At 39.1% G+C, this 288,358-nt stretch overlaps 4 protein-coding genes and 5 long non-coding RNA genes across 20 annotated transcripts; 4 read left to right on the top strand and 5 right to left on the bottom strand.

Moving 5' to 3' along the window:
- Nucleotides 1–9,600: 9,600 nt before the first annotated feature.
- On the bottom strand, nt 9,601–21,512 carry LOC309497012 (uncharacterized protein). 2 transcript variants are annotated; one of them, XM_082167257.1, is made up of 3 exons: nt 21,083–21,512; nt 13,318–13,430; nt 9,601–11,825 (listed from the first exon to the last, which is right to left on the bottom strand). In XM_082167257.1, exons 2-3 carry the CDS (start codon nt 13,366–13,368, stop codon nt 10,665–10,667), a joined length of 1,212 nt encoding a protein of 403 aa, XP_082023383.1. In that variant the 5' UTR covers nt 13,369–13,430; nt 21,083–21,512; the 3' UTR covers nt 9,601–10,664. The 2 variants fall into 2 exon arrangements, with proteins under 2 accessions (XP_082023383.1, XP_082023382.1); XM_082167256.1 differs by lacking the exon at nt 21,083–21,512 and adding an exon at nt 13,588–13,711.
- Nucleotides 21,513–28,449: 6,937 nt separating this feature from the next.
- On the top strand, nt 28,450–41,894 carry LOC309497022 (uncharacterized protein). 2 transcript variants are annotated; one of them, XM_082167276.1, is made up of 4 exons: nt 28,450–29,982; nt 31,952–32,004; nt 35,961–36,073; nt 40,196–41,894. In XM_082167276.1, the coding sequence occupies exons 3-4, from the start codon at nt 36,023–36,025 to the stop codon at nt 41,354–41,356; spliced, it is 1,212 nt and encodes a 403-aa protein (XP_082023402.1). In that variant the 5' UTR covers nt 28,450–29,982; nt 31,952–32,004; nt 35,961–36,022; the 3' UTR covers nt 41,357–41,894. The 2 variants fall into 2 exon arrangements, with proteins under 2 accessions (XP_082023402.1, XP_082023401.1); XM_082167275.1 differs by lacking the exon at nt 31,952–32,004.
- Nucleotides 41,895–52,354: 10,460 nt separating this feature from the next.
- LOC309497061 lies at nt 52,355–54,616 on the bottom strand. Its single transcript, XR_014205338.1, has 3 exons — nt 53,710–54,616; nt 52,687–52,752; nt 52,355–52,475 (listed from the first exon to the last, which is right to left on the bottom strand). It is a non-coding gene; the product is annotated as an uncharacterized lncRNA (long non-coding RNA).
- A 13,681-nt stretch (nt 54,617–68,297) lies between these two features.
- Nucleotides 68,298–118,524, top strand: LOC309496980 (NLR family CARD domain-containing protein 3-like). 3 transcript variants are annotated; one of them, XM_082167187.1, is made up of 9 exons: nt 68,298–68,428; nt 95,461–95,544; nt 95,619–95,744; nt 96,041–96,085; nt 96,179–97,988; nt 98,251–98,424; nt 112,484–112,657; nt 114,281–114,327; nt 114,897–118,524. In XM_082167187.1, exons 2-9 carry the CDS (start codon nt 95,481–95,483, stop codon nt 115,421–115,423), a joined length of 2,967 nt encoding a protein of 988 aa, XP_082023313.1. In that variant the 5' UTR covers nt 68,298–68,428; nt 95,461–95,480; the 3' UTR covers nt 115,424–118,524. The 3 variants fall into 3 exon arrangements, with proteins under 3 accessions (XP_082023313.1, XP_082023315.1, XP_082023314.1); XM_082167189.1 differs by having other exon boundaries at nt 68,299–68,428; nt 95,624–95,744; XM_082167188.1 differs by lacking the exon at nt 68,298–68,428 and adding an exon at nt 81,413–81,431.
- LOC309497090 lies at nt 75,273–132,977 on the bottom strand. Its single transcript, XR_014205372.1, has 2 exons — nt 129,732–132,977; nt 75,273–83,590 (listed from the first exon to the last, which is right to left on the bottom strand). It is a non-coding gene; the product is annotated as an uncharacterized lncRNA (long non-coding RNA).
- On the top strand, nt 127,511–257,935 carry LOC309497009 (E3 SUMO-protein ligase ZBED1-like). Of its 6 annotated transcripts, none has more exons than XM_082167247.1 (10): nt 127,511–127,978; nt 135,121–135,168; nt 243,843–243,887; nt 244,234–244,272; nt 244,483–244,535; nt 245,200–245,875; nt 253,982–254,118; nt 254,546–255,509; nt 255,606–255,794; nt 255,907–256,318. In XM_082167247.1, the coding sequence occupies exons 8-10, from the start codon at nt 254,663–254,665 to the stop codon at nt 256,308–256,310; spliced, it is 1,440 nt and encodes a 479-aa protein (XP_082023373.1). In that variant the 5' UTR covers nt 127,511–127,978; nt 135,121–135,168; nt 243,843–243,887; nt 244,234–244,272; nt 244,483–244,535; nt 245,200–245,875; nt 253,982–254,118; nt 254,546–254,662; the 3' UTR covers nt 256,311–256,318. The 6 variants fall into 6 exon arrangements, 4 of the variants coding, with proteins under 4 accessions (XP_082023373.1, XP_082023374.1, XP_082023376.1 ...); XM_082167249.1 differs by lacking the exon at nt 127,511–127,978 and adding an exon at nt 133,031–134,630; XR_014205311.1 differs by lacking the exons at nt 253,982–254,118; nt 254,546–255,509; nt 255,606–255,794; nt 255,907–256,318 and adding exons at nt 247,327–247,521; nt 247,603–247,682; nt 247,934–249,194.
- On the bottom strand, nt 187,042–240,131 carry LOC309497083. Of its 2 annotated transcripts, none has more exons than XR_014205364.1 (3): nt 238,497–240,131; nt 225,586–225,705; nt 187,042–187,409 (listed from the first exon to the last, which is right to left on the bottom strand). It is a non-coding gene; the product is annotated as an uncharacterized lncRNA (long non-coding RNA). The 2 variants fall into 2 exon arrangements; XR_014205365.1 differs by lacking the exon at nt 238,497–240,131 and adding an exon at nt 229,641–230,679 and having other exon boundaries at nt 225,586–225,643.
- On the bottom strand, nt 187,430–207,750 carry LOC309497101. Its single transcript, XR_014205383.1, has 3 exons — nt 207,519–207,750; nt 207,274–207,335; nt 187,430–187,524 (listed from the first exon to the last, which is right to left on the bottom strand). It is a non-coding gene; the product is annotated as an uncharacterized lncRNA (long non-coding RNA).
- Nucleotides 257,936–264,877: 6,942 nt separating the features above from the next.
- On the top strand, nt 264,878–266,644 carry LOC309496495. 2 transcript variants are annotated; one of them, XR_014205132.1, is made up of 5 exons: nt 264,878–264,908; nt 265,521–265,592; nt 265,818–265,886; nt 266,166–266,234; nt 266,452–266,644. It is a non-coding gene; the product is annotated as an uncharacterized lncRNA (long non-coding RNA). The 2 variants fall into 2 exon arrangements; XR_014205133.1 differs by lacking the exon at nt 264,878–264,908 and having other exon boundaries at nt 264,948–265,592.
- The last annotated feature ends 21,714 nt before the right edge of the window (nt 266,645–288,358 follow it).

Below are 288,358 nucleotides of genomic sequence, written 5' to 3'. Positions count from 1 at the left end.
ACTATTTTTGTCAAAAATAAAGTCATCAACTAAGATGTTAGCTGTTCCAATGTTGGTTATATTCAAACTAATGAATACATAGATTAAATGTAGGGCCTATAATCTTTTTTTTTTACAAAGAAAGAGTACACTTGAAATTGTAATTATTGTTGTAATTGTAACCGTTTGAATAAAATAGCAAAACATATTTACAAGATAGATGTAAGCAAAATCTTAAATGGTCAATATAAGTCTTCTTCTAAATATATTTTTTGTCCTTGCATTGTGGCTCAGTCAGTGTCACACCTGAGTGAATGGCTAATTATGCAGAGTGGGTGTATTCTAAGGTGTAAACCACTCCTCGTTCACGCCCCCTCGCATATTGGCTTTCCAAGCAAAACCTGTTTTACATCAATTTAAATCAATGTATGGTTTTATGTGAACGATAAAGCAAGACTATTTTCACATAATTTTGAAGAAAAAACTATAGGCGACGACATCCATAAGTCAAAAGTCTTATTGCCACATATTTAGTATGTGTTTTGTGGCCTTATTTCAAACATTTTAATTTTTAGTTTTTTCGATAACCACGCATAAACATTATTCTCTCAAAAATGAAAACATGTACATACATGTGGCTCACATATTATTGTAGTCCTGTTTGTGCTATATAGAGTGAATTTACACCTTTGCCATTAATATGTTTATAAGCAACTGAAAAAAGCACAAATGTCAGAGCATGTCAGAACACCCCCAGGGCCCAAAAAAACGCTCAGACTCCAGAGGGTTAAACCTGTAGTATATATGTATTCTATTAACATTCTGTATCCTACTCTATCTCTATTAAAATCATAACCTAACAAATATGCCAAATCCTTATTAACCTTCCCTCTTTCGTTTAAATATGATATCAACTCCTTCCTTTCCTCATCAAACCTTTTACAATCGTATATCACATGCTCTACTGTTTCTTTCTCCCCACAATTCTCACATAAACCAGTCTCATGAACTCCAATTATAAAGAGCGATGCATTCAGTCTTGAGTGTCCAAGTCTCATCCTAGTCATTATAACCTCTTCTTTCCTATTTCTACCATTTATACATTTCTTACCTACAATTTTTTTAATATTATATAAATGCCGCCCCTTATTATCTGTATTCCAGTTTTCCTGCCACTCTTTAATAATATTTTCCTTAATAATAGATTTGATTTCGCCTTTACTTAATGGAACATTAAAATCTATTTCTTCCCTTTTTAAAGCATTTTTTGCTAATTCATCAGCAGATTCATTCCCAGCTATTCCTGCATGCGCTGGCACCCAGCAGAATGCAACTTCTATTCCTATCCTTTGTATTCTCCATAATAAAGAAAATATTTCACACATCAAATCTTCTCTAGCAGTATAATAAGTAAACAGTGATGTTAAAACAGAAGCAGAGTCAGAGCATATGACTACTCTGTCCGGTTTTACCTCCTCTACCCATGTTAATCCTATTATAATCGCGACCATTTCAACAGTATAAATTGACAATTTAGATGTTAATCGTTTAATTTGATATTTTAAACTCTGGAATATACACTCCTATTCCTGTAATCCCTGATCTTGGTTCTTTAGATCCATCAGTATAGATGTGCATACTTGCATAGAATCTTTCCTGTATGTATTTATTAACTTGGTACTTAATCATACCCATTTCCTCCCATTCCCGTTTTTTATCTAATATTCCTAAATCAATTTTAACCTCAGAAATAATCCATTTTGGAACCTCTCCCCATGCAGGTGACACACTACATTCCATATTAGCAATCTGATATTTCTCTGCTAACTGATTTATCTTCCATCCATATCCTCTCTCGTTACTTAAATATTCCCAACAATTATTTAAAACATCTTTAGCTATACTTTCTCCAGTGTAACTCTTTAAGGATCAGCACAAGACTACAAACACAAGGAGGCTAAATAGGGGAACAAACAATGGAGGGAAACGAGACAGACAGGTGGGACAAATTAACCAATAATCAGATAACAAGATGGGGGGGGCTAGACAATAGACACGAGCACATGGCCCAAAATAACAAAACACCCATGTGCAGCACAAGACAGGACAGGCATGTGACAGACAGTGCAACAACCTGTAATTCCATTTTACCCAGAAGACTCTGACAGTGCACACGCACCTGCCTGATAAATAGCCTATATTAACAACAACAAAAAAAAAGTTTTTCATTGCCAAGACATTTACATTTATCTACTGGAATAAATACTGCATAAGGCCATCCTCAACCTTACAGTCGGCTACTTGTATGACACTGACACGATTTCTGTTTAGCAATCAACAATTGTTGTTATGCCCCTGCTAACATTAAGAAATACAGTTACAATTTCAAACATTTTCAAGCATTTCATCCAAAATGTAAGCACTTTTCAAACTTTGAAAACACAACATAAAAATTCAAGCATTTTCAAGGATTTCAAGCACCCGTACGAACCCTGAATCCTGGATTCAGATGCACTGGGCGTTTGCCAGTATCAATATTTCACTACAACAATCATGAAATATTGTTAGGGAAAAATCACTATGAGACTTGTTTAAAAGGTTTAACGAATCACCACTACAACATGGTTTCGTTTTACTCAAAAAAGTTCTGAATAATACAAAGACAAAAATACAACAAAAAAAAAATAACATAAATGCCCATAAGTCTTCGCCCGAATTGGAAAGCTTTTTCACACAAAGCTTTTTATACTCTTCTCGTCATTATAATGCAGCCCTTCCCTTATAAGGTAAACAATTGGACTCATATTGGTCCAGAGTTAACATACGCCTGCAATAGCACATATTCAACTATCTATTTTTCTTTTTCACACTTATCTTATGCCGCACATACATAAAGCCAGTTTGGTAAGTCTTTTCATAATGGTTGTTGAGACCCCTCCCAGCACCCCTCACATTTCCTCTGTCAGAAGCAAAAATTGTTAACCGTTTCTTTCAAAAATGCATAGAGCCTCAACAGCCGAAACCCTGTGAAACCACACACACACACACACACACACACACACACACACACACACACACACACACACACACACACACACACACACACACACACACACACACACACACACACACACACACACACACACACACACACACACACACAATTATTGTAACAATGACCCTTAAGTTTGCAGGTCAAGCTTGTTCTGCAAATTAAACACTTCACCATCTAGGCAGTCTATTTCATATTCAGCCATAAAAGTTTTTACAATGTTCATTCATTTTCTAGTTAATCTTTCAAGTTGTCTGATCACTTTTATTAACTGTTGGCCCCGACAGATCAGTTTATTCTTGGAAAGCTGAGCTTTAGCGGGAAATCTTCACAAGCGTCTTCTCCTCTTCCTCCTCAACTTTGTGTATGTCACATGTAAAGCATGCAAATGATTTTCAACATATCTAATTTCAGGGGATTTTTCAGAAGATTTCACCATCACTTGTCCCATATTTCCAATATTTACAACAAGGGAGTAAATTATAACAAATTTTCTTTTTCTTTTAATCAAATTTTCATTTTCGGTGAGAGACAGAGAGGTTTGAATATGACATAATTAATTTTGATTTGAATTGGTTCATTTGAATTTCAAGCTTTCTATAGATTTAATTCTTACCGTGACCAAGGCACGTTTCTGGACATTTTTGTGATGCGCTCCAGCAAGGAGACAGAGATGCCAATAAAGTGCATTCTTTTTATATAAAGTTTGTTTCTTTATCTTTTATTAAAAAATTCGGACTTTTTTCTCTTCCAATTCTGACTTTTTTTCTCTCACAATTTTGAAATGTTTTCTCAATATTCAGACTTTTTTTCCTCACAATTATGACTCCCCCCCCCAAATCTGACTTTTTTCTCTCACAATTATGCCTTTTTTCCTCTCACAATTTTGACTTTTTTCTTGGAATTCTTACTTTTTTACTGTTTATTTCTTTTTCCAAATCGTGCCTGAAAAACATGAGATAGGATTAGGTCCTTTCATTTGAAACAATAATAATAAAAAATAAAAAAACACTGGAGTTTTCAGACAATTTTTTCTTCTCGGTTTTATAGTTCATTTGAGGCCGTTTCTATGATGTTATTTTAAAGGAACCGTATGTAAGATTGTGGCCAAAACTGGTACTGTAATCACTTTTCAAAATTACTGAGACCGTGCAGCCTCTCTGCTCAACCCATGCGGCGGGCCGCAGCAGCCTCTTATTTCAATAGAAACACAGACTAATAATCAGAAAGGACTAATGAAGTGCAGGTTCAACCATGTCTAGGATTTTCAAAAATATAGGGGGATCAGTGAGCGGCCCCTCCCCAAATGGCATAGCCTGTCGGCCTATGACGTAAAGCAGGGATCTCCAACACATCCCTTGCGAGCTACAAGTAGCTCGTGGCCTGATTGGAGGTAGCTCGCCAAGGGGCCGTTCACATATCGCGTCTTTTGCACGCTCGAGTTCGTTCAAATGTAGGCGTCGACTCATGATAGAAGTGACACACTAATTTTTTCAAGGTGAAGCGAAATGAAAAAATCTGAAGCCCCCCTAAAAAGGGCCTAGTGACGCCTATGGGGTGCACCCAAACACTATGGGTGTTTTTCTCTTCTCCGTAAATAAATCTTGTAGCAGAGCTACAGCAAGTGTTTTTCGGTGGTGGAAATCCCGAAGCTACTTAAACTTATTTGTCATTGTGGAGAGCGCAGTGCAATTTTACTATTAATAAAAAAAGCTAAGATAATGTGCATTGTAAATGTCAGTACTTTTTATAAAAAAATTATTTAAAGGCTGAAATATGTGAGGTTTATCTTTTTATAAAACATTTTTTGTCAAAACTTTATTTGAACTTGTACAAGTTAGTAGATGACGTTGCAAGACACTCTTTTAAAATCTGGCCATCATTTTTAATGCTATTATTTTAATGTTTATGTAAACAAAAAGTGAATACTGAAGCTAATTTTATTTGTTATTTGCTGGTTTTCGACATAAAATTTGGTGAATTGATTTCATTGTGTAGTATTAGTACTTTCTGAACAGGATTCTGTGATAACCGTGATCATTTTTGTCACTATTATCATGAAATGAAATGTTCATGCCATTTTATCTCTAGTTATAATCAACTATACCTTTTCTCTGACATTTAAGGGTGACATATAGGCCTACAAAAACTCTTTTAGGTCTATAAAAGTTTAGATAGGTGTTAATATGAGAGTTATGAGACATTATTTAAGAGATTTAAGTATTGTATTACATGAGTAGCTCTCGGCCACTTTCATTTTTAAAAACTATCTCTCAAATGAAAAAAGGTTGGAGACCCCAGACGTAAAGCCATCGAACACCTCTTTTTTTCCTCGTCACGTTTTGTAAGTCTAACATTAACAGACAGTGTGTGAGTGAGTGTAAATGATGGAAAGGCAAAAAGGAAAAGGTGGCGCTGAGAAGGTCAGACTCAAAAGGAAAAAAATTATGTAGTAGGAGGCAGCGAAATTAATCTCTACTTGCTCTTTCTCTAGAATTCTCTTCTCTCCTGGATTAAATGTTGCCAGAAGCTTTCAACCACCAGACTTTCAGGATTGACTGATAAATAACACAGTTTACCTTTACATTGTAAATAAATTAAGAATTTACCTTTGTTTCATGAGATAGCATTTTGAAGGTGATTTTAGTCAGGCAGTTCTCTAGTTATTCTACTATACAGCTGCAGCCATTGCTTCTCTGGGACCAACAGATCCTGACTCCCTCAGATATGTCACTTTTTCTGACCTCATCATGCACAATTGTCCTTCTTTTTTTTGTGGTTTGGCATTATTTATAAGACAAGCACTTTCAGCTAAACAAGCGGTCAGTCTGTGGAAACGCAAGTGGTTTTTCTTAATATCCAGTTCTCCTGTTGTTTCAGTTTACTCTTTGAGTCAAGTTTACTATTTGAGTCAAGGTAAGGCTATTTTCGATTCTCTACTTATTTAAAATTTTTACCTTCACATAAATCTGCATTTTATTTGTACACGTTCCTATTTTAAATAACAGCTGCGTCTGAAAAGAATTGCAGTTTGAATTTTATTACACTTAAGTCCAATTCCTCCCATTTTCTGATTATTTGCTCTGCTCTGCTAATTGCTGGGCCGAGACAGCTGTCCTCACTCAGCGGAGAAAGTATTATATCTATGTAGTTTGCGTGCTGGAAGCGTTCAGCTCGTGTACAGCCTCCTCGTGTGAAGACCAACTCGGGTAAAGACCATCGACTCCACCTGTGCGACTCCACCGAGCAAGGTACTTAAGTATCTTCTTCTCCCTTTCCTTTCCCACTTTTATCTTATTTCCCCTTACTCAACATGTGCTTTCAATACATTCCTGCTGTCTCTCGACAACGCTCTTTCATCACGCGCAGAAGGCAGCGCAATACTGCTAATCTGCGTCCCATTCTCTCATCCTCACACACACCTCTCTCTCTTTCCGTGGGTCTATGGAGTTGTCAGTCAGCAGTCAATAAAGCTGACTTTATTCCAGCCTTTGCATCTCATTCTTCTCTTAGTATCTTGGGCTTGACTGAGACCTGGATTCGTCCAGAAGACTCAGCAACCCCCGCTGCTCTCTCTAGCAATTTCTCTTTCTCTCACTCCCCTCGCCAGTCTGGGAGGGGTGGGGGTACAGAGCTTCTCATTTCTAACAATTGGAAATACTCAGCGCTCTCTTCTCTATGCAATAACAACTCATTTGAATATCATGCTATTACACTTACAACTCCCAGTATGATCCATATTGTAATCATATATCTCCCCCCAGGTCAGCTGGGAAGGTTTGTAGAGGAGCTGGATGTGCTGCTGTCCTCTTTCCCTGAGGATGGCACCCCACTTGTAGTCTTTGGTGACTTCAACATTCATCTAGAGAAGCCGTATGCAACAGACTTCATCTCTCTTCTAGCCTCTTTCGATCCCAAACGGCTCATCACCACAGGTACTCACAAATCAGGCAACCAACTGGACCTGGTTTACACACGCAACTGCATCACAGACAACATTTTGATGAGACCTCTCCATGTTTCAGATCATTTCCTCATTACTTTCAGTCTACAACTCTCTACCCATGCACCACCAACCCCCCCACCAGTCACTTTCAGACGAAACCTGCGCTCACTTTCTCCCTCCCATCTTTCCTCTGCTGTGTCATCTTCTCTTCCCTCACCCTCACAATTCTCATCTCTGGATGTGAATACCGCAACGGATACCTTATGCTCCACTCTAAATTCCTCTCTAGACAATATCTGCCCTCTCTCCTCCAGGCCTGCACGCGCTACTCCCTCTAACCCCTGGTTATCCGAGGTTCTTCGTGAACACCGGACCGAACTCAGGGCAGCGGAGAGGAAATGGCGCAAATCAAAAGACACATCTGACCTGAGCATGTATAAATCTCTGGTTATTCCTTTTCTGTGGATGTTCATGCTGCAAAATCTCCACAACAAGATCAACAGCTCCTCCAACACACGATCACTCTTCCAGACATTCAACTCTCTCCTCTGTCCACCTCCACAACCACCCAACTCCTCTTTAACTGCTGACAATTTTGCTAACTTCTTCACCAACAAAACAACAACTATCAGCAGTCAGTTCTCAGCTCCACACACACAGAAACCCAGACCAACCTCTCCCACAGCCAATAACCCTCTCTCCTCCTTCTGTCCGCTAACCGAGGAAGAAGTATCTACACTTCTCCTCTCCAGTCATCCTACCACCTGCCCTCTAGACCCCATCCCATCACACCTTCTACAAGCCATCTTTCCCACACTTCTACCAGCACTCACACACATCATCAACTCATCCCTCCATACTGGCATTTTCCCTACTGCATTCAAGCAGGCTCGGGTAACTCCACTGCTTAGAAAACAACATTAAACACATCACTTGTACAGAGTTACAGACCTATCTCTCTCCTACCATTCATTGTGAAAACACTTAAACAAGCTGCTTTCAAACAAGTAACATCCTTCTTGTGTCTGAACAACCAGCTGGATGTCAACCAATCCGGCTTCAAGAAAGGTAATTCAACCGAGACTGCATTGCTGTCGGTCACAGAAGCCCTACGGATCGCAAAAGCTGCTTCCAAATCTTCAGTTTTCATTCTCCTGGATCTGTCTGCTGCCTAAGACACTGTGAATCATCAGATCCTTATGTCCACCCTCTCATCACTGGGCATCACAGGAACTTCCCTCCACTGGTTTGAGTCCTATCTCACAGGTAGGTCCTTCAGGGTCGCATGGAGAGGCGAGGTATCCAAAGCACATCATCTGACCACAGGGGTTCCTAAGGGTTCAGTTCTTGGACCCCTCCTCTTCTCCATCTACACCACATCACTGGGACACATCATACAGGCCCATGATTTCTCCTACCATTGCTATGCTGATGACACACAGCTCTTCCTCTCATTACAACCAGATGATCCCACAGTAGCTCCACGGATCTCAAGCTGTCTGGCAGACATCTCGGCATGGATGAAGGAACATCACCTGCAGCTCAACCTGGCAAAGACTGAGCTTCTCGTCCTCCCTGCCAATCTGTCTCTACAGCACGACTTCACTATTCAGCTAGATTCATCATCAATCACCCCATCAAGGTCGGTCAGAAATCTTGGAGTAATATTTGATGGCCAGCTGACCTTCACAGATCACATTTCAAAGACAGCTCAATCATGCAGGTTTGCACTGCGCAACATCAGGAAGAATAGGCCTTTCCTAACTGAGCATGCAACACAACTTCTCGTCCAGGCCCTGGTCATCTCTAGGCTTGACTACTGCAATGCTCTTCTGGCTGGACTTCCATCATGTGCATCTAAACCTCTACAAATGATTCAAAACGCTGCAGCTCGTCTTGTCTTCAACGAGCCCAAAAGGGCCCAAGTCACTCCTCTGTTCATCACCTTGCACTGGCTACCACTCCCTGCTCGCATCAAGTTAAAGGCATTGACGCTTGCTTACAGATCTATCACAGGCTTAGCTCCCTCCTACTTTCACTCACTCCTACGAGTCTACATCCCTACCAGAAGTCTACGATCAGTTAACGAGCGACTTCTCGTGGTTCCATCACAGAGAGCCACAAAATCACTTTCCAGAACATTCTCATTCACAGTTCCATGCTGGTGAAATGCTCTCCCCACCCTCGTCCGGAATGCAGAATCCCTGACAACATTCAAAAGACAGCTGAAAACTAATCTCTTCCGTGATCACTTAACCTCATAATAAAAATAAAAATAAATTATATATATATATATATATATATATATATATATATATATATTTCTTTTCTTTTCCTTTAATCCTCCCTTATCGGGCTTATGCTACTCTGAACAATGCCTGAACTTAGTATTTTGAGCACTTCTTGCGTTGTTTTTGCCTCTTCACAATGACTCGCTTAACTTAGTCCTAATTCCTAAGTCGCTTTGGACAAAAGCGTCAGCTAAATAACTAAATGTAAATGTAAAACCCCTCAGATCCTCTCCCACAGTTGAATAAGTGTCCATGCTGTCAAAGTCTAATTCTGCTGTCAACAACAAACAACTGAAATCACTTAGGAAATAAATGTAAAAGAGTAAATATAGTTCAGAATGTATTTATATTTTAATTATTCAGCATATCAAAAACAAACATCATTAGATACAACTTTAATAAGTACACATTTGATTAAGTGTCATTTATTTGTTATTTATGATTCATGCATCAGGCACAACATAGGCTACACACTATTCATAAAAATGTCATACAGCATCAAACTCCAGCTTCATTAGCAGATTATGCACAAATCATTTACATAAAAACAGGCCCTAATTATTGTGGGCGTTCCTGATTCAGATCTTAAATACGGAGTAAAATAAGTAAATTGTATCATGTTAGCATGTACACTCGTAATTATTAAATATGAAATTAGTAAAGGCAAAATCTACCTAAAAATAGCTACTGTGCAATTCAAGAATCAAGAATTTTCAGGTGAAAGTTTAAAATTATTATTTCTGTTTATTTTCATTACTTATATCACTATACTACTACACTATATAATACTAGAATTCTGTCACACCACTGTATGGACGAGGACACAGAGATAATGGTAACAAAGGTTTATTTAGACACTGTATGCAGCTCCGGATAGCAAGGAAGCACAAAAGGTCAAACTCAGGGAATATAACGTTGAACTTAGAGTCTTTAGCATGCATGAAACAGATATAGTCACTCAGGGCAATGAGCTGGGATTCAGGAAGCTTCGCTGGTGGAGACAAACGGAACGGGTCTTGATCTTGAGGATATCCAGGTAATCGCTGATCACTGATACAGACAGAGAACACACAGAGAGAGTTGTGGAAAGTCTGAACTTGAGAATACTTGCGGGATCGCAGAGACACTTGGGAATAACGCTGGGGAGTCACAGACGTCTGAAGACGAGACCGGACAGTGAACTGTGGTGTGACTGGGGTTTATATCCAGAGTGAGCGTGGCATGTGAAGTGATGAGTTGCAGGTGCAGTTAATCAGAATTCGGGTGAGTGTGATCGAGACCAGGTGTGTTGAGTTGACGCTGGCTGAGGTGTGCTGAGTGGATCCGTGACAAATTTAGCTACAAATTACAGCCAGATGTCTCCAAGCCAAAATGTTAATGTCTTTACTCTTTTCAATTACTGACATTTTAGCTTTTCATCAAATTCTTCAACAAACATACGGAATTCTCTTGCTTCTCTAACAGCATCAACTATTACTGTGGCAGCTTTGCCATCTGCTAGGGTGTACGGATTTCTCTTACTCAGCTCATTGAATTCCTGTTCACTTTCAGCATAATATAAGTTCATGATGAACCCTCTGTTACGTCCGGCAATTCCTTTCTGCTTTTTTCTTTCATTTGTGAGTGCCTCTTTAATAAATGTTTGATCATTTATGAGCAACCCACAACAGTTTGCACCCTTTGCCAAATTCATCCCGTACAGAGCAGACTGTCCCGTCTTCAGGCCATCGGGACTTAGCTCAAATCTGTCCGGAATATCGATGATGATAGGTTTTCTGTCGGGAAACACAGCTTTAAAATTGGCACGTGTCTTGACCTGGGTGATCAGAACAGCAGACTCCATTTTCTTTCTTTTTTCGTCGATGAAACTCTCCTTAATGGTGTTGAGTCTGTCAGGCACCAGAACGCAGAAGTTGGGCTCTGGGTAATAGACAAGGAGAGGATGTTCCTTTGCCACGGCTACGCGAATCCAGCGGTCCAGCCAACTCGCAATGTGAAACTCGCTACCGCTGTGGAACTCATGACCAGTCGACATCACGGTGGGTGGGATGGAGTCTTTTCTCAGCTCCTCTCTCACAATTTGTAAGTATTCACTGTAGATGGAGTTGAAACTGATAGTATCGCTATCAACGAAACTGAAGTAAACCAGGCAACTTCGATCTTTCCCCCTCAATTCCTCCACAAGTTTTGTAGTAGCTGCGTCATCTTTCAGACGCTCTCTAATACTCTGGTACGGTGGCTCAGTCTCATCTTTTGCTATTGTTCCACCGCTTCCCCAGGTGTACGTGATTATTGAATACTTGATTTTACAGTTGTGCCTGAAGGTCTCGAGCTTCTTCAGGACCTGAACTAGTTCTGGGCTGTGTTTTCCATTCATGCCAAAAATCACGGCTACGTCTTCCAGCACGTCTTTGCCATTCTTGTCCTTCATAAATTTCTTATCCTCTTCCTCAAAGCCGTCATTAAGAGCATCGAGTAGATAACGACATCTTCTCTGTGCCTCTTCCACTGAATCCACCTTCAAGGGTATATTGATCAAAAACTTGACCTTTAACTCCTGATGAAGAGACAGAACACACTTATTAAGTAATTTTGGTCAGTGAAAGAACCAATACGTTCTCCCTCCCAACTCAACACATTAACGTTTGGTCAGGAGAGTAGCCATTGACTTCCATAGTATTTTTCTCACTATGGCTGTTTGATTACCAACATTATTTAAAATATCTTCTCTTGTGTTTAACAGAAGAAAGAAACTCATACAGGTTTAGAACAACTTGAGGGTGAGTAAATGATGACATAATTTTTATTTTTGGGTCAACTAAGCCTTTAATCTCACCGGAAACTTGTCGATTTTTACATAATGGAACACATTTTATTTTCTAAGTATTGCAATAAAAATGTTCAAAGCGAATATTTTTTTCTAATCAAATGTCTTGTAACCACTTTATGATATATTATGGATGTTTAAAAGTAACTTTTGTTACTTAAAGCAGACAAAGACCACTTATAAATATTATGACCACATTATAAAGCGCTTTAAAAGAAGACTTTGTTTTGTCGCTTTACGCTTTAAGCAAAGTATAAGATGTAGTATGATACTGTGCAGATCTTAAGTAAACAATGTCAAGATATAAAAACTGTGGGATAAATTATATAATCTATTATAACTTAAGTGGATAAAATTATGTACATTGTGTGTTTTAAAACATCATATTATTAATAGTTATACCCACAAATAGGTAAGTATTATTTCAACTGTTACGATTATTCGTGAGATGATACAACACATTATTAGGTTGTTTATAGGGCATTATGCGTGTATTATAATGCATTAAGAATACCCTTATAATGCATTATAAATGCAGGATTCATCTGGTGTTATAATACATTGTACTCTTAAAAGTTATAACCCCAATTAGGTAAGCATTATAATGTATTGTAACTGGTGTTATGATTATTCATAAGATGACACAACATTTAATAATAAGGTTGTTTATAAGGCATTATTTATATATTATAAAGCATTAGGAATACCCTTATAATGCATTATAAATACAGACTTCATAGAAAGTGTTACCACATTTAGCATTCCACATACTTCATACAACAAATGGAACAAATACGCTTTTAATCATTGTATCATTTATTTTAAAATCATTTGTAGGTTTTTATAAGTGGTTGATCATATGAATTGAAAGTTGAATGACATTTGTAAGCATTTCAATTTCCATTAAAAACAGTGATCTGTTAATCATTATGTAATGTTTAATAAGTTCATTAGTAAACATTAACAAGCACATTATCTTATATTTCTAGCTATGTGAATATACTGTATATTAACTAATAATCTGTTAAGCATTGTATAATGTTTCGGATGAAAAGTATGATGCGTCAAAAAAAAAACAATTTAATTGTAGCACATAAACAGTGTGCTTGCATGGTACTGTTAAAAATAAACTGGATAGTGGAGTAGTCAATATTTCATAATTCAGTGTTTGTAAAGCTAAGTAACTACTGTATCATAAATAATGTTAAATATAATGTCTGACCTGAACAGAGGGGTCTCTGGGCCTTTTGCTGCCTGGGATTGTACTTGCCATCTCGCTCTTCGTTGCTCCAAACCAAGTGAAGTCCAGCTGCTGATCCGAGATATATAAAGGATCTGAGGGTGGTTATAATATTACAGTATGAGAAGAGATGGGATTGGTTTCTGATAAAACTGCTGTGCTGTTCAAGCGCAAGTTTCCTTGTGACAGTGAGGTAAATTAACCCCTTACCAGACACCCCCCATTTTGGCAAGTGGGGCATAAATGACATACCCAGAATCAAAAGGTTGCTGATCATAAGTCATTCTGCGGTGTGTTTCCGGTACAATGACGTAACTCGCTGCTTAACTATCACAGTGCGATGCATCGTTGAAGAAATCAACTAGCTAGTCACGACGGTTTCCCAAAACCGTATTGTCACAAATTGGTTGTTCAACCACGTTGGTTGATGATGTCACCATAGACTGTAAAAAAATATGGACGTAGTGTCCGTGACGTCACCCGTAGTGTTTCAGAAGAAAATTTTTTAACCCCAAAGTGACATCAGCGGCAATCCACCTGTCACTCAAGTGACCACGCCTTTAATTATGCCGAAATTTACGGCTTAATAAAATGTAAACGAATGAGTTATAAAAAATTCACCTTCCTCACAGTTGTCATGAAGGGTAAAATTAGCTTTACAGACCAAAACCAATTGTTGCACCAGCAGCCGGTCGGTGAACTGAAGTCACTTCCGTGTGGCTTCAAGAGAGAGACTGAAAGGTTGCCGCTCAGATGTCACGCAGGTATTGGAGTAATAACGACTTTTAATGAATCTGTTCAAGATGGAATTAATGCTAGATGTTTTGCTATAAATTACAGACATGGCATCTGAGCACTAATTCTCTTTTTTCTCAGTTATCTTGCTTTATTTCCAGATTCAATCAAAGGCTTGCTCTTGTATACTAGAGCATATTCACACATGCGCACTCTTCAAAAACTATGCTTTCAATCTCTTGACAAACTAAAAGACGTAAATGACATTTGTATGTATTCTAAATAAAAGATACAGGTTGTACTGAATGTCAGCTTGCTTATTTGGATCAAGATAAGGATTTATTGAGTCCACATGTCATGCAAACAAGAAAATCGAGCGTGGCGTTAGTTCAGACAGGCCATGTAGGCATAGTTGGTATCACAAGTTTGATCAGCTGTCAAACAGCTCCACCCACTACCATTCTATATCAGACCGGGATATACGCGGCACCACTGCTCACAACCCTCCCTCCCTCACCACTATAAGTATCAAGCATATTTCTGTGCACCTTCTGGCTATCGTCTTCTTTGTTTCAGATTACCAAGGCTTCCAAGTCCTAGCTGTCATGAACATCATCGCCAGGACTAGTGGTTGGCAGATATATCGCCATGGCCAATCAATTTTTCTGATTGGCTTATGTGTTGGAAGCAGGACTTTTATTTTTACAGCGCTCTGGACTTTTATTTTGATGGGCAGCGCTGTTACACCCACTTCAAGTTATGCCCCTTCAAGTTACGCACCACTTCAAGTTACGCCCCACATCAAGTTACACCCCACTTCAAGTTACACCCCACTTCAAGTTGCACCCCACTTACACCACTTCAGGTTACACCCCACTTCAAGTTACGCCACTTCAAGTTACGCCCCACTTCAAGTTACGCCCCACTTCAGGTTACACCCCACTTCAAGTTACACCCCACTTCAAGTTACGCCACTTCAAGTTACGCCCCACTTCAAGTTAAGCCCCACTTCAGGTTACACCCCACTTCAAGTTACGCCCCACTTCAGGTTACACCCCACTTCAAGTTACGCCCCACTTCAAGTTACGCCACTTCAAGTTACGCCCAACTTCAAGTTACACCCCACTTCAAGTTACGCCCCACTTCAAGTTACGCCCACTTCAAGTTACACCCCACTTCAAGTTACGCCACTTCAAGTTATGCCCCACTTCAAGTTACACCCCACTTCAAGTTACGCCCACTTCAAGTTACACCCCACTTCAAGTTACGCCCCACTTCAAGTTACGCCCCACTTCAAGTTACGCCACTTCAAGTTATGCCACACTTCAAGTTACGCCCACTTCAAGTTACACCCCACTTCAAGTTACGCCCCTTCAAGTTATGCCCCACTTCAAGTTATGCCACTTCAAGTTATGCCCCACTTCAAGTTACACCCCACTTCAAGTTACGCCCACTTCAAGTTACACCCCACTTCAAGTTACACCGCACTTCAAGTTACGCCCCTTCAAGTTATGCCCCACTTCAAGTTACGCCCCACTTCAAGTTATGCCACTTCAAGTTATGCCCCACTTCAAGTTACACCCCACTTCAAGTTACACCCCACTTCAAGTTACGCCACACTTCAAGTTACACCCCACTTCAAGTTACACCGCACTTCAAGTTACGCCCCTTCAAGTTATGCCCCACTTCAAGTTACGCCCCACTTCAAGTTATGCCACTTCAAGTTATGCCCCACTTCAAGTTACACCCCACTTCAAGTTACACCCCACTTCAAGTTACGCCCACTTCAAGTTACACCCCTTCAAGTTATGCCCCACTTCAAGTTATGCCCCACTTCAAGTTACGCCCCACTTCAAGTTATGCCCAAGCGGGAAGGAAGTCGACCGGAAGTTGAAGCCGGCCGCGTGCCACCATCTTGTAGCAGAACTTCACCTGCTGTTAGCATCCCATTGACTCCCATTCATTTTGGCGTCACTTTGACAGCGAATAACTTTACATCTGAGGCGTTTGAAGACTCCATTTGTCCATTATTTATTTCTAAAGAAACACGACAATGTATAAAATGCTCCATTACCTTGTAGCTTACGTTATGGCCCCGTAAAAACAGTTTTAGTAAAAGTAGGCTAACGATTGCGTCATAACCACACAACTCTCTGTCGCACAGTAGAGAGATTACCGTATTGACGGGAGGAGAAGCTCGCGGGCAATCGGGGGGACGTGGAGGCAAAATGACAAAATAATTAATCAGAATACCTAGCAAAAGTTTCTCCTGCTCCTAGCTCGTGGACACCTCCTACTCACGATCTCCGTCTCTGCAAGATTCGGAAGGGAATGATTCAGATTTCTCATGCCACAGCCACTAGAAGACAGACGGGTTGCTCACGTCACATTTACGTCGTCAAGCTCGGTTTGAGTCTGCGCGTCAGGAACGGAAGTCCTAAAAAATCGCTGAAAATGGGCTTCACTTGCCTCAATTGAGTTCCAATGAGATGACTCTGTCCATTTCTTATACTGTCTATGGTTATGCCACACTTCAAGTTACACCCCACTTCAAGTTACACCGCACTTACATTTACATTTTACATTTACATTTATTCATTTAGCTGACGCTTTTATCCAAAGCGACTTACAATTGCTATATATGTCAGAGGTCGCACGCCTCTGGAGCAACTAGGGGTTAAGTGTCTTGCTCAGGGACACATTGGTGTCTCACAGTGGATTTGAACCCGGGTCTCTCACACCAAAGGCATATGTCTTATCCATTGCGTTTTGAACGTAGAAGTGTGATAAAGGCGTGATAGGCTATAAATTTTATGTGGATAAAGGCATACATTTGTACATGACTACACATGTCCTTATAAGGCCAAGAAAATAAGTTTTAATCTCGTTATTACGACATAATTGAGTGGAAAAAAGAATATGTATGTGGCAGCAATGCGTCACCATACAAAAGCACCACAGCTTTTAAAAAAATAAAGAGGACACAGTCGTAAACTGGTATAGAAAACAATAAATTAGGCAACCTCTATAAATTTACATCTATTATGTGACATCTTATCTTACTGATGACATCACTTGATTTCCTTCTTCCAGTTTCCTGAATATCTAAGAAGAGAAGCCCATGGTAAGTCCACTGTCTCTTTTCAGTTATCAGAAATCTTCTCATTTATCTCATGAGTTCATATGAAGCTTTAGTTGAACTCACTGGTATGACCCACTTTACTGTTAGGGAATTGTAAAAAACTAGAATACAAATGGATTAAACTACTTAATTTAGTGAGTATAACATGATTGACAACACTGGGTTTGATACCTTGCAGCAGCCATTTCGTAAAATACATTTTTTTTCATTAAAATTGTCAGTGGTGTTATTTCTTATGGGTAACACCAGTAACACCAGTGACTCCCATTTATAGATAAAGTTTATGCAAAGCTATTCATTTAGATTGTATGCCAAATGGAGCAATTTAGTCTCATCTACTTAATTATAGTTGAAGAATAATGATCTTTGGTCTTATGTGTGTCACTGGAGATTAATTGTGTGCATCATTACTTGATTTTAACTGGTTTTCAAATATGTTCATCGTTATAGCAAATACATGGTAGCACAAACATTTTAAGATTTTAAGACATCTTGCCACACCAAAAGTGACCCGGTGTTGCGGATCAACTGGGGATCATGTGACCTGGGGACGTGTGTGTGCACGCAGATAGTTTTACCTGGATTTCCAGCAGATGTTAAACGGTGACAGATTCATCACAGCGAATTTTTCACTGAGCAGATTTAAAAGCTTTCCACGTTATTGTTAAATGTTTATATCATATTAGGGCTCTGTTGTTTACTCTGTCGCTGCTCCGCTGTATGTTTCAGACGCCTTTAAAGGGATAGTTCACCCAAAAATGAAAATGTTGTCATCATTTACTCACCCTCAAGTTGTTTCAAACCTGTATGAATTTCTTTTTTTTTGCTGAACACAAAAGAAGATATTTTGAAAAATGTCGGTAACCAAACAGTTGATGGACCCCATTGACTTCCATAGTAGTTTTTTTTCCTACTATGGAAGTCATTGGGGTCCATCAACTGTTTGGTTACCGACATTTTTCAAAATATCTTCTTTTGTGTTCAGCAGAAAAAAAGAAATTCATACAGGTTTGAAACAACTTGAGGGTGAGTAAATGATGACAGAATTTACATTTTTGGGTGAACTATCCCTTTAAGTAGGGTTGGGTACCAAAACGCGGTTGGGTTCCGACGTAAACGGTAGTAACAAGACCGAATAAGAACGACATTTTTTTTACCGCCCACTATAAAACATCTTGTGGCACGAATGTTCCAATAATAAAACATCTCCAGTTAACCATCAGAGCATTAATTTCGTTCATTTGTTAAATAAGAGACGATCTAGCGCTGAAATGTGTTTTTTAAATCAAGTGATCAAAGTGCTCGTGAAAAATAAATAAAAAATAAATAAAATAAAATGTACGAATGCAGATTAGAACCCAAAACCTCTGACACGCTTGACGAAAGTTCAAGTTCAGCAGGCTGCCAGTGTGGTGGTGGACATCACAGATGATGATAACAGCAGCCGTTCCTCTTCGGGTAAGTCTAGTATTTTAATGCCAACTGCAAATCTTGCATATCAAGTAGGCTAGCAAACACCGTTGCCATTCAACAGCGAGTGTGACAACGTGTGCAAAATGTTTTAACAAAGTTCCAACACTTAAACGAGGCTACACTGTCTGTGTTAAATATTTCTGCTCAGTGTCAGATATTTCTCTGCTTTAAAGTAAAAGTCATAATATGTTAAGACAAAATGTTGATCTTAACTAAAGTGTTTTACATCAGTATTATTTTTTTGACAAAGTGTGTGCGGTTTCGTTTGTGTACCGGTTCAAGAACCATTTAAGCACCGGAACCGTTTAAAAAATACAGAGTAGATACTGTTATCGGATAAAACCCAACCAATACCCAACCCTACCTTTAAGGGAAGTTTTAATGTGTTTTAATTTAGCGACACACAGACCACGCCCACATTATTTTGTTACATTCGTTTCAATGAAATTCGTATCTATTATTATCTATTATAGTATCTATTTGTATTTGCAGAGTATTATTATGATACCAATTTGTGGCTTAATTTAAATTGAGCAGCAATACTGCTGTGGCTAAAGGCACATGTCAAGCATTTATTTTTATTTTATTTTATTTTATTTTAATGTTGCTGAGGAATGAGTTAAAGAATAAAGCATACAGTACACTCCATAAATGTTCATCAAAGAGTGGTGAAAATTGATAAGCCATAGCTTATGGATCCACTGAATTACCCACACAATTTATTCAGGGGAATGTTCAACAAACATATTCATTAGCTAACAGTTATGAAAGCAACAATAACAAAAGAAAGAAAAAAAAAGGCAAATGTGCATGCATGCAGGACAGCTGTATTTGCCAACGGTGCAATGTCTGACCACACAGTCCCACCTTCCACATTCTGAACATTCAATCTACGGAAGAACAAACTATAGAATAAGTTATATGTTCATGAAGAACTTGTCACTTGTTTTGCAATGTATATATAAAAAAATGTCTCGCCCATTGGCCAGTTCATACCTATGCTGCTCTCCATCTAATGTAATCATGTTATATTAGTAAATAAATGTCACAGTTGAATAACCTTTTTATAGTAAGACCAATTTAACACACCATTAACATTCATTGTGAAATGTTCACATCTCCTCTTTATATAATCGCACTCCTTTCTTGAGCAGCGATCGGGATATTGGTTATCCTGCAAAGTTTTTGATTTGATTTAATTATTATATTTGTAATAATTCATCATCACTATATCATATGTTCTGCTTATTTCAGTAATACAATTTGTGGTTGCCACTCAATGTTTTTCAAAGGACTTTAATCACTAAAGACAAAGTGTTCTCTACATGTCCAATACAAGACATTAGTCATTCAAGTTCATGCTCCTACTGAGAATAATGTATAGACACTTTTATCCAAAGAGACTTGCATTGTATTTCAAGGTACACATTTTAAATTCAGTTTTTGCTTTCCCTGGGAATTTATATACAATATGTATAAAATTCACTGAATTTAAATGATTATATGATTCTAAGAAGATGCAGAATAACATACAGAATTGTTCTGAAAGAAGAAGAGTCAAAATGAGTTTTTATTTTTTATTTTATAAATCTGTTGAAAATGTTACAAGTTCATAAGATAATTAACTTCATGACCCTATAAGCATTATGTCCAGGGGAAAGGATACGGAGGCGTCAGAGCTGGTTGTACAGAAAAGAGATCTTAATATAATCAGCAGAGTAAAATATGATGATAAGTGTTTTTATGTAAAAATAATAGGTCCATTATAAAGTTATAGGCTATATACGCAGATCAATAAATGCAACTTGTTGAAAACATTTCAATGACTTTGCGATTTATGTTTCTTTTAGGCAGCCTAGCTACTTTAATTTAATCTACATCTGTTGTTATTTGTGATTAGAACTCATGACAACACACTACAGAAAATATGATACACTAATGTTGAGAAGAAGATTCTTACACGTCTTCTGAAGTGCGCGGACAAGTCTGTTCATCCAGTGAAACCGAATGCCCCATGTTAACGTGGTTTCTGAGCTTGACACTAAAGTATGTTAAACTTCTTTGAAATTGCGTGCATCAAATACGTAGGAATATACACTGCAAAAACAAAGCGCTTTAAACGCATGCAGTGTAAACAACTGGTGAAATATTCGTTTTTAATCTGTGATCCGTGAAATAGGGCACGAATCTGTCGCCGTTTAACATCTGATGGAAATCCAGGCAAAACTATCTGTGTGCACGCGCGCGTCCCCAGTGGATCCGCAACACCGGCATCTGTGTGACACTCAGAGAGACAGACTGACAAGCTCGAAGTTCCCAAACGCTTTGCTCTGCCCTTGCTGCAATGTAAAAAGCGGCAATATGACTTATACAATTCGATTTGCAAAATATTCTTACCGTTGTCTCTATACGAGCTGATATCTTGCCGACAGCATCTCGTTTTGAGTTCGACATATCGTATGGTTTTGTGTGATTTTTAACAACTTGAAGTTACGCCCACCTCTTTCAGTCCGCGGACAGACACATCTCCATTCTCCAATAGCTGGCTAACGATGTTTTCGGGAAACACAGACTCGTTGAACTGCTGACAACGCCTGAACTTGTGTCCATAGTAGACGATGTTTTCGGGAAGCGCAGCCCTGAATAGACACATATCCAACATGATGTGGCGCTGACACTGTTTATTCTTTGTTATAAATATGCTTACTTGATTCTCCTGCTGTTGGGGGGAGGTGAGGGGGACTGAGAGCGGTGCGGAGTAAAGTTAGTCTAACGTGACATCTCTTTTTGGGGCGTTCTAGTTGTTTTTGAGGACAGTTTGATACCCGTGTTTAGGTTGTACACGTTCAGGAAATAAACCTCAGCCGTTTGGTGCTTGTAAACCGGATCCTCGATCGTCTCCTGTCTGTTTCTCTGGGAAAGTGCACGACGTCACATTATATTTAGAAAGCCAACACTTGAGAGTTTACAGTTCAAGACTCGGAATTACTGAGACTGCTATTAATATGGCGATATACAAGCTCAAACATAAAAACGGTCTCCTCTTATAACTATTAAGGAGTTAATATTAGATTGTTTAACTTGTTAACACTCACCCCTAGTCAAAAAATCCTAAAGGATTCCAATAAGAATTTTTTTACAGGATTCTAATTAGTATTTCTGTCATATTTTGGAACCATTCCTTTAGGATTTCCAATAGGAATTGTCTTATAGGACTATACATAAATATCCTAGAGATTTCAATAGAAATTGTCTTACAGGACAATGCATAAATATCCTTTTGGATTTTCTACAGGATTTTAATAGGATCCAATTAGGTCACTACTTGGGTTTATATGGGATTTCCTTTTCTTTCTTTTTTTTGGTTGAATTTTTTAAGGATCCTAAAGGTGCACTTTTCCAATGTTTTTCTTTTACTAATAGTAGTTTTTTGATTGTGTCTTGCAGTTTGCTTAAACTCACCTCAATGTAGATATTGTTCACTGTTTAATGTAAGTTGTGCAACCTGCAGTCACATTATAAACAGCATGGCAGGTGATTTGGGCACACAGTATTAGTGCACACATCTCTAAGGCACTGATAATGGATTGATGAAATACAAAAAACAAATCAACAAATGCATTTTCTGTTCTTTTAATTTCAGTAGTAATTTTATTTATTTATTTCTACTTTCATAACTATTGAATTTATTACTTTTTTTTACAGATTATATTTATTACAGACTTACACACACATACACTCAAACACACTCACAGACACACACACAACGATAACTGAAATACAACATTAAACATATCCTGAACAAATCAGTCTGATTCACACAAACTCACACACACACACACACACACACACACACACACACACACACACACACACACACACACACACACACACACACACACACACACACACACACACACACACACACACACACACACACACCAAGTGTGAAATACAATATTAAAAATCCTGAACAAATCAGTCTGATTCACACAAACTCACACACAATCATTGTGGCGCCTTTTTTGGCATCTTGCATTCATCTGCACATTTCTGGGAGATGGCCTTCTTAATTATACTTGCTTCAATATTGAATTTATTTTTGATGTAGCCTGTAAGGAAATAAATAAACAGAACATACGTTTACAAACCATAATGATTATTGTGGAATGGTACTGGGCATCTATGTTCACAACAGAACTCCTCAAGGGAAGCCTGTGCCTATATTCTTGTTCACCATTACATACTAGGGATTAGGGCTGAGAGAAAAAAATCGATTCACCTAGCTATCACAATTATTTTTATTTTTTACGATTCTAAAATAGATTTTTTTAATCTAGAATCAATATTAATTCAAATTCAATTGCTTTATTTTTGTCCTCGCTTGTAGAAGAGGCTGACAGAAGTTAGCCACTTTAGTTCCAACAGAGGATGAAATGTGTCTTTATCTATGAGTGTTGAGTGACGTAACATCACAAGTGTTCGCGTGAAGAGACGTGAGACTGAATGCACTGAAAGCCCTCGCGCTGCTCATATGCAGAGAGAGAGATAAGACAGTAGAGCTGCACCCTTCATCTTTAAAAGACTGATCTCCATTCAAACACACTCGCAATCTTTCAGTCCGTCTGTCTATTAAACTTTGACAAAATCATATCACAACATTCAGATCTGTGTTGGCACTGCCGCTGAGAGAGTCGTCATGAAACAGCTTCACAAAAGGTCTTTTAAACCTCATAATAGTATCATTATTTCTGTGATGCAATAGATAAAATGATCATAGAAGTACTTGGATAAAAGTTTAAAGTTCAAATATGAACACTGATGTCTTCGATAGCGATCAAAATCAGCTTTTGATAGAAACTTGGTGCTTAAAATAACGCATTTGTCGATTACATTGTTTCGCCACTAGGTGGCGACAAGTGAATGTTAAAAAATGTATTTGTTATTGAATAATTTATTCAAGAGAATGTAGTACTGTATGATGCTTCTGAAATAAAAGTCAGAAATTATTTGTTTTAGTAAATATGACTCATCTTATACATCATGTACGGTCTGTATAAGCGTATGATTAAATTTTTTCCGATGGTCTAGTGTAGGGATGGGACGATTACCGGTTTCACTATAAACCACGATAAAATGTACTGACGGTTAGTATTATCGTTCAAAATTTAATTATCATTAAAACCGTGTTTGATTATCGCGATTTTAATAACTCACTGTAAATCCTGTCCAGCCAGCAACAGTCTGACGCAGGCGCAGCGCGCAATGTTGTTGTTTTTTTATTCGAGAAGGAATGGCGAAAGGCAGTGGCCGTGCTCGGGAGATTTTTCAGCCTTTAAAGAGGACCAAATCTGAGGTGTGGTCATATTTTGGCTTTTACAAAAGTCCTGAGTGAAACTTAATCGAGGATGGTCACTACAATATGGGGGAAACACTTCAAATCTGCCGAGTCCTCTTGTGTGACCATCACCCACTGTTTATAGCGAACGCAAGGCAAGTTAACTTACCAAAAACTACGTCTGAGAAATATTTGGGCACAAAATGTTGTTTTGAGTTGAAATACTTTATCTCACTTCCGCGAATAAAAGTTCGCAGCAAGTGGCTTTGAGCCAAAGACGAGTGAACAAGTTCAAACAAGACTATCATTGTACACTTATTACACCAATTTTTTTTTACCACACAATTACGGGGACATATTGAATTGAGATTAATGTTTTAAATCTTACCTGTTTGTAAATCCATTTTGTACAGCGTACAAAACAATCGCCCAAGTATTTGAATGAAACGAGAGAGCGCGTGCGCGTCCTTTGCGATACATGGATGTGCGCTGTGTTATGATGCGTTGCTATTGACGACGGTCATTATAAGGAAGGAAATGCCACAGAATATAATCTTGCTTAAAAAAGTGCATAGAGCTGCTTGTTTTATTTGTTGTTTGTTGATTTTCAAATATTAAACTGTTTTTAGTGTGAGCATCAGTTCTTTTTGTACACTTTCATCTCGTTTTAACAAAACCGTGATAATATTGATAAAAAAAAGTCCAGTATTTCTCGCGCTCGTCATCAGCTGTCAGTCACAGTTGCCAGGCGACAAGAACAATCCTCTGTAGGCTAGACCGGTCCGAGCGCTTCAGATGCGCCCTTTGATATGGGACGCAGCTGTAGTTAGCAACAATTTGTTAATATTGTGAGAATAGACCTACATTTTGTTTCTTTAATTTTTGGAACTGCATATTTCATTAAGTATTCACGTGCAAATGTGAAGTAACCTACTGAAGTACCTTTTTTCCCTCACATATGATTTTACATTAAACTACACAAAAGTATATAATGTAACAACCTTGAAAATATTCAGAAGTAAAATGCAGTAGTAGCATAATATAAATACAAAACTATAATAAAAACCCTGACAAGGAGTTTTTTCCCCTGCAGAATACATACCTCTAGTTTTACTCTTGATACTTTAAATACATTGGAGGATGCAAGATAATTTTGCTTAACTAAGGTTTTAGTAGTTTTTCCCCAATGCAGTATTAGTAGTTATTAAAAGTACTTTTTTCAAAAATATACTCTTTTTGAAAAAAAGAAAAGATAAAAAACCTCAGTGACATGGGAGCCGTCGATTGAATCAGCCCTGCAAAGAGAGGAAGGGGCAGTAGAGAGGAAGAGGCAGTAGAGGAAGAGACTGTAGAGGAAGAGGCAGTAGAGAGGAAGAGACTGTAGAGGAAGAGACTGTAGAGGAAGAGGCAGTAGAGGAAGAGACTGTAGAGGAAGAGGCAGTAGAGAGGAAGAGGCAGTAGAGGAAGAGACTGTAGAGGAAGAGGCAGTAGAGGAAGAGACTGTAGAGGAAGAGGCAGTAGAGAGGAAGGGGCAGTAGAGAGGAAGAGGCAGTAGAGGAAGAGACTGTAGAGGAAGAGGCAGTAGAGAGGAAGGGGCAGTAGAGAGGAAGAGGCAGTAGAGGAAGAGACTGTAGAGGAAGAGGCAGTAGAGAGGAAGAGGCAGTAGAGAGGAAGAGGCAGTAGAGGAAGAGACTGTAGAGGAAGAGGCAGTAGAGGAAGAGACTGTAGAGGAAGAGGCAGTAGAGAGGAAGGGGCAGTAGAGAGGAAGAGGCAGTAGAGGAAGAGACTGTAGAGGAAGAGGCAGTAGAGGAAGAGACTGTAGAGGAAGAGGCAGTAGAGGAAGAGACTGTAGAGGAAGAGGCAGTAGAGAGGAAGGGGCAGTAGAGAGGAAGGGGCAGTAGAGAGGAAGAGGCAGTAGAGGAAGAGACTGTAGAGGAAGAGGCAGTAGAGAGGAAGAGGCAGTAGAGAGGAAGAGGCAGTAGAGGAAGAGACTGTAGAGGAAGAGGCAGTAGAGGAAGAGACTGTAGAGGAAGAGGCAGTAGAGAGGAAGGGGCAGTAGAGGAAGAGGCAGTAGAGAGGAAGAGGCAGTAGAGAGGAAGAGGCAGTAGAGGAAGAGGCAGTAGAGAGGAAGGGGCAGTAGAGGAAGAGGCAGTAGAGAGGAAGAGGCAGTAGAGAGGAAGGGGCAGTAGAGAGGAAGAGGCAGTAGAGAGGAAGAGGCAGTAGAGAGGAAGGGGCAGTAGAGGAAGAGGCAGTAGAGAGGAAGGGGCAGTAGAGGAAGAGGCAGTAGAGGAAGAGGCAGTAGAAAGGAAGAGGCAGTAGAGGAAGAGGCAGTAGAAAGGAAGGGGCAGTAGAGGAAGAGGCAGTAGAGGAAGAGGCAGTAGAAAGGAAGGGGAAGTAGAGGAAGAGGCAGTAGAGGAAGAGGCAGTAGAAAGGAAGGGGCAGTAGAGGAAGAGGCAGTAGAAAGGAAGGGGAAGTAGAGGAAGAGGCAGTAGAAAGGAAGGGGCAGTAGAGGAAGAGGCAGTAGAAAGGAAGGGGCAGTAGAGGAAGAGGCAGTAGAAAGGAAGGGGAAGTAGAGGAAGAGGCAGTAGAGGAAGAGGCAGTAGAAAGGAAGGGGCAGTAGAGGAAGAGGCAGTAGAGAGGAAGGGGCAGTAGGGGAAGAGGCAGTAGAGAGGAAGAGGCAGTAGAGAGGAAGGGGCAGTAGAGGAAGGGGCAGTAAAGAGGAAGGGGCAGGAACCACAGGTGAAGACTCTGGGCTGGCAAATCCGAAGTGGGTCCAGGGAGAGTTTGGACTGGTGCAGTCATTAATGGAGTGCATCCTAGAACAAAATACTAGGTTTTTATATCTTTTGACGCAATCACTTCGAAAAATGTAAAACTTTTCATTGGGTTACCATTTTATTAAAGTGTTAGAGTTTCCACAAGAACTCTTAATCTCTTTTAATTCGGCCAATATTTGTTGATTGACTCCACTGTCATTGCTTGTCCTTGTTGATGTTGTTGCCTCCCTGCTTGATTCCTAGAATTGTAAAACATTTGTTAATACAGTTTGTATGTAGTTATTAAAGGGGTAGTTCAGTCAAAAATTAAAACTTGCTGAAAATGTACTCAACACCAGACCATCCAAGATGTAGATGAGTTTGTTTCATCATTTAAAGAAATGTAGCATTACATCATTGACTCACCAGTGGATCCTCTGCAGTGAATGGGTGCTGAGAAAATAAGAGTCTTGTGAGAACTTTAATAAGAATCAATGTATACTTTGTACAGTAAAGTCTATGTAGTGTTTTATTTTTTATATTTGTTCATTTAATTTATTTCTTGTATGCTACAGTTAAATACATCTAGAATGAGTCTAGAGCCCATATGTAACTTTGTTGAAATAATCTTACCTCTTGGTTTTGTCCTGAGATTTCGGAGTTTTGGAAGAATATTTTTCTGTGGTACTCAAACGTCATTGGAGAAGATATCAGTCCAGATTTGGGGTTAGCTTTGTTTGGATGTTCTGACTCTATATTAGCATTGACACATTCTCAGCAACTGTCTCTTATGTTTGGTATGGTGGTGGCTAAAAGGGTGATCTTGATGGACTGGAAGTCCACTGTACCACCCAGCTTTCATAAATGGCTGGCTGAAATGGTTGCTGCCCTCAAGCTCGAAAGGATTCGTTTTTCTAGAGTGGATGCTTCTAAAAAATTTGATAAAGTCTGGGGCCCCTTCATTAGGCATCTTTCTAAGGCAAGGCAAGGCAAGTTTATTTATATAGCACATTTCATACACAATGGCAATTCAAAGTGCTTTACATAGAAGAAATAAAAATAATAAAAATAAATAAGAATAATTAAAACAGTTTAGAAAAATAAAATAAAATACAGTTCTTATAAATTTTTTTTAAAAAGAATATTATTATAGATCTTTCCTTCAAAAGGATTCCCTTAAGACTTAAATCTTTCAACCTTCTTTTAACCTTCAATCTTCTTACAACTTCCATCTATCAACTTTCCTTTAATTTTCTTTTCTCCCTCATTTACTCGCACGTTCTTTTCACTTTCTTTAGCACTGCGTTCACATTCTTTCTCAGAATACTGTTCTACTTTCAAACCCATATTCTAAGAGTTTAATTCTTTTTGAGCCTATATGTAATATGGATAACTTCTCTCTTTTATCTCTTCACTCCATTGTTAATGCTTTGTTTAAGTTTATGTATGGCCTTAAGGTGTAATTACTCTTTCTATCTGGTGCGGGTTGGGTGGGGAGGTGTTCTTTCTTTTCTTTTTTTTCTTATTTTCTTCTTTTTTTCTCTCCTTTGTTTATTTTATGTATAACATACTTTTTGTATACATTTTGTGCAACTTTGTTTGTGTGTTTGTATAAATAAATAAAAATAAAATTATTTAATAAAAGAAAAAAAAAGAAATAATCTTACTTTTTCTAGATTATACTGCTGCAGAAAGGATCCGGCTCTTTTCAGAAACTTGTTTACTGACCGACTGTAAATAAAAGAGAATTATATATTTCTGATTCAGAAAGTATGCTGCTATATTTCTGCCGCTGCCCTCTCCCTAATTCTTCATTCCCTTCAGGTCTGCATCATCAAAAGCGGTTGTTAAGAAAAGTGCTGAGCTGAATTTTTGTACCAGTTGTGCACAACAGTGTTTTAAATTAGAATAAAGTCAAATGCGCCTTTAGCCCCATTGTATTCTGCAGCCTATGCTAGGCTTAAGAATAGGCCTATGGGTCGCGTCAAAAAAGAAAAAAGAAAAAAGGTTGCTCTTGAAAAAGTTTGAAAACCACTGTGCAGCTAGACCCTCCCTAGCGTCGCCCATGGCCCTAATAAACAAGGAGTTACCGAGGGAGAGACAGACAGGTGGAGCAACTGAACCAATAATCACCAAACACCAGACGTCATTTGGACGTTGTTTTGTAGGGCTAAATCAAGTGGCCGACTTGATGTAGCCCAAAAAACAACGTCCAAATGACGTCTGGTGTTTGGTAAGATGGGCACAAGGAAACACACATGACAAGCCATGTGCTCACAACAAACATGACTAAAACAAGCACATGGCTTGTGATTGTTCTTACACAAAACGAGACATGAACACAACTATGAGAAAACTCATATGCCGCCTGTTCACAAAAAACACGAATGCATGCAGCCAGTGAAAAAAATCCAGCTGCATGCTATACTGCACAAGACAAAAACGAACAAAAAAAAAACGTGTGCTACACAAAACAACAACATTTTGGCCTCTTGGCCTGGCCGATGAAAACAAACCTAAGCGCTCACAAAACACAAGAAAAAATTTGGGTAAAATATGGACCAACCCCAAACGTTGGTTTAACCCACTCTGAGTTCAAAACTTTTGAAAAATGAAACATTAGTATAAAGAGTAAATGAAAGAATAATAATACAGTACAGAAGAGGAAAAACAAAAAAACAAGTCAAAACAAATCAATGAATAATTCACTCCAGTTACACAAGCATAAGCTGCGGAAAATAAGATGTATGTGTGCTTCTTGCAAACTTGCCTTAACCTGTCCTTGGATAATTCCAAGGCCAGTTATTTACCTTGTAAGGAGTTGCTGCAATGTAATGACAGCCCCAAACTCTTACGACAGCCCAATGACAGGGAGCGTATAAAAGGCTTTATTTGCTGTCTCTTGGGGCCGCAATTCAGGTGAAGACCTACAGGCATTTCTGTTATTTTTTCCTTTATGAATTTATTGTCTTTGTATTATTTAGATTTTTTCTTAAGTAAAGCGAAACCATTCTGCGGTGATTCGAAAAAGTTCAAAACAAGACTCTTGTCTTTTTTCCCAGATTTTCCCTAGAAATGTTTTATTTTGCTGTAGTTTAGATATTGATACTAGCAAACGCCCAGTGCAACCGAATCCAGGACTGAGTTGGTTTAAGGACACCGCCGAGTAGCCTGAAACAACATCTAGCATCTTTAACCTGCAGGTGAGAACAATGTATGATTGTAACAGGATTATTCTAAATTCTAGTATTATTAGTATTACATAACCCCTATGCAAAATCCCACAGTGTGTTAGCAAATGGAAAATTACTATTGGTGGAAAAATAGGAAGCCCCGCCCCTTTGTGGGTTGCTCAGAAAGAAAATATTAGCAGAGTGATGAGATGTGTTGCAGTGCAGATGCAGAGAAGAGAAGTTTGATCTGATTTTAGAGAGGTAGTGAATTGAACTCTAAAAGATAATGAGGATTGTCATGAACACTGGAACAATTATATTTGAAGCTGTATTTCATCAGGTGTGAACTTGTATCTCGTGAGTGTCTATTCAGGGCTGCGTTTCCCAAAAGCATCGTTAAACAACTATGGTCACAACAAGTACCATCTTTATCAGCAGTTCAACGAGTATCGATGTTTCCCAAAAACAACTAGTGACAAGTAGTCCAGTCATTTTATGAAAAAAGGTTGAACGAATGGCAACAGAAGCAAACTCAACTGATTTTGTATCCTCAATATGTCCTGAGTAAGGAAAAAAAAAGTCCCGAAGAATCCCATTGGGGAAAGTTTCGAAAAAGACCCAAATATAGCCTATTCATACGCATATTCATTCTTTTTCTCACGTGAATAGGGTAAATATTTTAACCTTCAGATATCACCATGAAAATGACTGAGTTGATTAATTACATCAAGACAAAGAAAAAATGTATTACAAGTTTTTTTGAAATTGTTTGTTAACATGGACAAACGGTGCATAATCTAATTACGTATGTGCTAATTTGCATAAATACCAGAACAGATCTAAACATTGGGTATAGCCAGGGGAAAATGTCTTGTTGAATCTTGTTGACACATAACAGTAAAATACTTAATGTTAAAGTCTGAATGGAACCCATTTAGGCTACCCATGAGCATTAATACATAGAGGCAGGAATGAGGACTTTAAACCAGCCTTTATTAATTATTATTGCAGAGATGGGGTTTAGGGCTGGGTCCGTGGGACTGTTTCTGGGGATTCACTTTTTATTTTACCTACCTTTTGTCTTCTGCATTCTCCTTACCATCGTCTCCTGTTCTTCCCTCAGACTCGTCCCCAGAAACAGTCCCACGGACCCAGCCCCAAACCCAATCTCTTAATAATTAATAAAGGCTGGTTTCTAAAGTACTTCTTCCTGCCTCTATGTAGTAATGCTCATGGGTAGCCTAAATGGGTTCCATTCAGACCTTAACATTAAGTATTTTACTGTTATGTGTCAACAAGATTCAACAAGACATTTTCCCCTGGCTATACCCAATGTTTAGATCTGTTGTGGTATTTATGCAAATTAGCACATACGTAATTAGATTATGCACCGTTTGTCCATGTTAACAAACAATTTCAAAAAACTTGTAATACATATTTTGTTTGTCTTGATGTAAGTAATCAACTCAGTATTTTTCATGGTGATATCTAAAGGTTAAAAATTTTACCCTATTCACGTGAACCCTATATCTGGTGTAGTGCTAACTACACATTAATTGCACAGATTTTAACATAAATAAATACATAATATTCAATTAAAATAAACATGATTAAGACTTATTCATGATTCTTTATTTATACATGGCATACATTTTAGGTTGTATATAGATTAATCCTTATTAAAGTTAAAAAAAGCTCTTTAGTTAAGAGAAGTAAGTGTTTTTCTCTATTACCTCTGTTCTTTTATTAACTTTACTGAAAGAAAGCATTATTGGCTGCTGTCTCTTTAAAACCAGCCGCTGACAGAGCCTCATTCTCTCACAACTCTTTGCCTTCATTTATGACTTTATTTAACTAATTTAAGACTGCTCAGACTGCTCTTATGAGGATACTCGACAAAACTGACATTTTGGCATAATTGCGTGTGTTAATGCCATCTCTCTCATGTTCGTCCATCCTCGGGATGCTGCTGTTCTCTCGGCGATGATGTCCATGACAGCTAGGACTTGGAAGCCTTGGTAATCTGAAACACAAGAAGACGACAGCCAGAAGGTGCACAGTAATATGCTTGATACTTATAGTGGTGAGGGCGGGACTCGGGAGGGTTGCGAGCAGTTTGAGCATGCTTACCGAGCAGTGGTGCCTCACGGGCGAAATTTCCTATGTTCGTGTCCTGTTCAATTTCTGTATATTTCATACCTGTTAGACAGGAAGGGCACAGGTAAATATTACATTTATTTTGGGGTTTTTTACGTGAGGATTGTTTTAAGTTCACTTACATTATAAAAGTTGTTATAATTTTCAAAAGAAAAAAATTATTTTCATAGAGACATCAGTAGCTAATTAATATCAGTGATACTGGCCTTCATTCATAAAAAGATGCCATTAAACAATTATTTAAAATATACTGTATTTATGTTGTTTCTACATTAAAGTGGAAATTGAGTCTCACATTATTTACATTTTATTTACACACAAAACTTTGGTGTACATTTTTGACTTTATAAAATGATTTTCTCAAGTCTTGGCAATCAGCGCCTAAACAATAAAGAAAGTATGACATATTTCTCTTATACATAGTTTAGTAGCCTACTATATTATTTTTGGCAGAATTTTTCATTATAATCAACTTAATTATTTCCTGGATTTGGATCACCATAGTCCATAGGTATGTAAATAAAGGAAATGGGTGCGAAAACATTTCCCCCCATTTTGTGTCCACCACACTTCTCAAACCAAAGTTACACCCTTGTATATCCTCCCAGAGTCCCCGTCTGATATAGAATGGTAGTGGGTGGAGCGGTTTGACAGCTGATCGCAGCCTATGCCTACATGGCCTGTCTGAACTAACGCTGCGCTCAATTTTTTTGTTTGCATGACATGTGGACTCAATAAATCCTTATCTTGATCCAAATAAGCAAGCTGACATTCAGTACAACCTGTGTCTTTTATTTAGAATACATACAAGTGTCATTTACGTCTTTTAGTTTGTCAAGAGATTGAAAGCACCGTTTTTGAAGAGTGCGCATGTGTGAACATGCTCTAGTATACAAGAACAAGCCAATGATTGAATCTGGAAATAAAGCAAGATAACTGAGAAAAAAGAGAATTAGTGCTCAGATGCCATGTCTGTAATTTATAGCAAAACATCTAGCATTAATTCCATCTTGAACAGATTCATTAAAAGTCGTTATTACTCCAATACCTGCGTGACATCTGAGCGGCAACCTTTCAGTCTCTCTCTTGAAGCCACACGGAAGTGACTTCAGTTCACCGACCGGCTGCAGAAGAGAGTCAATCCCATAGACCCACATGTTAACCCTCTGAGGTCTGAGGGGTTTTTGGGGTCCTTGAGATGTTCTGACATGCCCTGACATTTGTGCTTTTTTCAGTTGCTTATAAACATATTAATGGCAAAGGTATAATTACACTCTATTTAGCACAAACAGGGCTACCATAATATGTGAGCAACATGCATGTACATGTTTGTATTTTTGAGAGAATAATGTTTATGCATGGTTATTGAAAAAACTAAAAACTAAAGTTTCTGAAATAAGGCCACAAAACACATACTAAATACGTGTCAATAAGACTTTTGACTAATTGATGTCTTTGCCTAGAGTTTTTTCTTCAAAATGATGTGAAAATCATCCTGCCCTTATCATTCACATAACACAATACATTGATTTAAATCTTGTAAAACACTTTTTGTTTGTAAAGGCAATATGCGCAAGGGGCGTCAACCATTCAACAGCATCATGCATATGTAGTGGTTCACACCTGAGGAGACAATGGGGCCCGCATACTTAATGAGCCATTCATTCAGGTGTGTCACCTATAGCCACAAGAAAGAATGCAAGAGCAATATATATACAGTATATATATATATATATATATATATATATATATATATATATATATATATATATATATATTCTACCAAATTGGTTCACAGTTGGAAGCATGTCAATTTTTTTTTTTTTTTTTACAAATTTTGCTTGCAAATTGTATAATATCCAAGGAAAACATGTCTATTAATTGTGCAGTTAATTCTCATACTGTATTTTCAGTTTTGGAATATGTATCCTCTCCCCAAATTTGTCAATAATAAAACACAATAAAAATTATTTAAAGAAAATGCTTATATTTACCTTTTAAAATTTGTTTACATCTACCTTGTAAATATATATTTTTTTATTAAAAAGGTTACAATTACAACAACAATTGAAGTGTAATCTTTCTTTGTAAAAACTAAAGTATACATTTTATCATACATATTTCAAACTTCGAATATAGCCTACATTGACAAAACATACTATATTTAACATATTAGCAAAAATTGGCAAACAAAAGCTTATTTGAGGTGGCAGATATTTTACAGTAAAAATGTGTAATCTATCCAAAACTAATCAACGAAATGTTGTCTTTCATATGTCTGTAACATAGGTCTTTCGTTTTTATTATAAGGAATATAAATGTTAATTTGCAGTTTAATACGTTGCTTATACAAATACATTTTATTTCAACATATTTCAATCGATTTTACTCAGTATAGCAAAATAGTTTGCTAAAAGCAGATCATTTATTCACACACAGAAACGCAATTCAAATTTAAACCGTCTTTTTGCGAGTTGTGGTAAACAGCGCATCTCTGCGTTCATTCATTCACACAGAAACGCGATTTACTTGAGAATGAAAAAAAAAACTTACTACATTATTCCATCCGTTGCTCCTCGAAATACCAGCACTTCTGAGGTAAGTTTTCCATTATTATTATTCCTCACAGCGCTGCGAGACAGTGTAGACGACTACACTTATCTGAATAAACTTGATGTGTTTTCTCGAGCTGATATGTGGGCGTTCACAGTTTGTATGGGATCGTCTCAGTCATTTGCGTTTGAATAGCGCGCGCTCTCCGTGGGCGTGGCCGATTATAACGTAATGAGATGAGATGAGCTCGACTGGAATCGCTCTCTTTTAATACAGATTTCACAAGATGAAGATATTTGTTTTTTATATAAATTACTTCATTTAAAAGACGAGAATTCAAGCTTCATGCCTGTGTCTTTGTATGCCTGTTTGACTGAGTATTCGCTCAGTTATTGTTCATTTTCGGACGCGTTTCAGAATGGACTTCACTGGCAGAGAGAAGGCAGAACTCGCTTCGTGTTTATTTTTCTTTATTTGGCAAAAAGCACAACACTTTGTTTTTATTGTGAGTATACACAAAAATAATACACATTTAACAGAATCGATTGATGTATGAAACTCCTATGGAAAATCAAAGTCAACAGAGTATTTATGAGTTTCTTTTACATTGATAAAAAAAAAGCGAGCTGGTATCGCCGGCGATACCGTAGACCTCAGGGGGTTAAAATGCCCAAATTTACAGCAGAAAAAATTTGTTTTCAGCCTGGTGCAACAATTGGTTTTGGTCTATAAAGGTAATTTTACCCTTCATGACAACTGTGAGGAAGGTGAATTTTTTATAACTCATTCGTTTACATTTTATTAAGCCGTAAAGTTCTGCATAATTAAAGGCGTGGTCACTTGAGTGACAGGTGGATTGCCGCTGATGTCACTTTGGGGTTAAAAAATGCTCTTCTGAAACACTACGGGTGACGTCACGGACACTACGTTCACATTTTTTTACAGTCTATGCCATGGTGACATCATCAACCAACGTGGTTGAACGACCAATTTGTGACAATACGGTTTTGGGAAACCGTCGTGACTAGCTAGTTGATTTCTTCAACGATGCATCGCACTGTGATAGTTAAGCAGCGAGTTACGTCGTTGTACCGGAAACACACCCCAGAATGACTTATGATCAGCAACCTTTTTATTTTGGGTATGTCATTTATGCCCCACTTGCCAAAATGGGGGGTGTCTGGTAAGGGGTTAATTTACCTCACTGTCACAAGGAAACTTGAGCTTGAACAGCACAGCAGTTTTATCAGAAACCAATCCCATCTCTTCTCATACTGTAATATTATAACCACCCTCAGATCCTTTATATATCTCGGATCAGCAGCTGGACTTCACTTGGTTTGGAGCAACGAAGAGCGAGATGGCAAGTGCAGTCCCAGGCAGCAAAAGGCCCAGAGACCCCTCTGTTCAGGTCAGACATTATATTTAACATTATTTATGATACAGTAGATACTGAATTATGAAATATTGACTACTCCACTATCCAGTTTATATTTAAAGGGCACCAATTATGCCCCTTTTTACAAGATGTAATATTGGTCTTGGGTGTTCCCAGAATGCATTTGTGAAGTTTCAGCACAAAATACCCCACAGTTAATTTATTATAACCATTTGAAAATGTCATTTTTGGGGCCTGTTTTAAAAAGAGCTGTTTTGGAGTGTACCACCTTAAATGTTAATGAGCTGCATTTCCCCGCCCTGCTGGACCCAGATGATGAAGAGACACGAATGAGAACGGACTAAACGTCTCGGAATGGTTATTTGATACATTTATGTACTTACAAAGTTTTAATCGCGTCTATGGAGCGAATTATGTGCCATAATTTAACAAACAAATCCAGCATTTTGCAAACAAACTCAATCTACTTCGCAAAGGAAAACTCGACTCGCAAACAAACTCAATCTACTTCGCAAAGGAAAACTCGACTCGCAAACAAACTCGATCCGCTTTGCAAAGGAAATCTCGACTCGCAAACAAAAAGAAACCAATGTGCAAGCACAAAGGTCACAAATGCGTCCAGGCAGATTTTCTCACAAATGCGTGCAGGCAGATTTTCTCACAAATGTGTCCTGGCAGATTTTCTCACGAATGCGTCCAGGCAGATTTTCTCACAAATGCAGTTGAGCAACTTCCTCTTCTAAAACAGTAGATGGCGCTAAACTATAGGCTAATTTAGTGCTAGTCTCCCAGGAGAAGCACTGATTTGAAACTTGCCTTTGCCTACAGCTGAGGAAAATGACCGGTGAACGGGTGTGTTTCTGTCTTATTTGATCTATAATTAACCTTTTTGAGGTTTTCTCTTGCCAAACGTTTATTGCATATCTAGACAGAAATCCACATTAGCACTTAGTAGCACTTCACTCTAGGATCGGGGAATCTATAAGCTGAAAGCTCTGCCATCTTGTTGCTTTTTGTCATTTTTTTCTGCATCGGACTCATGCGAAATTACTAAATTAGTGATTATGTCTACACTTGAATGAATCTATTTCTTTCGTTCTCCATAAATTAATGAGAACATTTCATTTAATTGAAAGGAGGCTCCCACTTATTTATTTATTTAGCCTAGTTGGAATTCAGTCAGCTTAACAATTAATGTAATAAAATAATTAATGCAAAAAAAAACTAAAAACAAACAAAAAAAAACAATATACAATTGTTTCTTATCTTGCCTGTGACGTAGCCTATGCAGTGCCCAAATTATTATTTTGGACACACAAATGAAACCCGCCGCTCAATTAAATGAAATGTTCTCATTCATTTATGGAGAACGAAAGAAATAGATTCGTTCAAGTGTAGACATAATCACTAATTTATGGTGCTAATGTGGATTTCTGTCTAGATATGCAATAAACGTTTGGCAAGAGAAAACCTCAAAAAGGTTAATTATAGATCAAATAAGACAGAAACACACCCGTTCACCGGTCATTTTCCTCAGCTGTAGGCAAAGGCAAGTTTCAAATCAGTGCTTCTCCTGGGAGACTAGCGCTAAATTAGCCTATAGTTTAGCGCCATCTACTGTTTTAGAAGAGGAAGTTGCTCAACTGCATTTGTGAGAAAATCTGCCTGGATGCATTTGTGAGAAAATCTGCCTGGACGCATTTGTGAGAAAATCTGCCTGGACGCATTTGTGAGAAAATCTGCCTGGACGCATTTGTGAGAAAATCTGCCTGCACGCATTTGTGACCTTTGTGCTTGCACATTGCTTTCTGTTTGTTTGCGATGATTTCCTTTGCGAAGTAGATTGAGTTTGTTTGCAAAATGCTGGATTTGTTTGTTAAATTATGGCACATATTTCGCTCCATACGCGTCCCCTTTGCAATTATGGATGTGCAACACACACACACGAACTGTGATAACGTTCGCGCAATTTTTTTAAACTACACACACACACACACACACACACACATATACTGTGATAACGTTTGCTAAGTACAAACGATTTATTTATTTTTTTCTTAAGGGGAGGGAGATAGACGTTTATATACTGTCTATGGAGATAGAGCAGACCTTAATTTATTTACATTTGTAATTGCTGCAAAAACGATAGCCTACGTGACATAAAACTGTCTGACGTTGTTTGTTGAGACATCTATGACGACGACAATAAATAGCTTTAGACGCATTTGTTGTTGAACTGGCTGACATCGATTGAAATGACTATTTGCTCAAAAATCATAAAATACACTTACTTCTGGAGGTGACGTTGAATCGCGAACTGTAGGCAATGATCCACACTTGATTAACTTTGACCCTCGTTCACTAAACAGTCAGTCAGAAAATGAAGGAAGTTTAAGTGGCGCCGTTTCTTCATAAATAAAATCCATCCGCTGCGTTTTCAGTGGCTCTGATGTCAGTGAAGACTACTATGTCCATTCTTAAATTCCACAACAGAACACCTAAGTTACACTTCTTATGAGACATTACACACCGGCTGTCGTTGAAACAATGGAGGATGCAGATCACCGAGGGCGGGGTCTATGCCAAAACCAGACTGTCAATCAAACCGCGTCGGTGGGGCTTAGCGCATTTCTACGTCACAGTGCGGGAAATCTAGAACAGGGCGTTCTGAGACAGTGCTTGTGATTTATTGAGATAGTAAAAAAAACTACTGGGTGGATTTTTATCATTCTAGGGTGGTTTTGCTCACACACTGCCAACACACATTTATGTTCAAACACCATGTAAAAGTGAATTTTGCATAATAGGTGCCCTTTAATGGTACCATGCAAGCACACCGTTTATTTGCTACGCATTATACTTTTCATCTTTGTAATACTTTAAAATAACTAACAAACATTTATATAATGCTTAACAGATTATTAGTATACAGTATATTCACATAGCTAGATTAATATACAGTATATTCACATAGCTAAAAGTATAAGATTAAGTGCTAGTTAATTTTTACAAATGAACTTATTAAACATTACATAATGATTAACAGATCACTGTTTTTAATGGAAATTGAAATGCTTACAAATCTCATTAAACTTTCAATTCATATGATCAACCACTTATAAAAATCTACAAATGATTTTAAAATAAATTATACAATGATTAAAAGCGTATTTGTTCCATTTGTTGTACATCTGAATGCTAAATGTGGTAACACTTTCTATGAAGTCTGTATTTATAATGCATTATAAGGGTATTCTTAATGCTTTATAATATATAAATAATGCCTTATAAACAACCTTATTATTAAATGTTGTGTCATCTTATGAATAATCATAACACCAGTTACAATACATTATAATGCTTACCTAATTGGGGTTATAACTTTTAAGAGTACAATGTATTATAACACCAGATGAATCCTGCATTTATAATGCATTATAAGGGTATTCTTGATGCATTATAATACACGCATAATGCCCTATAAACAACCTAATAATGTGTTGTATCATCTCACGAATAATCATAACAGTTGTAATAATACTTACCTATTTGTGGGTATAACTATTAATAATATGATGTTTTAAAACACACAATGTACATAATTTTATCCACTTAAGTTATAATAGATTATATTATATATCCCACAGTTTCATATCTTGACATTGTTTACTTAAGATCTGCACAGTATCATACTACATCTTATACTTTGCTTAAAGCGTAAAGCGACAAAACAAAGTATTCTTCTAAAGCGCTTTATAATGTGGTCATAATATTTATAAGTGGTCTTTGTCTGCTTTAAGTAAAGTAACAAGTCTTCTTTTAAAAATCCATTATATATCATAAAGTGGTTACAAGACATTTGATTAGAAATTTTTGTATTTGCTTTGAACATTTTTATTGCAATACTTAGAAAATAAAATGTGTTCCATATGTAAAAATCAACAAAACAATATTGTATTGTTTTAAACGTACAAGTTTCCGGTGAGATTAAAGGGTTAGTTGACCCAAAAATAAAAATTCTGTCATATTTTACTCTCCTGACCAAGCGTTAATATGTGTTGAGTTGGGAGGGAGAACGTATTGGTTCTTTCACTGACCAAATTGCTTAATAAGTGTGTTCTGTCTCTTCATCAGGAGTTAAAGGTCAGGTTTTTGATCAATATACCCTTGAAGGTGGATTCAGTGGATGAGGCACAGAGAAGATGTCGTTATCTACTCGATGCTCTTAATAACGGCTTTGAGGAACAGGATAAGAAATTTATGAAGGACAAGAATGGTAAAGACGTGCTGGAAGACGTAGCCGTGATTTTTGGCATGAATGGAAAACACAGCCCAGAACTAGTTCAGGTCCTGAAGAAGCTCGAGACCTTCAGGCACGACTGTAAAATCAAGTATTCAATAATCACGTACACCTGGGGAAGTGGAGGAACAATAGCAAAAGATGAGACTGAGCCACCGTACCAGAGTATTAGAGAGCGTCTGAAAGATGACGCAGCTACTGCAAAACTTGTGGAGGAGTTGAGGGGGAAAGATCGAAGTTGCCTGGTTTACTTCAGTTTCGTTGATAGCGATACTATCAGTTTCAACTCCATCTACAGTGAATACTTACAAATTGTGAGAGAGGAGCTGAGAAAAGACTCCATCCCACCCACCGTGATGTCGACTGGTTATGAGTTCCACAGCGGTAGCGAGTTTCACATTGCGAGTTGGCTGGACCGCTGGATTCGCGTAGCCGTGGCAAAGGAACATCCTCTCCTTGTCTATTACCCAGAGCCCAACTTCTGCGTTCTGGTGCCTGACAGACTCAACACCATTACAGAGAGTTTCATCGACAAAAAAAGAAAGAAAATGGAGTCTCCTGTTCTGATCACCCAGGTCAAGACACGTGCCAATTTTAAAGCTGTGTTTCCCGACAGAAAACCTATCATCATCGATATTCCGGACAGATTTGAGCTAAGTCCCGGTGGCCTGAAGACGGGACAGTCCGCTCTGGGTGGGATGAATTTGGCAAAGGGTGCAAACTGTTGTGGGTTGCTCATAAATGATCAAACATTTATTAAAGAGGCACTCACAAATGAAAGCAAAAAGCAGAAAGGAATTGCCGGACGTAACAGAGGGTTCATCATGAACTTATATTATGCTGAAAGTGAACAGGAATTCAATGAGCTGAGTAAGAGAAATCCGTACATCCTTGCAGATGGCAAAGCTGCCACAGTAATAGTCGATGCTGTTAGAGAAGCAAGAGAATTCCGTATGTTTGTTGAAGAATTTGATGAAAAGCTAAAATGTCAGTAATTGAAAAGAGTAAAGACATTAACATGTTGGCTTGGAGACATCTGGCTGTAATTTGTAGCTAAATTCTAGTATTATATAGTGTAGTAGTATAGTGATATAAGTAATGAAAATACATAGGGATAATAATTTTAAACACTCACCTGAAATTTTTTTATTCCTGAATCAAAAATTCCTGAATCAAAATAGCTATTTTTAGGTAGTTTTTGCCTTTACTAATTTCATATTTAATAATTACGAGTGTACATGCTAACATGATACAATTTGCTTATTTTACTCCGTGTTTAAGATCTGAATCAGGAACGCCCACAATAATTAGGGCCTGTTTTTATGTAAATGATTTGCGCATAATCTGCTAATGAAGCTGGAGTTTGATGCTGTATGACATTTTTATGAATAGTGTGTAGCCTATGTTGTGCCTGATGTATGGATCATAAATAACAAATAAATGACGCTTAATCAAATGTGTACTTATTAAAGTGGCATCAAATGATGTTTGGTTTTGGTCCGTTGAATAATTAAAATATAAATACATTCTGAAGTATATTTACTCTTTTACATTTATTTCCCAAGTGATTTCAGTTGTTTGTTGTTGACAGCAGAATTAGACACTTGTTCATGGACACTTACTCAACTGTGGGAGAGGATCTGAGGGGTTTTGCTGAAAGTGCTTGTCTTATAAATAATGCCAAACTACAAGAAAGGAAAATTGTGCATGATGGGGTCAGAAAAAGGGATGTAAGAACTGATTTTCCTGCTAAGACAAAAAAGCAATAAAGCAATAAAACGCACCCTGGACAGAAGATCGAGAGCACAGGACATTCTCTTGTCCAAACTTATCTCCTTGTATATATATATGCTCTCCTTCCTCAAGTCACTGTAATTTTTGTCACATTTTGCAAAAGCTCATTTTCTTTTTTTGATCAGTCAGTTTCTGTCTTTGTCCCTTCTCATTTATGAATTCCTTTTCCAACCAAAAATTATTTCTTATGCCTTTTGTTAGTTCTAGTGCCTGCCTTAATTTTTCCTCTTCTCTTTGCCTTCTACTCCACCTCCTATATTTATCTTTTTCATAATCGGTAAGTCCGTCCCACATTTATTCTCTCTTCGTTTTTAAACTTCTTGAAGAGAAAGAAAAACTTTATCAGTTGTCAATATTTCCTTATTCCCCTCTACCTTCTGTGGTTCTTCACTTCACATACAATTGTGCTTATTTTAATTCACTCTTCATTCATACACCCGGGATTTCAATCACACACTTTCATTCATTCATTGGATATCTTTTTGTTATAAATGCAAAAGCAATATTTGCTTGCTCAGTTCTTACTTAGCAAAGGCTGTGTTTCCTTGTCTGGATCGCACCACCTACAGTCTGGCAAATGACCAAACAATCGACAAGGCCAGCTTCTTGGAATATTTTTTGTTCTTTGATACTTATATCTTTGTGTTCTTTTTTCACTCATTTGTTTGTCACCATCCATCCAATTTGAATAACTTTTGTCCTTATATTGGTTTCTTAATCAAATCTTCTGCTTAGTCTCTGCTAAATTTGATTTTCACTTGCAGCTTAGCAAACTATAAATCTTATTGACTTGTTAGGTACCTTTTTGACAACAAGCCCAAAATAATCTGGTCACACGCCCAGACCTGGCAGTATGCCTGGACCGGACAGCTGGTACCCCCTCCTCTCTGCTCCTTCAGATTCTCTTGTAGTACAATAATGATAATTTTATATCTTCCATTCAGTTTTGGTTCAGATCACTTATTTCAGCTTATTCTTTTTCTTCAATAAAAACTTGTTAGCAACTTTTTTAGACAATTCTCTTTTTGCCTATATATATATATTAAATTTTCATACAGTTTTAGTTCAAATCACTTATTTCTTGAAACAACGCTCTTTTCTTTTTTTTCTTTTTTTTTTCTTTTATAAAAAAGAACTTATTAGCAATTCTTTCTTCAAACAATGCTTTCTTCACATATATATTTTTAATACTCTCTTTGTTCTCTCTCTGCACTTCTCTCTGTACTACTGATAGCGCACTAAGAATAAACTAGCAATACGCCCGGACCGGACAGCTTGGCAGCACGCCCGGACCGGCCAGACGACACCCTCCTTCTCTGCTCTTCTCCTAAAGATGTTCCTGCAGTACAATCTAGTAATGATCTTATATCTCCTGATCACTTTTAGTTTAAATCACTGGTTTTAGCTTGTTCTCTTTTCTACAATAAAAACTCATTGGTAACTATTATTTGAAGCACTACACTCTTCACAATTATATATATATTTAATACTCTCTCTCTACTCTCTCTGCACTCCTGTAGATCTCTCCTCCTAGAGACAAACAAACAGTGTGCACCTTTTAACGCACTCACTTCACACTTTTTGCGTTTAAGACAAACAAACAGACATGTGACGCAATCTCCACGTCACTGTAGCGTACTTCATACGCTACACGCACTTCTGCGTTTTAAGACAAACAAACATATATGTGACGCAATCTCCACGTCACTGTGACACAATCTCCATGTCACTATAGCGCACTTCTTACGCTTTTAGACAAACAAACATATATGTGACGCAATCTCCACGTCACTGTGACACAATCTCCATGTCACTATAGCGCACTTCTTACGCTTTTAGACAAACAAACATATATGTGACGCAATCTCCACATCACTGTGACACAATCTCCATGTCACTATAGCGCACTTCTTACGCTTTTAGACAAACAAACATATATGTGACGCAATCTCCACGTCACTGTGACACAATCTCCATGTCACTATAGCGCACTTCTTACGCTTTTAGACAAACAAACATATATGTGACGCAATCTCCACGTCACTGTGACACAATCTCCATGTCACTATAGCGCACTTCTTACGCTTTTAGACAAACAAACATATATGTGACGCAATCTCCACGTCACTGTGACACAATCTCCATGTCACTATAGCGCACTTCTTACGCTTTTAGACAAACAAACATATATGTGACGCAATCTCCACGTCACTGTGACACAATCTCCATGTCACTATAGCGCACTTCTTACGCTTTTAGACAAACAAACATATATGTGACGCAATCTCCACGTCACTGTGACACAATCTCCATGTCACTATAGCGCACTTCTTACGCTTTTAGACAAACAAACATATATGTGACGCAATCTCCACGTCACTGTGACACAATCTCCATGTCACTATAGCGCACTTCTTACGCTTTTAGACAAACAAACATATATGTGACGCAATCTCCACGTCACTGTGACACAATCTCCATGTCACTATAGCGCACTTCTTACGCTTTTAGACAAACAAACATATATGTGACGCAATCTCCACGTCACTGTGACACAATCTCCATGTCACTATAGCGCACTTCTTACGCTTTTAGACAAACAAACATATATGTGACGCAATCTCCACGTCACTGTGACACAATCTCCATGTCACTATAGCGCACTTCTTACGCTTTTAGACAAACAAACATATATGTGACGCAATCTCCACGTCACTGTGACACAATCTCCATGTCACTATAGCGCACTTCTTACGCTTTTAGACAAACAAACATATATGTGACGCAATCTCCACGTCACTGTGACACAATCTCCATGTCACTATAGCGCACTTCTTACGCTTTTAGACAAACAAACATATATGTGACGCAATCTCCACGTCACTGTGACACAATCTCCATGTCACTATAGCGCACTTCTTACGCTTTTAGACAAACAAACATATATGTGACGCAATCTCCACGTCACTGTGACACAATCTCCATGTCACTATAGCGCACTTCTTACGCTTTTAGACAAACAAACATATATGTGACGCAATCTCCACATCACTGTGACACAATCTCCATGTCACTATAGCGCACTTCTTACGCTTTTAGACAAACAAACATATATGTGACGCAATCTCCACGTCACTGTGACACAATCTCCATGTCACTATAGCGCACTTCTTACGCTTTTAGACAAACAAACATATATGTGACGCAATCTCCACGTCACTGTGACACAATCTCCATGTCACTATAGCGCACTTCTTACGCTTTTAGACAAACAAACATATATGTGACGCAATCTCCACGTCACTGTGACACAATCTCCATGTCACTATAGCGCACTTCTTACGCTTTTAGACAAACAAACATATATGTGACGCAATCTCCACGTCACTGTGACACAATCTCCATGTCACTATAGCGCACTTCTTACGCTTTTAGACAAACAAACATATATGTGACGCAATCTCCACGTCACTGTGACACAATCTCCATGTCACTATAGCGCACTTCTTACGCTTTTAGACAAACAAACATATATGTGACGCAATCTCCACGTCACTGTGACACAATCTCCATGTCACTATAGCGTACCTCTTACGCTTACACGCGCTTCTCGCGTTTTAAGACAAACAAACACACAGTGCACTTCTCTCGTCTCGTTATTCAAACACTCACAAACTCATACACTCACACACACACACTCATATCATGCATGCGTTTTCTCCCTATGACCCAAAACTCAGACTCTTCCTCTTCCTCTTTTCTAATTTATTTTATCCTTTTTAGGTTCTTTTGATGGAGGAGTATTAAAAATAATTAACAACCATGATGATAGCTTACCAGCAGTGACCACACAAAACAAAATATAAGCAGAAAGTGCTTACCTTTTTATTTTGGCCGGCCTTTGTTTTGTGTGCTCTCCGCCAGGAGCCCCCACCACGGCTGCTCGGCCTCCTTTTTTCCTCCTGGCTGGCGTTCGCCAATTATGTTGTGGCCAATTCGCTGTCTCTGGTTCAGGTCTTCAATATCAGGTTCAGGTCTCAGAAGAAATCTTTCAGAGTCGAAGTTTCAGGTCTCAGAAGAAATAACTTTATTGAACAATTCAACAAAGTGAGATGGTAGCTAAGCATCTAATTTTACAATGGTTTTCTCTCAGATCTTATACCTTTTCTCTCATCCCTTGGTGTCCAATTTCCTCGCTTGGTGACCAATTAGCGTTATCATAGTTATCTTTTTCTCTTTGCTCCTCCTTGTCACGTCGCCACGATTAAAGACACCTGCATTAATGTCCAATTTCTATTGGTGGCCATACTGGCGCATGCGCTTTATTAAATATGATTTCATATATGGTTTTTCGGGTACTTTTCCACTCTTGTCCTTAGACTACCTTTCACCCAGTTTTTGTCCTGTCCTCACACAACCTCTTCCTCGTAAACACTTTTGACAGGTTCAGTGTTTCCCATCATTTTGTCCCCTTTGACCTGTGTTGTCTGCTTCCCATGATTTTAGGCCTTGTTTCCCATGTTTTTGGGCCTCCCATATTCTAGGCCTAGTTTCCCTAATATTCATATCATGCATTTGAATAGGATTCATGTGTGACACAGATGAGACAAAGAAAATTCTCCAACAAACTTAAACTGTACTCACCCTTTTTCTTGTCTGGCAAGGGCTCATCCTCCTCAGGAGACAAATCTGACCCTGCCAATATTATATTTGTCATTTATGATATGTGATTGTTTACATTATACGCTCATTGTTTAATGCATGTCCTTAAATAGGACCAAATAAATTACCTTGAACATAATCTTCAAATTTCCTTCTTTTCTTCATTCTCTTTTGACAGACTGTGTCCTCCTCTTCGGTTTGAGCTGAGGTGTAACTATATTTTTCACACTCCTGTCGGCTTACTAAAAATCAGGAATGAAAACAAACACTACTAACGATAGTAATACGTATTCAAGTATTATAGTATTTTAACTAAAAAAATAAATAAATAAATAAAAAAGCCAGAAATAACATTCAAAATATATATTTGAAACATATGTTTCACCTGATGTCACTTTGACTTTAACAAATTCAAAGCTTAACCAGTCCTCTTGTGGTTGTAAAAGGCGCTTATGTGCCACAGACACGTTTTTTAGAGGCCATCGCACCACTTTGGTCTCTGTGTCAATCCAGTTCAATGGCAAAACTCCTTCCATCTGCTTCCCATTCTCCACCCAAACAGCCCGTGCGTATACCATTGCCTGAAACACAATTAGATTATTTAATTTAGAACTACACATTTCCTTTTCTACATGATGCTAACAGTGCACTACTATTTTGAATAATAGTAAATATTACATACGTTATTTGTGTTCATTTCCTGTGCTCCATTCCATGGAGGAGAGGAAAAAGGACATGCCCTTGTTCACAAGGGAGGCAAGCAACCTTCCGGTAAAGGTCTTCGGTTTGCAATAACTTTGTCTTTGTCCGTTTTCTTTGAACATAGACTATATTGAATAGCCTTGACTCACATGGCTTCTTAAAAAAGTCTTTTGTGTCCTTTTGGCTCAGCACATCACATACCAAAGTTCCATCCTGCCTTTTTTCCTTCACAAATGCAAAATTTTCATTGTGAAGCATAAAGCAGTAGTCTTTATCTTTAGTTGATATATAAAAACACGACCTTGTCTCTTGAGGCTTGTTGATGCCTTTCTTAACATTTTCGATCTCAGTCATCCGCTTTGTTACTTGAGCGATTGGATTGTGGCTATTTTTGACCAATCTTTTAATTACTTGCAGATGATTTTCGAATGGGAAACATGAGATGTCATTTAGTGAACAGTTGAAGTGAGAAGCATCTTCATGCAGATGCAACAGGCAGTGCACATTGTAGACTGCAAATGTTTTTCCATAAAGGTCATCACACCCTTTAACAAAGTATTTTAGAAGCTCCTCGGCATATGCAATATATGAACGTCGTGTGTTCTCATCAGAGCTCAGCAGGATTGACAGAGCCACTGTCAATGTCAAAAAGTGTGTATACACTTCACGTGAAACTACATTTCGAAGAACAATTGGTCCAGTATATAAAACAAACTGTCGAAATTCAGTGGCTTTCCATCTATCTAGTTCCCTCAAACCCCTGGGCTGCCTTGCAAACTCACTTGGCATGGATCCATTCAGCTTGTTTAGTTTTTCTGAGATCTCATCTTTTTGTCTTGCAGATAGCCGGCACAATTTTGGACCCCGAGACAAAAAGACTAGAACACGTTTTACTACTCCTAAACAAATCAAATGCATATAGTCTAACACAAAAGAGCTCACGCAAGGTATGCCTGCATCAATAAGTGGGCTTTTTATAGTCTGGTGATCTTCATACAGTACTTGACTGAACTCCTCGTCTGTTCTTGCTCTAAAGGTCTCAGGACTGTTAAAAACCACTCTAGCTTCCCACGATCCTTTGGCCAAACACCTTTCACAGCTGGAGTACCCATTGTGGTTTTTTATGCACTTTAAAAATGATCTTGCTGGTGCATCACATATAAAGGCCTTAAGGCTGATAGCATAAAGTTGACCTTCATACTCCATCCCAACAGCTTTGAGATGCTGAAACTCTTCCAAAAGGTCTTTGACAAAATCATCCAAAGGACTTGGCTTTGCTGTTCCACAGAAAAGTGCAACAATGAAAGGATCAAAATTGTGAAACTGTGCCAATATGGGCCAAAATTGAACACTGTTTGATTTAAAAAGTGGTACGCCATCAATGTTTACACACAACTCAATGTTTTGTGAAAAGGATTGGCACTGTGCAATCTTTAGTTTAATGCCTTGTTCTAATCCATAATATATGTACTGCCCATTACATCTAGAAAGACATTCAACGGTTTTGGGGGTTGAAAGGAGGGTGCGTGCATCCTTTGGCAGCTGGTGCCCATGTTTACGAAGGATGCCTAGTAGCTCATTCAATGACGTTTGAGTGATTGAATTACTTGTTGACCAAGTCCTTAAATCACAGGCAATATCTGGTGTATCACTGTCAGGGTGTAAACTCAGGATTTCAGGCTCAGAGTCCGAGGATTCTACATGCTCTGTGTATCCATAATCAGATTCGTTATCTTCTACAACTTCTTGAAGTCCATCACCATCACTTCTGTCACTTGGTAGCGAATGAATATCAAGGCTGTCATCACTATCCAACTGAGCAATGGCATTTACTTCTGCTTTTCTTTTTCTCCAACTTCTTAAGTATGTCATATCTGCAACAGTAATATATGTTGACATTGTAAATTTTTTAAATTGATTTGATTTTTAAACATTATAAACAAAGTTTTATAGTGTTTGCTAATTATAGGAGGTACATTTATGTGCAGACATCATGATGCTTGCTTCAATTTAAATAGTGTAATCCTGGATTCTCTCAAGGACTGCCAACGTTTTGTAAGGATATCTTTCTTGTAATAATATTAAGTAATATTTGTAGCCTAGTTCTTGAGATAAGTTTAATTCTCCATTCTCAAATATTTTGATAGAAATTTCACAAATATATCAATTGTATAAATAATTGGTTAGTCAAATACACAAAATTTCTTTGTGATTTTTTGATATAACTACATTTTAGATAAATGTATATGTTCAACTCAAACAAATGATATTCAGAGATTTTCTTAATTTCATAAAGTTAATTATTACTGAGATATTTTCTAAGCCACTGAATATTTTTTAGAGTGTGTACTGTAGAGAAAATGCAAACACATATCAAGCTGCTCTGTCACACAACCATGGCGACCAGAGTCCTGCACAGGTCCATTTTTGGAGACCCGCCCCCGCAAAGTTCAGCACCAGATCCAACCCGTCACCTGTGATATTTAAATCCGCACCCACCCGTTACCTGACCCATACAAAATCCAATAAAAGTGCTATTTTTATTTATTTATCCAGTTAAAATGTTGTTGTTGTTTGTTGACTCAGTCTGAACATGTTGAACAATGATTATTAAATCAAACAATATCGTTTATGATCAAAGTAGCCTATTTTTTTTTCAAAACGCTATAAATCCATACTTAAAAAACCCCCGCTATAAATCCTTTTGTTTTTACAAAAAATGTAGGCCTATATGTTTGTCTTTTAAAAAATGTCTTTGTCTTTTCCTCAATGCGAAAATAATGTGACCATTCTCTATTACAGATGATGAATTTCTCATTGCAATATTTTATTCATATCCATTACTTTTGAATGCGTCACTACATCAGCACTGAAAACAAGAAAAAGAGACAAGATTTGTTTGAATCATTTTGAGGAATTAAAGTTATATGAACAAACATAACAGTTCACCGAATTCTGATTAGTTGAGAGGATTTATCCATGTAGGCTTAAAAAGAAATCTTGCAGTAGCCTACATTTTAAACAAAGATTTGGAATGAAACGTTGGAGCAAAAATTATATTAAATTACAATGTTTTTTTATGGCGTTTTAGAAAAGAGCTCTTCAAGCACATATTTTTCATCTACTACCCGCCTGCAAGGAGTTCATTATCTGCCCGCAACTTCGCCCGTGAATTTTAGGAATGTCACCACCGATTTATTCACTTTTATAAGGGTAACGTTAACGTAACGTTACCCGACCCGTTGCAGGACTCTGATGGCGACGGATAGCCACCTAAAATGGCGGCACCTTCGCGGAGTGAAACGCGTGACGTCCCATTCTCAATCTTGAACTTCACCATCTAGCTAACAATGGGGTTTTGTGCTTGCTAGTTTGAAGAAAAAAACACAAAACTAAACACTTAGCCGTACAGCTAAATTCTATCAGTTAAGTTAGGCAACCTAGCTGAGGTAAACGTTGTAAGGAAGTTTATAAATAGCCTAAACAAAGCTAAAATCAATGAATCTGGATATCTACCTCGATAACATAACTAAGTTACAAATTAATCACAAACAGTTAAACCTCATGGCTTATTAATATCCGCATTTGGGTCATTTATTAGCAACTGTCCATCGGTGTGGTGGCTGTGGACACTCGTTAAGTTACGTTTACAATAAAAAAGTCAAGTTTGGTTGAAATTATAAACGCTTATAACACTTAGGTAAACATTTATAACACTTATTTTGCTATCATAGCTTTGTCATAGCTACTTACTTTACACGGCTTCTTTCTGAGTCGTGAAGAGCTTCTGTATTCTGACGGTTGGCTGGGAAAAACAGTTTCGCGCGCGAGCCTCTCCGCTTCTTCTTCATTCGGTTTTGTGGCGGTTGGCAACTATCTCTAATTGTGCATTACCGCCACCTGGTGGGGTGGGGTAATTATAGCAATGTATGAATCCTCATTGTACCTCAATCGCATGTATTTTTTTTATAACTTTGACGGAATATGTAAAACTCTTTACATTTATTTAAGATAATATGAATGGTTTGGTAATTTGTTTTCTCCGTTGTTTTAGCATAACAGCTGTTTAGATTATGAGTTGAAAACATGGTCAGTTGAAAACACGTAGTCAAACAGTCCAGCCTAAACTAGCAGTTGAAATCACGTCGTAAACCAGTCCAAGGCGGACCGACTTATTTTCAACCATATTTCAACGTTGAAAGACGGTAATTGTTTACTGGGAAGCCTCTTGACTAATGTATGTTTTCGTTTCTAGTTCTGGCTTCAAAATGATGTGAAATTCATCCTGCCTGATCGTTCTCTTAAAACAATACATTGATTTAAACATTGTAAAACAGTTTTTTTTGTCAGAAGAGGTTTATGCGTGGGAGGGGTAATCGCCCATCAATATTAATGAGATTCAGACCAGGGGTGTGACAGACACTCCCCCAATGACTAATGGGCCATCAAGAGAGGCAGCCTGAACAAAGTAGAGGAGATTCAAAGGTTTTGTTTTTCACTGTTTTATTGTAATTCCTCTATGAGGAGGAACTAAATGTTTTAAATTTGCAGGTATCTCACAGTAAATGCTTATGCCCCGTTGATGCGGGCTCTAAGCAAAATAAAGCAAAATAATGCAAAATGAGCAAAATAAACTAAAATAAAGGCAGATAGAATATAGTTACATGTCTTGGTGCCATTCTTGAAAACAGTTCCTGTTTAACTGAAGACACAAGTGAACATTACATGCCTGGCATTTCCAAGGTGTGTCCTGCCTTTTACCAAGCTGTCCTTTGCAAAGCACACAGATCTTGCGACCAACTGTGCAAATGTTCTTTGCATCTGAGCAAATTGGTCTAACATCTGTAAAATAGTGGGTAAATATGTACTTACTCCTTCTGATTTCTGTCTGTGTTGCTGCGTGCCCTCTTAGTGCGAGTTGCAGTGAGAGGTGAGAGTGAGCAACCTACATCATTCCTTTAAAAAAAAGTTAAAAACTATTATTATCATATATTTTAGAGTACTATTCCAGCACATGCACAACTGATGGGCATTAGCATGCTGATAAGATAACACAAAGAAAAAAATGTAACATTATCAACCAACCTCTAAAAATAAATTCATACAGGCTCATATTGTAATAAGTATATAAACAAAATTGCACAAACATTGGTAAATATGTACTTACTCTTTCTGACGTTCAACTGTGTTGCTGCGCGCCCTCCGAGTTGCAGATGAAGGAGATGCAGCATTCCTGTTTTAAAAAAAGTTGAAAACTATTATAACATAAATATTTCAAAGTATATTACCATTAGTCTATATGAATAACTGATGCAAATAATTGTAGACACGTGCTGTAGGCATATATTGTGTGTCAATGGGCCATTACGGAGATAGCACAACACAAACATTAACACATTTGCAATTCATCAGCTGGGCATATTTACACATTTCAGCACATACACACATTTGCAATAGATATTTGCAAGCACTCTTCATTTAAATATAAATTACTCTGAATGGATAGTATGGAAATGGTCCAACCAGTACAATCTGTAGCCTACGTTTATTTAAAATAGCTTGTCAACTAATTTCTCTGTACTGTAGGCTAATTGGCCTACGTGTTGTAGCCTAGTCATTAAAATTAAATAAAACAATTTAGTTCATATTTAGGTTTAAATAAAATCATTATTTTTTTTATTTCATTTATGTTGATTATATGAAAAGTGAAAAGCATGAGTAAGATCATGCGCAATCGCGAGACAAATGGAGTGGGCAGAGAAGATTTTGACCATTTCATTAAGTTTATTTTTTGTATAAAGCCTTTCTTTAAAGTGAATTTCGTTTTGTATTAATTGTATCTTAATTTTAATAGTTGTTTCATCAACCAAATGCCTGTATTTAAAACATAAGAATTAAAAATAGCAGGAACTGGAGGCCTCATAAATGAACCCAAACTCATAAGCTTTGCCTAAAATACCAGAGAAATATATAGAAAGCTCGAAATGTGTTATTTTAAACAAAACTATTAAAAACGAAAGAAAACAGACTGCATGAAGCCTCTCTCCTACTTTATAAAGCATAGCCTAGACAATTTAAATATAATTACTCTGAATGACAAGTATGGAAATGGTCCAACCAGTAAAATATGTAGCCTACTTTTATACAAAATAGCTTGTCAACTAATGCAAGTAAATTTAAAAAGACTTACTCATCCGAAATATCCACGCCTGGATCAAGTCGCTCTTCAAAATACAAACGTTCATTGTCAGAGTCCTCTTCTTCTTCTGAGGAAAAAGTGAACTCTTCATCACTATCCAGGACGAGCTGAAGGGCTTCCTCACTGGTGTATCGCGTCATCTTCCAACGGCGCAGGAAAGTGAGTGAATGAAACTTGCTGGTTTTAAAGCATTTCAGGGGGCTTTTTACCTTATTTTGCATAGATCACCTCAGCACATTATCTTATGAATAGCGCGCTCAGCGAGTGGGTGTGAACTCATTTCAGGGGGCGTTTACCTTATTTTGCATAGATCACCTCAGCACATTATCTTATGAATAGCGCGCTCAGCGAGTGGGTGTGAACTCATTTCAGGGGGCGTTTACCTTATTTTGCATATCACCTCAGCACATTATCTTATGAATAGCGCGCTCTGCGAGAGGGCGTGAACTAATTACAGATAATTAGATGAGACGGGAGAAACTGTACTTCACTTTAGTTTCATACAGATTACATTGCAGGAGAATATTTGTTTTGAATGTGAACTGTTTTATTTAAAAGTAGAAATTTAAAGCTTTCTTTAGACGCATGTTTCATGGTTGTGTGATAAGTATTCGCTGAGTTGCAGTTAATTTCCCAGACTTGTTCCAGAAAGATTTTTGCGGAGACAGAGTGAGCTGAAAGCGCACCCTGTTTATTTTATTTATTTAAAAATAAAAACAAGGTTTTGATGTTAATGTGAGTGTACACACAAAAAAGAAGACCCTCTATAGTTTATAATCATGTATTTATTTTATTTATATGACCATAAATGACGGATTTTTTTAAGTTTATGTTGCTGCTATGTGAAAAAAATCCAGCAAAACGCGTGGGCGCGTTTCTCGACCTCAGAGGGTTAAAGAGGGATAGACATCCTCCTGTATGTAATATTAATTAGTTGCTTGTTTCTAATTAATGCTCTTTTATCAATTTCAGTTTCTGTTACACCTACATCTGGGGACATTCCGCAGCATGTCCCCTGCAAAACTAGAGTGGACAGTTCATGCATGCCTCCTGCAAAACTTGAGTGGACCATTTTGAATAGCTGTCTAGATCTTAGTGATGACCTCTTATATGAAGCAGATGACATTTTCCTGACCAGTACACCAGATGCCACACCAGTTTTTGAAGACTCCATATTCCACTCTCACTGATGGCACCAGGGCCTTCCCTCGATGCACTGTCTGCCCTCATTTCTGTGACTGCTGAGCCCTCCATGTCACTCCCTGAGCTTATCCACGTCTATGTACCAGACCCACAACTTACACCCGCTGTACCAGCCTCAGCCCCAGAGATGGCAACCTCTCAACCTTTGTCTGTCCAGGAACTTGTACCAAGCTTTGAGGCCACAGAAACATCAACTCCTGCTCCTCTTCCAGAGCCCATCAGTAGAACACCATTAAGGGCCCCATGTGGAATCAAGTGTCGGCGGCAATGCTCTGCCAAATTTTCAGAGGACCACCGAAGGAAGATATGGTGGGATTTCTGGGAGCTTACTTACCAAGAAAAGAGAGCATATGTATTTCATTGTGTCAGCCAGGTCACAAGGGCAAAGGTCTGTGTAAATCCAAGTAGGCGAAGCAGGTCTTTCATCTATAGGCTGAAAGATGCAGGCGGAAACCCACAGCAGGTATGCAAACTCTTCTTCCTTTCTACACTAGGCTATCATCCAACTAATGATAGCATAGTCCTGTCAGTGATGGGCAAAGAACTAACATCAGCCCTAGCCCCACCTGCTGACCAGAGAGGGAGACATGAGCCTGCAAACAAGCTCGACCTGGAACCCTTATATGCTCATATTGAGTCTTTTAATCCAACTGTCAGCCACTACAGGAGGGAGCATGCACCCTGCCGCCGGTATCTCCCCAGTGACATCAGCATCAAGCTGATGTTTGCTGACTACTTGGAGAGAGGCCACCAGTGCGGCTATGACACATATCGAAAAGCTGTAAGCTCTAAGAACATCAGTTTTGCCAAACTCGGAGAGGAAGAGTGTGAAATCTGTTTGCTGCAAGACCAGCACACAAAGGAAAAGCACCAGAAGGAGGCCCCAGAAAACTGTCCGCAGTGTGACAAGTGGAAAAAGCCAAAAGCTGTTGAAACCAGGCTACACTACCGTGCCGATGCAGATCGAGACTGGCCCGAGAGTACGTCAGTCAGAAGTGTAGACCTGCAGAAAGTGATAATCCTTCTTAGAATGCCTGGTGTGAAATCTGCACTCTTCACCAGGCGCATCTGTGTTTACCACGAGACATTTGCATCTGTGGGAGGGAAGACCAGCAAAAAGAAAAACATCTCTGTTGTCTGGCACGAAGGAATCGCAGGGCGGAGTGCAAAGGAAATCACATCTGCATATGTGGTGGCACTAGAAAAAGAGAGGGACTGCAAACACATAATCTACTGGGTTGACAACTGCAGTGCCCAAAACAAGAACTGGTGCCTTCTTTCATCTCTTGTGTCCTTGGTCAACTCCAATCTTGTAGCAACTGAAGATGTCACCCTAAAATTCTTTGAGCCTGGTCACACTTTCATGAGTGCTGACAGTGTGCATCATGGCGTGGAACAAGAGATGAGACGCAGACCAGGAGGAGTGGTGTATGATTTTGAGGATTTTGTGTCAATTGTCAAAAACTCAAATTCTAAGAAGATGGAGGTCATGGAACTCAAAAACGAGGCCATCAGGGACTGGGTGAATGGCCATTCCATGGCAAAGCTGAAGAAAATGCCCAGACTGGTGGACCTGAAAGTGATCCAACTGCGACGTGGGTCAAGGTCTATGTGGGTCAAGACATCACATACGGCAGAAGAGTTCATGGAGGTGGACTTCCTACAAAAGAAGTTCAGCACCTGCATACCCTTTACCTTGAGATCTCAGGACCTGGGTGTTGAGGAGATTAAGAAGAAGAAGGGGATTTTGCAGAATCTTGTTCCCCTGATGCCAGCTACCAGGAGTTTTTTCTGGAGGTCACTACCTGTGCGAAATGACTGTGGGGATGAAGAATAGGGAGGGGAACAATCAGGCCTCATGCCCTTCTGCAGACTCACACAGCTCTGATCTTTAAACACACACACACACACACACACACACACACACACACACACACACACACACACACACACACACACACACACACACACACACTTCAGTTTTAGAATCAGTTTTTCAAAAAACCTTTAAATGTTCCACATGTTTTATACTTTAGTGATGTTAATCAACTTTGTTTTATGAAATTCATGTTAATTAAAACCATTCATACTTTTCCAACTATTCTCACTACTTTAACTTCTTGTTGATACATGTGAAGCCATTTTTATCATAGTGAGTCCAAAAGGTTTAATATTGCTTACATTTTAAGTGTTATCATAACATTGTGCTATAAAATATAACTCAATTGTCAGGACATTAAGATAACTTTAAAGTCATTTTTCTCAGTTTCACACTCTAGTGAGTTAAGGTCTTTTGCCTTAGTAGGGCAGAATAGAGGTCCTAAGTCTGTTCTTCACAAGCTTCAGTGTGGAGAAGTTTCTTCCACAGGCTACTTGAGTCACAGACAATGTCAACAAAAATTTGTAGCCCAGTCCAATGACATGATAGGCATCAGTGAGAAGGCTGTATTTAGACAGCAGGATATGGCAACATATTGCACAGTTTTTGCAAGTTGAACAAACTGTGCTCACCAACTCCAAGCCCTCATCAGCACCTGGAAGGTTGGCATCTTCTCCTGAGATTTCCTTCACTGTCTTTACACTATAGCTATCCAAAGTAGACATCTTCAGCCTTTTCCAATGTGTTGCCAAATTTGTCAGCTCTGCCTGCAATGTCTCCACTGTGGCACGATCATCAAAGTTGATCAAAAATTTGCTAAGTTCCACTAGAGCGGATTTTGAGAGCCCATTTTTTTGTATTTCAGCAAAAATTTTAGGATCCATGCAAGCAAAATCTGAACACAGACCTGCACTTGCTGTGTATCGGTGGTAGATGCTATCTTGGACAGTGTCCATGATGACGTTGTGGACTTTGACTCTGTATTCTTTCAAAGAATCTGAAAGTGGCTCATCCTCTGCCATTTCACCTGGCATGGCTTTCTTTTTTCTTTGCCTTTTTTCTGGGAGGGCAGTTTGAACTTCAAAGTCAAAATCATCCTGCTCCTGTAGATTGCTGTTTGCCCACTGTACAAATGTATCTGCTGCATTTTTAACACCTTCAAAATCCCGGCCGAACCTTTTCAAGTTGTCTTCAGTTCCCATTACCATGTCCATGCCACTTGTCTGAAGGTACTTTGACAGTGGTTCATATCTGAGTAATGCCTCCATGTAACCTCTGGCTTTCACTCTCACAGTCGGCTGCATTGTATTGTCTGTCTCCATCTTCGCCATGGTGGTAACAAGGTCAATGAAAAGTGCCCCCTCAGGATTTCCAAAATGTACAAAAACTTTGCGTAGTGCTTGGTCTTTGGACCACCACCATGTTTCTCCTATTTGAGCTATACGTCTGTGTCTCCTGTCCTCACTGACCTCCTCCCACACTTTCATGCGTTTGTAGGACTCACGTATGAATGTGGCAATGTCATTTAGCAGGGAGAAAAGTGATGCACTTGACACTACAATTCCAGTTGTTTCTGCCAACAAAAGGTTAAGAATATGTGCATAACACCAAACATGGACTTGTGCTGGTGCCTCTTGTTTGAGAAGTGCAGAAAATCCCTTGTACTGCCCTTGCATGTTTGCAGCCCCATCTGTTGAGTTGCCAGTGCATTTCTTGATGTTAATGCCAATTTTTTCCAAAACTTTTTTCAGCAAAACAACAAGATTTTCTCCAGTAGAGGACTGACAGTCGATTACTGCAATTTGTTTCTCATTGGTGACATTGGTCAAATATCTGAGTACAATGGCACATTGATTCTTCGATGTCAAATCTTGTGTTGTGTCCAATTGTACTGAATACATTCCAGCTTCCTTAACTTCTTCAGCAATGCTTTGTTGGATTAAGAGACTGATAACACTAATGACTTTGTTTACTGTTGTCTTTGACAGCAAAGTCACAAGGGATCCTCTTCCTTTATGTCCACCTTCATGCAGCTTTTTACTCTTTTCAATGCATTCACTGACATGTCCTTGCAGACAGGCATCATATTTGCTCAGCAGCAGTATTAATTCTAAAAAAAATCCATGATCTAAAGTCAAGTCTTCTAAGGAATAAGCACTCTCATGTTCATCACCATGATAACTAAGGCCACGCTTACCAATGACCTTGATGACATTAATCACACGTTCCATGACCTGTCGCTTCTTCCTTACTTGATCTCGATGTGCTGATATCTGTTTTTCTGTCAGTAGACTATCTATATCTCCCTTGTTTGCCCTGAGAAAATAGGCCTCTGCACTCTCTCTGTGGATTTTGCTCCCTTCATGCTCAGCAATCCATGCTTCCATGCACTCATTCCACCTTTGATAAATTAACTATCACTAGCTGAGGGTTTGGCAAATGCCAGACAAATGGAACAGTATAAAGAGTGTGACTCTTCACAGTATGTCAACCACTTCCTGTTTATTTTGTCTTTGCTGTAGAAGATGTTAGGAATGGCCTGTTTTGGGCTTTGCTGTGGATGGTAGCGGAAAAAATGGTCTAAATCCTTAGGCTGGGGCTGTGCAAAATAATTAAAGGCTTTCTCTTGAACGGTACCCTCACTTTCCTTTTCCTTCTCTTCATTTTCCCTAAGATCTCTCTGTCTTTCCCTTCCACCAGGATCATCAGCCTCACACACTAAGTAAAGAGGAGAACACCTGTTCTAAAACTTTAATATAAATATATATATATGTAAGTATGTATGTACGTACGTATGTATGTATGTATGTATGTATGTATGTATGTATGTATGTATGTATGTATGTATGTATGTATAAAGTGTGTGTATTTTTCTTGTACCTGTCTCTTCTTCACCTGTCACTTCTTCTTCTGGCCTCATATAAACAGAACTGTCTCCACCTTGGTGCAAAACAACCAACTTATTGTAAATTGTTTGCCCAGAATCTACATCTATTTTAGTAAAAATCAAAGTATTATATTTATGATTTTTTTTTTTATCTTAAAATTACTTAAATATCCAACATTTAGCACTATATTTCATACAATATGTTAAAAAATATTTTTTTTCTTATTTTGCTTCTACCTGTCATCTCACTCCCTGGCTGAATCTGATGTGTGATCATTGCACCACAGCTAGTGCTAGGTTGACTGTCTCCACCTTCATTTGATAAAAAAAAAGAAGAAAAAAAAGTTTTAAACCTCACAAAAGGGCAGACATAATTTTCTAAATTGTCTAATAAAATGTTATTGCATTATTTTTTGTTGATGTCTGCATTATCACTCCTGTCTCCCTGCTCCCAGTAGGCTACCACATAAATGTTAATATTTGTCTGCTAAATTACTAATGTAACTTTACACTAAATAATATAAATCTCCTTTAGCATACAGTATTTTGAGTGACGATATAGTAATAGGGGCTTACTACCGCTTTCATTTGCTAGCAGTTCAATACTAAGTTAACGAAGAAAAAAGTACAGTATTTACAGATGAAACTGACCTGCACTTGAAGCCCTGAACAGGTCGGTAATTTTGCAACATTTTGATGCTTGTTCTCTGAGTGCTTTTTTTCGTTGTTCTTTCCCTCTCTGCTCCACCTGGCCGCTTTCTCTCCATCATGGGGTGATGCTCGCATTTTCTGTTTAACCCTTTGGCTGAGGCATAAATTCGAATCGTAGCCTTGCCAGTCAAGACTAACAGATTCATGATTTTATTTATTATTATTAATATTATTATTATTATTAATTATTGTATTGAATGACGAATTCAAAAATTATCTCTGGTAAAAGTAGTAATATATCTATATAAAAAAAAAACGCTGGCTGGCAGCAGGCCAAATTAGTCGCCAGGCCACCGGGAATTCTCCTGGTGCTCCCGATGGCCAGTCCGGGCCTGCGGACATGTTAGGACGGTACTGCGGGGCTAAATGCTGCAAAACTGTCAATGGATTGAGGTGAGACTGCAGAATGTATACCTCTTACCATTGATTGCTGAGTGCTCTCCACTTGTGTTAATTATCTGAACGTGCTCCTCCCGAACTTTGTTAATAAAACATAATTTAAAGGGCACCTATTATGACTCTTTTCACAAGATGTAAAATAAGTCTCTGATGTCCCCAGAGTGTGTATGTGAAGTTTTAGCTCAAAATACCCAACAGATAATTTTTTACAGCATGTTTAAATTGTCATTTTTTGGGGCTCAGAAAAACGCGCTGTTTTAGTGTGTATCCCTTTAAATGCAAATGAACTGCTGTTGCCGGTGTTACAATATATTCGGTTCCTGAAATATTTGGTTCCAATTGGTGGAGCTACCATGAATATTCACGAGACCATATCGTGGGCGGGGGCGACCAACAGGCGAGTGGAACAGAAATTATTAGCGTGAGCGCCTCAGATCGCGTTTTGTCCTAAACTACTCCTAACTGTTCGTTTCTCATGATGAATGACTGAGATTAAGCTTTTTAAATGTGTATTATTGCATGTTTAAAGCCACACCGTGGACTTTGTGACCTAAAGAGTTGACGCATACAAGTTATTTCAAATGATTCCTCAGGCCAATATACAGCGTTTGACACTATTAATGCTCCGAGCGGGGCTGCCCTCTTGAAATACCGCCTATGTAAGTTTGGAGAAGACGGACCGTCGTTGGCCAGGTCATGTGACCTGGAGAACGTATCGCTTTACGGCCATCACGTGACCATAGGCTCTGATATACTCATGGAGCAGACTTTTGCGACAGTGCTGCGGCGCTTGTGGCCTCTAGGGGCGCTAGACGTGAAAGTTACAGGTCTAGCGCCCCTAGCGCCCGCAAAAGTTCCGCGGTGTGGCTTTAAATAAATATTTACAAATATATTCTTGTGTATTTATTCTGTCTCCCAAAGTTGTCTGTATAGTATTAAAATAGCTTTTAAATTATAGCTCAAGACACAACATAAGAACTTGGAGTTACATGCTGCATGCTTTGAATGTTGCTTTACACTCAACTGAAAATAATTTTGATTCACAACTGTCATACTTTATCATAAATGTTAAGCTTCAGTTGCTTTAACAGTTGTTTTCTCTAGCAATGCTTTAAAACGTTGGTCAAATTAAGTGATAATTATTTCAATTGTATTGATGTATACAAGCAAGGTCCAACTAAAGTAATGTTGTAGCTACTTAGTTTGTGCAGTTTGTAGTCTTGATAGAAGTTTATTGTTTGCCTTTCCTGCTGTAGTAATATTTCCCTTTTCAGACCTCAGTAGTCACAGCCAAGGTTGGAGACAAAATGGTTACTATATTACATAATGGGTTAGGATTTGCTCCATGAATGTAGCTCTAAATTCAAACTGAGCTGTACGTATTTTCCCATAGGCTATATAGGACGTTGTGGTTGAAAATGAAAATTAGAGATGTTCCTTGAAGGCATGCTCTGTGCACTGAACAGCAGTCGAAACAAGGAAGAGCCCACTTTTATGTTTTAGGCCATAAGGCACCCAGTGCAAATAAAAACCTCACTGTATAATATAGTATAAGACCTCATCTAAAAGTTGTATGTTTTGAAGATACTATCAGAGAAATCACTTAGTGTTACTTAACTCACCTTTGATTGTGAAGTTCTGTGCCCTTCTAAGAAGGACATTTTTAAAAATATTTACTATATAGGCCTATCTATATTCACAGGCAAAATGACAAATTCAACAAGTATGGGTATAGTTTTGTTTTTTTTTTGCGCAATTTTCCACCGGACAAATTGCGATTGTTAACTCATGATTTCTGTTCTGTGTGTCTGTGCGCACCAATCTTGCACTTCTATCTACTCCTCAACCAGACCACCTAGAGACTTCGGGTTTTTGGCATTATGTTAAGGAAGGTCTAATCTCGGGAACGCACAAAAAAAATCCAGGAAAAGATTTACTATCTCTTAGTGTTGTGATCCCATGAGGTGAGAAAATTGCGCTAAAACACTCACTGAGTTTTTATTACTTGTTTTTTAATGAATTGTGGTTGAGACTCATTATTCTTTTAAAACATCACCATAGCCAATTGAATGTTGAATGTTCCACAAACTGTAATGAACCAATTATTTATTGGCTAGAGCTGTGTACAATAGTTAATTGCAGGTCAGAAAAGAAGTTTCTCGGGTGTGGTGGGTCATGGACATATAATTGAAAAGTATTATAATTTAAAGAAGAGCATAGAAACCATGTTTATAATATAATATACATAAAATTATCTACCTATCCTAAATACTATCAATACTGTTTAAATTTGAAAAACAAAAATATCTGCCTCAACATATTTCTGTGTAAAATCTATTGAGTATTGAAGCATTCATTCATTAACTCGAAATTACTTTTATAATAAGATAAAGTGTCTTAAAATTAAATATTTTATGCATATTCATCTGTAAAAAATGAGAATGTTAGACAATAGAAAAACCATGGGATCAAGGCAGGGCCAGATTAACACTTTGTTGTACCCTGGGCAACAATATTCAAGGGCCCCATCATCACGACCCCAGGATCACCATAATATGGTCATATACAGAATATATTACTGTAATATACAGTAAATATACTCAATACTTCAAATTCTAACTGTCATCAGATTTACAAATATTTAAATGCTCATAGAACTACAAATGCACTACTATGTCCCCTATCAAAGACATTCACTCACATATGATGCTATGAAAACAAAACACATCAGCATCTGTATAATCTGGTCAAATTGACCCACTACATTGAGACGGAGGGAAATATCCTCCATTTTCACAAAAATGAATAAATAAGCAACCACTTTCAAACCATCGTTTATTTAACAACATTTATTCCCAATAGAAATGTATTGAATTGATAGAGCTATAACAGAAGACCGCAGACAACACATCAAGAAACATTTTGGTCCTCAGCTCATTTTAAGCAGAAATCACCCTGACAGGGTGACCCTGTCTCCTCAGAATTCAACAAGGCAATCAAGTTATTAGTCCAACACAAACAATTTGAAATCTGCCAGTTATCCCTCCACAACAATTTACAGCATTTTAATAAAGCTGGCACCTCAAGAAAAAAAATAAAAATAAAATGCAGTATCACTATTATCTGCTCATAAACATTTTTATCCTAAGCTCATTTTAACTTGTTTTAAAATAGAACAACAACATATCACAGCACAATTAACCAGTTAAACATTTTAGTGCTACATAAACATTTAGAAATCTGTCAATTTCTCTGAAGAAGACAAGACAGAAATAAATGCTACATAATCTGGCAAAACAATTTTAGTCCTAAATAATGAGGAAGTGCATGTTTGAATTTGAAATGCCTTCATTTGGCAAACACATCTTACAATGGCTTTTTTCTGGACTTTGACTGTGCAAACTGGTGTATAACATCTTCAAAATCAAGGCCACTAACAAGTTCATGTCCAATAGCTAAAATAGGAAGTCCAGAGCCGTGTCTGTGACACAATTTCTCTCTAGAAGACAAGATAAAAATAAATACTACAAAACCTGGCAAAACACACAATTTTAATCCTAAATAATGAGGAAGTGCATGTTTGCTTTCATTTGGCATCTTATACTGGCTTTTTTCTGGACTTTGACTGTGCAAACTGATGTATTATATCTTCAAAATCAAGGCCACTTACAAGTTCATGTTCAATGGCTAAGAGAGAAAGTGCAGAGAGCCGTGTCTGCGACATTGTGGTCCTCAGCTCATTTTTAACCCGTTTCAAAACAGAAAATGACCTCTCGCCCTCACAGTTAGACACAGGTAAGGTTAAAAACAGTCTTAGTGCAACATAAACATTTGGAAATGTTGTCTTAAGTCCATGTCTGTCAAGAGCTTGCAGCAGCTGTACAGGTGAAGTCTCATGCTGCACAAAGTGCTTGAACTGAATAAGTTCATCTGACAAGGAACTATCCAGATCTGTTGGATAAGTGGAGCTCAGCTTAGCAGCTCTTACACGCACATCACAATCATCAGTCCCTCTCAAATAAAACCCCAAAGAGGTCACACACGTGTGTAGGCTTCTATGCGCTTGGATAGGCATGAACAAAGTCTGTCAATGATGACGTAATATGTTTCAACTTTAAATTTCTGACTGCTGTCATTAAAATCTACTTTGCTGTCATCAGCAGACTCATCTGCAAATCTCTTTCTCTTTCTCACACGTTTAGTGTCAAACTGGTAGTTTTGTGTTACACTGACCGCGCGTGCTGATTCTTCGAGCTCTGAAAACTGTTCTCGTAGAGTGCCAACATATGAAAGCAGTGAGCGCAAAAGGCCAAGAGCAGTAGCTAAATCCATATCACTTTTTTGGAGTTGGTCACTTGTTGCCTTAAATCTATGCAGTACCCGGTCCCACAGCATAGTCATTATTACCGTCTCCAGTTTATCAAGTTTTGCGACCAATGCAGCAGCTTCGAGTTTAGTTTGTGTTTTCTCATCACAGTCTAAAGCTATTTTGGCTAATATATCTCTAATTGCCCCGTAATTTTCTTTGAGAGCTTTTGTGGAGTCTGCTCTGCAATTCCATCGGGTGGTGCTGAGGGATTTAAAAGTGTATTTAATGTTATGTTCGCTGTTATTGAAAACTGTATTCCAGCGATGTGTTGATGCACTACAAAATCTATACATAGACTGCAGCAGTTCAAAAAAAGAGTTAACCTCCCCACAGCAATTATCAACGCAGTTAACACCTACGAGGTTCAGAGAATGGGCAGCACACGGTGTATAATGAATTAGCGGGTTTTGTTTTTTCAAGTGCGCCTGGAGCCCGCTGTATTTGCCAGCCATGTTGCTAGCATTATCGTAACTTTGGCCACGACAGTTTGACAAGTCTAACCCCAAGCGACGCACCATTTCAATCACAGATTCAGCTAGGCTGACACCTGTGTGGCTGTGGATGGGCTCAAACCCGAGGAATCTTTCCACTACTCTGCCATCTGCACTGACAAAACGAAAAACAAATGTCAGCTGATCTACATGTGCTAAATCTGGTGTTGAATCAACGATTACAGAGAAATATTTTGCATGTTTGATTTCCTCTGCAATCACTTGCTTAGTTTTTTCACCCATTAAAGAAATAAATTCTTCGCACACAGTTGATGACATGTAAGATGGCTTACCTCTACCCTTATTGCCATGTTTCTCAAGATGCTCCTTTAAAAAGGGGTCAAACTCCGCTATCAACTCAAGCAGTCCCAAATAGTTCCCATTGTGCGCAGAGCCCAGCAGTTCGTTGTCACCTCGAAATGGCAGTCCTCTCGCTCCCAAAAATTTAACAACAGCCACCACACGTCTGAGGACTTCTTTCCAGTACTGCTGTTCTGACTCACACTGTCGGTCAAGAGAAGCGTCCACTCTGCATGCATATTTAGATCTGTGCAATAAAGACAGCATGTTTTGTCTATGTTCTGCACTCTTTTCGTGATCACTAACCCTCTCTGGATGTTTCCAATCACAGAATCCGATGCTAAATGCATGCTTTTGGGATGACAGAAGTTTGCAGGCATAACAATAAACTGATCCAGTTGATGGTGAGTAAAGAAGCCATTCCCTTGGCACAATTTGATTGTTTGGGAGCCGGCAGTGAAGCAAATCGTTGGTGAGGGAGCGTGTCCTACTTCCAAGTCTGGACTCCCTTACCGATGCAGGATACTTGGCGGCCCGGTTCTGGAAAGCTGCAGGCCCTCGGTAAATTGCTTTTTCCCGGAGTCGCTCCGTAACGGCCCCCCACAGAGCAGGATCCCCAGGGAGTAGAGGCGTTGAGATGCAGGGGCTGCTCCCAGACTCGACAAGCGGCTCAGGTGGCGCCGGCGGTGACACTGGAGACCCGCCATCACCGCTTCCCTCTACGATCAGACTCGCCGCCTCTGGGTTGTTGCTTGAAGTTGCTGCTGGCTCTTCGCTCTCCGGGCTGTAAACGTAAGCTGGCGGTGTAGAAAAGTCCTGGCTAGCTGAGTTGTCCTCGTCGTTGACGGAAGCTGACTTAACAGAACTGTCGACAACATTAACAGGAGTGAAGAAATTACCTATTTTAGGTATATACTTTAAATTTTCTGCGTTTCTGATGTCCTTTTCCTTTTTTAATTTCCGCTTCGCGCTCCCACTTAGCTTCTCCATGTCTGATTTTTTTCTGTTGTAGCAACGCCTGACGTCACGTAACCCGCTCGGCGTAACATTTGACCCACCTCATGCGGACTGACCAATGAGGAGAGGGTCTTAACTTGAGGCCCTCTCTTCATTGGTCAGTCCGCATGAGACTCTCAACCGCTCTCATCTCACGTTCAAAGTCATAGGCAGCTGAGCGCAGCGTCTCTCTGTGCAGCGAAAAAACCCGTGTTGACAGTTTGTTTAATAAAGCGGGAGATTACCAGATACAGATTATTTTGCTCGTGTCCTTGCTGCCTTGGGCCCTTTAGAGGTCTTGGGCCCCTGGGCAATTGCCCAGTTGCTCGTATGGTTAATCCGGCCCTGGATCAAGGACAAAATTACTACAGCAAGACTAATAAAATATTTACTATAGTATTATTTTTCAAATATAAATTTATAACTATACATTTCCTTCATTTTTAGTACTACACCAGTGTGTTTTTGTGTTTACTTGTTTACAAAAAAATTACATAAGAATGATAACATTAATAAACTGATAAGATGTAGGCCTAATTTTTATGATTAATGGTCATTTTCACTTAATTTGACCAACGTTGTAAAGCATTGCTAGAAAAAAAAAAAACTGTTAATGCATCTGAAGCTTAACATTTATGATAACGTTTGATAACGTATGACGGTTGTGATATAAAAAAAAAAATGATAAAGTATGATGGAATCAAAAAGATTTCCAGTTGAGTGTAAAGCAACATTCAAAGCATGCAACATGCAACTCCATGTTCGTATGTTGTCTTGAGCTATCAGCCTATAATTTAAATTCTATTTTAAAAATATGCAGACAACTTTGGGAGACAGAATAAAAACACAATAATATAATTGTAAATATTTATTTAAACATGCAAAATTAAAAAGCTTAATATCAGTCATTCATGAGAAACGAACAGTTCTATAGCATAGCATGTCAACAACAACTAATCTGGGAGAAATTTGGAGAAATATGCCTTTATTGTAGGTCTTCCAACGCTTCCTACAGGATCAGGTCTGTACTAGTTCAGCTAAACACAGTACTGAGAAACACATGCTACATAAATGATGAATTACTTATAAAATATATAGTTTACGCTTAACTTCGTTCAACTTTATTACCTGTTTGAAATAAATAATCCATAAAACAAAACGCGATCTGAGGCGCTCACGCTAATAATTTCTGTTCCACTCGCCTGTAGTATTGGTCGCCCCGCCCACGATATGGTCTCGTGAATATTCATGGTAGCTCCACCCATTGGAACCAAATATTTCAGGAACCGAATATATTGTAACACCGGCCCACTGTAATGGACACGCACCGTAGCCTGTTTTCTGCTTGCGTCAAAGTTGCAGGCAGGAAAACCATAGAGAGGAAGAGAAAGCGTAGACAGCGCACAGAATGCAAACTCAAACAGGGTGACGGAGAGCCAACACATATTTTACACTGGCACAAATATCACATCACGGTAAGTCTTCAGGAATTAATCTTCTTCTTATAATAATATCGAGCTCTAGGGATTCTGCTTTTAGTTTAGATTCATTTACAGACTCTTTACAATCTGAAATATACAGAGGTGGAAAGTAAACATGTAAATGTTCAACACTTCCGCTCTTCTGTCGGCCAGGCGTTGATTCACAGACGATCAGCTTTAGTGAGAAGATCGATTATGACAAACAGATGTATTTTTGATGGCTACAGAAAATCTATTCTCTCCAATTAAAGTGTCTGGATTGTGATATTTAAAGGAAGAAGGCTGAGTAAATAAAATGATAAATTATTTACTGTTTTTATTTCACCTATGTGAAAATGCTCAATAACAATAATAATAATAATAATAACCTAGATAAAAAAGTTTGTCGAGACAAACTTTAAGTTGGCTTGAGAAAGTTTGGACCAGAAAGTTTGAAGAAGTTTAAAGTAGTTTACAGTTTAAATTAGTTTGAAGTTTAAAAGTAGTTTTAAGTAGTTTTAAGTTTATAGATAGATAGATAGATAGATAGATAGATAGAGCAACATCGGTTGCTAGGGTGTTTCTAGTGGATTGCTAAGGGGCTTATGATAATTTATGATAAAAGTTAAATAGCTAATGATGGTTAAGTGTCTTTTGTTTTTGTTTTTCTTTGTTTGTTATCCTCTCTGTTTTGGTAAAATGCAAATTATCTTTTGCTATGTGTGATATAAAGCTGGGTTCTTTATACATCAATGGTGCCAGAGAGGATGCAAAGAGAGTTTCCCTCATCAGTTTGTTTAAAGTTAAGAAATTAAATGTCTTTTTTTTTTCACAAGAAGCGCATAGCACCGTTGAAAATGAAACTGCATGGAAGAAAGTTTGGGATGGGGAAGTTGTTCTCAGTCATAAGAGTAACAGTGGTGGAGTTGGTATCCTGTTTTCTAGAGATTTTTTACCCATTTCTTGTGTTACTTGTTGTATGTCCCAGGAATCACTCGGCGACAGCCACATATGAACGCAATGATTTTTATTAACAGAGCTCTAGTTGCCAACACTACATATCCAGTATAACAACTCACGTGTATATTCTTAGTGCATGCGCACTGAGTGGGGAGGACATTCTTAAAGAGCCCAACACTTTTAAAGTAACATGTTAGAATATACAAATTATATTTCTGTACAGATCATTTATCACAATGATCTACATCCCCTTCCTTTAGATAAAACTATCAATCACAGAAAGAGAGTAAACATACTTAACAACGATCAATACTGGGGTATGACATTAACTTGATCAACAACCAAGAACATGAATGACTTTCATTATAACAATGTGTCCATTGCAGTGAACAACTGAACAATAACAGATGCAATTCACAAGATGATCTCTATATGCATGAAGAAAACACATCATAAAGAATGATGCTGACAATATGGAAATTACCATAATCAATGCATTTATCCGGTATTCAGAATAAGAACCAGAGTGTCACTGAATCTCCCATTGCTGGAACTCATTGTTGGTACCTTGGATTCGGCTTGCAAATACGACCTGAACGTGTTTTGTAAGGTACATTACTGATAGTGGGAGACTGTACTGTGTGCTTTGTCAAGTCAGTAGGTGTGGATTCTGGTTGTGGAAGGTGTATTTGTGGTGAGTGTGGTGTATGGGGAGCAAAGTCCTCTGTATGTGTAGTGGTGCTTTGAGAGTCAATGTTCTCTGGGGTGAGCTGTGATGGAGGGGGCTCTGCAACAGGAAGGATGTGGCGTCGGTTCCTCCTGTATGTTCTCCCATTGCATTGAATGGTGTATGAGCGAGGCTCCTTATTCACCTCTTTTACCATGCCAAGGCGCTCATATCCTTTCGGCGTTTGCATTCTGACAACTTGTCCCTCTACCAATGGCTGCAGTGGATGACTTGATGTATCGAAGTATCGCTTTTGGGTCATCCTCTTAGTAAGAAGCCGTGCAGTGACTTGCTGGGTATGTTTTGGGGCTGGTTCCAACAGTCTAGAATTAACAGGAATGGCTGACCGTGTCTGTCGTGACAACAGGCGTTGTGCAGGGGAACCCAACGTCGAGTCACGGGGAATGTTTCTCAGATTCAGGAGGTTAAGGAACACATCCGTGCCATCTCTGTGAGATTTCTCCATCAGCTGTTTTGCGCTGCGAACCGCTCTTTCTGCCAGGCCATTCGACTGTGGGAACTCTGGACTACTGGTGACATGAATGAAGTCCCACTGTTTGGCGAAGTCTCTGAATTGCTGACACGTGTACTGTCTAGCATTATCAGAAATGAGTGTATGAGGTGTGCCGTGCACTGAGAAATGCCTCTTTAGTTTCATGATTACAGCTGACGACGTTATGTTACGAAGAAGGTCAATCTCATACCAACCCGAATATGAGTCCACAAGCACCAGATAATTTTGTCCATGCCACTCGAACATATCTGTTGCCACAGTAGACCAAGGCAGGTCTGGAACTGGGTATGGTCTTAGTGGTTCTTTTTGTTGGTGTGGCTTTGTGCTGTTGCAGACTGAGCATGAGAGGAGTTCCGCTGTGATGTCAGCCGTCATCGTTGGCCAGAAAATGATACCTCTTGCTCTGTGCTTGGTAGCGTCTAGCCCAGGGTGGCCTCTGTGGACTATGCCGATATATTCTCTTTGCAATGAGCGAGGAATGACTGTTTTGTGGCCTTTCATCACTATTCCATTTTCCACAGCCAGCTCATCTCGGTAGGGAAAGTATGGACGCACAGTGGGCCACACGCTATGTTCTTTAATTGGCCAACCTCGTTGAATCACAGTACTGAGATCCTGTAACACCTCATCCTCCGCCGTATGCTTTCTAAGTTCCTCCAGTCTAGCAGTGGAAATGTAATTGATAGACATGACCTCAAATGTGTCGTTTTCAGTGTCTGGAAGGACTTCTGTGTTTGGAGCTCGAGATAGGGTGTCTGCAAGGTACATAAGCTTACCCTTCTTGTACACCAGAGTGATGTCATAGCACTGTAACCTGAGCATCATCCTCTGTAGTCGTGCAGGAGCTGTGTGGATTGGTTTCTTCAGAATAGTTACCAGGGGCTGGTGGTCCGTCTCAACGAGTGTAGGTTTCCCATACACATAGTCCCTGAACTTAGTGCAGGCAAATACAACGGCTAGCAGCTCCTTTTCGATCTGCGCATACCGTGTCTCTGTGTCTGTGAGTGTGCGAGACGCATACGCAACTGGTTTGCCCTCCTGCATGCATGCAGCACCTAGCCCGAAGCATGAGGCATCGCAGGTTAACGTAACTGGCTTCTTTACGTCATAGTATGATAAGACAGGTGGAGTGGACAAACACGACTTGAGGGTGTCAAATGCTTGTTGGTGTTGCTGGTACCAGCACCATGCTGTCTCTTTGTGTGTCAGCTTTCTGAGTGGCGCAGCAATGTCGCTGAAGTTTGGGATAAATTTCCCTAGATAATTTGCCATTCCGAGGAAACGCTGTAATGCAGGGACATCCTTCGGGGATGACATCTCAGAGATTGCTTTTGTTTTGGAAGGATCTGCTTTTAGGCCTTCACTTGTAAAGATATGGCCCACATAGCTGACCTGGTCCAGTCGAAATTTGCATTTGACAGGGTTTAGCTTGAGCTTGATCTCACGTGCTCTGTTCAACACCCTTTTCAGATTGATGTCGTGTTCAGCAGGGTTGCGGCCTCCGATGATGATGTCGTCAACAATAATTGCACAGGGGTACCCTGAAAACAACTGCTCCATTGAGCGCTGGAACACCTCGCTTGCGGAGTTTATGCCGAAGGGCATACGAAGAAATCTATAGCGCCCAAATGGAGTGCTGAATGTGGTCATCATGGAGGACTTGTGGTCGAGGCGAACCTGCCAGAAAGAGTTCTTTGCGTCTAGCACCGAAAATACGGTTGCTCCAGACATCTGGGACGCTACTTCCTCTACGCTGCGCATAGGGTGATGGGGTCTTTTTAAAGCCATGTTAAGATCTTTTGGGTTTATACACAGCCTGATTTCTTGCCTGTCCTTTTTGTGTGTAACCACCATGGAGGAAACCCAATCTGTCGGCTCTGAGACTGCCGTTATGACGCCAAGGCTCTGCATGCGGTCCAGCTCCGCTTTGACACGGCTTTGCATTGCCAGAGGAATGCGATGAGCGGGGCGAACTACTGGCTGCACGCTGGGGTCCACTGTCATAGAATAAGTAATTGGAAGTTCTCCAAGCTTGTCAGTAAATAAGTCTTTGTACTCTGTTAGAATGTCTCCGGTGCTGCCCTCCATACTAACATGATGCACATCCGGGCTGATTGTAACGATCGCCATGTCGAGACATGCACGAAATCCTAATAGCGGTTGGACATCTTGATCCACCAAGAAGAATGAAAGTGAGTGATTTTGCCCATTTAGGCCACACTGCAATGAAACCAAGCCTTTCGTTTCAATTTTACCTCCACCATAAGCTACAAGGTTAGGTGTCTTTGATTGCTTCACTGGCCGTTCGTTGTTGGCAATTTGTTCGAAAGTCTTTTGTGACATTACGTTACATTTTGCCCCAGTGTCAACTTTCATCTCGATTGGAGTTTTGTTTATGTGTACAGTGACAAATCCCTCCTCCAACACTGGCATGTAAGGGTTAACAACGTTAACACACTTGTCAAATTCAATGCCATCAACATAAAAAGTGTCATTATGGTCAGGGGGATTGTCTACTTCGAGTTCATGTACCGCTTTCCTGTGGTTAAATTTCTTCTGACCGAACTGACTGCGTGCTTTGCAACATTTCTTGTAATGATTCATTTTCTTGCAGTTATGACATTGTTGTCCGAAAGCTGGGCATTTCTCTTTCTTGGCTGCATGATTATTTCCACAATTTTTGCAATTGGTTATGGTTGGTGAATCATGTTGTTCTGTTCTTTGTTTATGTTTTGTGTGTTGGCGCCACCTGCTGGAAAATGGCTGTATTGCATCCACCTTAGTTGCAGTCTGAGGTGTAGCCAACGTTTTGTTATTCTCCTCTGTCATTTCATGTATACGACAAATTGAGATTGCTTTGATCAGAGTTAAATCGCTGTCTCTTAACAGTACTTTCCTTAAGCTTTCATTGTTGATTCCACATACTATCCGATCACAGATCAGCTCGTCTGTCAGTTCTCCAAAATGACAACTTTTAGCTCTAATTCTGAGATCACTGATGAAAGCCTCAATAGTCTCACCTTGTTTCTGATTTCTAGAGTGAAACTTGTGCCTCTCCATTGTTTTATTTTGTTGTGGGTTGCATATTTCACGAAATTTCCTCTTCAGGCACTCCGGATCTTCTCTGGATTCCGCGGGAGTCAAGATCGCGCCGTCCTCGCCTGGTGCACGCACCTCCGCTGCATAGACAAATGAACGCTCCCGTTCAATGGCTTCCGGCCCTGCGAGATTGAGGAGGATGTACGCCCTTGTCTTGGCAGGCTTATCATAGTGCGCTGCGGCGATGAAAATGTCATACTCTTGCTCGAAGATTCGCCAATTGTCGGCGATATTTACATCAAAAGTGAGCGGGTCTGGTCTTCTAAAACAGTCCGCCATTGTCACTCACTGCGCGGTCTTGAGAAAACTGTACGAGTTCAGCCTCTGTTTTCTACACAATTGGTTCACTCACAGGCGAAAAGTCCGTGCCGTCTTCTGACACCATGTTGTATGTCCCAGGAATCACTCGGCGACAGCCACATATGAACGCAATGATTTTTATTAACAGAGCTCTAGTTGCCAACACTACATATCCAGTATAACAACTCACGTGTATATTCTTAGTGCATGCGCACTGAGTGGGGAGGACATTCTTAAAGAGCCCAACACTTTTAAAGTAACATGTTAGAATATACAAATTATATTTCTGTACAGATCATTTATCACAATGATCTACATTACTGAAGAAATCATTGAAGGTCGTAGGGATGGGACGATTACCGGTTTCACTATAAACCACGATAAAATTTACTGACGGTTAGTAATATCGTTTAAGATTTGTTGCTTGTTCTCAGGGACAGTTTAAGTAAAGGACATTTACCATTGAGCTGCAGGAGAGCAATCCTCACTCTTCTTCCCAGAAAAGGGGATTTACAAGAGATCAAGAACTGGTGGCCGGTTGCTCTGCTCTGCACTGACTACAAACTTTTGTCAAAGGTGTTGGCAGTGAGACTGAAAAAAGTTATGGAGCATATTATTCATGTTGACCAGACTTACTGTTTACCCAATAGGTTGATATCTGACAATATCATTTTAATTTGTGGTGTTTTGGACCTCTCCAATTCATTGGGTTTTGAAATTTGCCTGATTTCAATTGATCAAGAAAAGGCCTTTGACAGAGTCGAACACCAGTATTTGTGGCAAACGTTAGATGCGTTTGGGTTCAGCTCTGGCCTTATAAACATGATTCGAGTCTTGTATATTGACATTGAGAGTATTTTAAAGATCAACGGTGGTTTAAGTGCTCCTCTTATGCCTGGTTCAGATTACAAGATTTTTGTGTCTGTTACGATAGTCACGGTGTCAGATTACATGATTTTGACTCCTAAAATATTGTTGTGTCGTGGACAAGAAACATGTCAGACTACACAGCAAAAACTCCTGGGAGTTTATATGAGTTCATACTCAAGAGTGTAAAGTGTTAAAATATTAAATTAGCCTAACACTCAAGAGTGTTAAAGTTAATGAGATAATTAAGTGATTAATTGAGTGATGATTGAGCATTATTGAAGACACCTAATATTAACAAGCTGAATCACTGAAGGAGAAAATCACAAATTGTAAGTCACCATTATGTTGATCGGTGTTTGCTTTAGTTGGGCTCTTGACCCTTTACTTTAGATTTATAACAGTCAGATGAACAAAGAAAAAATGTGATCTGATGGTGTTGGTTATGTTTTGACATAATCATGTTATGATCTGAAAAACGAAACTTATTGATATAGTTTGGTTTAATTTGTTAATTACAGCAGCTCTGTGATTCTACAGCATGTGATTTTCAGTATTTTTCATATAATCCAAAATATTTAATAAACATTGTTCTGATCAAAAGACTTTTAAATACATTTATTTAGAAACACAGACATCAATAATCAGCCTGTGAATCTCAACAATGGTGACAATAATAAAGCATGTTGCAGTGGCTACCACCAATCACAACTCATTACTGGCTCCCATCATGCATTGCGGTATGAATAAATTATGATCTGATTTGTCTAAGTAATTTCCTTTTCCTAATTGAATATTCTGCTCGTCACCATTGTTGAGATGCATAGACTGAATCTTGACGTCTGTGTGTGCCTAAACAATAGATTTTTTTTTTTTTTTTAACAACTTTTAAGAAATCCTTTGTATTATATCTAAAATTCTGGATATTTATGTAGAATCACAGTTACGCTGTAATCAACAACATAAATCTACATCAGAAATAAGGGTCTTAATGAGTTCAGTGATCAAGTTCAAATTATGATTGTCATAACATAACCAACACCATCAGAACACTTTTTTTCTTTGTTCATCTGTCAGTTATAACTCACTAACAACAGTCAAACAAAATCTAAAGTTTATAATATAAGGGTCAAGAGCCCAACTAAAGCAAACACCCATCACCATAATGGTAACTTACAATTTGTGATTTTCTCCTTCAGTGATTCTGCTTGTTAACATCAGGTGTCTTCAATAATGATCAATCATCACTCAATTAATCACTTAATTATCTCATTAACTTTAACACTCTTGAGTGATAATTTAACACTCATATTTTAACACTTTACACTCTTGAGTGTGGACTCATATAAACTCCCAGGAGTGTTAATTTAACACTGGAGTGTTTGCTGTGTACACGTTGCTTTCCGACCAGTTATCGCGTTCCGTCACACGCACACATTCACTCGCACACATACACACCTAGATATTTAAGTTCTTAATTTTTTTCTATTGTTGTTCCATCAAGAAGGCTAATAGACCAGTTACTTAATAGCGAAGGATCAGGTCGATTGCAAAACAACATGTTATTCAAAAGAAGCTTGTATGAAGAAAGCCATCCTTGAACCCAATTGAAATCAGATTGTAAATAGTATTTAATTTGTGAAATATCAGAGCTGGAAGAGTATAATACAGTGTCTTCTGCATATAAATGAATTTGACAGTCAGAACAGATTTGAGAAAGATCATTAATAAAGATTGAGAACAAGAGAGGACCTAAGGATGAGCCCTGTGGAACACCTCTATCAATGATCTTGAAATCTGATTAACTTCCCAGAAAAGAGACACACTGACTTCTATTATGAAGAAATGAATAAAAAAATAATAAAGAGTTCGAAGAAAGACCAATAGCATACAACTTATCTAAAAGAAGATAATGATCAACCATATCAAATGCTTTTGAAAGATCAATAAATATAGCACCCGTAAGCATATTATTGTCAGCTGCTGACAGTATATCATTTGTAAATTTTAAAAGAGCAGTGGTGGTTGAATGGCTAGGTCGAAAACCTGATTGGTGTGGAGATAATATATTATGGTCTGTAAGATATGCAGATAATTGATTTAAATATTAGTTTTTAAAATATTTTTGCTATACTATTGATAATAGAGATTGGTCTATAATTATTGGTGTCTGATGTGTCACCTCCTTTATGAAGAGGGATTAGTCTAGCACTTTTCCATGATGTGGGTGTTTCACAAGTTGCGAAAGATAAATGAAATAAGTCAGCCAGTGGAAATGATAAAACATGCGAGGCAAGTTTAAAGAACTTAAATTCCAGACCATCTGGACCAGCATTGCATCCAGAGCTTAGACTATCAATAACCCGCTGAACATCAGTTGGACAGATCGTTTTAAAACAAAAGGAGCTGCCACACCTATTCTGAGTCGATGTAAGCCCAGCGTAAGTGTAACCAGACAGAGAGCTGCCAATTGTAGAAAAGTGCTGGCTGAATGCCTCTGCAATTAATAAAGGTCCACTCACAGTTTGATTATTTAGTCTAATATGCGTAGTAGAGCTTTTTGTGGATTTATTAGTTATACCATTAATTCTCTTCCAAAATTTCTTCGGGTTCTTAAAGGAGAACTCCGGTCAATTTTAACATTGAGCTCATTTTTTTGTCAATTTGGAGTGCTGTCAATACAGAGAACAACGACAAAAATTGGTGTTGCCTACACCGTGTTATCCTCTTTTTAAAATTTGCACCCTGTTGACTTCAATGGGGCAATATTTAAACCTGCTTTTAGCCTCTTAACATCCTTGATGTGTCATTACAAGTGCACAGCCAATGTGAGTGATTCCTTCAGAGTGAACACGAGTGAATCTGACTGCAGTAGATGTGAAAGAAATGGATAAAAATGATGTTATTTAAGCCAGCGCAAATACCTGTGTTTACATCCTGTTTTCGGTTGAAGTCCAAAGTAGTCGATTGTTGAGAAAAACTCGGAAATCGACTACTTTGGACTTCAACCGAAAACAGGATGTAAATACAGGTATTTGCGCTGGCTTAAATAATATAATTTTTTTTAAAGTTCTCCTTTAAAATCAGTTGATAGGCAGTCCTTATAGTAATTTGCTTTAGCATTTCTTATTTTGGTTTTACATTTATTCCTTAACTCCTTATATGCATTCCAGTCAGTAGAGTCCTTTGTGTTACGGTATTTTTTCCAGGCCTTGTCTCTTTGTTTGAATAAGTATATAAGATCTCCTTTAATCCAAGGTAGATGTGGACCCTTGACCTTAATTGATATCCAAGGAGCATGCTTGTTAATAATCTCAAAAAACTCGGTATAAAAAAAACCTTCCACAGATGGAATTAATTGAAATCTCTCCCAGTTTATATTTAATATATCCTGTATGAAGAGTTCAGGGCTAATTTTATCAAATTGTCTTACTTTAATCAATTTAGGAGGAAGACGAGGCACTTTGATATTCCAAATACAAAAAATCATAGAATGGTCACTAAAAGAATCAGGTAGAACCCCAGATTGTAAAATTCGGCCAGGATGGGAGACTAAAATCCAGTCAAGCAAAGATTAGGAACTGGGACCGACTCTAGTAGGTTCAGTTATGAGTTGAGTTAGATTTATACTGTTAAAGAGATTGCGATCTTTTTGAGAGGAGCGATCAAGCCAATTAGAATTGAAGTCACCTAATATAATCATTTCACAGTTGACATCTAAAGAATTAATGGTAGACAAAATACAATCAGTAGTTTCTGCTGGCGCAGATGGAGGTTTATAAATATTACCAATGATTAATCGTTTATTTTCATGAAAAATGATTTTAACAAAAAGGCCTTCAAAATGCCGGGGATTTTCATTTGGAAGAACACGTTCTGCAGTCAGATTTGAGGATACATATATTAAGAGGCCCCCACCTCTTGAACCTCTATCGTTCCTAAATACTACATAATTGTCAAGTTTGACTTCATCATCAGGAATATTGTTGTTTAGCCAAGTTTCAGACAAGGTGATTACATGGGGTTTATTATAGGTAAGCCAGGCTCTCAATAAATCCATTTTCGGTGGCAAACTCCTAATGTTCAAAAGAATAACATGCAGCCCTTAAGCACAATTCATTATTCCAAATATGTGTATAATCTGGCAGTAAGAGTGCACACATAGCATCCTCGCAGATTGTGGTATATAGCAGGCGGAATAGCTGGAGAGAGAGGCAGAAGGAGAGCAACAAACACAAGCACACACGCACTCACACATAGACTGGACAGGAAAGCGCATATGGCCTTGGAGCGAGCACATACTGCTCTTTCCAAATAATTAATAATAGAAAAAAACAACAAAAAAAACACGATACGCAGCTCAGTCTGCATGGCTCAGCATAATGCGAGCATATCAAAATGAAAGAACCAAATCTACTAACAGTAAGATAAAGGGCCTTTATGAAGTCACCAGAAGACAAGCAAGCAAAAATAAGATAATAATAATAATAATATGCCTCGACAGCTTCATAATTTATTAGCTTCAAAAACCCAAAAGTAGGCAATTCCGTAATTATTCTAAACAAATTATTTATAGGCACCTATCATACCTAGTTTACATAATTTAGATTAACCCATCTTTTAGTGTTATGCCATTTTGCGACACTTGTGTTATGCTATACGGCAAACAATAGTAAAGCAGCTGCCACTAGCATCACACATAAACAATTTTGCCAGAAAGAAAACAAAAGTAAAACAGCAGTCGCCAACACAGTAAATTCTATCAGTGACAAGATTGAGCATATGAATCATAAACTCCATGCCAGTCCGATGATGAAATATGTCGCCAACTATGACACACTATACGAGATGAAACGATCGAATCTTGCGTCCCGGGCATTAAAGTTCATGGGGGGTCAGACAAGGATGTTCATTATCTGGTATGCTTAGCCTGTACTCCTTGGCCATAGAGCCTCTTCTGCGCAAATTAAGACAATCTCTTTTCGTGTGTAAATCTTCCTGGATGTGAAACAGTTTTTAAATGATCTGCTTATGATGATGTTGTTGTCATTGTCAAAAAACAAGAAGATATTGACACCCTTGTAGAAAATATTAATGTTTTTGGTGTATTGTCCGCTGCTAAAATTAACTGGGGGAAAAGTGAAGCTGTAACAATCAGTGATGAGTTAAGTAGGAAACTTGTTTTCCCTGCCGGGTTAATTTGGAACAAGGGTGGGTTTAAATATCTCGGTGTTTATCTTGGAGATGATACTTTTGTGTGTAAAAATTGGGAAAATGTTTTAGAAAAAGTTGAAGGACGTCTCAAAAAATGGAAATGGATCTTGCCACAAACCATTGATGTGTAAACTGAATTTGGTGACACTACAGTGTGTAACATTGAAGTTAATGACTATTATTTGTAGTAGCGTTTTTTGGGTTTTGCACTTTGCAGACGGTCTCACGGAGATCGTTTTATATTATAAGGCTCGTTTTGAGGAAAATGAGGTTGTAGCTCGTCATCTATGGATTGGAAATAGGTGTCATTTGAGTTTTAACAACGTTTAGCTCATGATTTATTGATCTGGGAAGTTCGGATCTGTGAATAACTTTACTGAACTCCTTGAACTAAGCACTGTCCGTATTTCTTTATACTTAAGTCCAAGTTCAAAATAAAACTCTATGAACTGCTCCATTGTTAACGTACGGAGCTCTGAAACACTGATTAAACAGGAAGTGTTTGTCCGAACCCGCAAAAGTTTTGAAAAATAAGGTGAGACTCAAGATTTTTAGAAGTAATAATACAGAGTTGAATGGCTCCTCACTTTTGTTGTGCAAAGGCATGGCGGTTGGTTTATATCATTCATAGTGACAAGCAGCCTTTGGAGTTTCATCATTGGCAGCTCCCAAGCAACTACATAGTAACCAAACAGAGTACCCTAGCAACCGTTTAGCAAGACCTATATCTCTGCAAAATGAAATCATGGTAAACTATGATAATCATGTTAGCATCGTGCTACCATAATGTTAGTAACATGCTAATCACAATAGCATAATGCTAGCAACATGCTAATCATGCTAGTAACATGCTAATTATGCTAGCATCTTGTTAAAACATGTTACCATCATGCTAGCAACATGTTAATAATGCTAACATGATGCTAGCAACATATTAATCATGTTAACAACATGCTAATCATGTTAGCAAGATACTAATTTTGTTAGCATCTTGCTAAAAAAATTAGCTAACTGCACCCTAGCCACCGAGTGGCGAGTTTTGCCACTGCAAGCACCACTCATATTTTCTTCAGGAAATGCACATTCTAGTTTATTATTATTATTCATTCCCAATCCCAACCTTCTGAGTCAGTACACAAAAGCTAGGCATTTATATGCTGACCAAAGGAACTTGCATTATCCTTACAAGGTAGAGATACATGTGTTCATGTTTAAAATTGAATGTATATCTCATGATACACAATCCTCATTCCTTAAAGAGAATACTTCAGTCAACATATACATCAGTGGAAACCAAGCGGCAACCTCCCTGTCTCTCTCCTGAAACCAACACGGAAGTGAGTTAAACTGCAATTCGTTGACTGGCCGCTTGAGGCTGGCTGCACAAGTGAGTCAAATCTGTATCTCCCCCATGTTAAAATTACCAACTTTACAGCAGAAAAAAACATGTTTACAGCCTGGTGTCTGTATGTGGCTTTGGTCTATACAGCTAATTTTGCCCTTCATAACAACTGTGAGGGGGGTGAATTTTTTTATAACTCATCCGTTTAGTTGTTTAATATTTAAAGTTCTGCATAATTAAGGGTGTGGCCACTTGAGTGACAGGTGGATTGCCGCTGATGTCAATGCTAGCCATTTGTCTGCTGTTACTAGCCGTCACTTCACCTCAGCAAATGTTAGCTGCTGAACTTGCCATCTCTGCCGTGTTTTGTGTTTTTTCCCAAGATTATTTCATACAATTTAATACACCCATTAAAGGGGTCATATAATGTCATTTTTGTACAAACTAATATGATTCTTTAGGGTCTAAATTAAAAGTTTGTAATATACTTTAATTAAAAATTCTCATTAGTATTGTAAGAAAACACTAATTTTACCTGGTCAAAAACAGCTCTGTTTTCAGCACGCCGTTTCAGTGCATGTGTCTTTAAATGATAATGAGCTTTGCTCACCCCGCCCCTCTGTTCTGTGCGTACACCGTTTGAAATAATAACACAATAACCATAACGCGTCGTTCATTATAAACATGGGATTATGAATTATATTGAGAACGTCATACATAGAAAACATGCCGTAATGTACCTGAGTGTAAACCTTAGCCGCATTCATCGTGAAGCGTGCAGCAAGCAATTTGCAAAGATTAATATAAAGATTAATATAAAGGTCAATAAAACGTTACACTCACTTCAGTTCTTCTGGAGGTGCAGCAGGAACACGAATAGTTGGTACCGATCCTTTTTTCAGGAGAAGCTTCTTAGCAAAACCAGCTTTATACTGACCCTCGTTTGTAATGCAGTCTGGTGAAATGATTCGTGCAAACATGAAAGCATTGACGTTGATCGTGGGGAATATTCCCTTCGAAAACAAACTCAGCCACTGCGTCTTCAGCGGTTCGGATTTAGGAACATCAAAATGACTGCTGTGTTTCTTATTACACCCAAGAACACCACAATTGCTTAGACGCCATTCTACTCAGTGCTCCAGCTATCAGCAATGAACGCGCCGGTTGGCGCCATAGACTGTAAAAAATAGGTTGGTGCGGGCTATGATTGACAGCTCGCTCACGAGGGCGGGAGGGCGGGTCTGTGTTGAAACGCTGCTGTCAATCAACCATCGTGGGAGGGCCGTCGATATTGTGACGTCACAATATCGAACAGCTTGATTTGAGACAGGAGGAAACATATAAGAAAAAACACTGGATGGATTTTTATCATTTTATGATGGTTGTGTACAGGCACTGCCAACACACATTTCAGTACAATCAACTTGTAAAAGTGCATGTACCATTATATGACCCCTTTAAGTTACTTCGCCCACGGCTTAGGATTCCGTCGTTGTCGTCGAGTATCGTTCGAGAGAACAACCAGCGCTGTATTTCAGTTGTTTTACTCTGTGAACATGCACTAATGGATGTCTGACAATTTCGTTGCTTTTTGGAGTTTTCAGATTTAAAAACGTCAATAAAGGCTCGTTCGTTTTGCTCTCACGGAATAGATATAGATTATAATATGCTTATGTACCGTCAGGTGAAATCCTGCATGTGTCGGCGCTTTCTCCGTCCATGCAATAAATGCACATCCTTGAATGAGCGCGGATTTTCTAGCGCATTTACTTGAACTTCATAGGCAATAACGTTATATCTATGGTTTAACCCATTTGAGAGGCGGCCAAAATCAGAATTTAAAATGGACTGAATAAGCTCTCTACGAACTTGACGAGCGATGCCGCGCTGACGGACCATAGACTATAAAAAAGAGTGACTGACATGTATGCACATAAATCACTGTCACACACACACACTCAGAGTAATATTAAGTTACTGAATAATAAATTTTCAACTAGCAGAATAGTACAGAATCACGATACACAGTCTCACTTGTAGCCATGTCTTTTAACTATTATAATATTTCGAAGGGCAAAAATAGGAACTTTTAATTGGCTTTACATCATCAACTGTCACTTTAGCGCGAGGCCCTGTGCAGTCGCAGACTTGGTACTGTCAGTAGCATAATGTTATAGCATTACCTCCCCAGCCTGAGCTAACTCGATCACGTCGAGCTAGGTGGGCGTGATTTCAGATTCAGGCTACTCAGCTCCACTCACGCAAGGCCGGCTCCGCCCACTTTAGGCTTCAAAAATGCTCTTCAGAAACCTACGGGTGACGTCACGGACACTATGTCCATTTTTTTTACAGTCTATGGTGGAAACTATGCTAGATTGCAATCACATTCCTCTGTGGTTAAAATTAACTCCTCTCACTCCTCTCCATGGCCTTGGCATGTGATCCTCACACAAAGAGCACAGAGATACTGACTTTATACTCCAGTAGCTCTCTTTGCATCTTGTGTTCAATAAAAATGATGTCTTCACTAGTGATGGGCGGTTTCGAAGCACTGCTTTGAGAAGCTTTGAAACTTATTTTGAATAATTTGTTTCGAACCAGGGGTCAGGAGCATGCATCAAACTGCCAAAATCACGTGATTTCGGTAAACAAGACTTTGTTATGTCCCAAATGTTTCGAAATTTCAATGGTTCGCTGATGGTGGACGATCTCAGTGAACCAGTGTTTATGGTTTTTACCTGATCTCGGATCAGTTTTATAGTTTTGTAGACATTTTAATGAGATGTTTGTGTAATTTGGTGAAGGACAGCCCTGCCATTCAACAATCTAAACTATGTTTCCTGTACAACAACATTACTCACTGCTTAACTACTGTAGTATGATGCATCATCGAAGAAATCAACTAATTCTAGTATCAAAATGATAAACCTGTCAGATAACTCGTTTAGAGTAATATTACTAGAGCATAGACTGCCTTAATGTTGAGACAACAAATGGCAAAAGTGTAAAAGGGAAAAATTTAAAACAGAGAATATGAGGTGGTAAAGAAATAGATTTTCACAATGACTTTTGGAAATTACAGGGTGAAACTTGTGCTAAATGCTGAATTTTGAACCATTGACAAAATCAAATGCTTACAGATGTGTCTATAATGAGGCTGATTATTCCTGGCACAACAAACTGCTGTTCACGAGAAGTGTGTGTCACTACTGAAATTATTCTCATTAACATTATAGTTCAGGGCTCTCAAGTTTTGAAGACAGACAAGAGTGACACCCGTCAGGGGGTCAAGTTGTACAGGTCGCGAGTGTTTTTGTTGTTGTTATTAATAATTGCTCATATACCAAATCCAAAGTATTTGTTCAATTTCCGTGTGTGTGTGTGAGAGAGAGAGAGAGAGAGAGAGAGAGAGAGAGAGAGAGAGATTATGACTGGTGTTGTTTATTGTAAGTGTTTGTTGCCTTTTTGGACTTGTTGCCTTCCACCTGCACTCTTCCTCTGTCTCCTCCTCTAATGGGTCTAGCCTTTTCGCCACCTTCTCTGGGCCAGCATGATGGCATCCTCTAACCTGGCCTTTTTAGGACACTCTCCTCTAAGGGCGAATGAGAGGACGCTTAATTGTTTTTAACCGGACATCTTTGAAAGAGAAAGACAGATGCAATGATTAATGCATCCATGGCCAGGATATAATTATAAAAGACATGATTTTAAAAGTGACCTATAATATCCACTATGCAATACACTTTCATTTATTTAGAGCTAATAAAATTATTAAGCCTATTTGGAGAGAGAGATCTTTATAATGTGACAATATGTCAGTCATTGTGTGATAACGAAAATATGTCTAGAGCCGCGTTTCCACCGCAGGAACTTTCCCCAGGAACTAGGAACTTTGGGCTGGTACTCGATGTGTTTACACCGCAGGAACCAGGGTCTAAATGAAGTTCCGGGTAAATATTTCCCCCTCCGATAGTCCCTGCTCATGAGGTAGTACTTTTTCAAAGTTCAGGAACTTTAAGGGGTGGGACTTGTGCGCTGCACAAGCTGATTGGTTGTGTTCACGCCGTATTTTGGTTGGATGACTCCACGCAGCATTTATTTATTTTTAACCTCCCTTTTTAAAAAATCTACTGCGGTTCGTGTCGTGGCTTCATGAAGTAAGAGTTGTCTGTCTGCAAATATGGAATTTAATAAAAAAAAAACTGGTGGACTGGCGACGAGTTTCAGGCTTTATTAAGGGTATTTGTGAAAGAGGAAACTTTCTGCGCGTTCGTCCCAGCCATTTCACGGTCAATGTCCGCAATAGCTGATAACATACAAATTTTATATCTAACGTTAGCATTACGAGCTACTGAACACGCTTTATCAGTGCTCGTCTCTTTTCTGCCACAGCTTTTATTACTAAGTCATTATGTTTACACATTGTCATCTATTGCAAGGCACTCCAAACCATGTTACAAATATACTATAACAGGATTGAAATAGCGCTTTGAGGTTAGCAACAAACAACTATTTACAAGACTATTCACTATTTATGATTGATAGACGGGGTTTGGGTAAGCGTATTTGCGAAAGAGGAAATTTTTGCGCGTTCGTCCCAGGCATCTCACAATAACTGATAACATACGTTGTCTAATTTTATACGCATACGAGCTTTCTGAACACGCTTTAGTATCAGTGCTCGTCTATTTTGTTTTGTTAATTACCTCGTTAGTAAACCAATACATAACTGCAGCACAGTTTGAATCTCCTCCATACTTATTATAAATGTGGCGCTCAAAACTGATTACTGTCCGTCGCAGACTGGGAGGAGCAGTTGCGCGCAGTTTACCTTCCCGGTACTTCAGACCGCGGTGTAAACGCAGAAAGCAACCGGTCTGGGGCAAAAAAAGTTCCTGGGAAAAAAGTTCCTGGGACAAATTGTTCCGGGTAATTTCGGTGGAAACGCGGCTTAGGCCTAGACTACTTGTTCTGAGCAGGTGTTGTCAGTGAACAAACAGGCTGTAAAACTGTTGGCTAAGTTACAGACACTCATGAAAAACTGATGCTAATTATCTGGGAAACATTATCTAACAGCAGTCAAGTTGTCACTATGTGTATCAAACAAGTTGTGAATTTGTTGTAATATTAAAACAGGAGATCATGACTTACTCTGTGCTCAAAGTGATGCTCGGAGCTTGGAGTGATTTCCTCTATGGGTGAACAAATATTTCTGGCAGAATCTCCAAACAGGATATGCTTTTTTTTTCATTTGTTGTTGCATTAAATTTTACCCAGATACAATAGTGCTATTTTCTGATTGGCTATTGTGTAGCCCTTTTCTTTTTTTTTGATTGGCTGATACGTAGTGGCAGGCACGACGCGCTTGATACTTGCCGAACCGTGAGAGCGGCACGGCCAGAGAAATGTTGGGCGCTGCGGCATATTAAATATATTATACATAGTTTTTCCGCGTGAGAAATACAATGTGTGGCGGGAGTGCGTGACAAAAGAAATGAGTGACTGTCACGCTCAATGCGTGACACTTGAGAGCCCTGTAGTTCATGGCATTTGACTGCATACAACAGTACTGATTATAGATATCAGTTTGTCTTAATGTGAAATCTGGAGGGAATAAGTGAATTCTTCCTGGTGCCGTGAAGGGAAGAATGTAGTGAGTCTAAGCCAGATGAATTTTCCAGATGTGACAAAACTCTTCTAACAATGAGAAATCAAAACACTCGTTGTTCTAATGACACACACTTTGTTTGTGGTAACAAAGCTTATCTATTCCTTTGTAAGGGATTTTAAGGATGTTATTTGGCTTCTATTACTGGCAATGTGAGTAATGTCAGAGGAGAGGATTATGTCAAACATCTTTTAATCATGACACAGATCGAGAATTGAATCTCTGAAACTGAAAATATGATCAATGTACAGAATGAAGTACAGGCACTACACGAGGCCAGCTTTGGTGTTTGAGGACACAGCAAAACTCACTTAGTTCTGTTGCTGACATTGCAGAAGAAGTGCATGTAATGAGGAAGCTTGTTTTACTAAATCGAATGGCTCTTGATATTCTGTTAGCCTCCCAGGGAGGAACATGCAACTGTTAATGTTCATATATCCCAGACAACACTGGAAGAGCAGTGCACGATTTAGCTAAACTCAATACGGATCATGTCTTTTCTCCTCTGAGTGGGACGCATGGTTCGGATCAATATTGGGGCCACTGTGGAATCATTTGAAAAGCATCTTTGTTAGTTACAGTTTCAGGAGTGTTTCTCGCTGGGTCACTATTGGACAGAACATGCGCTGGGTTTTACCATTTAACCCATATTTCTGGGTCATTCATTTGACCCAACCAGTGGGTGAAATTAACCCTCTTGCTGGGTTAAGACTTACTCATGTGATGGGTTATTTCCTGTCTCATTGCCATATTAAAATTAGTAACAAATATTCGTTATATTACGAATGTAAAATAATTATTGTCTCTGGATAATAAACGATATTCGCTTAAATACTGATTCAGGCAAATTATCAGTGCTGGTACTACTCGACCTCAGTGCTGCATTTGACACTGTCGATCATAACATACTTCTTGACAGGCTGGAAAACTGGGTGGGGCTTTCTGGGATAGTCCTAAAATGGTTCAGGTCATACTTAGATGAGAGAGGTTATTATGTGAGTATAGGAGACCATAAGTCTGAGTGGACATCCATGACATGCGGAGTCCCTCAAGGCTCAATCCTTGCGCCACTCCTGTTCAACCTGTATATGCTCCCAATGAGCCAAATAATGAGAAAGAACCAAATCTCTTACCACAGCTATGCAGACGACACACAGCTGTACTTAGCCCTATCGCCTAACGATTACAGCCCCATTGACTCCTTGTGCCAATGCATCGATGAAGTCAACAGTTGGATGTGTCAAAACTTTCTTCAGTTAAACAAAGATAAAACTGAAGTCATTGTGTTTGGAAACAAAGATGAAGTTCTCAAGGTGAACGCATACCTTCACTCTAGGGGTCAAACAACAAAAAATCAAGTCAGGAATCTTGGTGTGACACTAGAGTCAGACCTTAGTTTCAGTAGTCATGTCAAAGCAATAACTAAATCAGCATACTATCATCTCAAAAATATTGCAAGAATTAGATGCTTTGTTTCCAGACAAGACTTAGAGAAACTTGTGCATGCTTTCATCACCAGCAGGGTGGATTATTGTAATGGACTCCTCACTGGCCTTCCCAAAAAGACCATAAGACAGTTGCAGCTCATACAGAACGCTGCCGCTAGGATTCTGAGCAGAACCAGGAAATATGAACATATCACACCAGTCCTCAGGTCTTTACACTGGCTCCCAGTTAAACTTAGGATTGATTTTAAAGTATTATTACTGGTATATAAATCATTCAATGGCCTAGGACCTCAATACATTGCAGATATGCTGACTGAATATAAGCCCAACAGATCACTCAGATCATTAGGATCATATCAGCTAGAAATACCAAGGGTTCACTCTAAACATGGTGAGTCTGCTTTTAGCTATTATGCCAGCCACAGCTGGAACCAGCTTCCAGAGGAGATCAGATGTGCTCCTACAGTGGTCACATTCAAATCCAGACTCAAAACACTTCTGTTTAGCTGTGCATTTACTGAATGAGCACTGTGCCCGCTGTTCGTCCGACTGTTTGTACTGTACTGTGCTTTAATTATTCTTATTTCTTTTTATTATTTTAATTTCTTCTATGTAAAGCACTTTGAATTGCCATTGTGTATGAAATGTGCTATATAAATAAACTTGCCTTGCATTGCCTTCTGTAATACAATAAACCAGAGAGGCCACTGTATATGTGATTTCAATCTCATTTAATTGTTTTTTTTTTAAATACAGTTTTAATACATTTCTTTAATACTTCTTTTTTGTACACTTATTAGAATTATACAATGTATACTCATTCTAAGATAATAAAAACATAAAGGTTCATTAAGTAAGGTCTTTATATACCACTGAAAACATAGTTATGTATATGATATTGCATTTCTGTCAACAACAGATCCTCCTAAATATTACACAATGCATTTTTAAAAGTCATTAAGCAGCTCATTTGAACTCTTATACAATTATGATTTCATTTATTAAAATGTGATGATTTATTAAGAACAGCAACAAACATTTACGGCAGGATAAACTGATTATTCATCCCCGGTCCAGTACACCAAAACAACCAAGACCAGCTAATATCAACACATAAACAGGTAGGCCTATATGTTGAAATTTTAAAGCCCACTATGTCACAAAATAAAATTCACACACATAACGGAGATAGTCACTTAATGCAAAGATTGGTTGAATATGAGCACCTGGAACTGAACACCTTAGAGTACACGGAACACCATGAACAGGACATGGAAAATGACATTGATCCGGTGAACAATTTTTTTGCTAGCATCAACAATAACTGTCACTATTACACTGATGAACAATTTAATAGTTCAATCAAGACCGAGCAGCAGTTATCTATTATCCACTTTAATAGTAGAAGTTTGTATGCCAACTTTCACAGTATCAAATACTATCTAAAACAATTGAAACAGCACTTTAACATAATTGCAATAACTGAAACGTGGATAAACAGTGAAAAAGGATCAGATTTTGAAATTGAAGGATATGAAATGTCTTCTATTAACAGAGTAAATAAGAGTGGGGGTGGTGTGATACTGTATGTGGACAAGGATTTAAATTATAAGGTGGTGGAAAAAATGTCAATGGTGGTGGATAATTTGCTGGAATGTGTCACGATAGAAATATGTATGGAAAAAAAGAAAAATATTAGTGTAAGTTGTATATATAGGTCACCAGGTTCGAATATTGACACATTTAAGGACTGGATGGAGGAAACATTTATAAAAATTAGGCAAAAAGTTATGTTCATCTGTGGGGACTTCAATATTGATTTGTTAAACCCAAATAATCATAAAATGACAGAAGATTTTATTAACACCGTGTTTAGTTTAGGCCTATATCCCCAAATTACCAGACCCAGCCGAATTACTTCTCATTCCGCAACACTAATAGACAATATATTTACAAATATCATACAAAATAATACAGTGAGTGGATTACTGATTAATGATATCAGTGACCACTTACCAATTTTTACAGTGTATGACAATAATTACAGTTTAAATAGACAGGATAAAAAAATATTTTCCAAAAGGGTCAGAACAGAAGAAACAATGGAGGCATTAAAAGTTGATCTGCTAGCACAAGATTGGGAGTTTATGGATAATGAAAAAGATGTAGATAATGCATATGAAGAATTTCTAAGAATATTTAAATTATTATATGATAAAAATTGCCCAATTAAAATATTTAGTAAGAAACAAAAACATAATGATAAACCATGGATTTCCAAGGGATTACAAAATGCCTGTAAAAAGAAAAATACACTTTATAGAGAATTTATAAAACATAGAACTATAGAGACTGAACATAGATATAAGAAATATAAGAATAAGTTAACCAGTATTATGAGAACTTGTAAGAAAGAATACTACGCAAAACTATTAGATAATAATAAAAATAATATTAAGGGTATGTGGAACATTTTAAATAATATTATTAAAAATAATACTAGACAGGCTACTTATCCACATTATTTTATTGATAATGATAAAAATATCAATAATATGGAAGAAGTGGTGAATGAGTTCAATACATTTTTTGTAAATGTGGGACCTAATTTAGCAGAGCAAATTCCAATTCCACAAATATTAGAAAGGAATTATAATAATTTAGTAGAAAGAAATCCCAGTTCAATATTTTTGACAGCAGTTGATGAAAAAGAAATAAAAGATATTGTTAAAGGATGCAAAAACAAACCATCCACTGATCATGATGGAATAGACATAAAAATTATACAAAAAGTAATAGAGGGGATTGCCAAACCATTAAAGAACATCTGTAATTTATCATTTTTAACCGGCAAATTTCCAACAAAAATGAAAATAGCAAAAGTCACCCCTCTATACAAAACTGGAAATATACACCATTTCACAAATTACAGGCCTGTCTCTCTATTATCACAATTTTCAAAAATTTTAGGAAAATTATTTAACAACAGATTAGAAAAATTCATAGATAAAAATAACCTACTCTCTGACAGTCAATATGGATTTAGAAAAAAAAACTCAACATCATTAGCACTAACAGAACTCACTGAAGAAATCACAAATGCCACAGACAAAAATAACTATGCAGTTGGAGTATTCATTGATCTAAAAAAAGCATTTGATACAATAAATCATGAAATATTAATCAGTAAATTGGAACGAATTGGGATTAGGGGGGTAGTTTTAAACTGGGTAAGTAGTTATCTGAGAGACAGACAACAATTTGTGAAGATAGGAGAGTATTCATCTGAATGTTTGAGCATGGTTTGTGGTGTTCCACAGGGGTCAGTGTTGGGACCAAAGTTATTTTTATTATACATTAATGATATTTGTAAAGTATCTGAAGTATTGAACTTTGTATTATTTGCAGATGATACAAACATATTTGGTTCAGGGGACAGCTTACAGCAACTCTTGGAACTAATCACTTCAGAATTTAAGAAAATAAAACAATGGTTGGACATTAATAGGTTATCACTAAATTTGAGTAAAACTACATTTATGGTATTTGGAAATTGTAAGTCAATTCATCAAGCACAGATACAGATAGAGGGTGTTAACTTAGAAAGAGTACATGAAAATATAAGTGTTATTTTTTTCTCTTTTTTTTTTTCTTTTATTAAAAAAAAAAAAAAAATGCTTTAAACATCTTGTATTTTATTTTACATATTCTTCTCTCATGTTCGAAATAAAGACTTCAATCAATCAATCAATCAATCAATCAAAATGCGACTAAATATCACGTGGGCCTGAAACAACTGTTGTCCTCAAATTTTACAGAGGACTCTTTTCCATTAATGTGATAGACGGCATGCTGGAGAAACTCCCAGGCGGAGAAACACTGCTTTGTGTATTTAACATGAAAAACAAAATAAAGCTTTGAAACAAAGATCAACAGCCTCCAGCAAAGACTCGGTCTCAATGGCGTGGCCTGGAACAATGGCAAAGGTCTGACATGTCCCCCTCGTCTCATCCCTGATGCTCCAGTCATCTCTTTTTTTAAATATTCAACCATGTTTTAGCTAAAATAATGTTTTAATAAATAAATGAATTCATTTTTGTTCAATATATTCATTAAAACTTTCATTTAAAAAAACTAAACTAAATTTAAAAAAGTAAATATTCTGAAAGCATTGAATGAGATCCCACGTTAATTTAAAATAGCTTTACAGTAGTAACAATAAATATGATATTTTAATTATATGATATGATTAATATAATATTTTTAATATTGCTTTTAACGGATTAAAAAAATAACGAATTAATCACGTTTAAAAACTTTGGAGTTTTTAATATTTTTATAGTGCAATAATTTCACAGTTACTCTCCAAATTAATGTAGAAACAACTTTAAGACATTTTAAATATTTGTTTAATGGCATCTTTTTATAAATCAAGGCCAGTATCACTGATAATAATCCAGCTACTGATGTCTCTATGATAAATGATTTTTTAACATTAATTATAGACATTCATCTCTAAAAGCTATCGATTTCAACATTTGTTAGGCTTTAAATAAAATATCAACTTTTAATGTAAGTGAACTTAAAACAATCTTCACATAAACCCATTATAATAAATGTCACATTTACCTGTGGCCTTCCTAGCTGTCTAACAGGAAATATACAGAAATTGAATAAAGTTATCAAACACTTTATAGTCTTCACTGCATAAATCATAAATGAAATATAAATTAATCCTTATTAAAGCTATTATTTTCTCTGCTACAACAATCTCCGTTACCTTTGTTCTTTGATTAACATCAATGACATCGCATCAACGGGTTTATTAGGCTGCTGTCACTTTAAGAGCTGCTGCCACATATGACACGGATCTGACGCGCATCATATTTTCTCATAACTCTTTAAGTTCATTTGAGACGTTATTTAACGCATTTAAGACTGCTCTTATGAAAATACTTGACAAAACGGGCATTTTGGCATAATTCTGTGTGTTATTGTTTGTTCAAGCATGAAACAGAAGTTATGGCAAGCCTAAGTATTCATATACACCTGGTCGGGTGTACACTGAAGATTGACTGAAGATTGCACACTGACCCATCAAAAGCGTGCGATTTGACAGCAAAATGCTCGACGTGATTTGCTACAAAAAATGCACGTTCTGGACGTGTATTTATCTTAAGAAAAAACGGTGTCGAATGAACACAATGAACGTGTAAACAGGTAAACCAAACATGCAGTGCAAACGTGTGTTTAAAGTGTGCAAACAGGCGAAAAGAATGTGATCTTTCCTTAGTGTTCTCAAAATTGCTTATCAAAAGTGTATGCTCACTTTTTTAGGGCTCGAGTCTGTCATGTTTTTGTCCTCTATCTGGGGTTTAGGACTCTTGTATTATCATTAAACCCAACCAAAACAACATGGAAATATCGAGGACAGATTTAACAGAGGATTATAATTGCTGAGTTATTATAATCCAGTCAAATTTGTTCACAGATGATGTAGCAAGAGATGTGTAAAATCAGGGCTCAGCGCTAAGGATTTTTCTACTGGCCCATCGGGCCAGGGGTTTAAATTTGTACTTGCCCTGCCAAAATGTACACTGGCCCCACCAAGTAATAAATATAAAAATAAAATAGGTCTAGTTATTGTTTAAGTTGTTTTTGATCCATGTAACCTTAATAGATAAGGTTATGACGCCAAAAATTACTAGCCTACTAAATCGTATAAATTCTAAATATTGTTAAAGACAGTAATAAATTAATAACAAATAATACAATTACGAGCAATAGCACAAATAAATACAACAGAGCAAACATATACAAATGAAATAAACAGTTCTTTTCAGGTTTTTCAAGTAGGTCTAAATTAGATTTTCAAGCACAGACAGTAATCAAATAAAAATATCACTGCATAGTGTTCTCGGTGTAAATATAGATTAACCCTATGAAAAACCTGTTTGACTGCAACTCATACTGTGTGTGAAGAGAATTGTAATTTAGTGCAAGTGAATGCAACAATAACGCATTAACAGTTTAACAGATTAACGGGCTCGTCTTGGTTGTCTACTGAGTCTCATTTTAAAAATTCACTTTCCACTTCCTCGTCTAGTTTTACTACTGTCAGCATAGATAATACTTTGAAATGAATCATGTCTATGAGCTCTTTCACATGCTCTTTGACCCTTTGCCTAATGAGGTTCTAAACATGTACTTCACATGCTTATGTCCTGCTATTACTGTAATTATTAACAATACCTTAGCTACTGGGCATGTCCCTTTGGCCCTTAAGACAGCCGCTATTACACCAGTTCTTAAAAAGCCTGGCTCTGATCCTGAAGATTTATCTACATATAGGCCTATTGCCAATCTACGTTTTCTGGCTAAGGTCCTCGAATGGGTTGTTGTTGGCCAGCTACAGCAATATGGTAAATGGACTGCATTTATATAGCGCTTTCACAGACCTATGGCCACCAAAGCGCTTTACATAGCCTCACATTCACCCATTCACTCACTCATTCATACACTGACGGCGGTGTCAGCCATGCAAGGCGCCATCCAGCTCGATCCTGAAGATTTATCAACCTATAGGCCTATTGCCAATCTACCTGTTCTGGCTTAGGTCCTCGAACGGGTCGTTGTTGGCCAGCTACAGCAATATCTGTACAAATATTTATGTCTTTGTTGTTTCTACATTATTTTTGAGATTTAATTTGAAAGTATTACAATATAAAAATATATTAAAAACTTTACTGTTTATCGCAAATACCAAAAAATGACAAAGAAATGTTTTAAACAAATTAGTTTATTTTTAAATCGATTGACAGCACTTATACTCTGCTCTTTTTTTGTATTTTTGGAAAGTGTCTGATAACATATGATTCATTATAGACATTTGTGTTCTTGTCCAACAGCTGTAAGTCAGTAAAGGACAATGGCTTTTGTTGAACAGCATGATGACACAGTAGATGAGCCTGAAAACAAAAAACTGAAAGAAGGTAATAGTGATAAAAGAAAAATAATATCAGAAATGTTAAAGTTGTGATTTAAGCGATGTAATTAATCTCTCTAGGGCAGATGAGCAGCAGTGTTGATGTGAAAGCTGAAACAGGAGCAACTGTAAATGCTCCTGTACTCACTGGAAACACCATCACAGGCCCAGTGACCATCAACTACAGCTTAAACACTGCAGGAAATGGTAATATAGTTTATATATAATAATGACTATAATATAATTCATATAATAAAAATATAATATAATAAACTGTAATGTTTAAAAAGACACAATTAACTGTGCTTTCTGAGACAGACTGCTTATGAACAATCATATATGAAATAATGCTCAGTAGTTGTGAATCCTATTCTTAAGGAAGTTTAGTGTGTAGCCATATTGTTCAGAAATGCTTTAGGTACTTGTCACTTTATTTTTCTGTGTAATTGTGTCTATAGTCTCTTTCCTTTGTATAAATGTACTCATTTTCTCTTTCCTCACAGAGCCACAAAAAACCTCAGTGACGGAGACACTAGAGAAACAACAAGGTGCAACCATCATTTCTTCATTATAGAGGTCTTCAGACTTTATGAAAAAATTGATAATTTAGTCTTTGCTGTCTTTTTCCCTATTTCTTAAAGGCTCAACTGCAGACGATAGAGAAGCTACTCTTCAAGATTACACAGAGATCAGCCGCAGACTGAAGAACAAATTAAAACAGGACTACGAGAAGATATTGGTTGGTAATTCAGAGACGGGTCATAAGAAATACCTGAGCGATGTCTACACTGATTTATATGTGGTGGAGAATGAGACTGGAGGAAGAGTGAACGACCATGAAGTGATACAGATCGAATCAAATCACAACCGACTGACTGCCAAGGAGAAGCCAATCGTGTGTAATGACATGTTTAAAATCCAGTGTGACACAGATCGACGAAACAGAAAAGTGCTGACAATGGGGATCGCAGGAGTGGGAAAAACTGTCTCTGTCAATAAATTCATCTTTGACTGGGCTGTAGGAACAGAAAATCAGGATATAGTCTTCATATTTCCACTTCCATTCCGTAGACTGAATTTGATTAAAGGAGAGTGCAGTCTCATGGGACTGCTCAACAAATACTTCTTTAGTAGTCCTGAAGAATTGCCCTCTCTTCCTGAAGGTGATGGTAAAGTTATGTTCATCTTTGATGGGCTGGATGAATGTCGCTTTACTTTGAACTTTAAAGAAGATGATACATTTACAAATGTAAATGAAAAAACAACAGTGAGTAAGATAATAATAAACCTTATCAAGACACATCTGGTTTCCTCTGCGCTCATCTGGATCACATCCAGACCAGCAGCAGCCAGTCTGATACCCCGTGACTACATTGATCAAGTGACAGAGGTGCGAGGATTTAACGATGAGCAGAAAGAGCAATACTTCAAAAATAACAGCAGTCCTGAGGTTGCTGGAAACCTCATCAGTCACATCAAGAAATCCAGGAGTCTGTACATCATGTGCCACATCCCCGTCTTCTGCTGGATCTCTCTCATTGTTCTTCAGCCTCTACTGGCTCGAGAGAGCAATGCCAAAACTCCCACAACTCTCACAGGGATGTACACAAGCTTCTTAATTTCTCAGAAGAAACAGATGGAAGAAAAATACTGTGATGACTCTGAACCTAAAGCCAACCCAGTGTCTTTTGATCAGATTATTCTGAAGCTTGGGAAACTAGCCTTTCAACAGCTGGAGAAAGGAAACCTGATTTTCTACAAAGAAGATCTTGAGAAATGTGGACTAGATGTCAGAAAAGGGTCGTTGTACTCTGGGTTATGCACTCGAATGTTTCAGGAGGAAAAGGTAGCAGCAAGAAACGTTTACAGCTTCGTACATCTCAGCGTACAGGAATTCCTTGCTGCTATTTATGTGTTTATAATGGGCAAAGACAAGAAAACAAACTCATTTCTTCAATCCTGGAGAGAAAAACTGGCATGGAAACTGTCCAAAAAGCCACTGTTTCAGCTTCATAAGGCTGCAGTCAACAAGGCTTTACAGAGTGAGAACGGACACCTGGACCTTTTCCTTCGGTTCCTCCTGGGTCTGGAGTCCGATCAGAGTGACCTGAAGGGACTACTGCCAAAACTGAAACTGAAAACACAGAATGTTAAAGACATTGTTGACTATATCAAACAGACAATAGAGACAGAGAAATCAGTGGAAAGAACCATCAATCTCTTCCACTGTCTGAGTGAACTGAAAGATGACTTTGTTGAGGAAATCCAGAAGAATCTGAGCTCAGGAAAACTTTCAGCACAGAATCTCTCCTCTGCTCAATGGTCTGGTCTGGTGTTTGTGCTCCTGATGTCAGAAGAGACTCAAGAGAAGTTTGAACTGCAGAAATACAGAAGATCTGATCAAGCACTGATGAGATTTCTGCCGGTGATCAGAAACACCAGAAGAGCACTGTAAGAGTCTCCTTTACATTCATTTATAAACACTATTAGTCTTTTGTAATTGCCTTCATTTTAAATGGGTGACTTGATGGCCTAGAATGTTCAGAAAAATGAATAAAAGTAATGTGTGTGAAAATAAATGCTGGTTTGATGTTTTATGAAGAGATAATCGTTTTAGCTGTGCTTAATTCACTACAGTTAAAGGTTTTTTCAAGCTCCAGATTATAAACACTAATAAGCATTATTACTGTTCTTTGTTTTGTTCTCTACACAGGCTACACAGATGTAATCTCACAGCTCAGTCCTGTGAGAGTTTATCATCAGCTCTACAATCCTCAAACTCCTTTCTGAGAGAGCTGGACCTGAGTAACAATGACCTGCAGGATTCTGGAGTGAAGCTTCTTTCTGATGGACTGAAGAGTCCAAACTGTCAGCTGGAGATACTGAGGTGAATGATTTTAAAATAATTAACTATGCTATAATCAAAGGCTGACTTAACCAGTAAGCAAGGCAAGCGGTCGCTTGGCACACGCAAGAGACAAAAAATTTGCAGGAAAGTGATATTTTTCCATATTTATACAGACGTATGACCCACATGGACTGCATAAGTTTAATAACAATATTGTTTGGGGTGAGGGGAAGGGAATGGACTGTATGAAGATTGAATTTGCAACAGTTACTAAAAGTGTAAAATGCTTCTGTTTCATGCATGATTTGCTTCCGACAGCACTGAACAAGCTAGCAGCGCCATCTAGTGGCTGTGCACAGGACACAGTTAGCATCTCATGCTGGGTACACACCAAGATATATTTTACAACTTATAAGATTTTCAAAATGTGATAGACCACAAACATGAGGACAAAAAATCCTAGATTTAACCATTTTGCTCCTACACTGTAAACCCTAACAAGTTGACACTACTCAAATGATTTGAGGAAAGTGGTTGCGTAAGTTTTTTTGAGTAATGGAAAAATTCAAACTTAATTAATTGAGTTGACCTAATGTGGTCTTCTCATTGAATTAACTTAAATGTTTAAGTAAAGATAACTTAAAAGGCAAATGGACTAAACTCAAACTTGCCAGTTTATATTTTGTTTACTTATTAGTAAATAAATACATTTTAAATAAATTATAAATCATTAAACCAAGTTTTTCACATTAACAGCTTTATTAGGATTACATTACAACTTCTATAATGCATACTGACTGAACATCGTATATTAAAGGGTCATGAAACCCCCCTCTTTCAGCTCAAGTCTAGCTCACAATCTTTTTGAAAAATGCAACTTAATTGGGCGTGGTGGCTGTGAGAAGAAGGGAGGGGAGTGGGTGTGGTATGGCACGGCAGGGGAGAGGGGAGGGGGGGAAACTGTCATCGCCAGTGGCCCATGCATGCATATCGACTGTCACTAAAAATCAGTGGTAAAACGTGAGGAAATGCTAGATTTTTTTAATAGCTGGCAAAGTTACAATCTAATGAAATACACGGACACCTTATTTTTGTCCTTTTCAAAAGTAACTGAATGCCCTGCTACATATTAGCCTACTACAGTAATCATAATTGTATTTAAAACATTTAAATGTACATGTATAATTATGTCATTATAAAATAAATATTTTTTTTATATACACACTAACTATAAATGCATTTGAAAGTAATAAATTTTCCGCTTAAAAAAAAAAAAAAAAAAAAAAACGCTAAACCCACATAATAAAGATGGACAGTGACATAGAAATTTGCACAAACTAAGCATACGTTCCATACAATTGAGGTATTATCGAAATATCTACATTTTAATAACGAGTGATTATTTAACAAAAGGCATAACGGTCAGGGTTACGTTTTAGACACACACACACACACACACACACACACACACACACACACACACACACACACCTCTGAAGCGATAGAAAAGTCCTCGGGACCGCATCACTCGCAAGACGAAACCTGCATTGGTGTTACAAGGCCGAAGTCCACCATTCTCCAGTTGAATGGTTGCTACACACACATAGTTTAGATGTGTCCGTGGTTGATGGCCGGAGTCTAGCCCTGGCAGAATCGCGGGGAAAGATGCACTGGAACTTTTGCACCACGAAAACAAACGCGCGTCCCATCATTGCCTCTCTCATCTACTACGCGATATCACAGTTTGACATGTCTGTCATTGGAAAGTTCCACGTGGTGTCATGAATAATTAAGAGAAAGTGTCTTCTCATTGGATAAGAAAACTCAGTACATGAATAATTATGAGACACCGATGAGTCATCAAAGTACTATAGTGCTCTGCCACGTCACTGCCTGTGACGTGGACACGATGAAGATTTTAAACCCGGAAGACGAAAATAGCAGAAAAAAACAAAAATTTAACCATTTTCCCCATACTATTAAATCTAACAGATGCTAACATTGTCTTCAATGGTGTTCAACACACATACATCTGTTAAAATCTCAGAAAATTTGGTTTAGGGTTTCATGACCCTTTAAAGGTATTGCGGAGGATTTTCTTTTTCCGGGTGGATCATCAAGACTATTGGTACTCCTAGTTGTCAATCATTCTGGTGATATGTTTACATAAGGCCGTCGTACGTGCTCGTCCCTAGGTAGTTTTCGCTTTCTGCGCATGCGCACTTTCGGGTGTATGTGTGTTGTGAGCTACCGGTTTCAGCCATTCATTGAAGCTCGCCGTTCTCATCGGGTTTTTTCAAAATGTCTGAGGGTCGCAAGAGAAAAAGTGTCTACGAATTGTATGACAAGAAGAGAAAGGCCTCTGAAGAAAGAAACAAGACCAGAGTGTTTTTGGGAGAATATTTCACACACTGGCGTGCGCTAAAAGCACAGGTTGGGCTTCCCACTGATGCCTCAGTCGCGAAGTTTCTACTCGACAGGTAAAGTTTGGCATGCTATTTGGAGAAATCCATTTAAAATCACTGCTAGTAAAAGTTAATGTAAGCTATGATTAGCGATGCTAGCCCTGGCACAAGTCACGCACCGCGCAGACACGGTAAACATCTCAATTTGTCTAAAGTAGCCTTATGACCAAATGGTAAAAGGTATCACGCTGAAATGTTCTAAAACCTTGTGTGTTCATTTTTGATAATTCCAATGTGTTCACATAGTATTTATTACACAAATGCAACAAGCTACTTCTCCATTGCAGATCATGTCTTGAGTCCTCACTCAATCGATCAGTATAATAAGTAAATAAAACACGGAAGGGCATTTGACATTTTGTCTTGCATGAATGTTTTTGAGTTAGAGTGTTTTTGGGAGAATATTTCACATGCTGGCGTGCGCTAAAAGCACAGGTTGGGCTTCCCACTGATGACTCAGTCGCGAAGTTTCTACGACAGGTAAAGGAAAGTAGGCTTGTATGAGTCATGCCAACAGCAACTTGACAGAGCGTGCACAAGGAGAACTAGGCTTGTGCATGCTCTCTCGTGCACACGTTTAATAGGTGTTCCCTTTCGGGAGCAGGTAGAGTGTTGCGCATGTGCATTTTTTCAAAAAGTGGAGAGGGCGGTTCTTTTCTAAAATTCGGGAAAATCCTCCGCTATACCTTTAACATTTAATCAGTAAAAAATACAATTACAATAATTGCAGTAAATTAAATCAATTGATTAAAAATGTATTTAGAAATCTGTCATTTAAAAGTGAAACTGACCAGATCAGAACAATTGATCAGAACAATTAAAAGCACACTGTAATGAACAACAACAGACATGTTTGTCATCTACTTTAACTTATCTTTCACCCTTTGTAATAGTTGCTTGTGAGTTCCTCAGTTGTCTTCGGTGTGTGAATAGATAGATCTCAACATCATACAGTCACTTTTAGAATGGGTTCAAATATTCAAAATATCCTGGAAAAACAAAAAATGTACAAGACCTGAATTTTTTTTTAAGAACAATCGGCACTTTAACTGCTCAGGACAAACAAGTGACACATGAACATCCATCACAAAACAAACAAACAAAAAACAGTTGTCGATCATCCAGGTAACGACACAGAATTAAGAGGGAAAATTATTATTTAAAAAATTATGTACACTTTTGACCACAACTGTATGTGTGTGATAGAGTCAGTACTTCAGGCTAACATCAGTGAGATCTCATCCTGTGGAAACTGCCACTGTTGGTTCAAAAGGTTCTCATTGATGAATGGTCCTTCAGATGAATGGTTGGGGCTGGGAACGGAAGATCCTGTGATTAAAATGAAAAAAATAATTAAGACACATTTTCTCTTAATACATTGTATAGTTCTCGTTGTTTAAGCACAGGTTAGAGGGATATAATAATAAACATGTAACAATACAAAGCAATTTTTTTTAGTTGGACAGCAACAAGAATGGAAATAATCAAAGCAAGTCAAAGTGCTTTCTTTGTCATTTCAGTAACTAACTAAATAAAATACAAGATAACTTTGGAAACTGAATGGTATTCAAACAAAAACTCTTTCTCTGTGCGTTACCTGATGGATGACTCTGTTCTTTGAAGAGCAGCAGTATTTGAGAAGAATGGCAGCATTTACCACCTGGCCTAAAAACAACCATATATATATATATATATATATATATATATATATATATATATATATATATATATATATACACACAGTAAATTACATCATAATAAAACTAAGTACATGGTAGATTTCTACACTTACTAGAACATTGAAATAAACAAAAGGAGTGAAATTTACACTGTACTTTAACAAATATATTTTTAAGTACGTAGCTAAAACACACCTTGTCTGCCTCACATCAATCAAAAGTCAGCTGCAGTTCCTCCTTCAGTGCTGTTTTTGAAGCCTCTGAGGACAGTTGATAAGAAAGTGTCTGCTAATTTGTCAAAGGAGAATACGTCAACAACTCAAGCACACTAGCCGCTAACATTAATTAATAAACATGAATATTTAACTAATGACTAACTTCTTAGAAATGTGTGTAGTTAGCAGTTGCTAAGTAACATACCAGTTAGCAGTTACCAAACTAGCTAACAGCTAGACTAATTTTACAACATAAACACACTCAATTTAAATCAACAACACCAAATCTTATGTTTTGGTAAATACTTTATTTAAAAAGGTTTTATGAATTTGCACTTACCCTCATCTGATATAAGTGTCTGAAAACACAGGATGATGTCAGCGCACGCAGTAACTGAAGGCAGTGGGCTAAAAAATACGGTTCAGATAAAATATGACATTGAAAAACTGCCGTTGTTTTATGGTAAACATGTTATTTACAATGATTTTATGAATTCAAACCTACCTTCGTCTGATGTAAATCTCACAGAAAATACCGGACGTTGTCAGCGCGCAAGATTTGAATGGAGCAGGAGCGGGAATAAACGGCTCGAAAACAACGTCAGTCTAGAAAATACAGTTAAAAAACTGTTAGAACATTGAACAAATGTTGATGTTATGTTCTGGCAAACATGTTATTTAAAATAGTTTTATGACTTACCATATACGTTTTCAGCTCCAAATGCGAGGCCTGAAATGTCCGCTCCGTTTTATTTTAACCCCGAAATTACTGTTTTTATGCAGTGTCAGTGCCTCTGGGCTGCTGCCTGCATCAGCAAATTCACGATGGACAAAAAAAAATACTGCCTTGTGTATCGACCAATCAGCGTGTTGTAAAGGCAGAATTTCAGGTATGACCAATCATTTTAAACAGAGACATAGCGAATCATTTAAATAACTTGAAATTTTGAGTTCAAATTTTTTAGTTTTGAGTTCAAATGAGATTTTTGCTGCCAAATGAGTACATTAAACTAAATTTTTTATGCAAAAACTTGCTATTATAAATAATGTTAAGTTATGATAACTTGATTTCTTTATTAATGACAACATTGGGGTTTACAGTGGTGTGCCATGATGTGACAGACAGCACACCACACAGAAACAGATTTTCAACCAGAGTCTCGACTGTGAACACAGGAAATATCGCAAAATCTCGTAAGACTTCAGAATAATGCAGGAAGAAATTGCGATGATAGTGTTTGGAATGATTTCCACAGAAAATTCACGGGATAAAAAGAAAAGTTTTTTTCCATCCCTCCATCTCTGCTGTGCCATGACTGCATTTGTTACGCTTCTATCTTCCATCATCTCGCTTTCTGATTGGATATTGTTGTAAGGAATATGACTTAGCTCAAATGATTATAGGGAATCAAAATTATGAATCGGGTTGATTCATCTATATTCTTACAATATTAATAAATTATTGAAGCTGAAATTTAGACTTATTCGTATACATCAATGTTCAATTACAATGAGTTATAATTCAATCATTAATATACCAAAATGTCCCTCTTTCAGATCAATTAATCAGAATAATTTTAAGGGAAATTAATGTATTAATTAAACAGTTGTTTGTCCCGCAAACTGGTCGTAAAATTAATTCCATCAACTTCTCAACAAAATTATCTCTTTCTTATAATTCGAAGAAAGCTATATTTTCTGGCCAAGAAAATTACTTTCTTGTTCTTATAAAATGTAGGTTACTTAACAGTAGCGCATTTGTAAAGCGTAGCTTGATCGTCATTTCATTGACTTGTAAAATGAACACTTATACAGAGACAATCTAGGATATAATGGGTCTTTAATAATTTGACTAATACTACATAACTACGATTCACACAGAGTAAATATGTATGTATATACAGAACACGTAAACAAATACAAGACTAAACGGATAACATATGAGAGAGGGAGAGGATGAAAGGGAGAAAGTGAAACTAAAGTTCAGGATGAGAGATCACCGAGATGATCTCAGCATGGAAAAATCATAGGCACTGTAACCTTGAGAGACAACAAGAAATCAGATTACATTAAAAGTTCAATAACTTATCTTGCAAAATGGTTCTCTTTGTTGCTGAAGAACGCCGAGTCGTGTTCGGGCGTGTGTCCTAAGAGCAGCGTGCGTGTTTCTTTAAGAAAGCAGGGCTGGCTTCTGTGAGCGCGGCTGCGGGATGTTCAAGTCTCTTTAAAGTTGAGGTTACCGGCTACGTTCATTTCACTGAACGTAGGTAGAGTCCGAAGACGAAAATAAAGAAAAGACTTAAAGAAAAGAAAAGAGAAAACGGAGAATGCTCCCTAAAAGGGAGCCATGTGGATCTTCTCGCTGACGAAGATGGTTCGTAAAAGTGCTCCCGGAGATTTCCTGAGTTGGTCTTTTATGGAAAATATGGGTTGACGCCTCTGTTCGCGCGAACAACCAATCACCTTCAGAGATTTCAGAGCGGGAAGAAGTTCTTTGTCTCGTCAGACAACGCCCACTCGAATGATTCATGAGGAGATGCGAGTAAGCTGTTCAGCTCCAGAAATATGAAAAGTGTAAACCAATGTACATTATTGCATTCTGCTATCGAAATCCGACTCTGTTAGATTGCGAGGTTTACAGAGATATGAAACTTGTCATATGAAGATTGTAGGAATACACAAAGTTACATACTTGTATGCATCTTACAAACATTTTAAAGTTTTGATTAATACACGATAACATTGCAGATACACAAATTTGATATGGGAAAATCAAATCCTTGTTAATACATTTCTTAAGTGGTTATACATAAATGTAGGATTAACACTTTATTCCTACTCCTCTCCTGGAATCTCAGTTTGCTTGACATTCCGCTAGGGAAATAAAAACCAAGTGGGGGGAAGGCAATTGCCAGACAATCTTGAATGCTGATTCTACTGGAAAGACATTCTTCGACAATACATTTCAGAGCTAGACACTAGAAAATCATATTATATGATCAAACAAACTAATAAAACATGCATACAGGAAGGCCAAATACAAATCTGCGTTACATACATTAAAATGATATTTCTATCCTGACCAAGGATGTTTGTGTGTGTGTGGGGGTGTGATGTCACGTAGCAGGAGGAAGTTTCGTTATCTCCTGGGTGCAGAGAGGAATGTTAGTTTCAGGTTCTGGAGTGTCTCTGAGGTGCAATTTAGTGTCGTAAAAGTCTATTTGCTCCAGTATCTCTGGAGCCGACGTATGATATACATTTGGGAGTCAGGAGGTTACAAGCTTTAGTAAGCTTAGCAAAGAACGTTTTGGGAAGGAATGTGCTTAGAAAACACAGAGAGTCTGAATTTGTTAATTCAGGACAAACGAACGAATGATTCAAATAGCCAATGTTGTTACATTGTTTAGTTTCACGTGATAATCTCCAGAGCGTGCACACGTTTGTCCTCTGGGTTCCCCTCACACATCAGGATTTCTGATTGTAAATATTCAACATGAATACTTACGATTCACGATCAGGGCGGCTCCGATGTTCTTCCGATCAGATTCAGACACTCTTAACACACCTCACACTAATGGAAAATCTGATAAAATAATCTGTAGAACCATCAAGATAATCAGGACATGGCTAGAATTGTCGGAAGGGGGGGAATCAGCCCAAAATCAGCCCGATTATCTTTTGGTGTGTACCCAGCATCAGCCAGGGTTCAAATTTAACACCACACACTAAATGGCGATTAACTGAAACAGAGTAACTTATCAGTTGGCCTGGATTTTTTTTTTTTTTTTTATTAACACTAACAATGCATTTTTAAGAGAACAGGATATGGCTTATTATGAATATCAAATTGTGAAGGTTGTGATGTATTCATATAAATATACATTCTGACTGTAAGGACCAAGGTTAGAGCTAGACTGTGAGGGCTGAATGTAGAAGGCTAATGATAAAGTTATTCCAAAACTGTAACCCCAGTTGTTCCAAGGGGTCAATACAAAAAGCCAAGAGGGTGAGTGTTTCCCAAAAAGGTCAATTAAAAACATTTAAAAATTAGTAATGTGAAGTTCGGCACCGAGGCTTCGAAGCTTGTATCAACAAAAAAAAAACATCACACATTGAAGCAGTGTATCGGAGCTTGATTCGTTTTGCCAAAACCACATGATCTGTGACGTCTGAAGCTTCGTTTCCACACACAGTCACGTGACTGCTTCATATTCAGATTCAAAAATAGTGCAAACCCCTTGAGCAGGTTTCGAGTGTCATGCCCTTCAGTAGTAGTAAATAAAAAAAGAAATAGACTTAGCCCTCACACTGTTGAACAAGTCGTGTTCCTTAAAGCTGCTGTCCGTAACTTTTTTTGTGTAAAAAATTATCCAATATCTATATATATAAATAAACATAACCAGCCAGTGTTCAAAACTATCTGCTTGCCTTAGCTCGATTCAAATCGGTTAGCTTTTAATAATGATTTTAATTCCAGTGGTACTGGTGGATTTCCGCGGGAAATGAGCATGTCTTTGCGTCGTTACGTCACATCTGTACACATATAGAAGGAGTCCCGGCTAGTAGGCTATATTGCGTGTGAGGATGTTCGAGGTGGAGATTTATAACCTTTTCTCACAGCACGTGATATAATTAAGTTTATAGCGGATCCAGAATGTTTCAAACGACAATCACCAGTGACAACTGGAGATTTACCAGCTGTAAAACCCAAAAGACTTCGGCTAGAGAAAAAAAGAGACTGCAACCGGCCCATGCGAAAACAAGGATATCGGCAGGGCTTTTGAAAGATGGCGGGAACTCCGCGTTTTAATAAAACTTGTGCATAATTATGAATTTGGTTTCTGATCCTCTGTTTGCATACAAAGTCCCTTTTACGATCTTGATCTTGTTACATGCTCTTAAGCGATGTACAGGCTAAGGAATAATTATTTTTCAGTGACCATGAAAGATACATTGTTCTTAGAAAAATAATAATCAATCAGTTTGTTGGAACTGATTAATTGATTGTAATATTAATTTGGCTTACCTCAAAGTTAATCTAATTAACTGACCCAAATATTAACAATTAATCATAATTGGTAATTATGGATTATTAATAATATTTCCCCTTTGAGCTAATGTCCTTACAATATATATATATATATATAAGAATTAAAAATAACAGAAATGAACAGTGACAATATATACAAAAATAACAACACTGCAAAAATGACAATCACAATCCAACATCTAACGTTAAAAATGACTAATATTATCAGGCAGCTAAAAATGTGATAGCTTGCAATGTGCTTGATCATTATACAATCTGATCGCCGTAGGTACAAATGATTTATTGTACCTTTCTGTTCTAATTCTCTGTTGTAAAATTCTAGCCTGGTAATACCAGACTCTGCTACTTCACTTTGCTTCGTATACAGAGTCTGGCATAGCATAATAGAGAAGTGTTTTCTCTCGCGCGGGGGGGCGCTTGTCTGAAGTCTAAAATCATTGGTTACCCGTAAGCCAATCACATAACGTTTGGTTATGGCGTGTGTTATGCGCATGCTCAGCCGCATCTAACTTCCACTGTAAACGCATGTATGATGCAAAAACTAAACCATCGAGCGAAATACCGGAGTGAACATGGCTGTGAATGACTTTTGCAGATTATGTGAAGTAAATCTACGCATCCACGGTACAATCAGCGTCTACGTCACGGCTCTCAGCCCGCCCTCTGTTCGTTGATTGGCCCGGCTGTTTTCAGGCCGGTGGAAAACTGAAAGATAGGCTGCTATCTCAGACTGACTACAGGAGCGAAATGAAATTAGCGGAAGTAGGAAGTCTGACGTAGTCAGGCTAGTAAAATTCTACCAGTTAACCTATTACTTCTCATAAATGTATGATGGAGAGGGGGAGTGGGGTCATTGAGGATTTGGTCAGTCTTTTTTAAGATAAGCTCATTGTCCAGCTGAGCTGCCGACACCTGGTCAAGTCCGATGATCTTACTGGCCATCTTGATCATGCGCTGCAGTCTCTTTTGGTCCTTAACCCTCTGGGGTCTGGGGTGTTTTTGGGGTCCTTGAGATGTTCTGACATGCCCTGACATTTGTGCTTTTTTCAGTTGCTTATAAACATATTAATGGCAAAGGTGTAAATTCACTCTATATAGCACAAACAGGACTTCCATAATATGTGAGCCACATGAATGTACATGTTTTCATTTTTGAGAGAATAATGTTTATGCATGGTTATCGAAAAAACAAAAAATTAAAGTTTCTGAAATAAGGCCACAAAACACATACTAAATATGTGGCAATAAGACTTTTGACTAATGGATGTCATCGCCTAGTGTTTTTTCTTCAAAATGATATGAAAATCATCCTGCCTAATCATCCACAAAAAAACGATACATTGATTTTAGTTTTGTGAAACACTTTTAGTTTGGAAAGCCAATATGCGGATGGGGCGTAAACGCTCCAACAGCATCATGCATATTTAGTAGTTCACACCTGGTGAGACTACGTCCCTGCATACTTAATGAGCCATTCATTCAGGTGTGTCATCTATAGCTAACTTAAATATACAAGCTTCATAAAAATGATCATTCTAGGAGAAAATTTCAGATGGCATTTAGAGGCTTTTGCATCTGAACTCTTCATACACACACACACACATATATATATATGCATGCACATACATACTTTATAATCTTTTCAAAACTAGTCAACGTCTTTCAAAACTAAAGTATACATTTTATCATACGTATTTCAAAGTAAAGGATTCATTAGTTAGTTGATGACTTTATTTTTGACAAAACACATACAGTATATATTCCTCATCTCAGTATAGCAATAGAGTTTGCTAAAAGCTGTTCATTCAATACAGCAGTATTTGAAAATCGATCATATTTTGTAAAATTACATTTATATTTGCAATTATGTCAAAACCTAGACACTTTTAAACATCAAAAGGACATTTATTAATATGTATTCGTGTCAAAATGACAAATAAACAGATTTTCCTATTCAATTTTGCATGGAAACGCTTCCAAGACGCTTGCGTGTCGCGTGAAAAATAGGCGTCGGTTCTATTTCTAGAATGCACGCGTTTTCCACGCGGCTCGTGCTCCTGAGACGCGCGTCTCACACAGGCAGTGTGCAAACTCTAAACTGTTAACATGGGAGCCGAAATAAAAACGGACACGCCACGCAGCTGAGACGCTTACGCCACGCATCCAGTGTGTCACCGGCCTTATCCAGCGGATGTGGGCGTTTCACAGGTTTGTATGGATCGCCTCACATTTGCGTTTGAATAGCGCGGTCTCCGTAGGCGGAGTCACATTAAAACTTAATTAGCTGAGATGAGAACGACTGACATCTCTCTCTTTACATACATATTATATAAACTCTGAATATTTGTTTTTTATAAAAATTACTTCATTTGAAAGAAGAGAATTCAAGCTTCATGCCTGTGTGACTGTATGCCTGTTTGACTGAGTATTCGCTGAGTTACAGTTCATTTTCGGACGCGTTTCAGAATTGACTTCACTGACGGAGAGTAGGCAGAACTCGCATCATGTTTATTTTTCTTTATTTGGCGAAAAGCACAACACTTTGTTTTTATTATGAGCATACACAAAAAAAATACACACTAAACAGGATCGATTGATGTATAACACAAGCATATAAGATAAAAATGTATATATTTTTTTTATTATTTTTTTGCACTCATACGGAAAAAAACGAGCCTATCGCGCCGACGCGATAGCCGACCTCAGGGGGTTAACATGCATGTTGCCAAACACACAGATAAGGCCAAAGGACATAACACTCTGGAGGAGACTTTTATACAACATTACAAGAATGTGTCTGTCTTTTATTATATAGTTATATAGAAAAAAGTATATAGTTCCCTAAGAAAGTACATCCGCTAATGCATTTTCATAGTTTTGTTCAGTGCACATTCATTAAAAGTTAGTTTAGAATCAGTTTCAACTCCCAAGTATTTATAGGTTGAGACCCTCTCCACTAATTCACCATTGATCTTAGAGGGGGGAACTATTATTCTGTTTTTGCTAAAATCTATGACCATCTCTTCTTATTGATTTCAATAAAATGATCAGAACACCACTGAGTGAAACCCTGTAATTCCCACTGAAATCCACTCACAGAAGAAATGTCAGACTTTAAAAAACCAACCAGTGCTGTGTCGTCAGCATATTTAAAATAGGTGTAGGCTGAAGAAGAAGCTTGACAGTTATTGATGTATAATGTGTATAGCAGTGGTTCTCAATTCCAGTCCTCGTGACTCACTGCTCTGCACATTTTGTATGTCTCTCTTATCTGACACACTCAGTTCAGTTCATGGAGTCTCTCCTAACGAGCTGATGATCTGGTTCAGGTGTGTTAAATAAGGGAGACATACAAAATGTGCAGAGCAGTGGGTCACGAAGACTGGAATTGAGAACCACTGGTGTATAGGACTGGCGACAGAACGCACCCTTGTGGTGCCCCTGTATATTTATAATTTTTGTGGATGATATAAATGACTACAGTCCGTCAAGAAGTCATAGATCCATAAAATCAATTGGGGATTTACTCCCAAATGCACCAATTTTCTCACCAGCAGGTGGGGTTGGATCGTATTGAAAGCGCTGCTGAAGTCAATGAACACAATCTTGACCAGGCTCTCAGCATGCTCAATGTGCTGTTAATCAAGGATAGCAGCGCATCCTCAACACCTCTCTCTGCACGATAGGCAAATTGATTCGGGTCTAAAAGAGGTGAAACCTCATGGAGAAGTTGTTTTAAAATGATTTTTTCCAAACATTTCATAAGTGCAGAGGTAAGGGCAACAGGGCGCAGACCATTGAGTTCCTTAGGTCTATTGTTTTTAGGCACAGGCACTATTAGGGATTGTTTCCATAATCCGGGAACGACACCTGTATCTAGTGACAGCTGGAACAACCTATGAAAGGGCTGTGCCAACTGATCAGCACACACCTTTAGTGTCCTGCAGCTGATATCATCAGGTCCACAAGTAATATTTAATTAGGAGATTAGTAATAAGTGATTAAGTAATAAGTAATCTCTGTGATCATTGCCATCAGGACCCTGCTGATTTATTACATATGTTTTGGTTATGTCCATCCTTAACTTCTTTTTGGCTATCATATTAGTGACAAAGAGACAGATTGAGCCTTGCCCTTTGGTTGCACTTTTTGGACTTTCTCCAAATGTCACTGGCTTGTCTGGAAATGCTGCAAAGGCTTTTGCCTTCTCAAAATTATTAGCCAGACAGCGCATTCTTCTGCTATGGAAACAAAATCTCCCTCCATCTTTTGATGACTGGCTGAGAGATGCTATGAGCTTCATATCTTTTTTCACTACTCTCCTGCATATGTATCCTGGTATTATTCTATAAGTTCAATAAACAGATTTAAAAATAAAACATTTTTTGAAGATATTTAAGGGAAATTAAGAATTTATTAGCAAGTAGCAACTATAATTCATGGTAAATTAATGCAATTGAAATACAAATAATTATTTATTTTGAAATATTCACACATTCACTGTTATTTGTATGACTGTTCATGCTTCTTGTGTAAATGTAAATTATATATTTTCAATTCAAAATAAAGTAATTAAAAAAGTCATTTATTCTTAGATACTTTTGGGAAACACAGCCAAGACCAGTGTGTGATAGCAATGTCTGATTGCCAGACTAATGTCATGTGGACTGCTGCTGTATGTCTTTGTAGATTGTCTGGCTGTATGGTGACAGAGGAAGGCTGTGGTTATGTGTCTTCAGCTCTGAGTTCAAACCCCTCACACCTGAGAGAGCTGGATCTGAGCTTCAATCACCCAGGAGATTCAGGAGTCAAGCCGCTCACTGATAAACTGGAGGATCCAAACTACAGACTGGATAAACTCAAGTATGTAGAGCATGAAGAGTTGATTAAACAACTCCAAAAACAGCATTTCAATCTTCACTTATTACTCACATTACTACATTTACAAAAGTTCTTATTGAGAATTTACAGAGGATTAGCTCTAGTTATGCTACGAGCTGTTGAATGCTTCATTCTGATTGGCTGACGAACATTATAAGGTGTGCAGTTATTTACAGTAAACGCACAGGTAAAGTAGTTCTAGGCAGGTCTTGACTGCATTACACAGTTCCATATCACTTTACAAAATGATTTCAGTTATTTCAGAGGTCCTGACAGCCTACAACAGCAAAACAACCAAAACCCACAAAGACAAAGAAAATATAACAAACAACAGGATAAAACCATTTCCATGATTTTCCTACAAAAATGAATTATTCACTTTATTATTCACATATAAAATATGATGGTAAATCCATCAGGGCCAGGAGATTTGCCAGTCTGAAGTGAATGAATTGCCTCTTGTACTTCTGTGGTAGACACAGTCCAAATCATTTGTGGAGACATCGTTAACGCAGGGGAATATTAGTTGATCAAAATTTTTGGGCCATTCCACAATTTTGAGTTACATTCTGATGAATAATGATTAGAATAGTATTTTGAAATTAATTTCCTCCGGGTCGGAAACTTCCACCGTTAGATTTAATTTTAGGGATCAGTCTAGATGCACGGACACTTCGAGATTGAAAAAGCAAGTGATTTGCCAGCTTTTTCACCCAAAAAAAATAAAAAAATGCTGCCTAACGCTCAACAATTGCTTTTCAACTTTGTGAGTTAGAAGTAAGCTACACTTTGAATGAAATTGGAGACGTTTTTTATAAATTGTGGGTGAAGGGGTCAGAGAATATTGGAGGTGCAGTTTAGAAAGTTAAATATTAACTTTTCTGCCATCCTGACATTCTCAGATCTCCTCAGCTGACACACATGCAATTATTAGTCCATGGATGTAGGTTTTGAAGGCCTCCCACAGTGTGATGCTGCTAATAGAAATATTGTAATTTATTTCAATATATATATTTAAATGAGATGTGAGGAATTATTTGAAGTTGTTATCAGAAAGTAAATGTGAACTAAATCTCCATTGTTTAGAATAAGTTCTGGCTTGTGTAAACCTTAAATCCAAAGAAGGGCATGATTGGAGATGATGGTGCATTCAAGTCCTCCTGGGAAGTTCGTGTTTACGACGGCACTGCGTTCAAGTCACTTTCCTCGGAGTAAAATGGCAGTGTACTTTCTCTAATTAATTACACAAAAATACAGCAAGGTTCTTAAACTCTATTTCTAGTTTTTTTATGTTTTTAATTAATTTATAAAGCCACTGCAAACTTTGTTGTTACATATTACATTGTTATATTATAATGCCATCATATTCTGTGTAGGCAATTAGCTTACTTCGCTGTAAATAGAAAAGCCTGACAATATCACTGTATTGTGGTATTCCACCATGTTTCTCACTGACACGACCATGTGCGTTCAACTCGTAAATACGATCTTTACGAGATGACTTGAACGCACCATGACTATACTATGATAGTCGCAGGAATTGACAGTGTATCATTCTATCATCCAAAAGAAAAGAAATCAATCCTGTCACTGTGTGTTTTGTAGTGTGGATCATGGAGGAGAGATCAGGATTACAGCAGGACTACGAAAATGTACGTCTACACACACACACACACACACACACACACACACACACACACACACACACACACACACACTATATAAACAGTGAACATGATTACTGTGTGATTGTGTGTGTTAAACATGCTCTCGCTCTCTCTCTCTCTCTCTCTCTCTCTCTCTCTCTTTCACACACACACACACACACACACACACACACACACACACACACACACACACACACACACACACACACACACACACACTTCTGATGATCTGTTGTGATATTAGTACGAAGAGTTTTGAAAATGTAAAACTTGCTTGTGAAAATTGTGGCAAAGCAATTAAAAAAACTGTAAAAGATCAGACAGTTTCATAATTCCTGATTACAGAAATATTTGAACACAGGAATCCTATCTTTTCTGTTTGGTAACCGTGGCGATTTCAGTCAGAGCCTCATTCAGGACAAAAGCTGTTACAGAATGATATTTCTTTAGTGCTTTATTATCATTCTACAATCCTAAATGAACTAGTCAGATCTGAAATGAAGACTCAAGATAGAAAGTTTCTGTAATTCACTGATGTGTTTTCTCTCCATCAGATTCTCATCAGTTCACTCTGGATCCGAACACAGTGAATACACACCTCGGTCTGTCTGAGGAGAACAGAGTGATTACTCGCACTGACACAGAGCAGTCGTATCCTGATCATCCAGACAGATTTGATTATGAGCGTCAGGTGTTGTGTAGAGAGAGTGTGTGTGGACGCTGTTACTGGGAGATTGAGTGGAGTGGACGTGTGTTTATATCAGTGTCATATAAGAGCATCAGCAGGAAGGGACGGGGTAATGAGTGTCGGTTTGGATATAATGATCAGTCCTGGAGTTTGATCTGCTTTTCTGACAGTTACTCATTCAGGCACAATAACATACTGACTGAACTCCCTGTAGAGTCTTTCATCAGGAGAATAGGAGTATATGTGGATCACAGTGCAGGAACTCTGTCCTTCTACAGCGTCTCTGACAGAAACACACTGAGCTTCATACACACAGTCCAGACCACATTCACACACACACTCTATCCTGGGTTTGGGCTTTATTCTGCTGAATCATCAGTGAAACTGTGTTGATGAATGAGAATAGACTGATGAGAGACTCTACCCATAATGCTTTGAGCTGCATGATAAATCAGTGACAGTGAGATGTTCTAGAGTCTCTTATTGTCTCTTCATTACATTAATAACACAGCTGAACTTCTGTCAGTGAAATAAAGAGAAACAGACAATGATACACAGAGAAGAGAGAGGAAATATGAGACACAATGAGACTCACTGAAACATGTCTGGATGATACGAGCAAAACTAGACTTTCAACTCTAAACTCAGTTTAAGACATTCAGAGATGTTTTATCTCAACTTCTCGATCTGTTCAAAACATGATTCCTCTGCTTTGGGTTATGTGTGTATTATTAAAGACGCTTCTGCTGTAATATATTGTGTACTGTACTAAACCTGTTAGCAGTGTTGTGCCTGAACGCGTTCATTGAACGATAGTTCATGAACTCGTTCATATTTTGGGCGAACGTGAACTGAACGTACTGTATTACTGCCTGATGAACGTTACTGTGAACTCGTTCATTCTGGTGTCTGTGAACGCCACGCTCTCTCAGTTTAACTTCGTTCAATAGAGCACCAGATTTCTATAGAGCCTTCCAGGCGAAAACCCGGCTAAAACACACCGTAAACCGGCCTTAATATGTAGCGGAAAAAACACCCAATCTGGCAACACCAGCCACCAGTGTCCACTGACTCTCTTGTTCGATCTCGTTCATCAAAATGAACAAATCTTTATTCGAGTCATTTTGTTCATTTAAAGGGCTTTAAATGTTATACTATTAACTGGCAAATTCCCAGAACACATCCATCTACGCAATATTGTTCATATTCTGAATTAAGAAATCATTATAATCCAGTCAAAAATGGTTTACAGGGAAAAAATTTTTACAGGGAACAACTTTATCTTCCGAGTCTTTCGTTTATTTGTCACGTGACAGACGCAATGAATGGATCGTTCATGAACGACTCATCACTTACGTTACAAATCAAATCAAAACAAAAAGCAGCAAGGAGGCGTCGTATGATCATTTAAACGAGTTTTATGACAATGTAACCCACTCGAAAATAGCCTACTAACAGGATTACATTATTCTAGTTTAATATCTGATTTCTTGATTACTTTATGTTTTCCCTGCACACCGTATTTGTCCAGTAGGTGGCAGTGGTGGCGCTGCACAGAGGAAAAAACTGCTACACTGATTCTTGGAGAAGAAGACAAAAATCGCGAACAGCAGAACGATAGTGAGCTGAAGTACTATTTAGATTTTCCTGAGTAATAAAGTTAAAAATAACATTTTAAAAGCTAGTTAAAAGAATTTTCCTCACCAAACCTACTTCTAAGGCAGGAATAGCAGAGCAAAGGGTCGAAATTATGACAAGGAGTTTACCTTCTTGTATGATTTTTCTCCAGTTGGTTTTTTTTGGATGCATGATTTGAGAGGGAGTTCCATTGGACAAATTCACCATCGGATACGCGAGGCGGAAGAGCAGAGGACGCGAACGATCATCTTGCCTGCAACACTGCTTCTACTCAGGGGGGCATGGATTTCTATTATTTTGAAGGTACCCCCGGGCGCCGCCATTGGCTAGCGGACCCCCACCTGCTGTTAGCATCCCATTGACTCCCATTCATTTTGGCGTCACTTTGACAGCGAATAACTTCACATCTGAGGCGTTTAAAGACTCCATTTGTCCATTATTTATTTCTAAAGAAACACGAAAATGTATAAAAGGCTTCATTACCTTGTAGCTTACGTTATGGCCCCGTAGAAGCAATTTTTGTAAAAATAGGCTAACGATTGCGTCATAGCCACGCGACTCTCTGTCGCACAGTAGAAAATTACCGTATGGACAGGAGGAGAAGCTCGCGGGCAATCGGGGGGACGTGGAGGCAAAATGACAAAGTAATTAATCAAAACACCTACTAAAAGTTGCTCCTGCTCCTAGCTCATGGACAGCTCCTACTAAAAGTTGCTCCTGCTCCTAGCTCATGGACAGCTCCTACTCACACTCACCGTCTCTGCAAGTCTCGGAAGGGAATGATTCAGATTGATCTTTGCACAGCTACTAGAAGACAGACGGTTTGCTCACGTCACATCTACGTCGTCAAGCTCAGTTTGAGTCTGCGCAGTACGCTCGACCCCCAGGAAGTAAGAGTTTCTAATTGGCTTCACTTTGTCTCCGTTGAATCCAATGGGGTCGCTGTGTCCATTTCTTTTACTGTCTATGCTTCTACTCACCATTTCTTCATTGCATCGTACAGATAAGCGCGAGATCTCACCACACTTTAAAAAAAAAACATACTACCCGGGTAGATGGACTTTGGTTTATTATTTTGAGGTCATTTTATTTCATATTTTCCCAACTTGTGTGAAGAAGTTGAAAACTAAGAGAAATACAGATTTTCACAACTAAAATGACATTACAAAGAGAAGATAAACAAGGTCATACTGGTTGATATTTGATGTTCAATAAATGCCGGCTATATGTTCTGAGTAAACTATTTTGGTACTTTCATTTGTCTACTCCTCTTGTGAAAAGTTCCTTAGAAAGGCAGCACATCACTCTACATTATAATAAGTGCCCCTTACAACAAGGTCGGTGAGGATTGGGAAAATCTGACGCATAGCTTCAGTGTTAAAAATGATAAAATAATTGTCTGTGGCAATCATTTTGAAAAATAATATCTCGCAGCAACATGGAAAAAAAGAACTATGAACTAGTTCATTTTTTTAACTGTGAACTTAGTTCAAAATTTTGAGTATATGAACTATGGACTGAACTAGTTCATTTTAAAATTTGTGAACTGAACTTTGAACTAGTTCATGTAGAAAGTGAACTTTCCCAACACTGCCTGTTAGTGGGGGTTTCTGGACTGATCTTTATCTTTTTATTATTATCTTTGTTCTCTCTCTCTTTGATTTTGTCTCTCTATTGCTGTGAAAATAAGACATATTCAAGACAATGAATCAATATCACAGTTTGTTGATCAATTCCTGTGTGAATGAAGGATCTCATGATTCTCTATAGAAACTGTACATACTGTAAACACTTGATCAATTATTGTAATATAATCCAGTTTACTTTAAATAAACCTCCTCCTGAACAGAACTGAATTACAGACCTGCTGTTATTGATCAAATGTCTTATCTTCTTGAAGTATTATTTTGATCATATTGCCAATCCCACAATGACACACAATATGAACTTTTCTTTATATATTCATACACTGATTTAACATGTATATTTAACTTGTTAACAACATTTGTAGCTATTTGCATATCAATACTGTAATATCTGGAATAAATGGTTTCTGCACCCAAACATTACAGTTTTGCCTATTAGACAGAATCTCACACTCTTTCATTGCCAGTTATTAATATTTTCTGGGATGCAAAAGAAAAACAGCATCATGTGAACAGGACTTTTATTTTGGTCTGGGTGTGTGATGTCATCAGGCTGCGCCGCGCTCCTGCATCTGTTGGGATTCGGCTGCCGAAAGGTTTGTGTTTTTACCAAGCGGCAACATTATGATCTGAAAAATGAAGCCTACCCGGAAGTGCGAAAAACTGCAATACATCGAAAATCCGCTAGAGGGAGGTCCCAAAAGGGAGCAAATGTCCATAGCCCCCATGTTAAAATGTCCGTTTTCACAGCATAAATTCATGTTTTTACAAGTTGGTCCCATGGACTTTTATTGTATTTTTCGATAGGTTCCGAGTGCCTGACAACTGTGAGGGGGGTGAATTTTTTTCTAACTCGTTAGTTTAGATCGTATTTAGTTAAAAAATATATGACAATAAGGGCGTGGTTAACTTTGATTGACAGCTTGATTGACAGCTGACAAGGCAGCGCCACGGAGAATGACAACATAAGAAGCGCCATTTTTTAATACAGTTGACATATAATACTACTGTTTCTGTATCATGAAATGTAGTTTTAAGAGTTTTTCAGGCGAGAATGTAGTTGTTTAAAGCTCAAATCTGTGGTTTATTTAAAGATTTATGAAAATTTTATCCAGTTGATCCAGCGATGACCGGGCGCTCGGCGTTCATGTACCCCGCCTGGAGCAGCCTTTCCTCGGCTAGTCGTTCTGAGGTTTGCCGCCAATGCCGCGGACTCTGGCGTCTCTGTAGTGGTTAAACATGAGATATAATTCATCTTGTGTATATCTAATGGGCGATTTTTGGTCTCGTGAATCTATATTTTTTTCCCTGGGCAATCTTTTTGGCTGAGGGGAAGTTTCATAACTTTATAAGCTATTTAACTTTACCGATGTATGGTTAGACTCGCGCTGACTTTGTGTGTTTGACTGAATTGTTTGCTTTATTTGTATAGCTTCTTATACCTTTTACTTATACTTTTATAATGGCTAACATTGATAAAAACTGAAATTTAACAAAAAGAGACTGGGTTGAGTTTTTGTCATTTTAAATTTTAATACAACGAAGATGATATGTAATGTTGTTTACTGCAACATCTGTGGTTTAGTACAAATGCACATATTGCCTGGACCATAAAATGTTTAATATTTTTATATTATATTTAAAATGAAAAGAGGCAGGTTTGTGTTTTATATTTTGTTTTTCATAAATAGGCAAACGTTATGTGTAGTTGAATATAATCAATATGCGTTGCCTGAACCACATTTGTGTGGCTATAATGTTTAAGATTTCTTTAAATGAAAACTAAAAGAGTTAGTATGGTGTTTTATAACATATTTCGTTGCCTGAAATATACACAGAGATAACCGGAGTAGCAGGCGAGCTGAGTGACGTGCGCTGCGTTAGAAGGTGGGCGGGGTTAGGATTTCCCAAGATTTTCCAAGATGGCGCCGCCCATACCCCCCATAAACGGCTTCAAACCCGTTCTTCAGAAAGTCTATGGGTGACGTCACAGACGCTTTGTCCATATTTTTTACAGTCTATGGTTTTTACGCATGTAAAGTGTTTAAATCAATGCAAACCGTTCAGTCAATTCAATTGTTTTATACACGCGAATTCGCCTCATTCAAATGAGCGTATTGAACTGGTATGGGTGCTGGAAGAGGTCAAAATTGATTTTAAGACTCTTATTTTCTGCTATTTTCCATCTTATTAGCTCACAAATAATACAATTTCATTATTTTTTAAAAACATGACTTTTAATTTTGTTTATTTTTTATTATTTTAATGTTTGTAGGCCTAAATATGATTTACATTAATTATTACATAATTTATTCATGTTCATATTAATGTTAATTATTATTCATCCTTAATTTTTTTTAATTTTTAGTGTTAATTTTAATGTTTTATATATATGATTCATTAATTATTATACTTTATTAAATAATGTTAATTACATTTGATATTAATGTTAATTGTCATACATTATTTTTTACATTTTTATTGTTGATTTTAATGTTTGTATATATAAAGTATTCATTAATTATTATACACCATTTATAAATGTTTGTTTGTTTATTTACTTAAATTTTAAAGTGAATGACAAATATGACACAACATGCTTTTGGTGGCTTTTAATCTGTTAATTATCATTGAACTGCATATATGAGCTATAAAAACCTGATCTATGAAATATACATTCATACCTGATGTATGAAACACTCAAAACACACACACACACACACACACACACACACACACACACACACACACACACACACACACACACACACACACACACACACACACACAGAGAGAGAGAGAGAGAGAGAGAGAGAGAGAGAGAGAGAGTCAGAGTCAGGACTGTCTCTTATTGTGAAGTTCAACATCTGACACTGTGTGAGTGAAATGTGTTGTTTTCCTTCATTAATGTTGGTCAAAACACTGTAAAAGTGAACCAACATGCACCAGTGTTACAATTTTCTAAATCTCATAATAATTTGTTAATAATGATAATAACATTTTTAGCAAACTGTGATTTTGAATTTGTACATTTCTGAAATACATAACTTAAGACAGTCTCCTTTGATATCAGATCACTGTAAATTGTAATATGGACTCATTTTCTGTAAAGATGTTGTTGTAAAGTTTTCTTTTATCGACGCAAGACCAGGAGACAGTTGGGATCGCGTTCAACAGAAGTTATTCTTTATTGAGAGCTCCGCTGTACGTACTTCCAACATGATCTAACTCAAACATTATACATTGTAGGTTATATACCTTCCAAGAGGGAGGGACTTACATTGAGGTTGAACAAAGCATGCAAATGAAGTATACAGGTTAAGGAATCTGCCCTAGACTGAACGTCTGGCCCATCCTAATTCAATCAGCATAACAGTCTATTGCATTGCAAATTGCATAGACGAATCATTCGTGTGCTAATCCCATCAGTCTGAGTGATACTGGGACTCAAAGAGCCATTAAAGACAATAAGGAGAAAGTCAATCAACCTAACTATTCAACGTCTGGGCTCCGAAAGGTGAGAATCTCCCTTAGACACAATAGAGAAAACAGGTCTGGCAGGAAAGGAGACTCTTTGCTGGACACTCAATAATCATCTGAAATCAGTCTACTAAACTTTATCAGTTTATATACTATTGCAGTGGAATTAAATTAAACATTTAATAAATATGTAATCCAACACTGCTTTGAAATGATGTGTATTGTGAAAAACGCTGTACAAATAAATGTAAATTGAATTGAATTGAACGAGTTTTATCTTATAAATCTGTTACTTTTTCTACACACAGTTTCACACTGTCACACTCTCACACCACATGGACTCTTGGGCTGCGTCCCAAAACACATACTCAATGAGGAGGCACTTCATTTCAATAAGTACTTACCGAACGAGCGCTAAAAGAGTAGGTACTATATAGCCAGATCTCCTTAAGTATGAATGCGATCCGGACATCATCCGCCATGTTGACGTTATCATGTGACCTATGACGTTATCTTCTTCTTCTTCTTCTTCTTGTTATGGAGGCAGAATTGTCTCAAATATAATTCACACAAAAACATGATTCACACACGCGCAAAATAAAATTATATATTCGTAAAATACATTTCACAAATGCAAAACACAATTCGTAGATGTACAACTGTGCTCAAAAACTATGAAGGTATTTTTGGTGCAAATCCACTGAGCGCCTGTGACAGTGAAATCTGTAGTTGTAGAGAATAGCCACACATGTGTATCAGTGAAGTTGAAGTCACAGAGAGAAATGTGAGCGTACGAGTTTCTTAATTAGTGATTTGTAGAGTAGGATTTGTCCGCCGGCAATGAGGAATTAGAGAAGGTGTAACTGTTGTGTTGTGTTTGTGGAAGAGAAAAACAAGTCTACAAGTTTGCAACTCTTGAAACATTTCTCTCTGTGACTTCATTTCACTTCATTAGTGTTGGTCAAAACACTGTAAAAGTGAATCAAGCACCAATGCTACAATTTTCTAAATCTCATAATCATTTGTTAATAAACAAGTATTCATTACTTCAATGATATCATTGTATCTACATACATTTTTAGCAAACTGTGATTTTGAATATGTGCATTTCTGAAATGCATAACTTAGTTTCCTCTGATATCAGATCACTGTAAACTGTAATGTGGACTCATGTATTTTCTGTAAAGCTGCTTTGAAATGATGTGTATTGTGAAAAACGCTGTACAAATAAATGTGAATTGAATTAAATGAGTTGTATCTTATAAATCTGTTACTTCTTCCACACACAGTTTCACACTGTCACACTCTCACACCACATGGACTCTTGGGCTGCTTCCCAAACCGCATACTCAATGAGGAGGGACTTCATTTCAATAAGTACTTACTGAACGAGCGCTAAAAGAGTTGGTACTATATAGCCAGATCTCGTTAAGTATGAATGCGATCCGGACATCATCCGCCATGTTGACGTTATCATGTGACCTATGATGATATCTTCTTCTTCTTCTTCTTCTTCTTGTTATGGAGGCAGAATTGTCTCAAATATAATTCACGCAAAAACATGATTCACACACGCGTACACAATTTCACATGCATGAAACCTAATTCACGTACACACACACACAAAAAAATCACATCCTACACAGTACGGAAGTGAATCAATCAAACTAACTTTATCTGGACAATAACTTTATTCTAGAGCTGCTGTAAAGCCAAAACAATCTCTGTTACTGTAATCTCCTATTATCACTGTAAAGCTGCTTTGAAACAGTCTATATTGTTAAAGGTCCCGTATTATGCCCCTTTTCACAAGATGTAAAATAAGTCTCTGATGTCCCCAGAGTGTGTATGTGAAGTTTCAGCTCAAAATACCCAACAGATAATTTTTTACAGCATGTTTAAATTGTCATTTTTTGGGGCTCAGAAAAATGCGCTGTTTTAGTGTGTGCCCTTTAAATGCAAATAAGCTGCTGCTGCACGACACAGGGGGCGGAGCTTCATGAGCTCGCGCTCAGTCTGTCAGGACAATCTCATCTCACAGAATGATGATAATATCAGAAACTCTCAGTAATGGTGTTCAGTTCGAGTCGGACAATAATGCCTACAGAGTCAGAGTGCTGTATAGAGATGAAACAGGTATAGTTTAGTAGTTTAATTACGGTTATTATAACGTATTTGTCATCTGCTTGTATGTATCCATTATTTATTAATAGCCTACAAGTCTGCTGTCTGAATGATGATGATCAAACTGATGAGTTTAATAAAGTTTATTGTACATCACACAAAAGATGAAGCGTCAGTTTTACTTCAGAAAATCACCGTAAGAGCTGAGTAAACACAGTAAGTTATAAGAAGTGCGCAAGTAGCCAGTAGAGTTGAGGGAGCATTCCTGTGGGCGGAGGTTAGTCAAAGAACGGTTTTAATGACGTCATTAAAGAAGGAAGTAGAGGGGTGTAGTCCAAACGGGCCGTTCGATGTAGTCAACTTCTGTTAAATAAAATATCTCGCTTGGCATTGAACTTTGAGCTTCATAATTTTACAGATATTATTTATGCTCTAACAGCAACATTACACACTAACTAAAGTTTGAAACATGGGATCACGAAGAATGGGACCTTTATAGGGTGACCAGATGAGATTGGCTGAAATTCGGGGGGGGGGGGGGGGGGGGGGGGGGGGGGGGGTATGGGGGGTGTCTATGGTCTGGGGTCTGGGGTGACGGGATGGGGGGCTTCTATGATATTAGAATGCGTACGCAGCCTATAATAAAAGATAATGAATTTAAAACCTGAACCAAACATATTTTTATTCAAAGATCAACAGTCTGTCATTATTCTTTAGTCTGCCACAAAACAATGACTGTTGTAAGTAACAGTGCGTAAATCAGACCTTTCAGTATAGCCTAACGCTAATAAGCTTAAACGGAAATAACGAGATAATTGTGTAGTGAAGTATTTTGTCCTCGCGGCTGCAGCAACTTGCGCTCTAATAATAGGCAAAATAGGCTACAGAATATTTCGTTCTGTATTGACAGGTGCAATATTTGAAAATCGATCATATATATTTTTTTTATTACATTTATATCTGCATTTATGTAAAAACTTAAACTTTCAAATATCAAAATGTCATGTTTTCATGTCAAAATGACATACAAACATCTTTTCCTATTCTATCTTGCCTGGAAACGCTTCCAACACGCTTGCGTGTCGCGTGAAAAATAGGCGTCGGTTCTATTTATAGCATGCACGCGTTTTCTGCGCGGCTCGAGGCGCGCCTGAGACGCGCGTGTCACGCAGGCAGTGTGCAAACTCTAACCTGTTAACAGGGGAGCCGAAATAAAAACGGACACGCCACGCAGCCAGTGTCGCCGGCCTCAACCTCCGCAGACAGTTTTTAATGTTTATCAGACAATAACTACTCAAGATTTTGCTTTAGTATAATTTTCGGGACAATTAGGGCCAGATTCGGGATTCGGGACAACAGTTTAGATTTCGGGACTGTCCCGAATTTTTCGGGACGTCTGGTCACCCTAGACCTTTAAAAGCTCTATAAATGAAGTGACTTGACTTCGGTTATGAATGGAAGCTTGTTTCCACCACAGAATAAAAAAAAAATTTTAAAAGATAATTGTGACTTTTTTAACCTCACAATTGTGAGTTTATATCTCGCAATTCTGACTTTATTTCCCGTGTTATAAAGTCGAAAACTTTAAAATTAATAAACTCGCAATTTACTTTTTTTCCCCCTGAGAATTGCATGTTTATATCGCGCAGTTGTGAATTTATATCACGTGATTCTTGAGATATAGCCTAAAGTCAGATTAGAGTGATGTAAACTCGATGTAAACTCGCAATTATGAGAAAAAAAAAGTAAGTAATTGTGAGATAAAAAGATAAAAAGTCCCAATTAACTTGTTAATAAGGGTTTATATAGCCCATGTACTTTTGTAAGGTATGTCATATTTGTACCAGACCTCAAAAGTAACACAGACGATTAACGATTTCCACCGTTTCTCTCCACTGTAAATCAAGCAGCCTTTCACAAATACTGTGACTTATATTATATTTGAGTGACAGAGACTTTAAAAGGAACTGATTTTAATTATAATCACTTTAGCCTGATAACAATGTTAAATTAATTAAAATCAAGACCTCCAGTGATAAAAATTTAAGTTTATAATTTCCCCGTTTTCTTTTACTGTTGTTCACCCTATTTTATTCAGACTTTATGTAGAAGGGCGAGTGGTTGATATTTATATAATAGGCCTATATTACGATATATATGTATATATATAAAATAATATTATTACACACACGCAAGGTACATCGAAGATATACAAGATACAAAAGTTGTATCAAATTGTTGCAAAATAATTTACACAAACATCTTCAATGCTTTATAACCCAATCCATACTTTTTTTTTTACATTAAGAACGTAAATACAGTATTTTAAATGGCCACAATATTTTTTAACTCAGTTAAAATGGCCAAAAAAAAAAAAAAAAAAATCCTTTCATCATTTATAACATGATGCATAGATTTCATCTGCCCGTTCTGCTCCACAAACAACTTATTTCTGTCGGAGTGCCTCTGTGACGTTTGTACAGCAGTTCACCATCTACTGACTTTTGTAAATGACCCTCACTGACACTAAAGTGACTCACACTTCACCCGACACCTATATTACTATCAAATCAATCTTACCTGCAATGTCAAATGTGTTTGCTCTTTTTCGGAAAGTGTTTTTTCCGTCTTTGTGAGTCCATCAGGGTATTTTCCAGTGCTCTTGTAATTTTTAATTTGTTTATAAATGAAAGGATCCATGGGTCAATCAATGAACCAAGCCAACAAACACAATATCTAAGCACAGTTAGCACACCTACATGTAATAGCATGTTGACTATAAGGATGAGCTCCCCTCCGCCCTTAAAAGCTTTCCTATTGAAGTAGATGCAGGTGCTTATTAATTACAATCAACATCAGAATCACCTTATAATAAGTTGACTATAAGGATGAGCTCCCCATTAAAAACTTTTCTAGATGCAGGGGCTCTTCAATTACAAAATAATCAAATAATCAAAATCATAATCACTTTAATTGCCAAGTACCTTTGGTTTGCATGTACAATGAATGTGTCTTGGTGTACTAATGCGTAGTTACAATAGTAACAGAGAATCAAGGGATGATATCAATAATAACAAGATTAATTCAGAGTAATCAGACATCTGTGAGGTATGATAATAGAGTGAAGGATAAAGTTATGAAAAAATAGTACAAAATACAAATAATCATATAAACAGTTTAGAAAGAATAAAAATAGACACATTAACAGTACATTGATTTAGGTGCTGCAAGGAGAAATTCCTTGAGCTCTGAAGCTTATAATGCACTAACAAATACATCTCCATTTCCTGACTTGTATTCACAAACACATTCAAACAGGTTCCCAAGATGGAAGGGCAGGAAAGGGAGGAAAAATGCACACTTGTGGTAAACACAATTCCCAGGATTAATACAATGTAGTACTATATTTACATTGTTTCATGATTTAAGTATGTCACATGTTTTTACATTGTTTCATGATTTATGTAGGTCACATATTTCACATTGTCATATGATTTACTAGTCACAAGGTTTTACTTCCTCAGGGAAAAAACCCTAGCATAGGCACAGGAACTGATGTAACCAATGTTCCTCTATATACGAGTGCTTTTTGTATGAGTGTTGTTGCATTTTTGATTTTGATGTCGTTGCAGCCCTGAAGAGAACATAGATCTCCTTCAGTTTAGTTTTTGCTAAATTCTTTGATTGATATTGCTCTGCTGTATTTCTTAACTTGATAAACCTGAACAAGGACAAGTTGACTATATACACTGCTTGAACTGCTTACAAGGTAATTAGTCTTTGTAAATCCATTCACAGGACTGCCCTGGAATAGGATAGAGCTGAAAATATTATAATCTGTAACCTTTTGTTTATTTGCTACAAACCTTTTTTTGTTTTATTGTTAAACAGTATTTTAATCTTTTGTATAAATACATTTTATTTTATAAAGACAAGTATTGTTTCTTTTATACTTCAGCTCACAAAAGACAGTTCTATAAATACCAATAACAGAGCATTATAAGTATAGCTTATAATATACTATTCGTCAAAGAATCCTTGGACAAACTTCTGCTGGAAGGTAAGCTAGGAAGGTATATATATATATAACACAAAGGATTTTGTTTTTTACTTTTTATTTATTAAAAGCCAATCAAATTACAAATAATAAACATGATAATAGTCTAACACATATACTAATTTTAACAAATATAGTCAACAGCAAATAGTAAAATAAAATATACAGTATGATATATAAAATAATAATAGCCTATACAAGTAAAAGAAAGAGAGAGATAGAAAATGATAGGAACAGGTTTGAGATCATCATATAAACAGCATAAAAGCTTCACATAGAGACCTAGTGCGTCTTGTTTTACTATTTATTGAATCCAAGTAGTAACTCAATATAATTTGTCATATCTATCTGAAATTAAAAAAAAGTTGGGTTTTACTTCAGCCCATTTTTGTTCATGGTATTTCCCCATTATCAAACAAAGATTAACAATAAAGAACACATTTGGTGGAATAATAAATATAAAATAAATAAAAAATACATATTTTTCAGAAAAGTAAACTTTCATGCCTAAGCTTTTACAAAGCAAACATATGATCAGTGAAGTACCTGACCGCCGCGTCCAGTTCAGTGACGTCATGCGCGCGCACGTGAGGGGAGTCGGGTTCTGGCCAAGCGGCACCCTCCCCGTCTGTCTCTTGAAACCAACACGGAAGTAAGTTAAACTGCAATTCGTTGACTGGCCGCTTGAGGCTGATGTCAAAAGTGAGTCAAATCTGCATCTCCCCCATGTTAAAATGCCAAATTTTACAGCAGAAAAAAACGCGTTTACAGCCTGGTGTCTCTATGTGGCTTTGGTCTATACAGCTAATTTTGCCCTTCATGACAACTGTGAGGGGGGTGAATTTTTTTATAACTCATCCGTTTAGTTGATTAATATTTAAAGTTCTGCATAATTAAGGGTGTGGCCACTTGAGTGACAGGTGGGTTGTCGCTGATGTCAATGCTAGCCGTTTGTCTGTTGTTACTAGCCGTCACTTCACCTCAGCAAATGTTGCTGCTGAACTTGCCACCTCTGCAGTGTTTGTGCTTTTTTCTGGATTATTTCATACAATTTAATACACCCATTACTTCGGCCACGGCTTTGGATTCCGTCGTTGTCGTCAAGTATCGTTCGAGAGAACAACCAGCGCTGTATTTCAGTTTTCCTCTGTGAACATGCACTAATGGATGTCTGACAATTTTGTTGCTTTTTGGAGTTTTCAGATTTAAAAACGTAAATAAAGGGTCGTTCGTTTTGCTCTCACGGAATAGATATAGATTATAATATGCTTATGTACCGTCAGATGAAATCCTGCACGCGTCGGCGCTTTCTCTTTCCATGCAATAAATGCACATCCTTGAATGAGCGCGGATTTTCTAGCGCATTTACTTGAACTTCATAGGCAATAATGTTATATCTATGGTTTAACCCATTTGAGAGGCGGCCAAAATCAGAATTTAAAATGGACTGAATAAGCTCACAAACTTGACGAGCGATGCCGCGTTGACGGACCATAGACTATAAAAAAAGAGTGACTGATATGTAACGTTATGCACATAAATCACTGTTACACACACTCTCTCAGAGTAATATTAAGAGTTTCTGCATTATACATTTTCAACTAGCAGAATAGTACAGAATCACGATACAGTCTCACATGTAGCCATGTCTTTTAACTATTATAATATTTCGAAGGGCAAAAATAGGAACTTTTAATTGGCTTTACATCATCAACTGTCACTTTAGCGCGAGGCCCTGCAGTCGCAGACTTGGTACTGTCAGTTGCATATAACGTTATAGAATTACCTCCCCAGCCTTCATAGATATATCTATGCCCAGCCTGAACTAAAAACTCGATCACGTCGAGCTAGGTGATTTCAGATATCATAGCCAGGCTCCAGCTCCACTCACGCCCCGCCTCTGCCCATTTTCTGTAATCCAGGAGTGACGCAAGGCCAAGATGCCGACGGCCGGCTCCGCCCACTTTAGGCTTCAAAAATGCTCTTCAGAAACCTACGGGTGACGTTACGGACACTACGTCCATATTTTTTTACAGTCTATGGTTCTGGCAGGGAGTCGATCTTCAGCACAACACCGGCCCTTTGGCATCACAGATACTGTATAAATATCCCTGCACTGTTCGTCCCACAGCACACCCTGGCCTTCAGATACTGAGACATGCACTGTAGCTGTAATAAAGAAAAACAAGTTCATAAATCCAGTTATGCGGTTCCCAACCCTAGTCCTGGAGTTCCCTCAATACTGCACATTTGTTACATCTCTCTGACAAACCTGTTTGACTCTGAGGTCTTGGAGTTTCTACTAATGAGCTGATGAGTTGAATCAGGTGCATTTGATTAAAGTCCCCGTGAACCGGATCTTGCAACCGACTTCAGTGCTGAAGACTTCAGTGCGGTTGCCAATAAAAGGAAAAAGAAGAAGAAGAAGAAAACTTCAGTGCTGTGACCATGGGCCTCAGTCTGGTTTGAAAAGTCCTGGGACCATAGATATCATATAATAAAGGCTAGATGTCTCGTGCGCGCTGCTGGCCAATGGAGGTCGACGTCCGCACGTGGCGGCCATCTTGCCACAGTCAGCTCGCTCACTCGTAACATTGCGTTTTAATGCTGCATGTTTTTTATAAATAACCATAACTTGCAAAATTTTCGACCGATTTTCAAACGGTTTGGTTTGTTATAAATGTCAGAGATGTAGTTATGACACTGTATACATATGAATAATTATAACCATGGACTTCAAGCTTTCGGAATTATAGCCACGTTAATAAAGTTTGTAAGAAACCAAACCGTTTGTAAATCAGTCAAGATTTCAGCGAGATAAGAGGATTTGTGTTCGTGCTGATCACTCACCTTACTTCAGATACCACAGAGACTGCCAGAAAGCCTGCCTGTGACAAGATGGCTGCCGGTGATGCCGTTGTGGTGAACAAATTAGTCAGAGGCTGAGTCCCAATTCGCCTACTTATACTATTAGTGCAAGCTGTATACCTGCTTCTGAGTGACAGCATTTCAAAAGATGATGTAAATGCAGCAGACCTACTACTCCTTGAGTTTGCATTTCGCTTTCAGATGCTGTATGGAGAAAAGTCTATGACATTTAATGTGCAAAATGGCAAAGATATTTTGATGGGAGAATATCTTTTTTTAAGCAAGGCAATGCATAAAAAAGAAGCCAAGCTCTCCACTCAGCAGCCTTCCAGTACTTTCTTTCACTGAGATCCCTGGGGAGTCTGCGAATATACTGAGGGGGTTTTATTTTAGACAAGCGTCCATTTATAACACGTTGATTGTCCGGAGAGCCAATGTAGAACTCACTACCATATTCCTCCAGCCACAACTTTGACAATTGTTTAGTCACACCAATTAAAACACAATGCATATAATCCGGCACAAATCCACGAACCACATCAAAATATGGTAAATTGACCAATGGTGATAGGCCCTTAACCCCTCTGATAAGACTTCTAACAGCCATTTCATGGATCATTTCTGATGCATTTCTGTCAGCATGTTGCTCTTCACTAACAGGGTACCTGACTGCTCCGCAGATATATTTTCCTGGATGGTAACAGAACCCACAACCATAGTAGCCATTAAACTGAGTGAGGTTTTGCATCAAAGGGTCTAGCAACAGAGTCCACACAACAGTATAACCCTACCAGTTTACTTTTTATCCATGAATTTGTGATTTTGTTCCACCACATTACCCCATCTACAACCAATTTTTTTGCATGCTCTACAAATTTGTCAAGAAATATATCCATCCTTGGTTCCCCTTTCCCATGCCACAAACCAGCAAGTATCATGTTTTTTCTACGTTCGGCAGGTGGAATTTCATTAATAGCCAGCTGTATAGGCCAGATTGATGTACCTGAGGCTTTGTACAAGGGACTTCCGTCTGAATTGAACACATATGAAAGGTTATCCTTATTGTGCAGAATTCCACCTGGGCGCGAGAGCTCTTTGTACATATCGACATCATAAATGTCCCTGAGTACGTTCTCTGATGTTGCTCTTGTAAATCTCAAATTGAGTGAATCTCTGAAGTTGTCATTTTCAAGGAATGACTTAACCTGTAAATCAACTGGTAAAGTTACAAAGTAACTCTGGCTTTTCAGATCTTGGGTACTGTTTGTCTTGTTACAGTGTGAACACACATAGTGTTTCCTCTGATTATTGTTTTTATGACTTGCAAGATATGACTGACAGAATGTACAAAGGAAATTAAGTTCTGTTCTCTGACTGAAGTGTGTGAACACCTTACTAAGCATGTGCTTACTGGCTGGCAGTACTGTTTTAGAGAAAACAAAATTAATCGGTTTCAAAAGGTCAATCAGTGCAGCAAATGATAAATTGTGCCTTAAGGCCAATTTATACTTCTGCGTCGGGTGCGCGTAGTAGGTACGGCGTAGCATACGCATAGACGTGTATCATACGTCGTACCCTTCGCCGTACCCTGACGCGCACCTCCTCAAAAATGTAACTACGCGTCGCGGCGACGCGGACCGCAAGATCTGTGATTGGTCGGCTTGGTAGCATCGCATTTCCTCCTACACATATCCGGCGTGTTCTTCTGCACCGCCCGTCATTTTTAAATTCGGTTCAACCGTCAACAGGTTCACAGGTTGCACGTACCATCTCCTCCGACGCCTTCTCTCGTTTCTGCCTTTTAGTTTTAGTGATTTCAATAAAACTGTTTTTCCACCTCGTAAGCTCCAACTCCAACATGATCCACTCTCTTTCAGACGCTAGTAGGCTAAACTCAAAACAGCCGCGAGGAATCTAAACACAGTGGAAAATTAAAACCCGCCCCCGCCAACTAGCGTCTCGGTGGTGTAACTGTAGAGCAACACAAACATAACGCAGAAGTATAAATGCTCACGACGGAGTCACCTACGTGCGTAGCCTACGACGTACACTACGGCGTACACTCGACGCAGAAGTATAAATTGGCCTTTAGTGTGAATGTTATGAGCAGCAGGAGGAGTTCAGCCTTTGTAATTGAGAGAAATCTGCATACTGGGACATTTAGATTTTCATAAAATTTTGGACCAGTATCATGTGCAAATGACTGGCTTTCTTCTCCATCATGTTCCTCAACATCACTGCCTTCATCACTTTCATCGGCTTCAGTGACTTCCCCATCACTTGCCGTTTCACTGTCACCATCTACACAGTTTCCTTCCTCCAATTCCATTGCTTCTCCGTCGCTTGCTTCGTTTGTCTCACTTTCTTCCTCATTATGTACTTCAGTGCCATTTACACTATTTCTGTCCCCTAGTTCAGGGTGCTCATTGTTAGATGGTCCAGGTGCGTCATTGTTGGAGCTATAAGTGTTTGATCTAAATTTTGTTGTCCTTGGCAACAGATAAGTAGTATCTGGCTCCAGGTACTGCTTATACCTCTTCATTTTAGTCCCTCTGTTGTTGTCTGGTTCTTAAACTCTGTTAAACAATGTAACGTTAAGGTTGCAACGAGACATAGGCCTACCATATTTGTGCTGAACAAATTGTTATTTTTATTTATGTGATTATCCTACAATATTAAACAGAATAGCTAGTAGACTTTTCACTCACCACCATGAGTCTCTGTAAATAGTGAGAATCATAGCCTTTGTGGACCTCTAGTATCTGTCAGAAATAGGCTAGCTGGTACGTGCTAGCGCCATCTAACGGTCAACTAAATTCTGTCAAAAAAATATGAATTAATAAAAGTTAATTAAATACAATTAGAAAAATTTGGGAGGAATATAAGAGTAACAGATTGTTTTTTGTCACTTACATTGGTGGAGCTTTAATTCACTTGGGGAAAAAAACCTGAATGTACGTATCCATGGGCAACTACTGCGCGAGCCACAAAGTGCATATGCACGTCACGTATTTAACGGTAAATTTTCGAATCGGCTTCTATCAGATACGGAGATATCTGCGTTTTTAATACAAAATGTTCGCATATGTACATTATCTAGACGATGGGGTTAAAGACGTTGTTAATGTTAAAGACATTAAACACTTTGACCCCAAAAATACGACGGATTTCTCGTCTCACACTTACTGGATCCTGCAGAAAGGACGCTTCATAAAAGGACAGATTCTTTTGATGAAAGGTAGGCCTAAATCTTTCAATTTACAGTACTATGTCTATAAATATGCTTAATAAACAGCTTACAAAACTGAGGACGTTTTTGTGACGCCTGTGAACCAGATAACTTAATGAAAAGCACTGCTATTAATGCGCTACTATACCTAGTTGTTACCTAGCTCATTGTATCTTAATAACCTAATGTATTCATTTTTTAAGATCCTAAACAATATGATTTGATATCAAATTAGTTCATTTAAATGCTTTTTCAATTTTATTTTCTGCCAGTATAATACCAGGTGACCATTCCAGTTAGATATTAAAGTAAAAGAATAAAAGGTCATTTTAATTTATGAATCAAAGTAAATCTAGAGTAAAAATGGATGTTTTCATTAGTGTAATTCTAGACTGAATTAGTAAGTACTTAGTAAGAAGAAAGCTATTCCCATTTTCCAGAAACTTGTGAGGAAATTGAAAATGTGCTGGCAACTGGGAAAAGGATTCGAGTGCCAAAACTGCTTGATAAAAGTCCACCAGAGAACAAAACGTCAGAAAGGGAGGAATGGATAATGCTGTAAGTAACATTAAAAGACTGCACGATGAACTCAGTTCATTGAATAATTTAAATACCTCTTACTTGCGTTAGTTGTATTTTCTGGCAGCCCAGAAGGCAAGCATTGAGGAAGGAAAGCAGACATTTCTGATGGACATTTTAAAAAAGAGACAAGCCTTGAAAAGGAAGCAACCACTATTTTCTCTTCATTCTACACCTAAAAGAGGAAAAAATATTGTAGATGATGAGATAATAACAAGTGAGAGTGAGGATGAACTAATTCCAAAATCAAAATTTGATGAGCTTGAGAGCCGATACAAATGTCTAACTCGGAAATATCAAGAAGCTATTGCTGAAGGGAAGGAACTGAGGAAATTAAATGCTGAGCTTCAAACATGTTTAGTAGCCAAAATTCTTTCTGGTAATTATTAATATTATTAGTAGTAGTAGCATTATCAATTTCTTTCTTTTTTTATTTTTTTTACATAATATTTGAGACTTTATGTTCCAGGAAGCAACACATCTCCAGCCTCCATCCCAGACCTTCCAGTGACAACTGGTAAGATTTTGTGCACCATAACAACAACAATAATAAATATAGCTGCAAGCAGCAATTATCGGGGCCAAGCGCAAGCAGATGACAGGATATGCCAACATGGCTGAAGGTGTCAGACCAACTGCAACAATGAGCAATTAAAGACATTTAGAGAGGATTTTAGGCGAAATGGCTGAAAAATCATATAAAAAGTAATTCAGAATGATTTAATGGATTATCACTTTCGACCAATAGGTGGAGCAGTTACAAAACTGATGTGATGTGGTCAGAGTGAAGTGACAATGACACATACAAAGTTTGGTGTCAATATTTCAAGGGATTGCAGAGATAAAGCCTGAATAGTGCTTTTGGCATCATGCCTCAACTTTGCTGCTGCGCTATACGAAAACGGTTTTGTCTATCGACACGAAATCCATAACTTTTAGTCGGCACGGTCTGGAGATGATACGATTCGATTTTGGTGAAAATCGGACAAACGGTCTAGGAGGAGTTTGAAAAAGTAGGTTTTGAATGAAAATCAAGATGGCGGACAGGAAGTTTTGCCAAATAAGGAAAACTTGGTATCTATGTTCTTGGCTTGACCCAAGGAATCTATTAAGACCAGTGGCATTTCAATAGCCAGATTTATTCAAAAGTTATTAGCCTTTTTGGAAATTTTGTTATAACTTTTGACCACTAGGTGGCGCTGTCTCGAAATATTTTGGGTACCTTTAGGGGATGGAGCTGATGGCACATTATGAGTTTCGTAATATTACACCAATGCATTTGTTTAGTATAGCATTTTATTTCACAAAACTGTATTGAAGTCAATGGGAATTTCATGTTTTGTTCTGTTATAGTGCCACCAAGAGGCTCAGTCACATCATTTTTTTAATGTGTCCTCAGAGTGAGCCCATGCATATTTGTGTCAATTTTGGTGAAAATATCTCAATTCGCTTCGGAGTTATAGACATTTATATGAAAAAACACGTAAAAAATGACTGACACATGACTTTGATTGGATTTTACTACCCCTAAACATCAATATTTTCGCATTTGGGCATTGGCGTATAGATATCGACCTATGTTTCCAAACTTCTGACGGTGGTTTCGTCTCGATCGGACAAGCGGTTTCAAAGATATAGCCAAATGTTTTTTAAGCGCTAAATCACAACGCTACACAAACCGTAAGGCGAAACCTAGCATGTTTGGTATCGTGGGACTCGGCAACGATTCAGGACTCTAATGAGATGAGTCTCGTGAAAATAAGTCGACCACACCCAAAGTTAGAAGCATTTGGGAAAAAAAATTCACCACTAGGTGGCGCTGTTTCGAAACTTCTCAGGTTCCTTCAGGACATCGTGATGATGACCAATACCAAGTTTCGTAACAATTCGTTCATGCGTTCATAAAATACAGCATTTTAGCACAAAATTCAAAATGGCTGACAGTCAAAATGGCCGATATGGTCAAATTTGATATCAGTCGAATCGGCATGTTGCCCTGAATCTAACGAGACCAATTTTATGATTTTTGGACAAACTGTTCAAAAGCTATAAGCAAAAATAGCCATTTTCCATATCTCCGGACCAGTAGGTGGCGCTGCGCCGAAACACAGCAGGTAGCCTCAGGTCATGCCTGTGATGACATGTACCAAGTTTGGTCTGAATACGATAAACCGTTGCGGAGATACAGCCTTACGACTGTTTTTGCTAGCGCTATATAAAATTTATTTGTGGGTTTATTGAAAACGGTTTGACGAATCAATTTGAATTCCATAACTTTTTGTCAGCACTACCTGATGATGATCTGGTTCAATTTTCGTGCAAATCGGACAAACCGTCTAGGACGAGTTCGAAAAAGTAGCTTTTTATGGCGGGCATATTTATATGCCGGGAAATGAGGTCATAGGGTGCAATCGAATCGGCATGAGCTCAGGAATCAGAGGAAAAAAGAATTTTGTTGATTGGCCTTACGGTTCAAAAGTTATTAGCAAAATAAAAGTGAAACTTTGGACAGGTGGTGGCGCTAGAGGGAATGACTTAGAAACACCAAAATTGGTGTATTTAATGTTGGGACTGTCCTCTTTCAGAATGTCAAACCAAAACAACTTTCCCGCAATCGGTTCTATGGGCTGCCATAGACTCCCAGTCGGAAAAATGAAGAATAATAATAAGAACGGGAACAGATACAATAGGTGCCTCCGCACCTTCGGTGCTTGGCCCCTAATAATAATAATAATAAATATAGCTGCAAGCAGCAATTATCGGGGCCAAGCGCAAGCAGATGACAGCATATGCCAACATGGCTGAAGGTGTCAGACCAACTGCAACAATGAGCAATTAAAGACAGTTAAAGAGGATTTTAGGTCAAATGGCTGAAAAATCACATAAATTGTCATTCAAAATATGATTTAAATGATTATCACTTTCGACCAATAGGTGGCGCAGTTACAAAACTGATGTGATGTGGTCAGAGTGAAGTGACAATGACACATACAAAGTTTGGTGTCAATATGTCAAGGCATTGCAGAGATAAAGCCTGAATAGTGCTTTTAGCATCATGCCTCAACTTTGCTGCTACGCTATACGAAAACAGTTTCGTGTATCGACACGAAATCCATAACTTTTAGTCGGCACGGTTTGGAGATGATACGATTCGATTTTGGTGAAAATCGGACAAACGGTCTAGGAGGAGTTCGAAAAAGTAGGTTTTGACTGAAAATCAAGATGGCGGACAGGAACTTCGGCCAAATAAGGAAAACTTGGTATCTATGTTCTCGGCTTGACCCAAGGAATCTATTAAGACCAGTGGCATTTCAAAAGCCAGATTTATTCAAAAGTTATTAGCCTTTTTGGAAATTTTGTCATAACATTTGATCACTAGGTGGCGCTGTCTCGAAATATTTTGGGTACCTTCAGGGGATGGTGCTGATGGCACATTCTGAGTTTCGTAATATTACACCAATGCATTTGTTTACTATAGCATTTTAATTCACAAAACTGTATTGAAGTCAATGGGAAATTCATGTTTTGTTCTGTTATATCGCCACCAAGAGACTCAGTCCCACCATTTTTTTTATGTGTCCTCAGAGTGAGCCAATACATATTTGTGTCAATTTTGGTGAAAATATCTCAATTCGCTTCGGAGTTATAGACATTTATATGAAAAAACACGAAAAAAATGACTGACACATGACTTTGATTGGAATTTACTACCCCTAAACATCAATATTTTCACATTTGGGCATTGACATATAGCTATCGACCTATGTTTCCAAACTTCTGACGGTGGTTTCGTCTCGATCGGACAAGCGGTTTCAAAGATATAGCCAAATGTTTTTTAAGCGCTAAATCACAACGCTACACAAACCATAAGGCGAAACCTAACATGTTTGGTATCGTTGGACTCGGCAACGATTCAGGAGTCTAAAGAGATGAGTCTCGTGAAAATAAGTTGACCACACCCAAAGTTATAAGCATTTGGAAGCATTTGGGGAAAAAAATTCACCACTAGATGGCACTGTTTCGAAACTTCTCAGACTCCTTCAGGACATCGTGCTGATGACCCATACCGAGTTTCGTAACGATACGTTCATGCATGCCTAAAATACAGCATTTTAGCACATAATTCAAAATGGCCGACAGCTAAAATGGCTGATCTGGGAAAATTGGATATCAGTCGACTCAGCATGACGTCCTGAATCTAACGAGACCACGTTTATGTTTTTTGGGCAATCCATTCAGAAGTTATAAGCAAAAACAGCCATTTTTCATATCTCCGGACCAGTAGGTGGCACTATGACGAAACGCAGCATGTAGCCTCAGGTCATGCTTGTGATGATATGGACCAAGTTTGGTCTGAATATGATAAAGTGTTGAGGAGATACAAGCTTGTGTCTGTTTTCGTTAGCGCTACGTAAAATTTGTTTGCGCGGTATTCGAGAACAGTTTGACGAATCAACACGAATTCCATAACTTTTTGTCGGCATGGTCTGGAGATGATCTGGTTCAATTTTCGTGAAAATCGGAGTAACGGTCTAGGAGGAGTTTGAAAAAGTATGTTTTTCGGAAAATTCAAAATGGTGGAAAAATTTCCATGACGGAAAATGACGTCATAGGGTGCAGTCGAATCGTCCTGAGCCAAGGAATAAGAGGAAAAAAGAATTTTGTTTCTAGCCCTTGTGGTTCAAAAGTTATTAGCATAAACATGAGTGCAACTTTGGACAGCTGGTGGCGCTAGAGGGAATGAATTGGAGACTCCAAATTTGCTATGCTGATAGGTCAGACTCTCCTCTATCAGTGTGCCAAATTTGATAACTTTCCCGCAAGCGGTTCTATGGGCTGCCATAGACTCCCAGTCGGAAAAATGAAGAATAATAATAAATATAGCTGCAAGCAGCAATTATCGGGGCCAAGCGCAAGCAGATGACAGGATATGCCAACATGGCTGAAGGTGTCAGACCAACTGCAACAATGAGCAATTAAAGACATTTAAAGAGGATTTTAGGCGAAATGGCTGAAAAATCATAAAAAGTAATTCAAAATATGATTTGATTGATTATCACTTTCGACCAATAGGTGGCTCAGTTACAAAACTGATGTGATGTGGTCAGAATAAAGTGACAATGACACATACAAAGTTTGGTGTCAATATGTCAAGGCATTGCAGAGATAAAGCCTGAATAGTGCTTTTAGCATCATGCCTCAACTTTGCTGCTGCGCTATACGAAAACGGTTTCGTCTATCAACACGAAATCCATAACTTTTAGTCAGCACAGTCTGGAGATGATACGATTCAATTTTGGTGAAAATTGGACAAACGGTTTAGGTGGAGTTCGAAAAAGTAGGTTTTGACGGAAAATCTAGATTGTGGACAGGAAGTTCGGCCAAATAAGGAAAACTTGGTATCTATGTTCTCGGCTAGACCCAAGGAATCTATTAAGACCAGTGGCATTTCAATAGCCAGATTTAATCAAATGTTATTATCCTTTTTGGAAATCCTTTTGACCACTAGGTGGCGCTGTCTTGAAATATTTTGGGTACCTTCAGGGGATGATGTTGATGGCACATTCTGAGTTTCGTAATATTAAACCAATGCAGTTGTTTAGTAAAGCATTTTATTTCACAAAACTGTATTGAAGTCAATGGGAATTTCATGTTTTGTTCTATTATAGCGCCACCAAGAGGCTCAGTCCCACCATTTTTTTTATGTGTCCTCAGAGTGAGCCCATACATATGTGTGTCAATTTTGGTGAAAATATCTCAATTTGCTTTGGAGTTATAGACATTTATATGAAAAAACACGTAAAAAATGACTGACACATGACTTTGATTGGATTTTACTACCCCTTACTATCAATATTTTCGCATTTGGGCATTGGCGTATAGCTATCGACCTATGTTTCCAAACTTCTGATGGTGGTTTCGTCTCGATCAGACTAGCGCTTTCGAAGATATAGCCAAATGTTTTTTAAGCGCTAAATCACAACGCTACACAAACCGTATGGCGAAACCTAGCATGTTTGGTATCGTTGGACTCTGCAACGATTCAGGAGTCTAAAGAGATGACTTTTGTGAAAATAAGTCGACCACACCCAAAGTTATAAGCATTTGGGAAAAAAAATTCCCCACTAGGTGGCGCTGTTTCGAAACTTATCAGGCTCCTTCAGGACATCGTGCTGATGACCCATACTGAGTTTCGTAACAATCCGTTCATGCGTTCATAAAATACAGCATTTTAGCACATAATTCAAAATGGCCGACAGCCAAAATGACTGATCTGGGAAGATTGTATATCAGTCGACTCAGCATGACGCCCTGAATCTATCGAGACCACTTTTATGATTTTTGGACAAACCATTCAGAAGTTATAAGCAAAAACAACCATTTTTCATATCTCCGGACCAGTAGGTGGCACTGCGCCGAAACGCAGCATGTAGCCTCAGGTCATGCTTGTGATGATATGTACCAAGTTTGGTCTGAATACGATAAAGCGTTGCGGAGATACAGGCTAGTGTCTGTTTTTGCAAGCGCTACGTAAAATTTGTTTGCGCTGTATTCGAGAACGGTTTGATGAATCAACACGAATTCCATAACTTTTTGTCGGCATGGTATGAAGATGATCTGATTAAATTTTCGTGGAAATTGGAGCAACGGCCTAGGAGGAGTTCGAAAAAGTAGCTGTTTTGGAAAATTCAAGATGGCGGCCATATTTTATGACGGAAAATGACGTCATAGGGTGCAATCGAACCGTCATGAGCTCAGGAATCTGAGGAAAAAGGAATTTTGTTGTTTGACTTCACGGTTAAAAAGTTATTAGCAAAATAAAAGTGAAATTTTGGACAGGTGGTGGCGCTAGAGGGAATGACTTAGAAACACCAAAATTGGTGTATTTAATGTTGGGACTGTCCTCTATCAGAATGTCAAACCAAAACAACTTTCCCGCAATCGGTTCTATGGGCTGCCATAGACTCCCAGTCGGAAAAATGAAGAATAATAATAAATATAGCTGCAAGCAGCAATTATCGGGGCCAAGCGCAAGCAGATGACAGGATATGCCAACATGGCTGAAGGTGTCAGACCAACTGCAACAATGAGCAATTAAAGACATTTAAAGAGGATTTTAGGCGAAATGGCTGAAAAATCATAAAAAGTAATTCAAAATATGATTTGATTGATTATCACTTTCGACCAATAGGTGGCGCAGTTACAAAACTGATGTGATGTGGTCAGAATAAAGTGACAATGACACATACAAAGTTTGGTGTCAATATGTCAAGGCATTGCAGAGATAAAGCCTGAATAGTGCTTTTAGCATCATGCCTCAACTTTGCTGTTGCGCTATACGAAAACGGTTTCGTCTATCAACACGAAATCCATAACTTTTAGTCAGCACAGTCTGGAGATGATACGATTCAATTTTGGTGAAAATTGGACAAACGGTTTAGGTGGAGTTCGAAAAAGTAGGTTTTGACGGAAAATCTAGATTGTGGACAGGAAGTTCGGCCAAATAAGGAAAACTTGGTATCTATGTTCTCGGCTAGACCCAAGGAATCTATTAAGACCAGTGGCATTTCAATAGCCAGATTTAATCAAATGTTATTATCCTTTTTGGAAATCCTTTTGACCACTAGGTGGCGCTGTCTTGAAATATTTTGGGTACCTTCAGGGGATGATGTTAATGGCACATTCTGAGTTTCGTAATATTAAACCAATGCAGTTGTTTAGTAAAGCATTTTATTTCACAAAACTGTATTGAAGTCAATGGGAATTTCATGTTTTGTTCTATTATAGCGCCACCAAGAGGCTCAGTCCCACCATTTTTTTTATGTGTCCTCAGAGTGAGCCCATACATATGTGTGTCAATTTTGGTGAAAATATCTCAATTTGCTTTGGAGTTATAGACATTTATATGAAAAAACACGTAAAAAATGACTGACACATGACTTTGATTGGATTTTACTACCCCTTACTATCAATATTTTCGCATTTGGGCATTGGCGTATAGCTATCGACCTATGTTTCCAAACTTCTGACGGTGGTTTCGTCTCGATCAGACTAGCGCTTTCGAAGATATAGCCAAATGTTTTTTAAGCGCTAAATCACAACGCTACACAAACCGTATGGCGAAACCTAGCATGTTTGGTATCGTTGGACTCTGCAACGATTCAGGAGTCTAAAGAGATGACTCTTGTGAAAATAAGTCGACCACACCCAAAGTTATAAGCATTTGGGGAAAAAAAATCCCCACTAGGTGGCGCTGTTTCGAAACTTCTCAGGCTCCTTCAGGACATCGTGCTGATGACCCATACTGAGTTTCGTAACAATCCGTTCATGCGTTCATAAAATACAGCATTTTAGCACATAATTCAAAATGGCCGACAGCCAAAATGACTGATCTGGGAAGATTGTATATCAGTCGACTCAGCATGACGCCCTGAATCTATCGAGACCACTTTTATGATTTTTGGACAAACCATTCAGAAGTTATAAGCAAAAACAACCATTTTTCATATCTCCGGACCAGTAGGTGGCACTGCGCCGAAACGCAGCATGTAGCCTCAGGTCATGCTTGTGATGATATGTACCAAGTTTGGTCTGAATACGATAAAGCGTTGCGGAGATACAGGCTAGTGTCTGTTTTTGCAAGCGCTACGTAAAATTTGTTTGCGCTGTATTCGAGAACGGTTTGATGAATCAACACGAATTCCATAACTTTTTGTCGGCATGGTATGAAGATGATCTGATTCAATTTTCGTGGAAATTGGAGCAACGGCCTAGGAGGAGTTCGAAAAAGTAGCTGTTTTGGAAAATTCAAGATGGCGGCCATATTTTATGACGGAAAATGACGTCATAGGGTGCAATCGAACCGTCATGAGCTCAGGAATCAGAGGAAAAAGGAATTTTGTTGTTTGACTTCACGGTTAAAAAGTTATTAGCAAAATAAAAGTGAAATTTTGGACAGGTGGTGGCGCTAGAGGGAATGACTTAGAAACACCAAAATTGGTGTATTTAATGTTGGGACTGTCCTCTATCAGAATGTCAAACCAAAACAACTTTCCCGCAATCGGTTCTATGGGCTGCCATAGACTCCCAGTCGGAAAAAGGAAGAATAATAATAAATATAGCTGCAAGCAGCAATTATCGGGGCCAAGCGCAAGCAGATGACAGGATATGCCAACATGGCTGAAGGTGTCAGACCAACTGCAACAATGAGCAATTAAATACATTTAAAGAGGATTTTAGGTCAAATGGCTGAAAAATCACATAAATTGTCATTCAAAATATGATTTAAATGATTATCACTTTCGACCAATAGGTGGCGCAGTTACAAAGCTGATGTGATGTGGTCAGAGTGAAGTGACAATGACACATACAAAGTTTGGTGTCAATATGTCAAGGCATTGCAGAGATAAAGCCTGAATAGTGCTTTTAGCATCATGCCTCAACTTTGCTGCTACGCTATACGAAAACAGTTTCGTGTATCGACACGAAATCCATAACTTTTAGTCGGCACGGTTTGGAGATGATACGATTCGATTTTGGTGAAAATCGGACAAACGGTCTAGGAGGAGTTCGAAAAAGTAGGTTTTGACTGAAAATCAAGATGGCGGACAGGAACTTCGGCCAAATAAGGAAAACTTGGTATCTATGTTCTCGGCTTGACCCAAGGAATCTATTAAGACCAGTGGCATTTCAAAAGCCAGATTTATTCAAAAGTTATTAGCCTTTTTGGAAATTTTGTCATAACATTTGATCACTAGGTGGCGCTGTCTCGAAATATTTTGGGTACCTTCAGGGGATGGTGCTGATGGCACATTCTGAGTTTCGTAATATTACACCAATGCATTTGTTTACTATAGCATTTTAATTCACAAAACTGTATTGAAGTCAATGGGAAATTCATGTTTTGTTCTGTTATATCGCCACCAAGAGACTCAGTCCCACCATTTTTTTTATGTGTCCTCAGAGTGAGCCCATGCATATTTGTGTCAATTTTGGTGAAAATATCTCAATTCGCTTCGGAGTTATAGACATTTATATGAAAAAACACGAAAAAAATGACTGACACATGACTTTGATTGGAATTTACTACCCCTAAACATCAATATTTTCACATTTGGGTATTGGCGTACAGCTATCGACCTATGTTTCCAAACTTTTGACGGTGGTTTCGTCTCGATCGGACAAGCGGTTTCAAAGATATAGCCAAATGTTTTTTAAGCGCTAAATCACAACGCTACACAAACCATAAGGCGAAACCTAACATGTTTGGTATCGTTGGACTCGGCAACGATTCAGGAGTCTAAAGAGATGAGTCTCGTGAAAATAAGTTGACCACACCCAAAGTTATAAGCATTTGGAAGCATTTGGGGAAAAAAATTCACCACTAGATGGCACTGTTTCGAAACTTCTCAGACTCCTTCAGGACATCGTGCTGATGACCTATACCGAGTTTCGTAACGATACGTTCATGCATTCCTAAAATACAGCATTTTAGCACATAATTCAAAATGGCCGACAGCCAAAATGGCTGATCTGGGAAAATTGGATATCAGTCGACTCAGCATGACGTCCTGAATCTAACGAGACCACGTTTATGTTTTTTGGGCAATCCATTCAGAAGTTATAAGCAAAAACAGCCATTTTTCATATCTCCGGACCAGTAGGTGGCACTATGACGAAACGCAGCATGTAGCCTCAGGTCATGCTTGTGATGATATGGACCAAGTTTGGTCTGAATATGATAAAGTGTTGAGGAGATACAAGCTTGTGTCTGTTTTCGTTAGCGCTACGTAAAATTTGTTTGCGCGGTATTCGAGAACAGTTTGACGAATCAACACGAATTCCATAACTTTTTGTCGGCATGGTCTGGAGATGATCTGGTTCAATTTTCGTGAAAATCGGAGTAACGGTCTAGGAGGAGTTTGAAAAAGTATGTTTTTCGGAAAATTCAAAATGGTGGAAAAATTTCCATGACGGAAAATTACGTCATAGGGTGCAGTCGAATCGTCCTGAGCCAAGGAATAAGAGGAAAAAAGAATTTTGTTTCTAGCCCTTGTGGTTCAAAAGTTATTAGCATAAACATGAGTGCAACTTTGGACAGCTGGTGGCGCTAGAGGGAATGAATTGGAGACTCCAAATTTGCTATGCTGATAGGTCAGACTCTCCTCTATCAGTGTGCCAAATTTGATAACTTTCCCGCAAGCGGTTCTATGGGCTGCCATAGACTCCCAGTCGGAAAAATGAAGAATAATAATAAATATAGCTGCAAGCAGCCATTACCGGGGCCAAGCAGAATAAGACGACAAGACATGCCAAAATGTCTGAAAGTGTCAGACCAACTGCAACAATGAGCAATTAAAGACATTTAAAGAGGATTTTAGACGAAATGGCTGAAAAATCATAGAAACAGTCAATAAAAATATGATTTAATGCATTATCACTTTTGACCAATAGGTGGCGCAGTTACAAAACTGATGTGATGTGGTCAGAGTGAAGTGACAATGACACATACAAAGTTTGGTGTCAATATGTCAAGGCATTGCAGAGATAAAGCCTGAATAGTGCTATTAGCATCATGCCTCAACTTTGCTGCTGCGCTATACGAAAACGGTTTGGTCTACCCACACGAAATCCATAACTTTGAGTCGGCACAGTCTGGAGATGATACGATTCGATTTTGGTGAAAATCGGACAAACGGACTAGGAGGAGTTCGAAAAAGTAGGTTTTGAATGAAAATCAAGATGGCGGACAGGAAGTTTGGCCAAATAAGGTAAACTTGGTATCTATGTTCTCGGCTTGACCCAAGGAATCTATTAAGACCAGTGGCATTTCAGTAGCCAGATTTATTCAAAAGTTATTAGCCTTTTGGTAAATGTTGTTATAAGTTTTGACCACTAGGTGGCGCTGTTTCGAAATATTTTGAATACCTTTAGGGGATGATGCTGATGGCACATTCTGAGTTTTGTAATATTACACTAATGCATTTGTTTAGTATAGCACTTTATTTCACAAAACTGTATTGAAGTCAATGGGAATTTCATGTTTTGTTCTATTATAGCGCCACCAAGAGGCTCAGTCCCACAATTTTTTTTATGTGTCCTCAGAGTGAGCCCATACATATGTGTGTCGATTTTGGTGAAAATATCTCAATTCGCTTCAGAGTTATAGACATTTATATGAAAAAACACGTAAAAAATGACTGACACATGACTTTGATTGGAATTTACTACCCCTAAACATCAATATTTTCGCATTTGGGCATTGGCGTATAGCTATCGACCTATGTTTCCAAACTTCTGACGGTGGTTTCGTCTCGATCGGACAAACGGTTTCGAAGATATAGCCAAATGTTTTTTAAGCGCTAAATCACAACGCTACACAAACCGTGAGGCGAAACCTAGCATGTTTGGTATCGTTGGACTCGGCAAGGATTCAGGAGTCTAATGAGATGAGTTTGGTGAAAATAAGTCAACCACACCCAAAGTTATAAGCATTTGAAAAAAAAAATTCACCACTAGGTGGCGCTGTTTCGAAACTTCTCACGCTCCTTCAAAACATCGTGCTGATGACCCATACCAAGTTTCGTAACAATCCGTTCATGCGTTCTTAAAATACAGCATTTTAGCACAAAATTCAAAATGGCCGACAGTCAAAATGGCCGATATGGTAAAATTTTATATCAGTCGACTCGGCATGTTGACCTGAATCTAACGAGACCAATTTTATGATTTTTGGACAAACCATTCAGAAGTTATAAGCAAAAATAGCCATTTTTCATATCTCCGGACCAGTAGGTGGCGCTGCGCCGAAACGCAGCATGTAGCCTCAGGTCATGCTTGTGATGACATGTACCAATTTTGGTCTGAATCCGATAAAGCGTTGCGGAGATACAGCCCTACGACTGTTTTCGCAAGCGCTATGTAAAATGTGTTCGAGCGTTATTCGAAAACGGTTTGACGAATCAATTTGAATTCCATAACTTTTTGTCAGCACTGCCTGAAGATGATCTGGTTAAATTTTCGTGCAAATCGGACAAACCGTCTAGGACGAGTTCGAAAAAGTAGCTTTTTCAGCACATTCAAAATGGCGACCATATTTATAAGCCGGAAAATGACGGCATAGGGTGCAATCGAATCGGCATGAGCTCAGGAATCAGAGGAAAAAGGAATTTTGTTGATTGGCCTTACGCTTCAAAAGTTATTAGCATAATAAAAGTGAAACTTTGGACAGGTGGTGGCGCTAGAGGGAGTGACTTAGAAACACCAAAATTGGTGTATTTAATGTTGGGACTGTCCTCTATCAGAATGTCAAATCAAAACAACTTTCCCGCAATCGGTTCTATGGGCTGCCATAGACGCCCAGTCGGAAGAAACGGAAGAATAATAATAATAAGAACGGGAACAGATACAATAGGTGCCTACGCACCTTCGGTGCTTGGCCCCTAATAATAGGAACGGGAACAGATACAATAGGTGCCTACGCACCTTCGGTGCTTGGCCCCTAAATATAGCTGCAAGCAGCAATTATCGGGGCCAAGCGCAAGCAGATGACAGGATATGCCAACATGGCTGAAGGTGTCAGACCAACTGCAACAATGAGCAATTAAAGACATTTAGAGAGGATTTTAGGCGAAATGGCTGAAAAATCATATAAAAAGTAATTCAGAATATGATTTAATGGATTATCACTTTCGACCAATAGGTGGAGCAGTTACAAAACTGATGTGATGTGGTCAGAGTGAAGTGACAATGACACATACAAAGTTTGGTGTCAATATTTCAAGGGATTGCAGAGATAAAGCCTGAATAGTGCTTTTGGCATCATGCCTCAACTTTGCTGCTGCGCTATACGAAAACGGTTTCGTCTATCGACACGAAATCCATAACTTTTAGTCGGCACAGTCTGGAGATGATACGATTCGATTTTGGTGAAAATCGGACAAACAGTCTAGGAGGAGTTCGAAAAAGTAGGTTTTGAATGAAAATCAAGATGGCGGACAGGAAGTTTGGCCAAATAAGGAAAACTTGGTATCTATGTTCTCAGCTTGACCCAGGGAATCTATTAAGACCAGTGGTATTTCAATAGCCAGATTAATTCAAAAGTTATTAGCCTTTTTGGAAATTTTGTTATAACTTTTGACCACTAGGTGGCGCTGTCTCGAAATATTTTGGGTACCTTTAGGGGATGGAGCTGATGGCACATTCTGAGTTTCGTAATATTACACCAATGCATTTGTTTAGTATAGCATTTTATTTCACAAAACTGTATTGAAGTCAATGGGAATTTCATGTTTTGTTCTGTTATAGCGCCACCAAGAGGCTCAGTCACACCATTTTTTTAATGTGTCCTCAGAGTGAGCCCATGCATATTTGTGTCAATTTTGGTGAAAATATCTCAATTCGCTTCGGAGTTATAGACATTTATATGAAAAAACACGTAAAAAATGACTGACACATGACTTTGTTTGGAATTTACTACCCCTAAACATCAATATTTTCGCATTTGGGCATTGGCGTATAGCTATCGACCTATGTTTCCAAACTTCTGAAGGTGGTTTCGTCTCGATCGGACAAGCGGTTTCAAAGATATAGCCAAATGTTTTTTAAGCGCTAAATCACAACGCTACACAAACCATAAGGCGAAACCTAGCATGTTTGGTATCTTGGGACTCGGCAATGATTCAGGAGTCTAATGAGATGAGTTTCGTGAAAATAAGTCGATCCCAACCAAAGTTATAAGCATTTGGAAAAAAAATGTCACCACTAGGTGGCGCTGTTTCGAAACTTCTCACGCTTCTTCAGGACATCGTGCTGATGACCCATACCAAGTTTCGTAACAATTCGTTCATGCGTTCTTAAAATACAGCATTTTAGCACATAATTCAAAATGGCCGACAGTCAAAATGGCCGAAATGGTAAAATTGGATATCAGTCGACTCGGCATGTTGCCCTGAATCTAACAAGACCAATTTTATGATTTTTGGACAAACTGTTCAGAAGTTATAAGCAAAAATAGCCATTTTTCATATCTCTGGACCAGTAGGTGGCGCTGCGCCGAAACACAGCATGTAGCCTCAGTTCATGCTTGTGATGACATGTACCAATTTTGGTCTGAATCCGATAAAGCGTTGCGGAGATACAGCCCTACGACTGTTTTCGCAAGCGCTACGTAAAATTTGTTCGAGCGTTATTCGAAAACGGTTTGACGAATCAATTTGAATTCCATAACTTTTTATCAGCACTACCTGAAGATGATCTGGTTCAATTTTCGTGCAAATCGGACAAACCGTCTAGGACGAGTTCGAAAAAGTAGCTTTTTCAGGTCATTCAAAATGGCGGCCATATTTATATGCCGGAAAATGACATCATAGGGTGCACTCGAATCGACAAGAGCTCAGGAATCAGAGGAAAAAATAATTTTGTTGATTGGCCTTACTGTTCAAAAGTTATTAGCAAAATAAAAGTGAAATTTTGGACAGGTGGTGGCGCTAGAGGGAATGACTTAGAAACACCAAAATTGGTGTATTTAATGTTGGGACTGTCCTCTATCAGAATGTCAAATCAAAACAACTTTCCCGCAATCGGTTCTATGGGCTGCCATAGACGCCCAGTCGGAAGAAACGGAAGAATAATAATAAATATAGCTGCAAGCAGCAATTATCGGGGCCAAGCGCAAGCAGATGACAGGATATGCCAACATGGCTGAAGGTGTCAGACCAACTGCAACAATGAGCAATTAAAGACATTTAAAGAGGATTTTAGGCGAAGTGGCTGAAAAATCATAAAAAGTAATTCAAAATATTATTTAATTGATTATCACTTTCGACCAATAGGTGGCGCAGTTACAAAACTGATGTGATGTGGTCAGAGTAAAGTGACAATGACACATACAAAGTTTGGTGTCAATATGTCAAAGGCATTGTAGAGATAAAGCCTGAATAGTGCTTTTAGCATCATGCCTCAACTTTGCTGCTGCGGTATACGAAAACGGTTTCGTCTATCAACACGAAATCCATAACTTCTAGTCGGCACAGTCTGGAGATGATACGATTCAATTTTGGTGAAAATCGGACAAACGGTCTAGGAGGAGATCGAAAAAGTAGGTTTTGAATGAGAATCAAGATGGTGGACAGGAAGTTTGGTCAAATAAGGAAAACTTGGTATCTATGTTCTCGGCTTGACCCAAGGAATCTATTAAGACCAGTGGCATTTCAATATGCAGATTTATTCAAAAGTTATTATCCTTTTTGGAAATGTTTTTATAACTTTTGACCACTTGGTGGCGCTGTCTCGGAATATTTTGGGTACCTTCAGGGGATGGTGTTGATGGCACATTCTGAGTTTCGTAAAATTACACCAATGCATTTGTTTAGTAAAGCATTTTATTTCACAAAACTGTATTGAAGTCAATGGGAATTTCATGTTTTGTTCTATTATAGCGCCACCAAGAGGCTCAGTCCCACCATTTTTTTTGTGTGTCCTCAGAGTGAGCCCATACATATCTGTGTCAATTTTGGTGAAAATAGCTCAATTCGCTTCGGAGTTATAGACATTTATATGAAAAAACATGTAAAAAATGACTGACACATGACTTTGATTGAATTTTACTACCCCTTACTATCAATATTTTTGCATTTGGGCATTGGCGTATAGCTATCGACCTATGTTTCCAAACTTCTGATGGTGGTTTCGTCTCGATCGGACTAGCGGTTTCGAAGATATAGCCAAATGCTTTTTAAGCGCTAAATCTCAACACTACACAAACCATAAGGCGAAACCTAGCATGTTTGGTATCGTTGGACTCGGCAACGATTCAGGAGTCTAAAGAGATGACTCTTGTGAAAATAAGTCGACCACACCCAAAGTTATAAGCATTTGGGGAAAAAAATTCACCACTAGGTGGCGCTGTTTCGAAACTTCTCAGGCTCTTTCAGGACATCGTGCTGATGACCCATACTGAGTTTCGTAACAATCCGTACATGCGTTCATAAAATACAGCATTTTAGCACATAATTAAAAATGGCCGACAGCCAAAATGACTGATCTGGGAAGATTGGATATCAGTCGACTCGGCATGATGCCCTGAATCTAACGAGACCACTTTTATGATTTTTGGACAAACCATTCAGAAGTTATAAGCAAAAACAGCCATTTTTCATATCTCCGGACCAGTAGGTGGCACTGCGCCGAAACGCAGCATGTAGCCTCAGGTCATGCTTGTGATGTTATGTACCAAGTTTGGTCTGAATATGATGAAGTGTTGAGCAGATAGAGGCTTGTGTCTGTTTTCGCAAGCACTACGTATAATTTGTTTGCGCTGTATTCGAGAACGGTTTGACGAATCAACACGAATTCCATAACTTTTTGTCGTCATGGTCTGAAGATGATCTGATTAAATTTTTGTGGAAATTGGAGCAACGGCCTAGGAGGAGTTCGAAAAAGTAGGTTTTTCGGAAAATTCAAAATGGCGGAAAAATTATTATGACGGAAAATGACGTCATATGGTGCAATCGAATCGTCTTGAACTAGGGAATCAGAGGAAACAAGAATTTTGTTTCTAGCCCTTGTGGTTCAAATGTTAGTAGCATAAACATGAGTGCAACTTTGGACAGCTGGTGGCGCTAGAGGGAATGAATTGGAGACTCCAAATTTGCTATGCTGATAGTTCAGACTCTCCTCTATCAGTGTGCCAAATTTTATAACTTTCCCGCAAGTGGTTCTATGGGCTGCCATAGACTCCCAGTCGGAAAAATGAAGAATAATAATAAATATAGCTGCAAGCAGCAATTATCGGGGCCAAGCGCAAGCAGATGACAGGATATGCCAACATGGCTGAAGGTGTCAGACCAACTGCAACAATTTGCAATTAAAGACATATAAAGAGGATTTTAGGCGAAATGGCTGAAAAATCATATAAAAAGTAATTCAAAATATGATTTAATGGGTTATCACTTTCGACCAATAGGTGGAGCAGTTACAAAACTGATGTGATGTGGTCAGAGTGAAGTGACAATGACACATACAAAGTTTGGTGTCAATATGTCAAGGCATTACAGAGATAAAGCCTGAATAGTGCTTTTGGCATCATGACTCAAATTTGCTGCTGCTCTACACGAAAACGGTTTCGTCTATTGACACGAAATCCATAACTTTTAGACAGCACAGTCTGGAGATGATACGATTCGATTTTGGTGAAAATCGGACAAACGGTCTAGGAGGAGTTAAAAAAAGTAGGTTTTGAATGAAAATCAAGATGGCGGACAGGAAGTTCGGCCAAATAAGGAAAACTTGGTATCTATGTTCTCGGCTTGACACAAGGAATCTATTAAGACCAGTGGCATTTCGATAGGCCGATTTATTCAAAAGTTATTAGCCTTTTTGGAAATCTTGTTATAACTTTTGACCACTAGGTGGCACTGTCTCGAAATATTTTGGGTAGCTTCAGGGGATGGTGCTGAAGGCACATTCTGAGTTTCGTAATATTACACCAATGCATTTGTTTAGTATAGCATTTTATTTCACAAAACTGTATTGAAGTCAATGGGAATTTCATGTTTTGTTCTGTTATAGCGCCACCAAGAGGCTCAGTCCCACCATTTTTTTTACATGTCCTCAGAGTGAGCCCATACATATGTGTGTCAATTTTGGTGAAAATATCTCAATTCGCTTCGGAGTTATAGACATTTATATGAAAAAACACGTAAAAAATGACTGACACATGACTTTGATTGGATTTTAGTACCCCTTACTATCAATATTTTCGCATTTGGGCATTGGCATTTAGCTATCGACCTATGTTTCCAAACTTCTGACGGTGGTTTCGTCTCGATCGGAGTAGCGGTTTCGAAGATATAGCCAAATGTTTTTTAAGCGCTAAATCACAGCGCTACACAAACCGTAAGGCGAAACCTAGCATGTTTGGTATCGTTGGACTCGGCAACGATTCAGTAGTCTAATGAGATGAATCTTGTGAAAATAAGTCGACCACACCCAAAGTTATAAGCATTTGAATAAAAAGATTAACCACTAGGTGGCGCTGTTTCAAAACTTTTCACGCTCCTTCAGGACATCGTGCTGATGACCCATACCAAGTTTCGTAACAATCAGTTCATGCGTTCTTAAAATACAGCATTTTAGCACAAAATTCAAAATGGCCGACAGTCAAAATGGCCGATATGGTCAAATTGGATATCAGTCGACTCAGCATGATGCCCTGAATATAACAAGACCAATTTTATGATTTTTGGACAAACCATTCAGAAGTTATAAGCAAAAACAGCCATTTTTCATATCTCCGGACCAGTAGGTGGTGTTGCGCCGAAACGCAGCATGTAACATCAGGTCATGCTTGTGATGACATGTTCCAAGTTTGGTCTGAATACGATAAACCGTTGCGGAGATACAGCCTTACAACTGTTTTCGCAAGCGCTACGTAAAATTTGTTCGAGCGTTTATCAAAAACGGTTTGACGAATCAATTTGAATTCCATAACTTTTGGTCAGCACTGCCTGAAGATGACCTGGTTCAATTTTCGTGCAAATCGGACAAACCGTCTAGGACGAGTTCGAAAAAGTAGCTTTTTTATAAAATTCTAAATGGCGGCCATATTTTTATGAGGGAAATGACGTCATAGGGTGCAATCGAATCGTCATGAGCTCAGGAATCAGAGAAAAAAAGAATTTTGTTGATTGATCTTACAGTTCAAAAGTTATTAGCAAAATATAAGTGCAACTTTGGACAGGTGGTGGCGCTAGAGGGAATGACTTAGACACACCAAAATTGGTGTATTTAATGTTGGGACTGTCCTCTATCAGAATGTCAAACCATTACAACTTTCCCGCAATCGGTTCTATGGGCTGCCATAGACACCCAGTCGGAAAAAGGAAGAATAATAATAACAAGCAGCAATTATCGGGGCCAAGCGCAAGCAGATGACAGGATATGCCAACATGGCTGAAGGTGTCAGACCAACTGCAACAATGAGCAATTAAATACATTTAGAGAGGATTTTAGGCGAAATGGCTGAAAAATCATATAAAAAGTAATTCAGAATATGATTTAATGGATTATCACTTTCGACCAATAGGTGGAGCAGTTACAAAACTGATGTGATGTGGTCAGAGTGAAGTGACAATGACACATACAAAGTTTGGTGTCAATATTTCAAGGGATTTCAGAGATAAAGCCTGAATAGTGCTTTTGGCATCATGCCTCAACTTTGCTGCTGCGCTATACGAAAACGGTTTCGTCTATCGACACGAAATCCATAACTTTTAGTCGGCACAGTCTGGAGATGATACGATTCGATTTTGGTGAAAATCGGACAAACGGTCTAGGAGGAGTTCGAAAAAGTAGGTTTTGAATGAAAATCAAGATGGCGGACAGGAAGTTTGGCCAAATAAGGAAAACTTGGTATCTATGTTCTCGGCTTGACCCAGGGAATCTATTAAGACCAGTGGCATTTCAATAGCCAGATTTATTCAAAAGTTATTAGCCTTTTTGGAAATTTTGTTATAACTTTTGACCACTAGGTGGCGCTGTCTCGAAATATTTTGGGTACCTTCAAGGGATGGAGCTGATGGCACATTCTGAGTTTCGTAATATTACACTAATGCATTTGTTTAGTATAGCATTTTATTTCACAAAACTGTATTGAAGTCAATGGGAATTTCATGTTTTGTTCTGTTATAGCGCCACCAAGAGGCTCAGTCACACCATTTTTTTTATGTGTCCTCAGAGTGAGCCCATACATATGTGTGTCAATTTTGGTGAAGATATCTCAATTCGCTTCGGAGTTATAGACATTTATATGAAAAAACACGTAAAAAATGACTGACACATGACTTTGATTGGAATTTACTACCCCTAAACATCAATATTTTTGCATTTGGGCATTGGCAAATAGCTATCGACCTATGTTTCCAAACTTCTGACGGTGGTTTCGTCTCGATCGGACTAGCGGTTTCGAAGATATAGCCAAATGTTTTTTAAGCGCTAAATCACAACGCTACACAAACCGTTAGGCGAAACCTAGCATGTTTGGTATCGTGGGACTCGGCAACGATTCAGGACTCTAATGAGATGAGTCTCGTGAAAATAAGTCGACCACACCCAAAGTTATAAGCATTTGGGGAAAAAAATTCACCACTAGGTGGCGCTGTTTCGAAACTTCTCAGGTTCCTTCAGGACATCGTGATGATGACCAATACCAAGTTTCGTAACAATTCGTTCATGCGTTCATAAAATACAGCATTTTAGCACAAAATTCAAAATGGCTGACAGTCAAAATGGCCGATATGGTCAAATTGGATATCAGTCGAATCGGCATGTTGCCCTGAACCTAACGAGACCAATTTTATGATTTTTGGACAAACTGTTCAAAAGCTATAAGCAAAAATAGCCATTTTCCATATCTCCGGACCAGTAGGTGGCGCTGCGCCGAAACACAGCATGTAGCCTCAGGTCATGCCTATGATGACATGTACCAAGTTTGGTCTGAATACGATAAACCGTTGCGGAGATAGAGCCCTACGACTGTTTTTGCAGGCGCTACGTAAAATTAGTTTGAGCGTTTTTCGAAAACGCTTTAACGAATCAATTTGAATTCCATAACTTTTGGTCAGCACTGCCTGAAGATGATCTGGTTCAATTTTCGTGCAAATCGGACAAACCATCTAGGACGAGTTCGAAAAAGTAGCTTTTAAGGACAATTCAAAATGGCGGCCATATTGTTATGACGAAAATGACGTCATAGGGTGCAATCGAATTGGCATGAGCTCAGGAATAAGAGAAAAAAAGAATTTTGTTGATTGGACTTACGATTCAAAAGTTATTAGCAAAATAAAAGTGAAACTTTGGACAGGTGGTGGCGCTAGAGGGAATGACTTAGACACACCAAAATTGGTGTATTTAATGTTGGGACTGTCCTCTATCAGAATGTCAAACCATTACAACTTTCCCGCAATCGGTTCTATGGGCTGCCATAGACACCCAGTCGGAAGAAACGGAAGAATAAATATAGCTGCAAGCAGCAATTATCGGGGCCAAGCGCAAGCAGATGACAGGATATGCCAACATGGCTGAAGGTGTCAGACCAACTGCAAAAATGAGCAATTAAATACATTTAAAGAGGATTTTAGGTGAAAAGTCATTTAAAATATGATTTAATGGATTATCACTTTCGACCAATAGGTGGCGCAGTTACAAAAGTGATGTGATGTGGTCAGAGTGAAGTGACAATGACACATACAAAGTTTGGTGTCAATATGTCAAGGGATTTCAGAGATAAAGCCTGAATAGTGCTTTTGGCATCATGCCTCAACTTTGCTGCTGCGCTATACGAAAACGGTTTCGTCTATCGACACGAAATCCATAACTTTTAGTTGGCACAGTCTGGAGATGATACGATTCGATTTTGGTGAAAATCGGACAAACGGTCTAGGAGGAGTTCGAAAAAGTAGGTTTTGAATGAAAATCAAGATGGCGGACAGGAAGTTTGGCCAAATAAGGAAAACTTGGTATCTATGTTCTCGGCTTGACCCAGGGAATCTATTAAGACCAGTGGCATTTCAATCAATAGCCAGATTTATTCAAAAGTTATTAGCCTTTTTGGAAATTTTGTTATAACTTTTGACCACTAGGTGGCGCTGTCTCGAAATATTTTGGGTACCTTCAGGGGATGGAGCTGATGGCACATTCTGAGTTTCGTAATATTACACCAATGCATTTGTTTAGTATAGCATTTTATTTCACAAAACTGTATTGAAGTCAATGGGAATTTCATGTTTTGTTCTGTTATAGCGCCACCAAGAGGCTCAGTCACACCATTTTTTTTATGTGTCCTCAGAGTGAGCCCATACATATGTGTGTCAATTTTGGTGAAGATATCTCAATTCGCTTCGGAGTTATAGACATTTATATGAAAAAACACGTAAAAAATGACTGACACATGACTTTGATTGGAATTTACTACCCCTAAACATCAATATTTTTGCATTTGGGCATTGGCATATAGCTATCGACCTATGTTTCCAAACTTCTGACGGTGGTTTCGTCTCGATCGGACTAGCGGTTTCGAAGATATAGCCAAATGTTTTTTAAGCGCTAAATCACAACGCTACACAAACCGTAAGGCGAAACCTAGCATGTTTGGTATCGTGGGACTCAGCAACGATTCAGGACTCTAATGAGATGAGTCTCGTGAAAATAAGTCGACCACACCCAAAGTTATAAGCATTTGGGAAAAAAAATTCACCACTAGGTGGCGCTGTTTCGAAACTTCTCAGGTTCCTTCAGGACATCGTGATGATGACCAATCCCAAGTTTCATAACAATTTGTTCATGCGTTCATAAAATACAGCATTTTAGCACAAAATTCAAAATGGCTGACAGTCAAAATGGCCGATATGGTCAAATTGGATATCAGTTGAATCGGCATGTTGCCCTGAATCTAACGAGACCAATTTTATGATTTTTGGACAAACTGTTCAAAAGCTATAAGCAAAAATAGCCATTTTCCATATCTCCGGACCAGTAGGTGGCGCTGCGCCGAAACACAGCATGTAGCCTCAGGTCATGCCTGTGATGACATGTACCAAGTTTGGTCTGAATACGATAAACCGTTGCGGAGATAGAGCCCTACGACTGTTTTTGCAGGCGCTACGTAAAATTAGTTCGAGCGTTTTTCGAAAACGGTTTAACGAATCAATTTGAATTCCATAACTTTTGGTCAGCACTGCCTGAAGATGATGTGGTTCAATTTTCGTGCAAATCGGACAAACCATCTAGGACGAGTTCGAAAAAGTAGCTTTTAAGGACAATTCAAAATGGCGGCCATATTGTTATGACGAAAATGACGTCATAGGGTGCAATCGAATCGGCATGAGCTCAGGAATCAGAGGAAAAAAGAATTTTGTTGATTGGCCAAACGGTTCAAAAGTTATTAGCAAAATAAAAGTGAAACTTTGGACAGGTGGTGGCGCTAGAGGGAATGACTTAGACACACCAAAATTGGTGTATTTAATGTTGGGACTGTCCTCTATCAGAATGTCAAACCATTACAACTTTCCCGCAATCGGTTCTATGGGCTGCCATAGACTCCCAGTCGGAAGAAACGGAAGAATAATAATAATAATAGGAACGGGAACAGATACAATAGGTGCCTACGCACCTTCGGTGCTTGGCCCCTAATAATAATAATAGGAACGGGAACAGATACAATAGGTGCCTACGCACCTTCGGTGCTTGGCCCCTAAATATAGCTGCAAGCAGCAATTATCGGGGCCAAGCGCAAGCAGATGACAGGATATGCCAACATGGCTGAAGGTGTCAGACCAACTGCAACAATGAGCAATTAAAGACATTTAAAGAGGATTTTAGGCGAAATGGCTGAAAAATCATAAAAAGTAATTCAAAATATGATTTGATTGATTATCACTTTCGACCAATAGGTGGCGCAGTTACAAAACTGATGTGATGTGGTCAGAATAAAGTGACAATGACACATACAAAGTTTGGTGTCAATATGTCAAGGCATTGCAGAGATAAAGCCTGAATAGTGCTTTTAGCATCATGCCTCAACTTTGCTGTTGCGCTATACGAAAACGGTTTCGTCTATCAACACGAAATCCATAACTTTTAGTCAGCACAGTCTGGAGATGATACGATTCAATTTTGGTGAAAATTGGACAAACGGTTTAGGTGGAGTTCGAAAAAGTAGGTTTTGACGGAAAATCTAGATTGTGGACAGGAAGTTCGGCCAAATAAGGAAAACTTGGTATCTATGTTCTCGGCTAGACCCAAGGAATCTATTAAGACCAGTGGCATTTCAATAGCCAGATTTAATCAAATGTTATTATCCTTTTTGGAAATCCTTTTGACCACTAGGTGGCGCTGTCTTGAAATATTTTGGGTACCTTCAGGGGATGATGTTAATGGCACATTCTGAGTTTCGTAATATTAAACCAATGCAGTTGTTTAGTAAAGCATTTTATTTCACAAAACTGTATTGAAGTCAATGGGAATTTCATGTTTTGTTCTATTATAGCGCCACCAAGAGGCTCAGTCCCACCATTTTTTTTATGTGTCCTCAGAGTGAGCCCATACATATGTGTGTCAATTTTGGTGAAAATATCTCAATTTGCTTTGGAGTTATAGACATTTATATGAAAAAACACGTAAAAAATGACTGACACATGACTTTGATTGGATTTTACTACCCCTTACTATCAATATTTTCGCATTTGGGCATTGGCGTATAGCTATCGACCTATGTTTCCAAACTTCTGACGGTGGTTTCGTCTCGATCAGACTAGCGCTTTCGAAGATATAGCCAAATGTTTTTTAAGCGCTAAATCACAACGCTACACAAACCGTATGGCGAAACCTAGCATGTTTGGTATCGTTGGACTCTGCAACGATTCAGGAGTCTAAAGAGATGACTCTTGTGAAAATAAGTCGACCACACCCAAAGTTATAAGCATTTGGGGAAAAAAAATCCCCACTAGGTGGCGCTGTTTCGAAACTTCTCAGGCTCCTTCAGGACATCGTGCTGATGACCCATACTGAGTTTCGTAACAATCCGTTCATGCGTTCATAAAATACAGCATTTTAGCACATAATTCAAAATGGCCGACAGCCAAAATGACTGATCTGGGAAGATTGTATATCAGTCGACTCAGCATGACGCCCTGAATCTATCGAGACCACTTTTATGATTTTTGGACAAACCATTCAGAAGTTATAAGCAAAAACAACCATTTTTCATATCTCCGGACCAGTAGGTGGCACTGCGCCGAAACGCAGCATGTAGCCTCAGGTCATGCTTGTGATGATATGTACCAAGTTTGGTCTGAATACGATAAAGCGTTGCGGAGATACAGGCTAGTGTCTGTTTTTGCAAGCGCTACGTAAAATTTGTTTGCGCTGTATTCGAGAACGGTTTGATGAATCAACACGAATTCCATAACTTTTTGTCGGCATGGTATGAAGATGATCTGATTCAATTTTCGTGGAAATTGGAGCAACGGCCTAGGAGGAGTTCGAAAAAGTAGCTGTTTTGGAAAATTCAAGATGGCGGCCATATTTTATGACGGAAAATGACGTCATAGGGTGCAATCGAACCGTCATGAGCTCAGGAATCAGAGGAAAAAGGAATTTTGTTGTTTGACTTCACGGTTAAAAAGTTATTAGCAAAATAAAAGTGAAATTTTGGACAGGTGGTGGCGCTAGAGGGAATGACTTAGAAACACCAAAATTGGTGTATTTAATGTTGGGACTGTCCTCTATCAGAATGTCAAACCAAAACAACTTTCCCGCAATCGGTTCTATGGGCTGCCATAGACTCCCAGTCGGAAAAAGGAAGAATAATAAATATAGCTGCAAGCAGCAATTATCGGGGCCAAGCGCAAGCAGATGACAGGATATGCCAACATGGCTGAAGGTGTCAGACCAACTGCAACAATGAGCAATTAGAATAGAATAGAATAGAATATTTATTTGTCATTGTAACTGGTACAACGAAATTAAGTACAGTCCTTGTCAAGTGCCAAACATCTAAAAATACAAAAATACTACTACTACATTAATACTAAAAACACATAGGAGACACACTCATGCAGACATCCACATTTAAAAACAGGGCACATGGCCCTTTTGACACAGATCAGTGGTGGGGACTATAATTTAGCAGCATTATTTAATGCACTTATGGCTGTTGGATAAAAGCTGTTTTGTAGTCTATTTGTTCTAGTTTTCATGGACCTATATCTCCTGCCTGACGGCAATAGTCTGAACAGTGTGTGACCGGGGTGTGATGAGTCCTGTATGATGGTTTTGGCCTTTTTGATGCAGCAGGAGCTGTGAAGTTCTTCCATAGAGGGGAGGGGGCAACCAGTGATTTTCTGTGCTGCCTTTATGACACCCTGGAGCTTTTTCCTCTGTGCCACAGTGCAGCTTGGAAACCACACACAGAGACAGTATGACAGGATGCTCTCAATTGAGCAGCGATAGAAGGACACCAGCAGTTTTTTGGGGATGTTGTTCCTCCTGAGAACTCTTAGAAAGTAGAGTCTCTGCTGGGTCTTCTTCACTAGCTCAGTGTTGTGGACGGCACAGGTCAGGTCCTCCATGATGTTGACTCCCAGGAAGCGGAAGTCAGAAACCCTCTCTACACAGGTTCCGCCTATGAACAGTGGCTGGATTACCGTTTTCTTCCTCCTGAAGTCCACGATGAGTTCCTTGGTCTTTAATGTATTGAGGAGCAAGTTGTTAACTTTGCACCACCCCACCAATTTCTCCACCTCGTCTCTGTAATTGGACTCATCCCCCCTTGTGATGAGCCCCACTACTGTGGTATCATCAGCAAATTTGACAAAGGTGTTGCTCTGATGAGCAGGGGTGCAGTCGTGGGTGTAGAGGGTATAGAGAAGGGGACTCAGCACACAGCCCTGCGGGGAGCCAGTGCTGAGGCTGAGGGCCGTGGATGTATGGGGGCCCATTCTTACCCTCTGAGTGCGGTCTGACAGAAAGTCCTTAATCCATAGGCAGGTGGAGTGTGGTATTCCACTGTTGGACAGTTTGGACACCAGTCTGTGGGGGAGGATAGTATTAAAAGCAGAGCTAAAGTCTATGAAAAGTAACCGGGCATAGCTCCCCGGCTGCTCCAGGTGGAACAGTGCAGCATGGAGGGCTGTAGCCACGGCATCCTCAGTCGATCTGTTCGCCCTGTAAGCAAACTGGTGTGGGTCAAAGGTAGGAGGATAAAAAGACATGATGTGACTACGGACCAGTTTCTCAAAGCACTTCATCACCACAGGGGTGAGTGCTACTGGCCGGTAGTCGTTGAGAGTGGTTATATTTGTTTTTTTGGCCAGGGGGACAATGATGGAGGACTTCAGGCATGATGGGACAGTGAGCTGGGAGAGTGACTGGTTGAAGATCTTAGTAAAGACCCCCACCAGCTGGTCCGCACAGTCCTTTAATACGCGTCCGCAGATGCCATCAGGGCCGGCTGCCTTCCGCGGGTTGACTGCCCGCAGCGTACGCCTCACCTCATGCTCTTTTACCATGAGGACAGTGTCGCTGTGAGCTACTGGATGTGGTGTGGCTGCCTCTGGTGGCTGAACCTCAAAACGGGCAAAGAAGTGGTTTAACTCCTCCGCCAGTGAGGCATCCCCTTCCACAGCCCCGGGGTTGGTCCTATAATTGGTGATGTGCTGGATTCCCTGCCACACCTGCCTGCTGTTGTTGCTGTCCAAGTGGTCCTCGATCCTCCTCCTGTAGTCAGACTTGGCCTTTCGGATGCCCCTCTTCAGATTAGTACGTGCTGCACTGTAGAGAGACTCGTCACCTGATCTGAAAGCAGTGTTCCTCGCCTTTAACAGATGCTGGACCTCCCTAGACATCCAGGGCTTCTGGTTGGGATAGACCTGGATGTGTTTGTCTACTGTGACAATGTCTATGCAGTATTTAATATAACACAGAACACTGTCTGTAAACATATCCAGATCTGGGTGTTCAAAAGTGTCCCAACAGGTCCTGTCAAAGCAGTCCTGCAGCTGCTGGGAGGCTCCATCAGGCCATGTTTTAATAGTCTTTGTGATGATAGGAGTGGTTTTCCTAATGGGGGTGTATGCCGGGACTGACAGCAGTGACAGGTGGTCAGACTGGGCCAGGTGTGGTAATGGATTGACCTTGTAGCCCCGCTTGATGTTTGAGTAGACCTTGTCCAATGTATTAGCTCCTCTGGTTGCACACTTTACGTGCTGATGGAATTTTGGGAGCACTGCTTTTAATTCTGCGTGGTTGAAATCCCCCGCAACAATACACACTGCATCAGGATACCTACTCTGCTGATTGCTAACGCTGCCACTTAAAAGTATGAGAGCTGAGTTAGCGTTAGCATCGGGCGGAATATAAACAGCAGTAATCAGGACAACAGTAAACTCTCTAGGGAGATAAATTGGACGACATTTGATAGTCACATACTCCAAATCTGGGGAGCAATGTCTGTCCAATATCACTGTGTTAGTACACCAGCAGTTGTTGACATACACACACAGCCCCCCTCCTCTGCTCTTACCAGAGTTACTTGTCCTGTCCTGGCGCTGTGCTGTGTAGCCTGCTAGCTGGATAGCTAAGTCCGGGATGAGTGAGTGGAGCCAGGTTTCCGTGATCAACAGGATGCAACTGTTCTTGATGGCATTATTTTTTGCAACCTGAAGCCTCAGTTCATCCATTTTATTAACAAGTGATCTTGCATTGGAGAGGAAGATGCTGGGAAGCGGTGGTTTGTGTGGCTTCCTTCGTAGCCTTGTTAGCGCACCGGCCCTGCAGCCCCGCTTTTGTTTCCTCTCTTTGCGCCGCCTTCTCCGCCTGCCCGCTGGGATGATAATCCACGGAGAACCAGGGCACCTCGCGATATCCGGAGGAATGTTGTGTGAGCGGTGAAAATCAGTGGAAATGCTCTGTTTGCTACAAATGCCAAACTTCCATAGATCATGTCGGCTGTAAGTGTTGTTTGTACAATAAAAAGACTGGATACAGAACACTATACACACACACATTCGTAAAAAGTACCAACAGGGAAAGCACTGAGCCGCTGCAACTGTGTGCGCCGCCATCTTGGTCAATCAATTAAAGACATTTAAAGAGGATTTTAGGCGAAATGGCTGAAAAATCATATAAAAAGTCATTCAAAATATGATTTAATGGATTATCACTTTCAACCAATAGGTGGCGCAGTTACAAAACTGATGTGATGTGGTCAGAGTGAAGTGACAATGACACATACAAAGTTTGGTGTCAATATGTCAAGGCATTGCAGAGATAAAGCCTGAATAGTGCTTTTAGCATCATGCCTCATCTTTGCTGCTACGCTATACGAAAACGGTTTTGTCTATAGACACGAAATCCATAACTTTTAGTCAGCACAGTCTGGAGATGATACGATTCGATTTTGATGAAAATCGGACAAACGGTCTAGGAGGAGTTCGAAAAAGTAGGTTTTGACTGAAAATCAAGATGGCGGACAGGAAGCTAGGCCAAATAAGGAAACCTTGGTATCTATGTTCTCGGCTTGACCCAAGGAATCTATTAAGACCAGTTGCATTATAATAGGCCAACTTATTCAAAAGTTATTAGCAGTTTTGTAAATTTTGTTATAACTTTTGACCACTAGGTGGCACTGTCTCGAAATATTTTGGATCCCTTCAGGGGATGGTGCTGATGGCACATTATGAGTTTCGTAATATTACACCAATGCATTTGTTTAGTATAGCATTTTATTTCACAAAACTGTATAGAAGTCAATGGGAATTTCATGTTTGGTTCTATTATAGCGTCACCAAGAGGCTGAGTCCCACCATTTTTTTTACATGTCCTCAGAGTGAGCTCATACATATGTGTGTCGATTTTGGTGAAAATATCTCAATTCGCTTCGGAGTTATAGACATATATATGAAAAAACAAGTAAAAAATGACTGACACATGACTTTGATTGGAATTTACTACCCCTAAACATCAATATTTTCGCATTTGGGCATTAACATATAGCTATCGACCTATGTTTCCAAACTTCTGGCGGTGGTTTCGTCTCGATCGGAATAGCGGTTTCGAAGATATAGCCAAATGTTTTTTAAGCACTAAATCACAACGCTACACAAACCGTAAGGTGAAACCTAGCATGTTTGGTATCGTGGGACTCGGCAACGATTCAGGACTCTAATGAGATGAGTCTCGTAAAAATAAGTCGACCACACCCAAAGTTAGAAGCATTTGGAAGCATTTGGGGGAAAAAATTCACCACTAGGTGGCACTGTTTCGAAACTTCTGAGGCTCCTTCAGGACATCGTGCTGATGACCCATACCGAGTTTCGTAACGATAGGTTCATGCATTCCTAAAATACAGCATTTTAGCACATAATTCAAAATGGCCGACAGCCAAAATGGCTGATCTGGGAAAATTGGATATCAGTCGACTCAGCATGATGCCCTGAATCTAACGAGACCAATTTTATGATTTTTGGACAAACTGTTCAAAAGCTATAAGCAAAAATAGCCATTTTCCATATCTCCGGACCAGTAGGTGGCGCTGCGCCGAAACACAGCATGTTGCCTCAGGTCATGCCTGTGATGACATGTACCAAGTTTGGTCTGAATACGATAAACCGTTGCGGAGATAGAGCCCTACGACTTTTTTTGCAGGCGCTACGTAAAATTAGTTTGAGCGTTATTCAAAAACGGTTTGACGAATCAATTTGAATTCCATAACTTTTGGTCAGCACTGCCTGAAGATGATCTGGTTAAATTTTCGTGCAAATCGGACAAACCATCTAGGACGAGTTCGAAAAAGTAGCTTTTAAGGACAATTCAAAATGGCGGCCATATTGTTATGACGAAAATGACGTCATAGGGTGCAATCGAATTGGCATGAGCTCAGGAATAAGAGAAAAAAGGAATTTTGTTGATTGGACTTACGGTTCAAAAGTTATTAGCAAAATAAAAGTGAAACTTTGGACAGGTGGTGGCGCTAGAGGGAATGACTTAGACACACCAAAATTGGTGTATTTAATGTTGGGACTGTCCTCTATCAGAATGTCAAACCATTACAACTTTCCCGCAATCGGTTCTATGGGCTGCCATAGACTCCCAGTCGGAAGAAACGGAAGAATAATAATAAATATAGCTGCAAGCAGCCATTACCGGGGCCAAGCAGAATAAGACGACAAGACATGGCTGAAAGTGTCAGATCAACTGCAACAATGAGCAATTAAAGACATTTAAAGAGGATTTTAGGCGAAATGGCTGAAAAATCATAGAAAGAGTAATTAAAAATATGATTTAATTGATTGTCACTTTTGACCATTAGGTGGCGCTGTCTCAAAATATTTTGGGTACTTTCAGGGGATGGTGCTGATGGCACATTCTGAGTTTCGTAATATTACACCAATGCATTTGTTCAGTATAGCATTTTATTTCACAAAACTGTATTGAAGTCAATGGGAATTTCATGTTTTGTTCTGTTATAGCGCCACCAAGAGGCTCAGTCCCACAATTTTTTTTACGTGTCCTCAGAGTGAGCCCATACATATGTGTGTCAATTTTGGTGAAGATATCTCAATTCGCTTCGGAGTTATAGACATTTAAATGAAAAAACACGTAAAAAATGACTGACACATGACTTTGATTGGAATTTACTACCCCTAAACATCAATATTTTCGCATTTGGGCATTGGCGTTTAGCTATCGACCTATGTTTCCAAACTTCTGACGGTGGTTTCGTCTCGATCGGACAAACGGTTTCGAAGATATAGCCAAATGTTTTTTAAGCGCTAAATCACAACGCTACACAAACCGTGAGGCGAAACCTAGCATGTTTGGTATCGTTGGACTCGGCAAGGATTCAGGAGTCTAATGAGATGAGTTTGGTGAAAATAAGTCAACCACACCCAAAGTTATAAGCATTTGGAAAAAAAAAATCACCACTAGGTGGCGCTGTTTCGAAACTTCTCACGCTCCTTCAGATCATCGTGCTGATGACCCATACCAAGTTTCGTAACAATCCGTTCATGCGTTCTTAAAATACAGCATTTTAGCACAAAATTCAAAATGGCCGACAGTCAAAATGGCCGATATGGTAAAATTTGATATCAGTCGACTCGGCATGTTGCCCTGAATCTAACGAGACCAATTTTATGATTTTTGGACAAACCATTCAGAAGTTATAAGCAAAAATAGCCATTTTTCATATCTCCGGACCAGTAGGTGGCGCTGCGCCGAAACGCAGCATGTAGCCTCAGGTCATGCTTGTGATGACATGTACCAATTTTGGTCTGAATCCGATAAAGCGTTGCGGAGATACAGCCCTACGACTGTTTTCGCAAGCGCTACGTAAAATGTGTTCGAGCGTTATTCAAAAACGGTTTGACGAATCAATTTGAATTCCATAACTTTTTGTCAGCACTGCCTGAAGATGATCTGGTTCAATTTTCGTGCAAATCGGACAAACCGTCTAGGACGAGTTCGAAAAAGTAGCTTTTTCAGCACATTCAAAAAGGCGACCATATTTATAAGCCGGAAAATGACGTCATAGGGTGCAATCGAATCGGCATGAGCTCAGGAATCAGAGGAAAAAAGAATTTTGTTGATTGGCCTTACGCTTCAAAAGTTATTAGCATAATAAAAGTGAAACTTTGGACAGGTGGTGGCGCTAGAGGGAGTGACTTAGAAACACCAAAATTGGTGTATTTAATGTTGGGACTGTCCTCTATCAGAATGTCAAACCAAAACAACTTTCCCGCAATCGGTTCTATGGGCTGCCATAGACGCCCAGTCGGAAGAAGAAGAATAATAATAATAAATATAGCTGCAAGCAGCAATTACCGGGGCCAAGCGCAAGTAGATGACAGGATATGCCAACATGGCTGAAGGTGTCAGACCAACTGCAACAATGAGCAATTAAAGACATTTAAAGAGGATTTTAGACGAAATGGCTGAAAAATCATAGAAACAGTCAATAAAAATATGATTTAATGCATTATCACTTTCGACCAATAGGTGGCGCAGTTACAAAACTGATGTGATGTGGTCAGAGTGAAGTGACAATGACACATACAAAGTTTGGTGTCAATATTTCAAGGGATTGCAGAGATAAAGCCTGAATAGTGCTATTAGCATCATGCCTCAACTTTGCTGCTGCGCTATACGAAAACGGTTTGGTCTATCCACACGAAATCCATAACTTTTAGTCGGCACGGTCTGGAGATGATACGATTCGATTTTGGTGAAAATCGGACAAACGGTCTAGGAGGAGTTTGAAAAAGTAGGTTTTGAATGAAAATCAAGATGGCGGACAGGAAGTTTGGCCAAATAAGGTAAACTTGGTATCTATGTTCTCGGCTTGACCCAAGGAATCTATTAAGACCAGTGGCATTTAGGTAGCCAGATTTATTCAAAAGTTATTAGCCTTTTTGTTAATGTTGTTTTAACTTTTGACCACTAGGTGGCGCTGTTTCGAAACTTCTCACGCTCCTTCAGAACATCGTGCTGATGACCCATACCAAGTTTCGTAACAATCCGTTCATGCGTTCTTAAAATACAGCATTTTAGCACAAAATTCAAAATGGCCGACAGTCAAAATGGCCGATATGGTAAAATTTGATATCAGTCGACTCGGCATGTTGCCCTGAATCTAACGAGACCAATTTTATGATTTTTGGACAAATTGTTCAGAAGTTATAAGCAAAAATAGCCATTTTTCATATCTCCGGACCAGTAGGTGGCGCTGCGCCGAAACGCAGCATGTAGCCTCAGGTCATGCTTGTGATGACATGTACCAATTTTGGTCTGAATCCGATAAAGCGTTGCGGAGATACAGCCCTACGACTGTTTTCGCAAGCGCTACGTAAAATGTGTTCGAGCGTTATTCGAAAACGGTTTGACGAATCAATTTGAATTCCATAACTTTTTGTCAGCACTGCCTGAAGATGATCTGGTTCAATTTTCGTGCAAATCGGACAAACCGTCTAGGACGAGTTCGAAAAAGTAGCTTTTTCAGCACATTCAAAATGTCGGCCATATTTATAAGCCGGAAAATGACGTCATAGGGTGCAATCGAATCGTCATGAGCTCAGGAATCAGAGGAAAAAAGAATTTTGTTGATTGGCCAAACGGTTCAAAAGTTAAAAGCAAAATAAAAGTGAAAGTTTGGACAGGTGGTGGCGCTAGAGGGATTGGTTTTAAGACACCAAATTTGGCATGGTGACTTTTTGGACTGTCCTCTATCATTGTGCCAAATTTCATAACTTTCCCGCAAGCGGTTCTATGGGCTGCCATAGACTCCCAGAGCGGAAGAAGAAGAAGAAGAATAATAATAATAATAATAATAAGAACCGGAACAAAAACAATAGGTGCCTCCGCACCTTCGGTGCTTGGCCCCTAATAATAAGAACCGGAACAAATACAATAGGTGCCTCCGCACCTTCGGTGCTTGGCCCCTAATAATAGGAACGGGAACAGATACAATAGGTGCCTACGCACCTTCGGTGCTTGGCCCCTAATAAGAACGGGAACAGATACAATAGGTGCCTCCGCACCTTCGGTGCTTGGCCCCTAAATATAGCTGCAAGCAGCAATTATCGGGGCCAAGCGCAAGCAGATGACAGGATATGCCAACATGGCTGAAGGTGTCAGACCAACTGCAACAATGAGCAATTAAAGACATTTAAAGAGGATTTTAGGCGAAATGGCTGAAAAATCATAAAAAGTAATTCAAAATATGATTTGATTGATTATCACTTTCGACCAATAGGTGGCGCAGTTACAAAACTGATGTGATGTGGTCAGAATAAAGTGACAATGACACATACAAAGTTTGGTGTCAATATGTCAAGGCATTGCAGAGATAAAGCCTGAATAGTGCTTTTAGCATCATGCCTCAACTTTGCTGCTGCGCTATACGAAAACGGTTTCGTCTATCAACACGAAATCCATAACTTTTAGTCAGCACAGTCTGGAGATGATACGATTCAATTTTGGTGAAAATTGGACAAACGGTTTAGGTGGAGTTCGAAAAAGTAGGTTTTGACGGAAAATCTAGGTTGTGGACAGGAAGTTCGGCCAAATAAGGAAAACTTGGTATCTATGTTCTCGGCTAGACCCAAGGAATCTATTAAGACCAGTGGCATTTCAATAGCCAGATTTAATCAAATGTTATTATCCTTTTTGGAAATCCTTTTGACCACTAGGTGGCGCTGTCTTGAAATATTTTGGGTACCTTCAGGGGATGATGTTGATGGCACATTCTGAGTTTCGTAATATTAAACCAATGCAGTTGTTTAGTAAAGCATTTTATTTCACAAAACTGTATTGAAGTCAATGGGAATTTCATGTTTTGTTCTATTATAGCGCCACCAAGAGGCTCAGTCCCACCATTTTTTTTATGTGTCCTCAGAGTGAGCCCATACATATGTGTGTCAATTTTGGTGAAAATATCTCAATTTGCTTTGGAGTTATAGACATTTATATGAAAAAACACGTAAAAAATGACTGACACATGACTTTGATTGGATTTTACTACCCCTTACTATCAATATTTTCGCATTTGGGCATTGGCGTATAGCTATCGACCTATGTTTCCAAACTTCTGACGGTGGTTTCGTCTCGATCAGACTAGCGCTTTCGAAGATATAGCCAAATGTTTTTTAAGCGCTAAATCACAACGCTACACAAACCGTATGGCGAAACCTAGCATGTTTGGTATCGTTGGACTCTGCAACGATTCAGGAGTCTAAAGAGATGACTTTTGTGAAAATAAGTCGACCACACCCAAAGTTATAAGCATTTGGGAAAAAAAATTCCCCACTAGGTGGCGCTGTTTCGAAACTTATCAGGCTCCTTCAGGACATCGTGCTGATGACCCATACTGAGTTTCGTAACAATCCGTTCATGCGTTCATAAAATACAGCATTTTAGCACATAATTCAAAATGGCCGACAGCCAAAATGACTGATCTGGGAAGATTGTATATCAGTCGACTCAGCATGACGCCCTGAATCTATCGAGACCACTTTTATGATTTTTGGACAAACCATTCAGAAGTTATAAGCAAAAACAACCATTTTTCATATCTCCGGACCAGTAGGTGGCACTGTGCCGAAACGCAGCATGTAGCCTCAGGTCATGCTTGTGATGATATGTACCAAGTTTGGTCTGAATACGATAAAGCGTTGCGGAGATACAGGCTAGTGTCTGTTTTTGCAAGCGCTACGTAAAATTTGTTTGCGCTGTATTCGAGAACGGTTTGATGAATCAACACGAATTCCATAACTTTTTGTCGGCATGGTATGAAGATGATCTGATTAAATTTTCGTGGAAATTGGAGCAACGGCCTAGGAGGAGTTCGAAAAAGTAGCTGTTTTGGAAAATTCAAGATGGCGGCCATATTTTATGACGGAAAATGACGTCATAGGGTGCAATCGAACCGTCATGAGCTCAGGAATCTGAGGAAAAAGGAATTTTGTTGTTTGACTTCACGGTTAAAAAGTTATTAGCAAAATAAAAGTGAAATTTTGGACAGGTGGTGGCGCTAGAGGGAATGACTTAGAAACACCAAAATTGGTGTATTTAATGTTGGGACTGTCCTCTATCAGAATGTCAAACCAAAACAACTTTCCCGCAATCGGTTCTATGGGCTGCCATAGACTCCCAGTCGGAAAAAGGAAGAATAATAATAATAATAGGAACGGGAACAGATACAATAGGTGCCTACGCACCTTCGGTGCTTGGCCCCTAATAAATATAGCTGCAAGCAGCAATTATCGGGGCCAAGCGCAAGCAGATGACAGGATATGCCAACATGGCTGAAGGTGTCAGACCAACTGCAACAATGAGCAATTAAATACATTTAAAGAGGATTTTAAGCGAAATGGCTGAAAAATCATATAAAAAGTCATTCAAAATATGATTTAATGGATTATCACTTTCGACCAATAGGTGGCGCTGTTACAAAACTGATGTGATGTGGTCAGAGTGAAGTGACAATGACACATACAAAGTTTGGTGTCAATATGTCAAGGCATTGCAGAGATAAAGCCTGAATAGTGCTTTTACCATCATGCCTCAACTTTGCTGCTGCGCTATACGAAAACGGTTTCGTCTATCGACACGAAAACCATAACTTTTAGTCAGCACAGTCTGGAGATGATACGATTCAATTTTGGTGAAGATTGGAGCAACAGCCTAGGAGGAGTTCGAAAAAGTAGGTTTTGAATGAAAATCAAGATGGCGGACAGGAAGTTCGGCCAAATAAGAAAAACTTGGTATCTTTGTTCTCGGCTTGACCCAAGGAATCTATTAAGACCAGTGGCATTTCAATAGCCAGATTTAATCAAATGTTATTATCCTTTTTGGAAATGTTTTTATAATTTTTGACCACTAGGTGGCGCTGTCTCGAAATTTTTTGGGTACCTTCAGGGGATGGTGTTGATGGCACATTCTGAGTTTCGTAATATCACACCAATGCATTTGTTTAGTAAAGCATTTTATTTCACAAAACTGTATTGAAGTCAATGGGAATTTCATGTTTTGTTCTATTATAGCGCCACCAAGAGGCTCAGTCCCACCATTTTTTTTGTGTGTCCTCAGAGTGAGCCCATACAAATGTGTGTCAATTTTGGTGAAAATATCTCAATTTGCTTCGGAGTTATAGACATTTATATGAAACAACACGTTAAAAATGACTGACACATGACTTTGATTGGATTTTACTACCCCTTACTATCAATATTTTCGCATTTGGGCATTGGCGTATAGCTATCGACCTATGTTTCCAAACTTCTGACGGTGGTTTCGTCTCGATCGGACTAGCGGTTTCGAAGATATAGCCAAATGCTTTTTAAGCGCTAAATCTCAACGCTACACAAACCGTAAGGCGAAACCTAGCATGTTTGGTATCGTTGGACTCGGCAACGACTCAGGAGTCTAAAGAGATGACTTTTGTGAAAATAAGTTGACCACACCCAAAGTTATAAGCATTTGGGGAAAAAAATTTACCACTAGGTGGCGCTGTTTCGAAACTTCCCAGGCTCTTTCAGGACATCGTGCTGATGACCCATACCGAGTTTCGTAACAATCCGTACATGCGTTCATAAAATACAGCATTTTAGCACATAATTAAAAATGGCCGACAGCCAAAATGACTGATCTGGGAAGATTGGATATCAGTCGATTCGGCATGATGCCCTGAATCTAACGAGACCACTTTTATGATTTTTGGACAAACCATTCAGAAGTTATAAGCAAAAACAGCCATTTTTCATATCTCCGGACCAGTAGGTGGCACTGCGCCGAAACGCAGCATGTAGCCTCAGGTCATGCTTGTGATGATATGTACCAAGTTTGGTCTGAATATGATAAAGTGTTGAGCAGATAGAGGCTTGTGTCTGTTTTCGCAAGCGCTACGTATAATTTGTTTGCGCTGTATTCGAGAACGGTTTGACGAATCAATACGAATTCCATAACTTTTTGTCGTCATGGTCTGAAGATGATCTGATTCAATTTTTGTGGAAATTGGAGCAACGGCCTAGGAGGAGTTCGAAAAAGTAGGTTTTTCGGAAAATTCAAAATGGCGGAAAAATTATTATGACGGAAAATGACGTCATATGGTGCATTCGAATCGTCTTGAACTAAGGAATCAGAGGAAAAAAGAATTTTGTTTCTAGCCCTTGTGGTTCAAATGTTATTAGCATAAACATGAGTGCAACTTTGGACAGCTGGTGGCGCTAGAGGGAATGAATTGGAGACTCCAAATTTGCTATGCTGATAGTTCAGACTCTCCTCTATCAGTGTGCCAAATTTGAAAACTTTCCCGCAAGTGGTTCTATGGGCTGCCATAGACTCCCAGTCGGAAAAATGAATAATAATAATAAATATAGCTGCAAGCAGCAATTATCGGGGCCAAGCGCAAGCAGATGACAGGATATGCCAACATGGCTGAAGGTGTCAGACCAACTGCAACAATGAGCAATTAAAGACATTTAAAGAGGATTTTAGGTGAAATGGCTGACAAATCATATAAAAAGTCATTCAAAATATGATTTAATGGATTATCACTTTCGACCAATAGGTGGAGCAGTTACAAAACTGATGTGATGTGGTCAGAGTGAAGTGACAATGATACATACAAAATTTGGTGTCAATATGTCAAGGCATTACAGAGATAAAGCCTGAATAGTGCTTTTGGCATCATGACTCAACTTTGCTGCTGCACTATACGAAAATGGTTTCGTCTATCGACACGAAATCCATAACTTTTAGGCGGCACAGTCTGGAGATGATATGATTCGATTTTGGTGAAAATCGGACAAACGGTCTAGGAGGAGTTCGAAAAAGTAGGTTTTGAATGAAAATCAAGATGGTGGACAGGAAGTTTGGCCAAATAAGGAAAACTTGGTATCTATGTTGTCGGCTTGACCCAAGGAATCTATTAAGACCAGTGGCATTTCGATAGGCCGATTTATTCAAAAGTTATTAGCCTTTTTGGAGAAATGTTTATAAATTTTGACCACTAGGTGGCGCTGTCTTGAAATATTTTGGGAACCTTCAGGCTATGGTGTTGATGGCACATTCTGAGTTTCGTAATATTACACCAATGCATTTGTTTAGTAAAGCATTTTCTTTCACAAAACTGTATTGAAGTCAATGGGAATTTCATGTTTTGTTCTATTATATCGCCACCAAGAGGCTCAGTCCCACCATTTTTTTTATGTGTCCTCAGAGTGAGCCCATACGTATGTTTTTCAATTTTGGTGAAAATATCTCAATTTGCTTTGGAGTTATAGACATTTATATGAAAAAACACGTAAAAAATGACTGACACATGACTTTGATTGGATTTTACTACCCCTTACTATCAATATTTTTGCATTTGGGCATTGGCGTATAGCTATCGACCTATGTTTCCAAACTTCTGACGGTGGTTTCGTCTCGATCGGACTAGCGGTTTCGAAGATATAGCCAAATGTTTTTTAAGCGCTAAATCACAACGCTACACAAACCGTAAGGCGAAACCGAGCATGTTTGGTATCGTTGGACTCGGCAACGATTCAGGAGTCTAAAGAGATGACTCTTGTGAAAATAAGTCGACCACACCCAGAGTTATAAGCATTTGGGAAAAAAGATTAACCACTAGGTGGCGCTGTTTCGAAACTTCTCAGGCTCCTTCAGGACATCGTGCTGATGACCCATACTGAGTTTCGTAACAATCCGTTCATGCGTTCATAAAATATAGCATTTTAGCACATAATTCAAAATGGCCGACAGCCAAAATGGCTGATCAGGGAAAATTGGATATCAGTCGACTCAGCATGTCACCCTGAATCTAACGAGACCACTTTTATGATTTTTGAACAAACCATTCAGAAGTTATAAGCAAAAACAGCCATTTTTCATATCTCCGGACCAGTAGGTGGCACTACACCGAAACGCAGCATTTAGCCTCAGGTCATGCTTGTGGTGATATGTACCAAGTTTGGTCTGAATACGATAAAGCGTTGCGGAGATACAGGCTTGTGTCTGTTTTCGCAAGCGCTACGTAAAATTTGTTTGCGTGGTATTCGAGAACGGTTTGACAAATCAACACCAATTCCATAACTTTTTGTCGGCATGGTCTGAAGATGATCTGATTCAATTTTCGTGGAAATTGGAGCAACGGCCTAGGAGGAGTTCGGAAAAGTAGGTTTTTCGGAAAATTCAAAATGGCGGAAAAATATTATGACGGAAAATGACGTCATAGGGTGCTTTCGAATTGTCATGAGCTCAGGAATCAGAGGAAAAAAGAATTTTGTTTCTAGCCCTTGTGGTTCAAAAGTTATTAGCATAAACATGAGTGCAACTTTGGACAGTTGGTGGCGCTAGAGGGATTGGTTTTAAGACACCAAATTTGCTATGGTGACAGATTGGCCTGTCCTCTATCACGGTGCCAAATTTCATAACTTTCCCGCAAGTGGTTCTATGGGCTGCCATAGACACCAAGTCGGAAGAAAAAGAAGAATAATAATAATAATAAATATAGCTGCAAGCAGCAATTATCGGGGCCAAGCGCAAGCAGATGACAGGATATGCCAACATGGCTGAAGGTGTCAGACCAACTGCAACAATTTGCAATTAAAGACATATAAAGAGGATTTTAGGCGAAATGGCTGAAAAATCATATAAAAAGTAATTCAAAATATGATTTAATGGGTTATCACTTTCGACCAATAGGTGGAGCAGTTACAAAACTGATGTGATGTGGTCAGAGTGAAGTGACAATGACACATACAAAGTTTGGTGTCAATATGTCAAGGCATTACAGAGATAAAGCCTGAATAGTGCTTTTGGCATCATGACTCAAATTTGCTGCTGCTCTACACGAAAACGGTTTCGTCTATTGACACGAAATCCATAACTTTTAGACAGCACAGTCTGGAGATGATACGATTCGATTTTGGTGAAAATCGGACAAACGGTCTAGGAGGAGTTCAAAAAAGTAGGTTTTGAATGAAAATCAAGATGGCGGACAGGAAGTTCGGCCAAATAAGGAAAACTTGGTATCTATGTTCTCGGCTTGACACAAGGAATCTATTAAGACCAGTGGCATTTCGATAGGCCGATTTATTCAAAAGTTATTAGCCTTTTTGGAAATCTTGTTATAACTTTTGACCACTAGGTGGCACTGTCTCGAAATATTTTGGGTAGCTTCAGGGGATGGTGCTGAAGGCACATTCTGAGTTTCGTAATATTACACCAATGCATTTGTTTAGTATAGCATTTTATTTCACAAAACTGTATTGAAGTCAATGGGAATTTCATGTTTTGTTCTGTTATAGCGCCACCAAGAGGCTCAGTCCCACCATTTTTTTTACATGTCCTCAGAGTGAGCCCATACATATGTGTGTCAATTTTGGTGAAAATATCTCAATTCGCTTCGGAGTTATAGACATTTATATGAAAAAACACGTAAAAAATTACTGACACATGACTTTGATTGGATTTTAGTACCCCTTACTATCAATATTTTCGCATTTGGGCATTGGCGTATAGCTATCGACCTATGTTTCCAAACTTCTGACGGTGGTTTCGTCTTGATCGGAGTAGCGGTTTCGAAGATATAGCCAAATGTTTTTTAAGCGCTAAATCACAACGCTACACAAACCGTAAGGCGAAACCTAGCATGTTTGGTATCGTTGGACTCGGCAACGATTCAGTAGTCTAATGAGATGAATCTTGTGAAAATAAGTCGACCAAACCCAAAGTTATAAGCATTTGAATAAAAAGATTAACCACTAGGTGGCGCTGTTTCAAAACTTTTCACGCTCCTTCAGGACATCGTGCTGATGACCCATACCAAGTTTCGTAACAATCAGTTCATGCGTTCTTAAAATACAGCATTTTAGCACAAAATTCAAAATGGCCGACAGTCAAAATGGCCGATATGGTCAAATTGGATATCAGTCGACTCAGCATGATGCCCTGAATATAACAAGACCAATTTGATGATTTTTGGACAAACCATTCAGAAGTTATAAGCAAAAACAGCCATTTTTCATATCTCCGGACCAGTAGGTGGTGTTGCGCCGAAACGCAGCATGTAACATCAGGTCATGCTTGTGATGACATGTACCAAGTTTGGTCTGAATACGATAAACCGTTGCGGAGATACAGCCTTACAACTGTTTTTGCAAGCGCTACGTAAAATTTGTTCGAGCGTTTATCAAAAACGGTTTGACGAATCAATTTGAATTCCATAACTTTTTGTCAGCACTGCCTGAAGATGACCTGGTTCAATTTTCGTGCAAATCGGACAAACCGTCTAGGACGAGTTCGAAAAAGTAGCTTTTTTATAAAATTCTAAATGGCGGCCATATTTTTATGAGGGAAATGACGTCATAGGGTGCAATCGAATCGTCATGAGCTCAGGAATCAGAGAAAAAAAGAATTTTGTTGATTGATCTTACAGTTCAAAAGTTATTAGCAAAATATAAGTGCAACTTTGGACAGGTGGTGGCGCTAGAGGGAATGACTTAGACCCACCAAAATTGGTGTATTTAATGTTGGGACTGTCCTCTATCAGAATGTCAAACCATTACAACTTTCCCGCAATCGGTTCTATGGGCTGCCATAGACACCCAGTCGGAAAAAGGAAGAATAATAAATATAGCTGCAAGCAGCAATTATCGGGGCCAAGCGCAAGCATATGACAGGATGTGCCAACATGGCTGAAGGTGTCAGACCAACTGCAACAATGAGCAATTAAAGACATTTAAAGAGGATTTTAGGCAAAATGCCTGTAAAATCACATTAACAGTAATAAAAAATATGATTTCATTATCACTTTCGACCAATAGGTGACGCAGTTACGAAACTGATGTAATGTGTTCAGAGTGAAGTGACAATGACACATACAAAGTTTGGTGTCAATATGTCAAGGCATTGCAGAGATAAAGCCTGAATAGTCCTTTTGGCATCATGCCTCAACTTTGCTGCTGCGCTATACGAAAACGGTTTCGTCTGTCGACACGAAATCCATAACTTTTAGTTGGCACAATCTGGAGATGATACGATTCGATTTTGGTGAAAATCGGACAAACGGTCATGGAGGAGTTCGAAAAAGTAGGTTTTGACTGAAAATCAAGATGCGGACAGGAAGTTCGGCCAAATAAGGACAACTTGCCATCTATGTTCTCGGCTTGACCCAAGGAATCGATTAAGACCAGTGGCATTTCAATAGCCAGATTTATTCAAAAGTTATTAGCCTTTTTGGAAATTTTGTTATAACTTTTGACCACTAGGTGGCGCTGTTTTGAAATATTTTGAGTACCTTCAGGGGATGGTGTTGTTGGCACATTCTGAGTTTCGTAATATTACACCAATGCATTTGTTCAATATAGCATTTTATTTCACACAACTGTATTGAAGTCAATGGGAATTTCATATTTTGTTCTATTATAGCGCCAACAAGAGGCTCAGTCCCACAATTTTTTTGATGTGTCCTCAGAGTGAGCCAATACATATGTGTGTCAATTTTGGTGAAAATATCTCAATTTGCTTCGGAGTTATAGACATTTATATGAAAAAACACGTAAAAAATGACTGACACATGACTTTGATTGGATTTTACTAGCCCTTACTATCAATATTTTCACATTTGGGCATTGGCGTATAGCTATCGACCTATGTTTCCAAACTTCTGAAGGTGGTTTCGTCTTGATCGGACAAGCGGTTTCGAAGATATAGCCAAATGTTTTTTAAGCGCTAAATCACAACGCTACACAAACTGTAAGGCGAAACCTAGCATGTTTGGTATCGTAGGACTCGGCAAGGTTTCAGGAGTCTAATTAGATGAGTCTCGTGAAAATAAGTCGACCAAACCCAAAGTTATAAGCATTTGAAAAAAAAAAATTAGCACTAGGTGGCGCTGTTTCGAAACTTCTCACGCTCCTTCAGGACATCGTGCTGATGACCCATACCAAGTTTCGTAACAATCCGTTCATGCGTTCCTAAAATACAGCATTTTAGCACAAAATTCAAAATGGCCGACAGTCAAAATGGCCGATATGGTAAAATGTGATATCAGTCGACTCGGCATGTTGCCCTGAATCTAACGACACCAATTTTATGATTTTTGGACAAACTGTTCAGAAGTTATAAGCAAAAATAGCCATTTTTCATATCTCCGGACCAGTAGGTGGCGCTGCGCCAAAACGCAGCACGTAGCCTCAGGTTATGCTTGGGATGACATGTACCTAGTTTGGTCTGAATCCGATAAAGCGTTGCGGAGATACAGCCTTACGTCTGTTTTCGCAAGCGCTACGTAAAATTTGTTCGTGGCTTTATCAAAAACGGTTAAGCGAATCAACTTGAATTCCATAACTTTTTGTCGGCATGGTCTGGAGATGATCTGGTTCAATTTTCGTGAAAATCGGAGCAACGGCCTAGGAGGAGTTCGAAAAAGTAGCATTTTTGGAAAATTCAAAATGGCGGCCATATTTTTATGACGGAAAATGACGAAATAGGGTGCAATCGAATCGTCATGAGCTCAGGAATCAGAGGGAAAAAGAATTTTGTGGATTGGCCTTACGGTTCAAAAGTTATTAGCAAAATATGAGTGAAACTTTGGACAGGTGGTGGCGCTAGAGGGAATGACTTAGACACACCAAAATTGGTGTATTTAATGTTGGGACTGTCCTCTATCAGAATGTCAAACCATTACAACTTTCCCGCAATCGGTTCTATGGGCTGCCATAGACACCCAGTCGGAAGAAGGAAGAATAAATATAGCTGCAAGCAGCAATTATCGGGGCCAAGCGCAAGCAGATGACAGGATATGCCAACATGGCTGAAGGTGTCAGACCAACTGCAACAATGAGCAATTAAAGACATTTAGAGAGGATTTTAGGCGAAATGGCTGAAAAATCATATAAAAAGTAATTCAGAATATGATTTAATGGATTATCACTTTCGACCAATAGGTGGAGCAGTTACAAAACTGATGTGATGTGGTCAGAGTGAAGTGACAATGACACATACAAAGTTTGGTGTCAATATTTCAAGGGATTGCAGAGATAAAGCCTGAATAGTGCTTTTGGCATCATGCCTCAACTTTGCTGCTGCGCTATACGAAAACGGTTTCGTCTATCGACACGAAATCCATAACTTTTAGTCGGCACAGTCTGGAGATGATACGATTCGATTTTGGTGAAAATCGGACAAACAGTCTAGGAGGAGTTCGAAAAAGTAGGTTTTGAATGAAAATCAAGATGGCGGACAGGAAGTTTGGCCAAATAAGGAAAACTTGGTATCTATGTTCTCAGCTTGACCCAGGGAATCTATTAAGACCAGTGGTATTTCAATAGCCAGATTAATTCAAAAGTTATTAGCCTTTTTGGAAATTTTGTTATAACTTTTGACCACTAGGTGGCGCTGTCTCGAAATATTTTGGGTACTTTTAGGGGATGGAGCTGATGGCACATTCTGAGTTTCGTAATATTACACCAATGCATTTGTTTAGTATAGCATTTTATTTCACAAAACTGTATTGAAGTCAATGGGAATTTCATGTTTTGTTCTGTTATAGCGCCACCAAGAGGCTCAGTCACACCATTTTTTTAATGTGTCCTCAGAGTGAGCCCATGCATATTTGTGTCAATTTTGGTGAAAATATCTCAATTCGCTTCGGAGTTATAGACATTTATATGAAAAAACACGTAAAAAATGACTGACACATGACTTTGTTTGGAATTTACTACCCCTAAACATCAATATTTTCGCATTTGGGCATTGGCGTATAGCTATCGACCTATGTTTCCAAACTTCTGAAGGTGGTTTCGTCTCGATCGGACAAGCGGTTTCAAAGATATAGCCAAATGTTTTTTAAGCGCTAAATCACAACGCTACACAAACCATAAGGCGAAACCTAGCATGTTTGGTATCTTGGGACTCGGCAATGATTCAGGAGTCTAATGAGATGAGTTTCGTGAAAATAAGTCGATCCCAACCAAAGTTATAAGCATTTGGAAAAAAAATGTCACCACTAGGTGGCGCTGTTTCGAAACTTCTCACGCTTCTTCAGGACATCGTGCTGATGACCCATACCAAGTTTCGTAACAATTCGTTCATGCGTTCTTAAAATACAGCATTTTAGCACATAATTCAAAATGGCCGACAGTCAAAATGGCCGAAATGGTAAAATTGGATATCAGTCGACTCGGCATGTTGCCCTGAATCTAACAAGACCAATTTTATGATTTTTGGACAAACTGTTCAGAAGTTATAAGCAAAAATAGCCATTTTTCATATCTCTGGACCAGTAGGTGGCGCTGCGCCGAAACACAGCATGTAGCCTCAGTTCATGCTTGTGATGACATGTACCAATTTTGGTCTGAATCCGATAAAGCGTTGCGGAGATACAGCCCTACGACTGTTTTCGCAAGCGCTACGTAAAATTTGTTCGAGCGTTATTCGAAAACGGTTTGACGAATCAATTTGAATTCCATAACTTTTTATCAGCACTACCTGAAGATGATCTGGTTCAATTTTCGTGCAAATCGGACAAACCGTCTAGGACGAGTTCGAAAAAGTAGCTTTTTCAGGTCATTCAAAATGGCGGCCATATTTATATGCCGGAAAATGACATCATAGGGTGCACTCGAATCGACAAGAGCTCAGGAATCAGAGGAAAAAATAATTTTGTTGATTGGCCTTACTGTTCAAAAGTTATTAGCAAAATAAAAGTGAAATTTTGGACAGGTGGTGGCGCTAGAGGGAATGACTTAGAAACACCAAAATTGGTGTATTTAATGTTGGGACTGTCCTCTATCAGAATGTCAAATCAAAACAACTTTCCCGCAATCGGTTCTATGGGCTGCCATAGACGCCCAGTCGGAAGAAACGGAAGAATAAATATAGCTGCAAGCAGCAATTACCGGGGCCAAGCAGAATAAGTCGACAAGGCATTTCGACGTGTCTGAAAGTGTCAGACCAATTGCAACAATGAGCAATTAAAGACATTTAAAGAGGATTTTAGTCAAAATGCCTGAAAAATCATAGAAACAATAATTAAAAATATGATTTAATGCATTGTCACTTTCGACCAATAGGTGGCGCAGTTATAAAACTGATGTGATGTAGTCAGAGTGAAGTGACAATGACACATACAAAGTTTGGTGTCAATATGTCAAGGCATTGCAGAGATAAAGCCTGAATAGTGTTTTTAGCATCATGCCTCAACTTTGCTGCTGCGCTATACGAAAACGGTTTCGTCAATCGACACGAAATCCATAACTTTTAAGTGACTGAATCCACAAGCACACATGCAAGCAGTACAGTATTGAACCATTTTGTAACAAAAAAAGTTTCAACGAAAGCCACTGCAGGACTGCAGCACACATCAGTGTTTCCTGAACGTATGTACGGCTTTCATCGAATACTGGAGTTAAAGATTTAATAAACAATAAATAAATACATGCATTTGCTTCGTAAGCCTACTAAATAAATGACTCAATGATGACTCAATCATAAAGACAGTGATTTACCACCCCCTACTGTTTTAAGTTTAATACTTAAATCATACATTGCATATTTCTCTATTGAACATTTAAAGTGTATATATATATATATATATATATATATAATTGCCTAACCCTGCTAAAAAATAATCTGTTGGTGGTACAACACTCTAAAAACTATTGGAACCACTGGACTATAGTATAAACAAAGTAAAAAAATCCGTACGAACTATAATTCTGAGAGTTATAACAATCAACTCCTCTTACACTCATGTCCTTCACTGCCATGACTTTCGCCTTCTTTTTGATAAAATTTTAATTGTAACATAGTCGTAAAATTCTTTATATGAACAATCAATAGGCTAAACTACAGGGATGCATATAGCCAACTGGGTGATATGGGAACTGCCATCCTTAAAAATATTTATCCTGTATAAAATACAAATGTAAGCATTGATTTCTGTCGATAGAACGTGTCTTGGTGCCATAAGTAATATAATGAGGCTTCCAAGCACCAATTATATTGAATCCCTAATGTATATCAGCCTTTTCAACTGAAATATAAAGGCTGTGATATTAATGTTGCCCACTTGAGGGAGCCATATGATAAGGACATTTTTAAGCCCAATGTTTGTTTGTTTTTTTTAAATCAGTTAACATCCATTTAAATGGAACTAAATGTATAGGCTATATATTTATACTACAGGGCCGTTGAATGCTTGAATCTGATTGGTTGACGAACGTTCTAAGGCAGTGGTTCTCAACTCCAGTCCTCGGGACCCGCTGCTCTGCACATTTCGTATGTCTCTCTTATCTGACACACTCAAATCAGTTCATGGAGTCTCTCCTGACGAGCTGATGATCTGGTTCAGGTGTGTTAAATAAGGGAGACATACAAAATGTGCAGAGCAGCGGGTCCCGAGGACTGGAGTTGAGAACCACTGTTCTAAGGTGTGCATTATTTTCAGGGAAACGCATGGCTAAAGTAGTTCCAGGCAGGTCTTGACCGCATTACAGTTCCATATCACTTCGCGTAGTCAACTGTAATAACGGAAAATAGGATACAATTCATAACAAGAAAAAGCATTTCGCCCCATGCGCTTGATCTGCAATTTTCAATGTCTACCTTCACAATCAATAGAAACATGCAGTTTAATTTTAATAAATAAAGTATATAGTCCTATCTATAATCAATGGAAACTTAAACTGGATATAGGCTAAATGGATAGTCCTGCAGCACGGATTTTTATTGCAGATAATATAACAAATAAATAATTATTGATAGGCCTACTTGTTAAAAGGGCTTTGTGTTTCATTTATTTGGCTACAGTCTACTGTCATCTGTCAATAATGGAAAAAAAAATGAACGAATGAATTAAAACGAATTGAATTAATAAATAAATAATAACATTGATGCACATGCTTTTCTGTCTCATTGTTGCAACATCTCTCTCTAATAACTGCATTAATAACTGCATAATGAATGTAATTTGATACTTATGACTGATCATGCCCAAACGCGTGTTCAGCGCGCTCAGTCTGTGTTCAAAGTCGGTGTTTAAAATCTGCTGCAGTCGATGAAAACAGTCAGAGAATGTGTCAGCTAGTCGTTTGTCCCCAGCATTAGTCTGCTATCAGCGGCTCAAACCTCCGTTACTAACTCTAAGTCTAAACTGACATTTTGGAATTAGCAACGGATATGGGATTAGATGCGTAAGAAATTAGTCCTACATACAAGAGCATTTTAATGACAAAAATTTTACAAACGTCTTTAAATACATAATCTGAACAATGTTTCGAGGTGTGGTAACTGTAGTATAAGCGGAATAATTGACTTCAGGCTGTTGAATTATTACTCCGCTTCACGTCGTGACCGCATTACCACCTCGGGTGTGCATTATTTTTCTAATAATTCAACGGCCTGTCGTCAATTATTCCTTACATAACTAATTTGTAGACCTATGGTGTACTGGCAACATTGTTTTACATAGAATCCGTCAAATGCTGAAAAATCATTAAATGCTAAACATTTATAAATAAAATAAAACATATATTTTCCAATATTCATATTTTTCAAGTTGACATGATTACAAAACTGATGTGATGTGGTCAGAGTGAAGTGACAATGACACATACAAAGTTTGGTATCAATATGTCCAGGCATTGCAGAGAGAAAAGTCATTTTGGCATCATGCCTCAAATTTGCTGCTGCGCTATACAAAAACGGTTTCGTCTATCAACACAAAATCCATAACTTTTAGTCAGCACAGTCTAGAGATAATACAATTCGATTTTGGTGAAAATCGGACAAACAGTCTAGGAGGAGTTCAAAAAAAGTGGGTTTTCAATGAAAATCAAGATGGCAAACAGGAAGTTCGGTCAAATAAGGAAAACTTGGTATCTATGTTCTCAAGTTGACCCAAGGAATCTTCTAAGGCCAGTGTCATTTCAATAGCCACATTTATTCAAAAGTGATTGGCCTTTTTGGAAATTTTGTTATAACTTTTTACCACTGTCTCGAAATGTTTTGGGTACGTTCAGGAGATGGTGCTGATGGCACATTCTGAGTTTCGTAATATTACACCAATGCATTTGTTTAGTATAGCATTTTAATTCACAAAACTGTATTGAAGTCAATGGGAATTTCATGTTTTGTTCTGTTATAGCGCCACCAAGAGGCTCAGTCCCACCATTTTTTTTACGTGTCCTCAGAGTGAGCCCATACATATGTGTGTCAATTTTGGTGAAAATATCTCAATTTGCTTCGGAGTTATAGACATTTATATGAAAAAACACGTAAAAAATGACTGACACATGACTTTGATTGGATTTTACTACCCCTTACTATCAATATTTTCGCATTTGGGCATTGGCGTATAGCTATCGACCTATGTTTCCAAACTTCTGACGGTGGTTTCGTCTCGATCGGAGTAGCGGTTTCGAAGATATAGCCAAATGTTTTTTAAGCGCTAAATCACAACGCTACACAAACCGTAAGGCGAAACCTAGCATGTTTGGTATCGTAGGACTCGGCAAGGATTCAGGAGTCTAATTAGATGAGTCTCGTGAAAATAAGTCGACCACACCCAAAGTTATAAGCATTTTGAAAAAAAAAAATACCACTAGGTGGCGCTGTTTTGAAACTTCAGAGGCTCCTTCAGGACATCGTGCTGATGACCCAGACCAAGTTTCGTAACAATCCGTTCATGCGTTCCTAAAATACAGCATTTTAGCACAAAATTCTAAATGGCCGACAGCCAAAATGGCCGATATGGTAAAATTTGATATCAGTCGACTCAGCATGTCACCCTGAAACTAACAAGACCAATTTTATGATTTTTGGACAAACTGTTCAGAAGTTATAAGCAAAAATAGCCATTTTTCATATCTCCGGACCAGTAGGTGGCGCTGCGCTGAAACGCAGCATGTTGCCTCAGGTCATGCTTGGGATGACATGTACCAAGTTTGGTCTGAATCCGATAAAGCATTGCGGAGATACAGCCTTACGTCTGTTTTCGCAAGCGCTACGTAAAATTTGTTTGTGGCTTTATCAAAAACGGTTAAGCGAATCAACTTGAATTCCATAACTTTTTGTCGCCATGGTCTGGAGATGATCTGGTTCAATTTTCGTGAAAATCGGAGCAACGGCCTAGGAGGAGTTCGAAAAAGTAGCATTTTTGGAAAATTCTAAATGGCGGCCATGTTTTTATGACGGAAAATGACGACATAGGTTGCAATCGAATCGTCATGAGCTCAGGAATCAGAAGAAAAAATAATTTTGTTGATTGGCCTTGCGGTTCAAAAGTTATTAGCATAATAAAAGTGAAACTTTGGACAGGTGGTGGCGCTAGAGGGAATGACTTAGACACACCAAAATTGGTGTATTTAATGTTGGGACTGTCCTCTATCAGAATGTCAAACCATTACAACTTTCCCGCAATCGGTTCTATGGGCTGCCATAGACACCCAGTCGGAAGAAGGAAGAATAATAATAATAGGAACGGGAACAGATACAATAGGTGCCTACGCACCTTCGGTGCTTGGCCCCTAATAATAATAAGAACGGGAACAGATACAATAGGTGCCTACGCACCTTCGGTGCTTGGCCCCTAATAATAATAGGAACGGGAACAGATACAATAGGTGCCTACGCACCTTCGGTGCTTGGCCCCTAATAATAATAAGAACGCGAACGAAAACAATAGGTGCCTAGCACCTTCGGTGCTTGGCCCCTAATAATAGGAACGGGAACAGATACAATAGGTGCCTACGCACCTTCGGTGCTTGGCCCCTAATAAGAACGGGAACAGATACAATAGGTGCCTACGCACCTTCGGTGCTTGGCCCCTAATAATAGGAACGGGAACAGATACAATAGGTGCCTACGCACCTTCGGTGCTTGGCCCCTAAATATAGCTGCAAGCAGCAATTATCGGGGCCAAGCGCAAGCAGATGACAGGATATGCCAACATGGCTGAAGGTGTCAGACCAACTGCAACAATGAGCAATTAAAGACATTTAAAGAGGATTTTAGGCGAAATGGCTGAAAAATCATAAAAAGTAATTCAAAATATGATTTGATTATCACTTTCGACCAATAGGTGGCGCAGTTACAAAACTGATGTGATGTGGTCAGAATAAAGTGACAATGACACATACAAAGTTTGGTGTCAATATGTCAAGGCATTGCAGAGATAAAGCCTGAATAGTGCTTTTAGCATCATGCCTCAACTTTGCTGCTGCGCTATACGAAAACGGTTTCGTCTATCAACACGAAATCCATAACTTTTAGTCAGCACAGTCTGGAGATGATACGATTCAATTTTGGTGAAAATTGGACAAACGGTTTAGGTGGAGTTCGAAAAAGTAGGTTTTGACGGAAAATCTAGATTGTGGACAGGAAGTTCGGCCAAATAAGGAAAACTTGGTATCTATGTTCTCGGCTAGACCCAAGGAATCTATTAAGACCAGTGGCATTTCAATAGCCAGATTTAATCAAATGTTATTATCCTTTTTGGAAATCCTTTTGACCACTAGGTGGCGCTGTCTTGAAATATTTTGGGTACCTTCAGGGGATGATGTTGATGGCACATTCTGAGTTTCGTAATATTAAACCAATGCAGTTGTTTAGTAAAGCATTTTATTTCACAAAACTGTATTGAAGTCAATGGGAATTTCATGTTTTGTTCTATTATAGCGCCACCAAGAGGCTCAGTCCCACCATTTTTTTTATGTGTCCTCAGAGTGAGCCCATACATATGTGTGTCAATTTTGGTGAAAATATCTCAATTTGCTTTGGAGTTATAGACATTTATATGAAAAAACACGTAAAAAATGACTGACACATGACTTTGATTGGATTTTACTACCCCTTACTATCAATATTTTCGCATTTGGGCATTGGCGTATAGCTATCGACCTATGTTTCCAAACTTCTGACGGTGGTTTCGTCTCGATCAGACTAGCGCTTTCGAAGATATAGCCAAATGTTTTTTAAGCGCTAAATCACAACGCTACACAAACCGTATGGCGAAACCTAGCATGTTTGGTATCGTTGGACTCTGCAACGATTCAGGAGTCTAAAGAGATGACTTTTGTGAAAATAAGTCGACCACACCCAAAGTTATAAGCATTTGGGAAAAAAAATTCCCCACTAGGTGGCGCTGTTTCGAAACTTATCAGGCTCCTTCAAGACATCGTGCTGATGACCCATACTGAGTTTCGTAACAATCCGTTCATGCGTTCATAAAATACAGCATTTTAGCACATAATTCAAAATGGCCGACAGCCAAAATGACTGATCTGGGAAGATTGTATATCAGTCGACTCAGCATGACGCCCTGAATCTATCGAGACCACTTTTATGATTTTTGGACAAACCATTCAGAAGTTATAAGCAAAAACAACCATTTTTCATATCTCCGGACCAGTAGGTGGCACTGCGCCGAAACGCAGCATGTAGCCTCAGGTCATGCTTGTGATGATATGTACCAAGTTTGGTCTGAATACGATAAAGCGTTGCGGAGATACAGGCTAGTGTCTGTTTTTGCAAGCGCTACGTAAAATTTGTTTGCGCTGTATTCGAGAACGGTTTGATGAATCAACACGAATTCCATAACTTTTTGTCGGCATGGTATGAAGATGATCTGATTAAATTTTCGTGGAAATTGGAGCAACGGCCTAGGAGGAGTTCGAAAAAGTAGCTGTTTTGGAAAATTCAAGATGGCGGCCATATTTTATGACGGAAAATGACGTCATAGGGTGCAATCGAACCGTCATGAGCTCAGGAATCTGAGGAAAAAGGAATTTTGTTGTTTGACTTCACGGTTAAAAAGTTATTAGCAAAATAAAAGTGAAATTTTGGACAGGTGGTGGCGCTAGAGGGAATGACTTAGAAACACCAAAATTGGTGTATTTAATGTTGGGACTGTCCTCTATCAGAATGTCAAACCAAAACAACTTTCCCGCAATCGGTTCTATGGGCTGCCATAGACTCCCAGTCGGAAAAAGGAAGAATAATAATAAATATAGCTGCAAGCAGCAATTATCGGGGCCAAGCGCAAGCAGATGACAGGATATGCCAACATGGCTGAAGGTGTCAGACCAACTGCAACAATGAGCAATTAAAGACATTTAAAGAGGATTTTAGGCGAAATGGCTGAAAAATCATAAAAAGTAATTCAAAATATGATTTAATTGATTATCACTTTCGACCAATAGGTGGCACAGTTACAAAACTGATGTGATGTGGTCAGAATAAAGTGACAATGACACATATAAAGTTTGGTGTCAATATGTCAAGGCATTGCAGAGATAAAGCCTGAATAGTGCTTTTAGCATCATGCTTCAACTTTGCTGCTGCGCTATACGAAAACGGTTTCGTCTATCAACACGAAATCCATAACTTTTAGTCAGCACGGTCTGGAGATGATACGATTCAATTTTGGTGAAAATTGGACAAACGGTTTAGGAGGAGTTCGAAAAAGTAGGTTTTGACGGAAAATCAAGATTGTGGACAGGAAGTTCGGCCAAATAAGGAAAACTTGGTATCTATGTTCTCGGCTAGACCCAAGGAATCTATTAAGACCAGTGGCATTTCAATAGCCAGATTTTATCAAATGTCATTATCCTTTTTGGAAATGTTTTTATAACTTTTGACCACTAGGTGGCGCTGTCTCGAAATATTTTGGGTACCTTCAGGGGATGATGTTGATGGCACATTCTGAGTTTCGTAATATTACACCAATGCTGTTGTTTAGTAAAGCATTTTATTTCACAAAACTGTATTGAAGTCAATGGAAATTTCATGTTTTGTTCTATTATAGTGCCACCAAGAGGCTCAGTCCCACCATTTTTTTTATGTGTCCTCAGAGTGAGCCCATACATATGTGTGTCAATTTTGGTGAAAATATCTCAATTTGCTTTGGAGTTATAGACATTTATATGAAAAAACACGTAAAAAATGACTGACACATGACTTTGATTGGATTTTACTACCCCTTACTATCAATATTTTCGCATTTGGGCATTGGCGTATAGCTATCGACCTATGTTTCCAAACTTCTGGCGGTGGTTTCGTCTCGATCGGACTAGCGGTTTCGAATATATAGCCAAATGTTTTTTAAGCGCTAAATCACAACGCTACACAAACCGTATGGCGAAACCTAGCATGTTTGGTATCGTTGGACTCTGCAACGATTCAGGAGTCTAAAGAGATGACTCTTGTGAAAATAAGTCGACCACACCCAAAGTTATAAGCATTTGGAAAAAAAAATTCCCCACTAGGTGGCGCTGTTTCGAAACTTCTCAGGCTCCTTCAGGACATCGTGCTGATGACCCATACTGAGTTTCGTAACAATCCGTTCATGCGTTCATAAAATACAGCATTTTAGCACATAATTCAAAATGGCCGACAGCCAAAATGACTGATCTGGGAAGATTGTATATCAGTCGACTCAGCATGACGCCCTGAATCTAATGAGACCACTTTTATGATTTTTGGACAAACTATTCAGAAGTTATAAGCAAAAACAGCCATTTTTCATATCTCCGGACCAGTAGGTGGCACTGCGCCGAAACGCAGCAAGTAGCCTCAGGTCATGCTTGTTATGATATGTACCAAGTTTGGTCTGAATACGATAAAGCGTTGCGGAGATACAGGCTTGTGTCTGTTTTCACAAGCGCAACGTAAAATTTGTTAGAGCGTTTATCAAAAACGGTTTGACGAATCAATTTGAATTCCATAACTTTTTGTCAGCACTGCCTGAAGATGACCTGGTTCAATTTTCGTGCAAATCGGACAAACCGTCTAGGGCGAGTTCGAAAAAGTGGCTTTTTTATAAAATTCTAAATGGCGGCCATATTTTTATGAGGGAAATGACGTCATAGGGTGCAATCGAATCGTCATGAGCTCAGGAATCAGAGAAAAAAATAATTTTGTTGATTGATCTTACAGTTCAAAAGTTATTAGCAAAATATGAGTGCAACTTTGGACAGGTGGTGGCGCTAGAGGGAATGACTTAGACACACCAAAATTGGTGTATTTAATGTTGGGACTGTCCTCTATCAGAATGTCAAACCATTACAACTTTCCCGCAATCGGTTCTATGGGCTGCCATAGACTCCCAGTCGGAAAAATGAAGAATAATAATAAATATAGCTGCAAGCAGCAATTACCGGGGCCAAGCAGAATAAGTCGACAAGGCATTTCGACGTGTCTGAAAGTGTCAGACCAATTGCAACAATGAGCAATTAAAGACATTTAAAGAGGATTTTAGTCAAAATGCCTGAAAAATCATAGAAACAATAATTAAAAATATGATTTAATGCATTGTCACTTTCGACCAATAGGTGGCGCAGTTATAAAACTGATGTGATGTAGTCAGAGTGAAGTGACAATGACACATACAAAGTTTGGTGTCAATATGTCAAGGCATTGCAGAGATAAAGCCTGAATAGTGTTTTTAGCATCATGCCTCAACTTTGCTGCTGCGCTATACGAAAACGGTTTCGTCAATCGACACGAAATCCATAACTTTTAAGTGACTGAATCCACAAGCACACATGCAAGCAGTACAGTATTGAACCATTTTGTAACAAAAAAAGTTTCAACGAAAGCCACTGCAGGACTGCAGCACACATCAGTGTTTCCTGAACGTATGTACGGCTTTCATCGAATACTGGAGTTAAAGATTTAATAAACAATAAATAAATACATGCATTTGCTTCGTAAGCCTACTAAATAAATGACTCAATGATGACTCAATCATAAAGACAGTGATTTACCACCCCCTACTGTTTTAAGTTTAATACTTAAATCATACATTGCATATTTCTCTATTGAACATTTAAAGTGTATATATATATATATATATATATATATATATATATATATATATATATATATATATATATATATAATTGCCTAACCCTGCTAAAAAATAATCTGTTGGTGGTACAACACTCTAAAAACTATTGGAACCACTGGACTATAGTATAAACAAAGTAAAAAAATCCGTACGAACTATAATTCTGAGAGTTATAACAATCAACTCCTCTTACACTCATGTCCTTCACTGCCATGACTTTCGCCTTCTTTTTGATAAAATTTTAATTGTAACATAGTCGTAAAATTCTTTATATGAACAATCAATAGGCTAAACTACAGGGATGCATATAGCCAACTGGGTGATATGGGAACTGCCATCCTTAAAAATATTTATCCTGTATAAAATACAAATGTAAGCATTGATTTCTGTCGATAGAACGTGTCTTGGTGCCATAAGTAATATAATGAGGCTTCCAAGCACCAATTATATTGAATCCCTAATGTATATCAGCCTTTTCAACTGAAATATAAAGGCTGTGATATTAATGTTGCCCACTTGAGGGAGCCATATGATAAGGAAATTTTTAAGCCCAATGTTTGTTTGTTTTTTTTAAATCAGTTAACATCCATTTAAATGGAACTAAATGTATAGGCTATATATTTATACTACAGGGCCGTTGAATGCTTGAATCTGATTGGTTGACGAACGTTCTAAGGCAGTGGTTCTCAACTCCAGTCCTCGGGACCCGCTGCTCTGCACATTTCGTATGTCTCTCTTATCTGACACACTCAAATCAGTTCATGGAGTCTCTCCTGACGAGCTGATGATCTGGTTCAGGTGTGTTAAATAAGGGAGACATACAAAATGTGCAGAGCAGCGGGTCCCGAGGACTGGAGTTGAGAACCACTGTTCTAAGGTGTGCATTATTTTCAGGGAAACGCATGGCTAAAGTAGTTCCAGGCAGGTCTTGACCGCATTACAGTTCCATATCACTTCGCGTAGTCAACTGTAATAACGGAAAATAGGATACAATTCATAACAAGAAAAAGCATTTCGCCCCATGCGCTTGATCTGCAATTTTCAATGTCTACCTTCACAATCAATAGAAACATGCAGTTTAATTTTAATAAATAAAGTATATAGTCCTATCTATAATCAATGGAAACTTAAACTGGATATAGGCTAAATGGATAGTCCTGCAGCACGGATTTTTATTGCAGATAATATAACAAATAAATAATTATTGATAGGCCTACTTGTTAAAAGGGCTTTGTGTTTCATTTATTTGGCTACAGTCTACTGTCATCTGTCAATAATGGAAAAAAAAATGAACGAATGAATTAAAACGAATTGAATTAATAAATAAATAATAACATTGATGCACATGCTTTTCTGTCTCATTGTTGCAACATCTCTCTCTAATAACTGCATTAATAACTGCATAATGAATGTAATTTGATACTTATGACTGATCATGCCCAAACGCGTGTTCAGCGCGCTCAGTCTGTGTTCAAAGTCGGTGTTTAAAATCTGCTGCAGTCGATGAAAACAGTCAGAGAATGTGTCAGCTAGTCGTTTGTCCCCAGCATTAGTCTGCTATCAGCGGCTCAAACCTCCGTTACTAACTCTAAGTCTAAACTGACATTTTGGAATTAGCAACGGATATGGGATTAGATGCGTAAGAAATTAGTCCTACATACAAGAGCATTTTAATGACAAAAATTTTACAAACGTCTTTAAATACATAATCTGAACAATGTTTCGAGGTGTGGTAACTGTAGTATAAGCGGAATAATTGACTTCAGGCTGTTGAATTATTACTCCGCTTCACGTCGTGACCGCATTACCACCTCGGGTGTGCATTATTTTTCTAATAATTCAACGGCCTGTCGTCAATTATTCCTTACATAACTAATTTGTAGACCTATGGTGTACTGGCAACATTGTTTTACATAGAATCCGTCAAATGCTGAAAAATCATTAAATGCTAAACATTTATAAATAAAATAAAACATATATTTTCCAATATTCATATTTTTCAAGTTGACATGATTACAAAACTGATGTGATGTGGTCAGAGTGAAGTGACAATGACACATACAAAGTTTGGTATCAATATGTCCAGGCATTGCAGAGAGAAAAGTCATTTTGGCATCATGCCTCAAATTTGCTGCTGCGCTATACGAAAACGGTTTCGTCTATCAACACAAAATCCATAACTTTTAGTCAGCACAGTCTAGAGATAATACAATTCGATTTTGGTGAAAATCGGACAAACAGTCTAGGAGGAGTTCAAAAAAAGTGGGTTTTCAATGAAAATCAAGATGGCAAACAGGAAGTTCGGTCAAATAAGGAAAACTTGGTATCTATGTTCTCAAGTTGACCCAAGGAATCTTCTAAGGCCAGTGTCATTTCAATAGCCACATTTATTCAAAAGTGATTGGCCTTTTTGGAAATTTTGTTATAACTTTTTACCACTGTCTCGAAATGTTTTGGGTACGTTCAGGAGATGGTGCTGATGGCACATTCTGAGTTTCGTAATATTACACCAATGCATTTGTTTAGTATAGCATTTTAATTCACAAAACTGTATTGAAGTCAATGGGAATTTCATGTTTTGTTCTGTTATAGCGCCACCAAGAGGCTCAGTCCCACCATTTTTTTTACGTGTCCTCAGAGTGAGCCCATACATATGTGTGTCAATTTTGGTGAAAATATCTCAATTTGCTTCGGAGTTATAGACATTTATATGAAAAAACACGTAAAAAATGACTGACACATGACTTTGATTGGATTTTACTACCCCTTACTATCAATATTTTCGCATTTGGGCATTGGTGTATAGCTATCGACCTATGTTTCCAAACTTCTGACGGTGGTTTCGTCTCGATCGGAGTAGCGGTTTCGAAGATATAGCCAAATGTTTTTTAAGCGCTAAATCACAACGCTACACAAACCGTAAGGCGAAACCTAGCATGTTTGGTATCGTAGGACTCGGCAAGGATTCAGGAGTCTAATTAGATGAGTCTCGTGAAAATAAGTCGACCACACCCAAAGTTATAAGCATTTTGAAAAAAAAAAATACCACTAGGTGGCGCTGTTTTGAAACTTCAGAGGCTCCTTCAGGACATCGTGCTGATGACCCAGACCAAGTTTCGTAACAATCCGTTCATGCGTTCCTAAAATACAGCATTTTAGCACAAAATTCTAAATGGCCGACAGCCAAAATGGCCGATATGGTAAAATTTGATATCAGTCGACTCAGCATGTCACCCTGAAACTAACAAGACCAATTTTATGATTTTTGGACAAACTGTTCAGAAGTTATAAGCAAAAATAGCCATTTTTCATATCTCCGGACCAGTAGGTGGCGCTGCGCTGAAACGCAGCATGTTGCCTCAGGTCATGCTTGGGATGACATGTACCAAGTTTGGTCTGAATCCGATAAAGCATTGCGGAGATACAGCCTTACGTCTGTTTTCGCAAGCGCTACGTAAAATTTGTTTGTGGCTTTATCAAAAACGGTTAAGCGAATCAACTTGAATTCCATAACTTTTTGTCGCCATGGTCTGGAGATGATCTGGTTCAATTTTCGTGAAAATCGGAGCAACGGCCTAGGAGGAGTTCGAAAAAGTAGCATTTTTGGAAAATTCTAAATGGCGGCCATGTTTTTATGACGGAAAATGACGACATAGGTTGCAATCGAATCGTCATGAGCTCAGGAATCAGAAGAAAAAATAATTTTGTTGATTGGCCTTACGGTTCAAAAGTTATTAGCATAATAAAAGTGAAACTTTGGACAGGTGGTGGCGCTAGAGGGAATGACTTAGACACACCAAAATTGGTGTATTTAATGTTGGGACTGTCCTCTATCAGAATGTCAAACCATTACAACTTTCCCGCAATCGGTTCTATGGGCTGCCATAGACACCCAGTCGGAAGAAGGAAGAATAATAATAATAGGAACGGGAACAGATACAATAGGTGCCTACGCACCTTCGGTGCTTGGCCCCTAAATATAGCTGCAAGCAGCAATTACCGGGGCCAAGCAGAATAAGACGACAAGACATGCCAAAATGTCTGAAAGTGTCAGACCAACTGCAACAATGAGCAATTAAAGACATTTAAAGAGGATTTTAGACGAAATGGCTGAAAAATCATAGAAACAGTCAATAAAAATATGATTTAATGCATTATCACTTTTGACCAATAGGTGGCGCAGTTACAAAACTGATGTGATGTGGTCAGAGTGAAGTGACAATGACACATACAAAGTTTGGTGTCAATATGTCAAGGCATTGCAGAGATAAAGCCTGAATAGTGCTATTAGCATCATGCCTCAACTTTGCTGCTGCGCTATACGAAAACGGTTTGGTCTACCCACACGAAATCCATAACTTTGAGTCGGCACAGTCTGGAGATGATACGATTCGATTTTGGTGAAAATCGGACAAACGGTCTAGGAGGAGTTCGAAAAAGTAGGTTTTGAATGAAAATCAAGATGGCGGACAGGAAGTTTGGCCAAATAAGGTAAACTTGGTATCTATGTTCTCGGCTTGACCCAAGGAATCTATTAAGACCAGTGGCATTTCAGTAGCCAGATTTATTCAAAAGTTATTAGCCTTTTTGTAAATGTTGTTATAAGTTTTGACCACTAGGTGACGCTGTTTCGAAATATTTTGAATACCTTTAGGGGATGATGCTGATGGCACATTCTGAGTTTTGTAATATTACACTAATGCATTTGTTTAGTATAGCACTTTATTTCACAAAACTGTATTGAAGTCAATGGGAATTTCATGTTTTGTTCTATTATAGCGCCACCAAGAGGCTCAGTCCCACAATTTTTTTTATGTGTCCTCAGAGTGAGCCCATACATATGTGTGTCGATTTTGGTGAAAATATCTCAATTCGCTTCAGAGTTATAGACATTTATATGAAAAAACACGTAAAAAATGACTGACACATGACTTTGATTGGAATTTACTACCCTTAACTATCAATATTTTCGCTTTAGAGCATTGGCGTTTAGCTATCGACCTATGTTTCCAAACTTCTGACGGTGGTTTCGTCTCGATCGGACAAACGGTTTCGAAGATATAGCCAAATGTTTTTTAAGCGCTAAATCACAACGCTACACAAACCGTGAGGCGAAACCTAGCATGTTTGGTATCGTTGGACTCGGCAAGGATTCAGGAGTCTAATGAGATGAGTTTGGTGAAAATAAGTCAACCAGACCCAAAGTTATAAGCATTTGAAAAAAAAAATTCACCACTAGGTGGCGCTGTTTCGAAACTTCTCACGCTCCTTCAGAACATCGTGCTGATGACCCATACCAAGTTTCGTAACAATCCGTTCATGCGTTCTTAAAATACAGCATTTTAGCACAAAATTCAAAATGGCCGACAGTCAAAATGGCCGATATGGTAAAATTGTATATCAGTCGACTCGGCATGTTGACCTGAATCTAACGAGACCAATTTTATGATTTTTGGACAAACCATTCAGAAGTTATAAGCAAAAATAGCCATTTTTCATATCTCCGGACCAGTAGGTGGCGCTGCGCCGAAACGCAGCATGTAGCCTCAGGTCATGCTTGTGATGACATGTACCAATTTTGGTCTGAATCCGATAAAGCGTTGCGGAGATACAGCCCTACGACTGTTTTCGCAAGCGCTATGTAAAATGTGTTCGAGCGTTATTCAAAAACGGTTTGACGAATCAATTTGAATTCCATAACTTTTTGTCAGCACTGCCTGAAGATGATCTGGTTCAATTTTCGTGCAAATCGGACAAACCGTCTAGGACGAGTTCGAAAAAGTAGCTTTTTCAGCACATTCAAAATGGCGACCATATTTATAAGCCGGAAAATGACGTCATAGGGTGCAATCGAATCGGCATGAGCTCAGGAATCAGAGGAAAAAAGAATTTTGTTGATTGGCCTTACGCTTCAAAAGTTATTAGCATAATAAAAGTGAAACTTTGGACAGGTGGTGGCGCTAGAGGGAGTGACTTAGAAACACCAAAATTGGTGTATTTAATGTTGGGACTGTCCTCTATCAGAATGTCAAATCAAAACAACTTTCCCGCAATCGGTTCTATGGGCTGCCATAGACGCCCAGTCGGAAGAAACGGAAGAATAATAAATATAGCTGCAAGCAGCAATTATCGGGGCCAAGCGCAAGCAGATGACAGGATATGCCAACATGGCTGAAGGTGTCAGACCAACTGCAACAATGAGCAATTAAAGACATTTAGAGAGGATTTTAGGCGAAATGGCTGAAAAATCATATAAAAAGTAATTCAGAATATGATTTAATGGATTATCACTTTCGACCAATAGGTGGAGCAGTTACAAAACTGATGTGATGTGGTCAGAGTGAAGTGACAATGACACATACAAAGTTTGGTGTCAATATTTCAAGGGATTGCAGAGATAAAGCCTGAATAGTGCTTTTGGCATCATGCCTCAACTTTGCTGCTGCGCTATACGAAAACGGTTTCGTCTATCGACACGAAATCCATAACTTTTAGTCGGCACAGTCTGGAGATGATACGATTCGATTTTGGTGAAAATCGGACAAACAGTCTAGGAGGAGTTCGAAAAAGTAGGTTTTGAATGAAAATCAAGATGGCGGACAGGAAGTTTGGCCAAATAAGGAAAACTTGGTATCTATGTTCTCAGCTTGACCCAGGGAATCTATTAAGACCAGTGGTATTTCAATAGCCAGATTAATTCAAAAGTTATTAGCCTTTTTGGAAATTTTGTTATAACTTTTGACCACTAGGTGGCGCTGTCTCGAAATATTTTGGGTACCTTTAGGGGATGGAGCTGATGGCACATTCTGAGTTTCGTAATATTACACCAATGCATTTGTTTAGTATAGCATTTTATTTCACAAAACTGTATTGAAGTCAATGGGAATTTCATGTTTTGTTCTGTTATAGCGCCACCAAGAGGCTCAGTCACACCATTTTTTTAATGTGTCCTCAGAGTGAGCCCATGCATATTTGTGTCAATTTTGGTGAAAATATCTCAATTCGCTTCGGAGTTATAGACATTTATATGAAAAAACACGTAAAAAATGACTGACACATGACTTTGTTTGGAATTTACTACCCCTAAACATCAATATTTTCGCATTTGGGCATTGGCGTATAGCTATCGACCTATGTTTCCAAACTTCTGAAGGTGGTTTCGTCTCGATCGGACAAGCGGTTTCAAAGATATAGCCAAATGTTTTTTAAGCGCTAAATCACAACGCTACACAAACCATAAGGCGAAACCTAGCATGTTTGGTATCTTGGGACTCGGCAATGATTCAGGAGTCTAATGAGATGAGTTTCGTGAAAATAAGTCGATCCCAACCAAAGTTATAAGCATTTGGAAAAAAAATGTCACCACTAGGTGGCGCTGTTTCGAAACTTCTCACGCTTCTTCAGGACATCGTGCTGATGACCCATACCAAGTTTCGTAACAATTCGTTCATGCGTTCTTAAAATACAGCATTTTAGCACATAATTCAAAATGGCCGACAGTCAAAATGGCCGAAATGGTAAAATTGGATATCAGTCGACTCGGCATGTTGCCCTGAATCTAACAAGACCAATTTTATGATTTTTGGACAAACTGTTCAGAAGTTATAAGCAAAAATAGCCATTTTTCATATCTCTGGACCAGTAGGTGGCGCTGCGCCGAAACACAGCATGTAGCCTCAGTTCATGCTTGTGATGACATGTACCAATTTTGGTCTGAATCCGATAAAGCGTTGCGGAGATACAGCCCTACGACTGTTTTCGCAAGCGCTACGTAAAATTTGTTCGAGCGTTATTCGAAAACGGTTTGACGAATCAATTTGAATTCCATAACTTTTTATCAGCACTACCTGAAGATGATCTGGTTCAATTTTCGTGCAAATCGGACAAACCGTCTAGGACGAGTTCGAAAAAGTAGCTTTTTCAGGTCATTCAAAATGGCGGCCATATTTATATGCCGGAAAATGACATCATAGGGTGCACTCGAATCGACAAGAGCTCAGGAATCAGAGGAAAAAATAATTTTGTTGATTGGCCTTACTGTTCAAAAGTTATTAGCAAAATAAAAGTGAAATTTTGGACAGGTGGTGGCGCTAGAGGGAATGACTTAGAAACACCAAAATTGGTGTATTTAATGTTGGGACTGTCCTCTATCAGAATGTCAAATCAAAACAACTTTCCCGCAATCGGTTCTATGGGCTGCCATAGACGCCCAGTCGGAAGAAACGGAAGAATAAATATAGCTGCAAGCAGCAATTATCGGGGCCAAGCGCAAGCAGATGACAGGATATGCCAACATGGCTGAAGGTGTCAGACCAACTGCAACAATGAGCAATTAAAGGAATTTAAAGAGGATTTTAGGCGAAGTGGCTGAAAAATCATAAAAAGTAATTCAAAATATTATTTAATTGATTATCACTTTCGACCAATAGGTGGCGCAGTTACAAAACTGATGTGATGTGGTCAGAGTAAAGTGACAATGACACATACAAAGTTTGGTGTCAATATGTCAAAGGCATTGTAGAGATAAAGCCTGAATAGTGCTTTTAGCATCATGCCTCAACTTTGCTGCTGCGGTATACGAAAACGGTTTCGTCTATCAACACGAAATCCATAACTTCTAGTCGGCACAGTCTGGAGATGATACGATTCAATTTTGGTGAAAATCGGACAAACGGTCTAGGAGGAGATCGAAAAAGTAGGTTTTGAATGAGAATCAAGATGGTGGACAGGAAGTTTGGTCAAATAAGGAAAACTTGGTATCTATGTTCTCGGCTTGACCCAAGGAATCTATTAAGACCAGTGGCATTTCAATAGGCAGATTTATTCAAAAGTTATTATCCTTTTTGGAAATGTTTTTATAAATTTTGACCACTTGGTGGCGCTGTCTCGGAATATTTTGGGTACCTTCAGGGGATGGTGTTGATGGCACATTCTGAGTTTTGTAATATTACACCAATGCATTTGTTTAGTAAAGCATTTTATTTCACAAAACTGTATTGAAGTCAATGGGAATTTCATGTTTTGTTCTATTATAGCGCCACCAAGAGGCTCAGTCCCACCATTTTTTTTGTGTGTCCTCAGAGTGAGCCCATACATATCTGTGTCAATTTTGGTGAAAATAGCTCAATTCGCTTCGGAGTTATAGACATTTATATGAAAAAACATGTAAAAAATGACTGACACATGACTTTGATTGAATTTTACTACCCCTTACTATCAATATTTTTGCATTTGGGCATTGGCATATAGCTATCGACCTATGTTTCCAAACTTCTGATGGTGGTTTCGTCTCGATCGGACTAGCGGTTTCGAAGATATAGCCAAATGCTTTTTAAGCGCTAAATCTCAACGCTACACAAACCATAAGGCGAAACCTAGCATGTTTGGTATCGTTGGACTCGGCAACGATTCAGGAGTCTAAAGAGATGACTCTTGTGAAAATAAGTCGACCACACCCAAAGTTATAAGCATTTGGGGAAAAAAATTCACCACTAGGTGGCGCTGTTTCGAAACTTCTCAGGCTCTTTCAGGACATCGTGCTGATGACCCATACTGAGTTTCGTAACAATCCGTACATGCGTTCATAAAATACAGCATTTTAGCACATAATTAAAAATGGCCGACAGCCAAAATGACTGATCTGGGAAGATTGGATATCAGTCGACTCGGCATGATGCCCTGAATCTAACGAGACCACTTTTATGATTTTTGGACAAACCATTCAGAAGTTATAAGCAAAAACAGCCATTTTTCATATCTCCGGACCAGTAGGTGGCACTGCGCCGAAACGCAGCATGTAGCCTCAGGTCATGCTTGTGATGTTATGTACCAAGTTTGGTCTGAATATGATGAAGTGTTGAGCAGATAGAGGCTTGTGTCTGTTTTCGCAAGCACTACGTATAATTTGTTTGCGCTGTATTCGAGAACGGTTTGACGAATCAACACGAATTCCATAACTTTTTGTCGTCATGGTCTGAAGATGATCTGATTAAATTTTTGTGGAAATTGGAGCAACGGCCTAGGAGGAGTTCGAAAAAGTAGGTTTTTCGGAAAATTCAAAATGGCGGAAAAATTATTATGACGGAAAATGACGTCATATGGTGCAATCGAATCGTCTTGAACTAGGGAATCAGAGGAAACAAGAATTTTGTTTCTAGCCCTTGTGGTTCAAATGTTATTAGCATAAACATGAGTGCAACTTTGGACAGCTGGTGGCGCTAGAGGGAATGAATTGGAGACTCCAAATTTGCTATGCTGATAGTTCAGACTCTCCTCTATCAGTGTGCCAAATTTTATAACTTTCCCGCAAGTGGTTCTATGGGCTGCCATAGACTCCCAGTCGGAAAAATGAAGAATAATAATAAATATAGCTGCAAGCAGCAATTATCGGGGCCAAGCGCAAGCAGATGACAGGATATGCCAACATGGCTGAAGGTGTCAGACCAACTGCAACAATGAGCAATTAAAGACATTTAAAGAGGATTTTAGGCGAAATGGCTGAAAAATCATTAAAAAGTCATTCAGAATATGATTTAATGGATTATCACTTTCGACCAATAGGTGGAGCAGTTACAAAACTGATGTGATGAGGTCAGAATGAAGTGACAATGACACATACAAAGTTTGTTCTCAAGGCATTGCAGAGATAAAGCCTGAATAGTGCTTTTACCATCATGCCTCAACTTTGCTGCTGCGCTATACGAAAACGGTTTCGTCTATCGACACGAAATCCATGACTTTTAGTCAGCACAGTCTGGAGATGATACGATTCAATTTTGGGGAAGATTGGAGCAACAGCCTAGGAGGAGTTCGAAAAAGTAGGTTTTGAATGAAAATCAAGATTGTGGACAGGAAGTTCGGCCAAATAAGAAAAACTTGGTATCTTTGTTCTCGGCTTGACCCAAGGAATCTATTAAGACCAGTGGCATTTCAATAGCCAGATTTAATCAAATGTTATTATCCTTTTTGGAAATGTTTTTATAACTTTTGACCACTAGGTGGCGCTGTCTCGAAATATTTTGGGTACCTTCAGGGGATGGTGTTGATGGCACATTCTGAGTTTCGTAATATCACACCAATGCATTTGTTTAGTAAAGCATTTTATTTCACAAAACTGTATTGAAGTCAATGGGAATTTCATGTTTTGTTCTATTATAGCGCCACCAAGAGGCTCAGTCCCACCATTTTTTTTGTGTGTCCTCAGAGTGAGCCCATACATATGTGTGTCAATTTTGGTGAAAATATCTCAATTTGCTTCGGAGTTATAGACATTTATATGAAACAACACGTAAAAAAATGACTGACACATGACTTTGATTGGATTTTACTACCCCTTACTATCAATATTTTCGCATTTGGGCATTGGCGTGTAGATATCGACCTATGTTTCCAAACTTGTGACGGTGGTTTCGTCTCGATCGGACTAGCGGTTTCGAAGATATAGCCAAATGCTTTTTAAGCGCTAAATCTCAACGCTACACAAACCGTAAGGCAAAACCTAGCATGTTTGGTATCGTTGGACTCGGCAACGACTCAGGAGTCTAAAGAGATGACTTTTGTGAAAATAAGTTGAACACACCCAAAGTTATAAGCATTTGGGGGAAAAAAATTACCACTAGGTGGCGCTGTTTCGAAACTTCTCAGGCTCTTTCAGGACATCGTGCTGATGACCCATACCGAGTTTCATAACAATCCGTACATGCGTTCATAAAATACAGCATTTTAGCACATAATTAAAAATGGCCGACAGCCAAAATGACTGATCTGGGAAGATTGGATATCAGTCGACTCGGCATGATGCCCTGAAACTAACGAGACCACTTTTATGATTTTTGGACAAACCATTCAGAAGTTATAAGCAAAAACAGCCATTTTTCATATCTCCGGACCAGTAGGTGGCACTGCGCCGAAACGCAGCATGTAGCCTCAGGTCATGCTTGTGATGATATGTACCAAGTTTGGTCTGAATATGATAAAGTGTTGAGCAGATAGAGGCTTGTGTCTGTTTTCGCAAGCGCTACGTATAATTTGTTTGCGCTGTATTCGAGAACGGTTTGACGAATCAATACGAATTCCATAACTTTTTGTCGTCATGGTCTGAAGATGATCTGATTCAATTTTTGTGGAAATTGGAGCAACGGCCTAGGAGGAGTTCGAAAAAGTAGGTTTTTCGGAAAATTCAAAATGGCGGAAAAATTATTATGGCGGAAAATGACGTCATATGGTGCATTCGAATCGTCTTGAACTAAGGAATCAGAGGAAAAAAGAATTTTGTTTCTAGCCCTTGTGGTTCAAATGTTATTAGCATAAACATGAGTGCAACTTTGGACAGCTGGTGGCGCTAGAGGGAATGAATTGGAGACTCCAAATTTGCTATGCTGATAGTTCAGACTCTCCTCTATCAGTGTGCCAAATTTGAAAACTTTCCCGCAAGTGGTTCTATGGGCTGCCATAGACTCCCAGTCGGAAAAATGAAGAATAATAATAAATATAGCTGCAAGCAGCAATTATCTGGGCCAAGCGCAAGCAGATGACAGGATATGCCAACATGGCTGAAGGTGTCAGACCAACTGCAACAATGAGCAATTAAAGACATTTAGAGAGGATTTTAGGCGAAATGGCTGAAAAATCATATAAAAAAGTAATTCAGAATATGATTTAATGGATTATCACTTTCGACCAATAGGTGGAGCAGTTACAAAACTGATGTGATGTGGTCAGAGTGAAGTGACAATGACATATACAAAGTTTGGTGTCAATATTTCAAGGGATTTCAGAGATAAAGCCTGAATAGTGCTTTTGGCATCATGCCTCAACTTTGCTGCTGCGCTATACGAAAACGGTTTCGTCTATCGACACGAAATCCATAACTTTTAGTCGGCACAGTCTGGAGATGATACGATTCGATTTTGGTGAAAATCGGACAAACGGTCTAGGAGGAGTTCGAAAAAGTAGGTTTTGAATGAAAATCAAGATGGCGGACAGGAAGTTTGGCCAAATAAGAAAAACTTGGTATCTATGTTCTCGGCTTGACCCAGGGAATCTATTAAGACCAGTGGCATTTCAATAGCCAGATTTATTCAAAAGTTATTAGCCTTTTTGGAAATTTTGTTATAACTTTTGACCACTAGGTGGCGCTGTCTCGAAATATTTTGGGTACCTTCAGGGGATGGAGCTGATGGCACATTCTGAGTTTCGTAATATTACACCAATGCATTTGTTTAGTATAGCATTTTATTTCACAAAACTGTATTGAAGTCAATGGGAATTTCATGTTTTGTTCTGTTATAGCGCCACCAAGAGGCTCAGTCACACCATTTTTTTTATGTGTCCTCAGAGTGAGCCCATACATATGTGTGTCAATTTTGGTGAAGATATCTCAATTCGCTTCGGAGTTATAGACATTTATATGAAAAAACACGTAAAAAATGACTGACACATGACTTTGATTGGAATTTACTACCCCTAAACATCAATATTTTCGCATTTGGGCATTGGCGTATAGCTATCGACCTATGTTTTCAAACTTCTGAAGGTAGTTTCGTCTTGATCGGACAAGCGGTTTCAAAGATATAGCCAAATGTTTTTTAAGCGCTAAATCACAACGCTACACAAACCATAAGGCGAAACCTAACATGTTTGGTATCGTGGGACTCGGCAACGATTCAGGACTCTAATGAGATGAGTCTCGTGAAAATAAGTCGACCACACCCAAAGTTATAAGCATTTGGGAAAAAAAATTCACCACTAGGTGGTGCTGTTTCGAAACTTCTCAGGTTCCTTCAGGACATCGTGATGATGACCAATACCAAGTTTCGTAACAATTCGTTCATGTGTTCATAAAATACAGCATTTTAGCACATAATTCAAAATGGCCGACAGCCAAAATGACTGATCTGGGAAGATTGGATATCAGTCGACTCAGCATGACGCCCTGAATCTAACGAGACCACTTTTATGATTTTTGGACAAACCATTCAGAAGTTATAAGCAAAAACAGCCATTTTTCATATCTCCGGACCAGTAGGTGGCACTGCGCCGAAACGCAGCATGTAGCCTCAAGTCATGCTTGTGATGATATGTACCAAGTTTGGTCTGAATACGATAAAGCGTTGCGGAGATACAGGCTTGTGTCTGTTTTCGCAAGCGCTACGTAAAATTTGTTTGCGCTGTGTTCGAGAACGGTTTGATGAATCAACACGAATTCCATAACTTTTTGTCGGCATGGTATGAAGATGATCTGATTCAATTTTCGTGGAAATTGGAGCAACGGCCTAGGAGGAGTTCGAAAAAGTAGCTGTTTTGGAAAATTCAAGATGGCGGCCATATTTTATGACGGAAAATTACGTCATAGGGTGCAATCGAATTGTCATGAGCTCACGAATCAGAGGAAAAAGGAATTTTGTTGTTTTACTTTACGGTTAAAAAGTTATTAGCAAAATAAAAGTGAAATTTTGGACAGGTGGTGGCGCTAGAGGGAGTGACTTAGAAACACCAAAATTGATGTATTTAATGTTGGGACTGTCCTCTATCAGAATGTCAAACCAAAACAACTTTCCCGCAATCGGTTCTATGGGCTGCCATAGACTCCCAGTCGGAAGAAGGAAGAATAATAATAATAGGAACGGGAACAGATACAATAGGTGCCTAGCACCTTCGGTGCTTGGCCCCTAATAATAGGAACGGGAACAGATACAATAGGTGCCTACGCACCTTCGGTGCTTGGCCCCTAATAATAATAAGAACGGGAACAGATACAATAGGTGCCTACGCACCTTCGGTGCTTGGCCCCTAATAATAGGAACGGGAACAGATACAATAGGTGCCTACGCACCTTCGGTGCTTGGCCCCTAATAATAATAATAGGAACGGGAACAGATACAATAGGTGCCTACGCACCTTCGGTGCTTGGCCCCTAATAATAGGAACGGGAACAGATACAATAGGTGCCTACGCACCTTCGGTGCTTGGCCCCTAATAATAATAATAATAAATATAGCTGCAAGCAGCAATTATCGGGGCCAAGCGCAAGCAGATGACAGGATATGCCAACATGGCTGAAGGTGTCAGACCAACTGCAACAATGAGCAATTAAAGACATTTAGAGAGGATTTTAGGTGAAATGGCTGAAAAATCATATAAAAAGTAATTCAGAATATGATTTAATGGATTATCACTTTCGACCAATAGGTGGAGCAGTTACAAAACTGATGTGATGTGGTCAGAGTGAAGTGACAATGACACATACAAAGTTTGGTGTCAATATTTCAAGGGATTGCAGAGATAAAGCCTGAATAGTGCTTTTGGCATCATGCCTCAACTTTGCTGCTGCGCTATACGAAAACGGTTTCGTCTATCGACACGAAATCCATAACTTTTAGTCGGCACAGTCTGGAGATGATACGATTCGATTTTGGTGAAAATCGGACAAACAGTCTAGGAGGAGTTCGAAAAAGTAGGTTTTGAATGAAAATCAAGATGGCGGACAGGAAGTTTGGCCAAATAAGGAAAACTTGGTATCTATGTTCTCAGCTTGACCCAGGGAATCTATTAAGACCAGTGGTATTTCAATAGCCAGATTAATTCAAAAGTTATTAGCCTTTTTGGAAATTTTGTTATAACTTTTGACCACTAGGTGGCGCTGTCTCGAAATATTTTGGGTACCTTTAGGGGATGGAGCTGATGGCACATTCTGAGTTTCGTAATATTACACCAATGCATTTGTTTAGTATAGCATTTTATTTCACAAAACTGTATTGAAGTCAATGGGAATTTCATGTTTTGTTCTGTTATAGCGCCACCAAGAGGCTCAGTCACACCATTTTTTTAATGTGTCCTCAGAGTGAGCCCATGCATATTTGTGTCAATTTTGGTGAAAATATCTCAATTCGCTTCGGAGTTATAGACATTTATATGAAAAAACACGTAAAAAATGACTGACACATGACTTTGTTTGGAATTTACTACCCCTAAACATCAATATTTTCGCATTTGGGCATTGGCATATAGCTATCGACCTATGTTTCCAAACTTCTGAAGGTGGTTTCGTCTCGATCGGACAAGCGGTTTCAAAGATATAGCCAAATGTTTTTTAAGCGCTAAATCACAACGCTACACAAACCATAAGGCGAAACCTAGCATGTTTGGTATCTTGGGACTCGGCAATGATTCAGGAGTCTAATGAGATGAGTTTCGTGAAAATAAGTCGATCCCAACCAAAGTTATAAGCATTTGGAAAAAAAATGTCACCACTAGGTGGCGCTGTTTCGAAACTTCTCACGCTTCTTCAGGACATCGTGCTGATGACCCATACCAAGTTTCGTAACAATTCGTTCATGCGTTCTTAAAATACAGCATTTTAGCACATAATTCAAAATGGCCGACAGTCAAAATGGCCGAAATGGTAAAATTGGATATCAGTCGACTCGGCATGTTGCCCTGAATCTAACAAGACCAATTTTATGATTTTTGGACAAACTGTTCAGAAGTTATAAGCAAAAATAGCCATTTTTCATATCTCTGGACCAGTAGGTGGCGCTGCGCCGAAACACAGCATGTAGCCTCAGTTCATGCTTGTGATGACATGTACCAATTTTGGTCTGAATCCGATAAAGCGTTGCGGAGATACAGCCCTACGACTGTTTTCGCAAGCGCTACGTAAAATTTGTTCGAGCGTTATTCGAAAACGGTTTGACGAATCAATTTGAATTCCATAACTTTTTATCAGCACTACCTGAAGATGATCTGGTTCAATTTTCGTGCAAATCGGACAAACCGTCTAGGACGAGTTCGAAAAAGTAGCTTTTTCAGGTCATTCAAAATGGCGGCCATATTTATATGCCGGAAAATGACATCATAGGGTGCACTCGAATCGACAAGAGCTCAGGAATCAGAGGAAAAAATAATTTTGTTGATTGGCCTTACTGTTCAAAAGTTATTAGCAAAATAAAAGTGAAATTTTGGACAGGTGGTGGCGCTAGAGGGAATGACTTAGAAACACCAAAATTGGTGTATTTAATGTTGGGACTGTCCTCTATCAGAATGTCAAATCAAAACAACTTTCCCGCAATCGGTTCTATGGGCTGCCATAGACGCCCAGTCGGAAGAAACGGAAGAATAATAATAAATATAGCTGCAAGCAGCCATTACCGGGGCCAAGCAGAATAAGACGACAAGACATGCCAAAATGTCTGAAAGTGTCAGACCAACTGCAACAATGAGCAATTAAAGACATTTAAAGAGGATTTTAGACGAAATGGCTGAAAAATCATAGAAACAGTCAATAAAAATATGATTTAATGCATTATCACTTTTGACCAATAGGTGGCGCAGTTACAAAACTGATGTGATGTGGTCAGAGTGAAGTGACAATGACACATACAAAGTTTGGTGTCAATATGTCAAGGCATTGCAGAGATAAAGCCTGAATAGTGCTATTAGCATCATGCCTCAACTTTGCTGCTGCGCTATACGAAAACGGTTTGGTCTACCCACACGAAATCCATAACTTTGAGTCGGCACAGTCTGGAGATGATACGATTCGATTTTGGTGAAAATCGGACAAACGGACTAGGAGGAGTTCGAAAAAGTAGGTTTTGAATGAAAATCAAGATGGCGGACAGGAAGTTTGGCCAAATAAGGTAAACTTGGTATCTATGTTCTCGGCTTGACCCAAGGAATCTATTAAGACCAGTGGCATTTCAGTAGCCAGATTTATTCAAAAGTTATTAGCCTTTTGGTAAATGTTGTTATAAGTTTTGACCACTAGGTGGCGCTGTTTCGAAATATTTTGAATACCTTTAGGGGATGATGCTGATGGCACATTCTGAGTTTTGTAATATTACACTAATGCATTTGTTTAGTATAGCACTTTATTTCACAAAACTGTATTGAAGTCAATGGGAATTTCATGTTTTGTTCTATTATAGCGCCACCAAGAGGCTCAGTCCCACAATTTTTTTTATGTGTCCTCAGAGTGAGCCCATACATATGTGTGTCGATTTTGGTGAAAATATCTCAATTCGCTTCAGAGTTATAGACATTTATATGAAAAAACACGTAAAAAATGACTGACACATGACTTTGATTGGAATTTACTACCCCTAAACATCAATATTTTCGCATTTGGGCATTGGCGTATAGCTATCGACCTATGTTTTCAAACTTCTGACGGTGGTTTCGTCTCGATCGGACAAACGGTTTCGAAGATATAGCCAAATGTTTTTTAAGCGCTAAATCACAACGCTACACAAACCGTGAGGCGAAACCTAGCATGTTTGGTATCGTTGGACTCGGCAAGGATTCAGGAGTCTAATGAGATGAGTTTGGTGAAAATAAGTCAACCACACCCAAAGTTATAAGCATTTGAAAAAAAAAATTCACCACTAGGTGGCGCTGTTTCGAAACTTCTCACGCTCCTTCAAAACATCGTGCTGATGACCCATACCAAGTTTCGTAACAATCCGTTCATGCGTTCTTAAAATACAGCATTTTAGCACAAAATTCAAAATGGCCGACAGTCAAAATGGCCGATATGGTAAAATTTTATATCAGTCGACTCGGCATGTTGACCTGAATCTAACGAGACCAATTTTATGATTTTTGGACAAACCATTCAGAAGTTATAAGCAAAAATAGCCATTTTTCATATCTCCGGACCAGTAGGTGGCGCTGCGCCGAAACGCAGCATGTAGCCTCAGGTCATGCTTGTGATGACATGTACCAATTTTGGTCTGAATCCGATAAAGCGTTGCGGAGATACAGCCCTACGACTGTTTTCGCAAGCGCTATGTAAAATGTGTTCGAGCGTTATTCGAAAACGGTTTGACGAATCAATTTGAATTCCATAACTTTTTGTCAGCACTGCCTGAAGATGATCTGGTTCAATTTTCGTGCAAATCGGACAAACCGTCTAGGACGAGTTCGAAAAAGTAGCTTTTTCAGCACATTCAAAATGGCGACCATATTTATAAGCCGGAAAATGACGTCATAGGGTGCAATCGAATCGGCATGAGCTCAGGAATCAGAGGAAAAAAGAATTTTGTTGATTGGCCTTACGCTTCAAAAGTTATTAGCATAATAAAAGTGAAACTTTGGACAGGTGGTGGCGCTAGAGGGAGTGACTTAGAAACACCAAAATTGGTGTATTTAATGTTGGGACTGTCCTCTATCAGAATGTCAAATCAAAACAACTTTCCCGCAATCGGTTCTATGGGCTGCCATAGACGCCCAGTCGGAAGAAACGGAAGAATAATAATAAATATAGCTGCAAGCAGCAATTATCGGGGCCAAGCGCAAGCATATGACAGGATATGCCAACATGGCTGAAGGTGTCAGACCAACTGCAACAATGAGCAATTAAAGACATTTAGAGAGGATTTTAGGCGAAATGGCTGATAAATCATATAAAAAGTAATTCAGAATATGATTTAATGGATTATCACTTTCGACCAATAGGTGGAGCAGTTACAAAACTGATGTGATGTGGTCAGAGTGAAGTGACAATGACATATACAAAGTTTGGTGTCAATATTTCAAGGGATTTCAGAGATAAAGCCTGAATAGTGCTTTTGGCATCATGCCTCAAATTTGCTGCTGCGCTACACGAAAACGGTTTCGTCTATCGACACGAAATCCATAACTTTTAGTCGGCACAGTCTGGAGATGATACGATTCGATTTTGGTGAAAATCGGACAAACGGTCTAGGAGGAGTTCGAAAAAGTAGGTTTTGAATGAAAATCAAGATGGCGGACAGGAAGTTTGGCCAAATAAGGAAAACTTGGTATCTATGTTCTCGGCTTGACCCAGGGAATCTATTAAGACCAGTGGCATTTCAATAGCCAGATTTATTCAAAAGTTATTAGCAGTTTTGGAAATTTTGTTATAACTTTGGACCACTAGGTGGCGCTGTCTCGAAATATTTTGGGTACCTTCAGGGGATGGAGCTGATGGCACATTCTGAGTTTCGTAATATTACACCAATGCATTTGTTTAGTATAGCATTTTATTTCACAAAACTGTATTGAAGTCAATGGGAATTTCATGTTTTGTTCTGTTATAGCGCCACCAAGAGGCTCAGTCACACCATTTTTTTTATGTGTCCTCAGAGTGAGCCCATACATATGTGTGTCGATTTTGGTGAAAATATCTCAATTCGCTTCGGAGTTATAGACATTTATATGAAAAAACACGTAAAAAATGACTGACACATGACTTTGATTGGAATTTACTACCCCTAAACATCAATATTTTCGCATTTGGGCATTGGCGTATAGCTATCGACCTATGTTTCCAAACTTCTGACGGTGGTTTCGTCTCGATCGGACTAGCGGTTTCGAAGATAAAGCCAAATGTTTTTTAAGCGCTAAATCACAACGCTACACAAACCATAAGGCGAAACCTAGCATGTTTGGTATCTTGGGACTCGGCAACGATTCAGGAGTCTAATGAGATGAGTTTCGTGAAAATAAGTCGATCACAACCAAAGTTATAAGCATTTGGAAAAAAAATGTCACCACTAGGTGGCGCTGTTTCGAAACTTCTCACGCTTCTTCAGGACATCGTGATGATGACGAATACCAAGTTTCGTAACAATTCGTTCATGCGTTCATAAAATACAGCATTTTAGCACAAAATTCAAAATGGCCGACAGTCAAAATGGCCGATATGGTCAAATTGGATATCAGTCGAATCGGCATGTTGCCCTGAATCTAACGAGACCAATTTTATGATTTTTGGACAAACTGTTCAAAAGCTATAAGCAAAAACAGCCATTTTCCATATCTCCGGACCAGTAGGTGGCGCTGCGCCGAAACACAGCATGTAGCCTCAGTTCATGCTTGTGATGACATGTACCAATTTTGGTCTGAATCCGATAAAGCGTTGCGGAGATACAGCCCTACGACTGTTTTCGCAAGCGCTACGTAAAATTTGTTCGAGCGTTATTCGAAAACGGTTTGACGAATCAATTTGAATTCCATAACTTTTTGTCAGCACTACCTGAAGATGATCTGGTTAAATTTTCGTGCAAATCGGACAAACCGTCTAGGACGAGTTCGAAAAAGTAGCTTTTTCAGGTCATTCAAAATGGCGGCCATATTTATATGCCGGAAAATGACATCATAGGGTGCACTCGAATCGACAAGAGCTCAGGAATCAGAGAAAAAAAGAATTTTGTTGATTGGCCTTACTGTTCAAAAGTTATTAGCAAAATAAAAGTGAAATTTTGGACATGTGGTGGCGCTAGAGGGAATGACTTAGAAACACCAAAATTGGTGTATTTAATGTTGGGACTGTCCTCTATCAGAATGTCAAATCAAAACAACTTTCCCGCAATCGGTTCTATGGGCTGCCATAGACGCCCAGTCGGAAGAAACGGAAGAATAATAATAAATATAGCTGCAAGCAGCAATTATCGGGGCCAAGCGCAAGCAGATGACAGGATATGCCAACATGGCTGAAGGTGTCAGACCAACTGCAAAAATGAGCAATTAAATACATTTAAAGAGGATTTTAGGTGAAAAGTCATTTAAAATATGATTTAATGGATTATCACTTTCGACCAATAGGTGGCGCAGTTACAAAAGTGATGTGATGTGGTCAGAGTGAAGTGACAATGACACATACAAAGTTTGGTGTCAATATGTCAAGGGATTTCAGAGATAAAGCCTGAATAGTGCTTTTGGCATCATGCCTCAACTTTGCTGCTGCGCTATACGAAAACGGTTTCGTCTATCGACACGAAATCCATAACTTTTAGTTGGCACAGTCTGGAGATGATACGATTCGATTTTGGTGAAAATCGGACAAACGGTCTAGGAGGAGTTCGAAAAAGTAGGTTTTGAATGAAAATGTAGATGGCGGACAGGAAGTTTGGCCAAATAAGGAAAACTTGGTATCTATGTTCTCGGCTTGACCCAGGGAATCTATTAAGACCAGTGGCATTTCAATAGCCAGATTTATTCAAAAGTTATTAGCCTTTTTGGAAATTTTGTTATAACTTTTGACCACTAGGTGGCGCTGTCTCGAAATATTTTGGGTACCTTCAGGGGATGGAGCTGATGGCACATTCTGAGTTTCGTAATATTACACCAATGCATTTGTTTAGTATAGCATTTTATTTCACAAAACTGTATTGAAGTCAATGGGAATTTCATGTTTTGTTCTGTTATAGCGCCACCAAGAGGCTCAGTCACACCATTTTTTTTATGTGTCCTCAGAGTGAGCCCATACATATGTGTGTCAATTTTGGTGAAGATATCTCAATTCGCTTCAGAGTTATAGACATTTATATGAAAAAACACGTAAAAAATGACTGACACATGACTTTGATTGGAATTTACTACCCCTAAACATCAATATTTTTGCATTTGGGCATTGGCATATGGCTATCGACCTATGTTTCCAAACTTCTGACGGTGGTTTCGTCTCGATCGGACTAGCGGTTTCGAAGATATAGCCAAATGTTTTTTAAGCGCTAAATCACAACGCTACACAAACCGTAAGGCGAAACCTAGCATGTTTGGTATCGTGGGACTCGGCAACGATTCAGGACTCTAATGAGATGAGTCTCGTGAAAATAAGTCGACCACACCCAAAGTTATAAGCATTTGGGAAAAAAAATTCACCACTAGGTGGCGCTGTTTCGAAACTTCTCAGGTTCCTTCAGGACATCGTGATGATGACCAATCCCAAGTTTCATAACAATTTGTTCATGCGTTCATAAAATACAGCATTTTAGCACAAAATTCAAAATGGCTGACAGTCAAAATGGCCGATATGGTCAAATTGGATATCAGTCGAATCGGCATGTTGCCCTGAATCTAACGAGACCAATTTTATGATTTTTGGACAAACTGTTCAAAAGCTATAAGCAAAAATAGCCATTTTCCATATCTCCGGACCAGTAGGTGGTGCTGCGCCGAAACACAGCATGTAGCCTCAGGTCATGCCTGTGATGACATGTACCAAGTTTGGTCTGAATACGATAAACCGTTGCGGAGATAGAGCCCTACGACTGTTTTTGCAGGCGCTACGTAAAATTAGTTCGAGCGTTTTTCGAAAACGGTTTAACGAATCAATTTGAATTCCATAACTTTTGGTCAGCACTGCCTGAAGATGATCTGGTTCAATTTTCGTGCAAATCGGACAAACCATCTAGGACGAGTTCGAAAAAGTAGCTTTTAAGGACAATTCAAAATGGCGGCCATATTGTTATGACGAAAATGACGTCTTAGGGTGCAATCGAATCGGCATGAGCTCAGGAATCAGAGGAAAAAAGAATTTTGTTGATTGGCCAAACGGTTCAAAAGTTATTAGCAAAATAAAAGTGAAACTTTGGACAGGTGGTGGCGCTAGAGAGAATGACTTAGACACACCAAAATTGGTGTATTTAATGTTGGGACTGTCCTCTATCAGAATGTCAAACCATTACAACTTTCCCGCAATCGGTTCTATGGGCTGCCATAGACTCCCAGTCGGAAGAAACGGAAGAATAAATATAGCTGCAAGCAGCAATTATCGGGGCCAAGCGCAAGCAGATGACAGGATATGCCAACATGGCTGAAGGTGTCAGACCAACTGCAACAATGAGCAATTAAATACATTTAAAGAGGATTTTAGGTCAAATGGCTGAAGAATCACATCAATTGTCATTCAAAATATGATTTAAATGATTATCACTTTCGACCAATAGGTGGCGCAGTTACAAAACTGATGTGATGTGGTCAGAGTGAAGTGACAATGACACATACAAAGTTTGGTGTCAATATGTCAAGGCATTGCAGAGATAAAGCCTGAATGAATGAATGAATGAATGAATGAATGAATGAATGAATGAATGAATGAATAGCTTTATTGGTCACTAGTCACAAGTACCAGCGAAATTCCGCCATCAACCTGTCCATACAAACATACATACAATATGACAAGGGGGTAGACAGGACAGGAAGACAGAGCATTTTAGGAAAGAATACAGCATAACATGAGGAGAGGTGAGGAGAAAAAAAAGGCCACCCCCAGACTACGCTCCTGTAAGGAGTCCAGTTTGGGAACAGTAAAAAACACCTCAGCAACATTGGCACATAATCAGTACACAACATGAACACACAAGACTTGCAACAAGGGAGGGTAGTTGGGGATGGAGGTAACCCAGCACAAACAAGCAGCCATCCGGTTCCTGCAGCCATTCTTCGGCGCTGGTCGGACCCGCCTGCCAGACTGGTGGTATGTAGCGTCGAAGGCGAGGGATGGGGGTATGGGGTGGTGATTGCATATCTGTATATATGTAGTGCGTGTATGTGTAGGCCTGGAAAGCCGCTGCGTCTGGCATCCTAATCTAGCCTCAGTCCGCAGGATGTCATTGCGAAACACAGCAATTGCTATGGAGACAGCCTTGATCAGGTCCCAGACAGAGTCAACAATCAGCAGGTGTCTGTGGGGGATGGGGGAAGGAACGCAAGAGCGTCACGCTGCAGTGCTCCACGGGGGGAGTTGTAGTTCCAGCAGCAGCCTCGGCCAAGGCCAGTGCTGGTTGAGGGGGGCCGAAAGCAGATAAGATTGGGGTTGTTTGGTCTTGGGACGAGTAGCTGCATTCCAATTTACGCAGCCCCTGGTCCATTTTGGTCTCCAAAACGATCCATTTGCCTTTGCAAAGCTGTAAGCTTCTCCAAGATGTTATCCATATTTTGGTTCAAAGTCACCAAAGTCACAGTCTGAGTGCTGACAGCTCTGCCCACTGCTTCAATCATAACGGGCAGCCTTATGGGGTTTTGGACAGCTGTCACCGTCTTCTTAATTCCTCGATAAACCAGGGCAATGCCTAATCCAAACAGCAGAAAACCTGTTATCATGGTTCCGAATAGGTAGATGTCTTCAATGTCCTCCACGGAAAGAGCCGCCAGACACACGACCCGCCACCTCTCCCACGCGTCCATCGTGTAGCCAGCTGCGAACGTTCCGGCAGGGCAGTCAGGTTCCCCCGAACCCAAGCTTCTCGTCGAGAAGATGGTGTCAATTGCGTTGAGAGACCAGTTGATCAAATCCATAATTTCTTAGTTTGGAGAACAGTGCGGAGAGAGTCTCTCAAAGTACAAGTAGACTAGACGAGACGAGAGAAGCAAAGCAGGGGAGATAAGGGAGAGGAGGGTAAGAAAATGCGACCGCCTTCGTTGAGAGCAAAAGAAGAAAAAATATAAGAATAGTGCTTTTAGCATCATGCCTCAACTTTGCTGCTACGCTATACGAAAACAGTTTCGTGTATCGACACGAAATCCATAACTTTTAGTCGGCACGGTTTGGAGATGATACGATTCGATTTTGGTGAAAATCGGACAAACGGTCTAGGAGGAGTTCGAAAAAGTAGGTTTTGACTGAAAATCAAGATGGCGGACAGGAACTTCGGCCAAATAAGGAAAACTTGGTATCTATGTTCTCGGCTTGACCCAAGGAATCTATTAAGACCAGTGGCATTTCAAAAGCCAGATTTATTCAAAAGTTATTAGCCTTTTTGGAAATTTTGTCATAACATTTGATCACTAGGTGGCGCTGTCTCGAAATATTTTGGGTACCTTCAGGGGATGGTGCTGATGGCACATTCTGAGTTTCGTAATATTACACCAATGCATTTGTTTACTATAGCATTTTAATTCACAAAACTGTATTGAAGTCAATGGGAAATTCATGTTTTGTTCTGTTATATCGCCACCAAGAGACTCAGTCCCACCATTTTTTTTATGTGTCCTCAGAGTGAGCCCATGCATATTTGTGTCAATTTTGGTGAAAAGATCTCAATTCGCTTCGGAGTTATAGACATTTATATGAAAAAACACGAAAAAAATGACTGACACATGACTTTGATTGGAATTTACTACCCCTAAACATCAATATTTTCACATTTGGGCATTGGCGTATAGCTATCGACCTATGTTTCCAAACTTCTGACGGTGGTTTCGTCTCGATCGGACAAGCGGTTTCAAAGATATAGCCAAATGTTTTTTAAGCGCTAAATCACAACGCTACACAAACCATAAGGCGAAACCTAACATGTTTGGTATCGTTGGACTCGGCAACGATTCAGGAGTCTAAAGAGATGAGTCTCGTGAAAATAAGTTGACCACACCCAAAGTTATAAGCATTTGGAAGCATTTGGGGAAAAAAATTCACCACTAGATGGCACTGTTTCGAAACTTCTCAGACTCCTTCAGGACATCGTGCTGATGACCCATACCGAGTTTCGTAACGATACGTTCATGCATTCCTAAAATACAGCATTTTAGCACATAATTCAAAATGGCCGACAGCCAAAATGGCTGATCTGGGAAAATTGGATATCAGTCGACTCAGCATGACGTCCTGAATCTAACGAGACCACGTTTATGATTTTTGGGCAATCCATTCAGAAGTTATAAGCAAAAACAGCCATTTTTCATATCTCCGGACCAGTAGGTGGCACTATGACGAAACGCAGCATGTAGCCTCAGGTCATGCTTGTGATGATATGGACCAAGTTTGGTCTGAATATGATAAAGTGTTGAGGAGATACAAGCTTGTGTCTGTTTTCGTTAGCGCTACGTAAAATTTGTTTGCGCGGTATTCGAGAACAGTTTGACGAATCAACACGAATTCCATAACCTTTTGTCGGCATGGTCTGGAGATGATCTGGTTCAATTTTCGTGAAAATCGGAGTAACGGTCTAGGAGGAGTTTGAAAAAGTATGTTTTTCGGAAAATTCAAAATGGTGGAAATATTTCCATGACGGAAAATGACGTCATAGGGTGCAGTCGAATCGTCCTGAGCCAAGGAATAAGAGGAAAAAAGAAATTTTGTTTCTAGCCCTTGTGGTTCAAAAGTTATTAGCATAAACATGAGTGCAACTTTGGACAGCTGGTGGCGCTAGAGGGAATGAATTGGAGACTCCAAATTTGCTATGCTGATAGGTCAGACTCTCCTCTATCAGTGTGCCAAATTTGATAACTTTCCCGCAAGCGGTTCTATGGGCTGCCATAGACTCCCAGTCGGAAAAATGAAGAATAATAATAAATATAGCTGCAAGCAGCAATTATCGGGGCCAAGCGCAAGCAGATGACAGGATATGCCAACATGGCTGAAGGTGTCAGACCAACTGCAACAATGAGCAATTAAAGACATTTAGAGAGGATTTTAGGCGAAATGGCTGATAAATCATATAAAAAGTAATTCAGAATATGATTTAATGGATTATCACTTTCGACCAATAGGTGGAGCAGTTACAAAACTGATGTGATGTGGTCAGAGTGAAGTGACAATGACATATACAAAGTTTGGTGTCAATATTTCAAGGGATTTCAGAGATAAAGCCTGAATAGTGCTTTTGGCATCATGCCTCAACTTTGCTGCTGCGCTATACGAAAACGGTTTCGTCTATCGACACGAAATCCATAACTTTTAGTCGGCACAGTCTGGAGATGATACGATTCGATTTTGGTGAAAATCGGACAAACGGTCTAGGAGGAGTTCGAAAAAGTAGGTTTTGAATGAAAATCAAGATGGCGGACAGGAAGTTTGGCCAAATAAGGAAAACTTGGTATCTATGTTCTCGGCTTGACCCAGGGAATCTATTAAGACCAGTGGCATTTCAATAGCCAGATTTATTCAAAAGTTATTAGCAGTTTTGGAAATTTTGTTATAACTTTGGACCACTAGGTGGCGCTGTCTCGAAATATTTTGGGTACCTTCAGGGGATGGAGCTGATGGCACATTCTGAGTTTCGTAATATTACACCAATGCTTTTGTTTAGTATAGCATTTTATTTCACAAAACTGTATTGAAGTCAATGGGAATTTCATGTTTTGTTCTGTTATAGCGCCACCAAGAGGCTCAGTCACACCATTTTTTTTATGTGTCCTCAGAGTGAGCCCATACATATTTGTGTCGATTTTGGTGAAAATATATCAATTCGCTTCGGAGTTATAGACATTTATATGAAAAAACACGTAAAAAATGACTGACACATGACTTTGATTGGAATTTACTACCCCTAAACATCAATATTTTCGCATTTGGGCATTGGCGTATAGCTATCGACCTATGTTTCCAAACTTCTGACGGTGGTTTCGTCTCGATCGGACTAGCGGTTTCGAAGATATAGCCAAATGTTTTTTAAGCGCTAAATCACAACGCTACACAAACCATAAGGCGAAACCTAGCATGTTTGGTATCTTGGGACTCGGCAACGATTCAGGAGTCTAATGAGATGAGTTTCGTGAAAATCAGTCGATCACAACCAAAGTTATAAGCTTTTGGAAAAAAAATGTCACCACTAGGTGGCGCTGTTTCGAAACTTCTCACGCTTCTTCAGGACATCGTGATGATGACCAATACCAAGTTTCGTAACAATTCGTTCATGCGTTCATAAAATACAGCATTTTAGCACAAAATTCAAAATGGCTGACAGTCAAAATGGCCGATATGGTCAAATTGGATATCAGTCGAATCGGCATGTTGCCCTGAATCTAACGAGACCAATTTTATGATTTTTGGACAAACTGTTCAAAAGCTATAAGCAAAAACAGCCATTTTCCATATCTCCGGACCAGTAGGTGGCGCTGCGCCGAAACACAGCATGTAGCCTCAGTTCATGCTTGTGATGACATGTACCAATTTTGGTCTGAATCCGATAAAGCGTTGCGGAGATACAGCCCTACGACTGTTTTCGCAAGCGCTACGTAAAATTTGTTCGAGCGTTATTCGAAAACGGTTTGACGAATCAATTTGAATTCCATAACTTTTTGTCAGCACTACCTGAAGATGATCTGGTTCAATTTTCGTGCAAATCGGACAAACCGTCTAGGACGAGTTCGAAAAAGTAGCTTTTTCAGGTCATTCAAAATGGCGGCCATATTTATATGCCGGAAAATTACATCATAGGGTGCACTCGAATCGACAAGAGCTCAGGAATCAGAGAAAAAAAGAATTTTGTTGATTGGCCTTACTGTTCAAAAGTTATTAGCAAAATAAAAGTGAAATTTTGGACAGGTGGTGGCGCTAGAGGGAATGACTTAGAAACACCAAAATTGGTGTATTTAATGTTGGGACTGTCCTCTATCAGAATGTCAAATCAAAACAACTTTCCCGCAATCGGTTCTATGGGCTGCCATAGACGCCCAGTCGGAAGAAACGGAAGAATAAATATAGCTGCAAGCAGCAATTATCGGGGCCAAGCGCAAGCAGATGACAGGATATGCCAACATGGCTGAAGGTGTCAGACCAACTGCAACAATGAGCAATTAAAGACATTTAAAGAGGATTTTAGGTGAAATGGCTGACAAATCATATAAAAAGTCATTCAAAATATGATTTAATGGATTATCACTTTCGACCAATAGGTGGAGCAGTTACAAAACTGATGTGATGTGGTCAGAGTGAAGTGACAATGATACATACAAAATTTGGTGTCAATATGTCAAGGCATTACAGAGATAAAGCCTGAATAGTGCTTTTGGCATCATGACTCAACTTTGCTGCTGCACTAATCGAAAACGGTTTCGTCTATCGACACGAAATCCATAACTTTTAGGCGGCACAGTCTGGAGATGATATGATTCGATTTTGGTGAAAATCGGACAAACGGTCTAGGAGGAGTTCGAAAAAGTAGGTTTTGAATGAAAATCAAGATGGTGGACAGGAAGTTCGGCCAAATAAGGAAAACTTGGTATCTATGTTGTCGGCTTGACCCAAGGAATCTATTAAGACCAGTGGCATTTCGATAGGCCGATTTATTCAAAAGTTATTAGCCTTTTTGGAGAAATGTTTATAAATTTTGACCACTAGGTGGCGCTGTCTTGAAATATTTTGGGAACCTTCAGGCTATGGTGTTGATGGCACATTCTGAGTTTCGTAATATTACACCAATGCATTTGTTTAGTAAAGCATTTTCTTTCACAAAACTGTATTGAAGTCAATGGGAATTTCATGTTTTGTTCTATTATATCGCCACCAAGAGGCTCAGTCCCACCATTTTTTTTATGTGTCCTCAGAGTGAGCCCATACATATGTTTTTCAATTTTGGTGAAAATATCTCAATTTGCTTTGGAGTTATAGACATTTATATGAAAAAACACGTAAAAAATGACTGACACATGACTTTGATTGGATTTTACTACCCCTTACTATCAATATTTTTGCATTTGGGCATTGGCGTATAGCTATCGACCTATGTTTCCAAACTTCTGACGGTGGTTTCGTCTCGATCGGACTAGCGGTTTCGAAGATATAGCCAAATGTTTTTTAAGCGCTAAATCACAACGCTACACAAACCGTAAGGCGAAACCGAGCATGTTTGGTATCGTTGGACTCGGCAACGATTCAGGAGTCTAAAGAGATGACTCTTGTGAAAATAAGTCGACCACACCCAGAGTTATAAGCATTTGGGAAAAAAGATTAACCACTAGGTGGCGCTGTTTCGAAACTTCTCAGGCTCCTTCAGGACATCGTGCTGATGACCCATACTGAGTTTCGTAACAATCCGTTCATGCGTTCATAAAATATAGCATTTTAGCACATAATTCAAAATGGCCGACAGCCAAAATGGCTGATCAGGGAAAATTGGATATCAGTCGACTCAGCATGTCACCCTGAATCTAACGAGACCACTTTTATGATTTTTGAACAAACCATTCAGAAGTTATAAGCAAAAACAGCCATTTTTCATATCTCCGGACCAGTAGGTGGCACTACACCGAAACGCAGCATTTAGCCTCAGGTCATGCTTGTGGTGATATGTACCAAGTTTGGTCTGAATACGATAAAGCGTTGCGGAGATACAGGCTTGTGTCTGTTTTCGCAAGCGCTACGTAAAATTTGTTTGCGTGGTATTCGAGAACGGTTTGACAAATCAACACCAATTCCATAACTTTTTGTCGGCATGGTCTGAAGATGATCTGATTCAATTTTCGTGGAAATTGGAGCAACGGCCTAGGAGGAGTTCGGAAAAGTAGGTTTTTCGGAAAATTCAAAATGGCGGAAAAATATTATGACGGAAAATGACGTCATAGGGTGCTTTCGAATTGTCATGAGCTCAGGAATCAGAGGAAAAAAGAATTTTGTTTCTAGCCCTTGTGGTTCAAAAGTTATTAGCATAAACATGAGTGCAACTTTGGACAGTTGGTGGCGCTAGAGGGATTGGTTTTAAGACACCAAATTTGCTATGGTGACAGATTGGCCTGTCCTCTATCACGGTGCCAAATTTCATAACTTTCCCGCAAGCGGTTCTATGGGCTGCCATAGACACCAAGTCGGAAGAAAAAGAAGAATAATAATAATAATAATAAATATAGCTGCAAGCAGCCATTACCGGGGCCAAGCAGAATAAGACGACAAGACATGGCTGAAAGTGTCAGATCAACTGCAACAATGAGCAATTAAAGACATTTAAAGAGGATTTTAGGCGAAATGGCTGAAAAATCATAGAAAGAGTAATTAAAAATATGATTTAATTGATTGTCACTTTTGACCATTAGGTGGCGCTGTCTCAAAATATTTTGAATACCTTTAGGGGATGATGCTGATGGCACATTCTGAGTTTTGTAATATTACACTAATGCATTTGTTTAGTATAGCACTTTATTTCACAAAACTGTATTGAAGTCAATGGGAATTTCATGTTTTGTTCTATTATAGCGCCACCAAGAGGCTCAGTCCCACAATTTTTTTTACGTGTCCTCAGAGTGAGCCCATACATATGTGTGTCGATTTTGGTGAAAATATCTCAATTCGCTTCAGAGTTATAGACATTTATATGAAAAAACACGTAAAAAATGACTGACACATGACTTTGATTGGAATTTACTACCCCTAAACATCAATATTTTCGCATTTGGGCATTGGCATATAGCTATCGACCTATGTTTCCAAACTTCTGACGGTGGTTTCGTCTCGATCGGACAAACGGTTTCGAAGATATAGCCAAATGTTTTTTAAGCGCTAAATCACAACGCTACACAAACCGTGAGGCGAAACCTAGCATGTTTGGTATCGTTGGACTCGGCAAGGATTCAGGAGTCTAATGAGATGAGTTTGGTGAAAATAAGTCAACCACACCCAAAGTTATAAGCATTTGAAAAAAAAAATTCACCACTAGGTGGCGCTGTTTCGAAACTTCTCACGCTCCTTCAGAACATCGTGCTGATGACCCATACCAAGTTTCGTAACAATCCGTTCATGCGTTCTTAAAATACAGCATTTTAGCACAAAATTCAAAATGGCCGACAGTCAAAATGGCCGATATGGTAAAATTTTATATCAGTCGACTCGGCATGTTGACCTGAATCTAACGAGACCAATTTTATGATTTTTGGACAAATTGTTCAGAAGTTATTAGCAAAAATAGCCCTTTTTCATATCTCCGGACCAGTAGGTGGCGCTGCGCCGAAACGCAGCATGTAGCCTCAGGTCATGCTTGTGATGACCTGTACCAATTTTGGTCTGAATCCGATAAAGCGTTGCGGAGATACAGCCCTACGACTGTTTTCGCAAGCGCTACGTAAAATGTGTTCGAGCGTTATTCGAAAACGGTTTGACGAATCAATTTGAATTCCATAACTTTTGGTCAGCACTGCCTGAAGATGATCTGGTTCAATTTTCGTGCAAATCGGACAAACCGTCTAGGACGAGTTCGAAAAAGTAGCTTTTTCAGCACATTCAAAATGGCGACCATATTTATAAGCCGGAAAATGACGTAATAGGGTGCAATCGAATCGGCATGAGCTCAGGAATCAGAGGAAAAAAGAATTTTGTTGATTGGCCTTACGCTTCAAAAGTTATTAGCATAATAAAAGTGAAACTTTGGACAGGTGGTGGCGCTAGAGGGAGTGACTTAGAAACACCAAAATTGGTGTATTTAATGTTGGGACTGTCCTCTATCAGAATGTCAAACCAAAACAACTTTCCCGCAATCGGTTCTATGGGCTGCCATAGACGCCCAGTCGGAAGAAGAAGAATAATAATAATAATAATAAGAACCGGAACAAATACAATAGGTGCCTCCGCACCTTCGGTGCTTGGCCCCTAATAATAAGAACGCGAACGAAAACAATAGGTGCCTAGCACCTTCGGTGCTTGGCCCCTAATAATAATAAGAACGGGAACAGATACAATAGGTGCCTACGCACCTTCGGTGCTTGGCCCCTAATAATAATAATAGGAACGGGAACAGATACAATAGGTGCCTACGCACCTTCGGTGCTTGGCCCCTAATAAGAACGGGAACAGATACAATAGGTGCCTACGCACCTTCGGTGCTTGGCCCCTAATAAGAACGGGAACAGATACAATAGGTGCCTACGCACCTTCGGTGCTTGGCCCCTAATAAATATAGCTGCAAGCAGCAATTACCGGGGCCAAGCAGAATAAGACGACAAGACATTTCGACATGTCTGAAAGTGTCAGACCAACTGCAACAATGAGCAATTAAAGACATTTAACCCTCTGAGGTCGAGAAACGCGCCGACGTGTTTTGCTGGATTTTTTTCACATAGCAGCAACATAAACTTAAATTACTCCGTCATTTATGGTTATACAGAAAAAAGAAATATAAAAAAATAATCTGTGACATTTCTACTTTTGTATGTGTCCACTTACAATCAAATCAAAACATTGTGCTTTTGTAAAATAAAGAAAATAAACAGGGTGTGCGTTCTGCCTCTCCGTCGCGGTGAACTTTTTTTTCTTGAGCACGTCTATAAACTGAAACAAAACTCAGCGAATACTTCTCAGACATTTATGAGCCATACACCTTTATACACATTTAAGTGTGTACTTTTAAATGATCGGATTCAAACTGCAAACAAATATTCTCTGTTTAAGTAATTTGTATAAAACCAACAGGATGTCCAGTATCTCAAACGCTTGCTAATTACTTTTTAATTTGACACGCCCACTCGCGCAAAAGAGATTCACATGCAAATCTCCACATGGGACGCGAACGCCCTTGTTACCTCAAACACAAAACACCAAAAAACTTCACAAGTCTCTGCTTTTCGTCGAGTTTGGAAGACACGTCTGAGCTTACATTGGATTTACCCCTAGAAGAAGAAGAACGCGATTTGAAGACAAGAAAGATGTAAGGTAAGAAATTCTTACTTATTAGTTTATGGTATTGTTGCATAAACTTCACATTGCAGTTGAACTGTTGCTAGATACTGTATATGGTGAATATTATACTATTTAGACCCGTGTTTCCTGATAAATACTGTTTGTGGATATCTGCTCAAACATAGATATGTATAACCATAATGTTTAATATTTTGGAGCGCGATGGCGTTTGAATGTATCATATTTTGGAGCGCGCTGTGGGTTTTAATGTATCATATTTTGGAGCGCGATTGCGTTTGAAAGGAAAAATGCACCAAACATTAGGCTTTATGTTTTTACAATTATCTCATTTCATATCATCATAACGAATGGAAACATTTGAAGTAACATATGATAATCAATATATTTTTCTCTAGCGTAGTTGTTCTTGAAATCTTTTGGAAGATTTAATTTATTGTTATTATTATTTTATGCAGCACTGTGTAGCCTATGCCTACAAGGCACAACAAACCTGGTGTTCATTATATATTGTTGGAAACGTGTGTGTGTGTGTGTGTGTGTGTGTGTGTGTGTGTGTGTGTGTGTGTATTCTGTGAATTTTAAAAATAAATTTTAACCAGAAAAATCTAAAATCGTGCAGCCCTATAGTTTCTCTTGATATCATTATGTTCACAGTTTTTTCTTTTTTTTTTTTCTTTCAGGGACCAGATGCAACTGAGTCCTGCTGACTTCAACATTCACATGAGTCTCTGTACATGAACATGGTAAAGTGAAAATCAAACACCTTGGAAATTAAAGGTATGTACAATGTTTTTAGGAATGGCACAAAGGTCTCTGTCTTTGGATCATTGTTTTCAATGTGCTCTTTTGTCATTTGTATTTTTGGATTGTGTAAATAAATCCAAACAATCTAAAAGCCATTCTTTTTTAAATCTCCTCATTCTTTGTGCAAGGTTGCTCTGAATGACAGGGCCTGATTGCTCCTAATAGGGTGTTAAAAGCTTACATATTTATGAGATGATCACGCCTCTTCGCATATGGCTTTGTCACACAAAACACGCCTTAGAAATTTTAAATCAATATATTGTCTTATCTGAATGAGCAGTCAGGGTGATTTTCACATAGTTTTGGAGCAAATATTCTAGGCTATGTCATACAATTTTCAAAAGTCTTGTGAAGAAATAATCAGTATGGGTTTCATGGCCTTATTTCAGTGAGAATTTTTTTTTGTATTTTCACAAACCACGCATAAATGTCATTATCTCAAAACTACAAACTTTTACATACATGCTGCTGATATATTATTGTAGCAGAGTTTGTGCTGAATACAGTGTAATCAGACTTTAGCCATGAAAATGTCACTAGTAACAGAAAAAAACACAAATGTCAGAGCATGTCAGAACACCTCCATGGCCCAGAAAACAGCTCAGACCTCAGAGGGTTAAAGAGGATTTTAGGTGAAATGGCTGAAAAATAATATAAAAAGTCATTCAAAATATGATTTAATGGATTATCACTTTCGACCAATAGGTGGCGCAGTTACAAAACTGATGTGATGTGGTCAGAGTGAAGTGACAGTGACACATACAAAGTTTGGTGTCAATATGTCAAGGCAATGCAGAAATAAAGCCTGAATAGTGCTTTTGGCATCATGCCTCAACTTTGCTGCTGCGCTATACGAAAACGGTTATGTCTATCGACACGAAATCCATAACTTTTAATCGGCATGGTCTTGAGATGATACGATTCGATTTTGTTGAAAATCGGACAAACGGTCTAGGAGGAGTTAAAAAAAGTAGGTTTTGAATGAAAATCAAGATGGCGGACAGGAAGTTAGGCCAAGTAAAGAAAACTTATTCTATCTATGTTCTCGGCTTGACCCAAGGAATCTATTAAGACCAGTTGCAGTACAATAGGCCAATGTATTCAAAAGTTATTAGCCTTTTTGGAAAACTTTGTTATAACTTTTAATATTTTGTTTTAGTTATTTTGTTATAACTTTGTTATAACGCTGTTTCGAAATATTTTGAGTACCTTCAGGGGATGGTGCTGATGGCACATTCTGAGTTTCGTAATATTACACCAATGCATTTGTTTAGTATAGCATTTTATTTCACAAAACTGTATTGAAGTCAGTGGGAATTTCATGTTTTGTTCTATTATAGCGCCACCAAGAGGCTCAGTCCCACAATTTTTTTTACGTGTCCTCAGAGTGAGCCCATACATATGTGTATCAATTTTGGTGAAAATATCTCGATTCACTTCAGAGTTATAGACATTTATATGAAAAAACACGTAAAAAATGACTGACTCATGACTTTGATTGGAATTTACTACCCCTAAACATCAATATTTTCGCATTTGGACATTAGTGTTAGCTATCGACCTATGTTTCCAAACTTCTGACGGTGGTTTCGTCTCAATCGGACAAGCGGTTTCGAAGATAAAGCCAAATGTTTTTTTAAGCGCTAAATCACAACGCTACACAAACCGTAAGGCGAAACCTAGCATGTTTAGTATCGTGGGACTTGGCAACGATTCAGGAGTCTAAAGAAATGAGTTTTGTGAAAATAAGTCGATCACATCCAAAGCTATAAGCATTTGAATAAACAAATTCACCATAGGTGGCGCTGTTTCGAAACTTCTCACGCTCCTTCAGGACATCGTGTTGATGACCAATGCTAAGTTTCGTAACAATTCGTTCATGCATTCTTAAAATAAAGCATTTTAGCACAAAATTCTAAATGGCCGACAGCCAAAATGGCCGATTTTGTTGATTGGCCACAAGGTTCAAAAGTTTTTAGCAAAATAAAAGTGAAACTTTGGACAGGTGGTGGCGCTAGTGGGAATGACTTAGAAACACCAAAATTGGTGTATTTAATGTTGGGACTGTCCTCTATCAGAATGTCAAACCAAAACAACTTTCTTGCAATCGGTTCTATGGGCTGCCATAGACTCCCATGGCGGAAGAAGAATAATAAGAACGGGAACAGATACAACAGGTGCCTCGCACCTTCGGTGCTTGGCCTCTAATTAAAGCTGCAAGCAGCATTTATTGGGGTTCAAGCAGTTAAGGCCTTTAAGGCCTTTAAGCACACAAGCATCAAAAGACATTAAGTTTTATTTAGCAAGCATTTAACAACTGCCATCATAGATGAAAAAGTCCATTTACAGCCAATACAGGCTGTTTGCCATAGGAAATATATGGTTTTAAAGCGTTTTTACAGTTATAGCACCTTTTGCCTAGTTTTCTTATAGTCTTGCCTGATCTCCACCACTTTTATTAGTATTACTCAAAGTGTGCCCATATATATGTGTCAGATTTGTTGTAAATATTTAATTTTGATAAGGAGTTTAGACAATTATATTCAGTGGCGTAACGAGCCAACACTGGGCTCTTAAGTAGGATTATCAAGGCGGGCCCCTTGATGACGCAATTGATGACATTGATGACGCAATGTCCGCGAGTAGGCTACCATGAATAGGGCAGGATATGATCATACACAGCATATAAGAGATGAGATGACTAACAAAATCAGGAGTAGCCTACGCTCACCAAAAACAAAACAAAAAAACAACAAAAAAACAATGGGGACAGCGCATTATAAAACATTGTTAGGCCTAGGTCCAAATACATGAAAAAGATGCTCTCTTACATTATAGTGGGATTTTCCGGGCTTTCCTATGTGCAACTGCAAAGTTGTCGATTAGATCAGGATTGTGCGCACAGGCATTCTCAATTGACCCTTCGCAGGGAGTTTGATTGACAGGCGATCTGACTAATCATAATCCGCCATTTTGTCCAACAAAGCAGTCAGGAGAGTTAGTAGATTAACATAGGAGGAATTAAATTTGAAAAACAAAGTGTTCTGACGTCTTAGCACTTTAAAACAACATTCCTTTTATGTTCATTCATGTTTATTTTAATGCTATAAATTAACTAGAAGGAAGAGATGATCGGTTCACAAGCAGCTTTAACTGAGCCTCGAGTCTACAGCGATCTGTCAGACACATTAAGGAGTCACAAAACGGAATTTATTGTTTAAATGTCTCTAAAAAATGACTACATTTGAAAGGTGAGACTTTGTTTCACAGAGTATCTGCACATTTTTGCTCAACAAATTGAATGACTTTTAAGACCTTCAAGAATAAAAATTAAGACCATTACCACGGCAAACATATATATAAAAACTACACTCTATGCTGTTCAGGTTAACAAAGCACATTTGTATTTGAGCAACAGTGCAAATAGTCAGTGTATATTTAGCAACATAAAGTGCATGTCAGGCAACTGCCTTCTCAATACAACAACAATACTGCTGTAAATAACGTACAAACAGCACATAACAAATCAAATTGTAAATGACAAGTTAAACACAGTCCAAAAAATGGATGGAGTAAAAAAGGGAATTAGTTTCCAAACAACAGCAAAGAATTTGAAATTGTCAATTCAAATTGACAATTTGAATTTGTGTCCCAGCAAATTGCTCAGCATGCTCTTTTTGCAGGAGATTCATAAATTTCCAATTAACAGAGGGTCCATCCATTGACATGGAGAGCATATTCCTGAGATTTAGTTCCTTTGTACATTCCTAAAAATATGAAAAACACAACCCCTAACCCTAACCCTTATACAAACATAAAAACTGCCAACTTATTACTAAAGCAATGATACCAAGAGAATTTTATTAAGATAGCCTATGTCTGTCAAATATTTAAATAAAGTAAGTTTAGTTTACCATAAGATAAGGTGTGCAAACATAAACATCCAGAAAAATTGCCTAATGCTAGTGCTGGGCGGTATGACCAAAAATACATATCACAGTATTTTGCTAAATTATAGTCTACCGGTTTCACGGTAAATTACTTTTTTTTTTTTTTTTTTTTTTTTTTTTTTAAGCATGACTGGGTGTTAACCACATTTTCTACTGAGTGAGAGAGGAAATACTGCAGTAGATTGACTTAGAATGCCCTAATTTACTGTAATGAGTGAATATTATAGAAAACCTCCACACTAGTATTAATACAGGTTTGCAAAGGCTGTTTACAAAGAGGTGCCAGCAGGAGGCGCTTTAGGAGCGGCAGAAATAGCGGTTTCCCCGGTAACGGCTGTACACAAAGCAAAGCTCATAAACGCTGCTTTATCAGGAAAGATAAAGAAAGATTCAATCGTAATAACAATGAAACTTTTCTAAAGATCGTCAGTTCACTTCAGATACATTCATATAAAAACACCCGTGCCGCGTGAAAAAGGACCCTCTCAAACAGTGTTACCCAGCGACGCGTTCCGAACGTTATTTAAGCGACATGCCTATTAGACAGTGACGTGCGCTGGTGAAATAACGTTAGCATGGAAAATAGTTTCTCCAGACATATCTTTCTTTCATTTTGCCCAGATGAAATTTAATGCCGCCCATATGAAATTTAATGCCACTCTTCGAAAATTAGCGAAATTTATTACATTTTAAGACCTTAAAAAACTTATATTTTATTTAAGACATTTTAATACTGTTTAAGGATCCGCGGAGACCCTGTTTCATATCAAAAGTACTTGTCTGTCAGCGCGCAGTCTTTTTTCTGATCCGCAATGTATTTTTCACTGCGTGAGAACTTGGTGTGGTGTGAGAGTGGCGTCGCTTGTCAGACATAGCAACAGTAACTAAAGTGGGCGGTTCTTTGCGAACGGTTATTGACAGTATGGACGGGGATTCGCCAGTCCCGATACAAAACAAATTTGTTCGCCTGTCCATCACAATCCCTCATTGTTCGTTTCAAACATGTGAGCATCAAAATAATCCATGGGTGAAATTGATTGGATTTTTTTTTTTTTTTTTTTTTGTTCCTATCATATTTTTAACATTTGGCATTATTGTTTAGCTATTTACCTATGTTTTCAAATTTCCTTTGTTTTTTTGTTGTTGTCTAGATCAGACTAACGGCTTTGAAGATAACCAAAAAATTTTAAAGCTCTAAATGACACTTACAAAAACCATAAGGCGAAACCTGGCATGTTTGGTATTGTTGGACTTGGCAAGGATTCTTAGGAGGTCACTCCTGTGAAAAAAACACGGGCTTTCTTGAAACTTCTAAGGGTCCTTCAAGGCTTTGTGCCAATGACCTATACTGAGTTTTTTGAGATACACCAATGTTCTCATAGACCACATGTGTCAAACTCAAGGCCCGCGGGCCAAATCCGGCCCGCCACATTATTTTATGTGGCCCGCGAGAGCATATGGGTGTCTTAAAATTAGGAATGCAATAAAATTTAGGCTGCCGAAAATTTTCGGCCGAAAATAACATTTTCGTTTTTTGGCCGAAATATACTAAAAAGTTGCCGCGCCCCTCCGTGTTCGGCGATGGTTTGACTCTGGCTCAGCGTGTTTTATGACTTTGCGTGCGAGTCCGCTTCCGAAGATGCATAACTTCGTTCCGTTCCCCTCGGTTCCGCTGTGTGTGTGCGCTCACTGCGCTGTGCTCTCTGCTCCGTGTCCACAGCGCGTTCTGCTCAATGTTCCGCAAGCAACCTCCGTGTGTGTGTGTGTGTGTGTGTGTGTGTGTGTGTGTGTGTGAGTGAGTGTTGCGAGTTCTGCTCACGCTCATTGGAAAGGCAAAGTCCGCTTAAAAAACGTGCCGACATGAAATTTCTCTGGACTTGTTTCTTTTTGCAATAGTAGGCCTACTACTCTGCTGTAACATGGTGTATAGGCGTGCTGGGCAACACTGGTAAAATTACACGAATCACGATCCTCTCGTTCACTGGCCCTCTCCCTGATCTGCTCCTGCTCTGACAAAAATAGCTTTGTAGTTCTATAGGCCTACTTTATTTCGACAATTGGTAAAAAAAAAAATCTGTTAAATCTGATTCTGCTGCATAGAACTGATTAAAGAATAATATATTGATATTTTATATTATTTTAAAATAGGTACCAGTATTAGCCTTTTCACCATTTGTATCACCCCGCTTGTCTGTGTTTGCACCACTTGCATCATTAAGCCAGTAGGTGGCGACAAGTGACTGTCTTTAGGAGTGAACAATTGAACTTTAAACTGATTAGTTTTAAAAAGATTGCACTGGTTTTTGATTGAAATGTAACATCTATGCAAAATAATCCTTGAAAGATTTCTCATTTAAGGCCATTCCCGTTTGGAATATGTGTATTGTCAACAATAAGCAGAAACATTCTGCAGTCCATTTTGTAGTGTGGATCATTCATTGCAACATTTATCCTCATTCTCATTTTTAAGAATCTGTTATCTTGACAAATAATTTATGCTACTGCCCACTGACATGCTTTTAAACAAGCTATTGTTATCCCAAAAAAAATTTGGCCTTTAAACGCCTTAAAATGCACATATCGTCGCTGTCGGGCGGAAACCTCGTATGTCCAAATTTGGTCAATTTCATATTTTTTCACAAATCGATGCTATTGGTCAGTCCCCACGTGGTTCTGTTATTTTTACAAATTATTAACCAATCTAAAGTGTTGAAAATAGCTTGAGAGCAAATCTCGTAACTCCATTGGACACTTCAACTGTCTGAGAATCCTCGTAACTCCACCTCTTCTTCACTCCACGGCGGGCGGGAGCCTCGCGGCATTTTGTCTCCTCAGGATTGAAACTCGCAACGATTAAGAAACCCTCGTCGAGCAACACGTAAAGCAAGCCTTAACTCTGATTTTATCTGTGTCAAACTATGATATCAGTTATTGATGCATTTTAAATGTCTACGTATTACTAGGCTTATTATTAGGCTTATTATACTTGTGCATTGAAGTTTTAAAATGTATCTAATATTATACTTGAATTGAATTAAATGTTTTGGATACCAGCTTTAAATGATTGTTTTTATTATTATTTTACTGACTCGAAGTTGGCACTGTGCATGTAAAATACCCCAAGTAGCAGGTTTTATTTATGGGAGAAAAAGGGTCTGTCTACTGGCGCCAGTAAGTTAAGCCTATTTTTGCATAACTCTGTCTGTTTTTTAGACAATAACGAGTGAAAATAGTTAGGTTAGATACATTTTAGTTGGCTTGTTTTGTTAAAAATCGATAGCTGTAATGCTTCGGTGCAGAAGGAAGCCCGTGAGCCACGGAGGTAAATTTGCGTGCAGATTAGGCAAATTTCCACCTATTAGACAACGTTAGTCAGCTCATCATTTTTTGTTCTGCTTCACTTATAGCTCTTAAACCTTTAAAATAGAGTTTAGGAAGATGTATGTAACCACGGTCGTTAGCTTTGATTAACTATTGAAGCCTTTTCTCTTGTCAAAAGGCTCAAAGCGACCGCAGACTTTGTTTGCGTGCAGATTAATTTCCGCCTATTTTAGACAGCCTAATATTTTGGTATTGCATCACTCATATCTCTTAAACGTTTAAAATGGAGTTTAGGAAGATGTATGTAACCACAATCATTAGATTTGAATAGCTCTTAAAGCCTTATCTCTTATCAAAAGGCTGAACGCGACCGCAGACTGTGATGAACACTGCTGGCAGCAGCGCCGTCTGTGTCCGTTCCATTCTAATCAATGACAGCGTAACCTCGTATCTCCCCGCTCCCAAGTCATAAATCTCGTATCTCCGATTAAACATTATTTTAGGGAAATGTTGTGTTAATGTTGGTATACAACAGTATATGATAGCAATATAAGGTATATTACCAACTTTAACGATACAATGTTTAATAACTAAAAAAATATGCAGTTTTTTTAATTTCCTGAAAAATAATGGTTTTGGAGATACGAGGATTCCGCCCGACAGCGACGATATGTAGGTCAGAGAAATCCAAATTTTATCAGGGGAGCATGCCCCCGAACCCCCCTAACTACCTCACATTTGAATACGCATGACTGTGTGGTAATGTGTGCTGGTGTGGCTAGTACGGTGCCAGAGCTGAATTTTGAGCCAGTTTGCCCTTGCATATATACAATAATACAATATTATCTGTATCAAATCATTATTACCCAGCTCCTGATGTTTCGGGCTCATCCCCTGATGTTTTTAAAACCTAGAAACACCCCTGCAAATGCATATACAATATTTGTAACTTAAATAAGTAATAATCAAATAAAGAGACAATATATTAACATTTTAAAAGTCTTATAGTTACAACCGGCCCTTTGAGGGCAGCCATAATGCTGAAGTGGCCCTCAGTGAAAATGAGTTTGACACCCCTGTCATAGACTATCATGGCACCCTGGACAAAGACACTGTGTGCCAATTTTCAGTAGACTAACGGTTGGGTGCGCTTATAGCTATTTTCATGATTTTTTTCACTGTTATAGCGCCACCAAGTGGCCAATTGTCACTATTTTTTTCATGTCAACTGAGATTGAGCTTATGAACATGTGTCCCAAGTTTAGTGAAAATATCTCATTCCGTTCACAAGTTATAACCATTTTATAGCGCCACCAAGTGGCCAATTGTCATGATTTCTTTTCACGTGACCTCAGAATGAGCTCATGAACATGTGTCCCAAGTTTTGCGAAAATATCTCTTTCTGTTCACAAGTTATAACCGTTTTATAGTGCCACCTAGTGGCCAATTGTTGCGATTTTTTTCAAGTGATCTCAGATTGTGCTCAGGAAGATGTGTCCCAAGTTTAGCAAAAAAATCTCTTTCCGTTCACAATTTATAAACATTTTAGTAAAAGTGGCCATGGTGCCATCAAAGATTTTGGTTCCCCTTATCGACCATTAATTGAAATTTAGAATTTTTTGGATGATTATTGATTGTCAGACTCCAGGGAATATTCTTGTAGTGGTTTGGTTCCGATCGGGCGAAAAACCAAGGAGAAGTTTGCAAAAATAGTTTTTTCAAAAAAATGCAATTTACTCGAAATTGGCGCCTGAAGGGCGAGCAAATCGGAGATAGCCATTTTGCCCGCCTTGAGCCAAGGATTCCAACGACATAAGACACTTGATCCTGGGACAAACGGTCTAAGAGTTATGGGCGATTTTGTACTTTTGGTCGCTGTAGCGCCACCTATGGGCCATTCGGGGTCATACTCTGATAGGTTGTCCCCAAATTGAGGCCTACCATCTGGACAGGTTTCACGTCTCTAGGCCTTACGGTTTGGCCTGCACGATGCGTTTTACGAATCCTTACAATTACAATAGGGTTTCAGCATTTCATGCTTGAACCCCTAATAAGAATGAAGGCTTTTTGCCAGTTATAGCGCCACCTATGGTCCGATCTCCATGAAACTCTGCATGCTTCCTCACCATGTTCTGACACATATGCTGATCAATTTTGGTGAAGTTCTGAGTTTTCATTTGGGATTTATAGGCTTTTTTAGTGTATTTTGCCACGCCCCTTTTCTAAATGACCCTGTTACAGCCACCCAAATGCAAAAGTTCAACTTTTTTTCGATAATTACTGATCTAGAGAGTCCAGAGAAATGTCCTAGACTGGTTTGGTACCGATCTGGCGAAAAACCTAGGACTAGTTCGCAAAAGTAGGTTTCGGACAAAATTCGACATAGCAGAAACATTTTCGGGCCTAAATCGAAATTGGAGATAGCCATTTTGTCCGCCTTGAGCCAGGGATCACATTGGTGTAAGACACTTGAGTCTAGGACAAAAGGAGTCTAGGAGTTATGGGCGATTTAGTACTTTTGCACTAAATCTGTAGCTGTAGCACAACGTAAAATTTGTTTGCGCGGTATTCGAGAACGGTTTGACGAATCAACACGAATTCCATAACTTTTTGTCGGTACAGTGTGGAGATGATACGATTCGATGTTGGTGAAAATCGGACAAACGGTCTAGGAGGAGTTCGAAAAAGTAGGTTTTGACAAAAAATCAAGATGGCGGACAGGAAGTTCGGCCAAATATGGCAAACTTGGTATCTATGTTCTCAGCGTGACCCAGGGAATCTATTAAGACCAGTGGCATTTCAAAAGGCAGATTGATTCAAAGGTTATTAGCCTTTTTGGAAATGTTGTTATAACTTTTGACCACAAGGTGGCGCTGTTTCGAAACTTCTCACGATCCTTCAGGGCATCGTGCTGATGACCCATACCATGTTTCGTAACAATCCATTCATGCGTTCTTAAAATACAGCATTTTAGCACAAAATTCAAAATGGCCGACAGCCAAAATGGCCGATATGGTAAAATTGGATATCAGTCGACTCAGCATGCTGGCCTGAATCTAACGAGACCAATTTGATGATTTTTGGGCAAACTGTTCAGAAGTTATAAGCAAAAATAGCCATTTTTCATATCTCCGGACCAGTAGGTGGCGCTGCGCCGAAACGCAGCATGTAGCCTCAGGTCATGCTTGTGATGACATGTGCCAACATTGGTCTGAATCCAATAAAGCGTTGCGGAGATACAGCCTTACGTCTGTTTTCGCAAGCGCTACGTAAAATTTGTTTGTGGGTTTTTTCGAAAATTGCTAAGCGAATCAACTTGAATTCCATAACTTTTTGTCGCCATGGTCTGTAGATGATCTGATTCAATTTTCATGGAAATTGGAGCAACGGCCTAGGAGGAGTTCGAAAAAGTAGCTTTTTCGGAAAATTCAAAATGGCGGAAAACTTTTCATGACGGAAAATGACGTCATTGGGTGCAATCGAATCGTCATGAGGTCAGGAATCAGAGGAAAAACGAATTTTGTTTCTAGCCCTTGTGGTTCAAAAGTTATTAGCATAAACATGAGTGCAAATTTGGGCAGCTGGTGGCGCTAGAGGGAATGAGTTGGAGACTCCAAATTTGCTATGGTGACTGTTCAGTCTGTCCTCTATCAGTGTGCCAAATTGCACAACTTTCCCGCAAGCGGTTCTATGGGCTGCCATAGACTCCCAGAGCGGAAGAAAAAGAAGAATTATTTTTGGTGCGCTAACAGATACAATAGGTGCCTACGCACATTCTGTGCTTGGCCCCTAATAATAAGGGAACCTTTTTGCCATTTATAGCGCCACCTATGGTCCGATCTGCATGAAACTCGGCACGCTTGTTCACCATGTCATGACACATATGCTCAGCGATTTTCGTGATGTTCTGAGTTTTTGTTTAGGATTTATAGGCTTTCGACTGTATTTTGCCCCGCCCATTTTCCAAATGACCCTGTTATAGCCAACCAAATGCAAAAATTCTACTTTTTTTCGATAACTATTGATCGAGAGAGTCCAGAGAAATGTCCTAGACTGGTTTGGTTCCGATCTGGCGAAAAACCTAGGACTAGTTCGCAAAAGTAGGTTTCGGACAAAATTCGACATAGCAGAAATTTTTCCCTGCCTAAATCAAAATCGGAGATAGCCATTTTGCCCGCCTTGAGCCAAGGATTCCAACGACATAAGACACTTGATCCTGGGACAAACGGTCTAAGAGTTATGGGCGATTTTGTACTTTTGGTCGCTGTAGCGCCACCTATGGGCCATTCGGGGTCATACTCTGATAGGTTGTCCCCAAATTGAGGCCTACCATCTGGACAGGTTTCACGTCTCTAGGCCTTACGGTTTGGCCTGCACGATGCGTTTTACGAATCCTTACAATTACAATAGGGTTTCAGCATTTCATGCTTGAACCCCTAATAAGAATGAAGGCTTTTTGCCAGTTATAGCGCCACCTATGGTCCGATCTCCATGAAACTCTGCATGCTTCCTCACCATGTTCTGACACATATGCTGATCAATTTTGGTGAAGTTCTGAGTTTTCATTTGGGATTTATAGGCTTTTTTAGTGTATTTTGCCACGCCCCTTTTCTAAATGACCCTGTTACAGCCACCCAAATGCAAAAGTTCAACTTTTTTTCGATAATTACTGATCTAGAGAGTCCAGAGAAATGTCCTAGACTGGTTTGGTACCGATCTGGCGAAAAACCTAGGACTAGTTCGCAAAAGTAGGTTTCGGACAAAATTCGACATAGCAGAAACATTTTCGGGCCTAAATCGAAATTGGAGATAGCCATTTTGTCCGCCTTGAGCCAGGGATCACATTGGTGTAAGACACTTGAGTCTAGGACAAAAGGAGTCTAGGAGTTATGGGCGATTTAGTACTTTTGCACTAAATCTGTAGCTGTAGCACAACGTAAAATTTGTTTGCGCGGTATTCGAGAACGGTTTGACGAATCAACACGAATTCCATAACTTTTTGTCGGTACAGTGTGGAGATGATACGATTCGATGTTGGTGAAAATCGGACAAACGGTCTAGGAGGAGTTCGAAAAAGTAGGTTTTGACAAAAAATCAAGATGGCGGACAGGAAGTTCGGCCAAATATGGCAAACTTGGTATCTATGTTCTCAGCGTGACCCAGGGAATCTATTAAGACCAGTGGCATTTCAAAAGGCAGATTGATTCAAAGGTTATTAGCCTTTTTGGAAATGTTGTTATAACTTTTGACCACAAGGTGGCGCTGTTTCGAAACTTCTCACGATCCTTCAGGGCATCGTGCTGATGACCCATACCATGTTTCGTAACAATCCATTCATGCGTTCTTAAAATACAGCATTTTAGCACAAAATTCAAAATGGCCGACAGCCAAAATGGCCGATATGGTAAAATTGGATATCAGTCGACTCAGCATGCTGGCCTGAATCTAACGAGACCAATTTGATGATTTTTGGGCAAACTGTTCAGAAGTTATAAGCAAAAATAGCCATTTTTCATATCTCCGGACCAGTAGGTGGCGCTGCGCCGAAACGCAGCATGTAGCCTCAGGTCATGCTTGTGATGACATGTGCCAACTTTGGTCTGAATCCAATAAAGCGTTGCGGAGATACAGCCTTACGTCTGTTTTCGCAAGCGCTACGTAAAATTTGTTTGTGGGTTTTTTCGAAAATTGCTAAGCGAATCAACTTGAATTCCATAACTTTTTGTCGCCATGGTCTGTAGATGATCTGATTCAATTTTCATGGAAATTGGAGCAACGGCCTAGGAGGAGTTCGAAAAAGTAGCTTTTTCGGAAAATTCAAAATGGCGGAAAACTTTTCATGACGGAAAATGACGTCATTGGGTGCAATCGAATCGTCATGAGGTCAGGAATCAGAGGAAAAACGAATTTTGTTTCTAGCCCTTGTGGTTCAAAAGTTATTAGCATAAACATGAGTGCAAATTTGGGCAGCTGGTGGCGCTAGAGGGAATGAGTTGGAGACTCCAAATTTGCTATGGTGACTGTTCAGTCTGTCCTCTATCAGTGTGCCAAATTGCACAACTTTCCCGCAAGCGGTTCTATGGGCTGCCATAGACTCCCAGAGCGGAAGAAAAAGAAGAATTATTTTTGGTGCGCTAACAGATACAATAGGTGCCTACGCACATTCTGTGCTTGGCCCCTAATAATAAGGGAACCTTTTTGCCATTTATAGCGCCACCTATGGTCCGATCTGCATGAAACTCGGCACGCTTGTTCACCATGTCATGACACATATGCTCAGCGATTTTCGTGATGTTCTGAGTTTTTGTTTAGGATTTATAGGCTTTCGACTGTATTTTGCCCCGCCCATTTTCCAAATGACCCTGTTATAGCCAACCAAATGCAAAAATTCTACTTTTTTTCGATAACTATTGATCGAGAGAGTCCAGAGAAATGTCCTAGACTGGTTTGGTTCCGATCTGGCGAAAAACCTAGGACTAGTTCGCAAAAGTAGGTTTCGGACAAAATTCGACATAGCAGAAATTTTTCCCTGCCTAAATCAAAATCGGAGATAGCCATTTTGCCCGCCTTGAGCCAAGGATTCCAACGACATAAGACACTTGATCCTGGGACAAACGGTCTAAGAGTTATGGGCGATTTTGTACTTTTGGTCGCTGTAGCGCCACCTATGGGCCATTCGGGGTCATACTCTGATAGGTTGTCCCCAAATTGAGGCCTACCATCTGGACAGGTTTCACGTCTCTAGGCCTTACGGTTTGGCCTGCACGATGCGTTTTACGAATCCTTACAATTACAATAGGGTTTCAGCATTTCATGCTTGAACCCCTAATAAGAATGAAGGCTTTTTGCCAGTTATAGCGCCACCTATGGTCCGATCTCCATGAAACTCTGCATGCTTCCTCACCATGTTCTGACACATATGCTGATCAATTTTGGTGAAGTTCTGAGTTTTCATTTGGGATTTATAGGCTTTTTTAGTGTATTTTGCCACGCCCCTTTTCTAAATGACCCTGTTACAGCCACCCAAATGCAAAAGTTCAACTTTTTTTCGATAATTACTGATCTAGAGAGTCCAGAGAAATGTCCTAGACTGGTTTGGTACCGATCTGGCGAAAAACCTAGGACTAGTTCGCAAAAGTAGGTTTCGGACAAAATTCGACATAGCAGAAACATTTTCGGGCCTAAATCGAAATTGGAGATAGCCATTTTGTCCGCCTTGAGCCAGGGATCACATTGGTGTAAGACACTTGAGTCTAGGACAAAAGGAGTCTAGGAGTTATGGGCGATTTAGTACTTTTGCACTAAATCTGTAGCTGTAGCACAACGTAAAATTTGTTTGCGCGGTATTCGAGAACGGTTTGACGAATCAACACGAATTCCATAACTTTTTGTCGGTACAGTGTGGAGATGATACGATTCGATGTTGGTGAAAATCGGACAAACGGTCTAGGAGGAGTTCGAAAAAGTAGGTTTTGACAAAAAATCAAGATGGCGGACAGGAAGTTCGGCCAAATATGGCAAACTTGGTATCTATGTTCTCAGCGTGACCCAGGGAATCTATTAAGACCAGTGGCATTTCAAAAGGCAGATTGATTCAAAGGTTATTAGCCTTTTTGGAAATGTTGTTATAACTTTTGACCACAAGGTGGCGCTGTTTCGAAACTTCTCACGATCCTTCAGGGCATCGTGCTGATGACCCATACCATGTTTCGTAACAATCCATTCATGCGTTCTTAAAATACAGCATTTTAGCACAAAATTCAAAATGGCCGACAGCCAAAATGGCCGATATGGTAAAATTGGATATCAGTCGACTCAGCATGCTGGCCTGAATCTAACGAGACCAATTTGATGATTTTTGGGCAAACTGTTCAGAAGTTATAAGCAAAAATAGCCATTTTTCATATCTCCGGACCAGTAGGTGGCGCTGCGCCGAAACGCAGCATGTAGCCTCAGGTCATGCTTGTGATGACATGTGCCAACATTGGTCTGAATCCAATAAAGCGTTGCGGAGATACAGCCTTACGTCTGTTTTCGCAAGCGCTACGTAAAATTTGTTTGTGGGTTTTTTCGAAAATTGCTAAGCGAATCAACTTGAATTCCATAACTTTTTGTCGCCATGGTCTGTAGATGATCTGATTCAATTTTCATGGAAATTGGAGCAACGGCCTAGGAGGAGTTCGAAAAAGTAGCTTTTTCGGAAAATTCAAAATGGCGGAAAACTTTTCATGACGGAAAATGACGTCATTGGGTGCAATCGAATCGTCATGAGGTCAGGAATCAGAGGAAAAACGAATTTTGTTTCTAGCCCTTGTGGTTCAAAAGTTATTAGCATAAACATGAGTGCAAATTTGGGCAGCTGGTGGCGCTAGAGGGAATGAGTTGGAGACTCCAAATTTGCTATGGTGACTGTTCAGTCTGTCCTCTATCAGTGTGCCAAATTGCACAACTTTCCCGCAAGCGGTTCTATGGGCTGCCATAGACTCCCAGAGCGGAAGAAAAAGAAGAATTATTTTTGGTGCGCTAACAGATACAATAGGTGCCTACGCACATTCTGTGCTTGGCCCCTAATAATAGGAACGGGAACAGATACAATAGGTGCCTACGCACCTTCGGTGCTTGGCCCCTAATAATAGGAACGGGAACAGATACAATAGGTGCCTACGCACCTTCGGTGCTTGGCCCCTAATAATAGGAACGGGAACAGATACAATAGGTGCCTACGCACCTTCGGTGCTTGGCCCCTAATAATAATAATAATAAGAACGGGAACAGATACAATAGGTGCCTCCGCACCTTCGGTGCTTGGCCCCTAATAATAAAGATTACATTTACAAATAACCTGGTCAACTTATTTTAAAACTATTACATTTATAAAATCTAAAAATTAAAATAACATTTTATTGCCTTCTCTAATTCCAGTGCTCTTAAAAACTTGCACTGTTTGTTATTCATAAGTTTGCAGATTTTTTGTGTATATTGAATATTGTGATGCATTTTTTTTGTTTAAAGATTACAGGGAATTACTCAATGACATGAAAAAGACCAAATTTATTTTCTGCAGTATGTTGCGAGATAATTTTTTTGCATTTGTGGGTACATTACATTATATCTTTCAGGTTGCAACACCACCGCAGCCACTACAGCTCTTCCAAAGACAACTGGTAGGACTGGCTTTTAAAAACATTACCACCACACCAAGGCACTTACTGAATACATTTGTGTCTGCTAAGGATGATTTTACACATATGTAATGTTTGAAAATTGCTTGTATTTTCCTTATTTGTCAAAGTCGTTTTGGATAAAAGTCTGTGAAATACAGATACAGGCTTCATTTACAAATAACCTGGTTAACTTATTTAAAAACTATTACATTTATAAAATCTAATTTTATTGCCTTCTCTAATTCCAGTGCTCTTAAAAACTTGCACTGTTTGTTATTCATAAGTTTGCCGTTTTTTTGTGTATATTGAATATTGTGATGCATTTTTGTTTCATTCAATGCCTCAGAGAGCAGCCCCCCTTTAAAACACCCTCAAACAGCAATTGGTAAGTATTGGTGAGCTTTGCAGATTTTTTTTTTCCTGTTATATCAATCATATTATTACCATTACTATTATTGTTGTTATGTATGTTATATGATAGGGCCAGTTTAGCCATATGGATGGATTACTACCTGTATCCCCACATGGTTAATCTGGTCCCACTGTAATTGTTATGAAAACTTCACCTCCCTAAACTGCACACCCCCTCCCACAGAGATCAATTCTGCTGTTGATCAAAGCTCTGAACAAACTTCAGATAACAATGAGGTATGATTTTAATTAAATAGAATATTTAGGAGAGGCTGGGGCTGCTTGTTACTTACTCCAGTGTTTATATTAGTTGGTTTAAGCTGGTTTAAATTTTTTGCATTAGGTGCATACCTCAAAGCCTACAAAAAAAGCTACCGAGCATTTTCACCGTTATGTACCAGGGAAAAAAAAGATTATATTTAATTGAACACACAAATGTGAGGAATTTTGTCACAATATGTGGTAAGCTGTCACAATGGAACCAGTTCAAACTTTTGGGTAAAATTTACCTTCACTGTATATTGTAGATGTTCTTCGACTGAATTAATACGTGTGGTTTAATTGTGTGCACTTGCAACAGCAATACAAATATTACACTAAAGTTTTAAATAAAATATTGTAATATGAGTTTTGAACTAGTTGTTTGAAACAACATACAAACAAACATATTTGTAACGTGTGTAATTCAGACTTTGAGTCAAAAACGCAGTTTGTGATTGAGACAACTTTCCATTGTGATTGCCAACCTCAGTCTCTCTTATGCAAGATGGATATGGCCCTCTACTTAACAAAACAACAAAAAGTCAAGATAGAAATGTTGATTAGAAATTTATAAGAATGGAGACTACAGTAGTGTTATGTTTCTTGATAAATGTTTAATTTTAAAATTTTATTTCTTAAGGCCCTTTCACACTGGACGCGATTTTGACGCACGAATAATTCGCGCGATGGTTTTATTTTTTGATCAGCTGTTTGTGTAATGAGTGCTTTCACACCGAACGCGAATGTGCTGCGGCGAAAAAACGACTTTTCTTTTTTTCGTTTCGATGTCGATTTTTTTTTTTTTTTTTGCGGCGACAGAAAAGGCTTCAGCCAATCACAACCTACAAGGACAATGATTGTGTGGCGTAACATTGCCAACCAACTCGGTCATCACGACTGTGAGTATGTTGTGTGATAGTTTTAGTTGTTGTATAGTCCTGTGCTGTGTAGGCTAGCAGGCTAAACTACATTTGGGATAGAAAGCTAATCGTCAAAGATAGAGATAGAGACCGTGTTTACGCGGCTCATGTGATGGGTTTTGACGCGAACTATTCGCACACGAACTATTCGCTTTTTCGTTACGCATCCGGTGTGAAAGGGCCTTTATAGGTAAATATCGGTGAAGGTGTAGTTATACACCGTGAAAAATGGAGGAAGATACAGCTCAATGTAAAGGACAGCTTGTTTGTGAAAGAGCTGGCAGTGTGCATTTGGGGAACAAGCACACTGGCCAACCGAAGCCTGGAAGGAAAAAGTTGCCCCACCACAAAATCCTAGGCCACCTCTGACACCTCACAAAGTCGGAACACTAAAAAGTAAGTGATGTGTCAACTTTAGAGAATTATATTCAGGGCTCGACATATGAAGGGTTAACACTTTATAACTGCATGCTATTAATCATTAGTGAAGCATTAGTAAACAATTAATTCATCATTTATAAAGCATTAATAAACATTAATACGCTGTTTATAAATACAGCTATAAATGCTTTATTCTTGATTTATAAGCATATCTATAATAACTTTTTTGTGAGTTCATCTAAAGTGAGGTAGCTAGCATAGCTTAGCATAGTGAATGGAATCCTATGTTGCCAGATAGCATGTCGAGAATAAAAGTGAACCAAAAAAAAAACTAACCTAATTACTTCTTGTGGCCTGCGTATTCACAACGAGTACAAATAGCAATGCAGATTAAGACTAGGCGATTTCCTAGGCAGATATTGACATGGAACTATATTGGTGTTAGGGCTCAGGGTGGATGAAGTAGGAGATGAACACGAAGGAGATCAATAGGCTATATGCACACTCTCTTCCGCATTCGAATTCAGCCAGCTAGGCCACTTCCGGCGCGCGTAGCGTCAAAAGCAACTATGCCGTTTTTCACTCGGTCGCTTCAAGATGTCCCTCGTGTTACGGTGAACGACGTGAGTCGAATTATTCAAGCACTAACCCATACATCGACAACCAAGAAGGAGAAGGGCTTCAAGCTTTACGTTTCAAGCTACATCCACAATTATGAAGGTAAGATCTGGACGTGTAGTGTGTTACTGTGTTTACATGCCCTTAGCATGCATGCTATCTAACGCTAGCGCAGCAGGTGTAACGTCTGTGTCGGTCTGTCTACTATTATGTGTCAATCACATCCAATTTTCCTAACGCCTTTGTCAATGTCAGTTTCAAACAAGGATTCAAGTACAGGAGAGGTAACCATAAGGGCTGAATGCTACAGATCAATGAGGAAAAGCCAAAAGCCTCACAGCTTGAGCGTAAGGGAAAGTTATCCTGCAGGTTCAGTGCAGGCTGGTTCATGAGACAGGTTCCGTTCGTCAGATCAAGTTTCTGTGAATCATCGCATGTAACGTTAATCTATTTTAAGGCTATTTTAAAGACATATTTAATTTACTACACCATAAATAATACTGGTGTGTTGGAATATTTATCGATATTTAAATATGTATGCTAAGCACTGGGATTCACAGAAACTGAGTTCTGTTTTGTTACTGCATTGACACACGTTCTGTGTCCACTGTTGATGATGAGTAGAGTGAGATAAAATAATAATAATATTATTAGGAAATAATAATTTGGCTACAATCTTAGCTCCTACAAATTGTTTAGCAGTTATTTTTTTCCATGTCATCTTTATATGTTGATGGTACATATTTGTTTGTTTTGTCAAACATTCTCACTGTACTCATGCATTCTCCTTTTTTAAAAACTGAAAGTACACCTTTATCTCCTTATGTAACAGATTTGTGTATTTTCAGATTGTGCTTAGGGATGCCCGTCCTGTGCAGCTGCAAAGCTGCCAGTGTACCTGTGTGGCAGGTACAGCTTTGTGTAATCATGTGGCAGCACTGTTGTATCAGACTGCACATTTTTGCCAGCAAAGAATCAACTCTGTCCCCCCAACACACAGCTGCACAGATACTGAACAGAAGTGGCATAAGCCAAGAACCATGGTAACTAATGTTTCTAACAGGGTACTTTGATTGTATTTATGGATATGTGTGTTTATTGATAACCTTTTTGTTTAAATGCAGGGTGTTAAACCTGGTCTGGTTAATGACATGATGATTCTTTCAGCCAGACCCAAGGAACGAAAACTGATGGAAGGCATCAGGTTAGTGTTGTTATTATCATTAAATACATTTTCTGTAGTAATCAGTGAGACCTCAGATAAAGTAGTCATCTGATCATATGATACATTGTATGTTAATTTTCATTGTTACTATTTATACTGTCAGTTGTTCAAGCAAGAAAGTGCAAACCATCTTTCAAACAAATACAGCCTTTTTTATTTTGTTTGTTCAGTTTATGTGTAACTTACTTTATGGCTCATTTAAAAATATATATATTTTGTCTTTTCCATAGGAGCAACTTATATAAGGGTGTCAGTTCAGCTCTGCCTGAACTTTCCACACTCAGGGTGGATGAAGTCTACCATGATCTTCCAAGTGATGTGGCTCCACTGATAACAACTATGGCTATAGACATTAATGTTCCTCTGGTTGACTCTGCATTTGGGAAAGTGCAAGAAGGAAGTGTGTTGTCCTAATCACATGCCAGCAAAGAGAGTTCCAAACACCTGTCCACACACAGATGCTCCTTCTCCCCCACAACTGCCACTTCAGGGTTACAGGCTGGGACCCTCTACCTGCTCTTTTGTCTGCACTGAACATCAGCAGCACCACATGATGTCCCTGGCAACAACATTTGAGGCCGCACACAAAATTGCCAACAGCACAAAAGAACAGAGTTCCTGCATTGAGTGGCACCAACTAAGGCGGCCCCGCATCACCTCCTCCAAATTTAGAGAGGTCTGTCACACCAGGGCACAGAGCTCTGCTGAAAATCTTGCCAAAAGACTTCTGAGACCTAGCCATCAGACTGCAGACATGAGGAGGGGGCTTGACATGGAACCTGCAGCAGTAGAGGAGTACTGCAGAGTAAGGGAGGTTAACCACTATCCCTGTGGCTTCCTTATCCACCCTGACGCACCCTGGATGGGGTCATCACCTGATGGCATCGTGTATGATCCAAAGGGGCAGACAGTGTTTGGCCTTGTTGAAATTAAATGCCCCAATGTAGCAAGCTATGTTGACTGCCCATATATTAAGATCAGTGAGGGCACACACACATTAAGGAAATCTCATCCGTACTTTTGGCAGATCCAGGGCCAGATGTTGGTTTCTGGTTTGGACTGGTGTGACTTTGTTGTCTACACACAGGAAGACATGTTTATTCAGAGGATTCCCAGAGACAATGAAGTCACCAAAAGAATGAAAGAAAAAATTGACACTTTCTTTTTTTATTGTTATCTCAATGCTTGCCTAGATAATTAGATGCTGATAGCCTGTCACGCTTCTTTTACAGAATGCTGTTAATTTCTCTTTTCTCTATTTCTCTTACTGGCAGTTCTAATCTAGCAGCTCTTATCAGTTCAGTCCATTGCAAAATATTTGTACATAGTAATAAATATGTTTCTTGTTGTATTTGTATACTAATGTGTACATATTTATTACTATGTTTCCTGTATTTGTATACTAATGTGTACATATTTATTACAATGTTTCTTGTATTTGTATACTAATGTGCACATATTACTATGTGGTTTCTTGTATTTGTATACTAATGTGCACATATTACTATGTTTCTTGTATTTGTATACGAATGTGCACATTTATTACTGTTTCTTGTATTTGTATACTAATGTGCACATTTATTACTATGTTTCTTGTTGTATTTGTATACTAATGTAATGAGATGGAACATGTAATTTAATAAATAGATTATTGCATATGTACATGTTCTTCCTAAGATTTTTTTTTTTTTTTGGCAATTCATGACCTAAAAATAGTATTTTATAACTGTTTGTAATTTGGTAGCCCTAAACAAAGGTTATTACTCAGTAAATATAATTCACTGTGCATGAAAGTATTATTCTTTTATAACAGATGGCTTAAAACACTGAGCTAAAGTACATATAACATGCAAATAATTCAGTAGTTCTTTATTCAAAGAGTATGTACAATGTACAGCAGTTCATAAATAACATGAGGTACTATTAAATTGAAATTTATAAAAAGTAATTTACAAAGGAACATTTAAATAAAGTACTTACAAAAATGTAAATTATGTATGACCATTTGTATAGGTAAACAAACAAATATATTCTCTGGCCATTTGTAAAAGTTAACAAAATAAACATCTCAGTACTGGTGTCGATTCTGATTAGATAGATTTCTATTCACCTTATTTTCGAACGCGGAAGTAAACATGGGTCCAGTATCCGGTTTTTGTGCGGCACTTCCGTTTCCTCGCTTCCCTGGGCTAACTAACGATATCAATCGCAAAGGATTATGCAGAATTGACAGAAAAATGTTACACATAACGTAACAGATGAATACAACAAAGATCTAAAGCCCCGCCTCACCCAGTGCGGGTACCGGACCTGGTTGAAAACACTCATGCATCTAGCTGGCAGAGTGCCATCTTCGCCGGCGCCTTCAGCACCACCCTAAACACGGTCGAGCCAGCGCTGGACTAATATATCTATGGAGGTATTTTGTCATGTCAAATGTATTAATAATGTCATCAGAATGCAACCAAAGCACAGGATAGCAATAAGTAGATGGCTATAAATAATTGTAAATCATACAAAATAAACGCCATGATCATGCCATTATGACTAGATTTTAGGGGTTACTATGATTTTGTTTCTCCTTAGAGTTTTTTATTGAGACTTCATAGCCCAGCCACTTTTCTGGTATCGGGTGGTCTTCTGTAGGTCTTGTGTTCACGAAATGAAAAGAACAAACATACGGTCGTTTCGGTGGTTTCTTCAAATGTAAAGCTTTTAACCACAGGCGAAGGGTGCGGTAAAGTATAGGTTTTATGTTGGACATTCGTTAGACATTCGCCAAGCAAATTAAGGGACTCAAAACTGCACACACACACACACACACACACACAAATAAGCATTCCAAGGTGCAAAACATAAGTGCAGATATAAATGCAATTAAAATATATTATTTAGATTTTCTAATATCGCACCTGTCAATACAGAACGAAATATTCTGTAGCCTATTTTGCGTCAATACTGCCGACGTTGTCTTTGCTGCTATATATATTTATGTTTAACATATAGGCCTTCCACAACTCTCTCCTCATAAGTCGAATATATCACCAATGAGGCTTATCATATGTCACCTAGCAGCAGCAGCGCCGCGTCAGACACGTTTCTGGTATGCAGAGACATAGAAAACGTCACGCAACAGAAACGCCAAGTAAGTCTTTCTTTTGTACCAGTTATTATGACAACCTCTAACTGCACAAACAATCCCGGTCTTCCTTGAAGCCATAACGATGAGTTAGTTGTTATGAATACTTGTTTGATTAACCGCTACGGTGAGCTCGCCAGTGACCGGAAGTGCCTGAGCGGAAGTCTCGCACAAAATACCGTCAACTGGCTGCGTCCGTATTTCCGTTAAAAATAAGGTGAATAGACACACTCTGGTCAATTTTTAACATTGCTAAAAGTGAACAATTATAAGAAAGTGGCTGAAAAAAAATATTGTAACATTGCAACCTCTGTAACATATTGACAAAACATTTTCATTTGAATTAAAATAAATAGCTATTTACAGACAAGTGGCTCTCTACTCTGGCTTCTTTGCCAAAGCCTTTACCAGAGGCCCGTTTTCATAGTTCGTCAGAAGACATGCAACAGTATACAGCTGATTAATGTTGCCAAAAAGCCGAAGTGGAATCTCGGTGTCAAAGAACTTGTGTTCCTTAACACGACGTATGAGGCGCTCAACCTGACCTCACAGGCAGACATCTGGGATCTTCCAGAGAGAAATGCTGGCCTATAAATCTTGCAAGGCACAAGGTCATCAACAAGGAAACCTCGGTCGACCATGATGGCCATCCCAGGTCTCAAAAGGGAGAGAATTCCAGACTCCCGCATGATCTGTTTGTCACTGATGGAACCAGCGTACAGTGGAGAGATAAATGTGACCGCCCCATGAGGAGCCACTCCAAGCAGCCCTTTGAGATTACAGTGGGACTTATATGCTGAGAACATTTCACTTTGAAGAAGAGGTGATGAAGGGCACTGGCACCTCAGCTCCGTGCAGTCCAGGATCACTGTAGTGTCTGCATAGTCCTTAAAATCAGCTGGCAGATGTGCCCTTATTTTCTCCTCTGGTATCCAGATCCTCACAGACCCTAGCACAGTGTACAGAAAGGTGCTCCATGTTGTGATGATCCGACTGACTGTGGACTGGTGGACTCCGTACCGGTCAGCAAGGTCACGCTGTTTTGAGCCCAGTGCAAGGTAGTTGAGAAACAAGAACATCTCATCAATGGGCTGCAGGGAACGAGTCTGTTCAAAAGAAATAAAATGTACATTACAACTTAACAAAGCTCATTGTTAATAGAAGTTGAGAGAAATGTATTGTATGGTCCATGTAAATAACTACTTACTACAGTGGAACTTGGCTCTGTAAAGGTGCCTCTCTGTGCTTGTGTCACACTGACCATAGACGGCAGCGAAGGCTCTATTAAGGCCCAGAATCTCATCAGTAGGTCGTACGATGCAAATCTAAATAAATACAATTCAGATATTAGCATTTAAATCTTATATCAGTGTATACTATTAAATGAATAGGAAGCATTTCAAATATATAACTCAGTAAGACTTTCTCTCAATTCAATTCAAATTACTTTATTGGCATGACTGTAGTAGCCTACATAATGCAATATTGCCAAAGCTTGGAATAGCCTACATAGAATATATATAAAGACATCAAAATAATAAAATATTATAACATAACTTAAATTTACATGTACAAATTAAATTGTACAAGTGTGACAAATTAAAATATGTGTGAACATTTGATACCACAGCTGCTGTTTGTCCCTCTCCTGGTATGATCTTTATCTGTTCACACACACACACACAGACACACACACACCTATATCCGTTGCTGCAAAAGTAGCCTACTACAGAACAATCTGGACATCTTACCTTGTGAAAAAACGTATGTCCTTGTCTGAGGCAGAAAAACGATTAATCCCAAAGCGCTGATTCATTGTCAGCTTCTCGACTTGTTCCCTCAGCTTGCGGTTCTCCTCTCTGAGAGACATGTTGTCATCAAGGGCTAAATCGACAACTGCGGGATCTGGAGCCGAAGCATAGTCGTGGTCCATGAGGATGTCAGCCTCCTCGCACGCAGCGTCATCCCGCGACACCGGCGGCCGCTCTCTCCTCTCCCATACCCCCGGTCTTGAAGTGGGAAGGGTGTAATTGTTCCACTCGAACAATGCTGGAACAGCTCCCTTGATTAATAGCCGTCTCCCTGTCTCTGACACTGGCTCATGAACGTCCTCCTTTTTAAAATGCCGGCTACATACTCGGGTATGGGGACTAACTGTGAAATTGTCCCTCCGGATAGCGACAAGCCATTTTCGTCTGATTTCTGCGTCAGGTGGAAATGTGTGAAAACGAAGTACTGTGTTAAACTTACTTGAGGCTTGACACAGAGGCACACAACAATGCTCAGCTGTACTGCTGTTGGTTCGCTGAAATTTAAACGATTTCTTACTAGACATTACGCTATCGTTGTCGTTCTCGCTTTGTAAACAATAACCTCAGCCGTAGCGGAAATGGCTTAGCTGGCTGTAAGGATGGCTGACGCGAAACAGTCGTTCCGAAGCTTTGCGAGATCCCGAAGCGCAGATGTGTCGAAACACTGATCCGAAGCGTGATTCGAAACACCCATGTCACGTGACTATGGCCAAACGAAGCCTCGAAGTGTTTCATCAGGTGTGGTCCGCCGAATCAGCGTTTGATTGACATGGTCGGGAACAGACCACACAATCGCACATCTGTATAAAAGTGAAATAAACGCATTTTGACCTCGTGGGTTTTTGTGAGAGGAGTTTGACTTTGAGATAGCGGATTTTTGGTGATATAGTGACATAGTGCGATTTGATTAGTTATAGGCAATTTAGGCTTACATTTAAATTTACACAACACATTGACTGATAGGCTAGAGACAGACAGAGTATACATATAGTGACACATTAATAGATACATAGATATAAATATATATAGACAGCTAGATTAATAGATAGATACATATATAGATAGATTACAGATACATATATAAATACATATATTATAGATAGATACATATATAGATAGATTATATATATATATATATAAATACATATATTATAGATAGATATATAGATACATAGATTATAGATACATATCTAGAAACATAGATAGATTCATATAGATAGATAAATACAATGGAGGCTCCCCAGAAGAGATGCCGTCCATCTGTGGTGTGGGAGCATTTCCATTTGGAAACCCCAAATAAAGTGAGATGTGTGTATTGTGATCGGCAGCTAGCCTACTGCAACAATACATCATCCATGATGCGCCATTTGAGGAGCACTCGTCCTGCCATTGTGCAGGTGCAGAGGATGGCATTCCCCCTGTACCTAGAGGCCTACTACTGACACTGCTGGGCCATCTATGCAAGGTATGCATTGTTTGAAATATAATTCTTTGAAATATAATTACAACCTTTTGGGACACTGTTTATAAAGTCCATAGCCCAATGCCCTACAACCTAATGTCCCAATCACAACTGCCAATCACGTTAAAAATAGCTTCAATGTGAATATAATATAATATAATATTGTGTGAATATACATTTTATAGGTCTACATATGAGTACCCAATCTACTGCCAGTGAAGACATCATTTTGGTTTTCCTATTTGTTGTAGTTCTACATTCCACTACATTTTTCTCTGCACACTGGGCATAAACGTTCATAACCTAACTTTGTTTAGAAAGGTTTCCAAATAATGAACCAGTAGGCTACTTTTAGTAGATGTGGACTAATTGAAGCTGTATTTTTCCAATGTATTTGTCTGAAAGTATGTTTTATCTTCTCTTTTAAAAGTCAGACAGAGGGAATTGGATGAGGCTCTTATAAACATGGTGGTGAAGGATCTGCAGCCTTTCACCATCGTGGACGATGAGGGATTCAGGGCATTTGTGAACAAGCTTGATCCAAGCTATGTCCTCCCATCCCGGAAGGTGCTTAAAACAATGGTCAGCGAAAAGTACGACAAAGCCAAGAAGAAGACAATGGAGGACCTACAAAAGGCCGAATTTGTTAGCCTTACGGCTGACATGTGGTCCTCCATTAATATGGACCGATATCTTGGGTGTGACTTGCCATTACATAACACCAGAGGCAAAAATGGCAACTGTTGTACTGGGTGTAAGGAGGTTTTACCAAACCCACACAGCCCAGCATCTCATGGAGGCTAAAGCCTTGCTAATGGCTGAGTGGGGAATAACCTCCAAAGTTCAGTGTATGGTGACTGACAATGCATCTAACATGGTCCTAAGTGCCCAGCTACTCCACCTTCGCCATGTCCCATGTTTTGCTCATACTTTAAATTTGATTGTGAAAAAGGCACTAGATCAAACCCCAGTCATCAATGAAATACGCCAGAAGGCCAGAAATATAGTGGGGTTGTTCAGATCCAGCTGCAAAGCAAAGGACAAGCTTGTGGAGATGCAGGGCTTGATGGGCAGACCAACTCTGAAACTGATACAGGAGGTTGAGACGAGATGGGACAGCACATTCGACATGCTACAACGCTTGTATGACCAACGTGAACCAGTGGCTGCTGCACTTTCCAACTTAAACAATGATACTGCTCCCCTGACAAGTATTGATTATGACATTATTCAACAATCATTGTCACTACTGCAACCATTCAAACTCGCAAAAACAGAGATGTCAGAGGAAAAGAGAGTGTCTGCTTCAAAGCTTATACCACTGTACAGGATGTTGCAGCACAAGCTTGCACAGAAAAAAGGAAATGCAACACAGGAATCAACTGTACAATTAGGTAGGCCACAATGACCATACTACCCATGTAATTGGCCATAATTGTCATATTATTGTCATTATTATAAATTTGTGTTTCTCCTGTTTTGGCTCATAGGCTCACATCTGCAAGAAGGTCTGCACTCCAGATGTGGAGGTTATGAGAGTTTTAGAGCCTTGGCACTGGCTACACTGCTGGACCCAAGGTTCAAAAATGTGGCATTTGGAAATGCTGCCAAAGCCCAGGACGCTGAAGAGCACATCACACTGGAGTGTGCTTCGCTGATGCGTTCAAACACAAATCCTGGTGAGCAGTTTCAGTCTGTGTTATGTTATGTAATCTGAATCATGTAATATATACTTCATATATGCCGTCAGTTTAGGATTTGTTACTAATTGCTGTTTTAATTTTTATTCAGAGCCAGAAATGTCAACATCAGACCCATCATCATCATCACCATCACCATCACCATCAACATCAACACCAGTAGAAACACAGGACAGTTTATGGGAACTTTTTGATACTCGCATCCATCAAACCAAGATGATACACAATGCTACAGCTGATGCCACAGTGGAAGTGAAAAAATACCTCAGCGATGCGTATTTGCCTAGAACTCATGATCCACTAACTTACTGGAAAGAGAGAGCAGTAATCTTTCCTCATTTGTATGTCCTTGCTAAAAAATATCTTTGTATGCCAGCAACAAGTGTCCCTTGTGAGAGGATTTTTTCAAAGGCTGGAGAAATTATCTGTAAAAAAAGAAGTAGGCTAAGTCCTTCCACAGCAGAGAAATTAATATTTTTGAATAAAAATCTCTAAAAAAGTGAGACATTGAGGCTTGATTTCTTTTATTAATATTCATTTTTCATGACCAAAATAACATTATGCACAGTGAGGAGCCTATAGGTTACAAGCTTCACATATTAGAAAATTATAATAATAAAAAACATCACATTTTTTTAATGGCTCGTCAAGGTTGTTTCAGATCAACACCTGCAAGTGACCACTAGGTGTCACCGTTGAGACGGGTGTCGGATTGATTCGAAGCCTCGAAACAATATGGCACATTTGGTTCAACTGTTTCATTGCTTCACGAGGCCTCGATCTGGCCATCACTAGCTGGCTGAGAATTTAGCGGAAGTACGTCATCACCTCCGTGTGCATATAGCCTATTACTAGGTTTTAATTCTCAATTATAACAGATACACAAAAACAGGGAGCGTGTGCTCAGAACAAAACTACCTAACATTAAACATTGACCGACACAGAAGACTGAAACACTCGGGGCTTAAATACACAGGAGAACAGATTAGGGAAACAAGACACAGCTGACGAGACTAACGAGAAACCAGGTGATACAAATGAACTAATGACAGTAACCGTGGAAACAAAGGAGTGGCGGGAAAAAAGAAACAAAGGAAAACATATGATCAAAAAACACAGAAGACAGGGAAAAACGAATCACAGAAACACTGAAACAGAACTCAAAACTATAACAATTGGGGGGGGAAGCACAGGCGAAGCACTGCTACTTGGGCGCAGAGATATCACGCATTCACCCAAGTAGCAGTGCTTCGCCTGTGCTAATGATCAACAGTAATAATGCTCATACTGTCAAATTTAGCCTTATTCAAGAACAGCATCTATAGATATTTGTGGTAGTCAAGGCTTAAAGGATTTCTCTTGTATATGTATTTTTTTCCTAGGTTGCTTTCAAAAGTGGCTGGAGGGCAAAAATTTGGAGGAAGCAGAGCTGAAGGCCAGAACAGTGAAGCTTGGGCACTACTTGACAGAAAAATTCAAGACATCAACAAAAAAGCCAAATAAGTAGATTACTTGCTTCACTTCATAAACTACATTTATTTTTCTCTTAAGTAGTTACAATGAAATGTTTTATTGATTTAAGCTTACAAATAATTTCATACAAAAAACCCTGTAAGCAGCCAAGTCGATTACTTTAAGCAGCTGATGGCTGCTGGAAGGTGCTTGTTAATGGACGCGCTCACTTGAGTGTTATTCACTGCAATGTCCACACCAAGTTAATATGCTTACATTGTAGATTTATTTTACCATGACTGGTCCTCATTTCTAGTAAGCAAGAGTCCAACAAACAGTCAATAAATCCACAGTTCCAAGTCCTTCACCAATACAGATTTCCTCAGCATGGCATACAGTGTAGCATAGCTTAGCAGTCAAAAAACTGTGTGCACCTTCCCTCCAGCAACACATGTCACCTGAAGGAAGGTTCCTACCTATATTCAGCAACCAATTAATCAAAAGAGACCCCTACTGGACACACACTTACATGAGGTTTAAATAAAGACAAAATGGCTCTTACAAACCCCCACATCTTTGTATTTATTATTTAATCTTTTTATTAGATTGTTTGATTTAATAAAGATGTTAGAATGAAATTCACATAAATAAATGTAATTCTCCTCTTATATTTGTGTCTGTGTGCTCCATTCTTAAAGCATAGGTTTGGTTTTATCATAAGCCTAGGGTAAGTGTTGTAACTAGCAGCTAAATTAAATCAGTGACCAGCAACATAAAACAGCTTCAAACCCTAGCTGGTTACAATTCTCAGCAAAAGAAAATCCCAAAAAACCGCTACCAGCATAAGCTGGTATTAGGTGGTCTAACCAGCATAAGATGGTATTGGGTGGTCTAACCAGCTACCAGCATAAGATGGTATTAGGTGGTCTAACCAGCATAAGCTGGTATTGGGTGGTCTAACCAGCTACCATGTTCCAAAACACAGCTTGAACTGGTCAAGATGGTCAACCAGCTTGACCAGCTTGAACTGGTCTAGCTGGTTTTTCCACAAGGGATAGCATGATTTGAGGCATTAAAACTCGATATTTTGATTTAAAATTAATATTTTCCCTCATGACGAGGAAAACCACATTCCACACGACGAACGATGGTCGTGACCATGAGTTGAGTGCTTTAAAAATGAATAACAACATGCACAACACAGATACAAAAATATGTTCACATCAGCATGATTAGGTACAACCCTGGCTACATGTACACACCATTCCCATGCAATTGTAACAAGAATTCGATTTTATATCGCCATTTTCCCTCGTGGACTCTGTGTTTCACTGTCTCTCCACTCTTGCTCGACCATGTGCGGAGGAGAGAGTGACCTAATTACACTAAAACATCGTGTAACTCTTTAATTTGAACTTTTTCACAAAAGTCCTTTTATACATCTGTCCTTTCACTTATTTACTAACAATTCGCCGACTTGGATTTTTGTTTGGACTGTTTAAAGCTTAGTTTAGCCGTTTTTCGGAAAACAAACTTTTTTTCAACGGCAGTCTATTTAAGGGGGGCGCGCAATGCGCGCGCTCACTCTCTCACACTTCACTTGTTGAGTGGGCAGACACGACGATCGCTCTGTAGTATCGAATTTCAAAAAGAACACAATTTAAGACAGATTCTTTAGAAAAATATATTGTATTATAAAATATCTTATAAAATTCCCTTTATTTATTTATTTTTGTTTACATTTATTTACAAGCCTGTCTGAAGAAGGTAGGCCTATTACATACCGAAACGTCACGATAGGCTTGTTCTCCATTTTATTTTGATTTCATTTATTTATCGGATTTATTTTTGGGATTTCACAAGATACTGTTAGGATGGATGTCTTTAGAGGCCGTGTGTATGGAGCTAAAAGAGTCTCAATAAAGATAAATGCACACACTACATTCAAATATACACATACAAAATTTAAAAAGCACAGAACCCAGATAGCAGACCAACATTGAATCTACATTGAATCAATGTTAATGCATTAACCAAAAGATCATTGAATCAATGTTGAAATTTAACATTGATTTTTAATCAGGTTTGCACCCTGAAATAATGTTATTTCAACGATGAAAAATCAATCAATATGGTCATAAAATCAATATTATTTCAACCATAATTAAATCACTTATTTAACATTGAATCAACATAGAAACAATATAAAATCAATCTTGCTTTATGTACAGCAAGATTCTATGCTAGTTTATCATGCTTGTACTGTGCTTGATTTTTTAAATGACTCCTTTCAGACAGAGACCGTGTAGGGTTGCAATTAAATATGGTTTTTAATCAAAATGTCATTCAAAGTCAACTACATCCTTCAGTTTACAAGCAAATGTATTTATTTATGCCCCCAAAACTGAACAGGAAATATCACATTCAGAAAAGTAATGGCATTCTGTGGTGACAAAGACAAAAACAGTAAGTTATGGTAAGAAAGAATGAAACATTACTCTGATAAATATTTCAAGTTCAATTTAATTTATGTAGCACATTTAGAACAGACCAAAGTGCTTTACAAAAGAACAAAACGATATAGCATGCATTATATAAAAAAGAGATATAACATGCATTATAAAATAAAACAAAAATAAGAGCAACATAGCTGAGTAACCATAAAACAAAAGAACAAGAACAGAATTCAGAACTCAGATATAAATTAATAAAACCAACCAAAGAAAATAATCAATATACTAAATAAAATAGGTAGGTTATAAAGAATTGAAAATAGAAGGGGCTGCTCTAATAGGCAAATGCTAGGCAAATGCACACTTACCTCTACTCAGGTAGAATACCGTACGGTAATTCTAATTAACTCAGGGGTTTTACAAGCAATACCCCCAAGCCGTTCAGGGGCGTAACGGAGCCATCTTTGTAACTTACCGAAGCGGAAAAAAATAAACTCTGAGGCCTCCTTTTTCCTCTGCTTTGGCCTGCTGTTGTAAGGCATCTAAACAAAACAAAAATATTTGGAAATGTGACTAATTATAAATTAAAAATGTACTACAAAATTAAGTGAAACTTGACATGTTGAAAAACACGCTGAATTCAAAATCAAGACTATTTAATGAATTTTAGTATAGACCCTATTACAGCTGTTATTTCTATATTTTTACCCATTTTTGGAAGTCGTGGAAACGCTATATCATCATTTACTGACATGTCTTGCAAGAAAAACCATGCAGAATGGTCTAAAAATGGCAAGGCCATCATCCAGATTAACCGTGTTTTGCATCCTGGCAAAAACATATGTTGCCACATTTTGCAGCCCTTTATCACCTGTCTTCCTTTGAAAAGCTGAAGACACCGCTTTAATGATGTGAGCTGCAGGTGCAAAACTGTTGTCGATTTTAAATCTGCCCAGATTTTTTGCTTTTGGCAGATGGCATACACCCTATGAAGGCAAGATGGCATGCTTTCTTTATTAAAGGCTAAAATAACTCCCTGCATAAGAGCTGTAATCAGTCTCCACCTGTTGAATTTGTTGACTGGTGTGTTTTGACAGTTTGAGGAGAAACTGCATTAGCCAGAAAGTTACTGGAGGAATGGAATCCTCGCTTGATATCTTCTCACATACTGGAAGTGGAGGTGCGTCTCGTCCTTTACCTGGCAAGGTAAGAGCGTAGTACAGGATGGGTTTTGTTTGATGTGGAATTTCCGAAATGACACTCCCAGTGGTATCTAGGGTAAAGCGTGACAGGGGATCTGTCTCTCAGATTATCCACCAGTATGCCTATTCCTGGGAAATGTTGGACATACCCATGCATCAAATAAGAGGCAGTGTCACATTGTTGGATTATGGATTGTGTGAGCTGAGTCTCCAGAAGAATGTTGTCATGCTGCTGCATGGCTTTCTTGATTTCATGGGAAATCACTTTCAAAATCTTTCTGTTTAGGCTGTGACAGACTGTAATGAGTTATTTGAAACTTTTGTTTCAAGCATATCATGTCGATTGGAAGACTGCAGCAATAAAAATGAATTTTTGCAGACTGCTTCACCACTGGACATTTTTCTGCATGTAATGAATGTGTGATTGTACAACTGAAGATCCTACAAGCTTATTTATTTAATTTTATTAAGGGCGCCCCCCTTATGCCCTTAACTGGGTGTCCGGTCCTCGGGGCCTGAAGCATTTAGTTTGAAATTTTTTTTTGGGTGAGACCAGGGTAAAATTTTGACCCTGGTCTCACCAAAGAGGGCAGATTTTCTGCTGACTCATAGGCCTGGCTCTCTCTTCAACATGATCACATTTACTTCAGTGATAGGGTAATTTATAGCCTAGATTCAATTTTGTTTTGCATCATATTAAAGGTGAGTATGTTTACTTCCAATGCTAATACTGCTTATGCTGCATGGTGGAACAAACATAACATAGATTTGGCTATCCAGTCTGTGACTGGATTCAGCCTGTGTGTCCATGGGGTCATTAAGAATTAAAAAATGCCTGTCACGAAGGTCTTCCAGAAGAGCCTGTCTGGACGCCTCATCGGGGTACCGCTTGACCATGTCGTTGTAGTCCCAGGTTCTGCCTCGGAGGGTCCAGGCCTTCATTGACCTTTTGGCTCTGCCCACCTCTGCATTCCTCTCCTCATTTGTCTGGTCCTTCATGCAGACCCTCAACAGGTGGTTAGGCAACATCTCCTGTGGTCTGAAACACTGCAGACAGGAAATGATGCGACGATCCTTGTCACTGTGTGTAAAGCAAAAGAATCCAGAAAGACTTGAGAGTTGATGGAAACAACCAACAGGGCACACTGGGTACAGCAGTAAGGCTCTTCTTGATATTTTGTGACTTTTTCTCATTTATCATCATGAACATGCATGCAAAGTTTCAACATGCTGATGTGTTTTGACATATACAAACAAAATTATTACCTTCGTAGAATAAAATAAAATGTTTACAGTTTATTATGTCAGACATATATAATATATATCATATAACAAACTTTCTAATAAAAAAAAAAAATTACACTACAAGTTACCTTTTCAATTATGTATATAAAACTTTAACAAGAACATCAGCCTGTATGGTGATTCTTTATATGAGTGTTCAAGTGCTCTAGTATACCCCGTTCCCCCTGGGGGAGGGTCCTCGAAAAATTGATGAGAGGGAAGAGGATCTCTGTCCTAAGCATTCTCCTCTTCATAAAACCGTAAGCCCTCTGTAGCTCAGTAGTGGCTGACATGCGGTACCTCTGTTGTCTGTTGTTAAGACCAAATGCAACAATTTTTTCTTGTACAGTCTCGAGTATGGGTTTCTCAATCAGAGTACCCGCATGGTGAATCTTAGCCCCCGGGTAACTTTCTACCTGCAGGTCGGGGCAGTTGGAAGCTGGGAACCTAGCTAAGATTAAATCACTGATTATGACAATTGTTTTTGCTGATTTTAAGGTTCCAGTCTGTTAGTTTATGCTTCGAATTGTCGGTTAGGTAGGCCCAATGGGGTCAAGGCCAGCATTGGGAACTCTAGTCGTCACACCCAGTATTTGTGGTGTTGTAGGTGGTTTTGCCTTGTGCATGCTTGTAAATATGGGTCCAAGTCTGGGCAATTCAGGCGATGAGTGTTCAGATGCTGTTTCCCGGTGTTCTGACTCCCTGACCTGTAGGGCTGCTTCCATTAAAAATCCAGGCTTTTCTGGCCAGATCCTGGCACTTAAGCAGGGTCGCCTTGCTTAAGACCCGCTCCTCCTTCATGGTCTTGACCACCGCCTGGTGCATAGCCACGCCCCTGCCCAGCGTTTTTAGCACACAGCGCATCTCCCGGCACAGCCCGATAAGGACCGTCTTGCTGAGGTGGCAGGATGTTGGAGGCGTTTCCGAAATTTATAAACTGGGCTACATTTTGGGCATAGTGCCTCAGTTAAAAGTGCAGATGGCTTAAGTTGCTGGTCTGAGTGCTCAGAGAAGAGAAGGTCGCTAGAATGAGTCGACCCCGCCTTTTGAAAAGGACAAGGATATGAATCGTCCTCACTAACAGGTGCCAAAAGGGCCACCACAGGCTCCTCCAACTGCTGGGGGCTGGCTAAACTTAACTGTCGGTCCGCCTCAGCAGGGACAGGCGCCTGTGTGAGCTCCTCCAGAGGGGGTAAGATATCCTTACAGTACTTCTCTTTACGGGCTTCTTTAGCTGTTCTTTGTTCAAGAGGAGGGGGGCTCTGTCATCTGAATGAGAGGGAGCTCTGGTGCCTGTATGGGCTGGGGCTCTACCTCTCGTGTGTTCTCTACCTCCTGAGCTAGAGGGGGCTCAATAGCCTGTATGGACTGGCGCTCAACAGCCTGTATGGGCTGGAGCGTTTCTTGAAGGCCTGTCGGAGGAACTTCCTCATCAAGTGGCCAATCCCCCCTAACTAATAAACCCGGAGAAGTCTGAATCTCAATAGTATGTGTTATAATTTGAGGTTGAATTGGTGAGTCAGTGGTGGTTACTCATGGTGGTGTTACTGTGGTGCCTGCAACCTGTGCGGTGGTAGTGAGAGGTACATGTGTTACCTGTGGTGGTGAAACTATGGTGCAAGCTGCCTGTGTGGTGGTAGCTACACTACTGTTGGATGCGTGTCCGCCCCGTGTCACTACTTCTGCGTAGGTCGGTGCACGTGCAGTCTCAGTTCTGAGTGTAACAGAAGAGTTTGGCGCTTCCGCCATAATAAGAGCTTTTGCCTGCTCAACTGACTCTGTAGTGATTCGACTGTGAATGTCTACTAGCCCAGCCGGCATCTATCTCAAATGCCTTTGGCCAATCATGGTGGTTGTTCTGTATACGGACATTCTGTAGAGCTTCATAGTGAGTTTTATAGTGCTGTTCTAAAATGAGTTGTGTGGTAAATTACCAGTTTTTGGCATTACTCTCAAGCAATGTTTTAACCCTCTGGGGACCAAAAACGCACCCGCGCGTTTTGCTCGTTTTTTTTTTTTAGCAATGAAAATAAACACTAAATGCTCTGTTAATTTTGATCTTTCATTTTCGTGTAATACATCAATCGATCCTGTTCAGTTTCTATTTTTTTTCTGTATATTCACAATAAAAATAAAGTGTTTTGCTTTTTGACAAATAAAGAAACTTTAACATGATGCGATTTCTGCCTTCTCTCTGTCAGTAAACTCCCGTTTGAAACGCGTTCGAAAATGATCTATAACTCCGCGAAAATTCAGTCAAACAGGCAAACAGACCCACGGGCATAAAGCTTGAGATCGCAGCTTTTAAATGAAGTAATTTATATAAAAAACAAATATTATCAGCTTCTGTAATCTGTATAAAAAGAGAGCGATTCCAGTCGAGCTCATTACGAGCTTATTGACTTTAATTCGTTCACGCCTACTCACGGAGCGCGCTATTCATAAGATAATGTGTTAAGCCGTCTATGCAAAACAGGTAAACGCCCCCAAGCAAATGCATTAAAAGCTTCAAGTTTCATCATTCAGTCACCTGCGCGTTGGGAAGATGACACGGTACACCGGTGCGGAAGCCTTTCAGTTCGTCCTGGATACTAGCGACGAAGAGTCCAGATTTTCATCAGAAGAGGAGCGCGACTACTCTGATGACGACCGTTTTTATTTTGAAGAGCAATTGATCCAGCCGTGGATAGAATTTCGGATGAGTAAGTATTTATTCTTACTTGCATTAGTTGACAAGCTATTCAAAACATGAGCTTACATATTATACTGGGTGGACTTCCAGAGTATTGACATTTGATATCTACCTATATTCAACACGATCTAATGAAAGTGCATATCTATACCATGAATTTAATATCTCGTACCATTTCAACGTCAAAAATGTTTTTTTTTGTTTTGTTTTTTTTGTGTACATATGCTACACCCCTTGGTTAGGAAATTTGTATTTGTATGTGTAGCCTAAATGATATGTTTAGATCATTATGTATGAAAGATAGAATTTAGAAAGTAGGCCTAGTAGGTGTTTAGATTATATTTTGACTATATAAATGCTGCCTCATTATCATTAACGATGCATGCTCGCAAATATCAGTTGTAAATGTGTGTAAATGTGCTGAAATGTGTAAATATACCCAGTTAATGAAGTGCACAAATGTGTTAGGCTAATGTTTGCGGTGTGCCTCTCCGGTAATGGCCCATTGACACGCATATAGGCTTATTGCACGCGTCTAAAATTATTTACATCAGTTATTCATTATAGACTAATTCTACTATAGTTATATTTATGTAATAATATTCTTCAACTTTTTTAAAAGGAATGTAGCGTCATCACTACGTCCGCCTGCAACTCGGAGTGCGCTTAGCAACACAGTCAGAAATCAGAAAGAGTAAGTACATATTTACCCACTATTTTACAGATGTTAGTTACATTTTGTTTATACTTAGTGTTAATAATATGAGCCTGTATGACTTTATTATTTATTTTTGGAGATTGGTTGATGTTACATATGTTTTATGTTATCAGCATTGCTAAATGTCCATCAGTTATGCATGTGCTGGAATGGTACTCTGTAAAATATATGATAATAACAGTTTTTAACTTTTTTTAAAAGGAATGTAGCTTGTTCACTCTCGCCTTCCACTGCAACTCGCAGGACAGGCAGCAACGGAAATCAAAAAGAGTAAGTACATATTTACCTACTATTTTACAGATGTTAGTTAAATTTTTGTTTATATACTTAGTGATGATACAAATGTAGCCTATATGTGCCTGTGTGGCTTTGCAAAAAATGTGTTGTTATGCATGCACAATATAACAATTATTGATTGGTAATGTTAATATAAAAGAGCTTATATTGTGTTGCTTTATCAGCATTGCTAAATGTCCATCAGTTATGCATGTGCTGGAATAGTACTCTGTAAAATATATGATAATAACAGTTTTTAACTTTTTTTAAAAGGAATGTAGCTTGTTCACTCTCGCCTTCCACTGCAACTCGCAGGACACGCAGCAACGGAAATCAAAAAGAGTAAGTACATATTTATCTACTATTTTTTTACCTACTACTGTGGCTTTGCAAAAAATGTGTTATGCATGCACAATATTACAATTATTGATTGGTAATGTTAATATAAAAGAGCTTATATATTTTTTGTTTTATCAACATGCTGATTGCCCTGCCCTGACATACTGATAGTACTTTGATCAACCTTTATTAACCTTTATTAATATTATTATTTTTATAGGAATGTGGCAAAGAGGGCCAAGACAAACATTCAGACGAGCAACAAGGAGTCCACTCTGTCATGGAAAACAGAGACTGACATTGATATGGTTCCACAGACTCTGAGATTCCTGCCTGCCCGGGAACTTGGACCACAGCTGAGTTCTGCTGACACACACACTCCCCAGACTCTCTTCAAAATGCATCAACGGAGCATAAGCATTTACTGTGAGATACCTTTTGTTTTTACAAAATTACAATAAAACAGATTGAAAAACAAAACATTTGAATCTCCTCATTCTTTAAGGCTGCCTCATTGATGGCCCATTAGCACTTGGGGGAGCGTCTATGTCACACCCCTGGTCTGAATCTCATTAATATTGATGACCCATTACCACTCCCACGCATAAACCTCTTCTGACAAAAAAACTGTTTTACAATGTTTAAATCAATGTTGTGTTTTATGTGAAAGATTAGGCAGGATGATTTTCAGATCATTTTGAAGCTAGAACTCAAAGGGACAACATCAATTAATCAAAAGTCTTGTGGACAGATATTTAATATGTGTTTTGTGGTCTTAATTCAGCAACTTTCATTTTAATTTTTTCCAAAAACCACGCATAAACATTATTCTCTTAAAAATACAAACATCTACATACACGTTGCTCGCATATTATGGTAGCCCTGTTTGTGCTATATAGAGTGAATTTACACCTTTGCCATTAACATGTTTATAAATAACTGAAAAAAGCACAAATGTCAGAGCATGTCAGAACATCTCAACGACCCCAAAAACAGCTTGGTCCCCAGAGGGTTAACCTATATAAATAGTGTTGGCGCACATTTTAGTTGTTTTGCACGCGTTTTTTCGACGTGCTGTTTCCTTGTGATTTACATAATTAAATACGGTAAAAATAATAAACTTTCAAAACTTTTTCTGAACAAAGTCGGATATGCCAATCCATTTATTAAAATAACGAAAAATGAAACATTTGTAAAATAAAAATTCAAGTCAGTCTCCATGATTACACGCCGTGTCTCACGGTCAAAAACCATGCACCTCGCTGTGCGCCACACCTGCACTAATTAGCCCCTGTCTTAAGTAGACTTGTGGCAGAACACAGCGCCAACCCATCCCAATACACAATGGCTCCAACAAATAGTGCTGGCTGGGCTGGTATATACTCACTGTGTGAGAACCTTTGAGGCCTTTCCTCGGCTCTGTCATTTTCTCGAGGAAAGTAACGTGGAGTTCTTTCTCTTTTTCTCTTTTGTGATGTCACTTGTCTGTCAATTGAGATATCAGTGTCTCTGAATCTCCCCCCATGGTTAACAAAGGAAACTCTTTTGTTTTGTTGTCTAGAGAAAGAGCGTGAGGGAAAATTATACATGGAACTCCTCCTTTGAAGTTGTGTTTGAGGTCTCGAATATTGGTGAGAGAAACGGTTTTGTTGTCGAGGAGGAGAGTAATCCTCGTCAGCATCGTCCTCAAAAAATTCTCAGCCTGAAGTCAACTCTGTGCACTGTGGGAAGAGGCCCGCTAAAGACCCTGGAGACAACTCTGTAGGCTGAAGCGGTTGCCAGCCAGAACAGGAACACGAGTGTCTCCAGGGTCGTGCCCCATCCGTACTGCCTGTCAGTCTTCAGGGCCACCATCAGCTGCTGCATGGACTCTCTGCCCAGGAAGGAAGAGAGTAATCCTCCTCAACATCGTCCTCAAAAGTCTGGCCGAGTGTCCTCCTCCATAGTCCCGCTGCAGTGCTGGCACTGGGACACAGCCGAGCCTGTACAACATGAAGAAGAGAGGAAGGTTTAAGGATAATTTCAGTTTTGACATTTATTTAATGTTTGTTAAACTATTAAACATATCGGCTCAACTGATTTGCAGAGGGGGGATTTAAAGCTTTTCCCTTTTACTGGTGATTCACCTTGTAATTTTTACTTCATATCGCCTTTTTTTGTTGATCACATATTTTACCATTGCATGTGTTTTAACAGCTAGAATGTTACCAGTCAATAAGCTTAACACTCCTATTATGTTGTGGGCCAATTTGTCAATTTATTTTTTCTAAATTAAAAGTGTCAATGGAAAAGATGCCAGCTTCACTTGTGTTGAAAGCAATAACATATACACATATAGCACATATAAGGGATCATTTTGCTCAATAGGGTAAAGAAAAAGCCTAGTTGGGGAAATTAAAAAAATATTGTTTATGAGATAGGACAAGTCTTTAACAAATAGTTCTTAATTTTCCTAATAATACCGCTGCGAAGTATAACACACCGTTGCCATGGACGCAGTTCTGTTCACTCAGGCAATATAATCGTTTTTAATTCAATAAACTCGTATGAACACGTAACTGGAACAGGCTAGCAAGTGCACGTCATTGCGTCAGTGGAAAGGTTTCGGCGCTGAGAAATGGAAGTGCTGCTGGTTTGGTTGCTGTACAGCATTTTTGCTGAGATGGAGATGGTGAGGCAGCATCGGCAACAAACACTCTTTTAAGGAAGCTAAAATCTTCAGAAAGAGCATTTTTAAGTTCCGCACGAATGACGACAGAGATATCCTCTTTCGGGGATGCAAGAATATCTGCTTTCCAATCCTCCGTGTCCATCACCGACTCTAGCTGCGAAATAGGAGGCGAGTCAGCGGGGCGGTAGAGGCTTGCGTCGAGGATGTCGCCGGCCTGGTGCTCGCGGGGCCGCTGTATTTATATTTACGCAGCTTAGTCGCCATTGCAGAGGCTGATACGGATGGCAGTTGTTCAGAGGGGTGTCACGAATATTAGAAAACGGCGTCCACAATAAATCCACCGAAAATGCGCTATAAAATAATCATTTTAACCCTCTGAGGTCGGCAAACGCGCCGGCGCGTTTTGCTGGATTTTCTTTACATTGTAGCACTTTAAACTTAAATTACTCCATCATTTATGGTCATACAGAAAAAGAAATATAAAAAAAGAATCTGTGATATTTCTACTTTTGTATGTGTCCACTTACAATCAAATCAAAACATTGTGCTTTTGAAAAATAAAGAAAATAAACAGGGTGTGCGTTCTGCCTCTCCGTCGCGGTGAACTTTTTTTTCTTGAGCACGTCTATAAACTGAAACAAAACTCAGCGAATACTTGTCACACATTTATGAGCCATATACCTTTATAAACATTTAAGTGTGTACTTTTAAATGATCGGATTCAAACTGAAAACAAATATTCTCTGTTTAAGTAATTTGTATAAAACCAACAAGATGTCCAGCTTCTCAAACGCTTCCTCATTAGTTTTAATTTGAACACGCCTACTTGCGCAAAAGATATTCACATGCAAATCTCCACATGGAACGCGGCGCTCATTACCTCAACAACAAAACACCAAAACACTTCATCAGTCTCTGCTTTTCGTCGAGATTGAAAGACGCGTCGTGAGCTTACATTGGCTTTACCCCAGAAGAAGAAGAACGCGATTTGAAGACAAGAAAGATAAGGTAAGAAATTCTTACATATTAGTTTGTTATTGTTGCATAAATTTCACATTGCAGTCGAACTGTTGCTAGATATATGGTGAATATTATAATATTTAGACCCGTGTTTACTGTTACTGTGTTTGTGGATATCTGCACAAACGTAGATATGTATATGGTAACCATAATGTTTTATATTTGAGCGCGATCGCGTTTGAATGTATCATATTTGGATCGCGATCGCATTTGAATGTATCATATTTTGGATCGCGATCGCGTTTGAATGTATCATATTTTGGATCGCGATCGCGTTTGAATGTATCATATTTTGGATCGCGATCGCGTTTGAATGTATCATATTTTGGATCGCGTTTGAATGTATCATATTTTGGAAAAGCAAAACGCTTCATGTTTTTACTATTATCTCATTTCATATCATCATAACGAATGGAAACATTTGAAGTAACATGATAATCAATAAATTTTTCTCTAGCATAGTTGTTACTGAAATCTTTTAGAAGATTTATATAGGCTGCTATATTGTTATTATTTTATGCAGCACTGCCCATAGCCTATACATACAAGGCACAACAAACCTGGTGTTCATTATATAATATATTGTTGGAAACATTTGTGTGAGTGTGTGTGTATTCTGTGAATTTTAAAAAGCAATTTTATTCAGAAAAATCTTAAATGTATTCCCAAAATTGTGAAGGCCTTTCTCTTGATATCAGTATGCTCACTTTTTTTCTTTTTTTTTTTTCTTCAGGGACCAGATGCCACTGAGTCCTGCTGACTTCAACATTCACACATAAACATGGTAAAGTGAAAATCAAACACCTTGGAAATTGAAGGTATGTACAATGTTTTTAGGAATGGCACAAAGGTCTCTGTCTTTGGATCATTGGTTGTCTTTGGATTATGTTGTGTTGTAAATAAATCAAACAATCTAAAAGCCATTCTTTTTTAAATCTCCTCATTCTTTGTGAAAGGCTACTCAGAATGATAGGGCCTGATAGCTCCTAATAGGGCAGTTAGAGGAGGGTCTTTGTCTTTCTCAGGTGTGGAAAGCTTACATATTAACGAGCTCCCGCATAAAGCTTTGTGGCACAAAACACGTCGTAAAAATTTTAAATCAATATATTGTCTTCTCTGAATGAGCAGTCAGGGTGATTTTCACATCGTTTTAGAGCAAATATTCTTGGCTATGTCATACAATTTTCAAAAGTCTTGTGAAGAAATAATCAGTATGGGTTTCATGACCTTATTTCAGTGAGAATTTTTTTTTGTATTTTCACAAACCACGCATAAATGTCATTATCTCAAAACTACAAACTTTTACATACATGCTGCTGATATATTATTGTAGCAGAGTTTGTGCTGAATACAGTGTAATTAGACTTTAGCCATGAAAATGTCACAAGTAACAGAAATAAGCACAAATGTCAGAGCATGTCAGAACACCTCCAGGGCCCAGAAAACAGCTCAGACCCCAGAGGGTTAAAGGAAGCTAGACAGGAGCAAAGTTTCACTAGTCTTACTCCATTGAATGCTCACTACTAGCGCCCCCGGCATGATACATTTTTACCTGACAAATAAATGTTACATCTTGATTTTGTCATATTAAATGAGGAAGCAAATATGCAAGTGAATAAGTTTATTCAGTATAATAGGTCAGAGGAAATAAGTCACAGGACACGATGACAGCTGAGTGGCGCAGGGACCTCGACAGGCAACACAGGAAGTGATGGTGGTGAGTGGTGATCCGTGAAATGAACAGGGTAGATGAATCCAGACGAATAACAGAGACAACGCTGAACATCAAACAGGAACACACCAACGGAGGCCAACAGGAAACGCCAGACAGAAACCAGGAACAGGACACGGGAAAACTTCACAACGATCTGACAATGAGGACAGAGAACGTGAGTATAAAAAGGTGTGTTGATCAGCTGCAGCTGTCACCGCTGGTCAGCGGTAACGATCCGGACCCATGCACACACACATACAACAACAATGACACGAGACAAGAAGAAGACAGTGAATTCATGAATCGTGTCAGATTTATTCTGCATCTTTCAGAAATCACTATTTCAAGTGCAGTCTGGTGTTTCCGCAAATCTCTGTCCAGGATAGATCAAACCGAAGGCACTATGAATGGAGCATGGGGCACATCATAAGGAGACCTTCCTATTTCTGACTATCACTGACTTAGCACGTTGCAAGCTCGCAACTATTAAAAAAATTACACCTTTGTTATGAGTCAGCAGTGAGCGGACGCTTAGGGTAAAATAGTTGCACTGCACCCTCTGACTATTTCAGGACTGGCTAGTTTGTGATCGTGAGCACACATTCACGACGTGACGTTTCAAAGCAACACCCCAGGTCCTTAATGAACGAATATTTGAAATTATGAATCAATATTTATGATTATTTTCTAATCAGAAACACAATCTAAATTTGATTATCATTTGAAATTGAGTCAGATTAAGCGTAGAGCTAAATTAATATTGAAACAAAAATTCTAATAAATTAAGTGAACTTCACTGGAGCGCTGAAAAGACATGTACGCATTATCCCTTCGCCCACCGTTGGACTCCGTCTTTGGGCCAATGGGTGGTCTTTACAAAGCCATAGGATGATTTAAACTTGATCTAATAGATCTTCAACCCAGTGACAAGGGGAGGCACACGTTAATTTTCTCCTGCAACAAACCCACAAGCAAAGTGTTAAACTCCACTCTGGGAGCGTCAGATGGGATCTGATCAGGGAAGGTATTTTACTGGACATGTAAGGAAATTTGTGCGAAATGTAAACATCAGGCAGAAACTGTACACATGCAATGGTCTTCTCGCATTTATCTTATTGTGTGACTGTCTGGAGTCAGGTTTCTCAACTGACTATGAAACTTGTTAGATCTCTATAAAAAAACACTAAACAGTTTGGACAAGAAACCAGTTAGATGGCAATGTTGTAATACTTTACAAAAAAATGTTTTGCTTAGTTGTGAAAATTCATTAAAATGGTTTGTAAATATGTAAATAATCCTGCTCCAGGTATTATACTGTAGTTAGGGGATCACTACATGAGGTGCAACTAATCAGAATTGCACAATACCGAAGAGAAAAAACAAATTTGCACAATCGACAGTTTCAGTTCACGGTCCACTTCTTTGGAAGAGCTTATCAGGTGAACTGAAAATGCAAACATAGTTGTACATCTTTAAAAGAAATAAGTGGTTCAAACAAAAGCAGTTTTGTGAACACTGATGGTCGTACACTGTCTCAGCTTTCTGTTATTATTGTTTCTGTTTTGTCCCTGTTAAAAAACTTATGAATAAAGCCTGCCTAAGGCCCAGGGCTCAGATCAGGAAGCAGACAGACTGGATAAACACACCGTCTTCTAGCGGTTTCAAGTCACAGAAGTCAGATAAATCCCATCACATAGGGTCAAAATGTTATTGATGTTAAACAAATAAAAAACGAATATAATACAGATGAGCAAATGATAAAGCTCGGGTTGCTGAATATTAGATCCCTTACTCCAAAAGCACTCATTGTTAATGATATGATTTCAGACTATAATCTAGATGTGCTGTGTTTGACAGAAACCTGGCTAAAACCAGACAATTATATTACTTTAAATGAGTCCACCCCGCAAGATTACTGTTATAAACATGAGCCTCGTCTGAAACGCAAAGGGGGAGGTGTTGCTGTAATTTATAGTAATATCTTCAGAATAACTGAGAAGTCTTGTTTTAAATATACTTCTTTTGATGTGTTGAATGTTTGATGCTTGAAGTGGTCACTTGTGCTCCCAAAAATCTGTGCAACCTCAAACTGTTACGGAGTCTGTTAACAGGACGTTAACACAGGCCAAAGGACACACTGAAGACGGACGCAAAGATGCGCACCAGACACAGCAAGATCACTGTTCGGGATGGAAAATAAATATTGAATTGGGTGGGTTTATATAAATGTATCTCTGAAGGAAACTGACTGTCTTCTGAATAGTTTCGATGGCATTTTTCCTCTTTTCCTCTTACCTCGTATAAAGTCGTGTTTATAAGGTATAAAGTCAGACCATTCTGTATTTGCTTTAAGTCTTGAAATTACGCAATCTAGTTTAAATCAAAAACAACTGCTACGTGTGTAGCATCTTTGTTTGGATTGTGATTGAAATGCAATGGTTGTATTTATTTCAAATGGCTACAGTTTTTTTAAAGGCCAGTTTGGACTGTTATAGAGCTAATAAACAACAAATAAATGTGCTTAAAGAAGACAAAGAAATAAAAAACGGCAGCTGGTATCGGTATTGGCCAATTTGCTTGTAAAAAACAACTCCGGAAAACGGATGAATTTCACATGAAAAATCTATAGGTAGATCTTGCCTTTCATCAAAGCTGAGGTCAGGGATCTTTTTTACTTTTATACTATTTTTATTTATTTTTTATATATTTTCATTCTTAGAATTTGTATTACTATGTTCTTGTTGTATTTGTATTTGTATATGTGCACTGGAAGCTTCAGTACCAAGAAAAATTCCTTGTGGGTGCAAGCACACTTGGCAATAAAGCTCTTTCTGATTCTGAAAAGGTTGCTGACCACTGACTAGTGTGAACGATTAATCCCGCTTGAGATGTGTGCTGGCTACTGTATACAGGCCACCAGGGCATCATACAGACTTTATCTGCAGCCAATACTAACTCTGATAGAAAGTCCGCAAATTCTTTGATAAAGTACTAATTGTTGGTGATTTTATATACACATCGATAATGAAAAAGATGCATTGGGTTTGGCATTTAAAGACATTGTAAACTCAATTGGAGTTAGACAACACGTGTCAGGACCTACTCATCGTCGTAATCAAATTCTGCAGCAGAGCGATGACATCTCAGATCATTATCTAGTCTCGTGTAAACTTTATTTAGCCAAGGCTGCAAAGCCGACGCCGTGTTTCAAATAAAAACTATCACTTCTACCACTTTAGCTTTATAGATAATATTCCTGATCAGTTTCATCATCTCAGCATCCCAGATAGCTTAGAAGAACTTGATATTGCAACAGAAATGATTGACTCTCTCTTTTCCAGCACTTTAGACTAGGTGCACGAATAGTTGAATATTTGAATATTCGATCTGTAATTATTATTAGAAAACTAAAGTACTTTTCCTATTTAGGCTACTACGTTGCTTTTCTGGCCGTAAATGCAGTGAATCCTTGATAAATCCCAACCACTAACTCACAGTTATAATTAAATGCACTGGGTGGCGCTGTGGAGCGTGTTAACAACTTGATTGTATTTAATCACAATGTCGTCCTCGCGAAGTTTGTAATTACTTAGATGAAAATGATCTTGCTAAATAATATTTAAAAAAAGAATAGAGAAAAAATATTGGTCCATCACTGCATCACGACTGCTGGTAAGCGCATCTGAACCCCACGTGAGACGAGATGATGCCTTATAGCAAAATGATTTTGAGCCATAGTTTAAGAAAAGAAAATGTGCTGTTAGACGTTTTCTCACTCAATCATGTGGATATTATTGTTTTTCTCAACATGAACATGTGAAACAATATAAACACGATAGCCATATTTTGACTCAAGTGTATATGTACATTCTATACGATAATTGGCGCAGTCTGCTTTTTTTTCCATTCGCGCTGCTTGAGCTTAAATGGTTTTGGTCTTTATATTTTTTTTTTACACATATTGTCAGTGTCGCTGCTAGCCATTTTGGTGCCCTAAGCATAATTCCTTTATGATGCCCCCCACCCCGACCCCAAGAAAAAAAACATTTAAGTTTAACTTTTTATTACCAAACATATAACTCAATACCAATAATAACACAATAGCAGCATCACAGTATAAAACTTAAGAACACTAAAAAGAGAAAGTAAAATCTTCACAGCTTTGCTGACTTTGTAAACATATGTAGAATAGCCAACACACACTACACATTTGAAAGTGCAAACTTTTCTTCAGTAAAAAGAATAGCAAAAAAAAATGTATCAAAATAATCCATACATGTTTTTCCCAAATTCAGTGTCACTTTGAATAAATTACATTAAATAATCATCAATAAGTACAAACAAGAATAGTCAATCTTCTTAAATAAAACAAAGATTTAGAGGATGAAAAGTCACAACTTTACTTACTTTGTAAACACAGTAGGCTATGTAGAACAGATAAAACACATTCAAGTAAAGTGCAAAATCTTCTTAGACCAAATGTTTTCAAAATAAACCAAAGACATACATTTTGAGAGAGCCATAATGCTATTCTGTATGGATCATATTTAACAGGAATTGTTAGCCTACCATGTGCACTGCACTGACTGCTAACGTTAACTGTTACTGAGAAAGTATTAACCACGTCACGTCAAAATAAACCATAAACTACTGCTCAATATCTAAAGAAAGATAGTAAAGAAAGTAACAGCTAGCTGGCGTCAGTTAAAATAGGTAATGTTTAAAGGGGTCATATAATGAAATATAATGTTCAGAAATGGTGCCAAAAACGTAAAAAAAAAACGTCTTTCTCGTTAAACATCATTTAAATAAACGAATATTCAATTTTTTTTTTTTTTTTTGAAAAATACCCACCCCTACTTTAGACACAGTTACTCCTTTGAGCTTAACCCCCTGGGGTCATCATGAGTCTCCCCTCTGATGCTGCGATGACATTGCCATGATAGTCACAGACAATGTCACCGCAAGCAAAATGTCTGGTCGCAACCATTCCTGTAATTAGAAAAACATTACATTTCGAGTTACAGAATATACTTTGCATGTAGACAAACATTTCAGGATTTAATTCTAGTTCTTGGTTCTGTTAATGGCTGTTTCATACCGAAACCTTTGGGAGGACCAAAATCTTTCAAAGCAAGTCCTGTCCAGGCCTGCTCAGCCACACAGTGACCCACATACGGGTCGGTTTCCGCCATTTTCTTTGTTGGTGGCTTCCACATCCTCACCACCTCCTCCGCTTTTGGGCAATTGGTCGCCCACCCCTCCTGACCAATCAGCCTTTCTACTTTTGCAGCTGAAGGCTTCTGCAGATATAAGTGACCTGAAAGACAGAATGACAAGACTATACTAATGCAAGTCATTTGTCACAGTGAATCAATGTCAAATTAATGAGTGCCAATGCTGTATTGATAGATTTGAAGACTTACCGAGAAGATAGTCTCTTCTTAGACTATATTGGTTAAGCCACCACTTATCATAAAAGGCCCTATTTTCATAGAAGCCTGATACACTCCGCTGCCTCTTCGATGGAGGCTGGCCCTGCAGAGAGACCGGAAATGCCTCTAAAAACTGGCTGAATGACCGCCGCATACTTGATTCAGCAACTGCTGCTGCTGTCCCCTCGTCCAAACAACTCCTGTATAAGTGAGGAATACAAAATCTATAGTAATATAATGTACAAATATTTTTTTTGTTATGTGCTTGATAAATAAGAGACATACCCAGCCATAGTGGATACAATTTCGGCTGCCTCCACCAATTCCTCATTAAGGGCCGCACCAGCGCTACGGGTCAGGTTCAAATTTAGCGTCTTTTGTTGTTGACCTGGTAACATTTTGGCGGCCACCCAAACCACCCTGCGCGCGACCTGACTGGTGGACATACCCAGTTTATACCTGTTTAAATACATTTTAAAAGGAAATGTTAATCGTGAAATGACTGTGACTGACAAGATGTAACTGCGTGTATACATTCAGACATGTGTACATGGATCTGTGTAGGTATGCACATCGAATGAAAGTGATTCATGTCCTGGGACACACTGTGGACCACATCACCGGAGACAGAAAGAAAAAACCGGTTGCAGCCTTTCTCCTCCAAAACATTGTGGGGCCTGATTGCCAGGTAGTACTGGTGCAATATCTATGAAAAAAAGTCCAACAAGTTATTACATTTAAAACATTGGTGGTAAGCAAACTACTCTTTGTGTCGCAATGAAACTTACAGCTTCCTCGGACTGGCTCAAGGCAACCCTCATACCGACTGAGTTTACTCTTACGGTACGGAGTATCACCCCCTACTGCCGTGGATGACACGGCCCACCCACTCCGCATCCTTGAAAACATTGAAAAGGTGTCATTACAAATGAGTGTGAGTGAGTGAGTGAATTTACTAATACATACGTGAGAAAATATTAGATGTCACAAGTATAAGTTTTTACATGATGAACTCTCAGTAAAATCCTCCACAGCTCCGGGTAGCTGCATATGACTATAGATGAGGACCTCCTCACAGTATTATCTATAAAGTGTCCTATCTGCATTGCTGATTTTACGGCCCACCTGGAGGTCCTCTTGTATTCTTTCCACGTCATTCTTTGCCAGATGTATTATTGAATGATGTGGGAAAACATCAGAAGAAGACCCGATAGACCGTCTGTATGGATTAAACGGGACAAAACAGACAGAATACTTAAGACACCACCCTTAAGATTATGTGATTAATAACAGTGTTATTAAAACTTTTATTCTGAGATGACAAAGTCACACTGAAAACAATGCCTGCAAACTATAATGCACTTACGTTTGACAATGAGATGGAATAAGATTGTCAGCAGAGGGAGATTTGGGCGATGGCAAAGGAGCTTCTCCGCCGGGGTCCATGTCAGGCTGGTTACTGACCAAAAACCCACGACGAATAAGCTCCTTTGTCAATGTCACCTGACAACCCCTATCAGGAAACATTGTGGAAATAACGCCAAAATCCCAGATCCTTCCGGTACGGATCCACTCCCTAGCAGAAGCCTCTGCTCTCTGGACCTCTGCTGCCCGTTCAGCATCTGTGCTGTCTTTCAAGCAGACAGTGGCCAGGTGAACTGCAATGTCCTCCTGCGGCTCGTGGCACTGCAAGCAATGAATAGGAATGCTTTCAAATGATCTGGAAAACAAAAACACATGATATAATACATACAAATTAAACAATCATCTGAAAGAACGATACACAAATTAAATAGATTAAATAAAATAGATAGATGGATATATATAAAATAGATAGATGGATATATATAAAGAATATTGTGAAAAAGTTCATTTATTTCAGTAATTCAAACATATTAATATATTAATAACAATAAACATATTAATGTCAAAGTTGTAATTACACTATTCAGCACAAATAGGGCTACTATAATATGTGAGAAACATTTTTCATAGGCAGTAAACCATAATCTAAATTATAACAAATAAAGGCTTGAAGAATAGAACTTTATTAGATTTCATATTACATTTTGTTCAATGAAATCACATATTTTTACAACTATTCTTACATGTAATAACCCTGTAAGCCATAATAATAAAATTATAACAAATAAAGACTTGAAGAATAGAACTTTATGAGATTTCAGATTTATTTATTTTCCAATAAAATCACATATTTTACAACTATTATTACATGTAATAACCCTGTAAGCCATAATAGTAAAATTATAACAAATAAAAGCCTTTAAATATCTCACTTTGCATGTAATGAGTGTATATAATATATTAGTTTCACCTTTTAAGTTGATTTACTGGAAAAAATTTAGCTTAGTGTAACAGGTACAGAAAGTGTTTTGTTAAGACACATGTATTGATTGTTATAATTCTCACAAAATTGTTTTTCACATGCACCTGATATGATTGCCTAAGTAAGTTGAGTACGTTTCCCCTTTAATTGCTGTGATGTCACCATGAACCTACATAATTTCCTGTTTTGTCTCCTCCTCTTCCTCTTGGCATTGTTAATGCACTGAAGAGGTGAGGTTATTTTGGGCTCCTGTTAATCTGAATTAATCTTTATTTTAATTGTTGCTTTTATGTCTATATCTTTATTGCAAATTATGTGTATTATGCTATTTTACTTACCTGTGTGGTTATTTTTGTCATTTTGCCCAATTTAAGTTATATTTGTGTCCTTGGCCTATATGTGGAGACGAAAAGCACATGGTAATTAAATCTACGTCACATTTGTTTTATAGAGCAAAATAAGGGTGATTGTACTCAGAGGCTGCTTTTATTTGTTTTACATCAGATCTCAGAGAATAAAACCCAGTGAAACCGCCGCCTGTTGTCCCGTGTCTGTCTTCACAACGCAGAAAAGTGATTTTATAACTGGTGTCGCGAGCCACCGGTTACATGTGGTGCCATAACCCTTCGGATTTCGCATGATCGGTTGATTACCGATCGCCGGAGTTGCTGCTTCAACAGACGACGGTGTGCCGTGAAAGATCGCTGGATTGTGAGAGTGTTTCGCTGATCGCGGAGGCCGCAGCTCATTTCATCTCGTCCGATCTCGTCATCAGTGTTCTATCTTCTGTTGCTCATATCACAGACGGTAAAGGTTGAACGGTTGCCTTTTACGAGGTATGATGGAAAAACTGTTTTGATTTTTATTAATGACGATCGCTGTATGGGCTTTGTGTTAGAAAAAAAAAACTTTTTTTTTCCATTGCTGCACGCTCATCAATGACACTGTTTTTGTGATCGTCACATATATTTCTTTTTTTCTTTTTTTCTCTTCTCCGTGCAACGCTGTATTGAACTGTTTTTTTTTGCGCAGCTGCACACTCGATGACTGAGTTTTTGTGATCGTGATCATACTTTGTTTTCCTCCGTGAAACGTCACACTGAACTGTTTTTTTAGATTAGATTAGATTAGATTCAATTTATTGTCATTACACAAGTACAGGTACAAGGCAACGAAATGCAATTTAGGACCGACCTGAAGTTAGTAAGAATACAGCATAACATGAGGAGAGTTGAGGAGAAAAAAAGGCAACCCCCAGACTATGCTCCAATAGGGAGTACAGTTTGGGGACAGTAAAACACCTCACCCACAAAACACCCCAGACTTTGAGAGTCTAAATGAGTATTTCTGCAAACTATACTTATCTGCATATTAAGTGATTTCAGTGTTTTTATTTCCATTTTCTGAAACTGTTTTTTTACAATTCTCTTTAAGTTTTCTATTCAAACTAAGTCATGTTTGAGAACACTGTTAGCCAGGATAATTATAGCCCTGTGCAACGGCCTAGTGCCATGTTCCCAGTAGGCAGGGGTAGTGGGGCTGTTCTTAATCGTCCTGACAATATGTCTGGAGTTTCACCTCGATGTTTTGGAAGAGGGAGGACATTCTTTAATGCAGAAATTGACCATGTACTTACATCTGATTCAGCAATTGGTACCTCTGTGAGCCCCGCTGCTTGTTCTACCCCTTTTGCACGCCCTAACACTGATCGTGCAGTTACCCCTGAGTCTTTGGGGAGTATTATTTCTGATTTGGCACAGAAAATTGGTGAAAGCATTTCAGCCAGTCTCAACTTAACGCAACAGCCCAGCCCAGTGCAATCTAAGTCAAATGTATAGCATTCAGGCGACTGTTTTGATGCTTCTAATTTGAAAGTCATTGTCCAACATGATGTTGCGCCTCCACCGTTCTTTAGAGGTGATCAAAGTGATTCATTTACTGTACATGAATGGGAAGATTTGATGTACAGTTATTTGAACAGAAAGAAATGCACTGATGAAACTGCCTCTGATCTCATTTTGAGCAGGTTAGCTGGAAAAGCGAGAGATGTAGTCAGTGTCCTTGCGCAGCTTCCCTGGGCCGACTGCTGCAGTGCTCCCCACCACCGTGTTCGATATACTGAAGCGCAATTTCAGTGAGTTGATGTATTCAAATATGCCTATGTCTGACTTTTATAACACCCTGCCTAGGGCGGACGAGAGCCCAATGGACTACTGGATACGGCTCAATAAGGCGATTGATGTGGCTGATGAGTGTTTGCGTAGACGGTACAAGTGTGTTGAGGACCCTGCTACTGAAGCTGTTATGATGTTTATCTCACACTGTCCAGATTCTGGCCTTGCTTTGTCTTTTCAGTTCAAGCCTGCTGAACAGTGGAGTGCTGCTGAAGTTCAAGAGCGACTGGATAGTCATCGCAGGACTCTGAAGAGAGCTTTTGCTAGAACTTCACGCTCATTGCCTGTGTCTGCTTGCCATCAGAACACTGTAACTGTCTGTGACGATTCTGTGTCAATGATGCTAGTATGCAGCAGTTGGTTGGCATGATGGACAAAGTTTTATCTCTCTGCACTGCTTCACTGTCCTCGTCCACCCCAAACTGTCCTGTCAGAACTTCAGACCCCAAGCCCAGTCTGAGCTCAGCATGTAGAGTATGTCAATCTAAAGAGCACACTACACATACTCATTGTATGCGCCAGAGGCTTTGTCGAAACTGCTTCAAACCTGGACACTTTAAGAGCAATTGTCCTAGGACGACAGGCCTTGAGCTGCCGACGACAGGCCTTGAGCTGCCACCTTCAGCCATTCAGTTAAACTAAATAGCCCATGTGCGAAGGGGGATAACATTGGCGTATTTCCCCTAAAAGATGAGTCAGACCCACATGAGATTTTTGTAAATAGTTGCAAATTGTTGCCACCCGACAAAACAGTGCTGTATGTGGGATCTCAGAAAATTGATGGAGCTAGTGAACTCTTTTATGCTCCTGTGACTGTCGGTGGCCAGTCCGTGCTTAACGGTATGTTAGATTCTGGCAGTATGGCTTGCACACTGAGTATGGAAAGTGAATCCAAGTTGCGTGCCAATGGAGTTCTCCCTCAACCCTCAGTGATTCCTGGTAATGTGGTCCTGGTGGGCTGCGGTGGTCTGACTACTCAGCCTAAGTGCACATATGACCTGGAAATCGAAGTCTACGGGTTCAAGTTTGTCGTGCCAACCTTAGTAGTGCCTGGACAGAAGGATGAGTTCATTATCGGCAGTAATGTAATCAAATGTGTCCTTCAGAAGATGAAAGCCGAAAAGAGATACTGGGAACTAATTTCCTGCCAAAACAACAACCCTGAATGTGAAGAATTTCTTGAGCTCTTGAGCGGTGTTTCTCGTTGGTCTGGTCCCCAACAGCCCGCTAAGCTCGGCACAGTTAGGCTTTGTCAGGGTACCTTGAGTACCTTGTCTGGGGAAAACTACCAGCTAACACTAATATCTCCCCAGGAAGCTCCGTCATCGTCGAGCCCACTACGTCACGTTCAGCGCCACGTCATGTTCTTGTTGGACGTGTGGTGACTCCTATGTGGGGTGATCGATGGGTGCCGATGAAGATCTTAAATCCCACCCAGTCTCCAATCACTCTTCGACTTAACGCTAAGCTGGCTGATGTGTCTCCTTGTTTAGCAGTGGAGGATGTTACAGTCTCACAAGATGTGTGCAAACCTCAAGTTTCTGGTGCAGCTTTCTCCAAGTCTATTCCACCTGTTGACCCGGTGCGGTCACTGCACGAGAATGGTTTGGGGGACATTGATATCGAAAAGTGTGAGGTTTTAAAGTCATGGAAGGAGCAGTTGACGAGTCTTATTGTGTCCTATCAAGATGTTTTCTCCAGAGATAGACTCGATTGTGGAGAGGTGAAAGACTTTGTCCACTGAATTCATCTGAGCGATGAGCGTCCGTTTCGTCTGCCATATCGCCGAACCCCTCCTGCCCACTACCAGAAGTTGAGAGAGGTACTTTCTGAAATGGAAGAGAAAGGCATCATTAGCAAATCCGTCAGCGAGTATGCATCTCCTTTGGTAATGGTATGGAAGAAGGATGGATCTCTCAGAGTCTGTACGGACTTTCGCTGGCTTAATGCAAAGACCATTAAGGATGCTCATCCTTTGCCTCATCAGGCAGACTGCCTGGCTGCTCTAGGAGGCAATCTTCTCTTCAGCTCTGTTGATTTGACGTCAGGATTTTACAACGTCCCGCTCCATGTTTCCGATCGTCATTACACAGCATTTACAACACCAATGGGCTTGTACGAATACAACCGTCTTCCCCAAGGCCTGTGTAACAGCCCAGCATCCTTTATGCGCATGATGCTCAGTGTGTTTGGAGATCAAAATTTTTCCAGCCTCCTTTGCCATCTAGATGATTTGCTGGTTTTCGCCCGCTCTGAAGAGGAGGCTTTGAAACGCTTGGAAGTAGTGTTTTCACGGTTGAGAGCTAGTAATTTGAAGTTGGCTCCGAAAAAGTGTCACTTTCTCAGGCGCTCCATCAAATTTCTGGGCCATGTGATCAGCGGATCTGGCGTTTCCGTGGATAAAGACAAGGTAGCAGTCATTTCAGCCTTTCAAAAGAATGACCTGATGAAGGAAGATGGTGTCACACCTTCGCCAAAGAAACTAAGATAATTTCTGGGCATGGTTCTATACTACCAGAGCTTCATCCCTGGCTGTACACGTGTCGCAAAGCCATTGTTCAATTTGACGGCCGGTCAAAAACATTTGGCGAAAGGCACAAGTAGCCGTAATCGATCTGGCACTTATCGGGAGTTGTCTCCCCAGGACTGGACTCCTGATTGTAACGTCGCCTTCGAGGAGTTAAAGAGAGCCCTTGTCGAGAGCGTGGTCCTGGCACACCCTGACTTTGAGCGTCCCTTTGTTCTCTGCCCTGATGCGTCGCTGGACGGCCTAGGTGCAGTACTTTCTCAAGTTCCCAGTGGTGAGGACAAAGCACGTCCCATAGCCTTCGCCAGCAAGTCTTTGAGCCGCAGCCAAGCCAATTACCCTGCACACAGACTAGAATTCTTGGCCCTCAAGTGGGCAGTGTGCGACAAGTTCAGTCACTGGCTTAAAGGTCATGAGTTTACCGTGTGGACGGACAATAATCCGCTCACGTACATCTTGACAAAACCTAAATTGGATGCTTGTGAGCAGCGCTGGGTTTCAAAGCTTGCCCCGTACAACTTTAAGATCAAGTACGTTCCTGGACGATTGAATGTCGTGGCGGACGCGCTCAGTCGTGACCCATTCGTCAACCCAGTGAGTCAGCAACTTCTGTCCGAGCCTTACTCTGAACTACTGAAGTATGTACACAGTGTGGGAGATGATTCTGTGCAGAGGACATTCCGTCTCACGTGCCAGCCACAGACAGTTGACACTGAACTCAATCTAAGCTCTGAGATAAACTTTTCCATGACTTCTGAGGATGTTTCGTCTATCTTGTCTGTCTGTGATGATTGGGATTCATGAGCTGCGTCCAGAGCAACATCCGTGGGTGGTCATTTGTCTTCTTTGATTCCCGACTGTCAAGACGTAATCCATGCCTTTTCATTGTCTGAACTGCAGTGTCAGCAGCACAAAGATGCAGTTATTTCGAGGGTGGCTTTCTATGTCAGCAGGAAGCGCAGACCTACCAGGCGTGAGTGTGCGAATGAGGATTTGCTAGTTTTGAGGATTTTGAGGCAGTGGGAAAAACTCTGTTTGCTTCATGGCATCCTGTATAGAGCTGTCAAAGATCCACTCTCTAAGCATAAAAAGTTTCAATTCGTCCTGCCTGCCTCTATGAAACAGCAAGCACTCTCTGGTGTTCATGATCTGGCCGGTCACCAAGGTCAGCCACGTACCCTGTCTTTAGCCCGCCAGAGGTTCTATTGGCCTGGGATGGAACGTGATGTGCGTGATTACGTTAAGACTTGTACACGTTGTGTCCTGAGTAAAACTCCGGAGCCAGCCGCAAGAGCGCCCTTGGAGAGCATCAAGACCACTGCCCCATTGGAGCTTGTCTGTATTGATTTCTGGTCTGCTGAAGATAGGTTTTTTGAGGATATTACAACAGCCCATCCCCCTCCTGGTTTTTCAAAAGGGTTCCGGGACTGAGGATATGCACTGGCCGACGCTTGTCTGACTACCTAGTCGGGCTAAACTTCAGGACTATAATGGGAGGTCTCTGCCTCCCCTATGGGTATCCAATCACCAGGCTTTTGTGATTCTACCACTGGACCAAGTATGGACCCCATTACACTTGGACAAGGGTCCCACTTGATCCCATAGTTCTTCTCCGACTCAGATTGGGTTAACCATTGTGGGTCACTACTGAGTCACTATGGGTAACTTTATAGAGCAAAAAACAGATAGATGCTACCTCGGAATCTAAAAAGATCCTGTATACTAACCACAGAACTCCTTTTGGTTAGGGCAGAACAATAGTAAAAGGTATGAGCCTAAATCTAACTTGACAAGGCGAAACTGAACTCCCTCCACATGCATCCACTTATGGCTGAGTTTAAAGCCTCCCTCGGTACAAATTCTAACCTCCTGATCCCTCAAATTCGAGCGAGAGGGAAATGTTCAAGACACTCTCGTCAGTGATGTACCTCAGACTCCTTGGGTGTTTCGGCCCTTTAAACACCAGACACCCTCCTCTGAGGCGGCCTATCCTGGATGATCATTCCAGGACGAGTGTCTCATAGCCAATTTCTAATCGAACTGGACCAGATCCTCAAAAACACTGTGGCTGGGTTCTGGTTATAAGATTTTCCCAAGATTGAAACTAACCACTGTTTCTTTCCCATTACAGGACGACCACTAGCCACGCTGATCTCCAGGTCGGAACTACCAGGTAAGAACATGGAAAATTTCTTCTGAAACTAACCACTCTTTTTCTTATTCCTCTTTTTACAGAATGACTGCTAGCCATGCTAATCTCCAAATCAGAACCGCCAAGTAAGAACATGGAAAATTTCTTCTGAAACTAACCACTCTTTTTCTTATTCTTTTTCTTATTACAGGACGACTGCTAGCCATGCTGATCTCCAAATCGGAACTGCCAGGTACGCCGGAATAACTTCCCAGTCTCTCGACCTGGTCAAAAGAAGACTCACAATGAGGCGGGCGTCAAAACTGGCGGATGCGGAGCATCAAGCTTCTACCAGTCCTTCGCCCTAAGAGTCAAGACAAACCAAACCGACATCATCCCATTACAGGACAACCGCTGGTCGTGTTGACTCCTGAATTGGAGCTCCAGGTAAGAGAATTCACCCCTCTACCATAACCGAAAACGATGCCACAATCAGTGTGTAAGCATGTTGTTGCAGGATGTGCTGTTGCATGGAAGGCGCTAACCACCCATAGAAAATTGGGCGCCATTTAAGACCTGTTCGCCCCAGGTCACCGTCCCTGCAGTGCTGTCCAAGTGGACCCAGGGGGGCTGGATACTTACCGCCCTCCCAAGCAACCCTTCGTTAACACCGCAAGGTATCCAGGTTACTCGAGAAAAGCCTGCGAGGAATGGTCTACTTCTGGGACCCTTTGTCTTGCTGACTTAACTCAGGAAATCCTGCCCGAGAAGTCCCCAAATAGCAACGAGTTGCCACCAGGTTCCTCCCACCGGCAGGATCCCATGCACTCTACATCGAGGTTCCAAGATTGGCGGATGCACATTTCTGCCAACCTCTCCCCCTGAGAGAGTGAAGGCAAAAGACAGCTCAACAGATATGTTTTAGGGATTTTCAATCCTTACCAATAGGATGAATCATCAATCGCTGTTGCCACCGAATGGCGCATCTCTGATATCTACCTTTCTGATATGGTTACCTCAACAATGGTAACTTCCCAAAAATTCTTTTTATATATGTGACCCGTCACGGAAACCAGGGACACAAGTCGGCAGCACAACTTTTGAGCAAAATGAGAAAGAAGCGTTTTTTTTTCAAAATTGGTGATTTTCGTTTTTTTGCAGAATCTGTTAGTTGAGATCACGAAGAAGCCTCTCCATGTTTGAGATAGCAGTATTGGTATATTTAAAAGTGTACATTTTGATGTTGAAATCGGCTTGTTTTTCGGAGATTCTAGCACGCAGAAGGGGCGTGTCATTGTCGGTGTGTATTTACATACTGAATAAGCCGGCGTGGCTACTTATTATGCAGCGCTCTGGCCGGCTCTATCTGATTTCAAAATTCAATGAATATGGACGCCAATAACATTACGATGTCCAGCAATCGATTTAAATAGTAGGTTACATGGGGTTTAATTTGTCGTTTAATGAGATGTAGCCTAATACATGTTGTCAGTGCCAATACATAGATCCGCCGGTATTATCAACGTGTATACGAATGGTACAGTGGTAGAGCGTTCGCCAGTCGTGTCAGAGGTTGAGAGTTCGAATCCGCCCTTGAATAGGTTATTTTTTTTCTCGTATAGTTTTTTTTTCTCTCATCAAAACGATTATGTTCATCAGTGGTTGTATATCAAGCAGGGACACGCAAACGTTTGAATTATTTTGTTATTTCAACAGAACGAATAGAGAGTATCCGCAACGGATTGAAGCGCGCGTCGAGTGAACACAATGCAGTGTGTGCGCGAGCCACACGAGTAAACACTGTATCTGCGCCACTGATCGCAGCGGCAACGAGCACTTTGATCACTTGATTAAAAAAAACCACATTTCAGCGCTAGTATCTTATTTAAAAAACGAACGAAATGAATGCTCTGCCAGTTAACTGGAGATGTTTTATTTAGAGAATTTGTAGAATTGGTACATTCAGGGGGAGGGGGAGACGGGGGAGCTTTACAGGGGGTATGACTTATCTAAATGAGATGTAAATGAGCCCTATTGTCACTCCCAGCAGGAGAGAGAGGTGAGAACTTGCCAATCTTTAGAAGCAGATTTCTACCATTTCAGTTTTT

Source organism: Leuciscus leuciscus (assembly GCF_965113295.1).
Source record: "Leuciscus leuciscus genome assembly, chromosome: 4".
NCBI lineage: Eukaryota > Metazoa > Chordata > Actinopteri > Cypriniformes > Leuciscidae > Leuciscus > Leuciscus leuciscus.
The sequence above is the reverse complement of the archived record's forward strand: the minus strand, read 5'-3'. Positions and strand labels throughout refer to the sequence as shown.

Coding starts and splice junctions, on each gene's coding strand:
- LOC309497022 (XM_082167275.1), top strand. CDS start 36,023: ATGGCAAGTGCAGTCCCAGGCAGCAAAAGGCCCAGAGACCCCTCTGTT. Junction 36,074..40,195: donor CCAGAGACCCCTCTGTTCAG/GTCAGACATTAT, acceptor TCTCTTCATCAG/GAGTTAAAGGTCAGGTTTTT.
- LOC309497009 (XM_082167248.1), top strand. CDS start 254,663: ATGTCCTCCCATCCCGGAAGGTGCTTAAAACAATGGTCAGCGAAAAGT. Junction 255,510..255,605: donor GGAATCAACTGTACAATTAG/GTAGGCCACAAT, acceptor TTTGGCTCATAG/GCTCACATCTGCAAGAAGGT. Junction 255,795..255,906: donor GCGTTCAAACACAAATCCTG/GTGAGCAGTTTC, acceptor ATTTTTATTCAG/AGCCAGAAATGTCAACATCA.
- LOC309496980 (XM_082167187.1), top strand. CDS start 95,481: ATGGCTTTTGTTGAACAGCATGATGACACAGTAGATGAGCCTGAAAAC. Junction 95,545..95,618: donor AAACAAAAAACTGAAAGAAG/GTAATAGTGATA, acceptor TAATCTCTCTAG/GGCAGATGAGCAGCAGTGTT. Junction 96,086..96,178: donor GACACTAGAGAAACAACAAG/GTGCAACCATCA, acceptor TATTTCTTAAAG/GCTCAACTGCAGACGATAGA.
- LOC309497012 (XM_082167256.1), bottom strand. CDS start 13,612: ATGATCAGCAACCTTTTGATTCTGG. Junction 13,431..13,587: donor CAGCAACCTTTTGATTCTGG/GTATGTCATTTA, acceptor AACCACCCTCAG/ATCCTTTATATATCTCGGAT. Junction 11,826..13,317: donor CCAGAGACCCCTCTGTTCAG/GTCAGACATTAT, acceptor TCTCTTCATCAG/GAGTTAAAGGTCAAGTTTTT.